General features: G+C 46.6%; 1 protein-coding gene across 1 annotated transcript; it reads right to left on the bottom strand.

Annotated features, from left to right (window-relative positions):
* Window positions 1–121418: 121418 nt before the first annotated feature.
* LOC121276438 (androgen-dependent TFPI-regulating protein-like) lies at window positions 121419–270184 on the bottom strand. The gene is made up of 6 exons (XM_041184844.1): window positions 270015–270184; window positions 238263–238379; window positions 215808–215909; window positions 159388–159503; window positions 158387–158538; window positions 121419–122250 (listed from the first exon to the last, which is right to left on the bottom strand). Exons 1-6 carry the CDS (start codon window positions 270168–270170, stop codon window positions 122222–122224), a joined length of 672 nt encoding a protein of 223 aa, XP_041040778.1. The 5' UTR covers window positions 270171–270184; the 3' UTR covers window positions 121419–122221.
* Window positions 270185–288358: the final 18174 nt, after the last annotated feature.

The raw sequence follows: 288358 nt of genomic DNA, 5'->3' as shown, positions 1-288358 counted from the left end.
CGAGGACATTGGTCCCTGTCCTGCTCAGATGCAACTCGTCCTGACTGTATTGGTCCCACCTTTCACAGAACAGGTCCCAATGTCCCAGGAATCTGAATCCCTCCCCCCTACATAATGTCTTCAGCCACATTTTCATCCGATATATCTTGTTATTTCTACTCTGCTAGCACATGGCACTGGTAGTAATCCTGAGATGATCACCTTTGAGGTCCTCTTTTTAAATTTACATGCTAACTCCCGATATTCAGCTTGTAGGACCTCATCCCTTTTTTTTAACCTATGTTGTTGGTACCAATATGTATCATGACCACTGGCTGTTCAATCTCCCCCTTCAGGATGCCCTGCAGCCTCTCCGAGACATCCTTGACCCTGGCATCAGGGAGGCAATATACCATCCTGGAGTCTCTTTTGCGGCCACAGAAACTCTTGTCCATCAACCCTTACTATTGAATCCCCTATCACTATAGCCCTGCCATTCTTCCCCTCTTGTGCAGCAGAGCCACCCGTGGTACTCCTGCATAGGTCCAATTTACTCAGCGTCTCACCTTAGGACTACCCTCTCATCTCAGGAACCAATCTAGTGCACATTCACTGTATTGCCTCTAAGGTAAGTATATCCTTCCATAGATATGGAGACCAAAACTATGCACGGTATTCCAGGCGTGGTCTCACAAAGCTCTATATGTTCCCTATAGAATTGTAGTAAGACTTCCTTATGCTTGAACTCCAATCCTCAGCAATAAAGGCCAACATGCTATTCGCCTTCCTGATTGCTTGCTGTATCTGCATACTTTTTCTCTACGTTCCTAGTACAAGTATATCCAAATCTCTCTAACATCAATATTTAGAAGTTTCACACCTTTTAAAAATATTCTGTTTTTCTATTCTTACTACCAAAGTGAATAACATCACACTTTCCACATTTCTAAAATCTAGTCAGGTTATCATTTAGCATTTAACTTACTGTAAGAGTAAATTGTAGTTTATTTCAGCTTTATTCAGTGATAAACTGCTAGATCCAACTGCACTAGTTAATTGGATAGTGAGTTTAAACTAGTTCCCTAATGGACCCAACAGTGGGTGTCTCAGCTCGCTGGAACTTCAGCTGGTATAAATGCAGGAGGTTTAACAGACATACAAAGTAAGTCAGGTGAAGCTGAAAAGCTAGAGACTGAATGTAATGAGATTGAGTGCTTAATTCTGGGAATTTGGCAATGAGAGGGTTTGGTGTGGTGAGAGGCAAGGTGCTGTGCTGGTCCTTTGTGGAAGAGGAGTGGTCTGAGAGAGGGAGTGGAGATTGCCAGACTGAGAGCTGAAGACCAGAGGTGAGACCACATTAGGTGAGCAGGTAAGTGATTTGTTCGTGAGTTTCAAGCTTGTTTTCCCTCTCTGAAATGGGGCAATAGTTCAAATTGCAACAGGGGAGATAATGTATGAAGTTTATAGTTTCACTAGTTAAAACCCATAATAGAACTAATGATAATTCTAAATTTAAAATGTAATTAGTTAAATTAATTACAATAAAGATGATAGGATAAGTAATATGTTCCAGCTGTAGCTTTTGGGGGCTGGTGTACATCGCCGGCAATCAAATCTGCAGTAAGTGTTTGCAGCTCAAGGAACTTTGGCTCAGAGTTGATGAACTGAGCCTGAACTTCGGACACCATGTTGGGCATCGTGGTGGGTGGGTGGAAACAATATAGCGAGATGGCCAAAAATTGTTTTCACGCTGTCGTGAAACCTGTTTTCAGTTGTCTGCTCCACCAGTGAATGGCAGGCTGCGTTTCCCACTGCTGCATGTCAGGAACATAATTTCAATACCTTAGCAACAAATTATAAGTCCTGCTCACTGGAATCATCCCCTCGTTATAAGCTCTGCTCACTGGAATCATCCCCTTGTTATAAGCCCTGCTCACTGGAATCATCCCCTCATACTGGATCATCCAGGCATATCAGCGTGATTGCACGCCGATGCATTTCACAACTGTACACCTGGCGAGCTGCGCTTTGCTCAGGACTCCGAGGCTTGTTTGTCTACCTTGCTTCGGGCAGCATTCATAGTTATCAGCACCAGGCTTCATAGACAGCACCACATCATTTTTAGGGGGCAGGTCTCTACCTACCAGACAGCAGTAAGGCAGGGGTGGCTTTTCAATGGCTCCAGCATGCTTGGTGAAGGGGGTGATGTGGCCTTAGGAAAGGGAAGAGTCTGCAGGGTGAGGGCTTTACTGGGGAAGGGGGATATCTCAGGATGGGTGCGGGGACACATGCTGATCTATGCAAGTGGTGTCAACCCAGAAGAGATGAGGCCAGATGGAGATGTGAGAGTGTGTGTGAGAGAGTGAGTGGTGATGTCCCTTGAACTGGCAATGAGTGAAATACCAGTTAATATGTGATGACCTTGAGAGTGTGAGTTTAGAGTGGTGAGATGGTTGCCTTATCCTGGTGACATGGAGGAGATCATTCATCGTTTTCTCCAATGGATGGTTGACATCTTGTGTGCAGCATTGGCACTGACAATCTCTGCCACCACCTCCCAAGCTGGAGTGGTGAGACTGATAGGCCTCCTGTGGCCAGAGCAGGAATAGAGGACATTGTGGCAGGCCTCCACAGTGTACAGAAGGCATCCCAGGAATGTGTCACTGAATCAGGAGGCTGCACGCTTCTTGGCTTTTGGGACCATGTCTTCACTGGAGCAGTCCTGGGCTGCAAGCATTAAGAAGTGTGAGCGTGGCGCCCTGTGTGAGGAGGCAGTGAGGTAACGGCGTGGCAGGCAACTCGGAGTCTGCCCAACAATGAAGTGAAGTGTTTCCTGCGGATGCCTAATTAATGGGACAAGGTGGGTAAAATTACTTTTTTCCTGCCGCGATGGCACTCTGTGCAAACTAGGGAAGATTCTGCCCTATGATGCATGAGGGATGCGCAAAGTTACCTGGACAGATCCAGGAGGCTGTCACTCCCCTTAGTCTAGGTTTTTCATATTTGGTCTATGGTCTGGGACAGAGGGCGTGACTATAGGAGAGGCAGGTATGGGGATCCAGAAAGTAGCAATAGAGAAAACTCAGCCCTTGCAAGCTTCTCAGCTTGTAGAAACCATAGAACCATCGAACAGTTATGGCATAGGAAGAGGCCATTCAGCCCATCATGTCTGTGCCAGCTGAAAAAATTAGCTGCCCATTTCAATCCCACCTTCCAGCCTTGCAGGTTACAGCACTTCAGGTGCAGATCCAGGTATCTTTTAAATGAGTTGAGGGTTTCTGACTTGGAACACCAATCCAGGCAGAGAATTCCAGGTGCCCAGCATCCTCTGGGTGAAAAAATTTATCCTAATATCCCCTCGAATCCTTTTACCAATCACATTAAGTCTGTGCCCCCTATAATTGACCCCTCAGCTAAGAGAAACAAGCTTTCCCTGTTTCCTCTATCTAGGCCCCTCATAATTTTGTGCATTTCAATCAAGTCACGCCCTCATCCTCCCTTGTTCCAAGGAAAACAACCCTAGCTTACCTGATATTTCCTCAGAGCTACAATTTCCCAGCCCTGGAAACATTCTTGTAAATCTCCTCTGTACTTTCTCCAGAGCAATTGTGTCCTTCCTGTAATGTGGTGACCAGAACTGTATGCAAAATTTCATCGGTGGCCTAACCAGTATTTTATACAGTTCCAGCATTACATCCCTGCTTTTGTATTCTATACCTCACCAGATAAAGAAAAGCATTCCATAGGCTTTCTTTACCACCTGTCCTGCCACCTTCAGGGGCCTGTGAACATGCACTTCAAGGTCTCTCATTCCCTCTATCCCTCTCAATAACTTCCCGCTTATTGAGTATTCTCATGCTTTGTTTGCCCTCCCAAAATGCATTACCTCACACTTCTCCAGATTGAATTCTATTTGCCACTTTTCCACCCACTCAACCAAACCATTGACATCCTGGAGCCCACAGCTTTTCCTCTTCACTATCAACTACACGACTGATTTTTGTGTCATTTGCAAATTTCCCAATCATACCTCCAAGGTTTAAGCTCAAGTCATTAATATGTACAACAAACAGCAAGGGATCCAACACTGAGCCCTATTGAATGCCACTGGAAACCACTTTCCACTTACTGAAACATCTGTCGATCATTTCCCTTTGTTTCCTGTCACTAATTCAATTTTGGATCCAACTTGCCACATTCCTCTGTATCTGATGGGCTTTTACTTTTCTGATCAATCTACCAAGTGGGACCTTGTCAATGGCCTTACTAAAATCCATGTAAACAACATCCACTGCACTACCCTCATCAATCCTCCTTGTCACTTCCTCAAAATTCTATTATGTTAATAAGGCATGGCTTACCCAAAAAAAAAACATACTGACTACCTCTGATCAACCCATGCCTTTCAAAATGACAGTTTCTCCTGGATCTCAGAATTGAATCTAATAATTTGCCCACTATTGAAGTCAGACTGACCAGCCTATAATTACTTGGCCTATCCTGTGCATCCTTTTTAAATAATAGTACAACATTTGTACACCTCCAATCTTCTGGGACCTCACCTGTATCTAGTTAGGATTGAAAAATGATCCGCACGGCAGTAGCTATTTCCTCACTGGTTTCCTTGGGATACAATCGACCCGGCCCTGATGATTTATCCACTTTCAAGGATGTCAGTCCCTCCAGTACTTCCACTTTTGTCATGTTTATTGTATCTAATATTTCAAACTCCTCCCCATTAACTGGAATATCTACATCACACCTCTCTTTAAGAAGACAGAGACAAAGGGCAGAATTTTCTGCCTGTCGGGCGGGCGGGCCCGACCCAATCTCCGGCGGGTGGGGAGTCGATTCCTGCCAGAGAAGCAGGCCCCGCCACCATTTTACGTAGGTGGGCCAATTAAGGCCCGCCCAGCGTGATGTCTGGCGGAAAGTGTCATGCTCTTCCTGTGCGGGTGGGGGGGATTCCCCAAAAGCGAGAGTGCGCTCTTTCGCGCATGCAGATGAAAGAGCTCACATCTCCCTGAGGCAAAGTGCTGCCTCAGGGAGATCGCTTCCACTTTGAGAAATATTAAAAATAGAAAAAAAATTCCCTAACATGTCCCCCTCGTTCATAATTTACATATTTAACTTTTTAAAACCCTAGTTGAAACCTCATCCCGCCGGTAGATGAAGTTTCATGTTTTTTCTATTGCTCGCCGGGGCTCCTGGCCTGCCTGCCAACCATAAGGTTGGACGTGCAGGTCCTTTAATTGTGTAATTGATCCTGTCAATGGCCTCAATTGGCCATTGACAGGTCGGCGGGCGCACATCTGATTTTGCTGTGGGACCGCCTTCCTGAAAATTTAAATGGGCCGGGATGACGCGGGAGTTCCGCCCGACATCATCCCGCATAATTTTACACGTCGGTGAGCAGGTCCCACCCCCTGTTCGCTGATGGCAATATTCTGCCCAAAGTATTTATTAAAAACCCTGCTCACATCTCCTGCATCAATGCATAAGTTAAATTGTACATTCCTGTAGAAAGGCCCTACCCTTTCTTTAGTTATCCTCTTAACGTGCTCATAAAACACCTTTGGGTTTTCCTTGATTTTAGTGGCCAATATCCTTTCATATCATATATTTACTTTGCTGATTTCATTTTTAATTCACCCCTGCATTTTCTATACTCCTCTTGGCTTTCTATTATATTTATATTTTTCTGACTGTCTGAGCTTTTTTTTCTGCTTTATCTTACCCTGTGTGCTTCTAGGTAACCAAGGGGTTCTAGATTTGGCAGTGCCACCCTTTTTCTTTGTGAGGATATGCATACACTGTGCCTGGAGAATCTTGATTTTTGAATGCCTCCCACTGGTCTGTTACTGATTTACCTTCAAGTAGCTGCAACCAATCCACTCTCACCAGCTCACCTCTCAGCTTCATAAAATTTGTCTTTTCCCAATTTAGAACTTTCACTCCTTTTCCATAATGATGCTAAATCTAACTGTATTATGGTCACTATCTCCAAAATGGTCACCCACTGCTACTTCAGCCACTTGCCCAGCTCCATTTCCTAAGACTAAATCTAGAATTGCGACCCCTCTCATTGGGCTTATTACATGCTACAGTGCATGTGATATAATCCATCCGGCCCTGGTGCATTTTCTTGAATGCACTTTAAGACTTTTGTACCCTTCACACTGTTTATATCTGTTGATATTAAGGTAGTTGAAGTCCCCCACGATTGCTGCTCTATTGTTTTTGCACTCAGAAATCTGTCTACATATTTATTCTTCTAACTCCCTTCCACTGTCTGGGGGTCAATAGTACACGCACAGGAGTTTGGCTGCCCCTTTTTATTTCTGTGCTCAGCCCATATGGCCTCATATGATGCTTCATTTTGTATTTCATCCTGTTTCACAGCTGTAATTGATTCTTTAACCAATTATGCTGCACACCCATCTTTTTTAGCCCCCTCTCTATCCTGTCAGAATACCCTATATCCAGGGATGTTGAACTGCCAATTTTGCCCTCCTTTGAGCCAAGTTTCCGTTATGACAATGATATCATGTTGTCATGTGTCTATCTGAGCCCTCAGCTCCTCGGCTTTGTTAGCTATACTCCTTGCATTTAAATATCTACCTTTCAACACTGCCAAATTTCTGTGCTATACGCTTTTTAACCTTTGCTTCTTCTGTCTTGCAGTCACTCGCTAATTTCCTGTTTCCTGCTCCCTGCTCTGAATTTGTCCTATCTGAACCTGCCCTCAGGTCCCCATCCTGCTGCCAATCTAGTTTAAACCCCCCCACCCGCCCCCCCCCGCCCTCCAACAACCAGCAAATCTCCATACAAGGATTTAAGTCTGGGTCTGGTTCAAATGTAAACTGCCTGGGTTGTACTGATCCCACCTTCCCTAGAACTGGTCCCAAAGCCCCAGAAAACTGAAGCCCTTCATCTTGCACCATCTCTCCAGCCATGCATTCACCTGGCGTATTCTTCTATTTCTATACTCACTAGCATATGGCTTTGAAAGTATTCTGGAAATTACTACCTTTGAAGCCCTGCTCGCTAATCTCTCTCCTTAAACCTTAAAATCAGCCATTGGGACTTCATCCCCTTTTCTACCTGTATTATTGGTACCAATGTGGACCACGACCTCTGGCTGTGCACCCTTACCTTCCAGAGTGCTCTGTAGCCATTCACTGATATCCATGACACTGGCACCCAGAAATGCATCATAACACCCTGGAATCAAACGCCTGTCTGTTCCTCCAACTAATGAACCCCTGACATTATTGCTCTTTCTTTCTTCTTCCTCCCCTTTCACACAGCTGAGCTGCTCATGGTGCCATAAATTTTGCTTTGACTACACTCCTCCAAGGAACCAAAGCCTTTCCAGTATCCAAAACCAATTAGTGAATTGGACCTCAGGGGACTCCTGCACTACCTGCCTGGTTCCCTTGGACTGCCTGGTGGTCACTCATTCCCTTTCTGCCTCCATGCTCCTAACCTGCGGTGTGACTGCCTCTTTGAATGTGCTATCCACACAGCTCTCAGCGTCACAAATGTGCCATAGTGACTTCAGCTGCCGCTCAAGCTCCAAAACCCAGAGCTCAAGTTTCTGCAGCTGGTGACACTTCTTGCACATGTGGTTGTCTAGGTCACCTGTAGCATCCACAACTTCCTCAATAGGAAAGGAAGGAAAGGAGGAGGGGTGGCAGTATTGGTTAAGTGGAGCATTTCAGTGCTGGAGAAAGAGGATGTCCTAGAGGCTTCAAGGACAGCATCAATTTGGTTAGAGCTAAGGAACAAAAAGAATGTAATTACATTGCTCGGTGTAGTCTTTTGACCGCCAAATAGTGAGAAGGATGTAGAATAAATCAGCAGAGAAATTTCAGAGATGCAAGCATTATAAAGTAGTTTTAATGGAGGACTTTAATGACCCAAGTGTAGAATGGGACCGTGGTAGTGTAAAGGTTGGAGAGGAGCAAAAGTTCCTAGATTGTGTTCAGGAAAATCTTCTATAGGAGCATGTGTCCAATCCAACAAGAAGACGGGCCAAGTAGATCCAGTGTCATTGGGGGAACATTTAGGAGACAGTGATTGTTGTATTCTACGTTTTAGGATGATGGAAAAGGACAATAGGCAATCCAGAGTAATAATAATTAACTGGACAAGAGCTGACTTCGATGGGGCAAGAACAGAGCTGGGGCAGATAGACTGGAACGAAAGATTGGCAGGAAAAACTGTAGCTGAACAGGGGTTACCTTCAAAAAAGAATTGGTTCAGGCACAGTCAAGGTATATTCCATCGAAAGGGAAAGGTAAGACAAACAAATCCAGAGCTCCCTGGATGAAAAAGGAGATTGAAATTAAGATAAAGAAGACAGGTGTCAGGTAGAAAATACAGTTGAGAACCAAGAGAAATACTGAAGGTTTAGAGGGGAGGTGAAAAAGCATATCACAGAAACGAAGAGGGATAATGTGAAAAGACTGGCATCCAACATAAAGGGAATCCCAAAGTCTTCCATAGGCATATAAGTAGTAAAAGGATGGTAAAAGGAGTAGGGCTGATTAGGGACCTAACAGGGAATTTACACATGGACAAAGGGGTCATGGCTGAGGTATTAAATGAATACTTTGCATCCATCTTTACCAAGGAGGTAGATGCTACCCAGGCCATGGTGACAGATGAGGAAACTCTGTCACTAGAATAGTTCAAAATTGATAGGAGCAAGTATAGGCTGTTGAATAGACTGTCGATATTGAAGGAAGTGAGAGTAGAAATTGCTAGGGCACTGATCATAATCTTTCCATCTTCCCTAGACTCAGGGGAGGTGCCAGAGGACTGGAAAATTGCTAACATTACACTCTTGTTCAAAAAAGGTTATAAGGATAAGCCCAGCAATTACAGACCAGTCAGTTTATCTTCAGTGGTGAGCAAGGTTCCAGAAATAATTCAGAATAGAATTCGTAGTCACATGGAAAAATATGGGTTGATAAGGAAGAACCAGCATGAATTTCTAAAGGGGAAATCATGCTGAAATAACTTGCTGGAGTTTTTTGAAGAGGTTACAGAAAAGGTTGAGGGTAATGCAGCTGATGTGGTGTACAAGGACTTTGAAAAGGCATTTGATACAGTGCCATACAGCAGACTTGTAAGAAGTTATCACTCATGGAATAAAAGGGACAGTAGCAACATGGATGCAAAATTGGCTGAAAAATAGGAAGCAGAGAGTAATGGTCAATGGATATTTTTTGGGCTGGAGGAAGGTTTGTAATGGAGTTCCCCAGGGGTCACTATTGGGGCCCTTGCTTTTCCTGATATATATTAATGATCTAGATATTGGTGTGCAGGGGACAATTTCAAAGTTTGCGGATGATACGAAGCTTGGGAGTGTTGTGAACTGTGAGGAGGACAGTGTGGAACTTCAAGAGGACATAGACAAGTTGGTGGAGTGGGCAAATAGGTGGCAGATGAAGTTCAATGCGGAGAAGTGTGAAGTGATGCATTTTGGTAGGAAGAACATGGATGGACAATATAAAATAAGGGGTGAAATTGTGAAGGGGGTGCAGGAGCAGAAAAACTTGCATGTATATGTGCCTAGATCATTGGAGGTGGCAGGACAGGTGGAGAGAGCAGTTGATAAAATATATAGTATCCTGGGCTTTATTAATAAGTGCAGAGAGTATAAGAGCATGGAGGTTATGCTGAATTTATATAAGACCCTTGTTAGACCTCAGCTGGAGTATTGTGTACAGTTCTGGGCGCCACACTATAGGAAGGATGTGAACGCATTGGAGAGAGTGCAGAAGAGGTTTACAAGAATGGTTCCAGGGATGAGAAACTTCAGCTATGAGGATAGATTGGAGAGATTGGGACTGTTCTCCTTGGAGAGGAGAAGGCTAAGAGGAGACTTGATATAAGTTTTCAAAATCATGAGGGGGCTGGACAGAGTAGAAAAAGCAGGGCAATGACACTAGGTCATAATGCTCATTTGGAGAGCTATTGCAGACACAATGGGCTGAATGATCTCCTTCTGCACCATTAAGATTCTGTCATCAAGACTTCGCAACCTCTCACCATTTCAGAAATACTCTGCCTTTCTTCTTACTTCACACTCATTCACATTATATTCCATCTGTCATGTTCTTTTCCACTCACTTAGCCTGTCCAATTCTCCTGGAAGTCTCCTTGCATTCTCCTCGCAACTTATATTCCCATCTAATTTTGTATCATTAGCAAATTTGCAAATATTATATTTGGTCCTCACATCCAAATTATTAATATAAATTGTGAACAGCTGTGGCCCCAGCAATGATCCTTCTAGTACCCAATTAGTAGCAGCCTACCACCCTGAGAATGATCCATTTATTTCTACATTTTGTTTTCTATCTGCTGTTAACCAATTCTCAATCTATATCAGGTTATTACCCCTAATCCCATGTGTTCTAATTTTGTTTACTAACCTCCTGTGTGGGACTTTATCAAAAGCCTTCTGAAAATCCAAATACACCACATCCACCAGTTCTCTTTTATCTACACTACAAGTAACATCCTCAAAAAAACCCCAACAGGTTTGTCAAACAAGATTTTCCTTTCATAAATCTAAGTTGATTCCACCTGATCACATCATTATTTTCCAAGTGTCTAGTTATCACATTCTTTATAATAGATTGTAACATCTTCCCCATTATTGAAGTCAAATTAACAGGTCTGTAGTTCTCCATTTTCTCATTCCCTCCCTTACATAGTGAGGTTACATTTGATATTTTCCAGTCTGCAGGAACCTTTTCAAAATCTGTACAATTTTGAAAAATAACCACCGCTGCATCCATTACCTCTATAGCCACCTCCTTCAACATTCTGGGATATAGCTCACTGGGTCCAAGGGATTTATCAACCTTCAATCTAATTAATTTTTTAAATGCTACCTCTTTATTAATTCTAATTTCATTACTACATAGTTGTAAAGTGACCAGAATATTGAATATTGAAGGATATTTGACATTTTGGAAGGACAAGAAAAAAGGAAAAGGAGGTGATGTAGTTCTGTTAATAAAGGATGTGATCAAAACAGTAGTGAGAAGTGATCTCGGTTCAGAGGTTTAAGATGTAGAATCAATTTGGGTAGAAGAAATAGCAAAGGAAAGAAGTCACTGGCAGGAGTGGTTTATAGCCCTCCTGACAGTAGCTAGAATGTAGGACAGACTATAAATTAAAAAAAAAAATAATGGGGGACTTGTAAGAAATGTACTGCAATAATTGTGGGTGATTTCAATCTTCATATAGATTGGACGAATCAAATTGGCAAAGGTAGCCTGGAGGATGAGTCATAGAGCATATTCGAGACAATTTATTGGAACAATACATTCTGCAACGATCTAGGGAGTAGGCTTTTTTAGACCTGGTAATATGTAATAAGACAGGATTAATTAATGGCCTCATACTAAAGGATTCTCCAAGTAAGCGTGATCCTAACATAATAGAATTTCACAATCAGTTTGAAGTTGAGAAATATGGGGCTGAAACTCATTTCTTAAACTTAAATAAAGACAACTACAAGGGTGTGAAGACAGAGTTGGCTAAAGTACAATGGGAAAATAGGTTAGAAGGCAAGACGACAGGGAAGCAGTGACATTTATGGAGATGTTTCAGAACTTTCAATAATGATATATTCCATTGAGAAAGAAAGATTCTATGAGAAGGATGCACCATGTGTGGCTAACTAAGGAACTTCAAGTTGGTATAAAATTGAAAGAAAAGATGTACAATGCTGCAAAGATTAGTGGTAGGCCAGAAGATTTGGATAACTTTAGAAACCAGCAAAAAATAACTAAAGAAAACCAAGAGGGGAAAAAATGGAGCTTGAGAAATTTAAAAACAGACAGTAAAAGCTCCTACAAATATATAAAAAGAAAAAGAATAATGAAAGCACATCTTGGTCCCTTACAGGGAATTCATAATGGGAAATATGGAAATAGCAGAAACTTTGATCAAATATCTGGTATTTGTATTCACAGTGGAAGACACAAAAAACATCCCAAGAATAGTAGAAAGGCAGGGGCCAAAAGGAGGGAGAAACTTAAAACAATCATGACCACTAGAGAAAATGCATTAGGAAAGCTAGCAGGACTAAAGACTGACATGTTTCCTGGACTGAAGGCCTGCATCCTTGGGTCTTAAAAGAAATGGCTGCAGAGATAGTAGATTCAGTGAAGAAGGAGGCCATTCAGCCCATCGTGACTGCACCGGTCAACAAATATCTGACTACACTAATCCTATTTTCCAGCGCTTGGCCCATAGCCCTGGAGGCTATGGCAACGACAGTGAATATCTAAATACTTCTTAAATGTTATGAGAGTTTCTGACTCAACCATCCTTTCAGGCAGTTAGTTCCAGACTCCCACCACCCTCTGGGTGAAAAAATTTCTCTTCAGTTCCCCTCTTAGCCTTCTACTTCTTATCTTAAATCTATGCCCCCTGGTTATTGACCCCTCTACTAACGGAAAAAGTGCCTTCCCATCCACCCTATCTCTGCCCCTCATAATCTTATACACTTCTATCACGTCCCCACTCAAACTTCGCTGCTCCAAGGAAAACAACCCCAGCCTATTCAATCCTTCCTCATAGCTCGGACTCTCCAGCCCAGGCAGTATCTTGGTAAATCTCCTCTGCATCCTCTCCAGTGTAATCACATCCTTCCTATAATGTGGTGACCAGAACTGCACGCAATACTCCAGCAGGATTCAGAGTCTGCAAAGGGATATTTATAGGGCAAAGCAGATGGAGTATAATGTGTGAAAATGAGGTTGTCCAATTTGGCAGGAAGAATAGAAAAGCAGGATATTATTTAAGTGGAGAGAGACCACAGCATGCTGTGGGACAGAGGGATCTGGGTGTCCTTGTACATGAATCGCAAAGTTATGATTCAGGTACAGCAAGTAATTAGGAAGGTAAATGGAATATTTGCCTTCATTGCAAGAGGATGGAGTATAAATGTAAGGAAGCCTTGCCACAACTGTACAGGGCATTGGTGAGATCACACCTGGAGTACTGCCTACCATTTTGGTCTCATTACTTAAGGCAGGGCTTACCTGCAATGGAAGCAGTTCAGAAAAGGTTCACTGGGCTGATTCTTGGGATGAAGGGGTTGTCTTATGAGGAAAGGTTGAGCAGGTTGGGCCTATACTGATTGTGGTTTAGAAGAAGGAAAGGTCATATTGTTGAAACATTTAAGATTCTGAGGGGGCTTGAAAGGGTAGATACTGAGATGATGTTTCCGCTCATGAGGGAATCTAGAACTAAGGGGTCAGTTTAAAAATAAGGGGTCTCCCATTTAAGACAGATGACAGGATTTTTTTTTCTCAGGGGGTTGTTATTCTTGGGAATTCTCTACCCCAAAGATCAGCGAAGGCTGAGTCATTAAATATATTTCAGGCAGAGTTAGATTTTTGTTCTTAAATGGAGTCAAGAGTTATGTGGGGGGACAGGTAGGAAAGTGGAATTAAAGCCAAAATCAGGTCAGCCATGATCTTATTGAATGGTGGCACAAGCTCAATGGGCCTACTCCTCTTTCTTATGATCTTATGATCCAGCTTCCTATCTTAGTGACTTATTCCTTATTAAGTATTATAATAAAAGCAAAAAACTGTGGATGCTGGAAATCCAAAACAAAAACAAAAATACCTGGAAAAACTCAGCAGGTCTGGCAGCAACTGTGGAGAGGAGCACAGTTAACGTTTCGAATCTGCATGATTCTTCAACAGAACAAAGGAAAAATGGAATAGGGGTGAAATATAAGCTGGTTTAAGGGTGGGGGGGTTGCGGTGGGAAGTATTATTAATTATTGTTTCATAGCACTGCCAATGTCAACTTCCATTACTTTGCTGATGATTGAGAGTAAACTAATGGGCAGTAATTGGCTGGATTGGATTTGTCCTGTCTTTGTGGACAGGACATACCTGGGCAATTTTTCACAATGTTGGGTAGATATTGTAGCTAAGGTCACAAGTTTTCAGTACTACAGGATGGACAACTGCTGAGACCAGGGGCCTGCAGTCACATCTGTGGAGCTGGAGGGATGCTCAGAAGGTGCCGAATCACATCATTCCCCCACAACCTCCAGCAGTGAAGATACTCTCACATGGGTGGATATACATATGCTTGCCAATACATTCAGGACCACAAGCTGGTGAGCACATCACATGCATGCCAGAGCAGTGACAGAAGTTGTGACAGCTGAGGCGACTAGCAGTCAAAGGACTGTTGAAGGCTTGCCCCATGCTGAGCCCCAGGCTGATGATGAGCCTCAGGTGTCAGTCACATGGAACCTGCTGAATTTTTAGAGAGGGAGGGGAACATCTGGTGAAGCTGCCAGAAGTTCTGCAGAACCATGAGCAGGTGATAGACGAGTTCATCCTGCCCATGAGTGCTACCATGTCTCAGGCGTGTGCAGCATGGATTCCTCCATCAAGTTGCTGGCTATCCTTATGAAGAGCCAGATCCAGTAGACCAGTCAGTGGCTGATGGAGAGGTGTGCAAACCTACACAACATTGTACTGTAAATGAGCTCAACACAACAGTGACAAGGCAAGAGGGTGCGAGGCACCTGGAGCCTCCACCAGGTCCTAATCCTTCTCCTGTCAGCAATGAGGTGATGAGAGAAGGTAAGTGTGCCTTGCAAGGGAGGAGGAATGGCTTCTCCTTCTGGGGTCTCCACTCAGGACGCTCCAAGTGTGGACAATGGCTCTTCAGCCCCTCCCTCAGTGACCCCAGCTCCAGTAGCCATTGAGAAAGCCCTATACATGTGCAGGAGTCTGTTGGTATGCTGGGGCCCACTTGGCCTCAGGCAGCCAGGGGATGGCCATCAAAGTCATCCCAGGCTATGAAGCAGTCTGATCAGCCTCACCTGCAAGCGCAGGGGTTGCATCTTATAGAAGCTCCCATAAATGTGTTAAGAAGAGCACCTAGGTGCACCAGGGGCTCACAGGTGTTTACACTTTGCACATATTAAAGCCTGGTTGAGTGGTGCCAATAAATCAATGTCACAGTTACTGTGCATTTCCTGCTGCCTTGTCAAATGTCAACTATAGCCTTGCTCACTCAATGGGCTCCCAGTATAGGGGGTAGGCTGTATTTGGTCAGCTCTTTCACTGCATTAATGTGATTTGGTATCTGAAAGGAAAAATGCACACGGATCACATGGTGAGGAGAGGGGGATAAAGCAAGAGATGCATGATTGTACAATCTGTAGCTTGTAAACCTCAAGAGAATGACAAACAGCTGGATCCTGACACTCTGTCCTCAATTATGGAGGGTGCAGGAAGGATGCATGCACAAGCACCCTGACTGATAGGAGGCTGAAAGCCATGCCAGTCTCAATGTCAGAACCTCATATAAATTAATCTTTGTGGGAGCCTGGCTAACACTGGATCAGATTGATACTGAACAGGTAAGTGGGAACTTGGCTGCAGCCCGGTCACAATGTTCCTGGCTGACAATGGGCTGAGGGATTTCTCATATGTTGAGATATGGAGGCTGGGGTTTACTTCCATTCAAAAACTGGGGGAATGCTCTGGCTAAACATTCCCCAAAGATTTGGGGTAGGGTGACTGGACTGGGAAGGCCCAAGGATGCTTTGTCAGGCCAGTGGGAGTTGAGGGGAGCACTCCTGCTCCTCTTGGTCCACTAAGAGTTTGAAGAGCGAAAAAGTTGTAAAACCTACCTGAGCCTCTTCCAGCCAGTCAGCACCTCTTATCGTTTATCTGATGCTAGACGCCAGACAGCATGAGGCACCCCGTGCATTGTCATTAAAATTACCTACCGTGCTAATGGATCAAATGCCTGAAACTTAAGTAGGCCCCTGCCTGCTTTTAGCAGGAACCTCACTGAACCATCATTTTTAAAATTAAGGCAGTTGGGAATGCGGTGAGCTAGAAGCAGAATTTTGAGTTCCGGGGTTTTAACAGCTTGACCAGCCTTTTCTTGCCCATCGAGCAGTGTTCAAAACTGAGGCAGTTGTTCCTCAAAGCTGTTACTCTTCACCTTGATGAGCACAGAACTCAGCAAAAAAAAAAGTATTTACTTAAAATGTAGTTCAAAATGTTCAGCTTGGAACTAAGGGACAAGATTATATGGCCTTTTACAAGGTTGATACCTTTTAATACCAGATGTCCAAATGTTATTCATTGTGAATGTGGCAGGATTTGGAGCCTTGGCATCCATGTATTGGCCACAGATTTCCATTTCTACACTCAATAACCTGCTATTTTTGATTCATTATAATGAATGGATGGTAAATCACGCACTGCTGGGTGCAGAAGCAGACAACCACAGCCAAAGGTTTAAACCAATATTCCCCAAAATGTTCATTTATCTTAAATAGCTAGTATTAATAGAAGGACAGAGTTTGTGTTTTTGTAGTATTTTTCACAACCTCAGGATGTCCAGATGCAGTCTACTAGCAATTAACTAATTTTGAAGTGCAGTGTAATGTAGAAAACCCAGAAGCCAATTGTACACAGCATGATTTTTTTTTATTTGTTCGTGGGATGTGGGCTTTGCTGGCTGGGCCAGCATTTATTACCCATCCCTAGTTGCCCTTGAGAAGGTGCTGGTGAGCTGCCTTCTTGAACTGCTGCAGTCCATGTAATGTAGTTACACCCACAATGCTGTTAGGAAGAGAGTTCCAGGATTTTGACCCAATGACAGTGAAGGAACAGCGATGTATTTCCAAGTCAAGTGAGTGGTGTTCTCATGTGTCTGCTGCCTTTGTCCTTCTAGATGGTAGAGGTCATGGGTTTGGAAGGTGCTGTACAAGGAATTCCTGTAGTAACTCGTCGCAGGATTCCTAGCCTCTGACCTGCTCTTGCAGCCACAGTCCAGTTCAGTTTCTGGTCAATGGTAACCTCCAGGATGTTGATGGTAGGGGATTCAGTGATGATAATGCTATTAAATATCAAGCGGTGATGGTTGGATTCTCTCTTGTTGGAGATGGTCATTTTCTGATACTTGTGTGGCACGAATGTCACTTGCCACTTGTCAGCCCAAGCCTGGATATTGTCCAGGTCTTGCTACATTTGGACATGGACTGCTTCAGTATCTGAGGAGTCATGAATGGTGCTGAACATTGTGCAATCATCAGTGAACATCCCCATTTCTGACCTTATGATAGAAGGAAGGTCATTGATAAAGCGGCTGAAGATGTTTGGGCCTCTTGCAGTGATGTCCTGAAACTGAGATGAAGGTCCTCCAACAATTGCAATCATCGTCCTTTGTGCTAGGTATGACTCTAGCAGAGTTTTCCCCCTGATTCCCATCGACTCCAGTTTTGCTAGGGCTCCTTGATGCCACACTCGGTCAAATGCTGCCTTGATGTCGAGGGCAGTCACTCTCACCTCACCTTTGGGGTTCAGCTCTTTTGTCCATGTTTGTATGAAGGCCGTGATGAGGTCAGGGGCTGAATGACCCTGGTAGAATCCAAGTTGAGCATCAGTGAGCCAGCTACTGCTACACAACTGCCACTTGACAGCCCTTCCATTTCTTTGCTGATGATCGAGAGTAGACTGCTGGGGTGGTAATTGGCCAGATTGGATTTGTCCTGCATTTTGTGTACAGGACATACCTGGGCAATTTTCCACATAGCTGGGTAGAGGCCAGTGTTGTAGCTGTACTGGAACAGCTTGGTTAGGGGCACAGATAGTTCTGGAGAATCAGTCTTCAGTACTATTGCCAGAATGTTATCAGGGCCCATAGCCTTTGCAGTAACCAGTGCCTCCAGCCATTTCTTGATATCACGTGGAGTGAATTGAATTGGCTGAAGACTGGCATCTGTGATGCTGGGAATGCCAAAAACAACGAGGATTTTTGACATTGGTTGTGGAATAAATATTAAACAAAGCACTGGGATAATTCCTCTGCTCTTCTTCAAAATAATGGGTGTAATTTTCTGAGCCCGGTGTAATAGGTGGCGGCGTGGAAAATATGGCGGGACCCACTTCACAACGGCATGAGGGCAGGTCATGATCTTCCACTCAACCCACCAACAGGAACCGCCATCGGTCAGCGGGGAGCTAATTGTAATACATTAGCATATAATTAAAAGGCCATCCCGCCAGGCTCCTGGAACCCCAATACATTGTCCATCCACACCAGCGGGAACGCACATCAACGTGTTTCACAACAGCACACAGGCAACTTGCATTTGGTGGCCTTCACTTTGGGGGAACTGAGGTAAGTGAGCAGTAGTGTTCTCCACACTTCACCCATTGCTTACAGGCCTCAGGGGTGCTGGAGGTGGTGGTGGTGGTGGTGGGGGGGTGGTGGTCGGGGACTGATGTCTGGCCCCGCAGGTGACTGTTGAGGGGTGGGGGCATCTGGGGGCAAGTGCTAGCCAGCTTCAGAGGCGACTGCTGATGGAGGTGGGAGGGGTGTTTAAGCGCTGCCCTGGTGCTGCATCTCACACACAGGCAAAGTGAGGGACGTGGCCACGCATTAGGGACACCTGTATAAACTGACTGTGCCTCTGCAACTGAGACAGATCAGGAGCAGCTACAGGGATATGATTGGGGTCAAGCTCCTAGCCTGCCCGCCCATGCAAGCATCGTGGAGGCACCAAAGGCTCCATAACTTAACCCCCAGCACAGACTTTGAGTCCACCACCACTTTATTGGACTGCAGAACTGTTGGACTGTACATGTTTTACAATCTCCTCGCCAATGCTGGCCATGTAGCAGTCACTGCTGGAGGCCCTCACAGCCCCTTGCAATCTCAGCATCCCGGTTTGGACCAGTGTCCCCCATGTCGCAGGTTGACAGGGCAGCCATGCAGCGCACTCATCTCTGGCTATTCAAGAGTTGACCAGCATTTCCTGGGGAGACTTAAGGGGCGGTCACACAGGGACAGGAAAGGTGCTAAGTACACCCATGATAACCTCTTTCATGCTGCAGGAGGACCATGTCAGGATCATGGATCCTGGTGACCTAGCTGTATGCCAGATTGCCTACAGAGACCGTAGAAGACAGAGGAGAGAGTAATTGAGGCTCCTGGCTGTGCAAAGGCAGGAACAGCAACCTCATGAAGAAGGGGCAGCAGGGGCCCCTGCACACGCTGCCCAGGAGTGACAGAGAGCTGTGACTGGTCAGTGCCTAGCGACACCCAGGGTTTATAGACGTCACCTGCCATTCCTGCAGATGACTGAGAACCAGTATCGCTGATGACTGCACATATCTAGGAACCTGGTGGCTCATATCTGCCACTTAGTGCAGCACTTGGCACCAAGGGATCATGGAGGGCATCCACTGCCGGTGGTTGTGAAAGTGACCATGGCGCTCGATTTCTATGCCAGTGGCTCCTGTCAGGGCTCCACAGGTGACCTCTGTGGAATTTCACAATCCACCACCCACAAATACATCCATGAGGTCACGGATGCCATCTTCATCATGGCACAAATTTTGTGCATTTCGCCTGGGACCAGGACAGCCAGGATGCAAGAGCCATTGGATTCACCCTGATCTCGGGATCCCCACAGATGCAGGGTGCGATTGACTGCACTCATGTGGCACTCAGGTCTCTGTCGCTACACTCAGTGGACTTCATCAACTGCAAGGGCTTCCGTCACTGCGCAGCTGGTATGCGACCACCAGAGACGTATCCTGCAGGTGTGCGCGCAGTTTCCAAGGAGTGTGCACGACGCCCACATCCTGAGTCCCACCCAGATCCCTGCAGTCTTCCAGGGTCCACAGAAGCTGAAGGGTTGGATCCTTGGGGGCAAGGACTACCCACAGATGCAATGGCTGATGCGGCAGCCTCAGACTGCAGCAGAGCGACGCTATAATGAGGCTCATGCAGCAGCTTGAAACTTGGTGGAGCAGACCATTGGGATGCTGAAGATGAGGTTCTGGTGCCTGGACCAGTCTGGTGGAGCCCTGCAATGCAGTCCACAGGGCATCATGCATCAACGTCATCTGCTGTGCCCTTTATAACCTGGCGCTGCACTGGGGAGACGAGCTGACTGAGGAGGGGATGGAGGAGTTGCATGACTCCTCTGATAAGGAGGACACCAACAGGGATGAGGGTGAGGGGGTCTTTAGTGATGATGATGGGGATGAGGCTCTCGCAATGGCTAGACGAGGCAGGTGCACTTGAGAGGCCCTCATTGTTGCCAGATCTGTGGAAGATGATGACGACATGCATTGAGGTGGCCCCATAAATCCTCACATCGCAGTTGTGAACATTTGACTCCAGTCTGGCTTATGGCAGCGCCAATACCCTCTGAGAGAATGCTGCTGTCATGGAGATGCAATGGAGGCCCTAATAGTCACTCAATCGCAGGAGAATGATGATGACATGCAGTGAGGTCTCTCCATAGATCTTCACATAGCCTCTGAGAATGTCTGACTCCTGTCTGGCTGAGGGCAGCTCGCTTGTGCTCCATGATCAGGACCATCTCAGATATGCAGCCATGAAACTTCAGACGCATCTGATGCTGTGTCCACCTTCAGGATCTCAGCCCTTCAGGAGCTGGCGCACAGCATCACTGGCTGCCCACTATACTCTGGCAGCAATGACCAGCACTGCCGAGGTGCAGGCATCAGAAATGTTTCCAGGGAGTGTGAGGCTGGAGCATCACTGTGGTCTGAAGGCTGCACAGGGAAGAGGCCCGGGACTGAGACACCTCCTTTTATCTTGTGCGTAAAGGTTTCACATCTGAGTGACATGAACACTGCTCATAAGAACAAGGAGCCATAGGCAGGGAGACATTCTTGGGAGTTTATTGACAACAGTGAACATTATATACAAGTGATTAACACCCATGCCCAGGCTATGCTTCCTGACTGGTCTCAGATGCAGCTTGTGTGCTGTTGCTGTGGTTGTGCTTGGCTCTGGCTTTGGCTCCTGCTGTGGGATTTCCTGTGGCTGCTCCTGCTGTGATCTGGAGCCTGCAAGGCCTGAGGCCTGAAGAATTAGAAGAGAGAAAGAGAGAGAGAGAGGAGGTGCTGCAAGAACTTTTTATTTTCATTACATCTGCGGTGAAAATGTGTGTGAAGATTTTGACTGGGGTTTTCAGCCCCTCGGCCATTGTTGCAGTCTTGCGCCTGTACGGGAAGGCAATGTTCTCCATGAGGTCGGTGCACCCGGCCCTGGCCAAGGGGCTCACCATAGATGGGGCCTTTCTGGCGTTGGATCCTCTTGAGGCCACCATGAAGAGGCTTATCTTATCCAATGTCCCACCCTTCGTTCCCGGTGAGCTCCTCTTCCCCAACCTTCACCAACTGGGGGAGGTCAGGTCTGGGGTGGTGCTGATCCTGCTGGGCCTCAGGGAGCCCGGTCTCCGCCACATGTACGCTTTCCGGCACCAGGTCTTTGTTCGCCTGGCCCGGGAATAGTGCATGGAGGGGCGGTTTGATGTCACCTTTGAGGGGGCTGCCTATCGCGTCTTCTGGTCAGCAGACGGCATGCTGTGCCAGGCCTGCAAGGAGATGGGGCACGTCTGAAAAAATGGCCAATGTTACTCAGGTGGCCATGGCTGGGACCGCCACTCTCCCCCCACCATCACTCCATCTCGCTCCCCTCAAGGGGTGGTGCCACCAGTACTACCCTCTCTGCTGCCGGTGAGGTGGGGGGAGAGGGTGCAATAGAAGACTCGCCATGCGGAGGTGGCCCCTTGAACCGCTCAAACCCACCCTGATCTCCAAACCCTTGAAGGCACTGTATTGGGGGGGAAAAAAATCATCCAGCCCCAGTCTGTGCCCGCGTGTGCTCCTGGGCCTGTGTGTGCCTCCATGCCATGTGCTGGGTCCGCCGGCGTCACCGTGTGGGTTCCCGGGTCCGGTGGCAGTGGGGTGTGGGACCCTGAGCCGGTGGTCCTATTAAAGAGGGTGGACCTGCCCAAACCCCCAGAGGTCCGGAAAGGCTGGACGAGGTGGCGGGGGTCTCACCAGAAGGAGGTCTCCACAGCCCCCAGCCTACCCTGGAAGAGACGCTACCCCTCGGAGGGGGAGGACCTTGCAGCTCACAAAATCGGATGTGTCCCCTCCTCCAATGAAAAGGTGGTGGCATCTCCGCCCTGTAAGTCCTCGCTCTGCCCTCTGGGGGGACCACAGATCCCCGACTCTTCGCTGCAGTCCCCTGAGCAGGGTCCCTTGGGGATCAGTGAGGGTACCACCCTTGTGGTGGTGCCTCACCCCCACCCACCTTATACCCTTGAGATGCCATTTGGCCCGCCAGGGGACTGCAGCAGTCCCTTTATGGCCCCGAAAACTGGGTCATCGGATGGTGGTGGTGAGGAAGGGCCTCCCGGCTCCCTCCCAACCTTCAGCACTGGGCGTCACTGTTTTAGGTCCGGAGCTTTATCCGGACTCGCCGGACGACCTGGTGCCTGGGGGGAGCAGGGCTCTGAGCCGTTGCTGCCCTTTGGCCCATATCCCGAAGAGAAGACCAGAGGGGACCCCTCTGCCCTTGATCCTGGGGGTGGGATCGAGGTGGAGGTGGAGCTGACTGGCAGCTCCGAACCAGCCCCTGTACTCAATACGGGGGAGGGTCTGGAAGCTGGAGGCAACGACCTGGTGAGCACCGGGGACAACCTAGAGTCGTTGTCGGGTGAGGTGGTGGATCCCCTGGTGCCCCCCAGTGATTCTCCCCTCATCCCTTTATGGGAGCTCCAGGATTATTTAGCGAATAATCGCGGTTACTGAGTCAGGGTCCAGTCGGCCTTGGACTGGTGACATTCTTTTCCTCTTGTGTTCTGGTCCATCCACAAGGTCCTCAAGACCCCTGGGCTGGACCAGAACGCCAAGAGGAGGGTCCACACGTTTCTCGCTGGGCTCCTGAAGGAGAGGAAGGATTAAATCGTTCTCTCCTTCTTACACTAGGCATGGTGATGGTAGCACGTACTTCTGACAATGAAGACTACCATAGCCGGCCTCAACATCCACAGCAGCAGGGACATACAGCACAGGTTCCAGAACCTCTCGGTCCTCCGGAACAGGAAGTATGCGGTGTGCTTCCTGCAGGAAACCCATCCGTTCCAGGAGACAAGGCTACATGGCTCCTGGAGTAGTGAGGGGGAGTCTACATGAGTCACCTAGCCTCCAATTCTGGCGGGGTGGCTACTTTGTTGGCCCAACATTTTCAGTCGTGGATCTTGGGGGTCAAGGAGCCGGTGCCAGGCCAGTTGCTGCACCTTACTGTGCACCTAGGGGGCGCAGCGCTTCACTTTGTGAATGTGTATGCTCCCCTGGGCGCGCAGCAGCAAGCGAGCTTTGAGGAAGTGTCCACTCATCTGGACTCCATCGACGCAGGCGAGTGCATCATCCTCGGGGGGGGGTTTTCAACAGTACCCTCGGAATCAGGGACCATCACGGTGCCCAGCACCGCATGCTCAGTGTGAGTAAACTGAGGAACTTGATCGGGTCCTTTGACTTGGTGGACGTCTGGCGAAATCTCCATCCTGACTCCAGCGTTTTCACCTTCATGTCACCTGGAATCGGAGCGTCCAGATTCGACCGTTTTTACATTTCTAAGGCGTACGTGTCCTGCGTTCAGTCGGCTTCTGTGCAGCAGGTACCGTGCACAGACCACCGTCTGGTGTGGGCGGAGCTCGCTCTGTTCTGTGCTCAGACGGGGTCCGTGTATTGGCACTTTAACAACCTGCTGCTGCAGGACGAGCAGTTCCTGGACTCGTTCTGTCGTTTCTGAACCGGCTGGAGAAGGAAGCGGGGAGGCTTCCCCTCCTTGAGGCTATGGTGGGACATGGGCAAGACTCACGTCTGCGTCTTCTGTCAGGAGTACGCGAGGGGGTCGACAAAGAGACGGAAATCCAGGGTGGAGGAGTTGGAGAAGGAGGTGCTCGACCTGGAGACACGTCTCCATCAGCCCGACGTGGACCTGGCCCTGCGGCTGGTGTACGATGGGAAGAAGAGTATGTCCCAGAACGCCCTGAAGAGCTCCATGGTCAGCTCGTCCAGCCCTGGGGATTTGCCCCTGGAGAGGCTGTTGAGGGCGCCGGTCAGTTCCCTCAGACTTATTGGGGAGTCAAGCTTTCTGGCACCTTCCAGGCCGACCTGCGGCAGGTTCTCCCACAAAACTCTGCGAGTATCTTCGTTGGGCGGATCCAGAGAGAACAGGGCAGAGTAATAGTCCCGAGCGATGGCCCTGATGCCCTCCGGATCCAAGACAAGGGGTCCGTCATCGGCCAGCAGCGTAAGGAGCTGCTGACGGACCCTGTGCCTTTTTGTCCCAGCGGGACCTGCAACTTGTCGAGTCACATGATTGTTGTTCCTCAAGGACCTGGCTCCCCCTTCTACTCGCTGGAAATAAATATTCCTGATGAATATTTATTCAGCACCCTGTGAGCATTCGGGTTCGGGACGCGTTGCGTCACCTGGATCTGACTTCTGTACACTGCCGCAGATTGTCTAGTGAAGGTTAATGGGTCCCTGATGGCGCCCCTTCGCTTTGGGAGAGCAGTGTGTCAGGGCTGTCCCCTGTCTGGCCAATTGTATTCTATCTGTGTGGAGCCTTTCCTGCACCTCTTGCGGAGGAGGTTGTCGGGATTGGTTCTGCGCGAGCCGGGCTTTGGGGTGGTCCTTTTGGCTTACGCCGATGATCTGCTCATGTTCACCAACCCGGTTGACCTGCGGAGGATGCACGAGTGCCAGGAGGTCTACTTTGCCGCGTCCTCTGCAATGAATCAACTGGGATAAATGTTCTGGACTCCTGGTCGGTCAGTGGCAGATGGATCCCCTACCCGAGGAGCTCAGGCCTTTCACCTGGAGCAGGACCAGCCTCCTCTACCTGGGGGTCCATCTCTGCCCCGCTGAGGAATCCTGGCCGGCGAATTGGCAGGAGCTGGGGACCAAAGTCACCACTCGCCTGCGGCACAGGACAGGATTGCTCCGAGTGCTGTCTTACTGGGGTTCAGTGCTGGTCATAAACCAGCTGATTGCCACCATGTTGTGGTCACTTTGACCCCTCCCCCATATTTTGTCACAAAAATCCAGAGAATGCTCATCGACCTCTTCTGGGACAAAAGATTGCACTGGGTCACTGCTGAGGTTCTGAGTCTCCCGCTTAGGGAGGGTGGTCAGGCGGTAGTGTGCCTACACACACAGGTGTCACCTTTCCACCTTCAGATCCTGCAGCGATACCTTTATGTTGAGACCCCTCCGAGATGGTTTGCCCTCGTGACGTATTTCTTCTGCCAGGTGCACGGGCTTGCAGCTCCTGTTTATAGAACTGAGAGGCCTTCATGGCTCCTTGCAGGCGTTGCCCATCTTTTACCAGGACCTGATCAAAGTCTGGAACATGGTCACCTCGTGTCACAGCTCTCCCCCATCAGGAGTAGCGGTTATTGTCAGAGAGCCACTGCTCAGGAATCCACCCCTCTGTCCTTTTCAGTGGCTGGCGGAGAGGAGGGCTGTGGCCGCAGGGGTGACCAGGATCGGGGACGTGCTGGGTGCTGGGCTGGGTACTTTCTCAGGAGTTGGCACGTTGCTCGTCAGTGGACGTCCGGCTTGTGGCCAATGCTATTCAAGAGCTTAGGGCGGTTGTGCTTGATGTTATACTGTGTCTCGTGGTGGCGCAGGTGCGCGGTGATCTTCCGTCTGAGCGTACCCCTGTTCGGATGGAATTCCACATTGACCCCAAGCCCTGAACCCTCCCTCGGGAGCTGGTGCTCCACAACCTGAGCCACCTTGTGGAAATGCCCTCTGTGTCCTTTAGCACAGCACGGAGGGGTTTCCTGTATGGGCTGCTGCTGCACACCCTTCACTTTCTTGCCCTCGCCCACCGCCCGGACACGCCCTGGCGTGCCTTGTTGCTGTCCGGTGGTGGAGGTCCCAGTTGGGGGGCCTCTATGGAGGTTTCCTCCCACTTTCCATCAGGGATCTGGGGTGGAGGGTGTTGCCTGCACTAGTCCCAAACAGCCGTAGGATGTGTCGGTTCATGGACTCCCAAAATACCTGTGTCTTTTGCGGCCTTGTGGAGTCCATGGACCATGTCTATATAGGGTTTTGTAGGTTACGGTCTCTTTCCAGTTATTTAAAAAATCTTTTATTGTTGCTTTGTTTGCACTTCAGCCCCACGCTCCTGATTTATGGACACCCAGTGCGGAGGGAGGCCAGGAGGGAGGAGGACCTCCTCGTGAACCTGCTCCTGGGCCTGGCCAAGTTGTCCATTAACAGGTCCAGGCAGCGGGTGATTGAGGGTTCGTCCAACCCGACCCTGTGCCCCTCTTCCACAGCTACGTTCACAGCCAGGTGTCCCTGGAGAGGGAGCACGTGGTGTCTGCTGGCACCGTTGAGGCCTTTTGTAATTGGTGGGCACCGCGGGGACTGGAGTGCTATATTAACCCTGTTAATCACATTTTGGTTTAATGTTTGCAAGTTTCCTTTAATTTTTGCTTTTGTTTTTGCAGTTTCCCTTTAAGGGGCTGCCTTTTACTTTGTCCCTAATTTTGTTAATTTAGTTTACTTGGCTGATTCAAAAAAAGTCAATTCTGCTTAACTTTCCTCACCCTGCCGCTACACCTTAGTGCTCCCTGGACAACTGCAGCAGAGGTGGAGGCAGCCTGCTGACTGTGACACCCTGTCTGTGATGACTTTGGCAGGCATCCTTTGTAGGGCTGAGACCTGGAGGACCCAGGCCTGCTTTAGGGTACTGCTGTGTGGCAATGGCACCCTCCTCGTTCTGTGAAGCTGGATATGCAGAGGTCATAGGAAGAGGGGAGTCAGATGGGCCGGTCACTCCCAGAGTCACCTGGGTGGATGGCCCCTGAGCATACACCTGCTGATCCTCCTCCCTATGGATGCCTGGAGTCTCCTGGCTGACTCCATGAGTGGATGGGGTAGCTAGAGTGAGATCGAGCAGCCCCGCACCCCCTTTGCATACACACTGTTCGAGGCCAACAATGGCATCAGTGATGGAGCTAAGCCCACTCAGCTGTGCAGGAGCAACATCCTGGCCCAAAGTCTCCATGGCGGGTGCCATCCTGCCAGTGTTGACCTCGGTGTGTTGCAATGCCGGCGCTATCACTTCAGACTGAAGGTCTCCTCCATTGTGCCTTGCAATCTGAGGAGCACAGCGGACATCTCTTCCTGATGTTCCCGAGTTTGCCTTTGCAGCTCCAGCAACTGTGACATGATCGAGTCCAGAGGCTCATCATCTGACTTGGACCCAGCAACGTTCAGGCCTCCAGCTGTCCACTGATGCCAGGGCGTTCATGCTGACCACCGCTGCCACCACCTCCCAAGCCAGGTTGGTGACATTGCTACTCATCCTGCGGCCAGATTGGGGGTAGAGCACACCCTGGTGGGCCTCCATGGCATCCAGCAGTCGCTCGAGGGACCCATCCTTGAAGCGGGGGGCTGCAGTCTTTTTTCCTTTGCTGGCCATGTCTCCTGGGCAACGGTGGTGAACTGGTGGTGATGAGCACTTTGCTGGCAGCTGCCTTTTAAAGATGGTGGCCGGCATGCTGTAACAGCGGGGTGATGGCGAGCAGGCGAATGAGAACCTGCCTGCCATGGAGTGTATATATAACAAGGCAGGCTCAGGAAGATATAGCGTGAAAACCTGCCATTTTCATTGGCGGATAAGATTCCATTTTACCCACCAGCTATCTACCCCACTTAGTGCAATTCTGGAAAAATTCCACCCAATGCCATTGAAACGTCTATGTTCTCCCAAGGGGACAAACTGGCCTCAGTTCAACAACTCATCTGAAAGAAGACAGCTCTGACAGTGTAGCATTCCCAAGGCTGTGTAAATAAATGTCAGTCTAGATTTTGTTCTCAAGTTTCTGGAATGAAGATGAATCCTTCAACCTTCTGCCTTAAAGATGAGAATATAACCCACTGACATACAGTAATAGATCATTTGTGCTGATTTAAGATGGTTCTTTCCAAAATCTTCAGGTCTAGAGTTCAAACAGAGCAAACCTGTGAGTAAGAAATATAAGTGCTAATATGTCTGACTTGCGCCAAGGGCCAGATTGCCACAAGGAGCCCATTGCACTATTGGCTCACTGATGGATGAATCCTGAAGCAGAGCATTAAGAGCTTTTGGTATCAACAATGTAAGAAATATACATATAATGGGGATGTGAAGTAAGCTTTCTGTTTGAACCTGAGACTTTTTAATGCACACCTCTACCTTAACACAGAACTGCCTCCATGAACCACGATGTACAATTTGGAACCTGCCCCCATTCCCCACCCCCCTGAGAAAATGGTATGTGCCATGTTTGGTGGTGGGACTACTGGTGTCATTTTCATAAAAACACTGAGAATTCAGGCTTTTGATTTGAATTTCACCAAAAGGCCAAATAATTTAAGATTTCATAGTACATTGTGAGGTGATCAATCTTTAGGTTGAGAAGCAGTGCAAAATGGCCCGTGGCTTCTTGCTGGCAGTTTTAAAGGCATTACATGCTATTAAACATCATTATCTTGAGGTGCTTCAGTTGCCAAGTTGTGAGATTAAATTTTTCCCTCCAGGATAAAGTGGCAATATTTTCTTTCAGTTTTACCAGCAACCTTCTACTTCCATCAAATTCCATTTTCTAAAACTCCCCTAGTATCAGCAATGACCCCTTGAGGCACTGAATTTGTGATCCTGAAGGGGATCTGTCCATGCAGAGGAAATTGTGAATAGCACATGTCCAAATTTTCAAGTTGTGCTGCCAGTGAGCAATCTTCCACCTGGAGTGTGAACCTTGAGAATTATATTTGTTACTTTACTCTTGTCAAACAATAAATGTTAATGAATTAATTTGCATTGTGCTTTTCACAATGGCAATTTTGATAAGGTACTGGTACTAAGAGTTTAAAAACCCACTCAGTTTAACTAATGAAGAGCTTAACAGTGACTGTAAGAGAACCAACCCACTGATGGGAACAGGGTAATTAAAAGAAAACACTAAATACATTTGTGGCTTAATTTACTTGAAGTTACACTATTGAAGTGTTTTGATCCATGCACTTTATTTGTTTGTTCATAACAAAGGAGGATGATGAAAGTTCTTCAAGAGTTTGTGATTGAGAGTTGCGAGGGGCTGTGAAGAGTAAAACATCTAAGGCTTTCAAATGCCAATACTTTTTATGTATAGGTTTTAGACAAATGCTGCCATATACTCTTTGTTTGTAATTGCTAAGAAAGCCGGATTCCCATGCCATGGAGATGTCCTTCCTGGAGTGCAATTATTAACCGAAGAATGACAGATGTCCAAATGAAAGCTGCTACCCCAGGCTGCTCTCAGCTACCTCAATAGCAGACCGTGACAATCCAGTGACCTCACTGAGTATAGCGTACTTTCACTCACCAGAGAGCTCTGACATCAGTTCACATCAGCTTACTCATTCAACAAATGACACCCTGCTTTACAACTGTGATTGCACTTTCACAAGAATAGAATAAGCATACATCAGGATTTGAGCATGAAAGGAAACGCACCACACGACCATTTCTTTCCACTAAAATGAATTGATAGATTCACGTGGGCCTGTTAACTGCAGCATCCAAATGTGTAACCTGCTGGGCAAAATTCCACCTTAGATGTGACAATTTAGAATAGTCATCCTAAAATGTTTAGAACATGCAGCACAGAAGGAAGCCCTTCGGCCCATCATACCTGTGCTGCCTCTTAAAAGAGGCCCCTTTCTTCCCTCATAGCTCTGCAAAATTTTCCTTTTCAGGTTGATATTTAATTCCCTTTTGAAAGTTATTATTGAATCTCCTGCCACCATTTCAAAAATTCATTCCAGATCATAACAACTTGCTGAATAAAAACATTTCTTCTTTTACCACATGGCTTTTTTGCCAATTATCTTCACTCTGTCCTCTGTTTGTTAACCCTCCTACCATTCGAAACAGTTTTTCCCTACCTAATAATTTTGAAAACCTCCTTTAAACACTGACTTAACCTGCTTTGTTCTAAGGAAAACAACCCAGCTTCTCTAATCTCTCCACGTAACTGAAGTGCCTCATCCCTGTAACCATTCTAGTATATAGCTCTTCCGTACTCTCTCCAAGGTCTTAATATCCTCCCTGAAGTGTAATGCTGAGGTCTAATCAGAAGGTTATAAATATTTAAAATAACTTTCTTGCTTTACTTACCATAAGTTATTTATTTGTCATAATTTCTTTCACTGTAAATTAAGTGCCAATCAGTATTAATAGTATTGGCATAATCATACTGAGCTGGACAATGGAGAAAGAGGATGCTTTAGTCAACTGTGGCTGTGGACAGGTTCAGGAGGATGAAAACAGTGCACCATATAGGATGTCACTTCTGACTTTGTTAAGGGCTGTGGCAGAGGGGGAAATCTGATTGGAGGGGTTCAATCATGGAGTTGCAGGAAAGATAGGCACCAATTTGGGAATCAACAACACATTCAAGGACTTGGGGGAAAAAGGGAGGTTGGAAATGGACCAAAGGGGTTAAGGGAAGGTTTTTGAGGGGGATGATAATGGCATACAGCTATACCTCATTCGGCAGTCCTCATGTGATCCTGAAAACCAACATGCTAAAGGAAAATGTGCTAACTGAAAATCACTTTCCTATAAAGAAAGCATGCAATAGGAGTGGGTTATGTTCTTCACCCATAATAATTAAACACATATTTTTGTATATTAATGTAATGTATTTTATACACAGCACTTGCACTACAGTACAGCTAGATACACAATTTCCAATGATTGTTAAATAAGTGAAAATGCACAATCTTCCACAAAAGATGTTTCTAACTAGTAGTGCCTTCATTGAAAACAGTATTGTATGCTTCTTCACAATCTTCAACAGAGCAATTTTTCAGTAGCGTCATCGTTGAATAAAGTTCTGGTGGTATTGGTGTGCTTCTTGACACATGTGCTGGTACTTACTAATGCCATTCCTGGCACATGCGCAGTGAAGACTCAACTGCGCTAAAGTGAAATGGCTGGCTGTGCTATTCAGGAAAGTTCCCTCCTTTCCACTCCATGCTAAAATGAAAATACATTCTCAGAACATGCTTTAAATGAGGGATATGTGTATTTGAAATGAACAGAGAATTACCAAAGGAGAGGAACTATTTACAATGCTAGTTTGCATGGCGTTGAGGAAGGGAAATTAACTGGTCAGCAGTTTAGTGGAACTAGTAGGGTTTACAGGGCTAGAGGTGGACAAGATGAGCGCTGAGAGATGGTACTAAAGAAAGTAAAGGAAGATGCAAGTTGAAGGCTAGCACAGGGGAACTTTGGCAGAAACATGGTTTCTTGGACAAGGGGAAGGTAGAGTTATGGAAGAGGCAGTTGAATGGATTGTTCCAATCTTAGTGAAAGAAGTCAGCAAGCTTTTTACTTTTGTTTTGGAAATAAAGTGGGAAGAATCAAGGGGGAGGGGCTTAAGGAGACTGTTGGTATTGGAGATAACAAACGGGGGCTATATTTGTACTCCAGGATGATGCTGGAGTAGTGAACCATTTGGATAGAGGAGATTAGGCCCTGTTAGTGCTTGATATGATTATTATTCTAATATCTTTACGTTTACCCAAAGCAGATTAACTGTATTTTTTATCTAATTTGCTTTTTGTGGAAACTTGCTGTGTACAATTTAACTGCCATGTTTGCTTACAAATAGTACACTACCAAAATAGCTATCATTGACTATGCAACCCTATAGAATATCCTGAGAACATAGAATGTACTGTATATGAATGCCTCTTCCTGGCACTCAAAAATATTTGGCCTGCATTCCCCATTTATCTTCTAACCTCCATTTATAAGTTCTTGAATTTTGAACAAGGGGGTAAAATGTACCAAAGTCCGCATTCCACAAGCCCCTCATCACCTTAAACACTTCAATCATCAGATTTGTCCTTTTCAGTAGAGAAAAATTGCTGGGTGGCTGACTCTTCCTCAGAGCTCTGCTCCCACAGATCTGGAATAAATACCTTCCCAATCTTTGCATTACTTTCAAGAATTTATATCCTTTTTAAAATAGGGAGACCTAAAACATATTCCAGACATCGGCCAGAATTCCCAGCCCCATTGGCGTCGGGTGTCATTGAGGGTGGGGGGGTGCTGGGGGTGGTGGAACAATGTAGCAATATGGCCAAAAATCAGGAAAGCACAGCAGGATTGTCCGATTGTGTCTGACATGGCAGAATGCAAATCCCACCGGAGGCTTGCGTGAACCCACTGGGATGCAAACTAAATCCCAACCGGAACTGTACCCCAATGCCAGGCTTACCGTTACGCCGACAGGAAAACATGCCCAGAATGCATCTGGACAAGCGAGACACAGAAGTCAGGACTCATCTTAAGGGCCTTGCTCATATCACGGACATCCGAGGAGAAGATGATGCTGGAGCCCTACAACCGGACCCTGGAGGAATACATGCATCACATGCTGTGCAGATTCTCATGGACATGGCTCCGCCATGAAGCAGTTCACAGAAGGTGGGAGGTCTCCGTTGATGTCTCAGGCCTGCCTTGGAACATCACGGTCTTGGCCATGGGCTGCTACAGGTGATTGGCGAGGCAGGGGGAGAGGAAATGGAGGGGTGGGTGAGGCTGGGAGTGGGGGGATGAAGGTGTCGGGCAGTGTGAGGTTGGGGGTGGGGGAAACGAAGGTGTTGGAGTGGTGAGGTTGGGAGGAGGGAATACAGGGGGAGGAGGGTGTAATGGAGGAGAATGCGGCCAGCAGGTAGGGATGTGTGAGGGGGTTCGGAGAGGGGAAGGAATTCAGAGGGGAAAGGATTTTGGAGTGTGGAAGGATTTCAAAGGGGAAAGATATTTCAGAGGGGAGAACGGGTTTGCAGGGGGAAAGGTGTCGGGGGGAGGAGAAAGTTCCGAGGGGGAGGGGGATGCAGGATGCAGTGGGAGGGCTTGTGAAGCTTGTCACTGAAGCTGAAAGACAACATTTTACATTATTCAGTGTAAGTAAATATATTTTCAGGTTATAAAGTGACAAAATATGTTCACCTGTGCAACCACTTGTGATCAGAATTTCTTAATTTTTCCAGGCTTACCACTTCCTCTAGGTGCTGCCCTGACATCCGCAGCAGTGGAGGAGATTGCCTGTGCAATGGTTGGCCCTGATGCCTCTTCAGCATGCATTCTCTGGACAACAGAGGCCTTGAAGGCCCTGGCTTGAGTGGAGACAACCTTTGGAATGTTGGCACTATTGCGTCTGATAACTTTGATGTGCATCCTCTGGAAAGCTGAGGCCTTGAAGGCCCTGACTTGCTTTGGCTGACTTCCTGTGGACCAGCTGCTCCCTCTGTGGTGACAGAGGATGAGGTTGAGGGGGGTCACGGAAAGGGGACTCGGAGAGAGCGGACAGCCTCTGAGATTCCTGAGTGGATGACCCATGGGTGTCCAGTTGCTGCTCCTCCTCCTTTTAGGTCCCCGAGTGCTCTGGCCTGACTCCTTGAGGGGAAGGAGCACCTGGAGGGACATTGAGATGCCCTGTTTCCCTTTCACATTGCCACTGCAGAAACTCACCCATGGCTACCATGATGGTTTGCAGGTCTGCGTGCTGCATTCTACTCCGTTGGGTCTCCATGGTGTCCACTATCCTTATCATGAAGACCTCCATGCGTGCATACATGGGCACAACTCCATCAGAGAGCAGGCGGACACAATCCTCTGGCTCGCATGCCACTCTGCTGAGGGCATCCAACAGCTCAGTGTAATGTTCTTCTGCTGACTCTTCAGGATGAGTTGGAAGGCGGAATCCAGAGGCTTGTCATCTCGGACCTCACAGATGCCTCGTCCCCAGCAGTCTTCTGAGTGCTGGGGAGCTCGGCTGAACCTTCCACCTCCTGCAGTGGACATGTGTCCGTGCGGTGACCACCAGATTGTAAATCCGAGCCTGCTCTAGATCTAGATCCCACTGAGGTCTCTGTGCTGGTGCAGGGTGTGGGTAAGCACTGTGACGGGTCTTCCAGCCTGCTTATTTCCAAGTCTTCATTGGAAGAGGTGTCCTCTTTCCTGGAGGTGAGGACCTGGATGGAGCTGAGGGACTGGCTGACTGAAGGAGTTGGTCGCTTGGCAGAGCTCCATGTGAACCAAAGTAGAGATAATCAGTGCATGGCAGCAGAGTCAAAAACAGGAGAGAGAGCACTCACAGATGTGTTGAGAGAGGGATGACGTGGTGCAGTATCCTCACTAGGGTGTTTGCCACTGACCTCACCATCACCACAGGCACAGTCCACGTCCTCACAATCAGCGTGATGGCACACTCTTCAAATTGAGTGAGGAGCCTAATTTAGACCACTCCATCCCTGGTCTGGGACCTATCCCTGCTGATGTGAGCCAGCTTCCCCTGCATGAAAACAGATGGAGAGTGTGAGAGCCGGACACATGGCATTGTGTGGAATGTTTGTGTGGTGAGTGGAGCCATGGACGGGATGAGGACACAAGCTCGAGAGGATATGAGCCTGATGGAGATGTGAGGGTGTGTGTGAGAGATAGTGGTGTTGTCCCTTGAGGTGTGAGATCCCTGTGGATGTGTGATGGATTTGTGAGTGTGAGTTGAGAGTGATGAGAAGAATGAGTTACCCTGGCGGAACGGATGAGAGTGTTCATCCTCTTCCTGTGCTGGATGGCTGACCTCCTCTGTGCTCCGGTGGCGCTGACATTGCTGCCACTGCCTCCCAGGCCAGACTGGTGACTCTGGTGGATCTCCTACAGCCAGAGAGTGGTAAAGGACATCGCAGTGGCCTTCCGCTGTGTCCAGTAGGCACCCCAGAGAGGTGTCACTAAATTTGGGGGCTGCCGTCATCTTTGCTTTCGGGGGCCACTGTTGCCTGGAGCAGCCCTGGTCTGAAGACCAGAAGTAGGAATGTCTTCTGGGGTGCTTTAAACATAGTGCCTGGAGCATGGAAACGCTGAGTTCATGGTGTGGCAGGCAAATCCAAGTCTGTCCGCCAGCGATCCGGAGTCAATGCATTATTAATAAGGCTGGGAATGGGATTTTACGGCACAAAAGCATACCATTGCGGCTGGTGGGTAAATGACTTTTTTCACACCCGCTACCGCACTCAGTACAAATCTGGGACAATTCCACCCACAGTTTCACCAAGGCCATATATAGGCTGAAATTTTTATCAAAGCTGGGTCCAGTCCACCACCATAACGCTGCTGGGGTTTTTGCTGTACTTCCAATATAGAAACAGCCATGAAAACCTCCAGCCATAGTCTTAGAATTACTTCTCTCAAATTACAAGTTACATCCTTAGCTATACACCCTAGCTTTCTACTGCCTTTCCCAATTTTCTGTGATGACATTCAACAGTTGCCCTGGGGAAGGAGGTGGCATGATCATATTGTCACTGGACTAATACTCCTGAGACCTAGGGTAATGCCCTGGGAACCTGGGTTTGAATCCCACCATAGCAGATGGTGAAATTGAAAATCTGGAATTAAAATTCTGCTGATGACCATGAAAGCATTGCCAATTGTCACTGATTCCCTTTAGGGAAGGAAATCTGCTGACCCACAGCAATATGGTCGACTTTTAAATGCTCTCTGAGCAAAGATATTTAGGGTCTAAGAACATGGGCCTAGTCAGTGATGCCAGCCTGCATCCTATGAATGAATTTTAAAAAAAGCTGGTTACTTGTTTCTTTCATTAAAATATGTTCTGATTAGTAATATAGGACTAGGTTCTGTTTACTCAGGTAACCAATTAAAGGTTTTCTCAGTGTAATTGTTTATAATCAAGACCTTTGGTCTTCCTCAGTGATCTGCAACCTATATGAAGTCAAACAGGGAGAGCCCCTGGAATTCTTAAAGCTATAGATCACTGTGAACCTTAAAAATAAAGCTTTTCATTTTGATTTCAGCAGTATGGTTCTAGTTCCTTCTTGCTCTAGAATGTAACCTGTATGTTACATTAATGGGCCACAACTTCCAAGGGATGGTAATCACAGCCGGAGTGCCACTCCACTCCTTTTTGCCAACTTCAGTCGGGAGCTGCACCATTATCGGCCAACCTTCTGACTCAGGCTGGATGAGAATAATGCAGCGCGGCGGGTTTCTGAGGCCTTCAGTCTAGGGCAGCAGAATCAAGGGTGTCTAAGACACATCCCTTTTTCTAACCACACTAGCTGCCACGAAGCAGGTAAATTTAAAGGTCCCAGCCACTTTGAGAGGCGAGGGAGAAGGTAAGTGGGTAGGATGGGGCAAGGAGGGTGATCAGTGTGGAGGGTGTGATCGGGTGGTCAGTGAGGGGCTTGCGGGGGAGTCAGGTGTCAGTGGGGAGGGTCCGGTAGTCAGTGAAGGGGGGGTTCAGGTGGCCAGTGAGGAGGGGTCAGGAGGGCAGTTGGGGATGTGGGGATAGTTTGGGTGTTGGGGGATAGGCAGGAGGTTAGGAGGGTAGTCAGGGGTAGTTGGGGTATTAGGGTTAGTCAGTGTTGTGGCGTGGTAGTCATGAGGTTGGGGAGGTAGCTTGGGATTGAGTGGGTGGTCAGTGGGGATGTCCAGTGGTGGTCGTGGGATGGGGGTGTGTTGGTGGGAGTCAGTACTATGGTTACCCAGGAGTTAGAAGTGACTTTAATTCTTCTAACGATTCCTGGGTAACTTTTTTGGTAAGACAGTCGGAACCGTCCAAAGTCTCCAGTTTAAATCGGAGTATCGGATAGTTCCCAGTGCAGGGTGGTCACCCATCAGGAGTTTGAACTTCCTGGGTAGTTGCCATTCAATCCTTACATGGGGACTTTGGCGTGGGTGGGGGGAATCCCAGCGCATCTCACCCCAGGGTGAAATTCTATGGGGGAGCTTTCCTGGCCTCTTCTGTAATTCTGGCAAGAGTTCAGCAGAAACCTCCAGGGCAAGTATGAATGGTGAATAATAGCCATTTACTCCATTTCCCTGGGGATTTCATGAGCTTCCCTATGGCTATCACCTCCTCAATCTTAAACCCATGCGTCCCTCTGATTCCGGCCTCTTGTGCATTCTGATTTTCACCAGTCCACCATTGGTGGCCATGTCTTCAGTTACCCACACCCCAAGGTCTGGAATTCTTTCTCTAGCCCTCTCTGCTTCTCAGACACTCTCTCCTCCTCTCAGCTGCACCATAACACCTACCTCTTTGGTGAAACTTTTGGTCACCTGACCTAATATGTCCTTATGTAGCTCAGTGCCAAATTTTGTTTGATAATGTTCCTGTGGAAAGTCTTGGAACATTTTACTATGTTAAAAGCACTAAATTAAATACAAGTTGTTATTCAAATGGGGAAGACTTCTATAGAAGTTCCAGGCCTTTTGGCATCCATGTGTCATCTTTTGAAACTTTTTTATTGAAAGAACTGTGAGATTCTGCCTGCTATCAAAGGATTCTTAGGGCAGAATCTCATGGAGGCGATGGTGGGGCGGGGGGGTGGGGGGGTGGGGGGTTCTCGCCTGATGGCTGAAGACCTGGTGAGAGACTCACATTGCCTCCACTGGGAAGGCTCGTCAAATCATGAGCCAATCAGGCAGTTGAGTGGTGGGCCTTTCCCTGGGATCAAGACCACATGGGCGGAGATTGTCCTGCCAACAAGAGCTGCTAGCCAATCAGAGGCCGACAGTCCTTTTACTCAGCAGAGCAGCATAATGGGTTAATAGTTATGGTAATGAGATAGCAATGTGTATCATGATGTAACAGTTACATTAGCAGTCATGTGCTAGGGACTCTGAAGGCAAGATGGAATACTGTGTAGACAGGACAGATGTACACACCCTATCCTATACAGTGTGTTAATAAAATCATTTTGAAGTAACCTGCTTGCGAGTCAAGCCAGAGTTATTCATCAGTAGAGGGAAACCTTCCCAGTATAGATGAGGCCATGAGACCAAACCACAAATCAAGCATCACCACTGGGGAGGTGGTGGCTGCAGACGGAACGACAACCACCAAAGGCCCAGCATCAAGGAGTGACCCAAGCCACAGATAAGTAATGGCAGGAGGGATTTTGTGGAGTGGAGGTTGTGGATTAGGAGGTGTAGGGGTGTGTGAGGGTGCAGCAACTGAAAGGGGTTGGCTCTTAAGGTCCTCAATTAGCAATGGAGTGGGAAGGTCATCCATGGGCCTTCCCCCCCCAGACCTAATCGTGGTGGAGATGGGAAGGTGGCAGGGTGCACACTCACCACACTTCTGCCAGCTTAGATGCTATTCCCATCTCCAAACATGCTACTAGCGGGGCAGAAGATTCCACCCTTCCTGCCAGGAAGTATATAATAATAAGGTTCCATTCTTCAAGGAAGCCTCTGCTATAATAGAGCAATGAGCAAAGTAGTGATCCTATCTACTATATTGATTGGCACCTCATTCATGTCTTTGATTTGACAGAAAAAAAATCAAGGTATGCTTCAAGATTTGCTTAATGAGGAAGAAAGTGAGCCAACCGCAGGCAGAATTGTCCCAAATTTGCATTATGTGTAGTAGCGGGTCTGCAAAACAACGTTTTACTGTTGCCCTTAATAGCAGCTTTCGCACTGTATCTTCCCCTTGCCGCCTCATTATTTATGCAGTCACAGGAAACACGTTGTTTCACTGGCAAGCTTCCTTCGATTCGCCCGCTACATGTCACCTCACCACTTCCTCATGCTGGGTGCCGTATCTAAACTGCAGCTGCGCGCACAGCTCTCAATGCTTGCAGCCCAGGATTGCTGCACAGAAGACATGGTCCAAAAGGCAAGAAGACTCCAGACCACCGTTTTTCTGATGCGTCACTGAAACGCCATTTGTGACGCTGTGCAGGACGTGCCGCAATGTCTTCTACCTCCGCTCTGGCCGCAGGAGGCCCACTCCTGGCTTGGGAGATGGTGGCAGTGGTGGTCAGTGCTAACTCTGCACAAACGGGGTTTGCCATCCATTGCAGAAAGAGGATGAATGATCTCATGCAGACAATAATGCCAATGTGCCTGGATGAATCAGTGTGGGACATGATCCTGGAAGGCGGGCGGAATGATGAGGTGAAAATTCATTAAAATTATCTTCCTAGCATTGGAAATGCGGCCCACCATTGACAGGTGGAGCAGATGATCGCAAACTTGTTTCACAATGGCTTGAAACTGATTTTTAAACTTCCTGCCATATCATCTGCTCATGCCGCCAAGCACGCCTGCCACCAATGGGAGCAGACAATTCCACCCCACATAACCTGAAAGAAGGGAAGTCAACAGTGAAATGAAAAGGGATAACTGCAAATTGGAAATAATAATCAAAGAGTGGAGGTCAGTAAGCTTCCACAAAGAGAATAGGCAAGTTATGACCTTTTGGTATTGTTTCTGTTTATCAGAACTGAAGCCTAAAAGACATAAGAGCAACCAGTGCCCTTTATAGAAACATAGAAACATAGAAAATAGGAGTAGGAGTAGGCTATTCAGCCCTTTGAGCCTGCTCCGACATTCATTATGATCATGGCTGATCATCTAACTCAATAGCCTGCTCCCGCTTTCTCCCCATACCCTTTGATCCCTTTTGCCCCAAGAGCTACATCTAACTCCTTCTTGAAATCATACATGTTTTGGCCTCAACTGCTTTCTGTGGCAGCGAATTCCATAGGCTCACCACTCTCTGGGTGAAGAAATTTCTTTGAACACTGTCATCCACTTGCTGGCTCAACTTGTTCAAATTCTCCTGGAACTTTCTTCAGATAAAAGTTATGACAGTCTAAACCCATGAGTTCCAGCTACATCTGGCTTTCTGTAAGATATGTGGAAGAGTCGTTGTTGGAGTTTCACTCAGGCCCTTTCTTTGACCTCTTCTCCTATTATATTAATGACCATATTTGGGCTAATGTGCTCTCATATTAATCTACAAAGTTTAATTAATTATGCTTCCATTCCGATCAATCCCTCACATTCACAACGAATTGCTGACATTTCCCTTACAGACTTTGGTATGCATTTCTAGTGGCATCTATGCAATGACTGGCACTATACAATGATCTTGATTATAATTCCTTCAACCCAGCCTCCCTTAAGGTTTCTCTGAAGGCGATTTCCAAATATCAACAAAAATGAGCATGAAGTTGTTGGAGCACTGACTGTTGATGGCGGCATAAGGTCAGCGTGATTTAGAGGCAGGGCATCAGTAACTTGCCACTGACAAGCAGTGGGTGGCTTGCTGCAGCTCACTTGTTCTGCAAGAGCAGGGGATGTGCTAACATGCTGCGTGTGAGGGATGGCAATCTCAGGGAGGATGGGATGGGGTCGGAGGCATTAATAGGGTCGACATTAAATTTAAAATTAAAATTAGCACCAGCTCCACTCTTTCTACCTAAAAACTGAAATCATGAGACTATAAGCAGTGCACAGCCCCGAGGTGCATCTTTAAGCAGTCTGTTTCAGGTTGTTTGCCCATTTACAGATCTGCTGCAAATTTGCATCAGGCAGGCCTTGGACAGCCAAGGGGTGACTTTGAGGTGACTCCTGGTTTTCAATTTCTTGCTGTCTGTTGTTCAGACCAGAAACAGGCAGCCAACAGTTGAAAATTGCCCTTTTCGTCTCCACTGCATTTGCTCTCATGATTCTACTTTCTACATCAGAGATTTTGAAATATCCTTTCTCCTAATTCAACATTTCATCCCTGCAGTTGTTAATGGAACCAACAAATTTCCCTCCTCACTCACCACCGCCATGATCCTCCTCCTTAACAGATCACCACCACAACAATCCTCCTCATTGGATAGATTACCACCACAATCCTCCTCATTGGACAGATCACCACCATCACAATCCTACTCATTGGACAGATCACCACCATCAGGATCTTCCTCCTTGGACAGATAACCACCACAATCCTCCTCCTTGGACAGATCATCACCACCACAATCCTCCTCCTTGAATTTTCCCATGCAATCTCTCTAGGTTCAATAATTGTCTTTCTCAAATACCAGTGCACAATGCCCAAACATTGCTTCCAGGTGAGGCAGCAATTCATTGTACTTCATCTAACTGCAACCACTGCTAGTGACACATTCTCCTCTAAACTCGAAGGTAGCAAACATCGATTCAGAATCTCTTCACTGGATATCTGTTCTGCCCGAGTGTGGCCATGCCCAAGTTGAAGGCAGCCTGTCTTGCTGCTGAGATGCATACGGTGGCCACCCTCATCATGGAGGTGCCCATGGGGAAATCTCAAGAGGCTGCTGCACCAGCATCATTGCAGGGACAGCTTCTGGGGAGCAACTGGCATCCACTTCAAACATCTCTATGCCAATAGCACCAATGACTAGTCCAGCCTTCACAGTGTGCCATGCAATAGACCTCATTGCACATTTCCTGCATGTACTCAGAATGCTTCCCTCTTTGGCTCTCCATGCAGTTGGTCATTCTCTTAATTGAGGAGCTCACACACTCATATCTCTGAGCCATTGTGGCATACAAGAGCTGGATGGATTCCTCCATTCTCTGTCCAAGACTGCACACTGCCTCAGTGAACTCTGACATGTGGGAGCACATTGGCAGCAGTTGGTCTAAGTATAGCCTTCTTTCCTGAGGCCATGCATCTGTGCTCAGGTGAGTAGGACTATATTTGCCCTTCCTCCTCTGAGGGGGATTTCCCACAGTGGACTCTACCTCTGGCACCTTCTTTTGCATACTAGTGCTGCCTCCTTCCCCAGTATCACCCTGTCTAAATTTATGCAGGAACTCACCGAGGTGAGAGTATCTACATTGGTGGATGGTGCATTTGTGAGGTGTGACAGTTCTTCAGTTCTTTGTAATCATCTGAGGCTGTGCAGGGAGAGGGAAAGGTTTCATGCAGTGGATTTCTGCAGCAGTGGGAGACACAAGAAGATATCATGAGAGCTAACCTTGGAGAGCTAAAGCCTCCGCAGTGCTGAGGTTTCCCAATGCGACACAGTATTTGGAATGCTGTTGGATAGGGTGGAGTCCAATGCACCCCCTTAATGAGCACTGTACCCTCTAAAATCACCATCTTCACCATTACTACCCATTTACGAGGGCAAACTTCCTCTTGGACCACAATCCTGGTTACTTCCATTGAGTGATCTTCCATTGCCATGATCATTTTAAAGTATGTTACCCCTACACCTGTCTGGGCCCTCTTGCAGGCATTATGGGCTGGATTTTCTTGGAGTTGGGGAGATTCTGTGGAGGTGAGAAAATGGTGGCCAGGGCCTAATCCTGGGATTCCTGACACCATTCCTGGATTTTCTGATTTTCACCAGTGCAGGTTAAGGGCTGCTGAGGGCTGTATGCCTGCGCCCTGCATTCCTGACCTAGCTGGCTCCATTGCAGGAATATGCATGTCCTTATCCTCCACAATTTTCATAGAGTCATGCCAGGCCCCTCAGAGATGTCATAAATCATAAACTGGATGAGAGAACCTTTTGAAAGATAAGTTCAAAAGGTCTTCTCATGCCAACTTGTGCCTCCCATCCAACCCCACCTTATATAGCCCCTTATATCCTCCATACCTTGATATGGCAATTCCATGCCCAATCACCCACTAAGCATTCTGTATAGAACTAATGAACCTTATAATGAAATTGGATGTGTTAAAAAACCAGTCATTCATTCATAACTGTCCACTTTCTGAAAACAAAACTCCTTTCACTACAGCCCAATAAAATGTAAATCATCTAGACCCTCTAAAGTATTAATATCTGAAACTGCATGCACGTGAAAACTCTTTACCTTGTGCAAATAAATATTGTGTAGTTGAGAATTACCAAGAATGCAAAATAAAGTTTGGTTGAGAGCCAAGAGAGATGAGACTGTTGAAATAGCTGCGCCCCAGGGAAAACATTGTTTGATTAACTCTTTGATCTATTCACAATGTTTGTGGGGTCAGGAAGTGCTTAGGCGCAAACTGCTCCCATTTTCAGGAGCAGCATGCACCCTGAACTGGTGTCTCTGCTTGAGGATGAATACCAAGCATCAATCAGGTCATTGAAACTTTTCCTACACTGGATTCAATGTTGTCCAACAACAATCCTGTTGCTCACAGTGACTGCAATTTTGACCCAGTGCTGTTTGGTCTTAATGGGTGACCTCCTCCAACCACCCTCCAGTACAGGTATCTCCCTCCTCTCCCTCACAGCCTGCAACATCACTTCTAGGTCATTGTCAGTAAAATGAGGACCTGCGTTGGTTCTGAGAAATCCTGGAATACAAAGATACAGCCCAAAGAGTATCTTTTCTATTATTTCCCACAGTGAAGCAGCACCATAGTGAATTTAAATTGGAGCCGCACGTTAGTAATCCCACCTCCATAGCAACTAATTAACCACCAAAGCCATCTGCATATGAGTTAAGGTTTCACTTCTGTGATAATTATATTCTGTATCCCCCCACACCCGGGGCTGGGTTCGGGCCCAAGGAACAACTTGGATATCCATTTCCCTCCCCAAACCTGAAAATCCAGCCTTCAGGAGTTCACAAATTGCTTCACAATCCCACTGACTTTTAGACTGGAACTCCTGTTGTTATGTGAAAGAGCAGGGTCTTGTCCCAGCCAGCCTGCCTCATTCAATCAACATCACCAAAAATGCATAATCTGATAATTCAAGTAATTTGCCATGCATGAATTGCTTGCTGACTAGTATGAAGACAAGGAACTAAAGATCGTGCAGTCTCAAGTTCACTCACTGTCAATTCCAAAATTTAATCTGTTTATTTGTGGATTTTCTTCTTCAGTTCAGGAACCGCAAATTGGACTATTTCCCAACGTCGTGGCCCTTATTTCTAAAATCAGCGCACTCACCTGGCATTTTGGTCTCTGGGTGCCTGATGCAGGCTGGAGGCTGCCTTCTGAGGTGGGCCTGAGGCAATAACGGAGGTGGGTGGATGGCAAGGCCAGCTGGTTAGAAGGTCTGCCTCTGTTTACTTGAACATCAGCCCAGTCCAATTCATGATTGTTGAGCCTCTAGCCCTCATCTCCCCCCTCACCACCCCCATCCACCCCCCATGCCCCGTCATATATCTCATGCCTCCTCCAAGCCCCCCTCATGCATCCTCCATACCCACTCACCCAGTATCCACTAGGCACAGAACCAGTGATACTGGAAGAGTGTTTCAAAGGCACAGCAGGTGTTAGGAGATCAAATCACTGCATTGAAAACATACTCTGTAGCAGCAGTGTGTACGATCTACAAGATGCACTGCAGGAATTCACCAAGGCTCCTTAGACAGCACCTTCCAAACCCATGATCACTAACATCTAGATGGACAAGGGCAGCAGATAGATGGGAACACCACCACCTGGAAGTTCCCCTCCAAGCCACTCACCACCCTGACTTGGAAATATATCACCATTCCTTCACTGTCACTGGGTCAAAATCCTGGAACTCCCTTCCTAACAGGACTGTGGGTGTACCTACACCACATGGACTGTAGCGTTTCAAGAAGGCAGCTCACCACCACCTTCTCAAGGGCAACCAGGGATGGGCAATAAATGCTGGCCCAGCCAGCGAAGCCCACATCCCGTGAATGAATAAAAAAAAAATCAGGAAACACCATTACATTATGACAGTTGAAATTAGCAAGAGCTTTTGAATTTACCTGTCAAAAGGTTTCAAATCCACAGTAGATTTATTCCAAGTTTCACAAATTGACTTACCTGGTGGGGTTCCACAGCCTTTAGGAACTCACCTACCTATACACAAAAATACCAAAAGCAGCAAAATTTTATTTGGGGCAAGCATTTAAATAGTGAAACCAATGTCACTTTAAGAGAGTGTCGGGTCGCTACCTGCCACGATTTCCAATCTGTTGAAAAGGGTGGGCAGCGGGAATTGAGGGGAAGTTTGAAAATATGGCCCGCACACCTCCTGGATCATCCTCCAGATGAAAGTTTTCTCAGTGTCTTGAGATAGAAATTGAGCCCTTCCAGTATCACTCCATGAACAAGTTAAAAGTTTTGAAGTGATTTGCAAACAATACACAATAAAAAGCAAATTATTTCTTAGTGACATAAGTTCCAGTTGGTGAATTGAACTGTCTTTGACTTTTATTAGGACACTAAAATGAATGATTAGCACTCATCGCCCAATCTAAATCTGGACTTTCCATCTGACCAGGGACAAAACACTGTATGTGCCTACAGTGACTTAAGCTCTGACTCAACTTCATTATCAGCATTTCAAAATGGTAAATAATAATCCCAAGTCACTTCCAGTCCAGACAGCCCAGCATTGTTCTTGGAAAATTATGGGCTGGAAAACACAGCAGTGTTATCAGCTGCAGAATGAGTATTGTTTCATTGAACACAGGAGTTATCAGGAAAATGTGAAAGACTTACGGGAAAGGTCAAAATCATTTGGATGGATCTTTTCCCTCTGTTCAATAACAATAGAAACTAATACTGCACTGCCTCCATTTATTCAAGTTGAAACTTCAGGAACATTGTCTCTTAAATAACTGTGCATGTTAGACTAAAGGTTAATTATAATTGTAAGACATATCTCACTTTCTGTGGCAGTACATTTTCAGTTACCGATTATCAGATTATTTAATTGATGGGAATGTATTCCGCTGAGTTACTTATACAAAAACATTATATTTATCATGGAATTGTGAAACTGTGCCAAACCAATTTCAGCCTATAAACATTGTGAAGCAAGAGCTACTACCCCCAATTAGCTATTCCCAAACAGGCATAAATTAGGCCATTAGTTTGGTTCATTTTATTTTACAAATTCTTACATTTAGCTCAACTTCAGATGCATCAGGCTTGGAAGGCCTGTGTTGTTGGTTGGCAGAGTGGGCAATAAGGGTATCCTGAGCAGAGAGGTGTTGCATTGTTCTTTGCGCTAATATAAATCTACCAACTGCCATGCCAACTGATGGGAAATGGCTGCTGTCCTTGAGAAATGTGGGGCAAACATAAATTAGTATCAAATATTAATTTAAAATTAACCTACATGTAGCTGCCAATGTTGTGTGCAGGGCTAATTCTGTACGTGTTCACAACTTGGAGTACTCATCAGCTAAACAAAATTTTCCTGCATAGACCAAATTTGGGAGAAAATTTCCACAAAGTTGAGTATGATAAAATTGGAAAGAGTATATTTACGATGAAACAAAACGCAATGCCGGTGCATATTTGTACACTTGGTGATCGCTTCAAACAGGCAGTGTATGAAATAAGCTAAAGAAATGGGGCAAAATTTATACTGGCTAGTTTTTCTTAATGCATCTTTAAAAACAAGAATTCAACTGAAGCAGAAGGTCTCCCTTACAGTGCCTGTTTTATAGAGATATTAACCCTTAAGGTACGGCTCACACCTCAGTGTTGCATTATGAAGAGAACCCACATTTAAATAAAATTTTGCACTTTAATGAATCCTATAAACAGTCTGTAAGCAGGATCCTATAGTACAAGATATATCTTCGTGACATATATGTGTACAGAGTAGGCCTGAGGCTTACTGTTTTCGTAAATAATGCACAAATAAAATTATCCTCCATAGAGGTTATTCCTACCCATGCTCCTCAACAGGTATGAAAATTCTCCATACTTCATAAAGTGAATATTTCTGCTACCAACCCTTCTCTTTGTAACATTCCTCATTTACCATTGTGAATGTATGCTTTATGTGTGTATTTGTGCTTGTGCAAAAAATAAATTGTGCACTGGAGCTATCTAGCTAGAAGAATGTAGAAAGAATCTCCGTAACTTGACCTGTCTGGATTCACAATCAAATATACAAAAATAACAGCAGGAAAAGCCCAGCTGGTCAATCAACCCAATATCACACACATGACTAGACTCTGACCCCACTGTACTCCATAGCCATGCAACATCATGGGGGAGAAAAAAAAACACAGAAAAAAAATCCAGGGCCAATGAAGGAAGAAAAGCTCTGAAAAAATCCTCACCGGCCACCCCGTCAGGTGTTCAAAAGTAGTCTATGAGATCGCGTTGACCATGCATTAGTTAACTGTTAATCCAATTAACTTTTATATGGTATGATCTCAATCAAGAAAGCAGCCAGCAACTCTTTGCAGAAGCTCACTACACTCTAATAATGATCGCACAGCATCTAGCCCATTCCTGCTGGCGTTCAGTTTAAGTGCACAAAGAACACATTTTTGGGTTAATAAGTAACCCTTACGTGAAAGCTGTTCTAAATGCATATATGAAATTCACAATAACTAACACACAGGCTGACACAGGCCCAAAGAAGCTGATGTGAGGGGAGGTGGTGACATAGTGGTATTTTCACTGGGCTAGCATTCCAGAGACCCAGGGTAATGCTCTGGGGACCCAGGTTTGAATCTCACCGTGGCAGATGGTGAAATTTGAATTCAATAAAAAAAATTCGGAATTAAAAGTCTGATGTCATAAAAACCCACGTGGGTCACTAGGAAATCTGCTATCCTAACCAGGTCTGGCCTACATGTGACTCTGGAATCCACAGCAATGTGGTTGACTGTTAGCTGCCTTTGTTCAGAGGGCTTTTAGGAATGGGCAATAAATGCTGGCCTAGCCAGTAACACTCAATCCCATGAACAAATTGAAAATCGATGAATTAACTTGAACCAAGACTTCTTGAAATTGCTTTAAGGAAAAAGTTACATTATTTTTATTAGCTTGTATTTCAGGATTGTTTGTTATTAAAGTTTTAGGATTGCATTCTGCTATTAAGTTTTGCTTCTCTGTGAAAGTTGAAATTAAACAGCCTTAGAACATACAGAAATCTACAGCCAGAGAATAAGCTTCTGCTTCTACCTCCCCTACCCTCCCCCGCTGCGCCCCCACCCCTGCAATTTCAGTGTAAGACCCAACCAGGTGGACAGTCTTGTACCAGTCACCCACATCCCCAATCTGCCCAATCCCTGCTAACATGACAAACCTGTACAGCTCCCCAAAAATCTGCCCACCGTCCCCCCCCACCCACATCCCAAAATTCCTATCATCTGATTATAGTGCCGACAGGACTGCAACATATTGGTATGAATCTGAGGCTGCTTTACATCAACAACAAAATTATAACTGTAAGCACACTTTAAAATTAGACTTTTTGTACACAATAAAAAAGCGGTGACATTTGCAAACAAAATGTGCAATAGTAACCAGTACAGGGGCAATAAAACCACAAAAGAATGTTCATATTACCATAGTGAATGTGAGGGTGTGGTGTTATAAAAAGGAAAACTGTGAAGCCTAGATGGTTTGTGTTTATTATATCAAATTGAATTTAAAATAATGCTTTGTAGGACAATATTAAAACAGTGAATCAGAGTAATTTTAGTTTTGTTGTTTCTTTGCTAAGAGGCACTGGGTGGAGTAGTGTGTCACAGTTATCACAGAGGCCTTAGATCTCTGATATCTCAGTCAACACCCATTGCACTTGAACAAAATGAAGATTTGAACTCTGCACCTTCTGAGACAAAGGGAGATATGTCATCAGCACAATTAAAGATTATATTCTCAGTTAACTTCCGAGATCCTGGAGTTCCAGGATCAGGTGAGGAGGAATCGATTGGCTCCCCTCTCTTCCCTCTTCTTGTGTGACCACAACAGGTTTTTTGAAAAGAATATATTTGCCAATTTAGTGAGTTGTTAACTGTTATGCACTGTGATCATAAGACACAATTGTGCTTAACACAGCCTAAGTAAAATAATAAAACACTTTTGCATGCACACATGCGAAGTTCTCACAAATTGATTACAGAACGGGGAATGATAGATTAAGCAAGTTAGAGCCCAATAAAATTAAAGAGGTATACAGTTTGTGGAGCTTGGTGACTTGGTTGGCTTCAGGCTGAATTCGGCAGTCCTGCTGCTTTCACTCAGTGGCCCTGATGCTTCAAATGTCAAGACAATTTAATGATGTAGATGGGTGATTTATCTGTTCTGCTGAAGACAGTAGCACTAGCTTGACTTTTTTCCAAAAATTGTGTCTGTGACACCTGGATTAATCATAATCGGCAGACACGGCTCAAAAACTCACAATTTGGGTGGAGGGAGAGAAGAAGGAACCCACTCAGGTTTTTGTTCCTTCAGTGCCTTGCTTGCTTGTCCTGTTCTGCAGAGAAAGCAAGTGTTGGGTTATTATATGACCTTCCCTCTCCAACTGCCTCGGGATCCACATAAGGTCATGGTCAGTGTATCCCAATTGTAGCTTGATTAGTTCATGTTTGGCATTCCCTCTCTTAGCCAGGGTCCCATTGTCCAAATGCCAATGTCTAATGGCTTGTCTCCACCCAGTTGAATACCCAGATAAGTGTCTAGAAACTATGCTAATGGGATAGAGGATGTGATTGATTCACATTTCCCTGAGGTCATTGCCTTTGATGGGTTTTTGCAAACAAGTAGACTCCATCTCAATGGTGTTAGAATATGGAAGGTAGTGATGAAAATCATGTAGTTATCTTTGGCTGTGAGCTCAAGTCACTGGAATTCAGTTTTAGTCTCTTTTTAAAAAAAATATCAATTTGGGGTTTCATTTTTGCATAAAAGGCAGGATTTCATGGCATGGAGATGACCTCACTTTATGGGAATGCAAGTCAGAGATTTAACATATTTAACAATTAAACTTAGAGGACAGCTTTGGTCTTCCAAGTAATTCTGTTCTATCCACAAATGTGGCACTTCCCTTCCTGCAACTCACCACATGTACCTCTCATTCCCACTCTGAAAGCTCTGCCTTTGGCCTCCCCCGTACTCCAAGCAAACTCAACACAAACCAGGGGAACATTTGTAGGAGCTCAGCAGCCCTCTGGTCAGACCTATGATATCACCAAATTCCTTTACAGTGGGACATACAGAAGGAATTCTGTGTCCTCATCCTTAATTCTTACTATTTGTAATTATTTATTATATTTACTTGGCTATGGGAAAAGAAATGATGTATGGGGCAAATTGGATGGATCTAATGACATACTTAACATTTTAACCTGCAGATCCTTCTAGGGTTCTACCTTTGACATACTAGGATGTCAATAGCCCACAAATGCACAAGACAGGTGTCTCTGGCTTGATTGCCAGGACTGGCAATTATGTGAAATTTTCGTGCAATGTTGCCAGTCACCACTTGAATTTCTGGATTAGACTTATCCTGCTTTTTGTTGACAGGGCAACTGGATAATGTTCCACAACAGCATAATTATCTGGTTGATGCCAGCAGTTTACGGTCATTCATGCACAGAAGTTAGATTGAGACTTCAAAGCTGCATTGTAGCGGAGAGGGGGAGGGTTTTTTTTTTTTAGATGTGATGTAAAAGATCCCATGGCACTATTTGTAAAGAAACAGGGAATTTTTCTAATGCCTGGTCCAACATTCTTTCTGCAACCAATATCAGTAAAAACAAACACTTTCATCATTCGTCTCATTGCTATTTCTGTGCAAGTTGACTGTTGGATTTGCCCAATGGCAAAACTGACAACGCTTCCAGAAAGTAATGTATTGCCAATGAAACAGGACGTCCTGAGGAAGTGAAAGATTCTATATAAATGCAACTTCTTTCCTTCTGCTTTTTTGAGGACATGGTGTATTTGCTTTAATATTGTGCTGAGTTTTCCACTGTTACATTCACTGAATTACAATTCAAAATTACTGAAGCATTTAAAAAGGGTATGAAAGATCAGACAAGAAATTTAAAACAAAAAAAACCTCAACTACTGTTCCTTTTAACAAGCTTTAGCAGAGGCTTGGTTAGCGCATGGACCGCACTAGACTACTGAAATAAAAGCACCATTGACTAATTTTAAAAATATGCATGTAAGAAATTTGCATTTGTATTGAAACTACTAACATCCGGCTGATTGATACAGCAAGCATAAAGTGAGCTAGGATCACATGGCTGATGAAGGTGGTATAAACGATATCATACATTATGGAATGGATTTTTCTAAAAGCGCATGCCATTCATTGTACCTGCATTGATCCAGACTTTAAATCACTGCAAATTCTGTGCAAAGTCCCACATAAAGAGCAGCACCATTTACAGGTAATTAGGTCCCTTAACCAGTCAGATTGAAGAATTGTAAATGAGCAGCACAGGGTTTGAATCAGGGAGTATCATTGCAACTGTTGAATTCAATGTCAAGTCAGGAACAAATAGCAAAATAAAGAGGGAATGGAAGATGGGACTAAGAGAGAAATAAAAGAGACAATGTAAAAACATAATTTTATTCACTTTTTATTTAAATAAAATTTTAAAAAATAATTAAACCCTGAGGGAAAGTTAATTATCAATGCCAGAAGGATAGTTTGGCAGTAATTAAGATTTACTAAAAACAAGAAAGTAGTGATAATGTGAGACAAGTGGAGCATGTTCCTGCGGGAAAGCATTTGTGGAACTGTGATCATAATATTATCAGATTTAGAATACTAATGGAAAAGGACAAGGTACAATATAGCATAAAAATACCCAACTAGAAGAGTGCTAACTTCAGGGATCTGGTCTAGGCAGATTGGAATCAAAAAGTTGGTACGCAAAACAATAATTAACAATTAAGAAGGGAGGGTTAGAGTACAGAGTGGAAAGGAAGGACATTTAAAACTGAAGTTTCCTGAATGGCACAAAATATAGTAATTAAATATGAGACAGTAAAAAGAAGGCTTCTGACAAATGTAAGATACATGGTGGAAAACCAAGCTGGATATAAAAAGTTAGAGAGGAACTCTAAAACAAGGAGTAAAAGGGGAAAAGAGAGAGTGTGAGAATAGACTAATGGTCAACATAAATCCTTTGTAAACTGATTCCAGTGGTAGAAAGATTAATAATTAAAGGCCACATATTTAAGGTGATTGGCAAAATAACCAGGGGAAACATAGGGGAAAATTGCTATGATCTGAAATGCAATGCCTGAAAGAGTGCTGGAAGCAGATTCAATAGTAACTATGAAAAGGGAATTAGATAAATACTTGAAGAAAGAAAAAAAGTGCAGGGCTATGAGGAAAGAATAGGGGAATGGGACTAATTGGATACAGCTACCAAAGAGCCAGCACAGACATTGTGTGCTGTATGTCTCCTTCTCTGTTGTATGATTCTACCACACTATTAAAATTTACTTACACTGGAATAGACGACTGCTAACTTCTTCTTGCAGGTTTAGTAGGAATCTGTCACACAAGTATTGCAACATCATTCTGATCCATGTACTTCAATGCTGAGTCTCTCGGTGAGATGCCATCCTCTTTCTGGAGGAGCAGGGCAATTTGGACAGAAACTTCTGGATTTTCATGTTTATCAATGCATGTGCAGTCATTGGAAGCATTGTCCAATCTACACTTTAATAAAGGTGAGTGAAACCAACAGCAACATCTGGCCCAATCTATTTAAGCCTTTTGAAATAGGAGTATCCTGGGGCTACGATTTTCCATCCCCGCTCATGGCAGGCAATGGCAGGTGGGAGTGGAAAATATCGCAAGAGGGTCAAAAATCGGTTTTAAGTTGGTGTGAAACCCGTTTGCAATTGTCTGCTCCACCTGTCAATAGCGGGCTGCGTTTCCCACCATGGCATGTTGAGAATGTCATTTTAATATATTTCCATCTCATTATTAGCCCTGCTCGCCGGAATCATTCCCCCATGCTGGATCATTAGGCTATGTTTATGTGCAATTAGAATGATGTGTTTCACAATGGTACATAAGCAATGTGCACCTGGTGACCTGCACTTGACTCTCAATTCGAGGTTAGTTCACCTACCTTGTATCGCTCAGTGCTTGCAGGAATCAGTGGCAGGCATCAGAGGCAGCATCGTATCGCTTTCAGGGGGTTCACACAGGCAAGTCTCTACCTACTAGACCAGCAGCAAGGCTTATCATGGGCTGCAGGGCTAGGGCTGCACTGGGAAAGGGGGGCAGCTGGTCTCAGGCAGGAGAAGGGGTTTTGGGCTAGGTCTGTACTGGGGTTACAAGCGGGGAAGGTTGCATTTAGACATGTAGACATGGCTGAGGGGTGGGGGGGTGGAGGCAGGGAGCGGGGGGTGCGGTGGGGTGGGTGTTACATGTTGAACGGTGTAAGTGGCCTCAAGCTGGGGATGGGTGAGGTCCACACAGGTTATAGACACATCCACTTCAAAATGTTCAAGCACTAACAAACACACATGCACTAGAAGCATGACAGGGTCAAGGAATACAGTGGGTAGAAGGAGAGGTCTTTGAGGCCAAAGGGTGGTTGGCTGATGTTGGGTTTATAAATATTTGTTGGGGCAGAAGGGAATGAGAACTCCTTGGTAGTTTCAACACAATCTTGACATGGGAGTAATTGCCACTTGGTGTGAGAAGTAGGACAGTAATCCAGTCTTCATTACTGACATTCTTCACTGTGATGAGCACATACCAGAAATAGACAATAAAATACAAGTACAGGTAACAGGGAAGAGTTAGTATACAGCACATGTCGGTTGATATGAAAGACATGGTTGGTCCTGCAACTAGCTTTGTCATGTTCATTTGAATGGCCTATTACATCATTACATGTAATTTATGTAATTACACATTCACTGCTGCTAATCTGGTGATTTTAGATCTCTGTGCCGTAATCTAGAATATAAATTAATGGTAGGCCTCTCAAAGTTTTATTTTGGGTTGAACAGAAGTCAGTGATTATAAATCAACTTTTATCTTCCTATGGATCTAATGCTTGATTGAATTTCACCTGCACTCTGGAGGTGAGATGTTGCAGCTGTTATCAATCTTAACTATGGTCTGTTGGAAACTGAGTTAAAATATGTTTCACTTGCATTCAATCACAATGCAAGGAGACAAGATTTGCATTTCGATTAGCCTGGACTGTTTACAAACTACCAGAGGTGAAGGGAACAGTGATAACCACACCCTATTTTGCCAACTCATTATTTCCAACAGATTGTTGTCAAATTTTGGAGCATTATCTAAATTTGGATTTTATCAGCAATCAATTCCAGTTCCATTCACAACTCCTCAAATAATGAAGCCAGCATGCAGCAAGACCTGGTCAACATTCAGATTTGGGTTTATTTGGGCAAGTAACATACATTCCATGCAAACTCCAGGCAATGACCATCTCCAACAAGGGAAAACCTAATCATCTCCCTTCCACATTTACCAGCCTGCCAGCAATCCTGCATGTTTCCCGTGCGTGCATAATTAATGAGGTGGGAAACAGATGATATGGCACATAAACTCACCACTGCGACCAGTGGGAAAAACACCAGTTATCACGCCTGCTCCCGCACTTAGTACAATGCGGGGAATATCCCACCCTGGGTCTTCTTCAGTATAAACTATGATTAGGCACTTGATGACTTTCGGTTCTCAGTCAGACTAACGTAGGCAGTTTTATATGATAGCAAGCACTGCATCAATGAATTGAGAAGGTTCATTATCTTGGGCTGCCCACCTATTCTCTGGTGCTTTTCCAGCATCTGAATGTAGAGTGGTGCTGACAGAGGTTTGACACTTTCCTCTTGCTTTCTCACTACACTCTTAGCTGAAAAGAAATAAATTGTCTGGTGAAGACTAACACCTTAAAAATAAAATAAATGGATTTTGTGAAGATTTCTTTGTTTTCCAATGGTTCATAATGCTGCTGACTTGGTTTATGGCAGAAGAAAAGGCCAACATCCACCTGCAGTCTAACCCAAAAAAAATCAAAACTTTCCAATTTATCTGTTTAATAAAATTCTTCATAAATAATCCTTAATTCCAAAAAATAATCAAACAATGCTCCACATTATTCATCTAACTCCAACCTTACATCTCCATTCTTCAGGCTGCCTCCCAGGTAATGCTTCCCCTTCTCCATCCAAGCTGGTACAGAAACCATTGTGCTCCATGGAAAATTTGAGTAAGCTCATGGCTGTCACTATATTCACTCTTTTTATTCATATCCAAACACTTAAACATTATCTATCTGACGAAGTAACTTGTCTCAGGTCAGCTACTGTTGCCCGGGGAACTATTCCATGTGTCCCCATCTCTGTGGGAGAGCAGGGGTAGGTGTAGAGAGAAAGTTTCCTGTATGCTTTACTCTTACTTGAGCCTTAATTTGTTCTATGTAAAAAAAAAATTAACGTGTCTGAGTGACAGAGGGTTCTTAATAAAGGACATAATTGTTCCTTTGTTAATGTGAAATCTATGGGTGGAATTTTCCATTAATGAGACGATGTGTTATAGCGGGCAGATAGCCCACTCCGTTGTCCATAATGGTGGGAACTTGTGTCCGATTCTGCGCTTGGAGCCTCATTAATTATGCAGAGACATATATCAGTCTGAATCACCTGGCAGGTCCGGAGTTGATTCAAGAGGCTGCCGTCAGCTGGCGGGCACCATTTTTAAAGGCCAGTCCAACACACAATCCATTCTTTCCAGCCCACTGGAGATGTTTGGCAGCCAGAAGTGGAAAGCCAAGAGCCTGAAAAACAAGGCAGCATCCTACTACATGCATTCAGCCCTCCAGGCATTAATCAGAGGGGTGCAAGCACACAGGAATGCACTCTATCCTCCCAGCGATGGCTACAGGAAGCACAGCAGCCTCACCTCTCCAGCCGGACTAGAGCAATGGAGGAGTCTGTCCGCGTTCTGTCTGATGTCGTGGCTCCAACATGCGAGCATCTCGAGGTCACCATAAGAAGGCTGGCGACCACCATGGAGATCTTGGCCCAGCAGCTCTTGACAGATTTACGCTCGGCCCTGCACTTGATGGCCACACACCCTAATGGGCACCATCATGGTCTAGGCAACATGAGGATGAGGCACCTTCACCTCCCTTCAGGTGCACCATCGCCTGGAGTCAGGGCAGGGCCCTCAGGCACCCACAGGGAGGATAAGCATCAGGCGGACACCCCGGGGGCCTCGTCTTGGGGTGTGCAGCTGCTCACAGCCCCGTCTGCATGTGACCCCATCCACTCCAGCTGCTCAGGCTGCCGAGGGCACTTCTGTCCCCAAGCAGGTGACCCTTATTAGGCTGGAGCCCTCAGGTCTCAGGCCACCATCACAGGACATCTGCCAAGGTCATCGCAGACATCAGGATGTAGCAGTCAGCAGGCTGCCTCCACCTCTGCTGCCGATATTGGAGCTGCACCCAGCCACAGCCGTAGAGTTAGGAAATTTAAGAAAAATTGATGTCACTTTTGGGTCATGGGTGTGCTAGACATAAATAAATTGCACTTTTGTGAATGCATTTGATGGTTATGTGAATGGCCCTGTAAACTGAAGATTTTGTACTTTGGAACCCTCTTATTTTGAGGTTTAGCCTTCCCCCCACTCAGTGATAGTATCTCACTGAGAGATTCACATTCCTGTGATGTCAGCCTCAGGTGAACTAGAATCCACGCCCCTTGTGTGATGTCAGGGAGATGTGTTTAAATCTTTATTTGAAATGTGTGATGTTAGTGTTTCTAACCCTTCTTCCTCAAGGAACACCATTGAGTGAGAGCAGCTCATCAGCATCTAGCTGCATTTGAGTCTCCTCAGTGGTAGTGGCACCGACTAATCCGACAAGGCACTGGAATGCTAGTCTAGATGTTATGTGCAGGTTTCCAGAGTGGGACTTGAACCCAGCTATATAACTGGTTAGATATGTGGAGAACAAGTGCTGGGAAATAGACAATTTCTGTTTAATTCAAGCCCTACTAACAGTACCAGGACCATAAGGAACCCAGCATTAATCGGTGTATTTAATGCTTCTGTTATTATATGTCCTTATGAATAGGGAACAAAACCACTGGGTGGAATTTTCCGGTCATGCCATTGGCAGGTTTTGTGGTGGGTAGTAGTAGAAAAGTCGGAGACAGTTCAAAAGTTGCATTCCAGTCGGCGGGAATTCAGTTCAGAACTTCCCCCCTCACCACCTTCATGGTTGGCTGATTGCACGACGGGTTTCCCACTGATCCATGTCGGCAACAACATTTGCATGCACTACCGTGTCATGAATACTCATTAAAAAAGCTACTCGCCAGAAACACCCCTCCTAGTCTTGCCAATGGGAAATTAGACCAGTCTCAATCACATTTGGAAATGAGTGCCGGGCGGCTGTCTGCCCTCACTTCACTCTTGCCTTCGAGGTGAGTGCACCTCAAAGCCTACCTGCAGCAGTGCCGCTCCAGTTTCACAGCAATGGCAGTGTAACACCACAGTGATGGGGGTGTAGGGTTGGTCTGCTCACAGTGGGTGCTTCCATACTCCAGGGGGGACAGCACTCAGTGTGTGTAGCTGCTCTCAGGCAGGGCTGCACTCTGAAACTGAGACCAACATTGCGACTGGGCTTGTGGGGAAGGATGGTGGAAGAATGGGGCATCAATGGGGTATTAACAGGGCAGGAGGGAAATGGCAGGCAGAGGGGAGACAGAAGTTGGGGAAGCTGAGTTCGACATGGGAGACTAGAACGCGGACACAGAAGGGGGTAGATGGGAATTGAACTGTGTGAATGAGAGGAGATGCATGCGGATTCCGGAATGGGGACTGGGTGTGTTAGTGCGGCAAAAGAGGGATGCTTTGCACTGACACTCATGGAGGGTTGGGGGTGAGGGGGGAAAGGATAATGTGTTGTGATGAGTCATGAGAGAACGGGATTGAAAGACTACCATTGAAAGAGGTTAGACTGAGAGGTTAAAGGCAGTCCTGGGGCTTTGAGGGCATGCTACAGGGCTATGCATGGTGCACACGTCATAGTCCCGTTCCAGGGAGGTGCCTTATCAATTGGGATAAGGCACATCTTGGTGTGCAGGGAATGTTCATTGCCTTACAGTCGGAGGTGATGGGCTTGTCTTTCTCAGTACTGGGCTGCAGATAGGATGGTCAAAGTTAGGGGAGGCATCTGCAGCCTGGAAATGGGGAAAACATAATAAAGGGGGTGTGGTACATGAAGTTCTCTTGGAGGGGGGCTCTCCTTTGTAAATGACTGTGCATAGAGCCTTGTGATGAGGAGGGTTGAGGTCCACATGGGGCATAGGGACATCAACAGTGATGGGTTCGGGTGGAGAGCTGGAATATCCACCACACTGACAATGGGATCCAGGGTTACTGGGGGAGGCAGAAAAATATGTGGAGGGAGGTTTACTTCCATATTGTGAGGTTCCAGGAAAATTGGCGGGACCCAAACACTGACAGAGGGAGGGTCAAAGCTGGTCTCAAAATAAAAATGCAGCACCACCATCTTGAAACCCCAAAGTTATTGCGCAGTTTAAAATCAGAATGGGAAAAGTATCTGCATGGGAGGGGTCTGAGGCAGTGTGGGAGGAACCCGTGGCTGGACTAAGGGGCCCTTTCAGAGGGCACCTTCAAACTGCTTAGGGTCACAACATCGAAATAGAGTCCGAGCTGAGAGAAAAGAGGAAAACTTTCTTGAGAAGGTGCCATTGGAGCCACTGTCATTTGGTGTGTTTAACGAGAGACTACAGGAGTCAGTGGCTTCACAACTCTGTTGCTCCATTTGAGCACTAACAGAATGAATGTATGAGGAAAGCACAGCTGATGCATATTGGCCAGATCATCAATGGAAGCCCATTATCCATGCCAAAGGATGGGCATGACATTGGCTTTCTGTTGTGAGTGGGAGCTCTACTATATATGCCCAGGATTCATTAATGTGTTGCATCTATCAATACACAGGGAGAAGGAGGATTGAATAATGAAGCCTGGGCTCAATTCTGCCTTCAGTAGCAATCCGAGTGAGGAGGAGAAGGGCGTATGCTGCCTAGCACAGCTTTGAGAGGAGGCCCAACCTGAAGTCCATGGTCTGGGGAGCCCCAGCAACACTCAGAGAATGAGGTTAGACCCATCCCGCAGAGGTGACTTGCACGACCAAGGGTCTACTAAAGAAGACTTTCCTATCTGGAGATGAGCAAAAGACAATGTGGCGCACGTCTGCATCTGACAAGAAATTTGGTGGATCATGTTTGCCACATTCTGCGGGACAATCTAATGCCACATGGATTGGGAGAGCATTGCCTGCCAGTGCCCCTGAAGGCCACTGCCACATTCAATTTTCATTGCCTGTGGATCATTCCAGGGAACCACAGGGGTCCTATGCAGCATCTCTCAGTCATCAGCACATAAATGTATCAAGAAGATGATAGATGCCCTCTACAGTAAGGCTCATCATTACATGAAGTTCACCCTCGATGAAGTTAGCCAGTCTGCTAGATTTCTAAGGTTTGCTGCTACCTCAGGCTTCCCTAGAGTACAGGGTGCAATCAATTGCACACATGCGGCATTGAGATCTCCAGGGCAGCAGCCCCCGATGTTCATTAACAGGAAAGGGTTCCACTCCCTGCATGTGTGACATGGTCATTTCCAGAGGCTCATCATCTGACTCGGACTCAGCGGGTAGCTGGTCTCTACCAGTCCTCCGAGAGCCAGAGATCTGGGCTGTCACTGCCTCCGACTGCTGGGGAGATGTATCAGTGAAGTGTTCTCCAGAAAGTGACCCCGAGCCTAATCTAGAACTATGACCCATCGGGGTGTGTGTCTCTGTGCTGGTGGAGAGTGCAGGTGAATACAGTGATAGATGTTTTTCAAATGGATCCTCATCATGAGATGGGCTCGGGGTTGGGGCTTATGTTGGCTGTGCTGGTCTGTCTGGACCTGCTACTGCCTGTAGAAAGCCAACAGATTTAGTTCATGAACAGGCTGAATACAATATTGCATGTCACTTACTGTGAATGTCAAAATGTGATCAACTCATGGAGGGCTCATTCATACTGGCTTGCTTGGAGAGGCCAATCTTGCCTTCCCCAGAGGAGCAATATCTATTCTCCCCTGCCAACTCGATGGCATCCTCCTTGAATTTGGAGAGCTCCTGTATGTTGGCCGACCCTCTTCCAGTCTGGGATCTGTCCCTCTTGTTGTGGGCGAGCTAGGCCTGCATGAAGATAAATGGATGGCATGTGATGAGAGAGATGGAGGAGAGGTTGGGAAGCGCTGATGCCTGCTGTGTGTGCTGAGCCCTCCCCAGTAAGGGCTGAGGATAGAGTTTGTGTATCATAGTTGATGAGGTGCTGATGATGTTAAAGTGTCTGTGAGACAATAGTGCTGATGTGTCCACTGCTAATATTGTGTGAGATCCCTGAGCAGTATAACCCTTTGAGTGCATGATGCCATTAAGAGAGTGTGAGATTGGAGTGAGCTGCATTTTGAATTATCGTGGAGAAAAGATGAGACCATTCATCCTCTGCCTACACTGCATGGCATTTCTCAGATGGGTGCCCTTGCAACCACCTTCTAGGCTGACAAGGTGAAGCTGATGGGCCTCTTAGACCCATTCCCGTTGCTGACGGACTCCATGGATGAGGGCCTCAAGGGAATCATTGCTGAACCTTGCTGCAGCTTTTTTCTTGGATGCAGCCATATCGAGATGTTTCCTCCTGACAGCTAGGCTGGAGAGAGTAAATGTGTGTTTTTGGGTGGTGTTTAAATATGGCGCCTGGACCTTTGACCCCATCAGTGCCCATCCTGTCATGTGATTTGGAGAGTTACTCACCGAGTGGCACAATTAATTAGCTTCTGAGCATGAAACCTAGCGTGAGTTCCCACCACACCACCCAGAGGGAAACAAGCCACAAACCAGTCCACTTAATTTCCAAAATGGAAAATTCCACCCACTGTTTCTGGGAGCAGTTCTCATTTTGTAAGGGTCATTTCATATTTGTGAACCACAGAATATTGTCAGTATTCAGGATTAAGCAGGCAAAAATATCTGAGCTGACAATTCATGTCTTGTCATGATACATTTTCAACAATAGATGGTGCTACGGTGCAGAAGTCCTTCCTTCATATCTAAAAGCGCTTTGTGGACAAGCTTATGGTTCGTGGACATTTAAGCATTTTAAATGTTCATAGATAAATTGACACTTTCAATATAGAGCTCAGCTTTATTTGGGTAAAAACAATCACTGAAGACAATCTCTGACTATTTTAATCTTTGTCTTAAACAAAACCTAGGACTAGATTTTCCTGACGTGGAACCAGTCCCATGTCATGATTCTGCTGCCATCACCAGCCCGCTGGGAAGTGGAATTTTCCCATAGCAGAGGCCTTAATTAGCCTGGTCTGCCACACTCATCAACAGACCCGTGCCAGGAGTGGGGGCAGGCTGACTTTGGAGGGGGCAAGTAAAAAGGCCAACTTCGATTCACATCCATTCCCAAATACATTAACCCAGATCTCCAATAGAATTAACGGAAAATGTTGAATCGTATCGAGGAAGTCTGAAATTGTATTTAAATCATTTAAAAGCATTTTGAAAGCATTTCAAAAGTATTTTAAAATTTAAATGCATTTCCCCATCCTTCACCCACCCAACCCCTCACCCATCCTCCAACCCACCCCCTCCCATCCTATTATAAAAGCTGGGATGCATTCAAGAGCCCATAAACAATTTGATCCCAGAGCTGCTCATCTCAGCAGCTGTCTAAACAGAAAACATACAAGCAAACAAAAGTGCTTAAAAAATTAGAAATCATTACTTATTTAACTAAAAAGTACTTTACCAGTCATTCCATTTTTAAAAATTCATTTCAAAACACCTTCACATTTACAATGTTGACCTTTCACTTGACAGTTGGCAGAATTCAGAATAATTCAGCAAGAATCTGATTTAATGTTCACTTCTTTTATGAGGAAAAATCTTCCATTTTGTAAGTTAGACTGCTGCTGTTCATATTTGCCTATCAAAAGATGGGTAAACAACTGCCCAGGTATCTCCCGGTAACTGTCCAAAAAGAATCACAAGTCAGCAACCAGGTTGTTGTTCATTATTAACAGTTCATTGCTCACCTCATCACATACAAAGCTAGCTGAAACTTGGGATATGTCCAAGAGTGTCAAGTAAGAATTTGGAAAGTATGTTGTTTAACAGGTAATTACATTTTTCATTCACAGCACTGTTAAGACTTACCTTAATGAATACAATCTATAGGGCTCATAATTTTCTGAGCAACTGTAAAGAAGAAAAAACATTTTCCTCACCTTTTAAAACTCCTACCACCTCCACCTCATGATTCTCACCATCGTTGAGCTGCTGTAAAATTCAGCAGCTGCTGAACCCTGGCCTTCTCACTGAAACTTTCTGCAGGCAAGCTCTTAATGAGCCCGTTACAATGCAAATGAGCTTGTTAATAGGATCGGGACTATTCAGGGTCCATTCCCTCTCCTGCCCTCAGGAATGTAGCGCAGTACTGAAATTGATGCAGGGTCTCCAGGCGCTCCACTCAGCAGTCATATTGTTCACAATCCCACCTCCGTCTTGTCAAATCGGAGACAGGAAAACATTCACTTTGTTAATGATAATTAGTGGGGCTTAGTGTCGACCCAACTTCTGAAGCCGAAGTATAAGAATTGGGATAGCTCAACTTAGATCAACCAATGCCTGAGTCGATCGCAGTTTGAACACTTTGGGATAAATTTGTGAGGGTCCACTTGCAGGTTCCCCAGTGAAGCATTATTCCAGCATGCACAAATGGTGTAGTGTGATGAGCCCCAGATATTAGGCCTCAGGTCTCACCACTCATGAATGGTGAGGAGGTAGGCCCTCGAAGTTTGTGATGATACCCAAGGAGGTGCTTAAGCTCAAGACTGGGAGTTAGGCAGGCTCAGGGGGTAAATGTGTCAAATTCAGGGGTTTCAATTTGAGATCATAGGTTAAGTTGGAACCAGGGGCCAGAGGAGTATCCAGTACCATGGTTTGAACAAAGAATTGGATGCCTTATTGGACAATTGTAGCTCAAGGTTGACATTGCTAGGACAGTACAATCTTGTCAACGCAACATCCTTCCCGCCTTGGAAGGAAGGGTAAAAATTGTTGCAAAAGAGTGATTCAGTGCTTTGCCAAGCAGCCTGGTTATCTGCCAGAGGTATGATCAGTAGGGACGTTGACCACTCGTTGGGTAATCATATATGTTTTTTTTTATTCATTCGTGGGATGTGGGCTTCGCTGGCTGGGCCAACATTTTTATTGCCCATCCCTATTGCCCTTGAGAAGGGTGGGGGGTGAGCTGCCTTCTTGAACTGCTGCAGTCCATGCAGTGTAAGTACACCCACAGAGCTGTTAGGAAGGGAGTTCCAGGATTTTGACTCAGCGAAGTGAAGGAACAGCGATATATTTCCAGTCAGGATGGTAAGTGACTTGGAGGGAACTTCCAGATGGTGGTGCTCCCATCTATTTGCTGCCCTTGTCCTTCTAGACAGTAGTAGATGTGAGTTTGGAAGGTGCTATTAAGGAGCCTTGGTGAATTCCTGCAGTGCATCTTGTAGATGGTACAATCTGCTACTACTGTGCGTCGTTGGTGTGGGGAGTGAAGGTTTGTGGATGTGGTGCCAATCAAACGAGCTGCTTTGTCCTGGCTGGTGTCCAGCTTCTTCAGCGTTGTTAGAGCTGCACTCATCCAGGCAAGTGGGGAATATTCCATCACCCTCTTGACTTGTGCCTTGTACTGGTGGACAGGCTTTGGGGAGTCAGGAGGTGAGTTACTTATTTCATGATTCCTAGACTCTGACCTGCTCTTGTAGCCACAGTATTTATATGGCTAGTCCTGTTCAGTTTCTGGTCAATGGTAATCCTCAGGATGTTGATAGTGGGGGATTTAGTGATGGTAATACCATTGAACATCAAGGGGCAAAGATTGGATTCTCTCTTGTTGGAGATGGTGATTGCCTGATACTTGCGTGGTATAAATGTTACTTGCCACTTGTCAGCCCAAGCCCGGATATTGTCCAGGTCTTGCTGCATTTGGACATGGATTACTTCAGTATCTGAGGAGTCACGAATGGTGCTGAATGTTGTGCAATCATCAGTGAACACCCCCACTTCTAACCTTATGATGGAAGGAAGGTCATTGATGAAGCAGCTGAAGATGGTTGGACTGAGGATACTACCCTGAGGAACTCTTGCAGTGATGTCTGGAGCTGAGATGACTGACCTCCAACAATCACAACCATCTTCCTTTGTGCTAGGTTTGACTCCAACCAGCAGAGGGTTTTCCCCCTGATTTCCATTGACCCCAGTTTTGCTCGGGCTCCTTGATGCCACATGCTTCCTTGATGTCAAGGGCAGTCACTCCCACCTCACCTGTGGAGTTCAGCTCTTTTGTCCATGTTTGAACCAAGGCTGTAATGAGGTCAGGAGCTGAGTGAAAACAAAAAATGCTGGAAAAGCTCAGCAGGTCTGACAGCATCTGTGGAGAAAAAGACAGAGTTAACATTTTGAGTCCATATGACTCTTCTTCAGAGCTAAAGGGAAATTGGAATGTGCTGAAAAAATACTGTTTAAGGGGGGCGGAACAGATGAAGCTGGAGAGAAGGCCAGCGATAGGTGGAGGTAAAGGAGAGATTATAAAAGATGTCAGAAACAAAAGGTCAAAGAGTGGTTAATAGTGGTGGTTCTGGCTAAAGGAGGTGCTAAAGGTGACATTAAGAGTGGAAAGCAGAATGTGATAATGGCAGGTCCAGGGTAAGCACTCTGGAAAGTAACAATGGCCCTAGTGAGGGTGGGGTGGGGTGAGGGGATGGTGGTCGGAAAAAAGATTGAAAAGGCTAAAAGCTGGGGATAAAACAATGAATTAAAATGGAAATGAATTTAAAAAATAATAATGAAAAATAAGTGGGGAATAAATAAATGAAAATTTAAAAATAAAAATGAGTAAGGAAAAAGGGGGGATCAAAAAGGGGGTAGGGTGGAGGAGAGAGTTCATGATCTGAAGTTGTTAAATTCAATGTTAAGTCCGGAAGTCTGTAAAGTGCCTAATTGGAAGATGAGGTGCTGCTCCTTCAGTTTGTGTTGAGCTTCACTGGTACATTGCAGCAGGCCAAGGATGGACATGTGGGCATGAAAGCAGGATGGGCTGTTCAAATGGCAAGCGACAGGGAGGTCAGGGTCATGCTTGCAGATAGACTGAAAGTGTTCCACAAAGCAGTCACCTCGTCTGCTTCACTTAAAAGGGGTGTTTTGGCCCTTGAACATTGAGGAGGGGTGTAGTAAAGGGGCAGGTGTTGCACCTTCTGCGGTTGCATGGGAAGGTGCTGTGGGAGGGGGTTGAGGGGTTGGGGGTGATGGAGAAGTGGACGAGGGTGTCCTGGAGGGAACGGTTCCTACGGAAAGCCAAAAGTGGGAGTGAAGGGAAGATGTGTTTTGTGGTGGCATCATGCTGGAGTTGGCGGAAATGGCGGAGGATGATCCTTTGAATACGGAGGCTGGTGGGGTGAAAAGTGAGGACAAGGGGGACCCTATCATGGTTCTGGGAGGGAGAGGAAGATGTGAGGGCAGAGGCACGGGAGATGGGCCAGACATGGTTGAGGGCCCTGTCAACCACTGTGCATGGAAATCCTCGGTTAAGGAAGAAGGAAGACATGTCAGAAGCATTGTTTTAGAAAGTGGCATAATCGGAACAGATGCGACAGAGGTGAAGGAACTGAGAGAATGGGATGGAGTCCTTACAGGAAGCGGGATGTGAGGAGCTGTATTCGAGGTAGCTGCGGGAGTTGGTGGGCTTGTAATGAATATTGGTGGACAGTCTATCACCAGAAATTGAGACAGAGAGGTCAAGGAAAGGAAGGGAAATGTCAGAGATGGACCATGTGAAAATGATGGAGGGGTGGAAATTGGAAGCAAAATTGATACATTTTCCAGGTCCAGACAAGAGCATGAAGCAGCACTGGAGAAAGTTGTGGGACGGGGCCTGAGTAGGCCTGGAACAAGGAATGTTCCACATGCCCCATAAAGAGACAGCATAACTGGGGCCCATGCGGGTACCCATAGCCACACCTTTTATTCAGAGGAAGTGGGACAAGTTTAAGGAAAAATTGTTCAGTGAGAGAACAAGTTCAGCCAGACGGAGGAGAGTGGTGGTGGATGGGGATTGTTCAGGCCTCTGTTCAAGGAAAAAGCGGAGAACCCTCAGACCATCCCAGTGGGGGATGGAGGTCTAGAGGGATTGGACGTCCATGGTGAAGAGGAGGTGGTTAGGACCAGGGAACTGGAAATTGCTGATATGATGTGGGGCATCAGAGGAATCGCGGATGTAGTTGGGAAGAGAATGGAGAAGGGGAGAGAGAACGGAGTCAAGATAGGAAGAAATGAGTTTCATAGGGCAGGAACAAGCTGACACGATCGGTCTACTGGGACAGTCCTGTTTGTGGATTTTGGGGAGGAGGTAGAAGCGGGCTGTCCAAGTTGGGAGACTATGAGGATGGGAGCTGTGGAGGGAAGATCCCCAGAGGAGATGAGGTCAGTGACAGTCCTGGATACAATGGCTTGATGTTCCGTGGTCAGGTCATGGTCCAGGAGGAGGTAGGAGGAAGTGTCTGTGAGTTGGCGCTCAGCCTCTGCGAGGTAGAGGTCAGTACGTCAGACAACAACAGCACCACCCTTGTCAGCAGGTTTGATAACAAAGTCAGGGTTGGACCCGAGAGAACGGAATGTGGCAAGTTCAGAAGGAGTCGGGTTAGAGTGGGCGAGAGGAGCAGAGAAATTGAGATGACCGATGTCACGCCGACAGTTCTCAATTAAAAGATCAAGGGTGGTAAGAGGCTAGGGGTAGCGGTTGAGGTAGAGGGAGAATACTGGAGGCGGGTGAAGGGATCTGTTGAATGGGGGGAGGACTCCTGCCCAAAGAAGTGAACACGGAGACGAAAGCAGCAGAAGAAGAGTTCAGCATTGTGCCGAGCCCAGAATTCACTGAGGTGAGGGTGTAAGGGTATGAAACTGAGTCCTTTGCTGAGTACAGAACATTCAGCCACAGAGAGGGGAAGGTCAGGGGACATGGCGAATACATGACAAGGGCTGGGATTAGACGCCGGGATGGGGTCAGAGGGATGGGAAGGGGTGGAGGGTCCTGGATGGGTGTTGGTGTCGATGAGTTGTTGGAACTTGCGTTCCTTAGCACCTGAAAGAAACAAAGTTTCTTGTTAAGATGTTGGATGAGACGAAGAATAAAATGAAACTGGGGGCAACGACAGCTTAGAGATAGGGTGAGTCAGTGCTGCTGGAGGGAGAGGTTGAGTGTGCACATATGGCGGCGCATGGCACAGAGTGTAGATCTCAAGATGCTTTGAGAACAGCAGTCCAAAGAGTGTTGTATGTCCCGGAGACACTTGTAATCCTGGGTGGATTCGAAACATGAGGGATGGAACTTCATTTGGAATCCGTGTGGGGTAAGTCAGAGATGGAGAAAGTCACTGAGGAAGGAAATATGGCTGTGAAAGCGAGTTTTAGTAAACACCTTGTCAAACACCGGGAGGGAAATGGAAAGCAATGAAGGTGAACAGGGCAAAAGAGACAAATGGAAATCCTGTTGGACAGAAGAGCAGAACTTCTTCAAGGGAGTGAATTAATGCACTGCCACCTCTCTTCTAGGAATGCCTACCTTGAAGAAGTATTGCTCTTCTCTCTGTCCTTGTTCCCAGTTTCATTTTGTTCTTGGTCTCATCCGATGCCTTAACAAGAAACTTTGTCTCTTTCAGGTGCTAAGGAACACAAGCTCCAACAACTCATTGACACCAATACCCATCCAGGACCCTCCACCCATTCCCATCCCTCTGAGCCAATCCCGTCTTCTAATCCCAGCCCTTGCTGTGTACTCACCATATCCCCTGACCTCTCTGATGCTGAATGTTCTGTGCTCAGCAAAGGACTCAGTTTCATTACGCCCTTATGCCCTCACCTCAATGAATTCCTGGCTCAACACGATGCTGAACTCTTCTTCCGCCACCTTCGTCTCCATCTTCTTTGGGCAGGAGTCCTCCCCCCGTTCAACGGATCCTTTCACCCGCCTCCAGGATTCTCCCTCCACCTGGATGCCTCCCTCTGGCCTCTAACCGGCCCTTGATCATTTCATTGAGAACTGTCAGCGTGACATCAGTCATCTCAATTTCTCTGCTCCTCTGACCCATTCCAATCTGTCTCCTTCTGAACTTGGCACACTCCATTCACTCAGGTCCAACCCTGACTTTGTCATCAAACCTGCCGACAAGGGTGGTGCTGTTGTTGTCTGGCGTACTGACATCTACCTCGCAGAGGCTGAGTGACAACTCTCAGGCACTTCCTCCTACCTCCCCCTGGACCATGACCCCACCACTGAACATCTCCTCTGGAGATCCTCCCTCTGCAGCTTCCAACCTCATAGTCTCCCAGCCTTGGACAGCCTGCTTCTATCTCCTCCCCAAAATCCACAAATGGGACTGTCCCAGTAGACTAATCATGTCAGCCTGTTCCTGCTCTAAAAAACTCATTTCTTCCTATCTTGACTCCATTCTCTCTCCCCTTGTCCAGTCTCCTCCCACCTATATCCACGATTCCTCTGATGTCCCACATCATATCAACAATTTGCAATTCCCTGGCCCTAACCGCCTCCTATTCACCATGGACATCCAATTCCTCTACACCTCCATCCCCTACTTGGATGGTATGAGGGCTGTCCACTTCTTCCTTGAACAGAGGCCTGAACAATCACCATCCACCACCACTCTCCTCCATCTCACTGAACAATTTCTCCTTAAACTCGTTTCACTTCCTCCAAACAAAAGGTATGGCAATAGGTACCCACATGGGCCCCAGTTATGCCTGTCTCTTTATGGGGTTTGTGGAACATTCCTTGTTCCAGGCCTACTCAGGTCCCCTCCCACAACTCTCTCTCCGGTACATCAATGACTGTTTTGGTACTGCTTCATGCTCCCGTCTGGACCTGGAAAAATTTATCAACTTTGCTTCCAATTTCCACCCCTCCATCACTTTCACATGGCCCATCACTGACACTTCCCTTCCCTTCCTTGACCTCTCTGGCTCAATTTCTGGTGATAGACTGTCTACCAATATTCATTACAAGCCTACCGACTCCCACAGCTACCTCGACTACAGCTCCTCGCACCCTGCTTCCTGTAAGGAATCCCTCCCATTCTCTCAGTTCCTTCGCCTCCATTGCATCTGTTCCAATGATGCCACTTTCCAAAACAGTTCCTCTGACATGTCTTCCTTCTTCCTTAAGCAAGGTTTCCCACCCACAGTGGTTGACAGGGCCCTCAACTGTGTCTGACCCATCTCCTGAGCCTCTGCTCTCCCTAAACCATGATAGGATCTCCCTTGTCCTCACTTATCACCCCACCAACTTCCTCATTCAAAGGATCATCCTGTGCCATTTCCACCAACTCCAGCATGTTGCCACCACCAAACACATCTTCCCGTCAAACCCCCCTGTCAGCATTCTGTAGTGACCGTTCCCTCCGGGACACCCTGGTCCACTCCTCCATCACCGAAACACCTCAAACCCCTCCCACAGCACCTTTCCATGCAATTGCAGAAGGTGCAACACCTGCCCCTTTACTTCCCCCCTCCTCACCACCCAAGGGCCCAAACACTCCTTTCAAGTGAAGCAGCACCTCACATTTGCACCTCCTTCAATTTGGTCTACTGCATTCACTGCTCCCAATGCAGTCTCCTCTACATTGGAGAGACCAAACGCAGACTGGATGACCACTTTGCAGAACAGCTTCGGTCTGTCTGCAAGCATGACCCAGACTTTCCTGTCGCTTGCCATTTCAACACAGCACCCTGCTCTCATGCCCACATGTCTGTCCTTGGCCTGCTGCAATGTTCCAGTGAAGCTCAACACAAACTGGAGGAACAGCACCTCATCTTCCGATTAGGCACTTTACAGCCTTCCGGACTTAACATTGAGTTCAACAAGTTCAGATCATGAACTCTCTCCTCCCTCCTCACTCCTTTTTGATTCCCCATTTTTTCTTATTCATTTTTATGTTTTAATTTTATTTATTTATTTATTCCCCACTTATTTTCATTATAATTATTTTTAAATTTATTTCCATTTTAATCATTGTTTTATCCCCAGCTTTTAGCCTTTTCAATCTTTTTTCCCTCCCCCCCACCCCACCCCCATTAGGGCCATTGTCACTTTCCAGATTGCTTACCCTGGTCCTGCCATTATCACATTCTGCTTTCCACTCTTAATGTCACCGTTAGCACCTCCTTTAGCCAGAACCACCACTATTAACACCCTCTTACCTTTGGTTTATGGCATCTTTTACAATCTCTCCTTTGCCTCCACCTATCGCTGGCCTCCTATCCAGCTTCACCTGTTCTGCCAGCCTTAAACAGTATCTATTTCACCACATTCCTACTTCCCTTCAGCTCTGAAGAAGAGTCATACGGATTTGAAATGTTATCTCTCTCTTTGTCTCCATAGATGCTGTCAGATCTGCTGTGCTTTTCCAGGATTTTTTGTTTTTGTTTCAGATTTGCAGCATCCGCAGTATTTTACTTTTATCAGGAGCTGAGTGGCCCTGGTGGAACCCAAACTGGGCATCAGTAAGCAGCTTATTGCTAAGATGTGCTGCTTGGTAACATTGTTGATGACCCCTTCCATTACTTTACTGATGATCGAGAGTAGACTGATGGGGTGGTAATTGGCCAGGTTGGATTTGTGTATTTCTTGTATTTGCGATTTACTGTAACAGGTGCATTGTAACAGGTGTATTATAATGGATGTCTTGTATTATTCAAATCTAGAAGAGACATCAATATTTAATGTGAGCATTGAGGATTGCCTCATTATATCTCATAATTTTCATGTCCAAACCCTAGAGTAACCTATCACAGGTAGAAGGTTCTGTCTTATAGTTGGGGACTTCAACTTTGGATTGAGTGCCAAACTGAAGAGATTGGAGTCTCAGAGCAGGGTATGAGTTGGAGGGTTTGGAATTTGGAATCAGGGTGGAGAGAGTGGATCTCAGGGCCAGGAATGATGGCGACTGGAGTGCTGATTACGGTGACTATTTCCCTTTCTTTTAATTTAGGAAAGTTTAGGATTGCTTTTCTGTCAGGCAAACAATGTTAGAAACCAATTTGGCAGGAGGGGCCTGACGTAGGTGGTTAAGTCCATTATTTGCATATGCAAAGAGCCTAAAATCTGCTTTAAGGCTCGACAAAGTACACTTGTTGTTTGCCCTTACCCAAAATGGAAGATGTGCATTTAGGGGCCTTAGGAAGCTGAGTAGAAGTTGAGTTCAGTTGATAAAATTATCATTTTATCACACCAGTCTCTGCTATCACAGCAGCTAAGAAAACAGATTATAAGTTACAGAACCAAACAGAACTGCCACTTTTTAAGTAATACATTTAGAATGCTACCTACTACCAAAATGGACCTGCTGATATGACCCGATATATAAAATCTCATGGTGAACATGTTTTTCTCTAATGATAGAAGGGGCAAGTCAGTGAATGTTCCCTTATGCTGTGTCTATTTTTACATAGTCCCAGTTGGATCAGTACACATGGCAGTACATTAAAAGTGGATGCATTAATTTGGTCTCTGGTGCTGTAATTGAGAAGGATGGTTGTGTATAATACCTGGTAAACTGGGGAAATCAGGATGGTGCCCAATCCCTATTTGAGTTGTAGTATTGTAGTCATTCCACTAGTCCAGTTTCACCTCTAATAAGGAATGCAGGGCATCAAAAAGCAAGTCATTAATTGTTTTCATCCACAGTCTATACCTGTATGGAACTCCATCTGGCCACTTCCTTGGCCACCTCTCTTCCCCATGGTTTAAGTTTCGAGGACCCAAATTTCAAACTGTTCAGGGTTGAATTTTAACAAAAAATGGACTTGAATGTTCATCCTTAATAAATGCCAACAGTATTGTATTATACATAGAAGGTACATTGTACATTATTATATGTAGAACATGGATTTCAGTGATTGGAGTTTGTAAATAAATCACAGAGTGACATTGGACCATGTCATTCACAAAGTGGTGATTTATTTTCAAGCGAATGATTATTATTGATGCTATATATGTTATAAAATTTGCTGTTAGATAATGATATTTAATATTATTATTATTATTATTATATGCCTGTTTCTGTGACTGTGAATTGAGTTAAGACTGATGGTGGGTGAATCAGTCCCACAGTATGTTGTACACTAAATTAAAATACAATTGTGTTCAAGTAGCTGTTTGTACTAGGGCCTGTAGCTTAGGCTAGCAATATGTGGGAGAGATAGAGAGAAAAACAACAGAAGGAAATGATAGATATAGAGAAATTGACAAAGTTCAGAAGTGACACAAGTGGTATTTAAGAAGATACTTGCCACTGACTTCAAATGTTTTCTCTGACTATCTGAAGTCATGTAAAATATAATATCTTTGCTCTTGATATATGAATTACTGGGTAATCCAATCTGCTTTAAAAAAAAGGGTAGTTACATTTCATTAGCTGCTAGTCTATCATCTCTTGACTGCTTGAGATGTCATTGATGTCTACCATACTGCTTTCTCCCAGAAACAAATCCTGGGGTGCCATCTGGTAAATAATTTATTAATCCCACTGGTGAAATAATCAGACCAGATTTTCATGAAGGAGCCGGAAGGTCAAGTTGGGAAACTTGCTGACTCTACAGATTGGTCTCCTTTAAAAAAAGGCCTGCCCATCATATTTTCATACGAACACGATTTAGGAGCAGGAGTAGGCTACTTGGCCCCTCTATCCTGCTCCAACATTCAATAAGATCATGGCTGATCTGATTTTAACCTTATATTCCTGCCTGGCACCACTAACCTTCCAGCCCCTTGCTTATCAAGAATCTATCTACCTCTGCCTTAAAGATATTCAAGGACTCTATCTAAATCACCTTTTGATGAAGAGAACTTCAAAGTCTCATAACCCTCTGAGAGAAATATTTTCTCCTCATTTCTGTCCGAAATAGGCAACCCCTTATTTTGAAACAGTGACTCTGTCAAGACCCTTCAGGATCTTATATGTTTCAATCAAGTTGCCTCTTACACTTCTAAACTTGAGCAGATACAAGCCTAGCCTGCCCAACCTTTCCTCATAAGACAACCCAGCAGGTATTAGTCTGGAAACCTTCTCTGAACTGCTTCTAATACATTTACATTTTTCCTTAAATAAGGAGACTAATACTGCACACAGTACTCCAGGTGTGGTCTCATCAATGCCCTGTACAACTGAAGCATAACCTCCCTACTCTTGTATTCAATTCCCCTCACAATAAACAATAACATTCTATTAGCTTTGCTTATTACTTGCTGCACTGCATATTAGCCTTTTACAATTCATGCACAAGGACACCCAGATCCCTCTGCATCTCAGACCTCTGTAATCTCTCACCATTTAGATAATATGCCTTTTTTATTCGTCCTGCCAAAATGAACAACCTCACATTTTCCTACATTATACTCCATTTGCCATTTGCCCACTCAGCTAAATTATCTATGTCTTTTTGTAGCCTCCTTATATCCTATTACTTTCCTACCCATCTTTGTGCCATCAGCAAATTTAGAACCATACCATTGGTCCCTTCATCCAAATCATTGATATAATTTTAAAGAGTTGAGGCAAAAGCACTGATCCCTGTGGTACACTACTCATCACATCCTGCCAACCAGAAAATGAGCCATTTATGCCTACCCTCTGTTTCCTGTTATCCAGCCAATCTTCTATCCATGCCAATATGTTACCCATGAGCTTTTATTTTCCACAATAACCTTTGATGTGGCACCTTATCAAATGTCTTCTGAAAATCTAAGTACAGTACATCCACCAGTTCCCCTTTATTGACAGCACCTGTTACTTCTTCAAAGAACTCCAATAATTTGGTTAAACATGATTTCCCTTTCACAAAGCCAAGTTGACTCTGCCTGATTACCTTGAATTTTTCTAAGTGCGCTGTTATAACATCTTTAATAATAGCTTCTAACATCTTCCCTATGACAGATGTTAGGCTAACTGGCCTGTAGTTTCCTCCTTTCTGTCTCCCTCCCTTTTTGAATAAGGGATTTACACTTGCTATTTTCGAATTTAATGGAATCTTCCCAAATATAGTGAATTTTGGAAAATTACAAGCAACACATCAACTATCTCACTAGCCACTTCTTTTAAGATCCAAGGATAAAATCCACCAGGACTTGGTAACTTGTCAACCTACAATTCCAACAATTTGCTAAGTACCATTTCACTGGTGATTGTAACTTTCCTGAGTTTCTCCCTCCCTTCCAATTCCTGGTTTACAGCTATTTCTGGAATGCTACTTGTATTCTCTATAATGAAGACTGATGCAAAATACCTGTTCAATTCATCTGCTATCTCCTTATTTTCCATTATTAATTTCCCAGACTCACTTTCTATAGGACCAATGTTAACTTTGTTAACTCAGTTTCAAATATCTATAGAAACTCTTACTGTCTGTCTTTATATTTCGAGCTAGTTTTCTTTTCTACTCTAATTTTTCGCTCCTCTTTAATCTTTTAGTCATTCTTTGCTGTCTTTTATATTCAGTCCAATCTTCAGACATGCCATCCATCTTTGAATAATTATATGCTTTTTCTCCAAGTTTGATACTATCTCTAACTTTTTAGTTAACCGCAAATGGTGGATCTGCCCTTTGCATTTTTTTTTCTTGTTGGAACGTATCCATTCTGTGCATTCTGAAATATCTCCGTAAATCTGATCTAAGAAATTATTCCTAAAACATTCTATGAATTCATCATGTCTTAGGCTTTTGCCCATCTGGTTGTTCCAGTCTATGTGCAGATTAAAACCCCTCATGATAATCACAGTACCTTTCTGACAAGCTCCTACTATTTCTTCTTTGATACCCCGTCATAGCTTATGATTACTGTTAGTGGGTCTGTACATCTACAATTGGCTCCTTGGCACTTGGCCTAAATAGCCAAGTGGTTATGGTACTGGGTTTGTAACCCCAAGATCTAGAGTTCAAATCTCACAATGGCAAACTATGAAACAATGTAACTTCATCTGAAACAGATGGAAACGGGTTTGTACTCAAAAGAGTTACAATTGGCTCCTTACCTTTATCATTCCTCTTCCCTAGCTAAACGGCTTCTATATCCTGGTTTCCTGCACTTAGGCCATCCCTCTCTATGGTGTTAATGTCATCTTTAATTAACAGAGGCACCCTGCCACTGTTTCCTAGCTTCCTATCCTTCCTAAAAGTCACATACACTTCAATGTTCAGGTCCCAATCTATTCCAAGCCTCTGTAATGGCTATTAGATCGTACTTATTTATCGCTATATCTGCACTATTAGTTCATCTGTTTGGTTTTGAATGCTAAATGCATTCAGATACAGAGCCTTACATTTTGGCCTTTTATTATTTTTGTAACCTCTAGCCTTATCTATTGGTTTCTTCTAAGACTTATGTTCTCTGTCCCTTCCTGTCATGGTCTGTTTATCATTTCCCAAATTAAAGCCTTCCTCTCTTACCTTGTCTCTACTCTTTAATTTACCACATCTTCCCACATTTGATCCCTTGCCCCCACGATTTAGTTTAAAACACTTTCTACTTCCCTAGTTATGCTCTTCCCTGCATGGTTCAAGTGTGGACCATCCCAACGGTACAGCCCCCACTTTCCCCAGTACTGATCCCAGTGCCCCAAGAACCAGAACCCACTTCTCCCACACCAGTCTTTGAGCCACACATTCATCTCTCTAATGTTATTTGTCCTATGCCATTTTGCACGTAGCCCAGGTAATAATCTAGGTAATAATCCTTTGAGAGAAAAACAAAATTACCTGGAAAAACTCAGCAGGTCTGACAGCATCTGCAGAGAGGAACACAGTTAACGTTTTGAGTCCGTATGACTCTTCAACAGAACTAAGGAAAACTAGAAAAGAGGTGAAATATAAGTTGGTTTAAGGGGTGGGAGGGGGACAAGTAGAGCTGGATAGAGGGCCAGTGATAGGTGGAGATAACCAAAAGGTGTCATATACAAAAGAACAAAGAGCTGCTGAAGGTGGTGATATTATCTAAGGAATGTGATAATAGGTGACATTAAGGATAGAAAGCAGGACAAGCAAAGTACAGATAGCCGTAATGGGGGTGGGATGGGGGGAAGGGATTGAAATAGGCTAAAAGGGAGAGATATAACAATGGATGGAAATACATTTAAAAATAATGGAAATAGGTGGGAAAAGAAAAATCTGTATAAATTATTGGAAAAAAAATGGGGGGATCGGAAAGGGGTTGGGGATGGAGGAGAGAGTTCATGATCTAAAATTGTTGAACATAATATTCAGTCCGGAAGGCTGTAAAATGCCTAGTCGGAAGATGAGGTGTTGTTCCTCCAGATTGCGTTGAGCTTCAGTGGAACAATGCAGCAGGCCAAGGATGGACATGTGGGCATGAGAGCAGAGTGTTGAAATGGCAAACGAAAGGGAGGTCTGGGTCATGCTTGCAGGCAGACCGAAGGTGTTCTGCAAAGCGGTCACCCAGTCTGCATTTGGTCTCTCCAATGTAGAGGAAACTGCATTGGGAGCAGCGAATGCAATAGACTAAATTGAGGGAAGTGCAAGTGAAGTGCTGCTTCACTTGAAAGGAGTAAAGGGGCAGGTGTTGCACCTTCTGCGGTTGCATGGGAAGGTGCCGTGAGAGGGGGTTGAGGTGTAGGGGGTGATGGAGGAGTGGACCAGGGTGTCGAGGGAACGATCCCTGCGGAATGCCACCGGGAGGGTAAAGGGAAGATGTGTTTGGTGGTGACATCATGCTGGAGTTGGCGGAAATGGCGGAGGATGATCCTTTGAATGCGGAGGCTGGTGGGGTGATAAGTGAGGACAAGGGGGACCCTATCATGGTTCTGGGAGGGGGAGGAAGATGTGAGGGCGGATGTGCGGGAGATGGGCCGGACACGGTTGAGGGCCCTGTCAACCACTGTGGGTAGAAAACTTCGGCTAAGGAAGAAGGAAGTCATGTCAGAGGAAATGTTTTTGAAAGTGGCATCATCAGAACAGATGCGACGGAGGTAAAAGAACTGAGAGATTGAGATGGAGTCCTTCGGGAAGCGGGGTGTGAGGAGCTGTAGTTGAGGTAGCTGTGGGAGTTGGTAGGCTTGTAATGGATATTGATGGACAGTCTATCACCAGAAATTGAGACAGAGAGGTCAAGGAAGGGAAGGGAAGTGTCAGAGATGGACCATGTGAAAATGATGGAGGGGTGGAAATTAGAAACAAAATTAATAAATTTTTCCAGGTCCAAACGAAAGCATGAAGCAGCACCAAAGCAATCATTGATGCTTTTATCTTTTTATTATAATAATCCTTTGAGGTTCTGCTTCTTAATTTTGTACCTAACTCCTCATACTGACTCTGCTTGTCCTACCTATGTCATTGATACCTACATGGACCATGAGAACTGGATCCACCTCCTCCTGTTGCAAGTTCCTCTCTAGTTCTGAGCAGATGCCCCGAACCCTGGCACCGGGCAGGCAACAGATCCGTCTGGATTCTCACTCTTTGCTGCAGTGAATGGTGTCAACCACCTCACTATACTGTCCCCTACTACCATTACATTCCTGCTTGCTCTCCTCTCCTCCACCTACCCCACCCACCCCCCACCCCCCAGAGCAGCTTCTTATACCACGGTGCCGTGGCCAGCCTGCTCCATCCACCTTGTAGACTCTACTGGCGTGCACACAAGTTGTGAGCACTTCAGACCTGTTTGACAATTGCAAAGTCTGAGGATCCTCTATTACTGTCTACTCAGGCCCTTTACCTACTTAACTCACTGTCACATGCTCCTGTCCCTCGCTGCTTAACAAAACAGATGACCCTTTTCTAAGAAGTTTGACTGTCTTCCTCACTTATGTTGTGCAGTGTCTGCAGTTTGGCTTCCAGATCAATACTCCTGATCTGAAATTCCTCTAGCGATTACACTTTCTCAGACGTGTTTGCTCTGGATTGCCTTGACAGCCAAAAGTGACAACATTCCACAGCTGCAACATAGCACCTGTCCTGCCATTGATACTTATGCAATTTAGTTAATTTAATTACTTTGTTAATTGACGTTGAGTAATTCCTATGTATACTGCAAATTAATGTCCATATTAAATGCTAGTATTTACACAAGTAGTGGGCCTAAAGTATTTTAAAAGTTAGGAACAGAATAAAATGAAACCACTTACTAGATACTCAGCAGATACTTACCTTCATCTCCAACCAATCTGTCTCTCCTCTCGCGCTGTTTTCAATCTCCTGACATTCTCTCCTCTCGTGCTGTTTTCACTCTCCTGACTACCTCTCCTCTCGCTCTGTTTTCAAGCTCCTGACATTCTCTCTTCTCGCTCTGTTGTCAATCTCCTGACTTCTTCTCATTTGTGCTGTTTTCGTTCTCCTGACTGCCTCTCCTCTTGCTCTGTTTTCAATCTCCTGTCTGCCTCTCCTCTTGCTTTGTTTTCAATCTCCTGACTGCCTTTCCTCTCGCACTGTTTTCAATCTCCTGACTGTCTCTCCTCTCACGCTGTTTTCAATCTCCTGACTGCCTTTCCTCTCGCGCTGTTTTCAATCTCCTGTCTGCCTTTCCTCTCCCGCTGTTTTCAATCTCCTGACTGTCTCTCCTCTCGCGCTGTTTTCAATCTCCTGTCTGCCTTTCCTCTCCTGCTGTTTTCAATCTCCTGACTGTCTCTCCTCTCGCGCTGTTTTCAATCTCCTGGCTGCCTCTCCTCTCGTGCTGTTTTCAATTTCTTGACTGCCTCTCCTCTCGTGCTGTTTTCAATCTCCTGACTGCCTCTCCTCTCGCTGTGTTTTCAGTTTATCAACTGCCTCTCCTCTTCCGCTGTTTTCAATCGATCAACTGCCTCTCCTCTTCCCCTGTTTTCAATCTCCTGACTGCCTTTCCTCTCGCGCTGTTTTTAATCGATCAACTGCCTCTCCTCTTCCCCTGTTTTCAATCTCCTGACTGCCTCTCCTCTCACGCTGTTTTCAATCTCCTGATTGCCTCTCCTCTTGCGCTGTTTTCGTTCTCCTGACTGCCTCTCCTCTCGCTCTGTTTTCAATCTCCTGACTGGCTCTCCACTTACGCTGTTTTCAATCTCCTGACTGCCTTTCCTCTGCCACTGTTTTCAATCTCCTGACTGCCTCTGCTCTTGCGCTGTTGTTAATCTTCTGACTGCCTCTCCTCTCCTGCTGTTTTAAATCTCACGACTGCCTCTACTCTCGTGCTGTTTTCAATATCCTGATTGCCACTCCTCTCACGCTGTTTCAAAACTCCTGACTGCCTCTCCTCCCACGATGTTACCAATCTCCTTTCTGCCTCTCTGCTTGCGCTGTTTTCAAGCTCCTGACTGCCTCTCCTCTCGCGCTGTTTTCTATCTCCTGTCCGCCTCTCATGTCACGCTGTTTTCAATCTCCTGACTGCCTCTCCTCTCGCGCTGTTTTCAATCGATCAACCTTCGCTCCTCTTCCGCTGTTTTCAATCTCCTAGCTGCCTCTCCTCTCGCGCTGTTTTCAGTCGATCAACTGCCTCTCCTCTCACTCTGTTTTCAATCTACTGACTGCCTCTCATCTCGTGCTTTTTTCAATCTCCAGACTGACTCTCCTCTCGCGCTGTTTTCAATCGATCAGCTTCCTCTCCTGTTCCGCTCTTTTCAATCTCCTGGCTGCCTCTCCTCTCGTGCTGTTTTCATTCTCCTGACTGCCACTCCTCTTGCGCTGTTTTCAATCTCCTGACTGCCTCTCCTCTCGCTCTGTTTTCAATCTCTTGACTGGCTCTCCACTTGCGCTGTTTTCAATCTCCTGACTGCCTTTCCTCTGCCACTGTTTTCAATCTCCTGACTACCTCTCCTCTCGCTCTGTTTTCAAGCTCCGGACATTCTCTCCTCTCGCGCTGTTTTAATTTCCTGGATGCCACTTTTCTCACTCTGTGCTCAATCTCCCAATAGCCTCTCCACTTGTGCTGTTTTTGTTCTCCTGACTGCCTCTCCTCTTGCTTTGCTTTCAATCTCCTGACTGCCTCTCCTCTCACGCTGTTTTCAATCTCCTGACTGCCTCTCCTCTCAAGCTGTTTTCAATCTCCAGACTGCCTCTCCTCTTGCTTTGTTTTCAATCTCCTGACTGCCTCTCCTCTTGCTTTGTTTTCAATCTCCTGACTGACTCTCCTCTCGCGCTGTTTTCAGTCGATCAACTGCCTCTCCTCTTCTGCTGTTTTCAATCTCCTGGCTGCCACTCCTCTTGTGCTGTTTTCGTTCTCCTGACTGCCTCTCCTTTCGCTCTGTTTTCAATCTCCTGACTGGCTCTCCACTTGCACGGTTTTCAATCTCCTGACTGCCTTTCCTCTGCCACTGTTTTCAATCTCCTGACTGTCTCTCCTCTCGCGCTGTTTTCAATCTCCTGTCTGCCTTTCCTCTCCCGCTGTTTTAAATCTCATGATTGCCTCTAATCTCACGCTGTGTTCAATCATCCGACTGCCTCTCCTCTCGCGTTGTTTTCAGTCTATCAACTGCCTCTCCTCTCGCTCTGTTTTCAAGCTCCTGACATTCTCTCCTCTCGCGCTGTTTTCAATTTCCTGGCTGCCTCTCTTCTCGCTCTGTTGTCAATCTCCTGACTGCCTCTCCACTTGCGCTGTTTTCAATCTCCTGATTGCCTCTCCTCTCGCTGTGTTTTCAATCTCCTGATTGCCTCTCCTCTCGCACTGTTTTCAATATCCTGACTGCCTCTCCTCTCGTGCTGTTTTCAAGCTCCTGACATTCTCTCCTCTCGCGCTGTTTTCAATTTCCTGGCTGTCTCTCTTCTCGCTCTGTTGTCAATCTCCCGACTGCCACTCCTCTGGCGCTGTTTTCAATCTCCTGTCTGCCTCTCCTGTCACGCTGTTTTCAGTCTACCAACTGCCTCTCCTCTCGCTCTGACTTCAATCTCCTGACTGATCTCCTGTCACGCTGTTTTCAATCTCTTGACTGCCTCTCCTCTCGCGCTGTTTTCAATCTCCTGACTGCCTTTCCTCTCGCGTGGTTTTCAATCGATCAACTGCCTCTCCTCTTACTGTGTTTTCAATCTCCTGATTGCCTCTCCTCTCACGCTGTTTTCATTCTCCTGACTGCCTCTCCTCTCGCACTGTTTTCAATCAATCTGACTGCCTTTCGACTCGCGTTGTTTTCAATCGATCAACTGCCTCTCCTCTTCCGCTGTTTTCAATCTCCTGGCTGCCTCACCTCTCGTTTTGTTTTCATTCTCCAGACCGCCTTTCCTCTCCTGCTGTTTTCAATCTCCTGACTGGCTCTCCTCTTGCGCTGTTTTCAATCTCCTGACTGCCTTTCCCCTGCCACTGTTTTCAATCTCCTGACTGTCTCTGCTCTTGCACTGTTTTAAATCTCATGACTGCCTCTCCTCTCGCGTTGTTTTCAAGCTCCGGACATTCTCTCCTCTCGCGCTGTTTTAATTTCCTGGATGCCACTTTTCTCACTCTGTTCTCAATCTCCCAACTGCCTCTCCACTTGTGCTGTTTTTGTTCTCCTGACTGCCGCTCCTCTTGCTTTGTTTTCAATCTCCTGACTGGCTCTCCTCTCACGCTGTTTTCAATCCCCTGACTGCCTCTTCTCTCGCGCTGTTTTCAATCGATCAACTGCCTCTCCTCTTCCCCTGTTTTCAATCTCCTGACTGCCTCTCTTCTTCCCCTGTTTTCAATCTCCTGGCTGCCTTTCCTCTCCCGCTGTTTTCAATCTCCTGATTGCCTCTCCTTTCACGCTGTTTTCAATCGATCAACTGCCTCTCCTCTTCCGCTGTTTTCAATCTCCTGATTGCCTCTCCTCTTGTGCTGTTTTCAATCTCCTGACATTCTCGCCTCTCGCGCTGTTTTAAATTTCCTGGCTGCCTCTCCACTTGTTCTATTTTCGTTCTCCTGACTGCCTCTCCTCTTGCTCTGTTTTCAATCGTCTGGCTGCCTTTCCTCTTGCGCTGTTTTCAATCTCCTGATTGCCTCTCCTCTCGCTCTGTTTTCAATCTCCCGACTGCCACTCCTCTCACGCTGCTTTCAATCTCCTAACTGCCTTGCCTCTCGCTCTGACTTCAATCTCCTGACTGCCTCTCCTCTTATGCTGTTTTCAATCTCCTGACTGCATTTCCTTTCGCGTTGTTTTCAATCGATCAACTGCCTCTCCTCTTCCGCTGTTTTTAATCTCCTGGCTGCCCTCACCTCTCGCTTTGTTTTCATTCTCCTGACTGCCTTTCCTCTCCTGCTGTTTTCAATCTCCTGACTACACCTCCTCTCGCTCTGTTTTCAAGCTCCTGACATTCTCTTTTCTCGTGCTGTTTTATTTTCCTGGCTGCCTCGCTCTTCACTCTGTCGTCAATCTCCTGACTAGTCAGCCTCTCCACTAGTGCTGTTTTCGTTCTCCTGACTGCCTCTCCTCTTGTTTTGTTTTCAATCTCCTGACTGCCTCTCCTCTCACACTGTTTTCAATCTCCTGAGTGCATCACCTCTCGCGCTGTTTTCAATCTCCTGACTGCCTCTCCTCTTGCGCTGTTTTCTATCTCCTGACTGCCTCTCCACTTGCCCTGTTTTCAATCTCCTGACTGCCTCTCCTCTTGTGCTGGTTTCGCTCTCCTGGCTGGCACTCCTTTTGTGTTGTTTTCGATCTCCTGACTGCCTATCCTCTTGCGCTGGTTTCAATATCCTGGCTGTCACTCCTTTTGTGCTGTTTTCAATCTCCTGACTGCCTCTCCTCTTGCGCTGGTTTCAATATCCTGGCTGTCACTTCTTTTGTGCTGTTTTCATTCTCCTGACTGCCTCTCCTCTTGCGCTGTTTTTAATGTCCTGACTGCCTTTCGTCGCCCACTGTTTTCAATCTCCAAATTGCCTATCCTCTTGCGCTGTTTTCGTTATCCTGACTGCCTCTCCTCTCGCTCTGTTTTCAATCTCTTGACTGGCTCTCCACTTGCGCTGTTTTCAATCTCCTGACTACCTCTCCTCGCGCTCTGTTTTCAAGCTCCGGACATTCTCTCCTCTAGCGGTGTTTTAATTTCCTGGATGCCACTTTTCTCACTCTGTTCTCAATCTCCCAACTGCCTCTCCAGTTGTGCTGTTTTTGTTCTCCTGACTGCCTCTCCTCTTGCTTTGTTTTCAATCTCCTGACAGCCGCTCCTCTTGCTTTTTTTTCAATCTCCTGACTGCCTCTCCTCTTGCGTTGTTTTCAATCTCCTTTTTGCCTCTCCTCTCGCTGTGTTTTCAATCTCCTGACTGCCTTTCCTCTGCCGCTGTTTTCAATCTCCTGATTTCCTCTCCTCTTCCACTGTTTTCGTTCTCCTGACTGCCTCTCCTCTCACTCTGTTTTCAATCTCCTGACTGGCTCTCCACTTACGCTGTTTTCAATCTCCTGACTGCCTTTCCTCTGCCACTGTTTTCAATCTCCTGACTGCCTCTGCTCTTGCGCTGTTGTTAATTTTCTGACTGCCTCTCCTCTCCCGCTGTTTTAAATCTCATGACTGCCTCTACTCTCGCGTTGTGTTCAATCTTCTGACTGCCTCTCTTCTCGCTCTGTTGTCAATCTCCCGACTGCCTCTCCACTTGCGCTGTTTTCAATCTCCTGATTGCCTCTCCTGTCGCGCTGTTTTCAATCTCCTGACTGCCTCTCCTCTCGCGTTGTTTTCAATCTCCTGACCTCCTTTCCTCTCGCGTTGTTTTCAATCAATCAACTGCCTCTCCTCTTGCGCTGATTTCAATCTCCTGACTGCCTCTTCTCTCGCGCTGTTTTCAATCGATCAACTGCCTCTCCTCTTCCCCTGTTTTCAATCTCCTGACTGCCTCTCTTCTTCCCCTGTTTTCAATCTCCTGGCTGCCTTTCCTCTCCCGCTGTTTTATATCTCCTGACCTCCTTTCCTCTCGCGTTGTTTTCAATCAATCAACTGCCTCTTCTCCTCCGCTGTTTTCAATCTCCTGACTGCCTCACCTCTCGTTTTGTTTTCATTCTCCACACCGCCTTTCCTCTCCTGCTGTTTTCAATCTCCTAACTGGCTCTCCTCTTGCGCTGTTTTCAATCTCCTGACTGCCTTTCCTCTGCCATTGTTTTCAATCTCCTCACTGCCTCTGCTCTTGCACTGTTGTTAATCTCCTGACTGCCTTTCCTCTCGCGTTGTTTTCAGTCTATAAACTGCCTCTCCTCTCGCTCTGTTTCCAATCTCCTGACATTCTCTCCTCTCGCGCTTTATTCCATCTCCTGACTACCTCTCCTCTCGCTCTCTTTTCCAGCCCCTGACATTCTCTCCTCTCGCGCTGTTTTCAATTTCCTGGCTGCCTCTCTTCTCCTCTGTTGTCAATCTCCTGACTGCCTCTCCACTTGCGCTGTTTTCAATCTCCTGATTGCCACTCCTCTGGCGCTGTTTTCAATCTCCTGACTGCCTCTCCTGTCACGCTGTTTTCAGTCTACCAACTGCCTCTCCTCTCGCTCTGACTTCAATCTCCTGACTGATCTCCTCTCACGCTGTTTTCAATCTCTTGACTGCCTCTCCTCTCGCGCTGTTGTCAATCTCCTGACTGCCTCTCCTCTCGCGCTGTTGTCAATCTCCTGACTGCCTCTCCTCTCGCGCTGTTTTCAATCTCCTGGCTTCCTCTCCACTTGCGCTGTTTTCAATCTTCTGGCTGCCTCTCCACTTCCGCTGTTTTCAATCTCCTGGCTGCCTCACCTCTCGTTTTGTTTTCATTCTCCAGACCGCCTTTCCTCTCCTGCTGTTTTCAATCTCCTGACTGTCTCTGCTCTTGCGCTGTTGTTAATCTCTTGACCCCCTTTCCTCTGCCACTGTTTTCAAACTCCTGACTGTCTCTGCTCTTGCGCTGTTGTTAATCTCCTGACTGCCTCTGCTCTCCCGCTGTTTTAAATCTCATGACTGCCTCTACTCTCGCGCTGTTTCCAATCTCCTGACTGCCTTTCCTCTGCCACTGTTTTCAATCTCCTGACTGTCTCTGCTCTTGCGCTGTTGTTAATCTCTTGACTGCCTCTGCTCTTGCGCTGTTTTAAATCTCATGACAGTCTCTCCTCTCGCGTTGTTTTCAAGCTCCGGACATTCTCTCCTCTCGCGCTGTTTTAATTTCCTGGATGCCACATTTCTCACTCTCTTGTCAATCTCCCAACTGCCACTCCACTTGTGCTTTTTTTGTTCTCCTGACTGCCTCTCCTCTTGCTTTGTTTTCAAACTCCTGACTGGCTCTCCTCTCGCGCTGTTTTCAATCTCCTGACTGCCTCTCCTCTCGCTCTGTTTTCAATCCCCTGATTGCCTCTCCTCCCGCGCTGTTTTGAATCGATCAACTGCCTCTCTTCTTCCCCTGTTTTCAATCTCCTGGCTGCCTCTCCTCTCGTGGTGTTTTCATTCTCCTGAATGCCTTTCCTCTCCCGCTGTTTCCAAACTCCTGACTGCCTCTCCTCCCACGCTGTTTTCAATCTCCTGTCTGCCTCTCCTCTTGCGCTGTTTTCTATCTCCTGACTGCCTTTCATCTCGCGTTGTTTTCAATCAATCAACTGCCTCTTCTCTTCTGCTGTTTTCAATCTCCTGGCTGCCTCACCTCTCATTTTGTTTTCATTCTCCAGACTGCCTTTCCTCTCCTGCTGTTTTCAATCTCCTGACTGGCCCTCCTTTTGCGCTGTTTTCAATCTCCTGACTGCCTTTCCTCTGCCACTGTTTTCAATCTCCTGACTGCCTCTGCTCTTGCGCTGTTGTTAATCTCCTGACTGCCTCTCCTCTCCTGCTGTTTTAAATCTCATGACTGCCGCTACTCTCGCGCTGTTTTCAATTTCCTGACAGCCGCTCCTCTTGCTTTGTTTTCAATCTCCTGACTGGCTCTCCTCTCACGCTGTTTTCAATCTCCTGACTGCCTCTCCTCTCGCGCTGTTTTCAATCTACTGTTTGCCTCTCCTCTCGCTCTGTTTTCAATCCCCTGATTGCCTCTCCTCCCGCGCTGTTTTCAATCTCCTGACTGCCACTCCTCTCACGCTGTTTTCAATCGATCAACTTCTTCTCTTCTTCCCCTGTTTTCATTCTCCTGATTGCCTCTCCTCCCACGCTGTTTTCAATCTCCTGTCTGCCTCCCCTGTCACGCTGTTTTCAATCTCCTGGCTGCCTCTCCTCTCGTGCTGTTTTCAGTCGATCAACTGCCTCTCCTCTCACTCTGTTTTCAATCTACTGACTGCCTCTCCTCTCGTGCTGTTTTCAATCTCCTGACTGACTCTCCTCTTGCGCTGTTTTCAATCAATCAACTGCCGCTCCACTTCCGCTGTTTTCAATCTCCTGGCTGCCTCTCCTCTCGTGCTGTTTTCAGTCGATCAACTGCCTCTCCTCTCACTCTGTTTTCAATCTACTGACTGCCTCTCCTCTCGTGCTGTTTTCAATCTCCTGACTGACTCTCCTCTTGCGCTGTTTTCAATCAATCAACTGCCTCTCCTCTTGCGCTGATTTCAATCTCCTGACTGCCTCTTCTCTCGCGCTGTTTTCAATCGATCAACTGCCTCTCCTCTTCCCCTGTTTTCAATCTCCTGACTGCCTCTCTTCTTCCCCTGTTTTCAATCTCCTGGCTGCCTTTCCTCTCCCGCTGTTTTATATCTCCTGACCTCCTTTCCTCTCGCGTTGTTTTCAATCAATCAACTGCCTCTTCTCCTCCGCTGTTTTCAATCTCCTGACTGCCTCACCTCTCGTTTTGTTTTCATTCTCCACACCGCCTTTCCTCTCCTGCTGTTTTCAATCTCCTAACTGGCTCTCCTCTTGCGCTGTTTTCAATCTCCTGACTGCCTTTCCTCTGCCATTGTTTTCAATCTCCTCACTGCCTCTGCTCTTGCACTGTTGTTAATCTCCTGACTGCCTTTCCTCTCGCGTTGTTTTCAGTCTATAAACTGCCTCTCCTCTCGCTCTGTTTCCAATCTCCTGACATTCTCTCCTCTCGCGCTTTATTCCATCTCCTGACTACCTCTCCTCTCGCTCTCTTTTCCAGCCCCTGACATTCTCTCCTCTCGCGCTGTTTTCAATTTCCTGGCTGCCTCTCTTCTCCTCTGTTGTCAATCTCCTGACTGCCTCTCCACTTGCGCTGTTTTCAATCTCCTGATTGCCACTCCTCTGGCGCTGTTTTCAATCTCCTGACTGCCTCTCCTGTCACGCTGTTTTCAGTCTACCAACTGCCTCTCCTCTCGCTCTGACTTCAATCTCCTGACTGATCTCCTCTCACGCTGTTTTCAATCTCTTGACTGCCTCTCCTCTCGCGCTGTTGTCAATCTCCTGACTGCCTCTCCTCTCGCGCTGTTGTCAATCTCCTGACTGCCTCTCCTCTCGCGCTGTTTTCAATCTCCTGGCTTCCTCTCCACTTGCGCTGTTTTCAATCTTCTGGCTGCCTCTCCACTTCCGCTGTTTTCAATCTCCTGGCTGCCTCACCTCTCGTTTTGTTTTCATTCTCCAGACCGCCTTTCCTCTCCTGCTGTTTTCAATCTCCTGACTGTCTCTGCTCTTGCGCTGTTGTTAATCTCTTGACCCCCTTTCCTCTGCCACTGTTTTCAAACTCCTGACTGTCTCTGCTCTTGCGCTGTTGTTAATCTCCTGACTGCCTCTGCTCTCCCGCTGTTTTAAATCTCATGACTGCCTCTACTCTCGCGCTGTTTCCAATCTCCTGACTGCCTTTCCTCTGCCACTGTTTTCAATCTCCTGACTGTCTCTGCTCTTGCGCTGTTGTTAATCTCTTGACTGCCTCTGCTCTTGCGCTGTTTTAAATCTCATGACAGTCTCTCCTCTCGCGTTGTTTTCAAGCTCCGGACATTCTCTCCTCTCGCGCTGTTTTAATTTCCTGGATGCCACATTTCTCACTCTCTTGTCAATCTCCCAACTGCCACTCCACTTGTGCTTTTTTTGTTCTCCTGACTGCCTCTCCTCTTGCTTTGTTTTCAAACTCCTGACTGGCTCTCCTCTCGCGCTGTTTTCAATCTCCTGACTGCCTCTCCTCTCGCTCTGTTTTCAATCCCCTGATTGCCTCTCCTCCCGCGCTGTTTTGAATCGATCAACTGCCTCTCTTCTTCCCCTGTTTTCAATCTCCTGGCTGCCTCTCCTCTCGTGGTGTTTTCATTCTCCTGAATGCCTTTCCTCTCCCGCTGTTTCCAAACTCCTGACTGCCTCTCCTCCCACGCTGTTTTCAATCTCCTGTCTGCCTCTCCTCTTGCGCTGTTTTCTATCTCCTGACTGCCTTTCATCTCGCGTTGTTTTCAATCAATCAACTGCCTCTTCTCTTCTGCTGTTTTCAATCTCCTGGCTGCCTCACCTCTCATTTTGTTTTCATTCTCCAGACTGCCTTTCCTCTCCTGCTGTTTTCAATCTCCTGACTGGCCCTCCTTTTGCGCTGTTTTCAATCTCCTGACTGCCTTTCCTCTGCCACTGTTTTCAATCTCCTGACTGCCTCTGCTCTTGCGCTGTTGTTAATCTCCTGACTGCCTCTCCTCTCCTGCTGTTTTAAATCTCATGACTGCCGCTACTCTCGCGCTGTTTTCAATTTCCTGACAGCCGCTCCTCTTGCTTTGTTTTCAATCTCCTGACTGGCTCTCCTCTCACGCTGTTTTCAATCTCCTGACTGCCTCTCCTCTCGCGCTGTTTTCAATCTACTGTTTGCCTCTCCTCTCGCTCTGTTTTCAATCCCCTGATTGCCTCTCCTCCCGCGCTGTTTTCAATCTCCTGACTGCCACTCCTCTCACGCTGTTTTCAATCGATCAACTTCTTCTCTTCTTCCCCTGTTTTCATTCTCCTGATTGCCTCTCCTCCCACGCTGTTTTCAATCTCCTGTCTGCCTCCCCTGTCACGCTGTTTTCAATCTCCTGGCTGCCTCTCCTCTCGTGCTGTTTTCAGTCGATCAACTGCCTCTCCTCTCACTCTGTTTTCAATCTACTGACTGCCTCTCCTCTCGTGCTGTTTTCAATCTCCTGACTGACTCTCCTCTTGCGCTGTTTTCAATCAATCAACTGCCGCTCCACTTCCGCTGTTTTCAATCTCCTGGCTGCCTCTCCTCTCGTGCTGTTTTCAGTCGATCAACTGCCTCTCCTCTCACTCTGTTTTCAATCTACTGACTGCCTCTCCTCTCGTGCTGTTTTCAATCTCCTGACTGACTCTCCTCTTGCGCTGTTTTCAATCAATCAACTGCCTCTCCTCTTGCGCTGATTTCAATCTCCTGACTGCCTCTTCTCTCGCGCTGTTTTCAATCGATCAACTGCCTCTCCTCTTCCCCTGTTTTCAATCTCCTGACTGCCTCTCTTCTTCCCCTGTTTTCAATCTCCTGGCTGCCTTTCCTCTCCCGCTGTTTTCAATCTCCTGATTGCCTCTCCTTTCACGCTGTTTTCAATCGATCAACTGCCTCTCCTCTTCCGCTGTTTTCAATCTCCTGATTGCCTCTCCTCTTGTCCTGTTTTCAATCTCCTGACGTTCTCGCCTCTCGTGCTGTTTTAAATTTCCTGGCTGCCTCTCCACTTGTTCTATTTTCGTTCTCCTGACTGCCTTTCCTCTTGCTCTGTTTTCAATCGTCTGGCTGCCTTTCCTCTTGCGCTGTTTTCAATCTCCTGATTGCCTCTCCTCTCGCGCTGTTTTCAATCTCCCGACTGACACTCCTCTCGCGCTGCTTTCAATCTCCTAACTGCCTTGCCTCTCGCTCTGACTTCAATCTCCTGACTGCCTCTCATCTCGCGCTGTTTTCAATCTCCTGACTGCATTTCCTTTCGCGTTGTTTTCAATCGATCAACTGCCTCTCCTCTTCCGCTGTTTTTACTCTCCTGGCTGCCCTCACCTCTCACTTTGTTTTCATTCTCCTGACTGCCTTTCCTCTCCTGCTGTTTTCAATCTCCTGACTACACCTCCTCTCGCTCTGTTTTCAAGCTCCTGACATTCTCTTTTCTCGCGCTGTTTTATTTTCCTGGCTGCCTCGCTCTTCACTCTGTCGTCAATCTCCTGACTGCCTCTCCACTAGTGCTGTTTTCGTTCTCCTGACTGCCTCTCCTCTTGTTTTGTTTTCAATCTCCTGACTGCCTCTCCTCTCACACTGTTTTCAATCTCCTGAGTGCATCACCTCTCGCGCTGTTTTCAATCTCCTGACTGCCTATCCTCTTGCGCTGTTTCCTATCTCCTGACTGCCTCTCCACTTGCCCTGTTTTCAATCTCCTGACTGCCTATCCTCTTGCGCTGGTTTCGCTCTCCTGGCTGGCACTCCTTTTGTGCTGTTTTCGATCTCCTGACTGCCTCTCCTCTTGCGCTGTTTTTAATGTCCTGACTGCCTTTCGTCGCCCACTGTTTTCAATCTCCAAGTTGCCTATCCTCTTGCGCTGTTTTCGTTATCCTGACTGCCTCTCCTCTCGCTCTGTTTTCAATCTCTTGACTGGCTCTCCACTTGCGCTGTTTTCAATCTCCTGACTACCTCTCCTCTCGCTCTGTTTTCAAGCTCCGGACATTCTCTCCTCTAGCGGTGTTTTAATTTCCTGGATGCCACTTTTCTCACTCTGTTCTCAATCTCCCAACTGCCTCTCCAGTTGTGCTGTTTTTGTTCTCCTGACTGCCTCTCCTCTTGCTTTGTTTTCAATCTCCTGACAGCCGCTCCTCTTGCTTTTTTTTCAATCTCCTGACTGCCTCTCCTCTTGCGTTGTTTTCAATCTCCTTTTTGCCTCTCCTCTCGCTGTGTTTTCAATCTCCTGACTGCCTCTCCTCTCGCGCTGTTTTCAATCGAACAACTGCCTCTCCTCTTCCCCTGTTTTCAATCTCCTGACTGCCTTTCCTCTGCCGCTGTTTTCAATCTCCTGATTTCCTCTCCTCTTCCACTGTTTTCGTTCTCCTGACTGCCTCTCCTCTCGCTCTGTTTTCAATCTCCTGACTGGCTCTCCACTTACGCTGTTTTCAATCTCCTGACTGCCTCTCTTCTTCCCCTGTTTTCAATCTCCTGGCTGCCTTTCCTCTCCCGCTGTTTTCAATCTCCTGATTACCTCTCCTTTCACGCTGTTTTCAATCGATCAACTGCCTCTCCTCTTCCGCTGTTTTCAATCTCCTGATTGCCTCTCCTCTTGTGCTGTTTTCAATCTCCTGACATTCTCGCCTCTCGCGCTGTTTTAAATTTCCTGGCTGCCTCTCCACTTGTTCTATTTTCGTTCTCCTGACTGCCTCTCCTCTTGCTCTGTTTTCAATCGTCTGGCTGCCTTTCCTCTTGCGCTGTTTTCAATCTCCTGATTGCCTCTCCTCTCGCTCTGTTTTCAATCTCCCGACTGCCACTCCTCTCACGCTGCTTTCAATCTCCTAACTGCCTTGCCTCTCGCTCTGACTTCAATCTCCTGACTGCCTCTCCTCTTATGCTGTTTTCAATCTCCTGACTGCATTTCCTTTCGCGTTGTTTTCAATCGATCAACTGCCTCTCCTCTTCCGCTGTTTTTAATCTCCTGGCTGCCCTCACCTCTCGCTTTGTTTTCATTCTCCTGACTGCCTTTCCTCTCCTGCTGTTTTCAATCTCCTGACTACACCTCCTCTCGCTCTGTTTTCAAGCTCCTGACATTCTCTTTTCTCGTGCTGTTTTATTTTCCTGGCTGCCTCGCTCTTCACTCTGTCGTCAATCTCCTGACTAGTCAGCCTCTCCACTAGTGCTGTTTTCGTTCTCCTGACTGCCTCTCCTCTTGTTTTGTTTTCAATCTCCTGACTGCCTCTCCTCTCACACTGTTTTCAATCTCCTGAGTGCATCACCTCTCGCGCTGTTTTCAATCTCCTGACTGCCTCTCCTCTTGCGCTGTTTTCTATCTCCTGACTGCCTCTCCACTTGCCCTGTTTTCAATCTCCTGACTGCCTCTCCTCTTGTGCTGGTTTCGCTCTCCTGGCTGGCACTCCTTTTGTGTTGTTTTCGATCTCCTGACTGCCTATCCTCTTGCGCTGGTTTCAATATCCTGGCTGTCACTCCTTTTGTGCTGTTTTCAATCTCCTGACTGCCTCTCCTCTTGCGCTGGTTTCAATATCCTGGCTGTCACTTCTTTTGTGCTGTTTTCATTCTCCTGACTGCCTATCCTCTTGCGCTGTTTCCTATCTCCTGACTGCCTCTCCACTTGCCCTGTTTTCAATCTCCTGACTGCCTATCCTCTTGCGCTGGTTTCGCTCTCCTGGCTGGCACTCCTTTTGTGCTGTTTTCGATCTCCTGACTGCCTCTCCTCTTGCGCTGTTTTTAATGTCCTGACTGCCTTTCGTCGCCCACTGTTTTCAATCTCCAAGTTGCCTATCCTCTTGCGCTGTTTTCGTTATCCTGACTGCCTCTCCTCTCGCTCTGTTTTCAATCTCTTGACTGGCTCTCCACTTGCGCTGTTTTCAATCTCCTGACTACCTCTCCTCTCGCTCTGTTTTCAAGCTCCGGACATTCTCTCCTCTAGCGGTGTTTTAATTTCCTGGATGCCACTTTTCTCACTCTGTTCTCAATCTCCCAACTGCCTCTCCAGTTGTGCTGTTTTTGTTCTCCTGACTGCCTCTCCTCTTGCTTTGTTTTCAATCTCCTGACAGCCGCTCCTCTTGCTTTTTTTTCAATCTCCTGACTGCCTCTCCTCTTGCGTTGTTTTCAATCTCCTTTTTGCCTCTCCTCTCGCTGTGTTTTCAATCTCCTGACTGCCTCTCCTCTCGCGCTGTTTTCAATCGAACAACTGCCTCTCCTCTTCCCCTGTTTTCAATCTCCTGACTGCCTTTCCTCTGCCGCTGTTTTCAATCTCCTGATTTCCTCTCCTCTTCCACTGTTTTCGTTCTCCTGACTGCCTCTCCTCTCGCTCTGTTTTCAATCTCCTGACTGGCTCTCCACTTACGCTGTTTTCAATCTCCTGACTGCCTCTCTTCTTCCCCTGTTTTCAATCTCCTGGCTGCCTTTCCTCTCCCGCTGTTTTCAATCTCCTGATTACCTCTCCTTTCACGCTGTTTTCAATCGATCAACTGCCTCTCCTCTTCCGCTGTTTTCAATCTCCTGATTGCCTCTCCTCTTGTGCTGTTTTCAATCTCCTGACATTCTCGCCTCTCGCGCTGTTTTAAATTTCCTGGCTGCCTCTCCACTTGTTCTATTTTCGTTCTCCTGACTGCCTCTCCTCTTGCTCTGTTTTCAATCGTCTGGCTGCCTTTCCTCTTGCGCTGTTTTCAATCTCCTGATTGCCTCTCCTCTCGCTCTGTTTTCAATCTCCCGACTGCCACTCCTCTCACGCTGCTTTCAATCTCCTAACTGCCTTGCCTCTCGCTCTGACTTCAATCTCCTGACTGCCTCTCCTCTTATGCTGTTTTCAATCTCCTGACTGCATTTCCTTTCGCGTTGTTTTCAATCGATCAACTGCCTCTCCTCTTCCGCTGTTTTTAATCTCCTGGCTGCCCTCACCTCTCGCTTTGTTTTCATTCTCCTGACTGCCTTTCCTCTCCTGCTGTTTTCAATCTCCTGACTACACCTCCTCTCGCTCTGTTTTCAAGCTCCTGACATTCTCTTTTCTCGTGCTGTTTTATTTTCCTGGCTGCCTCGCTCTTCACTCTGTCGTCAATCTCCTGACTAGTCAGCCTCTCCACTAGTGCTGTTTTCGTTCTCCTGACTGCCTCTCCTCTTGTTTTGTTTTCAATCTCCTGACTGCCTCTCCTCTCACACTGTTTTCAATCTCCTGAGTGCATCACCTCTCGCGCTGTTTTCAATCTCCTGACTGCCTCTCCTCTTGCGCTGTTTTCTATCTCCTGACTGCCTCTCCACTTGCCCTGTTTTCAATCTCCTGACTGCCTCTCCTCTTGTGCTGGTTTCGCTCTCCTGGCTGGCACTCCTTTTGTGTTGTTTTCGATCTCCTGACTGCCTATCCTCTTGCGCTGGTTTCAATATCCTGGCTGTCACTCCTTTTGTGCTGTTTTCAATCTCCTGACTGCCTCTCCTCTTGCGCTGGTTTCAATATCCTGGCTGTCACTTCTTTTGTGCTGTTTTCATTCTCCTGACTGCCTCTCCTCTTGCGCTGTTTTTAATGTCCTGACTGCCTTTCGTCGCCCACTGTTTTCAATCTCCAAATTGCCTATCCTCTTGCGCTGTTTTCGTTATCCTGACTGCCTCTCCTCTCGCTCTGTTTTCAATCTCTTGACTGGCTCTCCACTTGCGCTGTTTTCAATCTCCTGACTACCTCTCCTCGCGCTCTGTTTTCAAGCTCCGGACATTCTCTCCTCTAGCGGTGTTTTAATTTCCTGGATGCCACTTTTCTCACTCTGTTCTCAATCTCCCAACTGCCTCTCCAGTTGTGCTGTTTTTGTTCTCCTGACTGCCTCTCCTCTTGCTTTGTTTTCAATCTCCTGACAGCCGCTCCTCTTGCTTTTTTTTCAATCTCCTGACTGCCTCTCCTCTTGCGTTGTTTTCAATCTCCTTTTTGCCTCTCCTCTCGCTGTGTTTTCAATCTCCTGACTGCCTTTCCTCTGCCGCTGTTTTCAATCTCCTGATTTCCTCTCCTCTTCCACTGTTTTCGTTCTCCTGACTGCCTCTCCTCTCACTCTGTTTTCAATCTCCTGACTGGCTCTCCACTTACGCTGTTTTCAATCTCCTGACTGCCTTTCCTCTGCCACTGTTTTCAATCTCCTGACTGCCTCTGCTCTTGCGCTGTTGTTAATTTTCTGACTGCCTCTCCTCTCCCGCTGTTTTAAATCTCATGACTGCCTCTACTCTCGCGTTGTGTTCAATCTTCTGACTGCCTCTCTTCTCGCTCTGTTGTCAATCTCCCGACTGCCTCTCCACTTGCGCTGTTTTCAATCTCCTGATTGCCTCTCCTGTCGCGCTGTTTTCAATCTCCTGACTGCCTCTCCTCTCGCGTTGTTTTCAATCTCCTGACCTCCTTTCCTCTCGCGTTGTTTTCAATCAATCAACTGCCTCTCCTCTTGCGCTGATTTCAATCTCCTGACTGCCTCTTCTCTCGCGCTGTTTTCAATCGATCAACTGCCTCTCCTCTTCCCCTGTTTTCAATCTCCTGACTGCCTCTCTTCTTCCCCTGTTTTCAATCTCCTGGCTGCCTTTCCTCTCCCGCTGTTTTATATCTCCTGACCTCCTTTCCTCTCGCGTTGTTTTCAATCAATCAACTGCCTCTTCTCCTCCGCTGTTTTCAATCTCCTGACTGCCTCACCTCTCGTTTTGTTTTCATTCTCCACACCGCCTTTCCTCTCCTGCTGTTTTCAATCTCCTAACTGGCTCTCCTCTTGCGCTGTTTTCAATCTCCTGACTGCCTTTCCTCTGCCATTGTTTTCAATCTCCTCACTGCCTCTGCTCTTGCACTGTTGTTAATCTCCTGACTGCCTTTCCTCTCGCGTTGTTTTCAGTCTATAAACTGCCTCTCCTCTCGCTCTGTTTCCAATCTCCTGACATTCTCTCCTCTCGCGCTTTATTCCATCTCCTGACTACCTCTCCTCTCGCTCTCTTTTCCAGCCCCTGACATTCTCTCCTCTCGCGCTGTTTTCAATTTCCTGGCTGCCTCTCTTCTCCTCTGTTGTCAATCTCCTGACTGCCTCTCCACTTGCGCTGTTTTCAATCTCCTGATTGCCACTCCTCTGGCGCTGTTTTCAATCTCCTGACTGCCTCTCCTGTCACGCTGTTTTCAGTCTACCAACTGCCTCTCCTCTCGCTCTGACTTCAATCTCCTGACTGATCTCCTCTCACGCTGTTTTCAATCTCTTGACTGCCTCTCCTCTCGCGCTGTTGTCAATCTCCTGACTGCCTCTCCTCTCGCGCTGTTGTCAATCTCCTGACTGCCTCTCCTCTCGCGCTGTTTTCAATCTCCTGGCTTCCTCTCCACTTGCGCTGTTTTCAATCTTCTGGCTGCCTCTCCACTTCCGCTGTTTTCAATCTCCTGGCTGCCTCACCTCTCGTTTTGTTTTCATTCTCCAGACCGCCTTTCCTCTCCTGCTGTTTTCAATCTCCTGACTGTCTCTGCTCTTGCGCTGTTGTTAATCTCTTGACCCCCTTTCCTCTGCCACTGTTTTCAAACTCCTGACTGTCTCTGCTCTTGCGCTGTTGTTAATCTCCTGACTGCCTCTGCTCTCCCGCTGTTTTAAATCTCATGACTGCCTCTACTCTCGCGCTGTTTCCAATCTCCTGACTGCCTTTCCTCTGCCACTGTTTTCAATCTCCTGACTGTCTCTGCTCTTGCGCTGTTGTTAATCTCTTGACTGCCTCTGCTCTTGCGCTGTTTTAAATCTCATGACAGTCTCTCCTCTCGCGTTGTTTTCAAGCTCCGGACATTCTCTCCTCTCGCGCTGTTTTAATTTCCTGGATGCCACATTTCTCACTCTCTTGTCAATCTCCCAACTGCCACTCCACTTGTGCTTTTTTTGTTCTCCTGACTGCCTCTCCTCTTGCTTTGTTTTCAAACTCCTGACTGGCTCTCCTCTCGCGCTGTTTTCAATCTCCTGACTGCCTCTCCTCTCGCTCTGTTTTCAATCCCCTGATTGCCTCTCCTCCCGCGCTGTTTTGAATCGATCAACTGCCTCTCTTCTTCCCCTGTTTTCAATCTCCTGGCTGCCTCTCCTCTCGTGGTGTTTTCATTCTCCTGAATGCCTTTCCTCTCCCGCTGTTTCCAAACTCCTGACTGCCTCTCCTCCCACGCTGTTTTCAATCTCCTGTCTGCCTCTCCTCTTGCGCTGTTTTCTATCTCCTGACTGCCTTTCATCTCGCGTTGTTTTCAATCAATCAACTGCCTCTTCTCTTCTGCTGTTTTCAATCTCCTGGCTGCCTCACCTCTCATTTTGTTTTCATTCTCCAGACTGCCTTTCCTCTCCTGCTGTTTTCAATCTCCTGACTGGCCCTCCTTTTGCGCTGTTTTCAATCTCCTGACTGCCTTTCCTCTGCCACTGTTTTCAATCTCCTGACTGCCTCTGCTCTTGCGCTGTTGTTAATCTCCTGACTGCCTCTCCTCTCCTGCTGTTTTAAATCTCATGACTGCCGCTACTCTCGCGCTGTTTTCAATTTCCTGACAGCCGCTCCTCTTGCTTTGTTTTCAATCTCCTGACTGGCTCTCCTCTCACGCTGTTTTCAATCTCCTGACTGCCTCTCCTCTCGCGCTGTTTTCAATCTACTGTTTGCCTCTCCTCTCGCTCTGTTTTCAATCCCCTGATTGCCTCTCCTCCCGCGCTGTTTTCAATCTCCTGACTGCCACTCCTCTCACGCTGTTTTCAATCGATCAACTTCTTCTCTTCTTCCCCTGTTTTCATTCTCCTGATTGCCTCTCCTCCCACGCTGTTTTCAATCTCCTGTCTGCCTCCCCTGTCACGCTGTTTTCAATCTCCTGGCTGCCTCTCCTCTCGTGCTGTTTTCAGTCGATCAACTGCCTCTCCTCTCACTCTGTTTTCAATCTACTGACTGCCTCTCCTCTCGTGCTGTTTTCAATCTCCTGACTGACTCTCCTCTTGCGCTGTTTTCAATCAATCAACTGCCGCTCCACTTCCGCTGTTTTCAATCTCCTGGCTGCCTCTCCTCTCGTGCTGTTTTCAGTCGATCAACTGCCTCTCCTCTCACTCTGTTTTCAATCTACTGACTGCCTCTCCTCTCGTGCTGTTTTCAATCTCCTGACTGACTCTCCTCTTGCGCTGTTTTCAATCAATCAACTGCCTCTCCTCTTGCGCTGATTTCAATCTCCTGACTGCCTCTTCTCTCGCGCTGTTTTCAATCGATCAACTGCCTCTCCTCTTCCCCTGTTTTCAATCTCCTGACTGCCTCTCTTCTTCCCCTGTTTTCAATCTCCTGGCTGCCTTTCCTCTCCCGCTGTTTTATATCTCCTGACCTCCTTTCCTCTCGCGTTGTTTTCAATCAATCAACTGCCTCTTCTCCTCCGCTGTTTTCAATCTCCTGACTGCCTCACCTCTCGTTTTGTTTTCATTCTCCACACCGCCTTTCCTCTCCTGCTGTTTTCAATCTCCTAACTGGCTCTCCTCTTGCGCTGTTTTCAATCTCCTGACTGCCTTTCCTCTGCCATTGTTTTCAATCTCCTCACTGCCTCTGCTCTTGCACTGTTGTTAATCTCCTGACTGCCTTTCCTCTCGCGTTGTTTTCAGTCTATAAACTGCCTCTCCTCTCGCTCTGTTTCCAATCTCCTGACATTCTCTCCTCTCGCGCTTTATTCCATCTCCTGACTACCTCTCCTCTCGCTCTCTTTTCCAGCCCCTGACATTCTCTCCTCTCGCGCTGTTTTCAATTTCCTGGCTGCCTCTCTTCTCCTCTGTTGTCAATCTCCTGACTGCCTCTCCACTTGCGCTGTTTTCAATCTCCTGATTGCCACTCCTCTGGCGCTGTTTTCAATCTCCTGACTGCCTCTCCTGTCACGCTGTTTTCAGTCTACCAACTGCCTCTCCTCTCGCTCTGACTTCAATCTCCTGACTGATCTCCTCTCACGCTGTTTTCAATCTCTTGACTGCCTCTCCTCTCGCGCTGTTGTCAATCTCCTGACTGCCTCTCCTCTCGCGCTGTTGTCAATCTCCTGACTGCCTCTCCTCTCGCGCTGTTTTCAATCTCCTGGCTTCCTCTCCACTTGCGCTGTTTTCAATCTTCTGGCTGCCTCTCCACTTCCGCTGTTTTCAATCTCCTGGCTGCCTCACCTCTCGTTTTGTTTTCATTCTCCAGACCGCCTTTCCTCTCCTGCTGTTTTCAATCTCCTGACTGTCTCTGCTCTTGCGCTGTTGTTAATCTCTTGACCCCCTTTCCTCTGCCACTGTTTTCAAACTCCTGACTGTCTCTGCTCTTGCGCTGTTGTTAATCTCCTGACTGCCTCTGCTCTCCCGCTGTTTTAAATCTCATGACTGCCTCTACTCTCGCGCTGTTTCCAATCTCCTGACTGCCTTTCCTCTGCCACTGTTTTCAATCTCCTGACTGTCTCTGCTCTTGCGCTGTTGTTAATCTCTTGACTGCCTCTGCTCTTGCGCTGTTTTAAATCTCATGACAGTCTCTCCTCTCGCGTTGTTTTCAAGCTCCGGACATTCTCTCCTCTCGCGCTGTTTTAATTTCCTGGATGCCACATTTCTCACTCTCTTGTCAATCTCCCAACTGCCACTCCACTTGTGCTTTTTTTGTTCTCCTGACTGCCTCTCCTCTTGCTTTGTTTTCAAACTCCTGACTGGCTCTCCTCTCGCGCTGTTTTCAATCTCCTGACTGCCTCTCCTCTCGCTCTGTTTTCAATCCCCTGATTGCCTCTCCTCCCGCGCTGTTTTGAATCGATCAACTGCCTCTCTTCTTCCCCTGTTTTCAATCTCCTGGCTGCCTCTCCTCTCGTGGTGTTTTCATTCTCCTGAATGCCTTTCCTCTCCCGCTGTTTCCAAACTCCTGACTGCCTCTCCTCCCACGCTGTTTTCAATCTCCTGTCTGCCTCTCCTCTTGCGCTGTTTTCTATCTCCTGACTGCCTTTCATCTCGCGTTGTTTTCAATCAATCAACTGCCTCTTCTCTTCTGCTGTTTTCAATCTCCTGGCTGCCTCACCTCTCATTTTGTTTTCATTCTCCAGACTGCCTTTCCTCTCCTGCTGTTTTCAATCTCCTGACTGGCCCTCCTTTTGCGCTGTTTTCAATCTCCTGACTGCCTTTCCTCTGCCACTGTTTTCAATCTCCTGACTGCCTCTGCTCTTGCGCTGTTGTTAATCTCCTGACTGCCTCTCCTCTCCTGCTGTTTTAAATCTCATGACTGCCGCTACTCTCGCGCTGTTTTCAATTTCCTGACAGCCGCTCCTCTTGCTTTGTTTTCAATCTCCTGACTGGCTCTCCTCTCACGCTGTTTTCAATCTCCTGACTGCCTCTCCTCTCGCGCTGTTTTCAATCTACTGTTTGCCTCTCCTCTCGCTCTGTTTTCAATCCCCTGATTGCCTCTCCTCCCGCGCTGTTTTCAATCTCCTGACTGCCACTCCTCTCACGCTGTTTTCAATCGATCAACTTCTTCTCTTCTTCCCCTGTTTTCATTCTCCTGATTGCCTCTCCTCCCACGCTGTTTTCAATCTCCTGTCTGCCTCCCCTGTCACGCTGTTTTCAATCTCCTGGCTGCCTCTCCTCTCGTGCTGTTTTCAGTCGATCAACTGCCTCTCCTCTCACTCTGTTTTCAATCTACTGACTGCCTCTCCTCTCGTGCTGTTTTCAATCTCCTGACTGACTCTCCTCTTGCGCTGTTTTCAATCAATCAACTGCCGCTCCACTTCCGCTGTTTTCAATCTCCTGGCTGCCTCTCCTCTCGTGCTGTTTTCAGTCGATCAACTGCCTCTCCTCTCACTCTGTTTTCAATCTACTGACTGCCTCTCCTCTCGTGCTGTTTTCAATCTCCTGACTGACTCTCCTCTTGCGCTGTTTTCAATCAATCAACTGCCTCTCCTCTTGCGCTGATTTCAATCTCCTGACTGCCTCTTCTCTCGCGCTGTTTTCAATCGATCAACTGCCTCTCCTCTTCCCCTGTTTTCAATCTCCTGACTGCCTCTCTTCTTCCCCTGTTTTCAATCTCCTGGCTGCCTTTCCTCTCCCGCTGTTTTCAATCTCCTGATTGCCTCTCCTTTCACGCTGTTTTCAATCGATCAACTGCCTCTCCTCTTCCGCTGTTTTCAATCTCCTGATTGCCTCTCCTCTTGTCCTGTTTTCAATCTCCTGACGTTCTCGCCTCTCGTGCTGTTTTAAATTTCCTGGCTGCCTCTCCACTTGTTCTATTTTCGTTCTCCTGACTGCCTTTCCTCTTGCTCTGTTTTCAATCGTCTGGCTGCCTTTCCTCTTGCGCTGTTTTCAATCTCCTGATTGCCTCTCCTCTCGCGCTGTTTTCAATCTCCCGACTGACACTCCTCTCGCGCTGCTTTCAATCTCCTAACTGCCTTGCCTCTCGCTCTGACTTCAATCTCCTGACTGCCTCTCATCTCGCGCTGTTTTCAATCTCCTGACTGCATTTCCTTTCGCGTTGTTTTCAATCGATCAACTGCCTCTCCTCTTCCGCTGTTTTTACTCTCCTGGCTGCCCTCACCTCTCACTTTGTTTTCATTCTCCTGACTGCCTTTCCTCTCCTGCTGTTTTCAATCTCCTGACTACACCTCCTCTCGCTCTGTTTTCAAGCTCCTGACATTCTCTTTTCTCGCGCTGTTTTATTTTCCTGGCTGCCTCGCTCTTCACTCTGTCGTCAATCTCCTGACTGCCTCTCCACTAGTGCTGTTTTCGTTCTCCTGACTGCCTCTCCTCTTGTTTTGTTTTCAATCTCCTGACTGCCTCTCCTCTCACACTGTTTTCAATCTCCTGAGTGCATCACCTCTCGCGCTGTTTTCAATCTCCTGACTGCCTATCCTCTTGCGCTGTTTCCTATCTCCTGACTGCCTCTCCACTTGCCCTGTTTTCAATCTCCTGACTGCCTATCCTCTTGCGCTGGTTTCGCTCTCCTGGCTGGCACTCCTTTTGTGCTGTTTTCGATCTCCTGACTGCCTCTCCTCTTGCGCTGTTTTTAATGTCCTGACTGCCTTTCGTCGCCCACTGTTTTCAATCTCCAAGTTGCCTATCCTCTTGCGCTGTTTTCGTTATCCTGACTGCCTCTCCTCTCGCTCTGTTTTCAATCTCTTGACTGGCTCTCCACTTGCGCTGTTTTCAATCTCCTGACTACCTCTCCTCTCGCTCTGTTTTCAAGCTCCGGACATTCTCTCCTCTAGCGGTGTTTTAATTTCCTGGATGCCACTTTTCTCACTCTGTTCTCAATCTCCCAACTGCCTCTCCAGTTGTGCTGTTTTTGTTCTCCTGACTGCCTCTCCTCTTGCTTTGTTTTCAATCTCCTGACAGCCGCTCCTCTTGCTTTTTTTTCAATCTCCTGACTGCCTCTCCTCTTGCGTTGTTTTCAATCTCCTTTTTGCCTCTCCTCTCGCTGTGTTTTCAATCTCCTGACTGCCTCTCCTCTCGCGCTGTTTTCAATCGAACAACTGCCTCTCCTCTTCCCCTGTTTTCAATCTCCTGACTGCCTTTCCTCTGCCGCTGTTTTCAATCTCCTGATTTCCTCTCCTCTTCCACTGTTTTCGTTCTCCTGACTGCCTCTCCTCTCGCTCTGTTTTCAATCTCCTGACTGGCTCTCCACTTACGCTGTTTTCAATCTCCTGACTGCCTCTCTTCTTCCCCTGTTTTCAATCTCCTGGCTGCCTTTCCTCTCCCGCTGTTTTCAATCTCCTGATTACCTCTCCTTTCACGCTGTTTTCAATCGATCAACTGCCTCTCCTCTTCCGCTGTTTTCAATCTCCTGATTGCCTCTCCTCTTGTGCTGTTTTCAATCTCCTGACATTCTCGCCTCTCGCGCTGTTTTAAATTTCCTGGCTGCCTCTCCACTTGTTCTATTTTCGTTCTCCTGACTGCCTCTCCTCTTGCTCTGTTTTCAATCGTCTGGCTGCCTTTCCTCTTGCGCTGTTTTCAATCTCCTGATTGCCTCTCCTCTCGCTCTGTTTTCAATCTCCCGACTGCCACTCCTCTCACGCTGCTTTCAATCTCCTAACTGCCTTGCCTCTCGCTCTGACTTCAATCTCCTGACTGCCTCTCCTCTTATGCTGTTTTCAATCTCCTGACTGCATTTCCTTTCGCGTTGTTTTCAATCGATCAACTGCCTCTCCTCTTCCGCTGTTTTTAATCTCCTGGCTGCCCTCACCTCTCGCTTTGTTTTCATTCTCCTGACTGCCTTTCCTCTCCTGCTGTTTTCAATCTCCTGACTACACCTCCTCTCGCTCTGTTTTCAAGCTCCTGACATTCTCTTTTCTCGTGCTGTTTTATTTTCCTGGCTGCCTCGCTCTTCACTCTGTCGTCAATCTCCTGACTAGTCAGCCTCTCCACTAGTGCTGTTTTCGTTCTCCTGACTGCCTCTCCTCTTGTTTTGTTTTCAATCTCCTGACTGCCTCTCCTCTCACACTGTTTTCAATCTCCTGAGTGCATCACCTCTCGCGCTGTTTTCAATCTCCTGACTGCCTCTCCTCTTGCGCTGTTTTCTATCTCCTGACTGCCTCTCCACTTGCCCTGTTTTCAATCTCCTGACTGCCTCTCCTCTTGTGCTGGTTTCGCTCTCCTGGCTGGCACTCCTTTTGTGTTGTTTTCGATCTCCTGACTGCCTATCCTCTTGCGCTGGTTTCAATATCCTGGCTGTCACTCCTTTTGTGCTGTTTTCAATCTCCTGACTGCCTCTCCTCTTGCGCTGGTTTCAATATCCTGGCTGTCACTTCTTTTGTGCTGTTTTCATTCTCCTGACTGCCTCTCCTCTTGCGCTGTTTTTAATGTCCTGACTGCCTTTCGTCGCCCACTGTTTTCAATCTCCAAATTGCCTATCCTCTTGCGCTGTTTTCGTTATCCTGACTGCCTCTCCTCTCGCTCTGTTTTCAATCTCTTGACTGGCTCTCCACTTGCGCTGTTTTCAATCTCCTGACTACCTCTCCTCGCGCTCTGTTTTCAAGCTCCGGACATTCTCTCCTCTAGCGGTGTTTTAATTTCCTGGATGCCACTTTTCTCACTCTGTTCTCAATCTCCCAACTGCCTCTCCAGTTGTGCTGTTTTTGTTCTCCTGACTGCCTCTCCTCTTGCTTTGTTTTCAATCTCCTGACAGCCGCTCCTCTTGCTTTTTTTTCAATCTCCTGACTGCCTCTCCTCTTGCGTTGTTTTCAATCTCCTTTTTGCCTCTCCTCTCGCTGTGTTTTCAATCTCCTGACTGCCTTTCCTCTGCCGCTGTTTTCAATCTCCTGATTTCCTCTCCTCTTCCACTGTTTTCGTTCTCCTGACTGCCTCTCCTCTCACTCTGTTTTCAATCTCCTGACTGGCTCTCCACTTACGCTGTTTTCAATCTCCTGACTGCCTTTCCTCTGCCACTGTTTTCAATCTCCTGACTGCCTCTGCTCTTGCGCTGTTGTTAATTTTCTGACTGCCTCTCCTCTCCCGCTGTTTTAAATCTCATGACTGCCTCTACTCTCGCGTTGTGTTCAATCTTCTGACTGCCTCTCTTCTCGCTCTGTTGTCAATCTCCCGACTGCCTCTCCACTTGCGCTGTTTTCAATCTCCTGATTGCCTCTCCTGTCGCGCTGTTTTCAATCTCCTGACTGCCTCTCCTCTCGCGTTGTTTTCAATCTCCTGACCTCCTTTCCTCTCGCGTTGTTTTCAATCAATCAACTGCCTCTCCTCTTGCGCTGATTTCAATCTCCTGACTGCCTCTTCTCTCGCGCTGTTTTCAATCGATCAACTGCCTCTCCTCTTCCCCTGTTTTCAATCTCCTGACTGCCTCTCTTCTTCCCCTGTTTTCAATCTCCTGGCTGCCTTTCCTCTCCCGCTGTTTTATATCTCCTGACCTCCTTTCCTCTCGCGTTGTTTTCAATCAATCAACTGCCTCTTCTCCTCCGCTGTTTTCAATCTCCTGACTGCCTCACCTCTCGTTTTGTTTTCATTCTCCACACCGCCTTTCCTCTCCTGCTGTTTTCAATCTCCTAACTGGCTCTCCTCTTGCGCTGTTTTCAATCTCCTGACTGCCTTTCCTCTGCCATTGTTTTCAATCTCCTCACTGCCTCTGCTCTTGCACTGTTGTTAATCTCCTGACTGCCTTTCCTCTCGCGTTGTTTTCAGTCTATAAACTGCCTCTCCTCTCGCTCTGTTTCCAATCTCCTGACATTCTCTCCTCTCGCGCTTTATTCCATCTCCTGACTACCTCTCCTCTCGCTCTCTTTTCCAGCCCCTGACATTCTCTCCTCTCGCGCTGTTTTCAATTTCCTGGCTGCCTCTCTTCTCCTCTGTTGTCAATCTCCTGACTGCCTCTCCACTTGCGCTGTTTTCAATCTCCTGATTGCCACTCCTCTGGCGCTGTTTTCAATCTCCTGACTGCCTCTCCTGTCACGCTGTTTTCAGTCTACCAACTGCCTCTCCTCTCGCTCTGACTTCAATCTCCTGACTGATCTCCTCTCACGCTGTTTTCAATCTCTTGACTGCCTCTCCTCTCGCGCTGTTGTCAATCTCCTGACTGCCTCTCCTCTCGCGCTGTTGTCAATCTCCTGACTGCCTCTCCTCTCGCGCTGTTTTCAATCTCCTGGCTTCCTCTCCACTTGCGCTGTTTTCAATCTTCTGGCTGCCTCTCCACTTCCGCTGTTTTCAATCTCCTGGCTGCCTCACCTCTCGTTTTGTTTTCATTCTCCAGACCGCCTTTCCTCTCCTGCTGTTTTCAATCTCCTGACTGTCTCTGCTCTTGCGCTGTTGTTAATCTCTTGACCCCCTTTCCTCTGCCACTGTTTTCAAACTCCTGACTGTCTCTGCTCTTGCGCTGTTGTTAATCTCCTGACTGCCTCTGCTCTCCCGCTGTTTTAAATCTCATGACTGCCTCTACTCTCGCGCTGTTTCCAATCTCCTGACTGCCTTTCCTCTGCCACTGTTTTCAATCTCCTGACTGTCTCTGCTCTTGCGCTGTTGTTAATCTCTTGACTGCCTCTGCTCTTGCGCTGTTTTAAATCTCATGACTGTCTCTCCTCTCGCGTTGTTTTCAAGCTCCGGACATTCTCTCCTCTCGCGCTGTTTTAATTTCCTGGATGCCACATTTCTCACTCTCTTGTCAATCTCCCAACTGCCACTCCACTTGTGCTTTTTTTGTTCTCCTGACTGCCTCTCCTCTTGCTTTGTTTTCAAACTCCTGACTGGCTCTCCTCTCGCGCTGTTTTCAATCTCCTGACTGCCTCTCCTCTCGCTCTGTTTTCAATCCCCTGATTGCCTCTCCTCCCGCGCTGTTTTGAATCGATCAACTGCCTCTCTTCTTCCCCTGTTTTCAATCTCCTGGCTGCCTCTCCTCTCGTGGTGTTTTCATTCTCCTGAATGCCTTTCCTCTCCCGCTGTTTCCAAACTCCTGACTGCCTCTCCTCCCACGCTGTTTTCAATCTCCTGTCTGCCTCTCCTCTTGCGCTGTTTTCTATCTCCTGACTGCCTTTCATCTCGCGTTGTTTTCAATCAATCAACTGCCTCTTCTCTTCTGCTGTTTTCAATCTCCTGGCTGCCTCACCTCTCATTTTGTTTTCATTCTCCAGACTGCCTTTCCTCTCCTGCTGTTTTCAATCTCCTGACTGGCCCTCCTTTTGCGCTGTTTTCAATCTCCTGACTGCCTTTCCTCTGCCACTGTTTTCAATCTCCTGACTGCCTCTGCTCTTGCGCTGTTGTTAATCTCCTGACTGCCTCTCCTCTCCTGCTGTTTTAAATCTCATGACTGCCGCTACTCTCGCGCTGTTTTCAATTTCCTGACAGCCGCTCCTCTTGCTTTGTTTTCAATCTCCTGACTGGCTCTCCTCTCACGCTGTTTTCAATCTCCTGACTGCCTCTCCTCTCGCGCTGTTTTCAATCTACTGTTTGCCTCTCCTCTCGCTCTGTTTTCAATCCCCTGATTGCCTCTCCTCCCGCGCTGTTTTCAATCTCCTGACTGCCACTCCTCTCACGCTGTTTTCAATCGATCAACTTCTTCTCTTCTTCCCCTGTTTTCATTCTCCTGATTGCCTCTCCTCCCACGCTGTTTTCAATCTCCTGTCTGCCTCCCCTGTCACGCTGTTTTCAATCTCCTGGCTGCCTCTCCTCTCGTGCTGTTTTCAGTCGATCAACTGCCTCTCCTCTCACTCTGTTTTCAATCTACTGACTGCCTCTCCTCTCGTGCTGTTTTCAATCTCCTGACTGACTCTCCTCTTGCGCTGTTTTCAATCAATCAACTGCCGCTCCACTTCCGCTGTTTTCAATCTCCTGGCTGCCTCTCCTCTCGTGCTGTTTTCAGTCGATCAACTGCCTCTCCTCTCACTCTGTTTTCAATCTACTGACTGCCTCTCCTCTCGTGCTGTTTTCAATCTCCTGACTGACTCTCCTCTTGCGCTGTTTTCAATCAATCAACTGCCTCTCCTCTTGCGCTGATTTCAATCTCCTGACTGCCTCTTCTCTCGCGCTGTTTTCAATCGATCAACTGCCTCTCCTCTTCCCCTGTTTTCAATCTCCTGACTGCCTCTCTTCTTCCCCTGTTTTCAATCTCCTGGCTGCCTTTCCTCTCCCGCTGTTTTCAATCTCCTGATTGCCTCTCCTTTCACGCTGTTTTCAATCGATCAACTGCCTCTCCTCTTCCGCTGTTTTCAATCTCCTGATTGCCTCTCCTCTTGTCCTGTTTTCAATCTCCTGACGTTCTCGCCTCTCGTGCTGTTTTAAATTTCCTGGCTGCCTCTCCACTTGTTCTATTTTCGTTCTCCTGACTGCCTTTCCTCTTGCTCTGTTTTCAATCGTCTGGCTGCCTTTCCTCTTGCGCTGTTTTCAATCTCCTGATTGCCTCTCCTCTCGCGCTGTTTTCAATCTCCCGACTGACACTCCTCTCGCGCTGCTTTCAATCTCCTAACTGCCTTGCCTCTCGCTCTGACTTCAATCTCCTGACTGCCTCTCATCTCGCGCTGTTTTCAATCTCCTGACTGCATTTCCTTTCGCGTTGTTTTCAATCGATCAACTGCCTCTCCTCTTCCGCTGTTTTTACTCTCCTGGCTGCCCTCACCTCTCACTTTGTTTTCATTCTCCTGACTGCCTTTCCTCTCCTGCTGTTTTCAATCTCCTGACTACACCTCCTCTCGCTCTGTTTTCAAGCTCCTGACATTCTCTTTTCTCGCGCTGTTTTATTTTCCTGGCTGCCTCGCTCTTCACTCTGTCGTCAATCTCCTGACTGCCTCTCCACTAGTGCTGTTTTCGTTCTCCTGACTGCCTCTCCTCTTGTTTTGTTTTCAATCTCCTGACTGCCTCTCCTCTCACACTGTTTTCAATCTCCTGAGTGCATCACCTCTCGCGCTGTTTTCAATCTCCTGACTGCCTATCCTCTTGCGCTGTTTCCTATCTCCTGACTGCCTCTCCACTTGCCCTGTTTTCAATCTCCTGACTGCCTATCCTCTTGCGCTGGTTTCGCTCTCCTGGCTGGCACTCCTTTTGTGCTGTTTTCGATCTCCTGACTGCCTCTCCTCTTGCGCTGTTTTTAATGTCCTGACTGCCTTTCGTCGCCCACTGTTTTCAATCTCCAAGTTGCCTATCCTCTTGCGCTGTTTTCGTTATCCTGACTGCCTCTCCTCTCGCTCTGTTTTCAATCTCTTGACTGGCTCTCCACTTGCGCTGTTTTCAATCTCCTGACTGCCTCTCCTCTCGCTCTGTTTTCAAGCTCCGGACATTCTCTCCTCTAGCGGTGTTTTAATTTCCTGGATGCCACTTTTCTCACTCTGTTCTCAATCTCCCAACTGCCTCTCCAGTTGTGCTGTTTTTGTTCTCCTGACTGCCTCTCCTCTTGCTTTGTTTTCAATCTCCTGACAGCCGCTCCTCTTGCTTTTTTTTCAATCTCCTGACTGCCTCTCCTCTTGCGTTGTTTTCAATCTCCTTTTTGCCTCTCCTCTCGCTGTGTTTTCAATCTCCTGACTGCCTCTCCTCTCGCGCTGTTTTCAATCGAACAACTGCCTCTCCTCTTCCCCTGTTTTCAATCTCCTGACTGCCTTTCCTCTGCCGCTGTTTTCAATCTCCTGATTTCCTCTCCTCTTCCACTGTTTTCGTTCTCCTGACTGCCTCTCCTCTCGCTCTGTTTTCAATCTCCTGACTGGCTCTCCACTTACGCTGTTTTCAATCTCCTGACTGCCTTTCCTCTGCCACTGTTTTCAATCTCATGACTGCCTCTACTCTCGCGTTGTGTTCAATCTTCTGACTGCCTCTCTTCTCGCTCTGTTGTCAATCTCCCGACTGCCTCTCCACTTGCGCTGTTTTCAATCTCCTGATTTCCTCTCCTGTCACGCTGTTTTCAATCTCCTGACTGCCTCTCCTCTCGCATTGTTTTCAATCTCCTGACCTCCTTTCCTCTCGCGTTGTTTTCAATCAATCAACTGCCTCTCCTCTTGCGCTGATTTCAATCTCCTGACTGCCTCTTCTCTCGCGCTGTTTTCAATCGATCAACTGCCTCTCCTCTTCCCCCGTTTTCAATCTCCTGACTGCCTCTCTTCTTCCCCTGTTTTCAATCTCCTGGCTGCCTTTCCTCTCCCGCTGTTTTCAATCTCCTGATTACCTCTCCTTTCACGCTGTTTTCAATCGATCAACTGCCTCTCCTCTTCCGCTGTTTTCAATCTCCTGATTGCCTCTCCTCTTGTGCTGTTTTCAATCTCCTGACATTCTTGCCTCTCGCGCTGTTTTAAATTTCCTGGCTGCCTCTCCACTTGTTCTATTTTCGTTCTCCTGACTGCCTCTCCTCTCCCGCTGTTTTCAATCTCCTGACTGCCTTTCCTTTCGCGTTGTTTTCAATCGATCAACTGCCTCTCCTCTTCCACTGTTTTTAATCTCCTGGCTGCCCTCACCTCTCGCTTTGTTTTCATTCTCCTGACTGCCTTTCCTCTCCTGCTGTTTTCAATCTCCTGACTACACCTCCTCTCGCTCTGTTTTCAAGCTCCTGACATTCTCTTTTCTCGCGCTGTTTTATTTTCCTGGCTGCCTCGCTCTTCACTCTGTCGTCAATCTCCTGACTGCCTCTCCACTAGTGCTGTTTTCGTTCTCCTGACTGCCTCTCCTCTTGTTTTGTTTTCAATCTCCTGACTGCCTCTCCTCTCACACTGTTTTCAATCTCCTGAGTGCATCACCTCTCGCGCTGTTTTCAATCTCCTGACTGCCTCTCCTCTTGCGCTGTTTCCTATCTCCTGACTGCCTCTCCACTTGCCCTGTTTTCAATCTCCTGACTGCCTCTCCTCTTGTGCTGGTTTCGCTCTCCTGGCTGGCACTCCTTTTGTCCTGTTTTCGATCTCCTGACTGCCTATCCTCTTGCGCTGGTTTCAATATCCTGGCTGTCACTCCTTTTGTGCTGTTTTCGTTCTCCTGACTGCCTCTCCTCTCGCTCTGTTTTCAATCTCCTGACTGGCTCTCCACTTACGCTGTTTTCAATCTCCTGACTACCTTTCCTCTGCCACTGTTTTCAATCTCCTGACTGCCTCTGCTCTTGCGCTGTTGTTAATTTTCTGGCTGCCTCTCCTCTCCCGCTGTTTTAAATCTCATGACTGCCTCTACTCTCACGTTGTGTTCAATCTTCTGACTGCCTCTCTTCTCGCTCTGTTGTCAATCTCCCGACTGCCTCTCCACTTGCAATGTTTTCAATCTCCTGACTGCCTCTCCTCTCGCGCTGTTTTCAATCTCCTGACCTCCTTTCCTCTCGCGTTGTTTTCAATCAATCAACTGCCTCTTCTGCTCCTCTGTTTTCAATCTCCTGACTGCCTCACCTCTCGTTTTGTTTTCATTCTCCACACCGCCTTTCCTCTCCTGCTGTTTTCAATCTCCTAACTGGCTCTCCTCTTGCGCTGTTTTCAATCTCCTGACTGCCTTTCCTCTGCCACTGTTTTCAATCTCCTCACTGCCTCTGCTCTTGCACTGTTGTTAATCTCCTGACTGCCTTTCCTCTCGCGTTGTTTTCAGTCTATAAACTGCCTCTCCTCTCGCTCCGTTTCCAATCTCCTGACATTCTCTCCTCTCGTGCTTTATTCCATCTCCTGACTACCTCTCCTCTCGCTCTCTTTTCCAGCCCCTGACATTCTCTCCTCTCGCGCTGTTTTCAATTTCCTGGCTGCCTCTCTTCTCCTCTGTTGTCAATCTCCTGACTGCCTCTCCACTTGCGCTGTTTTCAATCTCCTGATTGCCACTCCTCTGGCGCTGTTTTCAATCTCCTGACTGCCTCTCCTGTCACGCTGTTTTCAGTCTACCAACTGCCTCTCCTCTCGCTCTGACTTCAATCTCCTGACTGATCTCCTCTCACGCTGTTTTCAATCTCTTGACTGCCTCTCCTCTCGCGCTGTTGTCAATCTCCTGACTGCCTCTCCTCTCGCGCTGTTGTCAATCTCCTGACTGCCTCTCCTCTCGCGCTGTTTTCAATCTCCTGGCTTCCTCTCCACTTGCGCTGTTTTCAATCTTCTGGCTGCCTCTCCACTTCCGCTGTTTTCAATCTCCTGGCTGCCTCACCTCTCGTTTTGTTTTCATTCTCCAGACCGCCTTTCCTCTCCTGCTGTTTTCAATCTCCTGACTGTCTCTGCTCTTGCGCTGTTGTTAATCTCTTGACCCCCTTTCCTCTGCCACTGTTTTCAAACTCCTGACTGTCTCTGCTCTTGCGCTGTTGTTAATCTCCTGACTGCCTCTGCTCTCCCGCTGTTTTAAATCTCATGACTGCCTCTACTCTCGCGCTGTTTCCAATCTCCTGACTGCCATTCCTCTGCCACTGTTTTCAATCTCCTGACTGTCTCTGCTCTTGCGCTGTTGTTAATCTCTTGACTGCCTCTGCTCTTGCGCTGTTTTAAATCTCATGACTGCCTCTCCTCTCGCGTTGTTTTCAAGCTCCGGACATTCTCTCCTCTCGCGCTGTTTTAATTTCCTGGATGCCACATTTCTCACTCTCTTGTCAATCTCCCAACTGCCACTCCACTTGTGCTTTTTTTGTTCTCCTGATTGCCTCTCCTCTTGCTTTGTTTTCAAACTCCTGACTGGCTCTCCTCTCGCGCTGTTTTCAATCTCCTGACTGCCTCTCCTCTCGCTCTGTTTTCAATCCCCTGATTGCCTCTCCTCCCGCGCTGTTTTGAATCGATCAACTGCCTCTCTTCTTCCCCTGTTTTCAATCTCCTGGCTGCCTCTCCTCTCGTGCTGTTTTCATTCTCCTGAATGCCTTTCCTCTCCCGCTGTTTTCAATCTCCTGTCTGCCTCTCCTCTTGCGCTGTTTTCTATCTCCTGACTGCCTTTCATCTCGCGTTGTTTTCAATCAATCAACTGCCTCTTCTCTTCTGCTGTTTTCAATCTCCTGGCTGCCTCACCTCTCATTTTGTTTTCATTCTCCAGACTGCCTTTCCTCTCCTGCTGTTTTCAATCTCCTGACTGGCTCTCCTCTTGCGCTGTTTCCAATCTCCTGACTGCCTCTGCTCTTGCGCTGTTGTTAATCTCCTGACTGCCTCTCCTCTCCTGCTGTTTTAAATCTCATGACTGCCGCTACTCTCGCGCTGTTTTCAATTTCCTGACAGCCGCTCCTCTTGCTTTGTTTTCAATCTCCTGACTGCCTCTCTTCTCGCGCTGTTTTCAATCTCCTGTTTGCCTCTCCTCTCGCTCTGTTTTCAATCCCCTGATTGCCTCTCCTCCAGCGCTGTTTTCAATCTCCCGACTGCCACTCCTCTCACGCTGTTTTCAATCGATCAACTTCTTCTCTTCTTCCCCTGTTTTCATTCTCCTGATTGCCTCTCCTCCCACGCTGTTTTCAATCTCCTGTCTGCCTCCCCTGTCACGCTGTTTTCAATCTCCTGACGGCCTATCCTCTCGCGCTGTTTTCAGTCGATCAACTGCCTCTCCTCTCACTCTGTTTTCAATCTACTGACTGCCTCTCCTCTCGTGCTGTTTTCAATCTCCTGACTGACTCTCCTCTTGCGCTGTTTTCAATCGATCAACTGCCTCTGCTCTCGTGCTGATTTCAATCTCCTGGCTGCCTCTCCTCTCGTGCTGTTTTCGTTCTCCTGACTGCCTCTTCTCTCGCTCTGTTTTCAATCACTTGACTGGCTCTCCAACTGCGCTGTTTTCAGTCTCCTGACTGCCACTCCTCTGGCGCTGTTTTCAATCTCCTGTCTGCCTCTCCTGTCACGCTGTTTTCAGTCTACCAACTGCCTCTCCTCTCACTCTGACTTCAATCTCCTGACTGATCTCCTGTCACGCTGTTTTCAATCTCTTGACTGCCTCTCCTCTCGCGCTGTTTTCAATCTCCTGACTGCCTTTCCTCTCGCATGGTTTTCAATCGATCAACTGCCTCTCCTCTCGCTGTGTTTTCAATCTCCTGATTGCCTCTCCTCTCACACTGTTTTCATTCTCCTGACTGCCTCTCCTCTTCCCCTGTTTTCAATCTCCCGACTGCCTCTCCACTTGCGCTGTTTTCAATCTCCTGATTGCCTCTCCTGTCACGCTGTTTTCAATCTCCTGACTGCCTCTCCTCTCGCGCTGTTTTCAGTCTCCTGACTGCCTTTCCTCTCACGCTGTTTTCAATCTCCTGACTGCCTCTCCTCTCACGCTGTTTTCAGTCTCCTGACTGCCTTTCCTCTCACGCTGTTTTCAGTCTCCTGACTGCCTCTCCTCTCGCTCTGTTTTCAAGCTCCGGACATTCTCTCCTCTCGCGCTGTTTTAATTTCCTGGATGCCACTTTTCTCACTCTATTCTCAATCTCCCAACTGCCTCTCCACTTGTGCTGTTTTTGTTCTCCTGACTGCCTCTCCTCTTCCCCTGTTTTCAATCTCCTGGCTGCCTCTCCTCTCGTGCTGTTTTCATTCTCCTGACTGCCTTTCCTCTCACGCTGTTTTCAATCTCCTGATTTCCTCTCCTCTTGCGCTGTTTTCGTTCTCCTGACTGCCTCTCTTCTCGCTCTGTTTTCAATCTCCTGACTGGCTCTCCACTTACGCTGTTTTCAATCTCCTGACTGCCTTTCCTCTGCCACTGTTTTCAATCTCCTGACTGCCTCTGCTCTTGCGCTGTTGTTAATCTTCTGACTGCCTCTCCTCTCCTGCTGTTTTAAATCTCATGACTGCCTCTGCTCTCACGCTGTGTTCAATTTTCTGACTGCCTCTCTTCTCGCTCTGTTGTCAATCTCCCGACTGCCTCTCCACTTGCGCTGTTTTCAATCTCCTGATTGCCACTCCTGTCACGCTGTTTTCAGTCTCCTGACTGCCTTTCCTCTCACGCTGTTTTCAATCTCCTGACTGCTTTTCCTCTCCTGTGTTTTCAATCTCCTAACCGGCTCTCCTCTTGCACTGTGTTCATTCTCCTGACTGCCTCTTCTCTCACGCTTTTTTCAATCTCCTGACTGCCTCTCCTCTCACGCTTTTTTCAATCTCCTGACTACCTCTCCACTTGCGCTGTTTTCAATCTCCTGACTACCTCTCCTCTCGCTCTGTTTTCAAGCTACGGACATTCTCTCCTCTAGCGGTTTTTTAATTTCCTGGATGTCACTTTTCTCACTCTGTTCTCAATCTCCCAACTGCCTATCCACTTGTGCTGTTTTTGTTCTCCTGACAGCCGCTCCTCTTGCTTTGTTTTCAATCTCACTGCCTCTCCTCTCGTGCTGTTTTCAATCTCCTGACTGCCTCTCCTCTTGCGCTGTTTTCAATCTCCTGTTTGCCTCTCCTCTCGCTGTGTTTTCAATCTCCTGACTGCCTCTCCTCTTGTGCTGTTTTCAATCGATCAACTGCCTCTCCTCTGGCGCTGTTTTCAATCTCCTGACTGCCACTCCTCTGGCGCTGTTTTCAATCTCCTGTCTGCCTCTCCTGTCACGCTGTTTTCAGTCTATCAACTGCCTCTCCTCTTGCTCTGACTTCAATCTCCTGACTGATCTCCTGTCACGCTGTTTTCAATCTCTTGACTGCCTCTCCTCTCGCGCTGTTTTCAATCTCCTGACTGCCTTTCCTCTCCTGCTGTTTTCAATCTCCTAACTGGCTCTCCTCTTGCACTGTGTTCATTCTCCTGACTGCCTCTTCTCTCACGCTTTTTTCAATCTCCTGACTGCCTCTCCTCTCACGCTTTTTTCAATCTTCTGACTACCTCTCCTCTCGCTCTGTTTTCAAGCTCCGGACATTCTCTCCTCTAGCGGTGTTTTAATTTCTTGGATGCCACTTTTCTCACTCTGTTCTCAATCTCCCAACTGCCTCTCCACTTGTGCTGTTTTTGTTCTCCTGACAGCCGCTCCTCTTGCTTTGTTTTCAATCTCCTGACTGCCTCTCCTCTCGTGCTGTTTTCAATCTCCTGACTGCCTCTCCTCTCGTGCTGTTTTCAATCGATCAACTGCCTCTCCTCTGGCGCTGTTTTCAATCTCCTGTCTGCCTCTCCTGTCACGCTGTTTTCAGTCTACCAACTGCCTCTCCTCTCGCTCTGACTTCAATCTCCTGACTGATCTCCTGTCACGCTGTTTTCAATCTCTTGACTGCCTCTCCTCTCGCGCTGTTTTCAATCTCCTGACTGCCTTTCCTCTCGCATGGTTTTCAATCGATCAACTGCCTCTCCTCTCGCTGTGTTTTCAATCTCCTGATTGCCTCTCCTCTCGCGCTGTTTTCATTCTCCTGACTGCCTCTCCTCTCGCACTGTTTTCAATCGATCAACTGCCTCTCCTCTTCCCCTGTTTTCAATCTCCCGACTGCCTCTCCACTTGCGCTGTTTTCAATCTCCTGACTGCCTCTCCTCTCGCGCTATTTTCAATCTCCTGACTGCCTTTCGACTCGCGTTGTTTTCAATCGATCAACTGCCTCTCCTCTTCCGTTGTTTTCAATCTCCTGGCTGCCTCACCTCTTGTTTTGTTTTCATTCTCCAGACTGCCTCTCCTCTCGCGCTGTTTTCAATCTCCTGAATGCCTCTACTCTAACGCTTTTTTCAATCTCCTGACTGCTTCTACTCTAACGCTTTTTTCAATCTCCTGAATGCCTCTCCTCTTGCTCTGTTTTCAATCTTCTAAGTGCCTCTCCTCTCGCGCTGCTTTCAGCCTCCTGACTGCCTCTCCTCTCGCTCTGTTTTCAACCTGCTGATTGCCTCTCCTCTCGCGCTGCTTTCAGCCTCCTGACTGACTCTCCTCTCGCGCTTTATTCAATCTCCTGACTGCCTCTCCTCTCGTGCTGTTTTCAATCTCCAGACTGCCTCTCCTCTCGCGCTGTTTTCAGTCTATCAGCTGCGTCTCCTCTCGCTCTGTTTTCAAGCTCCAGACATTCTCTCCTCTCTGGCTGTTTTCAATCTCCAGACTGCCTTTTCTCTCGTGCAGTTTTCAATCTCCTGACCATCTCTCCTCTTGCGCTGTTTTCAATCTCCTGTCTTTCCTCTGCCGCTGTTTTCATTCTCCTGACTGCCTCTCCTCTCGCGCTATTTTCAATCATCTGACTGCCTCTCCTCTCACGCTGTTTTCAATCTCCTGACTGCCTCTCCTCTCGCGCTGTTTTCAGTCTATCAGCTGCCTCTCCTCGCTGTTTTCAATCTGCTGACTGCCTCACCTCTCACTCTGTTTTCAATCTCCTGACTGCCTCTCCTCTTGTACTGTTTTCATTCTCCTGACTGCCTCCCCTCTCGGGCTTCTTTCAATCTCTGGACTGCCTCTCCTCTCACTCTGTTTTCAATCTGCTGACTGCCTCTCCTCTCGCGCTATTTTCAATCATCTGACTTCCTCTACTCTCGCTCAGTTTTCAATCTCCTGACATCTCTCCTCTCGCGCTGTTTTCAATCTCCTGTCTGCCTCTCCTCTCGCGCTGTTTTCAATCTCCTGTCTGCCTCTCCTCTCACGCTGTTTTCAATCTCCTGACTGCCTCTTCTCTCGTGCTGTTTTCAGTCTATCAGCTGCCTCTCCTCTCGCTCTGTTTTCAAGCTCCAGACATTCTCTCCTCTCCGGCTGTTTTCAATCTCCAGACTGCCTTTTCTCTTGTGCAGTTTTCAACCTCCTGACGACCTCTCCTCTTGCGCTGTTTTCAATCTCCTGTCTGCCTCTCCTCTCGCACTGTTTTCAATCTCCTGACTGCCTCTTCTCTCACGCTGTTTTCAGTCTATCAACTGCCTCTCCACTCGCTCTGTTTTCAATCTCGTGACTGCCTCTCCTATCGCGCTATTAGCGATCTCCGGAGTGCCTCTCCAATCGTTCTGTTTTCAATCTCCTGACTGCCGCTCCTCTTGCACTTTTTTCATTCTCCTGACTGCCTCTCCTCTTGTGCTGTTTTCGTTCTGCTGACTGCCTCTCCTCTCGACCTTTTTCAAGCCCCTGACATTCTCTCCTCTCGCTCTTTTTTCAATCTCCTGACTGTCTCTCCTCTCGCGCTGTTTTCAATCTCCTGACTGCCTCTCCTCTCCTGCTATTTTCAATCACCTGACTGCCTCTCCTCTCGCTCTGTTTTCAATCTCCTGACTGCCTCTTCTCTCACCTGCTTTCAGTCTATCAACTGGCTCTCCTCTCGCTCTGTTTTCAATCTCCTGACTGCCTCTTCTCTTGCTCTGTTTTCAATCTGCCGTCTGCCTCTCTTCCCACTGTGTTTTCAACATCCTGACTGCCGCTCCTCTCGCTCTGTTTTCAATCGACTGACTGCCTCTCCTCTTGTGCTGTTTTCGTTCTGCTGACTGCCTCTCCTCTCGCGTGGTTTTCAATCTTCTGACTGCCTCTCCTCTCGCTCTCTTTTGAATCTCCCGACTGCCTCTCCTCTAGCGCTGTTTTCAATCTCCTGACTGCCTCTCCTCTCGGTCTGTTTTCAATCTCCTGACTGCCTCTCCTCTCGATCTTTTTTCACGCTCGTAACTTTCTCCCCTCTCGCGCTGCTTTGAATTTCCTGGCTGCCTCAACTTTCGCTGTGTTTTCAATCTCCCTACAGCCTCTCTTCTTGTGCTGTTTTCGTTCTCCTGACTACCTCTCGTCTTTCTCTGTTTTCAATCTCCTCACTGCCTCTCCTCTCCCGCTGTTTTCAATATCCTGACGGCCTCTCCTCTCGCGCTGTTTTCTATCTCCTGACTGCCTCTCCTCTTGTGCTCTGTTTTCATTCTGCTGACTGCCTCTCCTCTCGCTCTGTTTTCAATCAGCTGACTGCCTCTCCTGTCGCGCTGTTTTCAGTCTCCTGGCTGCCTCTCCTCTCGCGCTGTTTTCAGTCTCCTGACTGCCTCTCCTCTCGCTCTGTTTTCAATCTCCTGACTGCCTCTCCTCTCGCTCTGTTTTCAATCTCCTGACTGCCTCGCCTCTCTCTCATTTTTCAAGCTCGTGACATTCTCCCCTCCAGCGCTGTTTTGAATTTCCTGGCTGCCTCAACTCTCGCTGTGTTTTCAATCTCCCTACGGCCTCTCTTCTTGTGCTGTTTTCGTTCTCCTGACTACCTCTCGTCTTTCTCTGTTTTCAATATCCTGACTGCCTCTCCACTAGCACTGTTTTAATTCTCCTGACTGGCTCTCCTCTTGCGCTGTTTTCTATTTCCCGACTGAGTCTCCTCTCGCGTTATTTGCAATCTGCTGACTGTCTCTCCTGTTGCGCTCTTTTCTATCTCCTGACTGCCTCTCCTCTCGTTCTGTTTTCATCCGATCAACTGCCTCTCCTTTTGTGTTTTTTTCAATCCCCTGACTGCCTCTCCTCTCGCTCTATTTTCAATCTCCTGACTCTCTCTCCTCTCGTGCTGTTTTCAATCTCCTGACTGCCTCTGATCTCCCACTGTTTTCAGACCCCCCAATAATCTAGTGCTAAATAGCAATGCTGCACCAATCTAAACAAGAGAAGCCGTCTATGGATGATCAACTGGCCTCTGGATGTCCCAATGTGCTTTTCAGCCAATGAAATACCTTTTGAGGTGTTATCACCTTTGTAATGTAGGAAATCAAAAAATCAAAGAAGAATTAAGAAATTGAGGAGAATTGTAAAATTGTGTTAATAGAAATGTATGGTAGTGCTGTCAGTTAAGAATAGAGCTTACAATAACGCAACAGTTTCAGCAACTCAGAAAAACCACATGTCGCTTAGAAATAGGCTTTTCTTTTTATTCATTCACAGGATGTGGGTGTTGCTGCCTGCCCTATTCCTGTCTGGAGTGGTTTGTTGGTAAAATTGACCCTTTAATATTTAACTTTTTTATTGGAGTTAAAATTCAACATTTGCAGTGGCATAGAACTGGAAATTAGTGAATGAGCTTCCCATTATGTACACCAATGAATCTCTCCATTCATTTGCCCTTTACACAACAGGAAAATTGTACTTACAGGTCAGCTAAGTTGCTAAGTTCCAAACTGAGAGAAACTTTAGCAAATTTAGCAGTTGATATAAGAAAAAAACATTGAAACTTACCCTACTGAAAGCCAGCACATTTCTAGCACTTTGAATGTGGCGGTGCAGGAAGCACATTGATGGTGCAGATAGAAGATTGTGGATGAGATTTTTTTTTTTGTGGCACCAACCTTTATATTACAGCATATTTTCTATGTTTTCCAGGACACTTAGCAATGCTTAGAAACTTTGAATGCCCTTTTCAAGAGGGTATTTTTTACATTTGACATTTTCTGAAAGATGGGTAGAGGAGATAAGATTGTATTCTTTATTCCCTTAGCTTCCTCCCAATGGATGCTCCCCTTCATTGCTTCACCTCTGGATTCTTTGCCCATTGCAGGGCATGGGAGGGGCAGCAATGGAGCAGATTGAGGGAGGGAGGGAGAGGTGTGTGAACTTGCATTGTCTGCTTCAGCTTTTCTTTTCTCAGCTATACATTCTGAGTGTCAAGACAAAAGAAGAGAAATGGGCGGATGATGAAGGAAACAGGACTTAGAAGGGGAGGAAAGAAAGATTTACATTTAGAGAGTGCCTTTCATGACCACCGGATGTCCCAAAGCATTTTTCAGCCAATGAAATACTTTTTGAAGTGTTATCACCTTTGTAATGTAGGAAATCAAAATAACAGAAGAGAAGAAAAAGTTGAAGAGAATTGTAAAAATCTGTTAATAGAAATGTATGGTGGTGTTATCAGTTAAGAATAGCGCTTACAGTACCGAAACAGATTCAACAAATCAGAAAAACCACAAGTAGCTTAGAAATAGGGTTTTCTTTTCATTCAGTCACTGGATGTGGACATTGCTGGCAAGGCCAATATTTATTGCCCATCCTTACTGACCTTGGAGAAGGTGGTGGTGAGCCATCTTCCTGAACCGCTGCAGTCTATGTGGTGTAGGCACCCAAAGCTGGAGTTATCTGGATTATTAGAACTGCAGAGATTAAAATGAAACAGAAAAAAGAGGCTTCTGGCAAATGTAAGATACATAATAGAGAACCAAGCTTCTTCTAAAGTATGCAAAGTACAGATGAGAACTGAAATAGGGAGAGAGGGCACAAAGAGAGAATAGGAAAAGAGATTAGCAGTTATGTTTTATGTTAGCCATAAATCTCTCTTTTTACTTTCTCTTTTTGTGTCCTCACTCCCTTTTTTTTTTAGATCTCTTTTGTACTATGGCCAATGAAGGGCCAAGAAGGAGCTCTTCTTGTGGGGGTAAAGGGTCTGGCTAAGGTGTTAAAAGATTACATTACATCTGTCTTTGGTAAAGAAAAGAATGCTGTCAAAGTAGCAGTAAAGGATGTGTAGTGTAGATATTGATTAGGACAAAAATAATGAAGAGAATGTGCTTTAAATGTTGGCAGTTCTTCAACTAGAAGGATCATCAGGTCCATCTGGGATGCATGAGTACTGAGGGAAGTACTGGTGGAAATAATGGATCTCTGGCCACAATCCTCTTAGATTTAGGGATGAATGATTGCAAATTTTATGACCCTGTTCAAAAAAGGGGAGAGGGTTAAATCATATTACAGATCAGTCAGCCTAATGTCAGTGGTGGAGAAGCTTTTAGAGGTAACAATCCAATACAAAATTGGCACTTGGAAAAGTGTGAGTTTATTGATGAAAGTAAGCACAGATTTAAAAAATATTTATAAAACCAACTTGATTGAGTTTTGTTGATAAAGTAATGGAGAAGGTTGATGAGGGTATTGTAGTTGATATTATGTATATGGACTTTCAATTTGATAAAGTACCACATAATAGTCTTGTTAGCAAAGTAAAGCCCATGGGATTAAAGGGATAGTGGCAGCTTGGCAGAACTGGGCTAATGACCTATTTATTCCATATTAAAAATGGCTGAAAAAGTCTGTTGCTTCCAGAAGTATGTTTTTTGTAGCATAATAAGTGACAACATCTCTGATCCCAAAAAATTAATTTTACAAGTGTGGAGCATCAATCCCTTAGAAGAAAATTAATGTTGCAGATTTTTAAAAATTGTTTTTTCTATAGTTTTGTTTTTTATTTCTCTCCCTTTGTCCATCTGTATGTCTTAATCTTTATTTCATTTCTTGTATGATGATTTCAATGAAATTTATATTTCCTTTTATTTTACTTCCTGGATTGCAATCTGCATGTCTCAGTGAACATATTTAAATTTGACTGTTTGAAGCACCTTGCTGCTGGTTGCCCTGCTCACAGATGCTACAGATACTCTGCAGAGTGAAGTATGAAATGCTATATTTTGGTAGGAAGAACGAGGACAGGCAATATTTGTCTAAATTATACAATTTTAAAGGGGATGCAGGAATAAAGAGTACTGGGTGTATATACTCAGATCTTTGAAGTTAGCAGGACACATTGAGAAGACTGTTCAAATAGCAAATGGGATGTATGACTTTATTAAGAGAAGTTATGCTAAACCTTTATAAAACACTGGTTAGGCCTCAGCTGCTTTATTGTGTTCAATTCTGGGCACCACACTTTAGAAAGGATGTCAATGCCTTTGAGGGATGCAGATGAGATTCCATAGAAGGTACCTGGACATCAGCTATGTGAACAGACTGAAGAAGTTAAGATTGTTCTCCTAAGAACAGAGATGGGTAGAGATGTTTTAGAAGAAATTTGACAGACGTTCAAAATCATGGTTTTGATTGAGTGAATAAGGAGAAACTACTTAAAATGGCAGCAGAGTCAGTAACCTGGGGACACAGATTTGCCAAAAGAACTACAAGTGACATAGGAAGAAAGAAATACGTAGTGAATTGTTGTAACCTGCCTGAAAGGGTGGTGGAAGCAAATTCAATAATAACTTTCAAAAGGTAATTTTATAAATAGTTGAAGGGAAAGCATTTACAGGCCTATGGGGAAAATACAGTATTGTTCTACCAAAGAGCCAACACAAAGGCTGGAATTTTCCAGATCCGCCATGGCGGGATCCGCCGTGGGGATGCAGTGGCCCAGCCAGTAGGACCGGAAGATCCCGGCAGCAGGCAGGGCCAGAAAATCTGGACCGGGCATGATTGGCCTCCTGATGTGCTGTATTATTCTATGATAAGGTATTCTATAAATTAATGCACCTTTACGCTGACTAATACCCACTGCACAGCATTTACTTCTACCCATTTTATTTGATTACAGCATAATTTACAAAGAAAGACAAAATATTCTTTTAACAGGTTAGTTAGCGTGTGTGCAATTTCAGTATTCACTAAAAATAATTGTTCACACTGCTCTGATATTCTCTTGCGCGAATTTCTTTTTAACGACTGTCAATTGTAAATGATTGATTCATTGAGCGAATTGAGTAATGTAATACATAATTCGACCTGATGCTTTATACACAATGGAGGACCACGCTTTTCTCTATTCCATGTAAAAATTACCTTACCAGACCATTTCCATTATAGCACAAACTGTATTTGCTCACCTACCCTGTTACACACTACACCATATATTACATGATTAAACACATCAGCCTTGAAATTCCAAAAGGGGCTTCTGAGTCTCCCATTTTGTCTCTAGCAGAAGACCAGCTGTACCTGCTAAAAAATGGTAACAGACCTAGCGTAAATAATTTTCATCAGTTTTTGTCTTAAATTCCAGCTCCCTGATTTCCACCCTTCCCGAACATTGGAATTTTTGACTCAAGTATATTTTTTGGATGGCGATGTTGCCAGTTGACTCTGAGTGCTTGCTTCAAAGTTTATCCATCTCTGGATCTTAGGTTCTGAGAGAGTTTAGAGTATGTTGAGTGAATGAATACAAACAGTGACACAACTGTCAAGATAGAAAAGACTTGTTTTGTATACGAAGGCTTGTATGGGATACAGCTGCAGACAGGGTGTAGCAGGGTGCTCCAAGGTGTATAAGGTGACCAAATTCCTCAACAGGTTGACAAGCTTGCATCTCATTTATGTGTTCTTTGCTTTTTCAGTTAAACCTGAAAATAAACAAATATAAATGTGTAGCATTCTTCTGGAACATAAAAACAGGAGTAGGCCATTCAACCATTGAAGCTGTTGCATCATTCAGTGTGATCACAGCTGTACCTTAAATCCATTTATCCAGCTTGGTTCCAGAAACCTTAATACCCTTTATGTAACAAAAAAAAATTTAATCCCAATTTTGAAATTTTCAATTGACCTATCCACCAGCTGTTCGGAGGGAGTGTTTCAGATTTTCACGACTCTAAATGTGAAGAAGTGCTTCCTAGTATCACCCTGAATGGTCTAGCCCCAAACTTAAGGTTATAACCTTTGGTTCTGGGCTCCCTGCTAGAGGAAGTAATTTCTATTTACCCTATCAGATCATTCAGGCCCCGATTTTCACCTCAAAGGTGGGTGACTCACGTCAGGGAAAATTCCTACTTCAGCTTTGTGCCCTGAACAGTGTGATTTCCATTCTGGGGGGTGGTGCAGGATAGACTCAAGCCCACTGCCTCAGAACACAGTTCACAGGCAGCCACAGCTGCTGCCTAGTGCAGAGGCAGGCTGGTTAAAAGACATACTTTGGTTCTCTAGGACTTCATCCCAGTTGTGTTGTTAAAAATTAGGCCCTCTAGCCCTCACTTCTCACATCCATGCGCCCTCCACCCATTCCCCATGTCCCATCAGTGCCAACTCCTGCCTCCACTCATCCCCATGGCCCTTATAGCACCTATGCCAAATTAGTGCCAGCTCATAAGCCCTCCCATTCATCCCATGGTCCCTTATCCCTCTATGCAAACTCATGCAACCCATGACTCCCACCCACCAACCTTTGCCTTACACGTCAAGAATGTGATGGAATACTCTCCACTTGCCTGGATGAGTACAGCTCCAGCAGCACTCAAGAAACCATTCAGGACAAAGCAAAAACAGAATTACCTGGAAAAACATTCAGGACAAAGCACCCCACTCACAAACATTCACTCTTTCCACCAATGATGCACAGTAGCAGCAATGTGTACCACTTATAAGATGCACTGCAGGGACTCACCAAGCCTCCTAAGACAGCACCTTCCAAACCCACGGCCACTAGCACCTAGAAGGACAAGTGCAGCAGACACATGGGAACACCACTGCCTGAAATTTCTCCTCCAAGCCACTCACCATCCTGGCTTGGAAATATATTGCTGTTCCTTCACTGTCGCTGGGTCAAAATCCTGGAACATCCTCCCTAACAGCATTGTGGGTGTACCTACACCACATGGACAGCAGCGGTTCAAGAAGGCAGCTCACCACCACCTTCTCAAGGGCAATTAGGGATGCGCAATAAATGCTGGCCCAGCCAGTAACACCCACATCCCATGAACGAATAAAAAGAAAGATCTGTCAATCAAACTATGAACTTACAGCCCCCTTGTGACAATAACTGACTGTGCAAGCATTCAAGCAGTAATACTGCTATAATTACAGCACTGGGAGTTATGTCAACAAGCATCTATTGAAACTGATGGAACAGATTTTTTCCACTTTAGCAGGCATGGGCAGGCAGTATTTTTTTCAAAATTTAAAGGGTTGGGGATTTAAATAACTAGACTGTTCTGCGTACTTTAACTGCCCTTCGTGGGCAGTTATGTCCCCACCTCAAAGTCATGGGAAACACATTGGGTTGAGGCCATTCCTGGAGTGAAAATTGGATCTACTTGCCCTATGCACTGAGTTTATATAGCATAACCAATTTGTTATTCGCGCCTATGTGCTTCACACCTCACCAATTTTCCCTACCAGCGAAAATAGGATCTGCTGCAAAGGGGAGTAGGACTTCTGGATTCAGGTCCCATCTGATATTTTTAAAGATCCTCAGAATCTCCACAACTCTGTGAAAGCACAGTCCTTAATCTCCTTAAGCACCTCAGTTAATTTGCCCTCTAAATCTTTTACACCCAAGGAAATACAAGTCAATACAACAGATCTTCAAAACTTAACCCTTTTAGGCCGGAAAGTATTCTGGTGAGTCATGCTGCATCCCCTCCAAGGCCATTATATCCTTTCTGTGCTGTGGTGCCCAGAAAGAAATGCAAAATACCAGAAGATGCTGAACCAGAATTTAATGTAACTTCTTACCCTGTTGTATCTCAATTCTCTAGGGAAAAGGCCAACATTTGATCAGCCTTTTAAATTATTTTTGCAAATGTCCACTAGTATTGGTTGATCTCTGTATATTGACCAGAAAATCTCTCTCTGCTCCTTCGTAGTTCCCAACATTTTACATAAAATTGAGATGATATTCTAGCCATCTTCTTCAAGATCAAAGAACAATGGCAATGAAAATACTTGATCAGGAACAGTAGCAATGTGGTAATCTTACAAGACTAGGGGGGATTCAGAGACCCAGATCAATGCTCTGGAAGCATGAGTTCAAATCCCACCACAACATTTGGGTGAATTTAAATTATTAAATTAGTTAACCAATTTGAATTAAAATGCTAATCTCAGTAACGAAGACCATGAAATTACCAGATAGTCATAAAACCTATCTGATTCACAATGCCCCTCAGGGGAGGGTGAAATCTTCTTTCCTTACCTGGTCTGGCCTACATGTGACAAAAAGACCAACATCAATATGGTTGACTCCTCACTGCCCTCTGAAATTACCTAACAAGACAATCAGTTATATCAAACTGCTAAAGAAAAGTCGAATAAAAATAAAACTAAATGGACCACCCAGCATCAACTTAGACGGGAAATGACCATCACTGCAAATTCCTCCTCATTGACATCTGGGCAAGCAACAGTCTGACATTGGGCAGAATCATCCCAGATTTGCACAGAGTGCGGTAGCAGGTGGGTAAAATGACATTTTACTAGCCGGCCACGATGGCAGGTTTGCATACTGTATCATCCGAAGCCCACCGCATTACTTATGCATTCCCAGGAAACATGCCGTTTCTCATTCGTCTGTCTGGCATCATCTCACTGCTTCATCACGCCAGGTGTCATGTTTAAAGTCCAGCCGCGCGCGCACACATCTCAGTACTCCCAGCCCACAGCTGCTGCAGGGAAGATTTCTATGAAAGGCAAAAAGACTTGCAGCCCCTGGGTTTAGCGACACGTTAATCGAATGCCTTTGGGATGCCGTGGAGGCCCACCACAATGTTCTCTACCACCGCACTGGCCATAGGCTGGGCAGTGGCATGGCGGTGGCAGCAGTGGTCAGCGCCAACATCCTTCAAAAGAGGGCAGCCACCCAATGCCACAAAAGGATTAATGTTCTCCTCTATTTTATTAGGGTAAGTCATCTTCTCACATTCTCACCTCACACACTCACAAACCCATCGCACATCCACTGGGCCCTCGCTCACTGCCAGTTCAAGGGATATCACCATTCACTCTCTCATATACACTTTCATTGTCCTCATCCCATCCATGGGACCACTCACCACACACACATGCCAGGCATACTTATCATCTGGCCTGGCAGGTGTCCTGCTTGGATACCCCCCATCTCTATTCATGCAGGACAAGCTGGCACACAACAACAGGGAGAGGTCATTTACCGGTGGAGGAATGCTTGAAATCATGGTCCTCACGGACTTTGAAAACAGAGCCATCCAGTTGGCCAGCAGTGATCTGAGCTGGTCCTATGTTGACGGTGAGGTTGGCAGTGCTCTACCAAGTGAGGGTCTAGCAGTGCAACATCCATCAGACAACCATGCTGTGAGTGATGTATCCTGTTTCATAGGTCACTGCCATGCACTAATTATCTCTCCTTGCTTCTGCAGGCAAACCTGGGAAACAGTCAATGGAGTCCACAACCTGGGCCTGACCAATCAAGCCCTGAAGAAACCTCTGAAGAGGAATCGGAAGGCACCCTCCCTGAAGATCCGTCACAGTGCTCACCCACACCCTCCACTAGTGCAGAGACACACAGCTCAGTGGGAGCTAGTTTTAGAGTAGCCTCAGGATCGTAATCTGGTGAGCACATCGCACTGTCTGATCCACAGTAGATGGCAACAGGGACTTCCCAGGTGTCCGGCACTCAGAGGACTGCTGGAGGCCAGAAATTTGCTGAGTCTGAGTCAGATGATGAGCCTCTGGACTCAGTCATGTCACAGCTGCTGGAGCTGCAAAGGTAAGCTCGGGAACATCAGGAAGGGATGTCTGCTGCACTCCTCAGATTGCAAGGCACAATGGAGAAGTCCATCCATTTTCAGGCTGAGGTGATAGTACTAGCATGCCAACGCACTGAGGTCAACATTGGTAGGATGGTGGCTGCCACAGAGACCTTGGTCCAGGATGTCGCTCCTGCACTGCTGCATGGGCTAACCTCCATTGCTGATGCCATAGTTGGCCGCCAACAGTGTCTACGCGAGATGGGTGTGGGGCTCCTCAATCTCACTCCAGCTTCCCCTTCCCCTAAAGGAGTCAGCCAGGGGCCCATGGGCATCCATAGGAAGGAGGGTCAGCAGGTGCACACCCCGGGGCCATCCACCCAGGTGAATCCAGGAGTGTCCAGCCCATCTGAAACTCCACTTCCTGTGATCTCAGCAGCTCCAGCTCCACAGGCCAAGGAGGGTGCCACTGCCACACAGCAAGACCCCGAACGCAGGCCAGGACTCTCTAGATCTCTGTCCTCCAGAGGATGCCCATCAGGTCATCAGGCTGCCTCCATCTCCACTGTGGATGGCTGGGGAGCACCAAGACATAGTGATAGGGTTAGGAAAGTCAAGAAGATATAACTCTTTCGAGTACAAACCCGTTTCCATCTGTTTCAGATGAAGTTACATTGTTTCATAGTTTGCCATTGTGAGATTTGAACTCTTGATAATCTTTTAAATGAAAACAATTAAACCAAATCAACAAAATTGGGATAAATCAGGCACAGCCCCTAATTCAGGTCAGCTGTAGAACCAAGGACAAAAATTTAAAGGAACGTTACAAACTTTAAATCAAAATGTGATTAAACGTGTCAACAAAACACCCCAGACCCGCGGTGCCCACCAAGCACGGAAGGCCTCGAGCGTGTCAGCAGAAACCGCGTGCTCCTTCTCCAGGGACATCCGGCAGCGAACGTAGCCACGGAAGAGGGACAAACAATCGAACGGGACTCCCCCGTCGATCGCCCACTGCCTGGACCTGTTAATGGCCAACTTGGCCAGGCCCAGGAGCAGGTTCACGAGGAGGTCCTCCTCCTTCCCGACCCCCTTCCGCACCAGGTGCCCATAGATCAGGAGCGTGGGGCTGAAGTGCAAGCAAAACATCAATAAAAGGTTTTTCAAGTAACTAAAAAGGGAGTGCAGCCTACAACACCCTATGTATACATGGTCCACGGACTCCACAAGACCGCAAAAAGGGCATGTGTCCTGAGAGTCCGTGAACCTATGCATCCTCTTATTATAGGGGACTGCTGCATGCAACACCCTCCAACCCAGGTCCCCGATAGAAAGGGGGAGGACACCTCCGTAGAGGGCCTCCCATCGGGGGCCTCCGCCGCCGGACGGCAACAAGGCATGCCAGGGCGTGTCCGGGCAGCGGACAAGGACGAGAAAATGGAAGGTGTGCAGCAGCAGTCCATACAAAAAGCCCCTCTTTGCCGTGCCAAAAGGCACAGAGGGCATGTCCCCGAGGCGGCTCATATTGCGGGGCACCAGCACACGAGGGAGGGTTCGGGGCTTGGGGCCAATGTGGAATTCCGTCCGAACAGGGGAACGTTCAGACGGAAGACCACCGCGCACCTGGGCCACCTCAAGACCCAAAATAACGTCGGGTCCGAGCACGACCGTTCTCAGGTCTTGGATGGCATCGGCTGCGACCTGGGCACTCACAGATGCGTGTCGCGCCAACTCCTGCAGGAGCATCCAGCCCAGTCCTCCGCCACCCAGCATGTCCCCGATCCTGGTCACCCCTGCGGCCACAGCCCTCCTCTCCGCCAACCACTGAAAAGGACGGAGAGGTGGATTCCTGAGCAGCGGCTCTCTGACAATAGCCGCTACTCCTGACGGGGGAGAGCTGCGTCGCGAGGCGACCACTTTCCAGAATTTGATCAGGTCCTGGTAAAAGACGGGCAACGCCTGCAAGGAGCCACCGAGGCCCAGCTGTTCTATAAACAGGAGCAGCACGTCATAATTCAGGCCGTGCACCTGACGGAAGAAATACGTCATCAGGGCACACCATCTAGGAGGAGGCTCGACGTAGAGGTATCGCTGCAGGGTATGAAGGCGGAAAGTCGCCACCTGTGTGCGTAGGCACACTAGCGCCTGACCACCCTCCCTAAGCGGGAGACTCAGAACCTCGGCAGCGACCCAGTGCAATCTTTTGTCCCAGAAGTAGTCGACTAACAATCTCTGGATTCTTGTGACAAAGTCCGGGGGAGGGGTCAAAGTGACCAGCCGATACCACAACATGGCGGCGATCAGCTGGTTTATGACCAGAACTCGACCTCGGTAAGATAGCACTCGGAGCAGTCCTGTCCAGCGCCGCAGGCAAGCGGTGACTTTCGTCTCCAGTCCCTGCCAGTTTGCCGGCCAGGATTCCTCAGCGGGGCAGAGATGGACCCCCAGGTAGAGGAGGCTGGTCCTACTCCAGGTGAAAGGCCTGAGCTCCTCGGGTAGGGGATCCATCAGCCACTGACCGACCAGGAGTCCAGAACCTTTACCCCAGTTGATCCTGGCAGATGAAGCGGCAGAGTAGACCTCCTGGCACTCGCACATCCTCCGCAGGTCAGCCGGGTCACTAAACATAAGGAGCACGTCATCGGCGTAAGCCGAAAGGACCACCCCGATGCCCGGCCCGCGCAGAACCAATCCCGACAACCTCCTCCGCAAGAGGCGCAGGAAAGGCTCCACGCAAATAGAATACAACTGGCCAGACAGGGGGCAGCCCTGATGTACCCCTCTCCCAAAGCGAAGGGGCGCCGTCAGGGACCCGTTAACCTTCACTAGACACTCCGCGGCAGTGTACAGAAGTCGGATCCGGGCGACAAAATGCGTCCCGAACCCGAAAGCTCGCAGAGTTCCGAGTAAGTATTCGTGATCCACCCTGTCGAACGCCTTCTCCTGATCGAGAGACAGGAAGGCGCTCGACAGACCAGCCCTCTGGGAATGGTGGATGATGTCCCGGACCAGATGGATGTTATCATAAATGGTTCGGTCCGGGACAGTGTAGGACTGGTCAGGGTGGATCATGTGGTCCAGCACGGTGCCGAGCCGAGAAGACATGGCTCGGGCGAAGATTTTGTAGTCCGTGCTGAGGAGGGAGACCGGGCGCCAGTTTTTAAGAAGGCGAAGATCCCCCTTCTTCGGCAGCAGGGCAATCACGGCCCTGCGCCACGAAAGGGGCATCTCCCCGGTAGCAATGCTCTCCCCCAGGACCCCCGCGAAGTCGCTCCCCAAGACGTCCCAGAACGCCCTGAAGAACTCCACGGTCAGCCCGTCTAGTCCCGGGCTTTTGCCCCTAGAAAGACCGTCGAGTGCGCCGGTCAGCTCCCCCAGACTTATAGAGGAGTCGAGCTTTCCGGCGCACTCCGGGCCGACCTGTGGCAGGTCCTCCCACAAAACTCTGCAAGCTTCCTCACTGGACGGATCCGGAGAGAACAGGGCAGTGTAGTAATCTCGGGCAATGGCCCTGATGCCCTCCGGATCCGAGACAAGGGATCCGTCGTCGGCCAGCAGCGTAAAGAGCTGCTTACCGACCCCGTGCCTTTTTTCCAGCGAGTAGAAGAAGGGGGAGCCGCGGTCCATCTCCTTGAGGAACCGTATCCGTGACCTCACGAACGCGCCCCGAGACCCAACCAGTTGCAGGTCCCGCAGCGCGCCCTTCTTCTCATCGTACACCGACCGCAGGGCCGGGTCCGCGTCGGGCTGATGGAGACGTGCCTCCAGGTCGAGCACCTCCTTCTCCAACTCCTCGACCCTGGACTTGCATCTCTTTGTCGACCCCTTCGTGTACTCTTGACAGAAAACTCAGACGTGAGTCTTGCCCACGTCCCACCATAGCCTCAAGGAGGGGAAGCCTCCCCACTTCCTTCTCCAGCCGGCCCAGAAGCGAAGAAGATGTAACTCTTTTGAGTACAAACCCGTTTCCATCTGTTTCAGATGAAGTTACATTGTTTCACAGTTTGCCATTGTGAGATTTGAACTCTTGATAATCTTTTAAATGAAAACCAAATCAACAAAATTGGGATAAATCAGGCACAGCCCCTAATTCAGGTCAGCTGTAAAACCAAGAACAAAGTTTAAAGGAAACATACAAACTTTAACTCAAAATGTGATTACAAAACACGCCAGTCCCCGCGGTGCCCACCGAGCACGGAAGGCCTCGAGAGTGCCAGCAGACACCGCGTGCTCCTTCTCCAGGGACATCCGGCAGCGAACGTAGCCGCGGAAGAGGGACAAACAATCGGGCGGGACACCCCCGTCGATCGCCCGCTGCCTGGACCTGTTAATGGCCAACTTGACCAGGCCCAGGAGCAGGTTCACGAGGAGGTCCTCCTCCTTCCTGACCCCCTTCCGCACCAGGTGCCCATAGATCAGGAGCGTGGGGCTGAAGTGCAAACAAAACATCAATAAAAGGTTTTTCAAGTAACTAAAATGGGAGTGCAGCCTACAACACCCTATGTATACATGGTCCACGGACTCCACAAGACCGCAAAAAGGGCACGTGTCCTGAGAGTCCGTGAACCTATGCATCCTCTTATTATAGGGGACTGCTGCATGCAACACCCTCCAACCCAGGTCCCCGATAGAAAGGGGGAGGACACCTCCGTAGAGGGCCTCCCATCGGGGGCCTCCGCCGCCGGACGGCAACAAGACACGCCAGGGCGTGTCCGGGCGACGGACAAGGGCGAGAAAATGGAAGGTGTGCAGCAGCAGTCCGTACAAAAAGCCCCTCTTTGCCGTGCCAAAAGGCACGGAGGGCATGTCCCCGAGGCGGCTCATATTGCGGGGCACCAGCACCCGAGGGAGGGTTCGGGGCTTGGGGCCAATGTGGAATTCTGTCCGAACAGGGGAACGTTTAGACGGAAGACCACCGCGCACCTGGGCCACCTCAAGACCCAAAATAACGTCGGGTCCGAGCACGACCGTTCTCAGGTCTTGGATGGCATCGGCTGCGACCTGGACACTCACAGACGCGCGTCGCGCCAACTCCTGTGGGAGCATCTAGCCCAGTCCTCCGCCACCCAGCACGTCCCCGATCCTGGTCACCCCTGCGGGCACAGCCCTCCTCTCCTCCAACCTCTTGATCTTGGGGTTACAAAACCCAGTACCATAACCACTTGGTTATTTAGGCCAAGCCGTCAAGAAGATGTAACTCTTTCGAGTACAAACCCGTTTCCATCTGTTTCAGATGAAGTTACATTGTTTCATAGTTTGCCATTGTGAGATTTGAACTCTTGATCTTGGGATTACAAACCCAGTACCATAACCACTTGGCTATTTAGGCCAAGCCGTCAAGAAGATGTAACTCTTTCGAGTACAAACACGTTTCCATCTGTTTCAGATGAAGTTACATTGTTTCATAGTTTGCCATTGTGAGATTTGAACTCTTGATAATCTTTTAAAAGAAAACCAAATCAACAAAATTGGGATAAATCAGGCACAGCCCCTAATTCAGGTCAGCTGTAAAACCAAGAACAAAGTTTAAAGGAAACTTACAAACTTTAAATCAAAATGTGATTAAAGGGGTCAACAAAACACCCCAGTCCCCGCGGTGCCTACCGAGCACGGAAGGCCTCGAGAGTGCCAGCAGACACCGCGTGCTCCTTCTCCAGGGACATCCGGCAGCGAACGTAGCCACGGAAGAGGGACAAACAATCGGGCGGGACTCCCCCGTCGATCGCCCGCTGCCTGGACTTGTTAATGGCCAACTTGGCCAGGCCCAGGAGCAGGTTCACGAGGAGGTCCTCCTCCTTCCTGACCCCCTTCCGCACCGGGTGCCCATAGATCAGGAGCGTGGGGCTGAAGTGCAAACAAAACATCAATAAAAGGTTTTTCAAGTAACTAAAAAGGGAGTGCAGCCTACAACACCCTATGTATACATGGTCCACGGACTCCACAAGACCGCAAAAAGGGCACGTGTCCTGAGAGTCCGTGAACCTATGCATCCTCTTATTATAAGGGACTGCTGCATGCAACACCCTCCAACCCAGGTCCCCGATAGAAAGGGGGAGGACACCTCCGTAGAGGGCCTCCCATCGGGGGCCTCCGCCGCCGGACGGCAACAAGGCACGCCAGGGTGTGTCCGGTCGACGGACAAGGGCGAGAAAATGGAAGGTGTGCAGCAGCAGTCCGTACAAAAAGCCCCTCTTTGCCGTGCCAAAAGGCACAGAGGGCATGTCCCCGAGGTGGCTCATATTGCGGGGCACCAGCACCCGAGGGAGGGTTTGGGGCTTGGGGCCAATGTGGAATTCTGTCCGAAAAGGGGAACGCTCAGACGGAAGACCACCGCGCATCTGGGCCACCTCAAGACCCAAAAAACGTCGGGTCCGAGCACGACCATTCTCAGGTCTTGGATGGCATCGGCTGCGACCTGGATACTCACAGACGCGCGTCGCGCCAACTCCTGCGGGAGCATCCAGCCCAGTCCTCCGCCACCCAGAACGTCCCCGATCCTGGTCACCCCTGCGGCCACAGCCCTCCTCTCCGCCAACCACTGAAAAGGACGGAGGGGCGGATTCCTGAGCAGCGGCTCTCTGACGATAGCCGCTACTCCTGACGGGGGAGAGCTGCGTCGCAAGGCGACCATTTTCCAGACTTTGATCAGGTCCTGGTAAAAGACGGGCAACGCCTGCATGGAGCCACCGAGGCCCAGCTGTTCTATAAACAGGAGCTGCATGTCATAATTCAGGCCGTGCACCTGACGGAAGAAATACGTCATCAGGGCACACCATCTAGGAGGAGGCTCGACGTAGAGGTATCGCTGCAGGGTCTGAAGGCGGAAAGTTGCCACCTGTGTGCGTAGGCACACTAGCGCCTGACCACCCTCCCTAAGCGGGAGACTCAGAACCTCGGCAGCGACCCAGTGTAATCTTTTGTCCCAGAAGAAGTCGACTAACAATCTCTGGATTCTTGTGACAAAGTCCGGGGGAGGGGTCAAAGTGACCAGCCGATACCACAACATGGCGGCGATCAGCTGGTTTATGACCAGAACTCGACCTCGGTAAGATAGCTTTCAGAGCAGTCCTGTCCAGCGCCGCAGGCGAGCGGTGACTTTCGTCTCCAGTCCCTGCCAGTTTGCCGGCCAGGATTCCTCAGCGGGGCAGAGATGGACCCCCAGGTAGAGGAGGCTGGTCCTGCTCCAGGTGAAAGGCCTGAGCTCCTCGGGTAGGGGATCCATCTGCCACTGACCGACCAGGAATCCAGAACATTTACCCCAGTTGATCCTGGCAGAAGAAGCGGCAGAGTAGACCTCCTGGCACTCGCGCATCCTCCGCAGGTCAGCTGGGTCACTAAACATAAAATTACATTGTTTCATAGTTTGCTATTGTGAGATCTGAACTCTTGATCTTCGGGTTACAAGCCCAGTACCATAACCACTTGGCTATTTAGGCCAAGCTAATACAAACACATTTCCATCTGTTTCAGATGAAGTTACATTGTTTCATAGTTTGCCCTTGTGAGATTTGAACTCTTGATTTTGGGGTTACAAACCCAGTACCATAACCACTTGACTATTTAGGCCAAGCCATCAAGAAGATGTAACTCTTTCGAGTACAAACCCGTTTCCATCTGTTTCAGATGTTGTTTCATAGTTTGCCATTGTGAGATTTGAACTCTTGATAATCTTTTAAATGAAAACCAAATCAACAAAATTGGGATAAATCAGGCACAGCCCCTAATTCAGGTCAGCTGTAAAACCAAGAACAAAGTTTAAAGGAAACTTACAAACTTTAAATCAAAATGTGATTAAAGGGATCAACAAAACACCCCAGTCCCCGCGGTGCCCACCGAGCACGGAAGGCCTCGAGAGTGCCAGCAGACACCGCGTGCTCCTTCTCCAGGGACATCCGGCAGCGAACGTAGCCGCGGAAGAGGGACAAACAATCGGGCGGGACTCCCCCGTCGATCGCCCGCTGCCTGGACCTGTTAATGGCCAACTTGGCCAGGCCTAGGAGCAGGTTCACGAGGAGGTTCTCCTCCTTCCCGACCCCCTTCCGCACCGGGTGCCCATAGATCAGGAGCGTGGGGCTGAAGTGCAAACAAAACATCAATAAAAGGTTTTTCAAATAACTAAAAAGGGAGTGCAGCCTACAACACCCTATGTATACATGGTCCACGGACTCCACAAGACCGCAAAAAGGGCATGTGTCCTGAGAGTCCGTGAACCTATGCATCCTCTTATTATAAGGGACTGCTGCATGCAACACCCTCCAACCCAGGTCCCCGATAGAAAGGGGGAGGACACCTCCGTAGAGGGCCTCCCATCGAGGGCCTCCGCCGCCGGACGGCAACAAGGCACGCCAGGGCGTGTCCGGTCGACGGACAAGGGCGAGAAAATGGAAGGTGTGCAGCAGCAGTCCATACAAAAAGCCCCTCTTTGCTGTGCCAAAAGGCACAGAGGGCATGTCCCCGAGGCGGCTCATATTGCGGGGCACCAGCACCCGAGGGAGGGTTCGGGGCTTGGGGCCAATGTGGAATTCCGTCCGAACAGGGGAACGCTCAGACGGAAGACCACCGCGCACCTGGGCCACCTCAAGACCCAAAATAACGTCGGGTCCGAGCACGACCGTTCTCAGGTCTTGGATGGCATCGGCTGCGACCTGGACACTCACAGACGCGCGTCGCGCCAACTCCTGCGGGAGCATCCAGCCCAGTCCTCCGCCACCCAGCACGTCCCCGATCCTGGTCACCCCTGCGGCCACAGCCCTCCTCTCCGCCAACCACTGAAAAGGACGGAGGGGCGGATTCCTGAGCAGCGGCTCTCTGACGATAGCCGCTACTCCTGACGGGGGAGAGCTGCGTCGCGAGGCGACCACTTTCCAGACTTTGATCAGGTCCTGGTAAAAGACGGGCAACGCCTGCAAGGAGCCACCGAGGCCCAGCTGTTCTATAAACAGGAGCTGCACGTCATAATTCAGGCCGTGCACCTGACGGAAGAAATACGTCATCAGGGCACACCATCTAGGAGGAGGCTCGACGTAGAGGTATCGCTGCAGGGTCTGAAGGCGGAAAGTCGCCACCTGTGTGCGTAGGCACACTAGCGCCTGACCACCCTCCCTAAGCGGGAGACTCAGAACCTCGGCAGCGACCCAGTGCAATCTTTTGTCCCAGAAGAAGTCGACTAACAATCTCTGGATTCTTGTGACAAAGTCCGGGGGAGGGGTCAAAGTGACCAGCCGATACCACAACTTGGCGGCGATCAGCTGGTTTATGACCAGAACTCGACCTCGGTAAGATAGCACTCGGAGCAGTCCTGTCCAGCGCCGCAGGCGAGCGGTGACTTTCGTCTCCAGTTCCTGCCAGTTTGCCGGCCAGGATTCCTCAGCGGGGCAGAGATGGACCCCCAGGTAGAGGAGGCTGGTCCTGCTCCAGGTGAAAGGCCTGAGCTCCTCGGGTAGGGGATCCATCTGCCACTGACCGACCAGGAGTCCAGAACACTTACCCCAGTTGATCCTGGCAGAAGAAGTGGCAGAGTAGACCTCCTGGCACTCGCGCATCCTCCGCAGGTCAGCCGGGTCACTAAACATAAGGAGCACGTCATCGGCGTAAGCCGAAAGGACCACCCCGATGCCCGGCCCGCGCAGAACCAATCCCGACAACCTCCTCCGCAAGAGGCGCAGGAAAGGCTCCACGCAAATAGAATACAACTGGCCAGACAGGGGGCAGCCCTGACGTACCCCTCTCCCAAAGCGAAGGGGCGCCGTCAGGGACCCATTAACCTTCACTAGACACTCCGCGGCAGTGTACAGAAGTCGGATCCGGGCGACAAAATGCGTCCCGAACCCGAAAGCTCGCAGAGTTCCGAGTAAGTATTCGTGATCCACCCTGTCGAACGCCTTCTCCTGATCGAGAGACAGGAAGGCGCTCGACAGACCAGCCCTCTGGGAATGGTGGATGATGTCCCGGACCAGATGGATGTTATCATAAATGGTTCGGTCCGGGACGGTGTAGGACTGGTCAGGGTGGATCATGTGGTCCAGCACGGTGCCGAGCCGAGAAGACATGGCTCGGGCGAAGATTTTGTAGTCCGTGCTGAGGAGGGAGACCGGGCGCCAGTTTTGAAGAAGGCGGAGATCCCCCTTCTTCGGTAGCAGGGCAATCACGGCCCTGCGCCACGAAAGGGGCATCTCCCCGGTAGCAATGCTCTCCCCCAGGACCCCCGCGAAGTCGCTCCCCAAGACGTCCCAGAACGCCCTGAAGAACTCCACGGTCAGCCCGTCTAGTCCCGGGGTTTTGCCCCTAGAAAGACCGTCGAGTGCGCCGGTCAGCTCCCCCAGACTTATAGGGGAGTCGAGCTTTCCGGCGCACTCCGGGCCGACCTGCGGCAGGTCCTCCCACAAAACTCTGCAAGCTTCCTCACTGGACGGATCCGGAGAGAAAAGGGCAGTGTAGTAATCTCGGGCAATGGCCCTGATGCCCTCCGGATCCGAGACAAGTGATCCGTCGTCGGCCAGCAGCGTAAAGAGCTGCTTACGGACCCCGTGCCTTTTTTCCAGTGAGTAGAAGAAGGGAGAGCCACGGTCCATCTCCTTAAGGAAACAGATCCGCGACCTCACGAACGCGCCCCGAGACCCGACCAGTTGCAGGTCCCGCAGCGCGCCCTTCTTCTCATCGTACACCGACCGCAGGGCCGTGTCCGCGTCGGGCTGACGGAGACGTGCCTCCAGGTCGAGCACCTCCTTCTCCAACTCCTCGACCCTGGATTTGCGTCTCTTTGTCGACCCCTTCGCGTACTCTTGACAGAAAACTCGGACGTGAGTCTTGCCCACGTCCCACCATAGCCTCAAGGAGGGGAAGCCTCCCCGCTTCCTTCTCCAGCCGGCCCAGAAGCGACGGAACGAGTCCAGGAACCGCTGGTCTTCCAACAACAGGTTATTAAAATGCCAGTACGCGGACCCCGTCCGAGCGCAGAACGAAGTGAGCTCCGCCCACACCAGACGGTGGTCCGTGCACGGAACCTGCTGTATAGAAGCAGCCGGAACGCAGGACACGTACGCCTTCGAAACGTAAAGGCGGTCGAGTCTGGACGCTCCGACTCCAGGTGACACAAAGGTGAACACGCTGGAGTCAGGATGGAGATTTCGCCAGACGTCCACTAAGTCGAAGGACCTGACCAGGTCCCGCAACTTACTCACACCTCGCGTGCAGTGCGGGGTACCGTGACGGTCCCGGACCCCGAGGGTGCAATTGAAATCCCCCCCGAGGACGATGCACTCGCCAGCGTCGATGGAGCCGAGATGAGTGGACACTTTTTCAAAGAAGCTCGCTTGCTGCTGCGTGCCCAGGGGAGCGTACACATTCACAAAGTGAAGCACCGCCCCCCCCCCGACGCACAGTCAGGTGCAGCAACCGGCCTGGCACTGGCTCCTTGACCCCCAAGATCTCCGGCTGAAAATGCGGGGCCAACAAGATAGCCACCCCGCCAGAATTGGAGGCTAGGTGACTCATGTAGACCCCCCCTCGCCACTCCAGGAGCCACGTGGCTTCGTCTCCCGGAACGGTATGGGTTTCTTGCAGGAAGCACAACGCGTACTTCCCGTCCCTGAGGACCGAGAAGTTCTGGAACCTGCGCTGTGCGGCCCTGCTGCCGCGGATGTTGAGGCTGGCTATAGTCGTCTTCATTGTCAAAGGTACATCAAATCTTCACCTTAAGTCATTAAAAAGAAGAAGAGGACTTTTTAGTCCTTCCTCTCCTTCAGGAGCCCAGCGAGAAACGTTTGGACCCTCCGCCGCGCGTTCCTATCCAACTCAGGAGACTTGAGAGCCTCGCGAGTGGACCAGAACACCAGCGGAAAAGAATGCCACCGGTCCAAGGCCAACTGAACCCTGTCTCGGCGACCGCGATGCCTCGCCAAAAAGTCCCGGAGTTCCCTTGGGGGGATGAGGGGGGAGTCAGTGGAGGGCACCAGGGGATCCACCGCCTCGCTTGAGAGCGACTCAGCGTAATCTCCAGCGCTCACCACGGACACCCCGTCCTCCTCCAGGTCGTCGCCTCCAGCTTCCGACCCCTCCCCCGCATTGAGTACGGGGGCTGATTCGGAGCTGCCAGCTGGCCCCACCTGTACCTCGATCCCACCCCCAGGATCAAGGCCAGAGGGGTCCTCTCTGGTCTCCTCTAAACGTTTTGGGTCAGAGGGCAGCGGCAGTTCTGATGCCCGCTCTCCTCCCGGCACCGGGTCGTCCGGGGAGCTCAGGACAAGCTCCTGACCTAAAACTAGGACGCCCGGTGCGAAGGTTTGGGAGGGAGCGGGAAGGCCTTCCTTTTCGCCGCCACCCAATGACCCGTTGACATTTTTTAAATTTTGAAAGTTGCAGTCCCCCGATGAGCCAGAAGGTACCTCGGGGGTATCGAGGGTCTCTGAGTCGGGCACCACCTCAAGGGAGGTGCCTTCAGTGACCCCCGAGGGGCCCTGTTCAGGGGACTGCAGCAGGTTGACAGGGGTAATAGTGGTGGGAGTCGGTGCAGGGGTTTTGAGTTCCCCCAGAGGACAGGGCGAGATTTTACTTGGTGGAGACGCCACCACCTCTTCATCGGGGGAAGGGACACACCCAACTTCTTCAGTTTGGGCATCACCCACCTCCTCCTCCGAAGCGTGACGTCTCTTCCGGGTCAGGCTGGGGGCTAGGGAGACCTCCATTTCCGAGGCCCCCTCCTCCTTGTCCAGCCCTCCCGGACACTCCACCCTCTGGGTTTTGGGTGTTAGATACCCCGGCTCGGGGTCCCGCGTCCCTTCCCCGCCGGCCCCGGGAGCACGCGCAGGGACGACGCCGGGCCCAGCACTCGGCGCCTTAGCACCCACGGGCCCGGGAGCACACGCGGACACGACGCCGGGGCCGGATGTTGTCTTTTCCCCCGAGCCGGTGCTTGCAGGTGTTTGGGGGTTTTGGGGCGTTTCAGGGGCCGCCTCCAGGTTGCGGGTCTTCCTCTGCGCCTTCTTACGGCGTGGGGGCTCTCCCCCCGCCTCACCGGCAGCCGAGATGGCAGTGGCCGCCGGCGTCGCTTCCCCTTGCGGGGAGGGAGATGGAGTGGTGGCGGGGGGAGGAGGGGCGGTGCCAGCCGTGGCCGCTTGGGTGGGGCTCGTAGCCTTGGAGGCGGGGCAGTTCTTCCTCACATGCCCCGCCTCCTTACAAGCATGGCACCGCACGCCCTCCACGGTCCAGAAGACCCGATAGGCGGTCCCCTCAAAATTGATAACGAAGGCCCCCTCCAGGCACTCCTCCTGGGCCAAGCGGACAAATACCTGGCGCCGGAAGGAGTACACATGGCGGAGGGCCGAGTCTTTGAGGCCGAGCGGGATTGGTGCAACCCCCGACCTGACCTCCCCCAATTTATTAAGGTGGGGGAGGAGGAGCTCACTGGATAGAAAAGGCGGGATGTTCGAAATAATAATTCTCTGGGCGGTGGCCTCAAGGGGGTCCACCGCCAGAAAAGTCCCGCCCACAGTGAGTCCTTTTTGCAGGGCGAGGTGCACCGCCCGCTCGGACCTCAAGAAGAATATGGCCTTCCCATACATTTTAGAGGCCGCGACAATGGCTGAGGGGCCGACGACCCCAGCCATAGCCTTTACGCAGGCCTCTATTGTCATTTCAGGGTGAGCATAGCTCTTTACCCCAAGGGCCCTGGTCAGGAGGCGGAAAGGTGACAGGGCAGCGGGAGCAGCTGGAGCCGCAGAAGCAACCACCCCCGCATAAGTTTTCTTTTTTTGAGGCCCTGCCACCGGTGACAAAACCGCCTCCACATTAGCCCTCGAGGGCCCGGCCACAGGTGATGGTGAATTGGCCTTAGGGCCAGAGCCACGCCCACCCCGGGAAGGATTGGCCATTTTGTTTTTTTCTTTTTATTTTTTTTTTTAGAAATATAGGGAGGAAAGGGGGTGGGGGAGAGAGGTAGAAACAACCTCCCCTCTTTTAGGCAGGAGAGGAGAGGAGGGAGAGGAGTAAAAGACAGGGAGGCACAGGAGGGAAAGAGGTAAATGTCCTGGTGGGTGTCCTCGATGGTGGATGGACGGTGGGTGGGGGCCTGATGTTCTTCAGGCAGGGGGAGGCGATGTCTTCACCAGCTATTGCTGGCCTTACTGGGAAAAGGGCTGGGTTGGGGGGAGGGGTGGCAGAAAGATGGTTTCAGCACACACACACACCCTCCCGCTCTTCCTTCCCCAACTCCTCTGGCAGTCTTCTTGCCTCCCCCTACAAAAACACAGTCCTTAATTGCCCCCACCTTAAACAAAAATACACAGTTCAGACACCCACCTAGGATGTTGTTTTCCAACTCAGTCCTGGCCTCCTGGCCTTCCTGTCCTGTAGCAACAGTAGCAACTGTTCTCTTCTCTCCCTCTCTCTCCTTTAGCAGCACAGGGGCAAGGCAGCAGCAGCAGCACTGGAGGAGCAGCAGCAGAAGCACACAGCAGAAGCAACAACCCCAAAGGCAGCAGCAGAAACAGTTGAAACACTGAGGAGCAGCAACACCAACACCACACACCTTCTCTCCTCAGTACCAGGAAACCAACTGAATCCACAATTACCTCCACGAGATCGTTAGGAAAATGAACTCTTGACCTTGGGGTTACAAACCCAGTACCATAACCACTTAGCTATTTAGGCCAAGCGTTTACATGTTTCCATCTGTCATTTCAGATGAAGTTACATTGTTCCATAGTTTGCCATTGTGAGATTTGAACTCTTGATACTCTTTTGAGTAAACCTGTTTCCATCTGTTTCAGATGAAGTTACATTGTTTCATAGTTTGCCATTGTGAGATTTGAACTCTTGATCTGGGGGTTACAAACCCAGTACCATAACCACTTGGCTATTTAGGCCAAGCTAAATTGACATGGGGTGCACATTGCTCATGTACAACTGTAACTCTTTCGAGTACAAACACATTTCCATCTGTTCTTATTCAGATGAAGTTACACTGTTTCATAGTTTGCCATTGTGAGATTTGAACTCTTGATAATCTTTTAAATGAAAACCAAATCAACAAAATTGGGATAAATCAGGCACAGCCCCTAATTCAGGTCAGCTGTAAAACCAAGAACAAAGTTTAAAGGAAACTTACAAACTTTAAATCAAAATGTGATTAAAGGGGTCAACAAAACACCCCAGTCCCCGCGGTGCCCACCGAGCACGGAAGGCCTCGAGAGTGCCAGCAGACACCGCGTGCTCCTTCTCCAGGGACATCCGGCAGCGAACGTAGCCGCGGAAGAGGGACAAACAATCGGGCGGGACTCCCCCGTCGATCGCCCGCTGCCTGGACCTGTTAATGGCCAACTTGGCCAGGCCCAGGAGCAGGTTCACGAGGAGGTCCTCCTCCTTCCCGAACCCCTTCCGCACCGGGTGCCCATAGATCAGGAGCGTGGGGCTGAAGTGCAAACAAAACATCAATAAAAGGTTTTTCAAATAACTAAAAAGGGAGTGCAGCCTACAACACCCTATGTATACATGGTCCACGGGCTCCACAAGACCGCAAAAAGGGCACGTGTCCTGAGAGTCCGTGAACCTATGCATCCTCTTATTATAAGGGACTGCCGCATGCAACACCCTCCAACCCAGGTCCCCGATAGAAAGGGGGAGGACACCTCCGTAGAGGGCCTCCCATCGGGGGCCTCCGCCGCCGGACGGCAACAAGGCACGCCAAGGCGTGTCCGGGCGACGGACAAGGGCGAGAAAATGGAAGGTGTGCAGCAGCAGTCCGTACAAAAAGCCCCTCTTTGCCGTGCCAAAAGGCACAGAGGGCATGTCCCCGAGGCGGCTCATATTGCGGGGCACCAGCACCCGAGGGAGGGTTCGGGGCTTGGGGCCAATGTGGAATTCCGTCCGAACAGGGGAACGCTCAGACGGAAGACCACCGCGCACCTGGGCCACCTCAAGACCCAAAATAACGTCGGGTCCGAGCACGACCGTTCTCAGGTCTTGGATGGCATCGGCTGCGACCTGGACACTCACAGACGCGCGTCGCGCCAACTCCTGCGGGAGCATCCAGCCCAGTCCTCCGCCACCCAGCACGTCCCCGATCCTGGTCACCCCTGCGGCCACAGCCCTCCTCTCCGCCAACCACTGAAAAGGACGGAGGGGCGGATTCCTGAGCAGCGGCTCTCTGACGATAGCCGCTACTCCTGACGGGGGAGAGCTGCGTCGCGAGGCGACCACTTTCCAGACTTTGATCAGGTCCTGGTAAAAGACGGGCAACGCCTGCAAGGAGCCACCGAGGCCCAGCTGTTCTATAAACAGGAGCTGCACGTCATAATTCAGGCCGTGCACCTGACGGAAGAAATACGTCATCAGGGCACACCATCTAGGAGGAGGCTCAACGTAGAGGTATCGCTGCAGGGTCTGAAGGCGGAAAGTCGCCACCTGTGTGCGTAGGCACACTAGCGCCTGACCACCCTCCCTAAGCGGGAGACTCAGAACCTCGGCAGCGACCCAGTGCAATCTTTTGTCCCAGAAGAAGTCGACTAACAATCTCTGGATTCTTGTGACAAAGTCCGGGGGAGGGGTCAAAGTGACCAGCCGATACCACAACATGGCGGCGATCAGCTGGTTTATGACCAGAGCTCGACCCCGGTAAGATAGCACTCGAAGCAGTCCTGTCCAGCGCCGCAGGCGAGCGGTGACTTTCGTCTCCAGTTCCTGCCAGTTTGCCGGCCAGGATTCCTCAGCGGGGCAGAGATGGACCCCCAGGTAGAGGAGGCTGGTTCTGCTCCAGGTGAAAGGCCTGAGCTCCTCGGGTAGGGGATCCATCTGCCACTGACCGACCAGGAGTCCAGAACACTTACCCCAGTTGATCCTGGCAGAAGAAGCGGCAGAGTAGACCTCCTGGCACTCGCGCATCCTCCGCAGGTCAGCCGGGTCACTAAACATAAGGAGCACGTCATCGGCGTAAGCCGAAAGGACCACCCCGATGCCCGGCCCGCGCAGAACCAATCCCGACAACCTCCTCCGCAAGAGGCGCAGGAAAGGCTCCACGCAAATAGAATACAACTGGCCAGACAGGGGGCAGCCCTGACGTACCCCTCTCCCAAAGCGAAGGGGCGCCGTCAGGGACCCGTTAACCTTCACTAGACACTCCGCGGCAGTGTACAGAAGTCGGATCCGGGCGACAAAATGCGTCCCGAACCCGAAAGCTCGCAGAGTTCCGAGTAAGTATCCGTGATCCACCCTGTCGAACGCCTTCTCCTGATCGAGAGACAGGAAGGCGCTCGACAGACCAGCCCTCTGGGAATGGTGGATGATGTCCCGGACCAGATGGATGTTATCATAAATGGTTCGGTCCGGGACGGTGTAGGACTGGTCAGGGTGGATCATGTGGTCCAGCACGGTGCCGAGCCGAGAAGACATGGCTCGGGCGAAGATTTTGTAGTCCGTGCTGAGGAGGGAGACCGGGCGCCAGTTTTTAAGAAGGCGAAGATCCCCCTTCTTCGGTAGCAGGGCAATCACGGCCCTGCGCCACGAAAGGGGCATCTCCCCGGTAGCAATGCTCTCCCCCAGGACCCCCGCGAAGTCGCTCCCCAAGACGTCCCAGAACGCCCTGAAGAACTCCACGGTCAGCCCGTCTAGTCCCGGGGTTTTGCCCCTAGAAAGACCGTCAAGTGCGCCGGTCAGCTCCCCCAGACTTATAGGGGAGTCGAGCTTTCCGGCGCACTCCGGGCCGACCTGCGGCAGGTCCTCCCACAAAACTCTGCAAGCTTCCTCACTGGACATATCCGGAGAGAAAAGGGCAGTGTAGTAATCTCGGGCAATGGCCCTGATGCCCTCCGGATCCGAGACAAGTGATCCGTCGTCGGCCAGCAGCGTAAAGAGCTGCTTACGGACCCCGTGCCTTTTTTCCAGTGAGTAGAAGAAGGGAGAGCCACGGTCCATCTCCTTAAGGAAACAGATCCGCGACCTCACGAACGCGCCCCGAGACCCGACCAGTTGCAGGTCCCGCAGCGCGCCCTTCTTCTCATCGTACACCGACCGCAGGGCCGGGTCCGCGTCGGGCTGACGGAGACGTGCCTCCAGGTCGAGCACCTCCTTCTCCAACTCCTCAACCCTGGATTTGCGTCTCTTTGTCGACCCCTTCGCGTACTCTTGACAGAAAACACGGACGTGAGTCTTGCCCACGTCCCACCATAGCCTCAAGGAGGGGAAGCCTCCCCGCTTCCTTCTCCAGCCGGCCCAGAAGCGACGGAACGAGTCCAGGAACCGCTGGTCTTCCAACAACAGGTTATTAAAATGCCAGTACGCGGACCCCGTCCGAGCGCAGAACGAAGTGAGCTCCGCCCACACCAGACGGTGGTCCGTGCACGGAACCTGCTGTATAGAAGCAGCCGGAACGCAGGACACGTACGCCTTCGAAAAGTAAAGGCGGTCGAGTCTGGACGCTCCGACTCCAGGTGACACAAAGGTGAACACGCTGGAGTCAGGATGGAGATTTCGCCAGACGTCCACTAAGTCGAAGGACCTGACCAGGTCCCGCAACTTACTCACACCTCGCGTGCAGTGCGGGGTACCGTGACGGTCCCGGACCCCGAGGGTGCAATTGAAATCCCCCCCGAGGACGATGCACTCGCCAGCGTCGATGGAGCCGAGATGAGTGGACACTTCTTCAAAGAAGCTCGCTTGCTGCTGCGTGCCCAGGGGAGCGTACACATTCACAAAGTGAAGCACCGCCCCCCCCCAGACGCACAGTCAGGTGCAGCAACCGGCCTGGCACTGGCTCCTTGACCCCCAAGATCTCCGGCTGAAAATGCGGGGCCAACAAGATAGCCACCCCGCCAGAATTGGAGGCTAGGTGACTCATGTAGACCCCCCCTCGCCACTCCAGGAGCCACGTGGCTTCGTCTCCCGGAACGGTATGGGTTTCTTGCAGGAAGCACAACGCATACTTCCCGTCCCTGAGGACCGAGAAGTTCTGGAACCTGCGCTGTGCGGCCCTGCTGCCGCGGATGTTGAGGCTGGCTATAGTCGTCTTCATTGTCAAAGGTACATCAAATCTTCACCTTAAGTCATTAAAAAGAAGAAGAGGACTTTTTTAGTCCTTCCTCTCCTTCAGGAGCCCAGCGAGAAACGTTTGGACCCTCCGCCGCGCGTTCCTATCCAACTCAGGAGACTTGAGAGCCTCGCGAGTGGACCAGAACACCAGCGGAAAAGAATGCCACCGGTCCAAGGCCAACTGAACCCTGTCTCGGCGACCGCGATGACTCGCCAAAAAGTCCCGGAGTTCCCTTGGGGGGATGAGGGGGGAGTCAGTGGAGGGCACCAGGGGATCCACCGCCTCGCTTGAGAGCGACTCAGCGTAATCTCCAGCGCTCACCACGGACACCCCGTCCTCCTCCAGGTCGTCGCCTCCAGCTTCCGACCCCTCCCCCGCATTGAGTACGGGGGCTGATTCGGAGCTGCCAGCTGGCCCCACCTGTACCTCGATCCCACCCCCAGGATCAAGGCCAGAGGGGTCCTCTCTGGTCTCCTCTAAACGTTTTGGGTCAGAGGGCAGCGGCAGTTCTGATGCCCGCTCTCCTCCCGGCACCGGGTCGTCCGGGGAGCTCAGGACAAGCTCCTGACCTAAAACTAGGACGCCCGGTGCTAAGGGTTGGGAGGGAGCGGGAAGGCCTTCCTTTTCGCCGCCACCCAATGACCCGTTGACATTTTTTAAGTTTTGAAAGTTGCAGTCCCCCGATGAGCCAGAAGGTACCTCGGGGGTATCGAGGGTCTCTGAGTCGGGCACCACCTCAAGGGAGGTGCCTTCAGTGACCCCCGAGGGGCCCTGTTCAGGGGACTGCAGCAGGTTGACAGGGGTAATAGTGGTGGGAGTCGGTGCAGGGGTTTTGAGTTCCCCCAGAGGACAGGGCGAGATTTTACTTGGTGGAGACGCCACCACCTCTTCATCGGGGGAAGGGACACACCCAACTTCTTCAGTTTGGGCATCACCCACCTCCTCCTCCGAAGCGTGACGTCTCTTCCGGGTCAGGCTGGGGGCTAGGGAGACCTCCATTTCCGAGGCCCCCTCCTCCTTGTCCAGCCCTCCCGGACACTCCACCCTCTGGGTTTTGGGTGTTAGATACCCCGGCTCGGGGTCCCGCGTCCCTTCCCCGCCGGCCCCGGGAGCACGCGCAGGGACGACGCCGGGCCCAGCACTCGGCGCCTTAGCACCCACGGGCCCGGGAGCACACGCGGACACGACGCCGGGGCCGGATGTTGTCTTTTCCCCCGAGCCGGTGCTTGCAGGTGTTTGGGGGGTTTGGGGCGTTTCAGGGGCCGCCTCCAAATTTCGGGTCTTCCTCCGCGCCTTCTTACGGCGCGGGGGCTCTCCCCCCGCCTCACCGGCAGCCGAGATGGCAGCTGCTGCCGGGGTCGCTTCCCCTTGCGGGGAGGGAGATGGAGTGGTGGCGGGGGGAGGAGGGGCGGTGCCAGCCGCGGCCGCTTGGGTGGGGCTCGTGGCCTTGGAGGCGGGGCAGTTCTTTCTTACGTGCCCCACCTCCTTACAGGCATGGCACCGCACACCCTCCGCGGTCCAGAAGACCCGATAGGCGGTCCCCTCAAAATTAACTGAGAAGGCCCCCTCCAGGCACTCCTCCTGGGCCAAGCGGACGAAAACTTGGCGCCGGAAGGAGTACACGTGGCGGAGGGCCGAGTCTTTGAGGCCGAGCGGGACTGGTGCAACCCCCGACCTGACCTCCCCCAGCTTATTAAGGTGGGGGAGGAGGAGCCCACATGGTATAAAGGGCGGGACATTTGAAATAACAATCTTCTGGGCGGTGGCCTCAAGGGGATCCACCGCCAGAAAAGTCCCGCCCACAGTGAGCCCCTTCTGCAGGGCGAGTCGCACCGCCCGCTCGGACCTCAAGAAAAAGATGGCCCTCCCATACATCTTTGAGGCCGCGACAATGGCTGAGGGGCCGACAACCCCAGCCATAGCCTTAACGCAGGCCTCAATAGTCATCTCAGGGTGAGCGTAGCATTTTACCCCGAGGGCCCTGGTGAGGAGACGGAATGGCGACAGGGCAGCGGGAGCAGCAGGAGCTGCAGAAGCAACCACCCCCGCATAAGTCTTTTTTGTAGGCCCTGCCACCGGTGACAAAGCCGCCTCCACATTAGCCCTCGAGGGCCCGGCCACAGGAGATGTTGAACTGGCTTTAAGGCCAGAGCCACGCCCACCCTGGGAAGGATTGGCCATTTTTTTTTTTTAAATTATATATATTTTTTAATATATATATATTTTTTTTTTATTAAATATACAATGTTCCTCCCTAGGGAGGGAGGTAGTAATAACCTCCCCCTTTTGTACAGGAGAGGAGAGGAGGGAGAGGAGTGAAGGACAGGGAGGCACAGGAGGGAAAAGGGAAGAGTCCAGGTGGGTGTCTCCAGTGAAAGGTGGATGTTGGGTGGGGTGTGATGATCTTCTTGCAGGGGGAGGCGATGTCTTCACCAGCCACCGCTGGCCTTACTGGGAAAGGGCTGGGTGGGGCGGGGGGGGTAGCAGAATGGTGGTTTTAACCACACACCCCCCTCTCTTCCTTCCCCAAACCTTCCTGCAGTCTTCTTGCCTCCCCCTACAAAAACACAGTCCTTAATTGCCCCCACCTTAAACAAAAATACACAGTTCAGACACCCACCTAGGATGTTGTTTTCCAACTCAGTCCTGGCCTCCTGGCCTTCCTGTCCTGTAGCAACAGTAGCAACTGTTCTCTTCTCTCCCTCTCTCTCCTTTAGCAGCACAGGGGCAAGGCAGCAGCAGCAGCACTGGAGGAGCAGCAGCAGAAGCACACAGCAGAAGCAACAACCCCAAAGGCAGCAGCAGAAACAGTTGAAACACTGAGGAGCAGCAACACCAACACCACACACCTTCTCTCCTCAGTACCAGGAAACCAACTGAATCCACAATTACCTCCACGAGATCGTTAGGAAAATGAACTCTTGACCTTGGGGTTACAAACCCAGTACCATAACCACTTAGCTATTTAGGCCAAGCGTTTACATGTTTCCATCTGTCATTTCAGATGAAGTTACATTGTTCCATAGTTTGCCATTGTGAGATTTGAACTCTTGATACTCTTTTGAGTAAACCTGTTTCCATCTGTTTCAGATGAAGTTACATTGTTTCATAGTTTGCCATTGTGAGATTTGAACTCTTGATCTGGGGGTTACAAACCCAGTACCATAACCACTTGGCTATTTAGGCCAAGCTAAATTGACATGGGGTGCACATTGCTCATGTACAACTGTAACTCTTTCGAGTACAAACACATTTCCATCTGTTCTTATTCAGATGAAGTTACACTGTTTCATAGTTTGCCATTGTGAGATTTGAACTCTTGATCTTGGGGTTGCAAACCCAGTACCATAACCACTTAGCTATTTAGGCCAAGCAAAGTTATACCTACAATCACTACACTGTTTCACAGTTTGCCATTGTGAGATTTGAACTCTTGATCTTGGGGTTACAAACCCAGTACCATAACCACTTGGCTATTTAGGCCAAGCCATCAAGAAGATGTAACTCTTTCGAGTACAAACCCGTTTCCATCTGTTTCAAATGAAGTTACATTGTTTCTTAGTTTGCCATTGTGAGATTTGAACTCTTGATACTCTTTTGAGTAAACCTGTTTCCATCTGTTTCAGATGAAGTTATATTGTTTCATAGTTTGCCATTGTGAGATTTGAACTCTTGCGTCTTGGGGTTACAAACCCAGTACCATAACCACTTGGCTATTTAGGCCAAGCCATCAAGAAGATGTAGTTGCATAGCCTGGACACAGGTGTTAATCACTTGTGCATACTGTTCACTATTGTCAATAAACTCTGAAGAATGTCTCCCTGTCTATGGCTCCTTGTTCTGATTATGTGAAACCTTTCTGTACAAGATAAAGGCAGGTGTCTCAGTCCAGGGCCTCTTCCCTGTGTTTAGTGCAGCCTTCAGGGAAAGTAATGGTCTGGCCTCCTAATCTTTGGACACATCAGCGATGCCTGCACCTTGATGGTACTTGTCATTGCTGCCAGAATGTTGTGGGTAGGTGTCACACAGTTCCCTCATTCTCTCTGTTTCATGGCTGTGTCTCTATGACATGACCCTGATTACATAGGCGTCAGGGGCTATGTGAAGATCGATGGAGTGTCCTCACTGCATGTCATCATCATCCTCCTGTGATCGAATAACTATTTGGGCCTCCACTGCATCTCCATGACAGGAGCCTTATCACAGAAGGTATTGGTGCTGCCATAAGCTAGACTGGAGTCAAATATTCACAGATGCAATTTGAGGATCTATGGGGACACCTCACTGCATGTTGTCATCATCCTCCAAAAATCTAGCAGTTATGAGGGCCTCCCGAGCACACCTGCCTCATCTAGCCAGTGCGAGGGCCTCATCCCCATCATCTCCGCCTTCAATGATCTCCTCACACTCACCCCGTCGGTGTCATCCTTATCCAAGGAAGCCTCCAGTTCCTCCATCTCCTCCTCAGTCAGCTCATCTCCCCGTTGCAGCTTCAGGTTATAAAGGGAGCAGCAGGCGACGATGATGTGTGACACCCTCTGCGGACTGTATTTCAGGGCTCCACCAGATCAGTCCAGGCACTGGAACCTCATTTTCAGCATCCCAATGGTCTGCTTCACCAAGTTGTGAATTGCAGCATGAGCCTCGTTATAGCTTCACTCTGCTGCAGTCTGAGGCTGCCGCACGGGTGTCATCAGCCACGGCCTCTGCTGTCTCCGAAGAGCCAACCCTGCAGCTTCTGTGGACCCTGGAATACATCAGGGATCTGTGACCAGCTGAGAATGTAGGGGTCATGGACACTTCCTGGAAACCGTGTGCAGAGTTGCACACCAGTTGCATATTCAGTGAATGTAATCCCTTGCAGTTGATGTAGCTGACTGAGTGTTGTGACGGAGTGCAGTCACTGGCACCCTGCATGTAAGGGAAACCTGAGATCTGGGTAAATCCAATCGCTCTTCCATCCTGGCTGTCCTGGCCCCAGGCAAAATGTACAAAGTTGTGTGCCCACGCGAAGATGGCATCCATGACCTCATGGATGCATTTGTGGGTGGTGGCTTGTGATTTCGAACAAAGGTCACCTGTGAAGCCCTGACAGGAGCCACAGGTGTAGAAATTCAGCACCACTGTCCCTTTCACATCCAAGTCACCTCAGCCACAGGGCTGCCCTTGCGCCCCAACACCCCTCCCTTCAACATGCCTCAAGCTTGAAGTCCAACCAGTGACCCTGGCGAGCGCTGCATAATGTGTACTCACCTCCAAGTTCCCCTCAAAGTGAAGCCTGCCAAGAGCACGCCTTTTATATGCTGTTGTGAAACATGTTGGTGTGTTTTCCCACTGACGTGGGTGGACAATCCAGCAGGCAGATGATTCCGGTGGGCAGGCCTAATACTAATATGCAGAAGTATTACAATGAGGTTCCCGATGTCTGATGGCGGCAATCACAGCCTGCTATCAGTGGGCTGAGCGGAAGATCGCAAACTGGTTTCATGCCGTCATGAAACCAATTGTGCCACATTGTCCACTAATGCAGCCAAACATGCCCAACACCAGCAGGCATGGAAAATCCCAGCCAGTCATACTCACCCAATCATACCTTACAGCCAATGTCCTCTAATCCACCATCACCATTTCTGAGATAGTAGCACAGTCAGTGGAAATGGTCCCGGGGTTCCTCAACATTGACTGTGAACCCATTATGATGGGTTAAGAAACCTGCTGCGGTTTACCACCTACTGATGAATCAATACTCCTTCATGTTGAACACCTCTTGGAAGAAGTACTGAGGGAAGAAAAGGAACAGAATATACTCCGGGTGGGGGACTTCAATGTCCATCACCAAGAGTGGTTCAGTAGCATCACAACTGGCCGAGTTCTGAAGGACACATATCTGCCAGAATGGGCCTATGGCAGGTGGTCAGAGAACCAACAGGAGAGGAAAACCTACTGACCTGGTTCTCAATAATTTACTTGCCACGGATGCATCTGTCCTTGACAGTATTGGCAGGAGTGATCAGCACACAGTATTTGTGGAGACAAAGCCCTGTCTTCACATGAGGAAACACTCCACCATGCTAAATGGAATTGGGTTCAGAACAGACCTAGCAGCTTAAAACTAGGTATACATACTGTCGGCCACCAGCAGCAGTATAATGGTATTCAACCACAATCTGTAACCTCATGGTGAGGCATATTCATCACTCTACCATTATCATTAAGCCAAGGGACCAAGCCTGGTTCAGTAATGAGCGTAGAAAAGCATAACAGAAGCTGGACTAAGCCAGGACAAAGCAACCCACTTGATTGGCACCACAACCATCACTGTAAACATTCACTCCCTCCACCACCAGCACACAGTGGCCGCATAGTGTACCATTTACAACATGCATTGCAGCATCTCACCAATCCTCCACTGACAGCACCTTTCAAACTCACATCCTTTACCACCCTGAAGAAAAGGGACAGCAGATGCATGGAAACACAGCCACTTGAAATTAGCATGGCAGGTGGTTGGGACCCAGAGCAATAGGTCAGCAGGTGAAATAAATGACTGAGAACCAGTGAATATGGCCAGTAGGACTAAGAGGAAGAGCAGGCAGGGAGAAATTACTGAACACAATGGGACTGGGGGTCTGAAATGCATTTGTTGCAATGCGAAAAGTAAAGCAGGCAAGGCAGATGAGCTTAGAGCTTGGATTAGTACTTGGGACTATGATGTTATTGCTATTATAGAGACTTGGTTGAAGGATGGACAGGATTGGCAGATAAATGTTCCAGGATTTAGATGTTTCAGGCAGGATAGAGAGGGATGTAGAAGAGGCGGGGGAGTTGCACTGCTGGTTAAGAAGACTATCACAGCTGTACGACAGGAGGACACCTCAGTGGGCTCATGCAGCGAGGCAAAAAGGGTAGAGCTCCAGAATAGGAAGGGTACAGTCACAATGTTGCGGGTTTACTATAGGCCTCCAGATTGCTGGCAGGAGATTGAGGAACAGTTATGTATGCAGATTTTGGAAAGATGTAAAAGCAATAGGGTTGTTGTGGGGGGTGATTTTAACTTTCCCTATATTGACTGGGAATCACTTAGTACTAGGGGTTAGGATGGTGCAGAATTTGTAAGGTGCATCCAGGGAGGGCTTCCTGAGAGAATATGTAGATAGTCCAACTAGGGAAGGGGCAATACTGGACCTGGTATTAGGGAATGAACCTGGCCAGGTGGTCGAAGTTTCAGTAGGAGAGCATTTCGGGAAAAGTGACCATAATTCAGTAAGTTTCAAGGTATTGGTGGATAAGGATAACAGAAGTCCTCAGGTTAAGGCACTTAATTGAGGGAAGGCTAATTATAACAATATTAGGCAGGAACTGAGGAATCTAGACTGGAGGTGGATGTTTGAGGGCAAATCAACAACTGACATGTAGGGGGCTTTCAAACATCAAGAATTCAGGACCGGCATGTTCCTGCTAGGATGAAGGATAAGCATGGCAAGTTTCAGGAATCTTGGATAATGAAGGATAACGAAGATTAGTCAAAAAGAAAAGGGAAGCATTTGTAAGGGCTAGAAGGCTGGGAACAGATGAAGCCCGTGGAGAATACAAAGAAAGTAGGAAGAAACTTAAGCAAGGAGTCAGGAGGGCTAAAAGGGTTCTTGAAAAGTCACTGGCAACCAGGATTAAGGAAAATCCCAAGGCCTTTTATACATATGTAAAAAGTAAGAGGGTAGCCAGGGAAAGGGTAGGCCCACACAGGGACAGAGGTGGGAATCTGTGTGTGGAGCCAGAAGAAATGGGAGAGATACTAAATGAATATTTCTCATCAATATTCACCAAAGAGAAGGACTTAGCAGTCGATTTGTCTAGGGAAGAGTGTGTAGATAGCCTGGATCATGTTGAGATCAAAAAAGAGGTGTTAGGCATCTTGAAGAATATTAAGGTGGATAAGTCCCCAGGCCCAGATGGGATCTACCCCAGAGTACTGAGGGAGGCAAGGGAGGAGATTGCTGGGGCCTTGACAGAAATCTTTGCATCCTCACTGGCTATGGATGAGGTCCCAGAGGACTGGAGAATGGCCAATGTTGTTCCATTGTTTAAAAAGGGTATCAGGGATAATCCAGGAAATTACAGGCTGGTGAGCCATACGTCAGTGGTAGGGAAATTATTGGAGAAGATTCTTCGCGACAGGATTTACTACCATTTGGAAGCAAATGGGCGTATTAGTGAGAGGCAGCATGGTTATGTGAAGGGGAGATCATGTCTCACTAACTTAATCGAGTTTTTCGAGGAAGTGACAAAGATGATCTACGATGGAAGGGCAGTGGATGTTATATACATGGATTTCAGTAAGGCCTTTGACAAGGTCCCTCATGCAGACTGGTACAGAAGGTAAAGTCGCATGGGATCAGAGGTGAACTGGCAAGATGGATACAGAATTGGCTTGGTCGTAGAAGACAGAGGGTAGCAGTGGAAGGGTACTTTTCTGAATGGAGAGCTGTGACTAGTGGAGTTCCGCAGGGATCAGTGCTGGGACATTTGCTGTTTGTAGTATACATAAATGATTTGGAGGAAAATGTAACTGGGCTAATTAGTAACTTTGCAGACGACACTAAGGTTGGAGGAGTTGCAGATAGTGTAGAGGATTGTCAAAGGATACAACGGGATATAGATTGGTTGGAGACTTGGGCGGAGAAATGGCAGATGGAATTTAATCTGGACAAATGCGTGGTAATGCATTTTGGAAGGTCTAATACAGGCAGGAATTATACAGTAAATGGCAGAACCCTTAAGTGCATTGACAGGCAGAGGGATCTGGGTGTACAGGTCCACAGGTCACTGAAAGTGGCAACGCAGGTGGATAAGGTAGTCAGGAAGGCATATGGCATGCTTGCCTTCATTGGCAGGGATATTGAGTATAAAAGCTGGGAAGTCATGCTGCAGCTGTATGGAACCTTGGTTAGGCCACACATGGAATATTGCATGCAATTCTGGTCACCACATTACCGGAAGGATATGGAGGCATTAGAGAGGGTGCAGAGGAGGTTTACCAGGATGCTGCCCGGTCTGGAGGTTATTAGCTATGAGGAGAGGTTGGAGAAACTCGGATTGTTCTCACTAGAGCGATGGAGATTGAGGGCCAACTTGATAGAAGTTTACAAAATTATGAGTGGCATGGACAGAGTAGATAGTCAGAAGCTTTTTCCCAGGGTGGAAGAGTCAATTACTAGGGGACATTGATTTAAGGTGAGAGGAGAAAACTATAGAGGAAATGTGCGGGGCAAGTTTTTTTACACAGAGGGTAGTGAGTGTCTGGAATTCGCTGCCAGAGGAGGTGGTGGAAGCAGGTACGATAGTGGTGTTTAAGAGGCAGCTTGATAAATACATGAATAGGATGGGAATAAAGGGATATGGACCCCGGAAGTGCAAAATGTTTTAGTTGACGGGCAATATGATTGGCACAGGCTTGTAGGGCCGAAGGACCTGTTCATGTGCTGTACTTTTCTTTGTTCTTTGTTCTTTGAAAATTTCCCTAAGCCACACACCATCCTGATTTGGAACTATATCCCACTCCTTCAGTCATTGGATCAAAATCCTGGAACTCCCTCCCTAACAGCACTGTGGGTATACCTACAACACATAAACTGCAGTGGTTCAGGAAGGTAGCTCACCACCATCTTCTCAGGGACAACTGGGAATGTTGACCTTGCTAGTGATGTTTATATTCTATGAACAAATAAAAAAAGTCACAATATATTGGTCAACCAAATAATATATTGGATTCATGCTTATTCCAAAAGGTGGAATGAAAATTTTACTATCTGCCATGATGCACTGAACACAATACTCCAATAATTAATTGCTTCATACAATTGGTTAAGTCTTTCAGTTATTAGATTGTGGGTCCAATATTGTGGTCTGCAGTGCCTCATCTGCATCAGGCACCAGTGCCGCATAACACTGGATCCTGAGACCTGAGGCCAACTTAATGTTTGAGAGCACAGAGCTGCTGCAAGGTACTAAATGTAAGAGTTTTGAGTACAAAAAGCCTGCATCTAATGAAGCCCCAGTTTTCATTGAAATCAGCCAAAGCCAAATGGCGGAGCATCCAACTGTTTAGCTTCCATTTGAGTTGAATACATGATGATAGGCTTAAAAATAAGACACTTTTCCTCATTTCCATATTGTGTGTACCTTGCTTCCCTATCAGGAAATTTTGGCATCATTCTACAGTGTTCATTTGCACACATTTGTGATGATCTGTGTTCCAAAGTAATCTTTTAGTCATCGTTTAACTCCCAATAGCAAACAAATTGGTGGTTAACTGACATACAATGAAATCACACAATACCCAAACATTATTTGCGAGCATCTAGCATCATTTAAGTGCTCAGAAGGCATTCAACTGACATCGCAGAGATCAAGGACCTTGTTCATGAGTGAAAACTCTTAAGCTCAGAATTTTTAGGAAGAGTCAAAGAAGAGACGGCGGGGATGTCTGAGCATTGATTGGCCATAGGCGGGACTTCTGCACCTCATTTTGGAGGATGTCCCATCTTGGAGAGTTGTTGGCCAATCAGATTGAGGCCAATCAAAGAACAGTGCTGCAGTGGCCAGAAGAGGCACTGCAAGAAGTGTCCTGAACCTAAATCCAGGCAACTGGAGAAAAAGGTAAGTATCAGGGGTCCAGGCAGGAAGGAGAGGGCACGCCTGAGGGGTCAGGAGGAGGCTGATAGGCCAGTTTGGGGGGTGGGGGCGGGGGGGTTGCGGAGGGAGGTCCGCAGGTCACTGAGCTTTAAGGGGAGGGCACCCCCTCCGTTTGAGGGGGGCTTCTGGTGGAGGCACCCACCACTTCCTGCCTGAGATCTAACTCCCTTCATTTCCTCCCTTCCCCTCCTTTGCTGTCATCCGCTCACCAGCAAATGGAGATATACAACCAGCCCGAAAACTTGTGAATGTGGAACTGAGCTACAGACTATGAAACATCTCCTGCAATGCCTATCACTAGAGGAACCCTGCACTGTTGCAGATCTTGCCAAATTCAACAATAAGGCGCAAAAATGTGTCCGGTTCTGGCTGGGCCATGTATAGACTGTTCGTGGACACGATAAGGAGGCCAGCCTAAAAATTGGGGCTGGGCGGGAAACGGCCCTTACATGGCCATCAAGAGGCCCTGCTCACCCTAGCGTGAAATCACTCAGAAGTCGGGGCAGGCAGGAACCCAGACGGAATCCAGTTCATGTAATTTCATGCTCCTTACCCCTGCCTCAGAACCCACCCCTGTTTTAGTGATTATGTCAGAAGTGAGAAGATTTTTCTAAGTCCCAGCTACTGCAGCATATGCATGCAATTTTCTCCTGTTAAGGATCTGACCCAGCTAATGAAGGGGTTAAAAATTTAATTCCACTTAACTCAGCTAAAAACCTTTGCCAAGAGCAGAGAGAGAGAGAGAGGGAAAAAATATACACACAGAACACAAAGGCCTTGAGAATGCTTTCCCAGACTTTTACCAGTTAGGGAGAGAAGGGCTTAGACAGTAAGAGCTTCTTTAAAAATATAAAAAGGAAGAGAGAGGCCAAGGTCCATATTGATCCCTTAGAGAATGAGGTTGGGGTAATAATAATGGGAAACCAGGAAATGGCAGCGGAGTTGAATAAATACTTTACATCAGTCTTCACGGTAGAAGAGACCAATAGCATTCCAAATATACTAAATAATCAGGGGGGAAAAGGAGGCGACGGGGGGTAGAAAATAAATACAATAACAATCCCCATTAGAGAAAAAGTACTAGGGAAGCTAATGGGGCTAAAGGCCGATAAGTCACCTAGACCTGATGGGTTGCATCCTAGGATATTAAAGGAAATAGTTGCAGAGATAGTGGATGCTCTGGTAGTAATCTTCCAACAATCCTCAGATTCTGGAAAAGTCCCAGAGGATTGGAAAACTGCGAATGTAACAACCTAATTCAAAAAGGGAGGGAGACAAAAAATAGAGTCAGCATGGCTTCATAAAGGGGAAATCATGCCTGACAAATTTATTTGAATTCTTTGAGGAGGTAACAAGCAGGTAGATAAAGGGCAACCAGTAGATGTAATATGTTTGGATTTCCAAAAGGCATTCAATAAGGTACCACACATAAGGCTACTTAATGGTATTGGGGTAGTATATTAGCATGGACAGAGGACTAGCTAACTAATAGAACAGAGTTGGGATACAGGGGGCATTTTCAGGATGGCAACCTGTAACTAGTGGAGTGCCACAGAGGTCAGTGCTGGGGCCACAATTATTTACAATATATATTAATGACTTGGATGAGGGAAATTAATGTACTATCGCCAAGCTTGCAGATGACACAAAAGTAGGTGGGAATGCAAGTGGTGAGGATGACACAAAGAGTCTACAGAGGGATATAGACAGGTTAAGTTCTTGGGCAACAACATGGCAGATGGAATATAATGTGGAATAATGTGAGGTCATGCACTTTGGCAGGAAGAATAGAGGAGCAGAATAATACTTAAATGGAGAAAGACTGAAGAAAGCTGCAGCACAGAGGGATTTGGGGGTCCTCGTGCATATATCACAAAAAGCTAGCATACAAGTTCAGCAGGTAATAGGGAAGACAATAGAATGCTAACGTTTATTTCAAAGTGAATGGAGTATAAAAATAGGGAAGTCTTGCTAAAACTATAAAACCACACCTAGAATACTGTGAACAATTTTGGTCCCCTAATCTAAGGAAAGGCAGTCCAGAGAAGGTTCACTAGGTTGATCCCGGGTGCAGAGGGATTTTCTTATGAGGAGAGGTTGAGTAGGCTGGGGCTGTACTCATTAGAGTTAAAAGAATGACAAGGCAACCTTGTTGAAACATACAAGATTCTTAGCGGGCTTGACAGGTTTAGTTAACTGAAACTCTTGCTTGGAGGCAATAAAGCTCAATGATACTACTGACTAAAAAAACTGAAAAAGATTTTAGTATATTAAAATCTATACCCCTGTAATTTGTCATCATGTGCATGTTATAATTGAATAATTACTTACCCCAGGCCAACAAGGTGAGCTTCTCCCCCAGAAGGTACAAGGACATCACCAACAGAAGACTCACTGCGAAAAATAACACCAGGCCTAGTCGATTAAATAGGCCCAACAGGGGATAGACCCAGGCTCCAGCTGCATAGTAAATCCAGAGAACCCTATATTAAAAAGAATATATTCCATTTTACTGAATTGAATCATCAGAAATTTGGAATGGAAATTTGTCTATGTAGATTCTGATACTTTATTTAATGAAAACATGAGTACATTTACAGAATAACAACTTTAGTTTGAGTTTGACAGAAAGATGTATACATCTAATTAGAGCTATACGAGATACTAGATGTATTAGAAAAGGTTCGTCTGAAAATTATTTCAAGTTAAACATGACTGCAGGCCCAGGCCAACATAGGCATAAACTGATAAAAACAAATTAATGCCAGGCTGAAGAAAGCTTCATATCTGGTCTCCTAGTTAGGGTAGTGGAGGCAAAAAAAGCCTGGAGTCATTTGAAAGGGAGTTTGATGCTATGATGGGATGGGGGTGTTTATGGGCTTGTTTGAAAGATGAATTAGTTAAGTCAAAGAGCCTCCTTCATCTATATTTACAACATATGTGCTTTCTTTTCATATACATATGGCACACTTTATATCAATTTTCTGCACTTGTGCTCTCAATGCAATGCCCCAGCCACCAGCAGCATATGTCAGTAAGTTAAACGCATAAAGCTCCTGATTTCTCATTCATTGTAACACAAAAATTAGGACATTCCAAGTATGACTTCCTGATATGCAATTCCAGAGGGAATGGCTTTAAGCAGAAAATTTACCATAATTCCAAACCTTATTAAACTTAGCTGAAAGTCTTACTGAGGACGTTGCTCGTGTTAAAGAAAAAAGTCAAATATGCCCAAAGACTTTAGTGATGAGACTTAAAAACACATTTGGAATTGAAAATGGATCGTTTCTCCATTCATTCATGTTCATGTATCTGTGTACAGTCCTTACCATAGTAGATAGGAAATGGAGACAAATCCTAGGAGGAGAAGCCCGGTTCTTCGTTTTGGGTATTGGTGTGACGTATTGAACAGCTCCAACAAGATCAGTGGCAATACCACAGTGTGCTGCAATAAGGAAGAAAGACTTGCATTTATACCATTCCGTTTCATGACCTCAAGATGCCCCAAAATGCTTTACAACCAGTGGAGTTTATTTGAAGTGAAGTTGCTGTTGAAATGTAGGAATCATGGCAGCTAATTTGCACTCAGCAAGAATTCACAAACAATGTGATAATGAACAAGATAACCTGTTTTAATGGTGTTCGTTCAGAGATAAATATTAGGCAGACCACCAGGGAGAATTCCCATGCTCTTCTTCAAAGAATGACATGAGATTATTCATATTGTATGTTGTATATTCAGTAGGTCTCACAAAGGGGTTCCGAATCTTGTATGGTTGAACATTAACTGTTTGTTGATAACACATTACTATGTACATATATGCAAGGTATAGCCCAAGCTATGAGCTAACAAACTAGCTTCTACACAGGTCTCTGTCCAGTCCACAACTCTCTCTAGTCTCAGGTGATGTGTCTGTTTACATCACATTGTGGGCAGTACAGCTTCCCAGTCCCACATTAACCCTTGCTATGCCAGATACCTTTATACTACAATTCACATCAACCTGAGAGGGCGGATAGCATCTTGGTGTAATATTTCACCAGTAAACAGCACCTTTAAGCAGTATAGCACTGCCTCAATACTGCACTGGAGCACCAGCCAAGATTTTGTGCTCAAGTCTGTCATACTACTCAAGTTGTTTTTGAAAATAAGCACAATATATGGTTGAGAATCTGAATTGAATCAAAATGTAGAAACCATGAATGTCTTGCACAATTGTTGCAATTCAGCAAAACCCTTGTGAATCTGCACTATTTCAAACTAGTCACTGTTCCAAACCAATCAGATGCCCCATGTACCCAATGGTACAAGGTCTAAGATGGCAGGCCTGCAACAATGCTCACTGCTGCAGAAAAAAAAATCTTTCCTCGCATCTTTGGAAAACTTTACTTTCCCTACTGTTGGATCTTACACCATTCATAACCAGCAGAGATGAAAAAAATCTGAAATTAAAGCATTGATGCTACAAAACAGGACAGTAAGCATCAGTAGAAAGAAAAGATGGGCAAAAGTTTTGGGTGGAGACCTTGGGCAGAATTTTACCAGCCCCATGAAGTTGGGGGGAGGAGGTGGCGAGGGTGGGGGGGTACTGTAAAATAGCAGGAGCCCATTTTGAGCAGGATCCCCAACTGCTCTCCGCCATCGGCCTATTTTCCGAAGGCGGATGTGGTGGATCGATGACAAGCTAAACAGAGGCAGGAAGGCACTTTATGTTATTAAGGAGCCAACAGAGCCAGATTTTGCCAGATATTTTCTATTTTATCAGGGAGCACTCAGGAAGCCCAGGATCGCCAAGTGAAATGAGGTGAGAAATCAGCCAGCAGTGTCAAGAGGCTAAAAGGTAAATCAGTGAACCTAGCTGCAGCGTGTGGTTCGAGCAAGCCAGGTTATCAGGTTTGGTGGCTTTGCTGAGGGAGGGGCCAAAGATGGTTGTTATGACATACAAACGTACAAAATAGGAGCAAGAGTAAGCCATTCGGTCCCTTGAGCCTGCTCCGCCATTCAATAAGATCATGGCTGATCTGCTTGCATTTTGAGTTCTACATTCCCATCTACCCCTGGGAACTTTTGATCCCTTAGCCTAACAGGAATCTATTTATCTCTGCCTTAAAAATATTCAGTGACCCTAATTCCACTGCCTTCTGAGGCAGAGTTCCAAAGTCGCACAACCCCCAGAGAAAAAATGCTCCTTTCTCTGTCTTAAAAGGGTGACCACTAATTTTAAAGCAATGCCCCCTAGTTCTGGACTCAACCACAAGACGAAACATCCTTTCCATGTCCACCTTGTCAAGGCCATTCAGAATCTTATAAATTTCAATCAAGACACCCCTCACTCTTCTAAACTCCAGTGGAAACAAACCCAGTCTGTCCAGCCTAACCTCATAAGACAACCCACTCATTCCAGGTATCAATCTAGTAAACCTCCTCTGAACCACCTCCAACACATTTACATCCATCTATAAATAAGTAGACAAAACTGCACACGCTATTCGAGATGTGTTCCCACCAATGTCCTGTATAACTGAAGCATAACATCCTTACTTTTATGTTCAATCCCTTTCGTAATAAAGGATACCATTAGCCTTCCTGATTACATGCTGTACCTGCATACTAACTTTTTGTGACTCATGCACTAGAACACCCAGATCCCTCTGCATCTCTGAGCTCTGCAGTCATTTTCATTTAAGTGATACTCTGCTTTTTTATTCTTCCTGCCAATGTGAACAACTTCACATTTTCCCACATTATACTCCACTTGTTGTTGCTAGAAAGGTGTCTCCAAGGTCCTAAGAATCCAATGGAGGCAGGGCAAAAGTTACTAGGAGTATTAAGGCAGCGGAGGCGTCAATGGGCAATGGCCAGAGTGTTTTCAGACACTGATTCTTCCTCTAGTGAGGAAGTGAGCGGCTTGGACACGTAGGTAAATTTTACACTTTTTGGCAGTGGGTGAGAGTCTCATCCGGAGTTGGGTGGTTTGCCAACTCCCACACCACCTTATGAAGAGGCTGAATGAAGCATTATGCAGCCAACTAGCGGCTGTCCAGCAGAAAGCCGGACAACTAGGGAAGGGAAGGGTGAGAAGCTCTCCCAATTGGGCCTCCAGGGTCTGGGGAGAGGAGGGCAGGCTATGAACTGAAAGTTGATCATAGCCAACCATTTATAGGCACAGTGGTAGCATGGTTTCTGGCAACTGTACCATAAATAGTGGTTTTCAGGCAGAAGTTTTGACCCAGAAGAGTGTGAAATCCTTGGAACTACTGGAATGGCAGGAAGTAAGGGTTTGGTTTTAAATTTAGGTGACTATTGTGCCAGCACTGTCTCATTCAGAATCCTTGCTAGGGAGGAAAGAATGTTTGAGTACATCAGTCCCATTCCCCTTCTGAATAACAAGTATTTAGAAAAAGACTCCCCTACCACAAAATTTTGCCATCATTCTGCGTTTAAAAACATTAATTTGTAATGATCTGCATTCAGAAGCAATCTATTAGCCATCATTTGACATCAAATAGCTATCAAATGACATAATTGATAATTAACTAATGATTAAATGAAATGAAATCACACAAAGCCCAAACAACTTCATTTGTGATCGTCTAGCATAACTTAAGCACTCAGAAAGCATTCATCTGACGTCACAGTGATCAAGGAACTTCTTCATGAGGAAATACTCTAAGGGTGTAATTTTTGGTGCCTGTGGATGTCGGGGGCATCATGACGGGCATGAGCGGACAATATGGCTGGAAGGCCAAAATTCAGTTTCAAGCGTTGTGAGACCTGTTTGCGATTGTCCATTCCACCCGTCAATGGTGGGCCATGTTTCCCGCTGCCACATGTCGAGCACTTCATTTTAATACATCTGCATCTCATTGTAAACCCTGCTCGCCAGAATCATCCCACCACACTGGATCATCTGGGCACGTCAGCGTGATTGCACGCTGGGTCCAGTACCACAAGAGATTCAATGACGTCCTGTGCTCAGGAAGGGTGAGTACCATGTTGCCTGAGGTTGCTTAATTCAGCCGTCACCCCTTTCCCCCCAACCCACCTCTCCCCACCCCAGCAAGTCTGAGAACAGTAACGGCATTGAATCCCTCACCGGGTGTGCCAGCAGATATTTCCCATGCCCAGTTCACCCTGAGAGGGTTGAGCTAGGATGAGTTTTGCACCCGCAGCATGTGTGACACTAACACCCAGAGTATAGAATGGGGGTGAAAGTCAAGGATCTGCACCTAGGCAGAGTGCTGGAAATGGAAAGCATGTCAAAGTCAGGATGCTAACATGGTGGGAGGGGAGCTCCCATTGGCAGGGCACCAATCCATCTGCTGGTGTTTGCGTTCCACGTGCTTGTGCTTTCTTGCATAGCAAAGTAATACCTTGTGGTGCCACATGTGAAGGAGGCAACATTTGAGCAAAGTTGGGGTGGGGTCAGCCTTGGCTTGTTTGGGTGAGTGTGCAGCAGCTGTGGGGTGACAAAGAACTGGAGCCCTGCAATGTCCCACTCTGGCTGGGTTGGAAGAGATGCGATGGGAATCCAGGCTGAACTAATCAATGCTCTTCTTTCCTTTTCAGGTGAAGACTGAACGGATGCGGGCTAGCAGAGGCCAGGACCAGTTGGCAATCCTGACAGCTTTTGAGCAGCAGGCCATGGATCTGGAGAGGTGCCATGCGCTCAGGTCCACCGGCGGTGGTGAGGCTGGGGTGCTACAGGGAGGTATGTTTGGTGAGTACTTAGGTCACCATGTGTGTCCCAGGAGCCATGGCATGGCTGAATGCTCAGTGATTGAAATTAGCAACGTGGGTTCACCATTTATTATGAAAGGATGAGCGCATATTGATCCGGGGGACCTACATGCAAATTGACATTGTCTGCACTGTAACTAATCAAATGTCCTTGTTCTTCCTTTCGGCATCACTGGAACAGGGCCAGGAGGAGGAGGCAGAAGGGCCACCTCTCACCCCAAGGTCCCAGAGGAAATCCACTCACCAGCGTCACACCATCTCTGCCAGGCAGGCACCAGCTCAGATACTAGCACCTCAGTGGCAATTAGATCTGGCTAGTGTCCCGGGACACAGCGGTGAGGGCAGTTCACGCTCACTTGGGGTGCAGGCAGAAACAGAGTTCCCAGGGCGCCGGGAGTCAAAGGACTGCAGTGGACTAGGCACATGCTCGGTCGGTGGCTGGCGATGTGCCTCTGGAATCGTTTGTGAGGCAGCAAACGCTGGAAGTGCTGCAGGGTATGCGGGAGGATCTGGTGGAGATACATGAGGCTATGCATGGCATAGTGCCCATGCTGGAGGAGTCCATGCAGAACATCACCAATGCAATGAGCCTCATGGCCGAGCGCCATGATTCCTCCATGGACAGAGTGGCGATTCTCATGGAGAGGCTCCTGGGGTTGCGCTGGGACCTGCAATCCCTCACATCGGCATTGACCTCAGCTGGTCAGTGCCCATGTGGGAGATGGTTTGGGCACCAAGTATCCCAGCTCGATGCCCATCCAACAACGGTGAGCAGAGAAGTCCGAAGTGATCTCACGTCAGTGCAGCAGCTGCCTGTTGTCTCTGCAGGCTCCTCTCAGGGCACTCCGGATGAGGGCAGCAGCTCCTCCACCCATCTGCCAGTGACCGTGGCATCCAATGAGGCTGTGGCGACTGGGGAGATGCCAGCCGTGGTACTGGCCGCTCCCTCCCAGGTGGGGCCAGCACAGGCTCCACAGGCCAGAGGATGGCCGCCAAGGTCATTAAGGCCAACAGGACAGCACTGTGAGCAGGGTGTCTCAGATGCCAATGCCAGCGAGGGGGGAGCACCTAGACATAGTACCCGTAAGCATAAATTTAAGGCAACTTAGGAACACCACAGATTTCTCACTGGTGCTTTTATGTTGACCCATAGTGGTTTATTGAAAACTTGGTGTGATGTCCAACAACATTTTTTTTGCTTTACGAAGTTACATTTGTTTTCTCAAATGTTGATATGTTGCCATGGCTCAGGGTGATTCCTTACTTCTGCAGTTGGAAGGGAACCCATGATGTTGTGAGTGAGTTGTTTGACATTGAGCTTTATTGACAAGGGCCTTAGTTAATGTTAGTATCCAGGCAGATTTAGCACTCAGGTATTGAGCCTGCAGCCTGGTGTGTGTTGAAGGTCCATCTGTGGTGGACTAGCTGAACGTTCTTTGGATTAAAGCCTCACAGGTGTCTCTGCCCCCCTGGAGTATGCCCAGGTCAGCGTCTACCCCCTCAGCATTTCCCTGTGTGTGCTCATCCTTGGACTCACTGCTGGACTCATTGTGTGCAGCTGCAGCAACTGCTTCTATGTCTTCCTCGTCCACTGCGTCCCCCCTTTGCAGCACCAGATTGTGGAGAGTGCAGCATGTAACCACTATCAGATCACACGATCTGGGGGGGGGGGGGGGGGGTACTGGAGTGCACCCCCTGAGGGGTCCACGCATCGGAAGCGCATCTTGAGAAGACCAATGGCTTTCTCCACTACAGCCCTTGTGGAGGTGTGGTTCCTATTGTACCGCTACTCAGCTTCTATTCTTGGATGGTGGAGAGGCGTCATGAGCCACCTTTTGAGGGGATGGCACTTGTCACCCAGCAGCCTTTCGTCCAGCCATGCTGGAGCATTGAAGAGCTCCGGCACCTTCACGTTCATGGAGTGGAAGCCCTTCCTGTTGACGAAGACACCGGGCTCACCCACTGGTGCCTTGATGGCCACATGTGTGCAGTCTATAGCACTCTGGATGTGGGTGAAGTCAGCAATGGCCATGAAGCCTATGGCTTGCTCTGTCTGACTGGCCTCATCCCAGCAGTAGTGGATGAAGGTCAATGCACACCTGAACAGAGCGTCTGTAACCTGCTTGGCACAAGTGTGGACAGCTGATTGGGAGACTCTGTAGAGATCACCCACCGACCCCTCGAAAGAGCAGGAGGCATAGAAGTTGACGGCAGCAAGTGGACGGGAACCCATGATGTTATGAGTGAGTTGTTTGACATTATTGACCTTTAGAACCATTGGAATGGGGTGCCCACCCACACAGTTTATGGAGATCTCAGGGCCTATCATCTGACAGATGGAGGTGATTGTCTCCCTTGAGAGACAGAGTCTCCTTCGGAATTGGACCTCAGACATATTGAGGTAGCTGCTTCACCAACTGTATACCCTGGCAGCAGGATAGTGGTATCTTCTGCGGCCCCTTCTGCCTTGGATTACCTCTTGGCCCTGCGCCCCTTGTGCCTGTGCCTCTCCTCCCAAAGGTGGCTCCCCTGGAGACTGAATGTGGAGTCCTGGCCTCCTCCCCCTTCTGGCCCTCTCTTCCTCCTCAGAGGAGGTACCTCTAGTGGAGCGCACAACTCCCATTCCCAGGCAAAGGGAAGGTTTCCTGAAAGCTGCAGGCCCCAAAAATGATCTTTACTGTAGAGTCCTGACCCGAAGGCTTTTACTCCTGTCCAAGCAGCTAGTATGAGTTTTGAATTATTCCTGCTCACACAGGCAAGTAGCAGTAGCTTTCACACTTCAATAACTGAAAGGTCACATTCGCCACCCCACTCACTCCTCTTCTACCACCCATGGATGAGGTTTATACAAATGTCTCCTATCTGCCTGCCCACTGTACCTGTGCAACGTCCTGAAGATCGCACGGGCCCCAGAAAATTGCAGACAATTGCTGCCTCATTTTATGTGTCGGCTTGCGGGGCCCACCCCTGCACGCCAACGGGAAAATTCGGGCCCTTGTATAAAGAGACCCATTCCTCTGCAGCTGAGACAGTTCAGGCGCAGCCACATTGGCATGCTTGGAGTTGTGTTTCTAGTTTACCTGCCCACTCAAACAATGCAGAGACCTGAAAGTGCCGCCAAATGCTCCAGAGCTTTGAACCCCTCAGGCACAGATTGCAAACTAATAAGCGTTTTAGTGGACTGCAGAACAATTGGATGACTCAGCAAATTGTACAATCCCTTGCTAAAGGTGGCCATGGAGCAGACACTGGTGGAGGCACTCACAATCCTTGCAATGTCATCATCCCGGTTTGGACCAGTCTCCCCCATGGTTCAAGCTAACAGTGAAGCCTTGCAGTGCGGGTTAGGAGAATGCCTGCGCCTGAGCTGAGAGCACAGCATGCAGTCCAGTGGGGGAAGCCGCCACCGATCTGTAAGGTGGAGAGGAGCAGAGGTGTGTGGGTCTCGGGCAGCCATGCAGCGCACTAAACTCTGGCCATCCAAGCAGTGGCCAGCACTCTCTGGGATGCACTAAGGGGCCTTCAGAGAGGTTCTTAGTGTACCCAAGCTAACCCACATATCTCCGCCTTTAATCCTGCAGGAGGAATACATTAGGAGCATGGAGCCTGGTGACCTAGCTGTATGCCTCGTGGCTTACAGAAAGTGGAGACGAAGGAGAAGAGTGTTATTGAGGTTCCTGGCAGAACAGAGGGAACAGCAGCACCCTCAGGAAGAAGGGGCAATAGGGCTTCCACACACGTTGGGGAAGAGCCACAGCGAGTCATCACTGATCGGTACATAGCTAGACCCAGGCTTTATAGATGGTGGTTGTCATTCCTGCACTTGACCAACAACCAGTGTCACTGAAAGCTGCGCATGTACAGGGAACTGCTCAGTCATGTCTGCCACCTGCTGCAGGATTTAGCGCCACGGGGACATGGTGGGCACCCACTGCCAGTGGCAAAGAAAGTGACGTCAGCGATGGAGTTGAGCCCGCCCAGCGGTGCAGGACTGATGTCATGGACCAAGGTCTCCATGGCGGCCGCCATCCCACCAGTGTTGACCTCAGTGCATTAGCATGCCGGCGCTACCACCTCAGCCTGAAGGCAGTCAGACTCCTCCATCGTGCCTTGCAATCTGAGGAGAGCAATGGACATCCCTGCCTGATGTTCCCGAGCTTTTCTTTGCAGCTCCAGCAACTCAGATATGGGGCTCATCCTGTGACTCAGACTCAGGAGATTTCTGGTCTCCGGCAGCCCTCCTGAGGTGTGTGTCTCTGCGCTGGTGGAGGGTGTGGATGAGCATTGTGACAGGTCTTCAATGAGGGTTTCAGCAGATTCCTCTTTCTCCCCTCTCCTTGGATTCACCTAGTTCTGTTGAAGGGTCATGAGGACTCGAAACGTCAACTCTTTTCTTCTCCGCCGATGCTGCCAGACCTGCTGAGTTTTTCCAGGTAATTCTGTTTTTGTTTTGGATTTCCAGCATCTGCAGTTTTTTGTTTTTATCAGAATAGTGACTTACCCTGGAAAAACAGAGGAGATCATTCACCCTCTTTCAGCACTGGGTGGCTATCCTCTTTTGCAGGGTGTTGGCACTGACTACCGCTGCCACCACTTCTCAAGCCAGAATGGTGATGTTGCTGCCCCTCCTGCAGCCAGAGCGAGTTCGAAGGCATCACAACAGGCCTCCACTGTGTCCAAAAGGCATTCCAGACATGTGTCACTAAATCGGAGGGCTCCAGTCTTCTTGCCTTTCAGGGCCCTTGTCTTCTGTGCAGCAGTCCTGGGCTGGAAGCACTGAGAGGTGTGCGCGCGGCTGCACTCTAACTATGGTGCCCGGCATGAAGTGGCGAGGTGAGGGTGTGGTGGGTGATTCGGAGACCGCCCACCAGTGAAACCATGTGTTTCCTAGGAATACATGATTAATGAGGTGGGATTGGGATGATACTGTGTGAAAAGCCGCCATTGCAGCCATCAGGTAAAATGTACTTTTTCCCACCTGCTACCACCCTTAGTGCAAATCTCGGATGATTCCACCTTAAGTTTTAGCGATCACGGCAAAATTGAGAGGATTTTTCTAAGCCACAGCTGACGCAGTATATGTATGCAGTGAGCAAATGGTTTAACATAGGGTCAGAGCACAAATCACTACAGCGATTAATATGGTGGTGCGAGGATCTCAATGAGCAATGCATTGCGCAAATTTGGGCAAATGTTCCAAACACAATTTCAGGTGGTCCCTTAACATACGCATAGAGGCATGCATGATCCATTATACATCTGCGCATTATCAGCTGACTTTTATCCCTAGCCTCTACCCTCCATGCTCCTGCATTTATTTTACACTCTCTCTTCTCATTGTCTCATTTTAAAAAAAAATTCTTTGCACAGCAAATTGCAAGAATTATATACGTGCCAATTTCAATGGAGATTCATGTGTTGAAATCTTAATTTGCTCTTAAGAATAAACTTGGTATTTATGTAAACTAATACATTTTCAATATACAAAAACAATAAAAAGATTATTTCATGATCTCAATCACAGACTTTGTTTTTTTAAATGTCATTATTATCATTCCTTATGATTTTGTTTCCCCTATACTGGATGTTTTGCAAATTCTTCTGGGCCAACCAGATACTGCTCCTCTCACTGCACCCGCCCCCTCTCCCCACAACCCCCGGAACGATTTTCTCCCCCGCACCCTCACTGAAATAATTTTCTTACCCCACCCCCCGGAGTGATTTTCTTACCCCCAAATCCCCAGAGCGATTTTCTTCCCCACCCACCCACCGTAGTGAATGTCTTCAAGCTGTTCAGGGGAAGAGGCCGGCCAGAGCCAGAAGTGCAGTTTTCCAACCATCAAGGAGCCAGCGTGGGGCCAGCAATGGTGGCAGAAAAAGACAAGTGCTGGGGCTGGGGAAGTTGACGATGTGAGAAAAGAGTTCGACTACTTCAATGGTGGGGGGGTGCTGGGTCAGCAGTGACAGCAAGAGCATGCTCTAGAATTCAGCAGTGAGGAGGACAGAGGGAGTGGTCAGTTGTAGACGGGAGGCTTCAGGTAGGGGTGGGGGGGTTGGGGGTGTGGTGGGTGTGTGGCGGGATGGTCAGTTGGTTGTAGGCACCAGACTGATAGGCGGGCTGTTGGCCAGTTGTAGGCCAAGACTGGATCGGGTGAGGAGGTTGTTGTTTGTAGGCCCAAGACTTGGTGGCAGGGGAGGGGTGGTAGTCAGTTGTGGGCCAAGACTCATTCAGTGGAGGGGGGAACTGGTAGTACGGCCGAGACTTGGGGAACTCTGCATGCCACCAGCAGATTCTGGGGTGGAACTGCAACACCTGTTATTTAGCAAGGAGCAGTGAGAAATGTTGACTGCTGACAAAGGACATATTGTCCACACAATTGAAAGCATGATTTTAGCACAGCATATTCATTGCAATGTTCCTTTTTATTTTCAGAAGAAGAGGGCACATATAAGGACTGGAGGCTGAGAAGCTAACATGGTCATTTGCATCCTTCTAGAGAAGGAAATGCTACAGCTGGCAATGAATCAGTGGAGTCACACCATTGTGTCAGAGAATTCACAAGTCTGGCTGTCATGAAGATATTAATGTATATAATCTTGATGGAACAATATTTGTAATTCCTTGATTGGTTTGGAATTGGTGAATCTTAAGGTTACATGTTCGAGAAGCACTTTGAATTCAGGAGTTGGTGAGGTTTTTTAGAAGTGGTGAGACTGCAAGATGGCTTTGGCAATTGCTAAGACATGTCTGGGAGTAGAAGATATAACTCAGATTGGGTAGCAAAAAATAACCAAGAGTTGGCAGATAAGTTAAAATTGGGGTTACCTGCAGGGGCTAGGAAATCAGATATCATTAAAAGTATAGCACAGCACCTACAGTTGGAAGTGATACCTGACACTATTGAGTCACAGCTGGAGGTAGTGAGACTTCAGTTGCAAATGAAGTAGCTTGGATCTGAACAAGCAAAGGAACTGGAAACACTTTAATTAGAAGCAAAGGAAAGAGAAATGGCATTTAAAAGGAAGCAAGCAAAAAGGCAGGAGAAAGAAAGGACTGGAATTTCAGGCAAGAGAGAAAGAGAATACCTGCTTAAAAGGTTGGAAGTTAAAAATGAGAGCTCGGATTCTGAGGAGAGTTCTGATGTTGAAAAACCTTTAACCTAAAACCCAGTTGAGAGATGTTTAAATTTGCACAAGCTCTTCCAAAGTTTGAGGGAAAAGATATTGAAGCATTCTTTATTTCATTTGAGAAAATAGTTAAACAGGTGAAATGGCCACAGGAGTACTGGATGTTATTATTAGAGTCTAAGTTGCTGGGTAGAGCGCATGAGGTATATGCTTAACTGTCTGAAGAAGTATCGGTGAATTATGCTGTGGTGAAAAAGGCTATTTTGAGTGCATATGAATTGGTTCCTGAAGCATAGAGGCAGAAATTTAGGAATACAAGAAAACAGCCTGGGCAAACTTATATTGAGTTTGAGAGAGTAAAACAAAATAATTTTGACCAGTGGGTATGGGTGTTAAAAATAAAGACAACATATGCAGCTCTTAGGGAAGTATTTGTTTTAGAAGAGATTAAAGACTCAATCCCTTTGGTAGTGAGAACTTATGTGGAGGAACAGAGCAGAACAGATTGTGCAACACACACAGCGAAGATAGTTCATAGAGCTAAACCTTTTTTTGGCACCCTTTCAAATCAGAAAAGGATAGAAAGTGGGAAGGTGAAAGGAAGGTAGGTTGTCAGGGAAGAGAAGGAGTGGCTGGGAATTCCCAGGAAGTTTTTTTTTCAGAATAAAAAGGAAGGTGCTGAGGGTGGGGGTGAAATTTGAAAATTGAAGTGTTTTTATTGTAATAAAGTGGGGCACACAAAGTCAGCATGTTGGAAATTGCAGGAAAAATCTGTTGGAATTATGGGGGTATAGAGAAGTAATGGAAGCAAGAGTACTTTGGATTCTGAAGTTCAGGTATAGGAAAAACCAGTGGTTTGTATACAGGTACAACAGGGAAAGTCAATGATAGCTAAAGAAGTGGGAATATGTTCACAATTTCCCCAAGATAATTCTGAGGAGCAGGTCGCAGAAATGTTTAAAGACTTTTTGTGTGAAGGGAAAGCCTTTCCATGTGTACAGGATAGAGTAGGTAAAGATGTTAAAATTTTAAGAGACACAGGGGCTAGTCAATCTTTAATGTTGTGGGATAGTGATATCATGGAGAGGCTAAATCTATTCCATTGTGGAAGGTAAATTTAATGAGCAAATGGAAGAAGATGAAGTTATTGTTGGAGTAGTGGAAAAAAAATGCCCATTACAGGGGTTCAGTTTATTCTGGGTAATGATATAGCTGGATCAAAAATGAGGGTGATGCCTAGAGAAGTTGAGCGGCCTGTAGAAGTGTTTTTAACAGAGGTGTTACAGTAGGAGCATTCTGGATTGTTTCCTGATTGTGTGATAACAAGATCAAAACCTCATTGGGAAGAACAAGATAAACAAGAAGGGCAGGTAGTTCAAAGGCAAGAAAAAGGCATTGAAATCCAATTAGCTGGCACTGTGTTTGATAACATTGTTCAGGAAGAAAGACTACAGGATAATTCAGCTGAATTGTTTAAGTCAAGGAGGTTAGTGGAGTTACAGAAAAATGATTTGCAATTAAAGCAACTGTATCAGAAAGCTGATTCAGAAACAGAAGCAAAATGTATTCCAGTATGTTATCACCTTAAGTGAGATATTTTAATGAGAAAATGGAGGCCAGATCATGTCTCAGCAAATGAAAGCTGTTATCCCATTAGTGCATAGAAATTAGATTCTGAGGGTTGCTCATGAAATTCCAATGAGGGGACATTTAGGAAATAGGAAAACACAGGAACAGATACAAAGGTTTTTTTTGGCCAAGATGGCATAGGGATTTAGTCAAATTCTGTGGAACCTGTCAGACATGTCAAGTAACAGGGAAACCATAAGCAGCAATTAAGCTGGCACCTTTAATTCCAATACCAGCATTTGAAGAACCTTTTACTAGGGTCTTGATTGATTTTATAGGACCACTCTCTAAGACTAAAAGTGGAAATCAGTACTCACTAAGAATAATGGATGTGTCTACCAGGTTTTCCTGAAGTTATACCTTTAAGAAATATTACAACTAAGAACATTGTGGAAGGGTTAATTATTTTTTTTTTACAAGATATGGTTTACCTGAGGAAATACAATCAAATCAGGGGTCAAATGTCATGTCACAGCTGTTTAATGAAGTATTGAACAGTTTGGGGATAAAACAGTTCAAGCCAAAAGCTTATCATCTGGAGTTACAAAGAGCTTTGGAAGGATGGCATCAAATGTTAAAAACTATGATGAGAACGTACTATCAGGATTATACACAGGATTAACATAGAGGAATTTCATTCTTGTTATTTGCTATTAGCAAACCTCCTAATGCATCGGCTAGTTTTAGCCCTTTTGAACTAGATTGTGGTCATGAGGTAAGGGGACAACTGAAATTAAGTCATGAGAAATTGGTGGGTCAAAATTCAGAAACTATTCTCTTGGATTATGTATCAAATTCCAGGGAAAGATTGAACAGAGCATGTGAGTTGGCTAGGGAACATTTAAAGATATCACAGCAAATGATGGAGGTGAAGGCAGATAAGAAAGCTAAAGCTCGCAGTTTTGTTTCTGGAGAGAAAGTATTAGTTTTGTTACCAGTACTAGGTGATTAGTTAAATGCAAGATTTAGTGGGTCTAGCAGGATTGAAAAGAAATTGAGTGAAGTAAATTATTTAATAAATACTCCAGATAGAAGAAAGAAGCAGAGTGTCATGTAAATATGCTTAAAAAGTACTTTGACAGGGAAGAGGAACAAAAAGAGGTATTAGTGATGGTGGATGATGAGAGAGAGGTAGAACTGCAGGACTCTGAAGCTGAGTTTTCCCTAATCAGATTGGATAATGAGGGGGTGCTTGAAAATTTTAATGAAATATTGAGTTATCTTCAAGCAAGTGTCAAAGTGATTTAGAAAAGCTATTGCAGTGACGCAAATCTATTTGTGGGAATAAATTGGGAAAGACACATTTAGCTATATATGGTGTCTCTGTACAGGATTCATCTTCAGTAAGGCAACATCCTTATAGATTAAATCCAGCAAGCTTATCACATGTACAAAAAGAAATTGATTTCATGCTTTAAAATGATATCATTGAGTCTATTTGCAGTAACTGTAGTTTGCCTATTGTGCTGGGACTGAAACCAGATGGAACACAAAGACTTACATATGGACTATTGAAAGGTGAACGCAGTGACAAAAGCAGATTCATATCCTACACCATGATTGAAAGGTTGCATTGAGAAAGTGGAACAATCGAAATTTATCACAAAGATTGACTTACTAAAAGGATATTGGCAGGTACTGTTGTTGGAGAGATCAAAGGAGATATTGGCTTTTGTATCACCAAGTAGGCTATATCAGTTTAAATTCATGCCATTTGATATAAAGAATGTACCTGCAACATTTGAAAGACTGACAAAGTGATTGCAAGTCTAAGAAATTGTGCTGTTTATATTGATGATCTAATAGTTTTTAGTCCTATGTGGGAGGAGCATCTGGAAGGATTATTTTCTCAATTACAAGAAGCTAATTTGATAACGAACTTGGCTAAATGTGAATTTACAAAAACGAAAGTTATGTTTCTAGGCCATACCATTGGACATGGTAAGGTGGCTCCAAGAGATGCAAAAGTCAAGACTCCTGTGGATTTCCCAGTGCCTACAACAAAACGAAAAGTTTTGAGATTTCTGGGCATGAGTGGGTTTTATTGGAAATTTCTACCAAATTTTAGCCAAGTGGTTGCTCCACTGACTGAACTATTAAAAAAGAACAAGAAGCTTCAATGGGCACTGGAGTGTCTGAAGTAATTTGATAGTTTGGAAACTGCATTAACTGTGACACCAGTTTTGGCAGGACTTAATTATGTCAAGCAATTCAAGTTGGTCATTGATGCCACCGATATAGGCATTAGGGCTTATACTGTTGCAAGAAGATGACACTGGAATTGAAAAACCGATAGGTTTTTCACGGAAGCTGAATGTAAGGAAGCAGAGAAAATATTCAACGACCAAAATAGAGACCTTGGGTTTGGTGTTAGCATTGCAGCATTTTTAAATTTATGGTGCCAGAAACAATTGTTTATATAGACCACAATCCTTTGAAGTTTTGGACAAATTTTGAGATAAAAGTACAAGACCTTTTAGGTGGAGTCTATTATTACAACAATTTAATCTACGGATTATACATGTTACGAGTAGAGAGAATCTGTTCGCAGATGCATTATCAAGAGTTCGGAGCTTAAAGAAAAATTGGACATTTTTTAAAAACCTATACACTGAACTGGAGTGATATATGTTGATACCAAGGACTTGTGTATATATATTGGTATGTTAATGCATGCATCTGATAGTGTGAGATGGGTTATTAAAAAATGAAGACGTCTTTTAGAATTACTACCGTTCATTTTTTGATAGGGAGGGTATGTCATGAAGATATTAATGTATATAATGTTATTGGAAATTATTCGAAACTGGACTTGTAGGGTCTGCAACTTTGGGTGTGAGTGTTTGTGTGTCTTAATTGCATTAAAGTCAGCTGGTCTGGGTGCATTGATGTATAGTAGTTTTGAGATGCTAAACAGCAAGGAAGTTAAGGTAAAGAGTACAATTGCATTTTGTTCAAAAACTATTCAAAAACTGGGGTGAAATCTTGTACCTAGCTAGGAGACATCAAACAATATGGTTATATTACGAATAAAATTGGTACTATGAAAGAGGATTTATTGTTAGAAGAGATGGAGTTCAAAGGGCCTGGTGATAGAAACATTGAAACTAGGAGCAGGAGTAGGCCATTCAGCCCTTCGTGCCTGCTCCGCCATTCATCATGATCATGGCTGATCTTTCAACTCAATAACCTGCTCCCACTTTCTCTCCATACCCTTTGATCCCTTTCACCCCTAGAGCTTTTTCTAACTCCTTCTTGAAAGCATACAATGTTTTGGTCTCAACTACTTTCTGTGGTAACGAATTCCTCAGGCTCACCACTCTCTGGGTGAAGAGATTTCTCCTCATCTCAGTCCTAAATGGTCATATCCTCAGACTGTGACCTCTGGTTCTGGACTCCCCCACCATCGGGAACATCCTTCCTGTGTCTACCGTGTCTAGTCCTGTTAGGATGCTATAGGTTTCTTTGAGATCCCCCCTGAACTCCAGCAAATGTAATCCTAATTGACTCAATCTCTCCTCATATGTCAGTCCCGTCATCCCAGGAATCAGTTGGGTAAACCTTCACTGAACTCTCTCGTTAGCAAGTACGTCCTTCCTCAGATAAGGAAACCAAAAATGCACAAAATATTCCAGGTGTGGTCTCACCAAGGCCCTGTACAATTGCAGCAAGACATCCCTGTTCCTGTACTTGAATCCTCTGGCTATGAAGGTCAACATACCATTTGCCTTCTTTACCGCCGGCTGCACCTGCATTCTTACCTTCAGCGACTGGTGTACAAGGACACCCAGGTCTCATTGCACAGTCCCCTCTCTCAATTTATAGCCATTCAAATAATAAACTGCCTTCCTGTTTTTGCTACCAAAATAAATAACCTCACATTTATCCACATTATATTGCATCTGCCATGCACTTGCCCACTCACTCAGCTTGTCCAAATCACACTGAAGCATCTCTGCATCCTCCTCACAGCTCACCCTCCCACCCAGCTTTGCGTCATCTGCAAATTTGGAGATATTACATTTAATTCCCTCATCTAAAACATTAATATATATTGTGAATAACTGGGGTCCCAGCACCGATCCCTGCGTTACCCCTCTAATCACGGCCTGCCATTCGGAAAAAGACCTGTTTATTCCTACTCTTTGTTTCCTGTCTGCCAACAAATTTTCTATCCATCTCAAAACACTAGCTCCAATCCCACACGCTTTAATTTTACATGCTAATCTCTTGTGGGACTTTGTCGAAAGCCTTCTGAAATTCCAAATAAACTACATCCACTGGTTCCCCCTCATCAACTCTACTAGTTACATCCTTGAAAAATTCCAGTAGATTTCTCAAGCATGATTTCCCTTTCATAAATCCATCTCTGTCCAATTCTGCCACTGTTTTCCACGTGCTCAGCTATTAAATCTTTTATAATGGACTCTAGAATTTTCCCCACTACTGATGTCAGGCTGACTGGTCTATAATTCCCTGTTTTCTCTCTGCCTTCCTTTTTAAATAGTGGGATTACATTAGCTACCCTCCAATCTGTAGGAACTGTTCCAGAGTCTATAGAATCTCGGAAGATGACCACCAATGCATCCACTATTTCTAGGGCCACTTCCTTAAATACTCTGGGATGTAGATTATCAAGCCCTGGGGATTGCTCGGCCTTCAATCCCATCAATTTTTCCAACATCATTTCCCTACTAATACTGATTTCTTTCAGTTCCTCCCTCCCATTAAAGCCTGTGTTCCCCAATATTTTTGATATGTTATTTCTGTCCTCCTTTGTGAAGGCAGAACCAAAGTATGTATTTAGTTGGTCAGATATTTCTTTATTCCCCACTATAAATTTCCCTGTTTCTGACTGTAAGGAACCTGCAGTCTTCACCAATCATTTTCTCCATATACCTATAGAAACTTTTACCATCAGTTTTTACGTTCCCTGCAAGCGTACTCTATTTTACCATTCTCAATCAATCTCTTGGTCCTCTTTTACTGAATTCTAAAGTGCTCCAAATCCTCAAGTCTGTTGTTTTTTCTGGCAAATTTGTATGGCTCTTTCTTGCATCTAATACTATCTCTAATTTCTCTTGTAAGCCATGGTTTAGCCACCTTTCTGTTTTACTTTTGCGCCAGACAGGAATAAACAACTGTTGCAGATCACCCATCTGTTCTTTGAATGTTTGCCACTGCCTGTCCACCCTCATCCCTTTAAGTAATGTTTCCCAATCCATCATAGCCAACTCGCGCCTCATATCATCGTAGTTTCCTTTATTAAGATTCAGGACCTCGGTCTCAGAATTAACTACGTCACTCTCCATCTTGATGAAGAATTCTCTCATGTTATGGTCGCTTATATCCAAGGGGTCTCACCCAACTAGATTGCCAATTATTCCTTTCTCATTACACAATACCCAGTCGATGATGGCCTGTTCCCTCATTGGTTCCTCAATACATTGGTCCAGAAAACTGTCACATAATCACAGAATCACACAGAACCACAGTGCAGAAGAGGCCTTCGTTTCATCGAGTCTGCACTGACACATGAGAAACACCTGACCTACTTTCCTAATCCCATTTACCAGCACTTGACCCATTGTTATGTTATGACGTGCCAAGTGCTCATCCACGTACTTTTTAAAGGATGTGAGGCAACCCCCTGCGCTACCTTCCCAGGCAGTGTATTCCAGACCGTCACCACCCTCTAGGTAAAAAAGTTTTTCCTCACATCCCCCCAAACCTCCTGCCCCTCACTTTGAACTTATGCCCCTTGTGACTGTCCCTTCTACTAAGGGGAACAGCTGCTCCCTATCCACCCTGTCCATGCCCCTCATAATCTTGTACACCTCGATCAGGTCGCCCCTTAGTCTTCTCTGCTCCAAAAATAAAAATACCTGGAAAAACTCAGCAGGTCTGACAGCATCTGCGGAGAGGAATACAGTCAATATTTTGACTCCATATTACTCTTCAACAGAACCTTTCTTCATAACTTAAATGTTTCATCGCAGGCAACATCCTGGTGAATCTCCTCTGCACCCCCTCCAGTGCAATCACATCCTTTGTCTAATGTGGTGGCCAGAACTGCACGCAGTACTCCAGCTGTGGTTCTATACAACTCCAACATGACCTCCCTAATTTGTAATCTATGCCTCGACTGATAAAAGCAAGTGTCCCATATGCCTTTTTCACCATCCCACTAACATGCCCCTCCGCCTTCAGAGATATATGGACACACACGTCAAGGTCCCTTTGTTCCTCAAAACTCCCTAGTGTCATGCCATTCATTGAATACTTCTTTGTCAAATTACTCCTTCCAAAGTGTATCACCTCACACTTTTCAGGATTAAATTCCATCTGCCACTTATCTGCCCATTTGACCATCCCGTCTATATCTTCCTTTAGCCCAAGACACTCAACCTCACTGTTAACCAGCCGGCCAATCTTTGTGTCGTCCGGAAACTTACTAATCCTACCCCCAACGTAGTCATCTATGTTGTTTATATAAATGACAAATAATAGGGTCCCAGCACAGATCCCTATGGTGTGCCACTGGACATGGGCTTTCAGTCACTGAAGCTTACTTCTGTCATCACCCTCTGCCTCCTACAACTAAGCCAATTTTGAATCCACTTTATCAAATTACCCTGTATCCCATGTGCATTTGCCCTCTTTATAAGTCTCCCATGTGGGACCTTGTCAAAGGCTTTGCTGAAATCCATATAAACTATATCAACTGCACTACCCTCATCTACACACCTGGTCACCTCCTCAAAAAATTCAATCAAATTTGTTCAGCATGACTTCCCTCTGACAAAGCCATGCTGACTATCCCTGGTCAAACCTTGCCTCTCCAAGTGGAGATAGATAGTCTCCTTCAGAACTTTCTCCAATAGCTTCCCTACCACTGACGTGAGACTCACTGGCCTGTAGTTCCCTGGCTTATCTGTACAACCCTTCTTAAATAGCAGAACCACATTAGCTGTTCTCCAGTCCTCTGGCACCTCCCCTGTGGCCAGAGAGGAATTAAACATTTGGGTTAGAGCCCTTGTGATTTCCTCCCTTGTCTCCCTCAGCAGTCTGGGACACAAATCATCCGAACCTGGATATTTGTCCACTTTTAAGCCTGCCAACACCTCCAATACCTTGTCACTCCCTATATTAATTTGCTCAAGAACCTCGCAGTCCCTTTCCCCAAGTTCAATACCTTCATCCTCATTCTCTTGAGTGAAGACGGATGTGAAGTATTTGTTCAACACTCTACCGATGTCCTCCGGCTCCAACCATAGATTGCCCCCTTGGTCCCTTATGGGCCTTACTCTTTCACTGGTTATCCTCTTCCTATTGATATACTTATAGAATATCTTGGGATTTTCACTACTTTTACCAGCCAGAGCTTTCTCATATCCCCTCTCTGCTCTACTAATTGCTTTCTTAACCTCCACCCTGCACTTTCTGTACTCCACTAATGCCTTTGCTTCCCTTGTACCTGCTAAAAGTCTCTCTTTTCCTTCTCATCATAACCTGAATATCTCTGGTCATCCATGGTTCTCTGGGCTTGTTACTCCTTCCTATCATCCTAGAGGGAATATGTTGAGCCTGTGCCCTCCCCATTTCCTTTTTGAACGTCCCCTACTGCTCTTCTGTAGATTTCCCCACAAGTAACTGTACCCAGTCTACCTTGGCCAGATCCTGCCTTATTTTACTAAAATCCACTCTCCCCCAATCCAAAACATTTTTTTGCAACTTGTCAATTTCTTTGTCCATAACAAACTTAAACTGTACCATGTTGTGGTCCATTGCTAAAATGCTCGCTCACCTCCACCTCAGCCACCTGTCTGGCTTTATTCCCCAGAATTAGGTCCAGCACTGCGCTGTCCTTTGTTGAACCCTCTACATATTGACCTAAAGAGTTCTCCTGCACACATTTCAAGAGATCCACTCCATCCAAGCCCTTAACACCATGTCTATCCCAATTACTGTTGGGAAAGTTGAAATCACCAAATATAATTACCCTATTATTGTTTTTACACACCTCCACAAATTGTGCACATATTTGCTCCTCAATTTCCTGCTGACTATCTGTGGGTCTATAATAAACCTAACAATATGGCCCTTTTTTATTCCTAAGCTCTACCCACAAAACTTCATTCGATGCCCCCTCCAAGATATCATCTCTCCTAAATGGCATAACTGACTCCTTAAGTAATAATGCAATGCCTTCTCCTCTTTTACCCCCTCCCCTGTCTCCCCTATACACTCCAGGAATTCCTTCTCTACGGTTTGTTACTAATTTGATTTACCCATTCTATATGCATATTAAAGTCACCCATAATTACAGATGTTCCTTTATTACATGCGTCTTTAATTTCCTGTTTAATGCCATTCCTAACATCACCACTACAGTTTGGGGGTCTATATACAACCCCCACTAGCATTTTCTGCCCCTTAGTGTTTCTGAGCTCTACCCATACAGATTCCACATCATTGGGGCTAATATCTTTCCTCACTATTGCGTTAATTTCCTCTTTAACCAGCAATGCAACTCCACCACCTTTTCCTTTTTGTCTGTCCTTCCTAAATACTGAATACCCCTGGATGTTCAGTTCCCATTCCTGGTCACCCTGCAGCCATGTCTCTGTAATCCCGACTGTATCATACCTTTTTACATCTATTTGTACGGTTAATTCATCCACTTTATTGCAAATGCTCCTCGCGTTAAGGCACAAAGCCTTAAGAAGGCTTGTCTTTTTAACATTACTTGTCCCATTCCCACTATTTTTCAGGGGCCCTGTTTGATTCTTTCCCTTGAATTCTCTGACTATCACTTATCTTATTCTGCTTTCTGTCATTTGTTCTTGTCTTTGATTCCCCTTCCTGACTCCTTGCATATGTTCCCATCCCCCTGCCATTTTAGTTTAAACCATCCTCAACCACTCTAGCAAATGTTCCCCCTAGGACATCAGTCCCGGTCCTGCCCAGGTGTAATCCGTCCAGTTTGTACTGGTCCCATCTCCCCCAAAACCGGTCCCAATGACCCAGGAATCTGAAACCCTCCCCCTCACACCATCTTTTCAGCCACGTATTCATCCGATATCTCCTGCTATTTCTACTCTAACTGGCACGTGGCACTGGTAGTAATCCTGAGATCACTACCTTTGAGATCCTACTATTCAACTTACTTCCTAACTCCCTATATTCTGCTTTTAGGACCTCATCCCTTTTTTTACCTATGTCGTTTGTACCAATGTGTACCACGACCACTGGCTGTTCACTCTCCCCCTTCAGAATGTCCTGTAGCCGCTCTGAGACATCCTTGACCCTAGCACCAGGGAGGCAACATACCATCCTGGAGTCTCGTTTGCGGCCACAGAAACACCTATCTATTCCCATTACAATTGAATCCCCTATAAATATTGCATTCCTGCACTTTTTACTCCTCCCCTGTGCAGCAGAGCCAACCACTGTGCAATGAATACAATGAAAAATTACATTCAAAGGGAAGGCTAGGTATATACAGAAAAGTGTTTTGTGTGTGAGTCAGAGGCATGTTGCCTGTAAGCCTACAACTGTGCAAAGGAACCAAATTGAAAGGAAAAAAAAAGCAAAATACTGTGGATGCTGGAAATCTGAAACAAAAACAAATTGCTAGAAAAACTCAGCAGTTCTGACAGCATCTGTGTAGAGGAAGACAGAGTTAATGCTTCGATTCTGTATGACTCTTTTAGTTCTGATGAAGAGTCGTACGGACTCGAAATATTAACTCTGTCTTCCTCTCCACAGATGCTGTCAGAACTGCCAAATTGAAAGAAGCTCATTTTGAATTTGTCTGTTGTCTGTTTAAGTCTATGGATTAAGCCTTGGGGAAGATTACCTGGGAGTGATTAATTTTGGGATTTGTTTAAAGTTATTATGGTAGTAATTTGTTGACATTTGTATGTGTTTACATTTGTTCTTCAATTAATAAATGTTTAATTTAATTTACATAAAAAACCTCTGGAGACTTGGTGGTTTCATTTCTGAATTCAGAGCTGCATCTCAAACATACCAATTGAAAATATAGGTTATGCTAGTTGTTTAAAAGTCTCCTCAGTTTTTACCAACTGTTGTGTCATAACACTGGTTGTGAATAAGACACTGAGACTAGGATGCTTTGATAGAGACTGTTTATTGCTTTCCACAGAGCTTACTTCTCCACTCTAACATCACCTACACCAGTGCTTGTGAACTCTTCTTTCTACACACATCTGAGTATAATTAGCCAATCAGTACCCAACACCTGTTCACTTTATTACCTTAAACTACAGGCCCCCTAACAGTAGCCACAGTGCAGGACAAAGAATTCAAGAGAAAATATTGTGTGCTTTGATTAAAGGATGGCAATAACCATGGGTGATTTTAATCTACGCAAACTAGAAAAATCAGATTGGCAGTAGTAGCCTGGATGAGGAGTTCTTAGAATGCTTTCAAGATAGTTTCTTAGAGCAGCATGCTCTGGAACCAACCAGGGAGCAGGTTATATTAGACTTGGTATTGTGCAACATGACAGGATTTATTAATGACCCCAGAGTAAAGGCACCCCTAGGCAGCAGCGACAACAGTATGGTTGAATTTTACATCTAGTTTGAAAGGAAGAAGAGCAGCTCTATGGCTAGTATCTTAAACTTAAATAAGGGCAACCGTGTGGGGACGAAAGCTGAGCTAGCTGAAGTGAACTGGGAAACTAGGCTCAGTAGAGAAGCGGTGGCAGACTTTTAAGGGGATAGTTCAGAGTATTCAGAATAAGTACATTTCTACTATAAAGAAAAATTTTAAGGCGAGGACCCACCATCCGTGGTTAACTAAAGATGTTAAGGAAAACATCAAACTTAAGGAAAAAGCATACAACTCCATAAAGATGAGTGGCAGGACAGATGATTGGATAGAATATAAAGAACAACAGAAAATGACTAAAAGGTTAATCAGGAGAAAGAAATTAGAATATGAGAGGAAGCTAACTAGAACTGTAAAAATGGATAGCAAGTGTTTCTGCAGGTATTTAAAAAGGAAAAGAATAAATAAAGTGAATGTTGGTCCTCTAGGAGTGACAGTGGGGAGTTAATAGATAACAGAAGAAATGAACAAATATTTTGCTTCTGTGTTCACTGTAGAAAATAAAAAAACATTCCAGACAAAGAGAGATAAGAGTCAGCAGCCTGTCTCCAGCACAGCTGGCGGGGAGGCGGGAGCACCATGCTGTAGCACCCATAAACAATTGGGAGAGGTCTGGAGGGTTATGGACTGGGTGCAGGTCAATGGGATTAATGGAATAATATTTCACCACAGACTAGAAGGGCTGAATGACCTGTTTTCTGTGCTCTAGTGTTCTATGGTTCTAATTCTAGAAAACACCACATTAGTCACTTCTGGATTCACAAAGCTGATTGTTCAGCTTTGAGAGTTATGAAGATTGTTGATTCATTTTGTTATTACGTAACTGTCTTTCCATTAGATGCTCTAGCTGCATTAGTGTTTCATGTGTGTGACATGATAGTTTAGATCTGAATTAACTGCGTGCTGTTTTTTGTAGGGTGTTTGTGTTCATGTTGATGCCTCGGATTGGCCTCATTTGGTACCTCATGCACAAACAGTCCAGCTTTTGGTGTACGGGAGATTTCTGGACAAAGTGAGTGCAGCAAAGATATTCTCGTTGATCAAATGACACGTTGGTCAGAAAGTCTTCACAGTATTAGAGAATCCCACATCTCTTGGGCAGCCAATGCCTCTTGCACTTAAGGCCAGCTGCCTAGGATGGCTCACCCTCCTCACCATCAGACTCATCATCAGAGGATGTGACTCTCTCCATCAGATCCTCCTCTGCCAGTTCTTCCCCTCTCTGGAGGGCCAGGTTGTGCAAAATTTCTCCTCATCTCTGTCTTAAATGAGCGACCCCTTATTTTTAAACAGTGACCCCTAGTTCTAGATTGTCCCCTTTCCACATCCATCCTACCCCTTCAGGATTTTATGTTTCAATCAAGTCGCCTCTTACTCTTCTAAACTCCAGCAGATAGATACAAGCTAGTCTGTCCAATCTTTCCTCATAAGACAACCTACCTATTCCAAGTAAACCTATTCTGGTAAACCTTCTCTGAACTGCTTCCAACACATTTACATCCCTCCTTAAATAAGGAGACCAGTACTGTACACAATACTCCAGATGTGGTCTCCAATGCCCTGTATAACTGAAGCATAACCTCCCTATTTTTGTAATCAATTCCCCTCACAATAAACTATAACATTCTATTAGATTTCCTAATTACTGCTGTACCTGCATACTAACCTTTTGTGATTCATGTACTTTGATACCCAGATTCCTCTGCACCTCTAGGCTCTGCAATCTCTCACCATTTAGGTATCATGCTTCTTTTCTATTCTTTCTGCAAAAATGGACAATGTCACATTTTACCACACTATATTCCATTTGCCAGATCTTGGCCCACTCACTTAACCTAGCTACATCCTTTTGTAGTCTCCTTATGTCCTCTTCACAACTTACCTACCTACCTTTGTATCATCAGCAAATTTAGCAACTATACCTTTGATCCCTTCATCCAAGTCATTTATATAAATTGTAAAAGGTTGAGGCCCCAGCACTGATCCCGGTGGCACACCACTAATTACATCTTGCTGGAGATCCCCTTGCTCCCACCAAGGCACAACACGTGAACGCATGACCATCGGGTGAATTTCATTTTTAGGAATTGGGACTGCTGCTCCCGCCACCCACCCCCCCGCCACCCCCACCACCACCGTGTATCCATAAAATCTGGAATGACGACATTGGGTTGCTAACCTAGCATCATCACACCAGTCTGCAATAGTACAGAAGTCAGTTGGGCACCGAAATCTGCAGCCTGCCCAAATTTTTGAAAAAGAATGAATTAACAAGATAATAAACAAAAAGCAAAATACTGATGCTGGAAGTCTGAAATAAAAACAAAGTGCTGGAAAAACTCAACAGGTGTGGCAGCATATGTAGAGAGAGAAACAGATTTAACATTTTGGGTCCAGTATGATGGTGTCCGATATTCAGCAGCATTCACAACTCCTCAAATACTGAAGCTGCATCTCCAACAAAAGAGAATCTAACCATCTCCCCTTGACATTCAATGGCATTACCATCACTGAATCCCTCATTATCAACATCCAGGGGGTTACCACTGAACAGAAACTGAACAGGACCAGCCATATCAATATTGTGATTACACATCAGACGCTAGGAATTCTGCGGCGAGTAACTCACGTTTTGACTCCCTAAAGCCTGTCCACCATCTTCAAGGCACAAGATAGGAGTGTGATGAAATAATCTCCACTTGTCCGGATGAGTACAGCTCCAACAACACTCAAGAAGCTTGACACCATCCAGCATAAAGCTGCCCCCTTGATTGGCACCCCATCCATCAACTTAAACATTCAACTTCATCACCTTCACCACCGATGCACAGTAGCAGCAATGGAAGCAAGGTGGAGCCTTGGTGGAAGGAAGGGGAGCTCCAGCAGCCAGAGGAAGCCATTTGAGGTGAACAAAGAGGGTGCATGTGGCAATGAGAGCAGCCTAGTCACAGGAGGCATTACCTGGCTCAATGGTGGAGAGGCTCAGCTTCATCAAAATGTCGAAATATTAATGCCTACGCAAACTGCACTTTTCCATGGAGGTGGTGGTGGAGCTATATGGAATAATGGAACATAAGTTGAGGCCATTGGAAATATCAATCACCCAAAGCCTATCGCCTTACAGGTGATATTGGTACAGAATTTCTATACAATTGATCTTCCGGAGGTCTATGTGACATTTCTCAGTCAGAAGCCCATCGCTGCATAAAGGAGGTCATGAATGCCATGTACCACCAAGCTGGTCATTACATAGGGTTCACAACAGATCAGGCCTGTCAGGCCGTGAAGACTGTCAGCTTTAGGGTCGTGGCTGGATTTCCCCAGGTGCAGGGGGTTGTTGACTGTACTCATGTGGCCATCAAGGCTCCCTCAGAATGCCAGGTGTCTTTGTGAACAGAAAAGAGCTTTCACTAGCTAATGTTCAGGTTGTGTGTGACCACAGTAAGCACTTCATGCAGATGTGTGTGAGGTTTCCAGGGAGCTGACTTCATCCTTAGGCAGTCCTAACTGCTTTAGATCTTCAAGACACCTTTGTGGTTGGATCCTGGGGAATAAGGAGCATCCACTTAAGTTATGGCTTCTGACTCCTGTACAAAACTCTAACACAAAGCAAATGACAAATAAAAACGCTGTCATGTGAGCACAAGTGTCCATTATTTGTGTGACAGTGGAAGGGGCTGAGGATGTGTCTTCAGTGGTGGAAGGGCCCTGAAAGGCGCTTCCATTGCCCGAAGCTTGCCTTCCCTCTGCCCTTTGAAACCTTACATTACTCCTATGGTTGCCTGGAGTGGTTGATCTCCTGACAATGGGGATATACCTGCCTGGCCTATTTGCTCCTCCATCACTCCACTGACATGATGGATGAGACCATGGTCTGGATGTCCGCTCACAATACCTGCATCCAATCAGTGCTATGCCCCATGTGTCTCTCCATGAGGCTGGCCACTGTCTCAATGGAGGATGCTATGCATTCACATGCCAGAGATATGGAGCCACTCATCTCATGGATGGACCCCTCCATCATTTGAGCATGGGACTGCACTGCCTCTGGGAATTCTGACATCTCCTCACACATTTGCTGCATCAGCTGGAGCCTTTGCCGTGTGGCTGGTGACACACAGGGCTCACCATCTGCACGGAGCTGAGCATCTCAGTCTCCCCTTGCTCCTCTGAGGGGATGTGGCCACAGCTGTCAGTGCCTTCGCTACCTCCTCATGCATATCTGTGAAGTAGTCACCAGAGAGTGCCACCAATTGTATACCTGCAATAAAGTTACCAATATGAGTGTATCTGCATTGGCGGAGGGTGCACAGGAATGTCTTCTGATGACGTAACATCCTATGAGCTATGGGTGTCATCTGTCCCTTATCTGATGCTAGACCTTGTGAGCTAAAATATTAAAGTGTAACAGTTGGTTCTACTGCTGCTGCCTCCATCTTCCTCTTGGTGAGGAACTTCTTGTGGCATTGAAGGCCTTCACATGAGTCTAATGCCATAGAAGGTCTAGGCAATGTTGGATGCAACCGGATCTTTAGGAACTGTCCATATCATCTTTATCAGCCTCAACCTAAATGACCGGCTGTCCTGCAGTGACCATTTCCAATTTCCATAGCCTTATCTTCCATAAAGTGGCTACTCCACCTTGGGTCCATTGGCACTCAATGGCATTCTGAGTGAGCTTCTCCTGTAAGCATGAACATGGGCAATGTCAGTGCTGTCTCATGGCACCGATATGCTGCTTCACTGGAGACAATGTCTAGTGCCACACTTACGGTATTGCAGGGTGAGGCAGCAATTCAGCCATCTCAGTGAGGCTTTCACAAGCTTGAACATTGGTCTTTGGTGAATGGTGACAGGACAACTCAATGCCAATACTGGTGATTGATATTGCCCCATGCCTGGGTCCACCACCTGACCTCCAATTTCATGGGTGCCTTTCACTTCAGGCTGACCTTCCAGATGCCAACTGTTAATGCTACTCACCTTTCCAGACCAGAGCAGGTTATTAAAGGGCTTCCTGCACTGGACCCAGGTTCTAGGCATGACTACTCGACTGCTCACCACTTCAGCCACTTCCATCCATGCTTTCCTGGTTATGACTGATGGAGTCCTCTTTCCATCTTGTAGAAAAAGGACCTGCCTCCTTTCATGGACTGCTTGTACAAGAGCCTCCAGGGAGATGTCATGGGGGCATGGGGTGACCCTTGCTTTTCTTGGTGCCATCTCAGCACTGCCTTCTAAGCTGTCCACCTCGTTCCTCTGTCTTCTGGTTTGCAGCTGCCTGAATACTCCACAGGTGCATTGTAAAATTGCAGCTGTATGCAGGCTGCCGGCACCAGGACCCACCAGCCACCATTAATTGGATGACTTCCTCGTTGGCAGTCCATTAATCAGCAGCTCTCAGGAAAATACAGGGGAAAATCCTGCCTGTGCATGTTGCCAATGTGCAATACGTCAGGACCTCAATGGGATCAGTGAAAACCTGCCCCTCCTGTCAGTACTGAGCTGGAGGCCACACCATGCCAGATTCCTGTCAATGTTATGGGCACCTGAACTTTGCTCAACATCTCATGTTTGAATTTGATAAATAAATCTGCTCACTAAGACAGCACCTACACCATTCCATGAGAAAATAAAAATCCCTTTAGGTATCAGTTGTTAATAAATCAATGGCCATTGATTTCCCTTTTGTTTTATTCATATTCATTTAACCATAGTTTGGGTGATGATCTCAAAATTTGCACTGTGCTTAAAAAGGTCATTTTTAACGAAACCACTCAGGAGATTTCTGTAACTATATATCTAGAAGTAAATGATCTTGTGAATACTTATTCCCCGAAGCAAACTCATCAACACCTACTCTGTGTTGACACATTAAATATAAAATTCAGCACTTAAATTTATTCAGGTTATGAGTTGCATCAATCAACTGATATATGGCTGGGCTGTGGATGAGGTGTTGATTCATAACTTTTACAGTTAACAGTAACTTACCACAAAACATATTGCTCATAGCTAGACAGTTTCAGAAACATTTGTTGAAACTTCTGTACTAAATTGTATACTCTTTTCAGACTGAAGTATTTATTTGCATTTCCCACACCAGCCATAGCTTTTAGTAAGATGAACTATTAAGGATGTATTTGATGTATTTTCACTTCCTGCACAGAACTTTACTCACTGGGAGTGCTTACTGCATGCATAATGCATGTTCCCCATATTTTACCATATGTTCAAGCAGAAAATCGAGGACCGGATAGGTGGGCATGCAGACAGGGGCAATTTCAATTTTGCATGCTCCCAGTGAGATTTTATTTCCGACCTGTAATTTCTTGAAATGCAGTTTCTCCACTGGGCAGGATTGATATATGCTCAGTAGACAGGGCACCACAACTAGTACGTAAATTTGTAAATGATCACATTAGTGCTAGGTAGTTTTGGATCATGGAAAGTTCTGTGGTGTTGACTCACTTTAAGTAGAAACTGTGATAGGATCTCAGATGCAATTGGCTTCACCCACTTAACACTTATTGTTATGATGGTGGCGACATAAAGATACATAAAATGGCAGTCCTCATATAGGACATTTCTCTTTATTAGCCTCTTAAATTGAAGAAGAGACTATCCTAATGCTGAATCATATGAACATACAAACATACGTATGAATATATGAAATAATAGTAAAAGTAGGCCATTCAGCCCCTCAAGCCTGCTCCGCCATTCAATAAGATCATGGTTGATCTGTTTGTGTTTTGAGTTTCACATTCCCATCTACCACCAATAACCTTTGACTCCCTAGCCTAACAAGAATCTATCTATCTCTGCCTTAAAAATATTCAGTGACCCCACCTCCACCATCTTGGGAGGCAGAGAGCTCCAAAGTCTCACAACCCTCAGAGAAAATAATTTCTCCTCATCTCTGTCCTTAAAGGGCAACCCCTAATTTTAAAACAGTGCCTCCTAGTTCTGGCTCATCCACCAGTGGAAACCAGTCCACCTTGTCAATATCATTCAGGATGTTATATACTTCAATCAAGTCACCCCTCACTCTTCTAAGCTCCAGTGGGAAGTCCAGTCTGTCTAACCTTTCCTTATAAGACAGCCCACTCATTCCAGGTATAAATCGAGTAAACCTCCTATGAACCGCCTCTAACGCATTTGCATCCTTCTTTAAAAAAGGAGACCAAAAATGCACACAATATTTGAGATGTGGTCTCACCAATGCCCTCTATAACTGAAGCATAACATCCTTATTTTTGTCTACAATGGAGTGCTGCTTTGGGCTGCAGTAGAGTGTTTAAGTTGGAGTTTGGTGATTGAGGGAATTTAAGAGTTAATTTCTACCTAAGTCTAGTCTTTCTTTAATTTAGTAATTAACTAAAAGTTGCTGTTTGGGTTAGAAGAAGGTGAGTTTTAGGCCAGCTTTAAAACAGGATTCATACAGGCTCTGCTTGCAGCTACAACTAGTTAATTAGATAACTGGCTTAAACAGGTTTTCAGAGGCTAGATTCACAGAGTATAAAAACAGGCCATCTCGCAATGCTGACTTCGTATGAACTGGAGTGCTGCTTTGGGCTGCAGTAGGGTGCTTAAGTTGGAGTTTTGTGACTGAGCGAGTTCGGTGAGAAGGGAACAAGGTGATCCTTTGAGTACCAGGAGTACGGTTAGGTAAGTATTTACTAATTATAGTTTTTAAGGTCTTATATTGTGGTTCATCATTTGTAAGCATTATATCCCATAACAATGAGGAGCAGGGAAGAAGGGCCCCAGAGTAATTGATATTATTTGATATTAAGTATCTTCCAAAAGGTTTAATTTAGTTTAAAGGGGTAAGTCATGGCAGGAGAGCTCAAAGCCATGGTGTGCTACTCCTGCTCTATGTGGGAAGCCGGGAACATTTTCAGTGCCCAGGACCAGCATGTATGTGGGAAGTGTCTCTAGCTGCAGCTCCTGGAAGCCAAGGTGCTGGAGCTGGAGCGGTGGCTGGAGACACTGGAACATCCGCGGGGCAGACATTATCGTGGATAGCATGTATAGAGAGGTGGTCATACCACAGGCTAAGAGTCCACAGGCAGGAAGGGAATGGGTGAGCACCAGGCAGAGCAAGAGGACTAATCAGGCAGTGCAGGAATCTCCTGTGGCTATTCCCCTGCAAAACAGATATATCGCTTTGGATACTATTGAGGGGAATGGCCTCTCAGGGGAAAGCAGCAACAGTCAAATTTGTTGCACCATGGTTGGCTAAGGTGCACAGGGGAGGAGTAATAAGTGTGGGAATGCAATAGTTATAGCGGATTCAATTGTAAGAGGAATAAATAGGCGTTTCTGTGGCCGCAAACAAGACTCCAGGATGGTATGTTGCCTCCCTGATGCTAGGGTCAAGGATGTCTCAGAGTGGCTACAGGACATTCTGAAGGGGGTGGGTGAACAGCCAGTGGTCATGGTACACACTGGTACAAACGACATAGGTAAAAAAATGGGATGAGGTCCGAAAAGCAGAATATAGGGAGTTGGCAAATAAGTTGAAAAGTAGGATCTCAAAGGTAGTGATCTCAGGATTACTACCAGTGCCATGTGCCAGTCAAAGTAGAAATAACAGGATATATCGGATGAATTCGTGGCTGTTGGGATTGTGTGAGGGGGATGGTTTGAGATTCCTGGAACATTGGGACCGGTTCTGGGGGAGGTGGGACCGGTACAAACTGGACGGGTTACACCTGGGCAGGATCTGGACTGATGTCCTAGGAGGAATATTTGCTAGAGTGGTGGGGGAGGGTTTAAACTAAAATGGCAGGAGGATGGGAACATTTGCAAGGAGTCAGAGGAGGGGGAATCAAGGACAAGAACAAAAGACAGAAAGGGGAATAAGAAAAGTGATAGGCAGAGAAATCAAGGGCAAGAATCAAACAGAGCTTCAGTGAATAATAGTGGGAATGGGACAAGTAATTTTCAAAAGACAAGCATTAAGGCTTTGTGCCTTAACGCGAGGAGCATTCGCAATAAAGTGGATGAATTAACCACGCAAATAGATGTAAACAGGTATGATATAGTCAGGATTATGGAGACTTGGCTGCAGGGTGACCAGGGATGGGAACTGAACATCCAGGGGTATTCAGTATTTAGGAAGGACAGGTGGTGGAGTTGCATTGCTGGTTAAAGAAGAAATTAATGCAATAGTGAGGAAAGTGTGGAATCTGTACGTGTAGTGTTGAGAAACACTAAGGGGCAAAAAATGTTAGTTGTATATAGACCCCCAAATTGAAGTGGTGATGTTGGGAATAGCATTAAACAGGAAATTAGAGACGCATGTAATAAAGGAACATCTGCAATTATGGGTGACTTTAATCCGCACATAGATTAGGCAAATCAAATTAGTAACCATACCATAGAGGAGGAATTCCTGGAGTATATACAGGATAGTTTTCTAGGCCAATACGTTGAGGAACCAACTTGAGAAAAGGCTATCCTTGACTGGGTATTGTGCAATGAGAAAGGAATAATTGGCAATCTAGTTGTGCAAGACCACTTGGGGATGAGCGACCATAATATGATAGAATTCTTCACAAGCTGGAGAGTGACGTAGTTGATTCTGAGACTAGGGTCCTGAATCTTAATAAAGGAAACTACGATGGTATGAGGTACGAGTTGGCTATGATGGATTGGGAAACGTTACTTAAAGGGATGACAGTGGATAGGCAATGGCAAACATTCAAAGAGCGCATGGGTGAACTGCAACAATTGTTTATTCCTGTCTGGCGCAAAAGTAAAACAGGAAAGGTGGCCAAACCATGGCTTACAAGGGAACTTAGAGATAGTATTAGATCCAAGGAAGAGGCATACAAATTGACCAGTAAAAAAATCAGACTTGAGGATTGGGAACACTTTAGAATTCAGCAAAGGAGGACCATGGGATTGATTAAGAAGGGGAAAATCGAGTACGAGGTTAAGCTTTCGGGGAACATAAAAACTGATTGCAAAAGCTTCTATAGGTATGTGAAGAGAAAAAGATGGGTGAAGACAAATGGAGGTCCCTTACAGTCAGAAACAGGGGAATTTGTAATGGGGAACAAAGAAATGGCTGACCAACTAAATACATATTTTGATTCTATCTTCACAAAGGAGGACACAAATAACATATCAGAAATGTTGGGGAATACAAGGTTTAGTGAGAGGAAGGAATTAAAAGAAATCAGTTTTAGTAGGGAAATGGTGTTGGGGAAATTGATGAGATTGAAGGCCGATAAATCCCCAGGGCCTGTTAATCCACATCCCAGGGTACTTAAGGAAGTGGCCCTAGAAATAGTGGATGCATTGGTGTGGTCATCTTCCGAGGTTATATAGACTCTGGAACAGTTCCTACAGATTGGAGGGTAGCTAATGTAACCCCACTATTTAAAAAGGGAGGTAGAGAGAAAACAGGGAATTAAAAACCAATCAGCCTGACGTTGATTGTGGGGAAAATTCTAAGGACATTATAAAAGATTTAATAGCTGAGCATGTTGAAAACAGTGGCTGAATCGCACAGTCAAGCATGGATTTACGAAAGGGAAATCATGCTTGACAAATCTATTGAAATTTTTTGAGGATGTAACTAGTAGAGTTGATGGGGGGAAGCCAATGGATGTGGTTTATTTGGACTTTCAGGTGACTTTCGACAAAGTCCCACATAAGAGATTAGCGTGTAAAATTAAAGCGCATGGGATTGGGAGTGGTGTACTGAGATGGATAGAAAACTAGTTCGCAGACAGGAAAAAAAGAATAAGGATAAGTGGGCCTTTTCCCGAATGGCAGGCAGTGACTAGCAGGGTACCGCAGGGATCAGTGCTGGGACCCCAGTTATTCACAATATATATTAGTGATTTAGATGAGGGAACTAAACGTAATATCTCCAAACTTACAGGTGACACAAAGCTGGGTGGGAGGGTGAGCAGTGAGGAGGATGTAGAGATGCTTCAGTGTGATTTGGACAAGCTGAGTGAGTGGGCAAATGCATGGCAGATGCAGTATAATGTGGATAAATATGAGGTTATCCACTTTGGTAGCAAAAACAGGAAGGCAGCTTATTATCTGAATGGCTATAAATTGAGAGAGGGGAATGTGCTACAAGACCTGGGTGTCCTCGTACACCAGTCGCTGAAGGTAAGCCTGCAGGTGCAGCAGGTGGTATAGAAGGCAAGTGGTATGTTGGCCTTCATAGCGAGGGGATTCAAGTACAGGAGCAGAGATGTTTTGCTGCAATTATATAGGGCCTTGGTGAGACCACACCTGGAATATTGTGTGCAGTTTTGGTCTCCATATCTAAGGAACGATGTTCTTGGTATAGAGGGAGTGCAGCGAAGGTTTACCAGACTGATTCCTGGGATAGCGGGACTGACATATGAGGAGAGATTGAGTTGGTTAAGATTATATTCGCTGGAGTTCAGAAGAATAAGGTGGGATCTCATAGAAACCTATAAAATTCTAACAGGACTAGACAGAGTGGATGCAGGGAGCAAGTTCCCAATGGTGGGGGAGTCCAGAACCAGGGGTCATAGTCTGAGGATACGGGGTAGACCATTTAGGGCTGAGATGAGGAGAAATTTCTTCACCCAGAGTGTGGTGAGCCTGTGGAACTTGCTACCACAGAAGGTAGTTGAGGCCAAAACATTGTATGTTTTCAAGAAGGAGTTAGATATAGCTCTTGGGGTGAAAGGGAGTAAAGGATATGGGGAGAAAGCAGGTGCAGGCTATTGAGTTGGATGATCAGCCATGAACATAAGAAATGACGCAGCAGGCTCGAAGGGCCGAATGGCCTACTCCTGCTCCTAGTTTCTATGTTTAATTCCTCTTGTAATAAAGGATAACATTCCATTAGCCTTCTTAATTACTTGCTGTACCTGCATACTAACTTCTTTTGATTCATGCACTAGAAGATCTAAATCCTTCTGCACCTCGGAATTCTGCAGCCATTCTCCATTTAAGTAACACTCTGCTTTTTTATTCTTCTTGCCAAAGTGAACAATTTCACATTTTCCGACATTATATTCCATCTGCCAGATTTTTGCCTTATCACTCAACCTATCTATATCCGTCTGCAACCTCCTTATGTCCTCTTCACTACATGTTTTCCTACCTATATTTGTGTCATCTGCAAACTTAGCTACCATGTCTTCACTCCCCTCATCTAAGTCATTGATATAAATTGTAAAAGGTTGAGGCCCAGCACAGACCCCTGTGGGACTCCACTCATCACATCCTGCCAATCAGAAAAAAGACCCATTTTTGCATACTCTCTGCTTTCTGCCAGCCAGCCAATCTTCTACCCATGATAATTTGTTGCCCCCCTACACCATGAGCTTCTATTTTCAGCAATAACCTTTGATATAGCACTTTATCAAATGCTTTCTGGAAATCCAAATACAGGCTTCCCTTTATTCACAGCGCATGTTACTCCGTGAAAGAACTCCAATAAATTGGTTAAACATGATTTCCCCTTCACAAAAGCATGCTGACTCCTCCCGATTACCTTGACTTCTCTAAGTGCCCACCAAAACCTCCTTAATGATCCGACTCTAACACCTTCTCCACAACAGACATCAAGCTAACTGGCCTATAGTTTCCTGTTGTCTGTCTCTCTCCCTTATTGAATAGAGGGGTTATATTTACCACTTTTCAATCTACTGGAACCTTTCCAGAATCTAGGGACTTTTGGAAAATTAACATTAATGCATCAAATACCTCATCAGCCACCTCTTTTAAGACCCTAGGATGAAGTCCATTAGGACCTGGAGACTTGTCAGATTGCTGCTTCATCAGTTTGCTCAGTACTGCTTCTCTTGTGATTGTAATTTCACAATTTTCCCCCTTCCACTTCCTGATTTGCAGCTATTACCGGAATGTTTTTTGTATCCTCTATAGTGAACACAGAAGCAAAATATTTGTTCATTTCAACTGCCATTTTCTTATTATCTACTATTAACTCCCCACTGTCACTCTCTAGAGGAGCAACACTCACTTTACTTACTCTTTTCCTTTTTAAATACCTATAGAAACTCTTGCTGTTTGATTTTTACATTTCTAGATAGCTTCCTCTCGTATTCTAATTTCTTTCTCCTGATTAAGGAGAAATTAAGCATTCTCTGCCTTTTTAAAAATATTCTGATCAATCATCTGACCTGCCACTCATCTTTGCACAGTTATATGCTTTTTCCTTAAGCCTGATGTTTTCCTTACCCTCTTTAGTTAACCACGGATGGTGGGTCCACCTCTTAGAATTTTTATTTCTAGTAGGAATATACTTATTCTGAGTATTCTGAAATGTCTGCCATTGCTTCTCTATTGATTATCCCCTAGCCTAGTATCCCAGTTCACTTCAGTTAGCTCAGCTTTCATCCCCACATGATTGCCCTTATTTAAGTTTAAAATACTAGCCTTAGACCCACTCAGCCCTCCTTCAACTAGATGTAAAATTCAATCATATTGTGGTCGCTGCTACCTAGGGGTGCCTTTACTCTGAGGTCATTAATTAATTCTGTCACATTACACAATACCAAGTCTAACATAACCTGCTCTCTGTTTGGTTCCAGAACATGCTGCTCTAAAGAACTATCTCAAAAGCATTCTATAAACTCCTCATCCAGTCTACTTTTTAAAAATGTATTCATTCATGGGATGTGGGTGTCGCTAGCTAGGCCAACATTTGTTGCCCATCCCTAATTGCCCTTGAGAAGGTGGTGATGAACTTGATGGTTCTTGAACCACTGCAGTCCATGTGGTGTAGGTACACCAATGATGCATAGAGAGGGAGTTCCAGGATTTTGACCCAGCAACAGTGAAAGAACGGTGATATAGTTCCACATCAGGATGGTGAGTGGCTTGGAGGGGAATTTCCAGGTGGTGGTGTTCCCATCTGTCTGCTGCCCTTGTCCTCCACGGTAGAGGTCATGGGTTTGGAAGGTGCTGTCAAAGGAGCCTTGGTGATTTCCTGCAGTGCATCTTGTAGATGGTACACACAGCTGCCACAGTACGTCGGTGGTGGAGAGAGTGAATGTTTGTGGATGTGGTACTAATTGAGTGTTGTGGGAGCTGCACTCATCCAGGTAAGTGGGGAGTATTCCATCACACTCCTGACTTGTGACTTGTAGACGGTGGACAGGCTTTGGTGAGTCAGGAGGTGAGTTACTTGCCACAGGATTCCTAGCCTCTGACTTGCTCTTGTAGCCACAGTATTTATATTACTAGCCCAGTTCAGTTTCTGGTCAATGTTGATAGTGGGGGATTCAGCAATGATAATGCTATTGAATGTTGATGGTTAGATTCTCTCTTGTTGGAGATGGTCATTGCCTGGCACTTGTGTGCGCGAACATTACTTGCCACTTGTCAGCCCAAGTCTAGATGTTGTTCAGGTCTTGCTGCATTTGGATGTGAACTGCTTCAGTATCTGAGGAGCCGTGAATGGTGCTGAACATTGTGCAATCATCAGCAAATATCTCCACTTCTGATCTTATGATAGAAGGAAGCTCATTGATGAAGCAGCTAAAAATGGTTGGGCCGAGGACACTACCCTGAGGAACTCCTGCAGTGATGTCCTGGAGCTGAGATGACAGACCTCCAACAACCACAACCATCTTCCTTTGTGCTAGACATGACTCTAACCAGCAGAGAGTTTTCCCCTTGATTCCCATTGACACCAGTTTTGCTTGGGTTCCTTGATGCCACACTCGGTCAAATGTCTCGGTCAGCTAGAGTATTGCGCGCAGTTCTGGAATCCACATTATAGGAAGGATGTGATTGCATTAGAGAGAATGCAGAGGAGATTTACCAAGATGTTGCCTGGGCTGGAGAGTTTTAGTTATGAGGAGAAATTAAATAGACTGGGTTATTTTCCCTGGAGCTGAGGAGATTGAGGGGGGACATGACTGAGGTGTATAAAATTACGAGCGGCGTAAATAGGGTAGACAGGAAGGAACTTTTCCCCTTGGTGGAGGGACCAATAACCAGGGGGCATAGATTTAAGGTAAGAGGCAGGAGGTTTAGAGGGGACGTGAGGAATAATTTTTTCATCCAGGGGGTGGTGGAAATCTGGAACTCACTGCCTGAAAGGGTGGTAGAGGCAGAAACCCTCATAACATTTAAGAAGTATTTGGATGTGCACTTGCGATGCTATGGCATACAGCGCTATGAGCCTAGTACTGGAAAATGAGATTAGAATAGTTAGGTACTTGTTTGACCGGTGCAGACTCAATGGGCCGAAGGGCCTTTTTCTGTCCTGTAGACCTCTATGACTCTATGATTCAATGACTCTATAAATGCTGTCTTGATGTCATTGGTAGTCACTCTCATCTCACCTCTGGAGTTCAGCTCTTTTGGCCATGTTTGAACCAAGGCAGTAATGAGGTCAGGAGCAGAGTGGCCCTGGCAGAACCCAAATGCTTGATAGCACTGTTGATGATCCCTTCTATCACTTTACTGATGATTGAGAGTAGACTGATGGGGTGGCAATTGGCCGGATTGGATCTGTCCTGCTTTTTGTGTACAGGACATATCTGGGTAATTTTCCACATTGCCAGGTAGATGCCAGTGTTGTAGCTGTACTGGGACAGCTTGGCTAGGGGCGCAGCAAGTTCTGGAGCACAAATCTTCAATACTATTGCCGGAATATTGTGAGGGCCCTTAGCTTCTGCAGTGCCCAGTGCCTTCAGCTGTTTCTTGATGTCACGTGGAATGAATTGAATGGGCTGAAGACTGACATTTGTGATGCTGGAGACCTGGAGACCAGAGGAGGCCAAGGTGGGTAATCCACTCAGCACTTCTGGCTTCTTCAGATTGTTGTGAATGCTTCAACCTTATCTTTTGCTATTGCCAGTCTGGTTTTTCCAGTTTAAATGTAGATTAGTATCACCCATGATTATTGCTGTCCCTTTATCACAAGCACCCAATATTTTTTCTTGCATACATTATGGTTACTGTTCTGAGGCCTGTTGACCACTTCCACTAGTGACTTCTTTCCCCTACTATTCCTCATTTCCACCCAAACCAATTCTACATCCTGATCTCCTGAACCAAGGCCATCTTTAACTACTGCACCAATGCCATCCTTGATCAACAGTGCCACCTTTCCCTAGCTTCCAATTCTTCATGAGTATCATGTACCCCTCAATATTCAGGACCCAATTCTTGTCATCTTGCAGCCAGGTCTCTGTAATGACTATCAGATCATATTTATTTACTTCAATGTATGCCAGCAATTCATTTACTTTGTCATGAATGCTATACACATTCAGATACCAGAGCCTTTTTTTTTGTCTTTTTGTAATCTTTGTAACACCTAGTCTTGGCCATTGGTGTATTCTTACGTTTTATCTCTCTGGCCCTTCCTCTTATTCTATGACCCTCATTTCCCATATTACTGCTATGCTTTCCTGCTTTAAATCTATCCCTTGATTTGCCATATCTACCCAAACGTGATCCCACACTCCCCTTGTTTAGTTTAAAGCCGTCTCTATTTCACTACACGTGTGCCAGCAAGGTGCAGGTGTAGACCGACCCAACAGTACAGCCCCCACTTTCCCTACTACCAAAGCCAGTGTCCCAACAAACTGGAACCCACTTCTCCCACACCAAACTTTGAGCCACACATTCATCTCTCTAATCTTATGCCAATTTGCTCAGGTAATAATCCAGACATTATTACCTTTGAGGTTCTGCTTCTTAATTTTGTACCTAGCTTCTCATACTGACTATACAGAACCTCTTTCCTTGTCCTGCCTATGACATTGGTACCCATATGGACCACAATGACTGGATCCTCTCCCTCCCACTGCAAGTTCCTCTCCAGTCCTGAGCAAATGTCCTGAACTTTGGCCTTGGGTAGGCAACACAACCTTCTGGACTCTCACTCTTTGCTGCAGAGGACAGTGTCAATCACCCTCACTACCACTACATTCCTGTTTGCTCCCCCCACTTGAACAGCTTCTTGTACCATGGTGCCATGGCCAGCCTGCTCCATCCACCTTGCAGACTTCACTTTTGTCCACACAGGTTGTGAGCACTTCAAAACTGTTTGACAATTGCAAAGTCTGAGGCTCCTCCATTACTGTCTGCTGGGTCCCATTACCTGCCACACTGATGGTCACATCCTCCTGTCCCTCACTGCTGACCAAAACAGATGATCCCAATCTAAGAGGCATGACCATCTTCTGGAACAAAATATCCAGGTGTTGTTCCCTTTCCCTTTTGTTGCGCAGTATCTGAAGTTTGGCTTCCAGATCAATAATCCTAATCCAGAATTCCCCAGCTGCTTATACATTCTGCAGACACGTTTACCATGGATCGCCTTGGCAACTAAAAGTACCCACATTCCACAGCTGCAACAACACCTGCCCTGCCATTGTTATTTATGTTATGTAGTTAATTTAATTACTCACTTAATTAACTTAGAATAATTCCTATGTATGCCACACCTCTTTGCCCCACGCACCAAATTTTGACATGAACCTAATTCACTACTGAGTCAATCTCCGTCTCACTCCAGCGTAATTGTCTGTCTCCTTGTGCACCCCTTACGTGGGGTTTGAAAAGCCTGCCTCTTTTATAAACCCTCTAATGAGTCACTAGCCAGTTTAGTTTCCTGCTACAGTAATTAACATCATTTGAACCAACTGCTTTCAGGTGATTGACAGATAACTGCCTTTAGTTCTCTGTTTAACAACTTGCTTGAAGGTTAGTACTATGTCAGATCTTGGTTCTTAATTGAGAGTTAAAACCTGAAAAGGACTTACCAGAACTTACCAGGTGAACCTAATTCACTACTCAGTGTTCATCTCACTCTGGCGTAGTCGCCTGTCTCCTCACATGCCCCTTATTGGCCAATCTAAATTAGACAAGGTTTTGGTATTTGAGAGGAGACCCCCAAACTTCTATTTTATTTATTTACTTGCTCTCAGGTTGTAGGCAATGCTGATGAGGCTGTATTTTCTGCCCATTCCTCATTACCTTGAATAAGTGATAGACTTTCAATTAAGGAAGACAAAATAGCCATAAAATTAGCCAGGAAATTTCTGGCATAAAAAAAGGGGCTGTAGTTTTCAGAAGGTAGCATTTCCTACCCCACTACCAGAAGACTCAGCAGGGAATGCATCCATAATGAAGCTTGGTTGAGAGCCCAGATTCACATAAAAGGGTTAACTTTGTTGACACAGGTGCAGAGAAGTGAAAACTTTGCTGGTTGACAGGTTTATGATATTATAATAAGTTATTGTTTCTGTTATCTCTTTTATCAATGGTTCAATGTTTATTTGCACAAGATAAAGAGATGTCAACTTCTTATAGCTTTCCTTATTGTTATTTAAAGATCTGGTTGATTGATGCTTTTATAGGGTTGTAGCAATAGCAGGTTTTTTCTAGAAAATTATGAAGGATTTTTAAGCAGTTCTACCCATGCCATTGTTACAATTGGTTCTATAAAAGGTGTATACTGGGTAAGTTGACATGTAAGTACCATGAGTTGGTATGGAGGGAGGCCATGGGGTTTAGGTGGGGGCATGAGTGGCATGAAGAGTATGAGGGGCCATTGGGGTGGTTGGGGGACAAGGGTTGGCATGGAAAGTATGAGGGGTTATCAGAATGGGTGGGATGGCATGAGTTGGCATGGAGTTGGTATGGGTAAGCCCTTTTGACCTTACCTTTCAAAAGGTTCCTGAATTTAATAATTAATAGCCCGCGACTCCTCTGATGGGCCATGAACCATGAGTCATGGGGAAGCTAGTCCAACTCCTCAAACTGTGGGAAGCAAGGAGATCACTAGGCACAGAATGGAGCCAGCTAGGTCAGCAGTGCAGGTGCGGACTCATTACTCCCACCATTATCCTATGCCAACAAAAATTGCGGGTGTTGGGAATGTGGGAGGGACTTCTGGAATTGGGGCCCACCCAGCATTATTAAATATCTCTCAGGTCCTCATGGCTCATTGAAAATCCGGCCCTTAGAATCTGAGGATAGCTTGTACTTCCAGTCTCAGACACTGCCGCCACTGGTGCTGCTGATACTACAGAGCTATTGGCCAGTCAGATTGACAGGCAATTCTCTGAGGCAGAATTTCTGCCTGAATGAGGTGAAAGTCCCATCTCCAGCCAATAATACTCCTTGGGGTGTGTGATGACTGTGCAACTGCTGTGATTGGTGGGGACGCATTCCCCATTGACTCTTCGGGTGGCAGGGTGGGAAACCTTGCCATCCGGACAATCCTGACCACTGATTCTATCTCAATACTGTCCCTTTGATACTGATACCTGACATTTTCCAGCCGTTTTAACATTCAGCTTCATGAAAGTCAGCTGTGGAAGATACAACTGTTGAAATGAAATGAAAGCTTTAGAAAAACACAATTGCCATCATAAAGGAGGATTCCATGATCTGGCACTTCCACCAGGAAGCAAACCTTATAGGGGGCACATTTGCACAAATTACATGCCCCTGATTCCTTAAAATGTACTCCCTCTGAGGGCCATTCCCCACTGGGAGATCCAGATTGTGGGATTGCCTTTAGGATTGTGGGATTGCCATTATAGGTTTTAATAAGCTTTTTAATATTTAGCAAGCTACATTAATGGTTCCACGAAAGTGAAAGCTTTTGTTCCAAGATGCTTCATACAGAAACTGAAGTGGCTATTTCAAAGCCTAGAAATAGTTTCTACCAATATTTGTGGATGAAAGCTCAAAAAGCTGACTTTCCAGCATTGGTATTGCCAGTGGAGAGCCTCAACTACCAATAGCACATATCAGAAATTCAGGTGAAGCTGTATTTAATTCTTCTACCATTGATTCACTCTGTCCTGCACTTAGCTTTGCTGTCATTTTCAATTTCCATAATAACTTTTATAACACAAATTAATAAAATCATCTGCTGTGTTAACCAATGTCAGTTAACATATATAATATTTTTTAATACAAGGTCAGTTAGAGTTAGAGGAAGAGGTTTCAGAAACTCACTCCACAAGATTATGCACCAACAATATAATGGTTGACATGGAGAAACAGAATGAGAAATGTGGATATAGCAATTTATAATGAAAAATGTTGACAGAAACTCATGATCAGAGCTCCAGGCAAAAGGAATAATGAACGTGATTTCTAAATTCAATACAATTTGATATACAGCCAGAGCTGCATTTGCCAGAGGTAAAAGTGGTCCTGGCCTTTACAATTTCCTTTCACTGACACCAAGATACAGGTTACCGAACTCTCAGCATTAACCCCAGCCCAATGTCACCTCAGCCACCACTGGTCTGAACCTTTCTCATAGCTCATTTGCCCTTTTGAGCCAGAGGCTAATTCAAATTGCTTGTGCTGATCCATCAATCACAACAGCTGTACTAGTAGAGCATGAGGAATCAGAATTGATAAATTTATCCTGCAGCTGGTATCAAGCTATGCCATAAGTCTTTCCTAAATGAAGCAGATGATATTTAGCCAGAGTCATTGCAATTCTCATAGGTCCTAACATCAAGTAGCTCAGGAGAAGGTGGCAGAAGCTGTGGTGTTGTCATGGATCAGTTAATAAAACTGGGAAATGGGAGGAACAAATGCAACCAGAGCATCAAGAGTAGGGTGGGGGTGGTTGGTTGTCAAGCAGTGTACTCTAATGTTTCATCTAACTAATGAAGCACAATTTGAAACCCTAATCATGGGAATTAATAACTGAGGGCAACTGAAAGCTTTGCTACCAAAAGGTTAACTCATTTGTTGTGTGATTTTCACACTAATTTGCCTAAAGAAACTTCCAGACATTGGGCATTTTTGATTATTTTAAAAGCTCCTAATTTATACTCCAATAAAATGACAGCTGAGAGCACCATTGGGAAATTAAGAGACTGTACTAATAATTTTCCAACACTTATTCTCAGCAGGCGATGCTCTGTGCTGGAGGCTGTGCATTCAAAATATCAGTTTTAGTTTTTTAAAGATTAACTCCATTTAAGGTAAATTGCCAAGATTTCTTATGCTCTGAGATAAACATACTAATATTTCAAATAATTAGTACAACATTATTCCGCTTGCCCGTCAGGAAATCATATCAAGTTATCACAAACAACTGACCAGTGAAAATGTTTCTGGGCACTGAATCATCTGAATGCAGTGAATACTGAAAACAATGGTGAGCTGGGACTTCATACAGGTAAAACAGTTTGCCAGATTTTCTTTCCATTAATCTGAATGAAAAGAAAATGCAATGGGTTACTTTACAGGTGTGTGCTCTCATCCAATTTTCTGTGTCCAGGCGATTCAGTGCCCCTGCATGCCAACCCAGGAAAATCTCTCCTGTTATTTTCCATCCACATCTGGAGTATGACAGTGGAAAATTTACCTTAAATATAAATAATTCCAACCGAGTGCTAAATAAAGCAGTTTGTTGAACAACATCAACCCTCAAATTGCTGTAACCTGACACTTACAACTGAACTCACTCATCCAATCTCTGCATCCTCCACCTTTTAAAAAGATATTTTTTAATCTTATAGACAACAAAATTTCCTAAACCCTCCACTGCTCAGACTATTATTCTCCTCTGCGGGCTTCAGGGCCCCACTATCAGCCTCAAATCAGGGTCAGAAGCCTGCACTGTATTGGGAACAGTCACTCACCTGTCATCTTCCTTGAATTGATCAATCAATGGCCCGAGGGAAGAGCTGCCATCCTGCTGGGCTCTCGAAGCTGGAGGGTCAACAGGAGGCCCTCCAGCTTGGAATCAGTAGCAAGATGTCATTCCAGATAAGTGAGGGACAGACACCACAAGATGGAAATGCCCTCTCTCTAACTTTTTTTCCAGGCCACCACAGTGAGGAGAATCCCAAAAACTGCTAGTGAAGCAGGCAGACAGGGAGGGTCCTGTAAAAGCTTACTCGGAAAGCTGGCTCTCCATTCTGTCACTGGGAAGCCACCTCCAGGCTGCTAAACTGTTTACACTGCCTGTGGGGACCTGGAGACCAACTGGAAAATTCCAGTCAGCCTCTGACAATGGGACTTAAGTGGCCATTAACTATCTGAATTGGCTACCACCCATCCCGCCTTCAGGAAAATGGTCCAGTCCTGGGATGGAGCTGGGGTACCAGCATGCTGAGTGGCAATGCAAAATTCCATGCCTCCCACCTCCCTGGTCTGTCCATTTGTGGCCTATCACTCTCCTGAATTTTCCACTGCTAAGGCTATGGCTGGGACTTTTCAAAAATGGAAAGGGTCCCACCACCAAGGCTTAAAAGTGTCGGTGGCATGGGGGGAGGGGGGTGGGGGTTGGTGGTCGGGGCCTTGGCAGGTTGCAGGACCCAGGGCCACATTGCAGCAGAGGTAGCTAATTAAGTGGCTGCTGTGGGGCTGCAGTTCCTATTAAGGACGGAAGCCAGCCTCCAAGAGCTGTTGGCCCAATCAGAGGGCCAGCACCTAAACAGCCTCAGCAGTGCCACCGCTAGCGTGGTCACTTCTGGCATTGTATCAGGTGGAAGAGGGCGTATGAATCGCTGGTGCTCTCAGTCCTAGGTAACTTAAGTCTGGGGGCACCGGAGCCAGTCAGGCAGACCCCATGAGGGGTGGGAGCATCACTGAGAGAGTGCAGTGCCAATGCTGCAGGAGCAGCCATTGCCTCCAGGGAGCACATTCATGGATCAAAGAGTGCTCAGAAAGGATCTCCTCCCTGGAGCTCACTCAGAGGTTGCCAAGATTCACTAGATGGTCTACCATGGGGCAAAGATCACCACTCCAACCTTCTGCTGCTAGTAAAATGCCAGTGGAGGCGTAGAAGCCCTTAACTGGCAACTTAAGTGGCTTAATTGGGCTCTGAATATGCAGGCCATGTAAATAGATAATTGATAGATGGATAATTGGTTTACTGAAAAATCCTCATGATGATAGGAGCCAAATAGAGATGACTATACAAATAACCACAATTCATAACATAGTTATAAAAAATCATTAAAATAAAATGAAGTATGAAATAATAAAAGGATTGCACAAATATGAGAATGTCATTATACAAAAAATTACAATATATTGCAAAATGCAGGACTCCTTAATTTACAGAATAAAAATGAAAGTTCTACTGCACTCCGTATTTTGAATTCAAGTCCATAATGTTAATAGTATGTTAATTATACTGCTAAGATACACAGGTGAAGGGTATTGTTAAATTAAGTACTTTGGTCCAGGTCGAGTGGGATGCCTGAGGTGACAGGGCGAAGGGCGGTGCGTCCGCAAAGCGTTGAAACAGTCGCTGACTAAACTCACCAAGAAGTCGGCTAAGAAGCGGAGAAAATCTCGCAAGCAAAGCTTTCATGTACAGGGTGCTGACTCAGGTCCACCCTTCCACCAGGACCTTGCCCAAAGCTATGACTGTTATCAATTCCTTCGTTGTTGACATTTTTGAGCGCATCGCCTCTGAGGCTTTGCAGTTCATTCACTACAACAAGCACCATACCATCTCAACCAAGGAGATCCAGAACGCCATCCCATGCTGCTAGGGGAACTGGCTAAATACGCCATCTCCGAAGGTACCAAGGCAGTCACCAAATACACCAACTCTGTTTAGGCCGATCATTCTAAAGATTATAAATATAGCTGGGACACTGGGTGTGTGAGAAGAAAATGAACAAAGTCAATAAAAACTCTCAGTAAAGAAAAGCTCTGTGCCTTAGTTTTGACATCACCAACTCGCTTGGGTTCCACTAACACATAGATTACATGTTGTCAGGTTGAGTTCATTAAATTCTCAATCATTTACATGCTATGAGTTTTATAAAGTAGGGGACTCGGCTGTCTCATAGCCTATTCATTCTATATCTTATTTATCAGGAGGGGTGTGCACATTTCCTGCACATGACAGTGCTGCCGACTGAGTCATTGCTGATATATAGGTAGTTAGGGCAAAAAACTTTAAAAATTATATTCACATTTATACCTATATATGGCTGGAATATAAAAGGGAGAAAGCTTTACTATAGGTATAGAAAGCCCTATTCAGACCACACCTGGACTACTGCATACAATTCTGGGCACTGCACCTTGGAAAGAATATTTTGGCCTTGGAAAGAGTGCAGCAGAGATTTGCCAGAATGTTACCAGGGCTCCAAAGGTCACATATGAGGAGATATTACATAAACAAGGCTTTTATTCCCTGGAATATAGAAGGCCATGGGTGGTTTACTTGAGCTTTTAGGATTCTCAGAGGAATTAATAGGGTAGATATGGAGTAAATTTGTCCACAGGTGAAGGAGTCATAAGGGGACATAGTCTTAAAATTAGAGCCAGGCCATTCAGGGGAGAAGTTATGGAACATTACCCCACACAGAGGATGAAAGAAGTATGAAGCCTCATCGTGCAAAAAGTAGCAGATTAATAATTTTGGATCCAAGATCAATAGATTTTTGTGAGCCAATGCTATAAAAGGATATGGAGCCAAGGCAGGTGAATGCAAGTAAGATACAGACCGGCCCATAATTTAACTTATTGGCAGAATAGGCTCGATGGGCTGAATGGCCTACCCTGTCGTATTTTCACTTATGCCAGGAGTAGATTTGGCAATGTCCTCTTGCTGAATACTATGTTCCAGCATGAAACAATTAAAATTTTGGCTGGACTGGCTTTCTTCCATATCTAATTTTCACAGGGTGAGGTATCATCATGCATAATATGAATTTTGGTTTACTGTAACTTATTTCTTTGAGGGATCTTCTTTGTGATCATTCCAGATTATTTGGGTTTGGGAAACAGCACTCACTCCTTTCCTCCAGCTCTTCCATGAGAATTTAATATTAAAAGTACATGTAAAGTACCTGGAGGAAAGAGTGTATATATATACAGACCATCACTATAATTTTACAGTAAATTTCATGGATTAGAATTACTGTACTCCCATTTTACCTTAAATTCTACATCACGAAGATTTTAATAACGTCAGATGGCAATAATTACTTACATTGATACAGCACTTCAATGTTGTAAGACATTCCAAGGTGCTTCACATCCAGGAAAACAGATAGCAAGCACTATTTGGAGAAGAGCTAATGAAGGTGACTGACAATGTAGACAAATATGCAGGTTTTGGGGAAGTTTTTGGATATTCGGAAAGAAATGGCAAGACAAAAGGATTTAAGGATGTAGGCCCAGGGCCGAGGGCCAAGGCAGCAAAGGAAGCTCGAGTCAGAAAAGCGGAGGGCTGTTGAGAGAGTGCATCCATGAGGTGATTTGTTAAAATTTGATGAGGACAAGGTTAATAGGGGAGAGGGAGTCAGCACAGGCCAAAACATGGGCGGCAGAATTTTGAGTGATTTAGTGCTTTATATAGAATGGAACTTAGGAAGTGGGTGACCAGGTAACTGGAGAGGTCAAACCTAGATGTGACAATGGCATAATTGTGGGTTTTAGCAAGCTGAAAAATAGTTAAGGTGGGGTGGGAAATGTTGTAGATCTGGAAATCAACAGATTAGGTGACAAAATATGGGGCTTGAAAATCAGTGCAACATCAAAGGATGGAATCTTCTACACATAAAACGTTCAGGCATCAGGACACTTTTGAGTCCCTGCCCTGCTTGAGTCACCAGTGTTTCCCAAGAGGGAAGATCTGGCAGGAGGCCTGCCTCTACATTAGTCATCCAGTTGAGGATGGTGGGCCTTCAGGTTGAACCTGACAAGATGTGACATTGGTTCTCTCTTTCATGGGAATCTTCCTGGCCCCTTGGAGGCAGTTGTGGACAAACTGATTATATGCCAACATATCATGCAATAGCCAGTATTAACTTACATTGACTAGTCAAACACACTGAATTGGCACCGTTTTTTTATTCTTTAAAGGGATGTGGGCATCACTGGCAAGGCCAGAATTTGTTACCCATCCCTAATTACCCTTGAACTGAGTGGTTTGCTGGACCATTTCAGAAGGCAGTTAAGAGTCAACCACATTGCTGTAGGTCTGGAGTCACATGTAGGCCAGACCAAGTTAGGATGGTAGATTTCCTTTCCTGAAGGAACCAGATGAACCAGATGTGTTTTTACAACAATCGATGAGGGCTTAGATGGTGTGGATTTCTTGAAATGTGTACAGGAGAACTTCTTAGGTCGATATTTACAGGGTCCAACAAGGGATGGTGCAGTGCTGGACCTAATTCTGCGGAATGAAGATGGACAGGTGGCTGAGGTGCTGGTGGGGGACCGTTTTAGTGATAGCAACCATAACATGGTACAACTTAAGCTTATCATGGACAAAGAAATTGACAAGTTGCAAAAAAATGTCTTGGATTGGGGGAGAGTGGATTTTAGTAAAATAAGGCAGGATCTGGCCAAGATAGACTGGGAACAGCTACCTGTGGGGAAATCTACAGAAGAGCAGTAGGGGATGTTCAAAAAGGAAATGGGGAGGGCACAGGCTCAACATATTCCCTCTAGGGTGATAGGAAAGAGTAACAAGCCCAGAGAACCAAGGATGACCAGAGATATTCAGGATATGATGAGAAGGAAAAGAGAGGCTTTTAGCAGGTGCAATGGGACTAAATCAGTGGAGGCATTAGTGGAGTACAGAAAGTGCAGGGTGGAGCTTAAGAAAGCAATTAGGAGAGCAAAGAGGGGATATGAGAAAGCTCTGGCTGGTAAAAATAGAGAAAATCCCAAGATATTCTATAAGTATATGAATGGGAAGAGGATAGCCAGGGAAAGAATAGGGCTCATTAGGGACCAAGGGGGCAATCTATGGGTGGAGCCAGAGGACATCGGTAGAGTGTTGAAGAAATACTTCACACAAGAGAATGTGGATGAAGGCATGGAACTTGGGAAGAGAGACTGCGAGGTTCCTGAGCAAATTGATATAGGGAGTGACAAGGTATTGAACGTGTTGGCAAGTTAAAAGTGGACAAATCTCCAGATCCGGATGATTTGTGTCCCAAGCTGCTGAGGGAGGCAAGCGAGGAGATCGCAGGGGCTCTGACCCAAATTTTTAATTCCTCTCTGTCCACTGGGGAGGTGCCAGAGGACTGGAAAACAGCTAATGTGGTTCCGCTATTTAAGAAGGGTTGTAGAAATAAGCCAGGCAACTAAAGACCAGTGAGTCTCACGTCAGTGATAGCGAAACTATTGGAGAAAATTCTGAAGGAGAGAATCTATCTATACTTGGAGAGGCAAAGTTTGATCAGGGACAGTCAGCATGGCTTTGTCAGAGGGAGGTCATGCCTAACAAATTTGACTGAATTTTTTGAGGAGATGACCAGGTGTGTAGATGAAGGTAGTGCAGTTGATGTAGTTTATATGGATTTCAGCAAAGCCTTTGACAAGGTCCCACGTGGGAGACTTATAAAGAAGGCAAATGCACATGGGATACAGGGTAATTTGATAAGGTGGATTCAATATTGGCTTAGTTGTAGGAGACAAAGGGTGATGACAGAAGGCTGCTTTAGTGACTGGAAGCCAATGTCCAGTGGCATACCATAGGGATCTGTGCTGGGTCCCCTATTTTTCGTCATTTATATAAACAACATGGATGACTATGTGGGGGTAGGATTAGTCAGTTAGTGGATGACACAAAGATTGGCCGGGTGGTTAATTGTAAGGTTGAGTGTATTGGACTACAGGAAGATATAGACGGGGTGGTCAAATGGGCAGATAAGTGGCAGATGGAATTTAACCCTGAAAAGTGTGAGGTGATGCACTTTGGAAGGAGTAATTTGACAAGGAAGCATTTAGTGAACGGCATGACTCTAGGAAGTTCTGAGGAACAAAGATCTCTGAAGGCCGAGGGGCATGTTGGTGGGGTGGTGAAAAAGGCATATGGGACACTTGCCTTTATCAATCGAGGCATCGATTACAGAAGTAGGGAAGTCATGTTGGAGTTGTAGAGAACCTTGGTGAGGCCACAGCTGGAGTACTACGTGCAGTTCTGGTCACCACATTATAGGAAGGATGTGATTGTACTGGAAGGGGTGCAGAGGTGATTCACCAGGATGTTGCCTGGAATAAAACATTTAAGTTATGAAGAGAGGTTGGATAGACTTGGGTTGATTTCGTTGGAGCAGACAAGACTGAGGGCGACCCGATCGAGGTGTACAAGATTATGAGGGGCATCGACAGGGTGGATAGGGAGCAGCTGTTCCCGTAGGATGAAGGGTCAGTCACGAGGGGACACAAGTTCAAGGTGAGGGGCAGGAGGTTTAGGGGGATGTGAGGAAAATTTTTTTTACCCAGAGGGTGGTGACGGTCTGGAATGCACTGCCTGGGAGTGTAATGGAGGTGGGTTGCCTCACATCCTTTAAAAAGTACCTGGATGAGCACTTGGCACGTCATAACATTCAAGGCTATGGGCCAAGTGCTGGTAAATGGGATTAGGTAGGTAGGTCAGGTGTTTCTCACATGCCAACATTGCCACATTGAGAGATTATTAAGAAATCCAGTGAAATGGACTCTTATCTAATTTCCTGACCCCTGCACAGCAATTCTGCACCAGCACAACCTGATCCAGTGGCTGGAACATTATATACTTCACAATATATTTCAGTCACATAGGCTGGTCTTTGAAAATTGTTTGCCATTTTTTTTCCTGGTCCAGTTGCTGCTCTTATTGATCTGAATCTGATTCCTGTCAGTGAAGTAACCAACGTTGTTCTTGCTGGTATGACAAATGTTGTGATTTCAACAATTGGCCCGCGATCGGCTCCACACCGCAATTTCACGCAGGCGGGCCAAATAAGGGCCTGTCCTGCATGGATTGCAAGCGGTCGCGCTGAGCACTACATGCGCGGGCTGGGGGTGGAGGGAAAGCCAGGTCCAGCATATGCACACGAAAGAGTGCTTCAATCTCCCTGGGGCACGGAGCTGCCTTAGGAAGATTGAAATGCTTATTAAAAAAATAAATAAATACATTAAAAATTTAATGAAACATGTCCCTTCAAGTGACTGTGTTACATGAGATGGGATATGCTTTTACTTTTCAAAGAAAGTTTTTACTTAAGTTGTAATAGCTTTAGGAAATCTCTTCCCACTCATGGATGAGGTTTCCTTAAAAACGAAAAGGCTGCTTGGCTTTTTCACCTGCCCGCCAACCATAAGGTTGGACGGGCAGCATAAAATTCAGCTTTATTACCTTGTTAAAGGCCTCACTGGGCCTTTCAATTATTGGCGGGTGCGCAGCCGACTCCAGGGCACACCCGATATGAAATATCGTGCGAGTTTGCGAAGATGTTGGGACGCATGCTGAATGTAAAATTCTGCCCCATAAGAATGTAGGAAATAGGTTAACGGTTAAAGGTTAAATTGAGACAGAAAAAGGAGATACATGACTTTTCGGGGATCATTTCATGTGTGCTGTGCTATAGCACTTGTTTCCTCTCCCAGGAAACTGTGGTTGGGCAGGTGGCAGTGCTTGGGTGGCTGAAAACAGAAAATCGGAAGAGGAAATCGAGGGAAGGAGGATGGGGTTGGAAGTAGGAGGCTCGTGATCACACCATCAGCAGCTTGCACATCATGCAAGATAGCAGAATAAGAGTGAACTGGGAGTTAAGAAGGAACATAAAGCAGGAAAGTGCCAACACCCTCAATGTTCTCAGCGATGTTGAATGGTATGAGTTCCGTCACAGCTGGCACCACGATGCAGAGAAGATCTCTGTAGGTTTCAGGAGGTGTAGGCCTCTGAAAACTCGGTGCTGGTCCCTTTTATTGAGTATTAGCTAGGTGGCACAATGCCAATAGTTGTATAGCACTGTGTTCGTGCTGTGCTGCTAGAGTGTGTTGCTAGACGAGTGATGGGGGTGTGGTGCACAGAGCAGAATGAGAGACTGGTGATGTGGTGGGTAGGAGTTTCATGTGGAAGTGTATTTACTGAAGTTGACTATCTGTTTGAAATCATCAAGCCTCTTCTGATACCACTGCAGATTCTGGGATTTGATGTTTTTGCGACTCCCTTCTGAGGATGGTCTTTGAGGGTCTCCTGGCCAGTGTATCTCCTCCTGCCCATCTGCACCCTATTCATCAGTCTGGGTCCTTCTGCCTGCCCTGATGTTCAGTTTCCAAGAACTTGCATTGCAGCAACCTTTTTTTGCAATTTCCCTTTAAGTCAGAACCTGCTTTCCAGAAACAGCTGGTACCTGTACCACATGGCCTGCAACAACACTCCCAGGGCCTCCTGCTGTGTGCAGAGCTCACAGCACCATTGAGAAGCAGAGAACAACATTGGACACCTACTGGTGCCATAATTATTCACATGAGGTGGATAGATGAATTATGTACCATGTACTTGTCAATTTGAATTGGAGCAAGCTGATCATGAATCATAGTTTCCACACACAAAGTCAAGGTTACATTTTTCTAGCCCTAAACAGTATAGCACTTGTTCAGTATTTCACATCAGTATAAGTCTAGGTTATATGCTGAAGTCTTTGGTGTAGAGCTTGAACACAATCTTCTGATTCAGAAGCTAGTGTGCTACCTCTAAGCCAAAACTGACATTTGAGTTGAAGCCATTAAATGTATTTATAAACAGATTATCTAAAACTACACACCATCAGACACTTTATCCAATAACGGTACAAACTCAGTTGATAATTAAAAAAAAAATTAAAATTATCATTCCAAAGAATTGGTTCCCCGGCCATGTCTGCTCCCTTTCTCGCAATTGTGCTCTCATCCCTTCCCCTCCCTCTTGACCTGAAATGTTGGCCTCGATTTTCATGGAGTCAGGCTGAGTCAGAAGGCATTTAAAAATGACAGGCTGGACCCAATTCTGGAATGCCCTCCTCATTCCTGTTTCCAACTAATTTTGCTAGCGTGGGATAAGGGTGCAGGTAGCAAGCTTGCACACAGCACTCCCACTCTTGCCAACTCCAATGTGGGTGTGGGCATTTCAAACACCACCCCTTCCACTGCCTCCTCTCCCCACCCTCCTTAGCCCCGGCAATCTTGATGGAATCAGGCCCCTTCTGTTAGTAGACATGGTTTACAGCACCTCAAAGGAGTTTTGGATCATGGGCGAGCCCTAAAACCGAGTCAGCAGCCAAAAAAAAGCAGCCATTCAACATCCCCTCCCTTTGAAATACATTACCCTTACCTTCTCACAAAGCTGTCAATCAATCATAGCCATTCATAGTATCAATGACAAAGCTTTTATCCACTTCACATCTCCTAATCTTGGGTAAATAAACCACTATCAGAGCAAGGAGGACGCTTGCCACGGAGTCCTAGAGTAAAGAGAGGGAGAGATAGAGAAATATAAAGGGGTGGAGAAAGAGGGAGAGGCTGTAAGAGACAGTGGTGAAGCCAGTGCAAGCTAACAGAGGTGGAAAAGTGAAAGTAAAAAGCTAAAGGAGAAACAACATTAAGAGGGAAAAAAAATTCCAAAATCCACATTCCACATCAGCAGTTAGTCATTAGTCAGTCAGTTGGTCAATCCATGGTGTAATGAAGGGTAAATGAACACATAGGCCCAAAGAAAGATCAGGTTATTACAAGGTAATAAAGATTTCAATCAAAGGAAGATTGCACTGCCCTGCAAGATGTGTCAACATTACCTGCTGAGCTAAATGCTCCAGTCTTGGAGCTCAGCCAATCATTCATGATGAGGCCATCAGGCAACTCTATCCACAGAAGCAGTTAGAACAGATGGCCAAACAGGTGGCCACATATCTTTTTTTCTTAGGTGACCTTATTATGAATCCTTGGCTCAGATCCAGGAACAACTAATGCACTTAGCTCAGCAGGCATTAGTTGACACAGCTTACATGGGAGTGCAAGATTTGTTTGGTTGACATATTTATTAACTTATATTTCTTTAATGTGAGTTTTTAATATCTGATTTGCTTGTTTACACAAGATTAAGTGGTGTAAAGTGGATAAAGGCTTTTTGTCTTGATATGATGAATAGCTGTGGTTGATTGACACTTATGAAGTTCTAAGCTGAACACTATTTTCATAGTACATTTTCAAAACCTCTTTGCTTGTTGTTTCAAAGACTTGCCAGACTGCCCAATGGCTCATTGGTTCTGTAAATAGTGGATACTGGGAGAGTAGGTGTGGGGACATGAAGAGGAATGGGTGATATAAGGGAATATGGAAGAGGCATGGAAGATATGGGGGTGGGTGGGGGAGATTGAGGGGAATGAGGTCCTGACAGTCATGATTACAGCTGGGCCAACATCCCAGTGAATGGAGGTAGATTTCTAGCCTGGCCATCCACCTACATCCTACCACCTACCGAGGTTGCTACCTCGGCCCTGCCTTTGGAGGCAGTGGCCCGGGATCCAATTCACACCCACCTCCCTGGAACAAAACTAAGGCAGGCTGCGGCCCCTTTAATGGAGATGGGTTTGCAGAGTCAGAAACTTTCCCAACTCATGCTTCCCATCTCTTTCACAAAAATTCAGCCCATTAACTGTTTCTCCATAGATGCTGCCTGATCTGCTGAGTATTTCCAGCATTTTCTGTTTTTATTATGTAGGATTTAAACACATGGATTAATAAAACCCATTGCTTGTTTACAGTAAAAAGGAAATAAATGTTTAATATTCCACTCCCAGTCTTTGATAATTCTTAAATACTTACAGATGCTTAACTAAAGCTGCCAGTTATTTTAATGTTGCAACTCAGTTTCTCCAGGTGTTAGTTATGCACACTTACCACAGCATGGTTCAGCCATAAAGGAATGAATTCATCAAGGTCTTCAGGGTATACCAAAGCTCTGTCATACGTGAACAAAAGCCAAAAGGATGTGACAACGAACTGAAAAAGGTCACATGAAAATTAAGAAATCAGGATGGGAGTTATAATACTTATTAATATAAATTCAAATAAGCCAGAGGCCATTGATTTGAAATGTATTTAAATATTCAATTGGACTTTTAGAAATGAAAAGTAAGAAGTAGTAGAAAAGAAAGAAGAAGTAAAAATTCTAAGCTGAAAATATGCATACATTACATTGAATTGTGTGTTGTTTCTGACAGATGTGGGAAATACTAATGGCAAAGAGTTCTTCCACTATCCTGGCCAACATTCCTCTTCCAACAAATACCAACCAAAAGCAAACCACCTGGCTATTCAATGATTTATTGTTTATCCCACAATAAGCAACAACAGTCCCTGCACTTCAAAAGTAATTCATTAGCGGAGAAATATTTTGAGATGTTAAGAAATTGTAATAATCTGCCACATAAAGACAATTTCCTTCTGTTGCCTGTGATCCTGTTGTGTGTGTTTCTTAAGTTGAACCCACAATGTTGGATTTTGGTGTCAAGAATTGGATATCAGGATTTGGGAAAAATAATTTCTGGCAGAACCTATAAGTGACTCTGAAAATGTAATTTCTGTCAGGGCTAAAGGTGAGTTGCTACTGGTGAGCGAAAACAGTGGTAAATTTGAGTGGCAGAATTTAGGGTGTAGAGAAAGCCTGATCCTATTTCTTATGTTTTTCTCATGCCCTTACACTAGTTCAGTATTAAAAGCAATCCCACTATCTCCACGGGCAAACTGATTTTGTAGGTTTCCAGTTTCTGCAATGTGATGCAGAGATAAGCTGACATCAGGAAGAAGGTCTGAAAATCACTGGCCAAGCACTTAGCATGGAATTAACAACAAGCTGTGAAACACAGCAATTGCAGCACAAACATCAATTGTAAATTTAGTCTCTGGTAGATATTCAACAGTAAATAAAATTAATTCAAGAAACAAATCAAAATCCACCAAACAAAACAAGAACAAAAAAATTAAAAATTGACTGTGCCAAAATTTATCATCAGTAAAATAGGACATTGTTTCTTCTCACTTAGACATCTCACCTAGTATATGACAACATTGTGATAGAAACTAATGTAAAAATGCTGATGATTTCTTACAGGGGTCATGTCATGCAGAGTTGAAAGTTACAAAGAAGCTTAAAAAATGCAACAATATAAAGAGACGCCATAAGGGATACTGATCCTGTTAAAGCTACAGCAATTAATCTTCCACATGTTACACGTATAAATCTCTTCACACAATTAGTTGTTGGGAAAGTTGTTCATGCAAGAGCACAGGAGTCTCTAATTAGTTGCCAAATACCTATCAGCTGGCATGAGGCTAAGCCAACCAATAAGCCACAATTATCACAGATTAGTACCTTAAGAAATGAATTTCTTCACTCATGTAGAAATGCTAATCAGAAAATTCATGGGCTTTAACATTTATTAATAAATAAACCTGGAATAAAAAGCTAGTCTCAGTAATGACGGACATTAAACTACTGGAATGTCGTAAAAACCCATCTAGCTCACGAATGTCCTAGAGGGAAAGGAAATCTGATGACCCTACCTGGTTTGGCCTACAAGTGCCTCCAGACCCCTAGCAATGAGTTGACCCTTAACTGCCCTTTGAAGTGGCATAGCAAACCATTCAGTTCTACAAACCACTATAAAAAAACAGAAAACTCAACAGGTCTGGCAGCATCTGTGGAGCAAGAAACAGAGTTAACGTTTTGAGTCCATAAGACTCTTCTTCAGGGTTAAAGGAAATAGAAATATGATGGATTTTATACTGTTTAAGAGGGGGTGGAGCAGGCGGAATGAAATAGAAAATCAGGGATAGGTGACAGCTAAAGACAATTTGACAAGGATGTCATGGACACCAAGACAAAGCGAGTGTTAATGGTAGTGGTAAAGGTGCTGAGAGTGGCATAAATGTAAGATAGCAGATGGTGTTCATAGCAGAACAAGGGAACAAAGCAAAACATAAAACCAAGTGACAGATGACCCTGTGGGGGGAGGGTGGTATTGGGGAAAAGAATACAAAATTGAACAAATCATGAAATATTATATATTATATATATGAATCAATAAATATATATATTTTTAAATTGGATTAGGAAAGGAGTAAAAAGGGAGGAGAGAGTTTATGGTCTGAAGTTGTTGAACTCAATGTTAAGTCTGGAGGGCTGTAAATTGCCTAATCGGAAGATGAGGTGCTGTTCCTCCAGTTTGGGTTGGGCTTCACTGGAACATTGCAGCAAGACAAGGGCAGACACATGGGCAAGAGATCAGGGTGGTGTGTTGAAATGGCAAGGGACAGGAAGGTCTGGGTCACGCTTGCAGACAGACTGAAGGTGTTGTGGGTGATGGAGGAATGGACCAGGGTGTCACAGAGGGAATGGTCCTTACAGAATGCTGATAGGGGTGGGGGGATAAGGGGAAGATGTGTTTGGTGGTGGCATCATGCTGGAGTTGGCAGAAATGGCAGAGGATGATCCTTTGAATGTGGAGGCTGGTGGCGTAAAAACTGAGGACAAGGAGGACCCTATCATGGTTCTGGGAGGGAGGGGAATGAGTGAGGGCAGAGGTGCAGGAGATGGGTTGGACACAGTTGAGGGCTCTGTCAACCACAGTGGTGGGGTGGGGGGGGGGGGGGGGGGGGGGGGCGTGGGGGGGGGGGGGGGGGGTGGCGGGGGCAGGTGGAAACCACAGTTAAGGGAAAAGGAAGAAGTAAAGCCCAATGCAAACTGGAGGAATACCTCATCCTCTAATTAGGCACTTTACAGCCTGCTGGACCTAACATTAAGTTCAACAACTTCAGACCATGAACTCTCTCCTCCCTCTTGACTCCTTTTTTAATCCAATTTTTATTTATTTATTTTTTATGTTTAATGATTTGTTCATTTTTTTTATCCTTTTCCCAAAACCCCCTCCCCTCACAGGGCCATCGGCCATTGTTTTTATGTTTTGCTTTCACAGAGTGCTGACCCTAGTTCTGCTATTAACACCTCCTGCTATCTTACCTTTATGCCACTATCAACACCTTCTTTACCCTTCACCACTACCATCAACACTCCCTTTGTTTTGTGTCCATGACATGTTTGTCATTGTCTCCTTAGTTGTCACCTAGCCCTGACCTTCCACCTGCTCCACCCCCCTTAAACGGTATAAAATCCATCACATTTCTACTTCTCTTTAGCTCTGAAGAAGAGTCATACAGACTTGAAACATTAACTCTGTTTCTCTCTCCACAGGTGCTGCCAGGCCTGCTGGGTTTTTCCAGCATTTTCTGTTTTAATTTCAGATTTCCAGCATCTGCAGTATTTTGCTTTTATCACTATAAAAAAAAGGTTGAAAAAGAGTAAAACTGGACAGATCACCCAGCATCAACCAAAGTAACTGAAATGACAAAGGCATACCCCGCCCATTCAAAATGGCACAGTCTTCCTCACTAATATTAGAGGACTTGTGCAAAAATTCAGAGAGCTGTCCCACAGGCTAGGCAAGCAATAACCTGTCATAGTCTTACTTAACCAATCATACCTTACAAACAATGTCTAGATTCTTCCATTACCATCCCTAGGTAAGTCCTTTCTCATTGGTAGGACAGATCCACCAGATGTGGCAGCACAATGACATACAGTTGGCAGAGAGTGGCCCTGTGTCTCCTCAACATTGACTCTGGACCCCATGAAGTCTTATGGTCAAACATGGGCAACAAAACTCCTGCTGATTACCACCTACCATCCTCTCTCAGTTGATGAATCAGTACCTGTCCATGTTGAACACCACTTGGAAGAAACACACAGGGTAGAATGAGCATAGAATGTAATATCCATCACCAAGAATGGCTTAGATTACCACTCCAGACTGAGCTGGCTGAGTCCTGAAAGAATAGTTACCAGACTGTTACCTTTGGCAGGTGATGAGAAAATCAAAAGAGAAAAAACATGTCGACAAAAGCAAAATACTGCAGATGCTAGAAATCTGAAATAAAAACAGAAAATGCTGGAAAACCTCAGCAGGTCTGACAGCACCTGTGGAGAGAGAAACAGAGTTAACATTTCAAGTCCGTATGACTCTTTTTCAAAGCTAAAGAGAAAAACTAGTTGACCTTGCCCTCACCAATCCAGCTGTCACAGACGCATATGACCATATGACAGTTTTGGCAAGAATGACCACCCACAGACCTGGTGGAGACGAAATCCCATCTTCACACTGAGCATATTCTCCATTGTGTTCTGTGATGAGACCAATGTGCTAAATCGGATAGATTCATGGCAGATCTAGCAGCTTAAACCTGGGTTTCCATGAGGCACTTTGGGCCATTAGCAGCAGCAGAATGGTATTCAAGCATTATCTGTAATCTCAGCCTGGCAAATCTGTCATTCTACAATTACAATCAAGCCAGAAGATCAACCCTATTTCAAAGAAGAGTGCAGGAGATCAGGCCAGGAACAGCAGCAGGCATGCTTAAACATGAGATACCAACCTGGTGAAACCAAAGCACAGGACTACATCCATGCCAAACAGCAGAAGAAGCATGCGATTGACAAAGCTGAATGATCTCACAACCAACAGATCAGATCAAAGCTCTGCAGTCCTGCCAGATCCAGTTGTGAATGGTGGTCGGCAATTGTAAACAGCTAACAGGAAGTGGAGGCTCCACGAATATCCCCATCCTCAATGATGGGGGAGCCCAACACTTCAGTGCAAAAGAGAAGGCTGAAGCATTTGCAACCATCTTTAGACAGAAGTGCTGAATAAATGATCCATCTTGGCTCCTCCTGAGATTTCCAACATCACAGATGCCAATCTTCAATCAATTCAATTCACCAGAGAGACTGCAGTGGTTTAAGAAGATCTCTCACCAACCTGTTCTAAAAGGCAATAGGGATGGGCAACAAAGCTGGCCTTGCCAGTGATTCTTAAATCTCATGTGTGTATGAAAAACAAATGGAATGAACATTTTACTGAACAATAGATTACCCTAATTATTATGGAGATAGTTTTGAGGGGCGCAATGAACTTTAACAAGGAGGAATCTATTCCCCTCATAAGGTACATAAGGCAGAGGTACAGCGAGCCTCCGAGGAATTGGACAACAAAATAAATGAACACTAACGCAGCCTTAGCTTCTCTTTGATAGTTCAGCTGGTTGAGTGAGAAACTAGTCAGGATAGCAAAACAGATATTCTTAGATCACTTGTTCAGTTCCAGCTTGAAGGAGCTTGAGTCCTTCCAACATAGGCTATATGGGCTAAATGGCCTCCTTCTGTGCCATAAATGACTGCAATGTGTTTTGTCTCTAAATGTTGTCAATTGTTGCAGCTTGAGCTCTGGGTTTTGGAGCATGAGCAGCGGCTGGCATCACTGCGGTGCACCTGTGTGGTTGAAAGCTTCATGTATAGCACATTTATAGATGTAGCCACTCCATAGTTTAAGAGTATGCAGGGACAGGGGCCACCAAATAATCAAGAAGAAACAGGCAGGTAGGAGTGCCCTGAGTGCACCTCACTCTCCAACCAGTATTCAATTTTATCATGATGGGAAGCAGCAGAGCTAAGTCCATGGCACCACAGGAGCCTCAGCTGTACACAAAGAAGATTGGAAGAGCAATAATGATAGGAGGTTCAATAGAATGGGGAATATGCAGGCGTTTCTGCAGCTGCAGACATGTATCCAGGATGGTGTGCTGCCTCTGGAGTGCAAGGGTCAAGGACATCGCCGAATGGCCGCAGTGCACCCTGAGGGAGGAGGGTGACCTGCCAGTGGTCATCGTCCACATTGGTACCAATAACACAGGCAGAAAGAAGGATATGGTTCTGCAGTCAGAATGTAGGGACCTATGTAAGTTAGTGTGCAGATTCAGCAAGTGATTAGGAAGGCAAGTGGACAGTTGTATAGGGTATTGGTGAGACCACGTCTAGAGTACTGTGTACAGTTTTGGTCTCCTTATTTAAGAAAGGACATAATTATATTAGAAGCAGTTCAGAGAAGGCTCACTCAACTGATTCCTGTGATGAAGGGGTTATCTGATGAGGAAAGGTTGGACGGATTGGGCCTGTATCCATTGGCGTTTAGAAGAATGAGAGGTGATCTTATTGAAACATAAGATAAGGAACTTGACAGGATGGATGCTGAAAGAATGTTTCCCCTCTTGGGAGAGACTAGAACTAGGGGACGCAGTTTAAAAATAAGTGGTCTCCCAATTAAGATGGAAAAGAGGAGAATTTTTTTTCCCTCAGAAGGTCATGAGTCTGTTGAACTGTCTTCTCCAGAGAAGGTGGAGTCAGGATCATTTAAAATTTTCAAGGCTGAATTAGATAGATTCTTGGTTGACAAGGGAGTCAAAGCTTATAAGGGGTTAGGAAGGAAAATGAAGTTGGGGCCATAATCAGATCAATCATAATCTTATTGAATGGTGGAGAAGGCTTGAGGGGCTGAATTTAGGGAGTTAGGCAGGAAATTCAAAGGTAGTAATCTTTGGATTACTCTCGGTGCCACACAACAGTGAGTATAGGAACAGAAGGATAGAGCAGATGAATGTGTGGCTGAAGAGAAGGTACATGAGGAAGCACTTTAAGTTCCTGGGGCATTGGGACCATTTCTAGAGTAGGTGGGACCTGTACAAGTTAGACAGGTTACATCTGAACAGGAATGGAACCAACATCCTCATGAGGAGGTTTGCTAATTCTATTGGGATGGATTTAAACTAAATTGGCGAGGGGATGGGATCCTGAAAAGTAGTTCAGAGAGGAGAGAAGCTGAGATGGAATTAGAAGTTAAAACGTTAGTAAGTGAGACTGGAAGGCAGAGGAGACATAGGCTAGATAAGAAAGAAGTAAGTTTAACAAGGCTAAATGGAATATATTTTAATGCAAGGAGCCTGAGGAACAAGACAGATGAGCAGAGGGCAGAGGTAGGCACATGGGAGTATGATATCATAGCTATGACAAAGACTTAGCTAAATGAATGGCAGGATTGACAGCTCAACATTCCTGGTTACAGGGTATTCAGACGAGATAGAGAGGGGGATGGAAGAGGAGGGGGGTTGCTATGTTGATCAAGGAATCAATTACAGCAGTGAGGAGGGATGATATCTTTGAAGGATCATCAAATGAAGCCATATGGGTAGAACTAAAAAACACAAAAGGGGCAGACACACTGTTGGGTGTGTACTATAGGCCCCCAAACAGTCAGGGAGAGATGGAGGATCAAATATGTCATCAAATATGGAGAAGTGTAAGAATAATAGGTCAGTAATATTGGGGGATTTTAACTAGCCAAATGTTAACTGGGATAGTTTTAGTTTGCAAAGTAAGGAGGGAGCAAAATTCTTAAGTTAAGGGCGATAGGAAGGAGTAACAAGCCCAGAGAACCATGGATGACCAGAGATATTCAGGATGTGATGAGGAGGAAAAGAGAAGCTTTTAGCAGGTACAAGGGGAGCAAATCAGCGGAGGCATTAGTGGATACAGAAAGTGCAGGGTGGAGCTTAAGAAAGCAATTAGGAGAGCAAAGAAGGATACGAGAAAGCTCTGGCTGGTAAAAAAAGGGAAAATCCCAAGATATTCTTTAAGTATATCAGTGGGAAGAGGATAACCAGGGAAAGAGTAGGGCCCATTAGGGACCAAGGGGGCAATCTATGGATGGAGCCAGAGGACATCGGTAGAGTGTTGAACAAATACTTCACATCCGTCTTCACCCAAGAGAATGAGGATGAAGGTATCGAACTTGGGGAGAGGGACTGCGAGGTTCTTGAGCAAACTGATATAGGAAGTGTCAAGGTATTGGAGGTGTTGGCAGGCTTAAAAGTGGACAAACCTCCAGGTACGGATGATTTCTGTCCCAGATTGCTGAGGAAGGTAAGGGAGGAGATCGCAGGGGCTCTGATCCAAATTTTTAATTCCTCTCTGGCCACTGGGGAGGTGCCAGAAGACTGGAGAAAGACTAATGTGGTTCCACTAGTTAAGAAGGATTGTAGAGATAAGCCAGGGAACTACAGCGCAATGAGTCTCACGTCAGTGTTAGGGAAACTATTGGAGAAAATTCTGAGCGAGAGAATCTATCTCCACTTGGAGAGGCAAGGTTTGATCAGGGACAGTCAGCATGGCTTTGTCAGAGGGAGATCATGCCTAAAAAATTTGACTGAATTTTTTGAGGAGGTGACAAAGTGTGTAGATGAGGGTAGTGCAGTTGATGTAGTTTATATGGATTTCAGCAAAGCCTTTGGTAAGGTCCCACATGGGAGACTTATAAAGAAGGCAAATGCACATGGGATACAGGGTATTTTTGGATAAGGTGGATTCAAAATTGGTTTAGTTGTAGGAGACAGAGGGTGATGACAGAAGGCTGCTTTAGTGGCTGGAAGCCGTGTCCAATGGCGTACCACAGGGATCTGTGCTGGGTCCCCTGTTATTCGTCATTTATATAAACAACATGGATGACTATGTGGGGGTAGGATTAGTAAGTTTGCGGATGACACAAAGATTGGCCGGGTGGTTAACAGTGAGGTTGAGTGTCTTGGGCTACAGGAAGATATAGACAGGATGGTCAGATGGGCAGATAAGTGGCAGATGGAATTTAACCCTGAAAAGTGTGAGGTGATATACTTTGGAAGGATTAATTTGACAAGGAAGTATTCAATGAACGGCATGGCACTAGGAAGTTCTGAGGAACAAAGGGACCTTGACGTGTGTGTCCATAGATCTCTGAAGGTGGAGGGGCATGTTAGTGGGGTGGTGAAAAAGGCATATGGGACACTTGCCTTTATCAATCAATTTATAGATTACAAAAGTAGGGAGATCATGTTGGAGTTGTATAGAACCTTGGTGAGGCCACAGCTAGAGAGAGTACTGTGTGCAGTTCTGGTCACCACATTGTAGGAAGGATGCGATTGCACTGGAAGGGGTGCAGAGGCGATTCACCAGGATGTTGTCTGGAATGAAACATTTAAGTTATGAAGAGAGGTTGGATAGACTTGGATTGTTTTCATTGGAGCAGACAAGACTGAGAGGTGACCTGATCGAGGTGTACAAGATTATGAGGGGCATGGACAGGATGGATAGGGAGCAGCTGTTCCTCTTAGTTGAAGGGTCAGTCATAAGGGGACACGTTCAAGGTGAGGGGCAGGAGGTTTAGGGGGGATGTGAGGGGAAAACCTTTTACCCAGAGGGTGGTGATGGTCTGGAATGCACTGCCTGGGAGGCGGGTTGCCTCATATCCTTTAAAAAGTACCTGGATGAGCACTTGGCATGTCATAACATTCAAGGCTATGGGCCAAGTGCTGGTAAATGGAATTAGGTAGGTAGGTCAGGTGCTCGACATGTGTCGGTGCAGGCTCAGTGGGCCGAAGGGCCTCTTCTGCACTGTGTGGTTCTGTGCATCCAGGAAAACCTTTTCAGCCAGTACATAGAAAGCCCAGCAAAGGAGGGGGCAATTCTGACCTAATATTCGGAAAAGTGCCCAGTCAGTTGGATGGCATATCAGTAGGGGAACATTTTGGAGATAGTGACCATAACTCAGTTAGATTTAGGATAGTTATGGAAAAGGATAAGGTTGGGCCAGGAGTAAAAGTTCTAAATTGGAGAAAGGCTAATTTTTCTAAGATGAGATACGATTTAGCCCAAGTGGACTGAGAGCAGCTACTTGCAGGTCAAACTGTCAGAGCAGTGGGAGGCAGTCAAGGAGGAAATAGCAAGTGTACAGGGCAAACATGTTCCCATAAAGACAAAGGGCGGACCGAGTCCGGAGAACCCTGGATATCAAGGTACATTAGGAAAAAAATGAAGCTTTTGGCAAATACCGAGGGCTCAATACGGCAGAGTCCTTAGAGGAGTATAAATAGTGCAAAGGGGAACTTAAAAAGGAAATTAGGAAAACTAAGAGAATGCATGAGAAAGCATTAGTGGGTGGAACAAAGGAAAACCCAAAGGGTTTTTTAAAAATATATAAAGAGCAAGAGAATAACTAGGGAAAGTGTAGGGCTAATTAGGGACCAAAGAGGTAACCTGTGTGTGGACCTGGAAGACGTGGGTTCAGTCCTCAATGAATACTTTGCATCAGTCTTCACAATGGAAAAGGATGACGCACGTATAGACATCAGGTTGGGGGACTGTGAAATATTAGAGGGAATTAACATAGAGAGAAAGGAGGCATGAGTGAGCTTAACAGCCTTAAAAGTAGATAAATTCACAGACCCGGATGAAATTTATCCCAAGTTGTTGAGGGAGGCAAGGGAAGAGATGTCATGGGCCCTGGCAGTAACTTTCAAATTCTTTCCGGCCACAGGTGAGGTGCCAGAGCACTGGGGTCTTCTAATGTTGTCCCATTATCAAAAAAAGAGGAAGGGATAGACCAGGAAATTACAGGACAGTCAGTCTAACTTCGGTGGTGGGGTAGTTACTAGAACGAATTCTGAGGGACAGAATATATCTGCACTTGGAGAGACATGGATTAATCAGGTATAGTCAGCATGAATTTGTTAAGGGAAGGTCATGTTTGGCAAATTTGATCGAACCTTTTGAAGAGGTAACCAGGAGTGTTGATGAGAGTAATGCATTTGATGTGGTTTACATGGTCTTTAGCAAGGCTTTTGATAAGGTCCCTCATGGCAGACTGGTCAAGAAAGTAAGAGTCCATAGGATCCAAGACAAAGTGGCACGTTGGATCCAAAATTAGCTGAGAGGCAGGAAGCAGAGGGTGATGGTGGAGAGATGTTTCTGTGACTGGAATTTTGTTTCCAGTGGGGTTCCGAAAAGGCTCCGTGCTGGGGCCCTTGCTGTTTGTGGTGTACATAAATGATTTGGATTTAAAAGTAAGGGGTATGAGCAAGAAGTTCGCGGATGACACGAAAATTGGTAGGGTGGTAAATACTGAGGAGGATAGCCGTAAACTGCAGGAGGATATCAATGGACTAGTCAGGTGGGCCAAACAGTGGCAAATGGAATTCAACCCGGAAAAGTATGAGGTAATGCACTTGGGAAGGGCTAACAAGGCAAGGGATTACACTATGAATGGTAAGACCCTGGAAAGTACTGAAAATTAGACGGACCTTGGTGTGCATATCCATAAATCCCTGAAGGTAGCAGGGCAGGTAGATAAGGTGTTTTTTTAAGAAGGCATATACTTGCCTTTATTAGCCGAGGCGTAGAATACAAGAGCAGGGAGGGTATGCTGGAACTGTATAAAATGCTGGTTAGGCCACAACTGGAGTACCGTGTGCAGTTCTGGTCACCACATTTTAGGAAGGATGTGATTACACTGCAGAGGGTGCAGAGGAGATTTACCAGGATGCTGCCTGGGCTGGAGGGTCTGAGCTATGAGGAAAGATCGGATAGGCTGGGGTTCTTTTCCTTGGAGCAACAAAGGTTGAGAGGGGACCTGATAGCAGTGTATAAGATTATGAGGGGCATAGATAAAGTGGATAGGAAGGCATTTTTTCCATTAGTAGAGAGGTCAATAACCAGGGGGCGCAGATTTAAGGTAAGAGGTAAAAGGCTAAGAGGGGAGTTGAGAAGAAATATTTTCACCCAGAGGGTGGTGGGAGCCAGGAACTCACTGCCTGGAAGGATGGCTGAGTCAGAAACTCTCGTAACATTTAAGAAGTATTTAGATATTCACTTGCATTGCCATAGCCTTCAGGGTTATGGGCCAGGCACTGGAAAATAGGATCAGTGTAGTCAGATCTTTGTTGACCGGCGCAGACACATTGGGCTAAATGCTGTAGATGTCTATGAGTCTATGAATGGCTTAGTGCTGCTCCTAATTCGTATACTCAGATGTATGTTTGTATGTTCGCATATTCGTATGTAGGAAATTAGCAAACAGTACCTCAAAGTAGTAATCTCTAGATTACTCCCATTTCAAGTGCAGAAATAGAAGGAAAGCAGATGAATGCTGGAAAGATGGTGGTGGAGGCAGGGCTTTAGATTCTTGGGACATTGGGACTAGCTCTGGATGAGATGGGACCTGTACAGGCCGGATGGTTTGCACCTAAAGAGAGCCAGGACCATTTTTCTTGTGGGGAAAATTGCTCACACTATTGGGGAGGGTTTAAGCTAAGTTAGCAGTGGTGTGGGAACCAGGAGATGCTATCAGAGAGGAATACCAAGATGCACAGTGTACTGGGAGAGATAGTGCAGGAAATACTAAGTATTTTTTTATTCATTCATGGTATGTGGGTGTCACTGGCTAGGCGAGCATTTATTGCCCATCTCTGATTGCCCTTGAGAAGGTGGTGGTGAGCTGCCTTCTTGAACCACTGCGGTCCCTGTGGTATAGGTACAGCACAATGCTGTTAGGGAAGGAATTCCAGCATTTTGACCCAGTGACAGTGAAGGCATGCAAGTAGTCCTGTGTTGTAGCTTCACCAGGTTGACATCTCATTTTTGGGTATGCCTGGTGCTGCTCCTAGTATGCCCTCCTGCACTATTCATTAGATTGAAAGTAAGGGAGAAGTAATAAAGTCTAAATCAGGTTTACTGTGCATATATGTGAATGTGCACAGTGTGGTAAATAGGATTGGTGAGTTACAGGTGCAGGTTGCCATGTGGAAATATGATGTTGTGGCTATAACAGAGACCTGGTTCAAAGAGGCGCAGGACTGGGTGTTAAATATTCCTGGTGTTCAGGACTGGTTTGAAAGGAAGGAAAAGGAGAGGGGTGGCCTTATTGATTATGGAGAACATTACAGTGCTGGAGAGAGCGGGTATCCCAAAGGGGTTAGAGCTAAAGAACAAAACAGGTGCAATTACATTGCTCAGTGGAAAACTATTGGGAAAGGTGTAGAGGGATAATTTTGCAAGGAAATTACAGACAGGTGCAAGAATTATGGAGTGGTTTTAATGGGGGACATTAATTATTCAAATATAGACTGTGCAGTGACGTAAAGGACAGAGAAGAGGAAACAGTCCCTAGACTGTGTTCAGGAAAATTTTCTACAGCAGAATGTTTCCAGTCCAACAGCAAGTGATGCATTATTGGACCTGGTTCTTACAAATGAAGTGGGCCAAGTGGATCAAGATTCGAAGAACGTTAAGGGGACAATGATCATTGTATCATAATTTTAGGCTGACTATGGAAAAGGATAAAGAACAATCCAGAGCAAGAATAATTAACTGGGGGAAGCCAATTTCAGTGCAGTAAGAATGGATCTCATCCAGATAAGTTGGAATCAAAAGTTGGCAGGCAAAATGATAACAGAAAAAAGGCCTTTAAAGAGAAGGCAATTCAGGCACAGTCAAGGTATATTCCCACCAAGAGGAAATGTAGGGGAAAAAAAAAACCAGAGCTCCCTCAGTGATAAAAGAGAGAGAGATTAAGATGAAGAAGAAGAAGAAGTGTACATATGAGTACATATGACAGATGTCAAGTAGATAAAACAACCAAGAACCAGGCTGAATATATAATGTTCAGAGGGGAAGTGACAAAGCAAATAAGAAAAGCAAAGAGAGAGTATGAAAAGAGATTGGAAGCTAACTTAAAAGGGAAACCAGCAAGTTTTCATTGGCCTATAAATAAAAAAAGGCTGGTAAAATGAGGAGTGGGGCCAATGAGAGACCAAAAAGGAGATTTACACATGGAGGTAGGGGCCATAGCTGAAGTATTAAATGAATACCTTGTATCTGTGTTTATCAAGGAAGAAGATGCTGTGCAGGTCACTGTGAAAGAGGAAGTAGTTCAGACACTTGAAGGGTTTAAAATTGATAAGGTGGAGGTATTCGATAGGCTGTATGTACTTAAAGTTGATAAGACACCAGGACCTGATGAGATATATCCAAGGACACAGAGGGAAGTGAGAGTGGAAATTGGAGAGGCACTGGCCATTATTTTTCAATATTCCTTAGGCTCAGAGGTGGTGCCAATGGACTACAGAATTGTAAATGTCACACCCTTGTTCAAAAAAGGGTGCACAGATAAGCCCAGCAACTATAGGCCAGTCAGTTTAACCTCAGTGGTGGGGAAACTTTAGAAGCAATAATTCAGAAGAAAAAAGTCATTAGGACAAATTAGGGAAAGCCAGCGTGGACTTGTTAAGGAAGAATTGTGCTTTACCAACTTGCTGGAGTTTTTTTGAGAGGGTTGATGAGGGTAATGTTATTGACATAGTGCTCATGGACTTCCAGAAGGCATTTGATACAATTCCGCACATCAGACTTGAGAGCAAAGATGTTACTCAAGGAACAATAGGCACAGTGTCAATATGGATTTGAAATTGGCTGAGTGACAGGAAACAGTGGTTAATGGATCTGTTTTGGACTGGAGGATGGTTTGCAATGGAGTTCCCCAGGGATCGCTGTCACCTTTGCTCTTCCTGATATATTAATAACCTAGATCTTGGCATACAGGGCACAATTTCAAAATTTGCAATGATACAAAACTTGGAAGCACCATGAACAGTGAAGAGGACAGTGTGGAACTTCAAAATTATATAGATAAGTTAGTGACAAGTGGCAGGTGAAATATAATGCAGAGAAGTGTGAAGTGATTCATTTTGGTAGAAAGAACATAGAGAGACAATGTAAAATAAATGGTACAATTTTAAAAAGGGTGCAGCAGCAGAGGGGCCTGGGTATATATTCACATAAGTCATTGAAGGTGGCAGGACAGGTTGAGATATAGGTCAGGTTGAGAGAGCGGTTAATAAAACATACAGCATCCTAAGCTTTATCAATAGGGATATAGAGTACAAAGGCAAGGAGGTTATGTTAAACTTGTATAGAAGACTGGTTCAGTCTCAACTGGAGTATTGCTTCCAGTTCTGGGCACCGCACTTTAGACATTAGTACAAGTACAGGGAAGATTCACAAAAATGGTTCCAGGGATGGGGAACTTCGGTTACATATATAGATTGGAGACAATGGGACTGTTTTCTTTGGAGAAGAGAAGGTGAAGAAGAGATTTGATAGATATATACTAAAATCATGAGAGGTCTGAACAGAATAGGTATGGAAAAACTGTTCCCATTGGTGGGGCGAATTGGCAAAAGAAGTAATGGAGACATGAGGGGAAACTTTTTCACACAGCGAGTGGTTAAGATCAGGAATGAGAATGTGATGAAGGCAGGTTCAATCAAGACATTTAAGAGAGAATTGGATTATTATTGGAACAGGAAGAATGTGCAGGGCTATGGGGAAAAGGCAGGGGATTTTCTATAGGTAAATTGCTCCTTCAGAGAGCCAGTGCAGACAGGAAAGGCCAAATGGCCTCCTTCTGTGACGTAAGCATCCTGTGATTCTGTGATCTAGCAGAGCTTTAGCAGGAGGTCTAAAAAAGGTTAAATGATGCAATGGACACAAATAAAGAAAATGTACCATTCAACAGAGTAGGAGGACTCAATTTCAGGTCTGTAGCAGCTACAAATCTTCAGAAAAGGCTGAGGTAATGGCTTTCCCTTTGCAAAGTTGTCTATCAGACTTTTACGAGCATTGAACATAGTCAGAAGTAATTAATCCAAATCAATTTATTACTTAAGGCTGTTTAATGCAGATACATTATTTGTCTTTCAGTATCTACAAAACTGCAGCATTTTTAATTGTGAAGTGAACCCTTTGTGGGACATAATGGCCCAGATCTTCCTTCCCTGGTGGGTCGTACCCCAAAGGTACCCAACAAGAGGCACTGTGGGACCCCTCAGAAGTCCCCATGCAAAGGCTGCATGGGGATTGTCCGGGAAGTTTCAACACCCATTGGGCAATTACCTCACGCCTGCAACCCTCCAAACCTCCAATTAAAAGTTGGAGGTTTCAGACGATTCTGACTTACTTAATAGAGTAGTTAACCGGGAAAAGTTAGAAGGATTAAAACCAATTCTAGTTCCTGGGTAGCTATGGTACAGAACTCTCACTCCAAACCCTCCACTGGACCTCCCATCTCCCTACTACCTCACTCTGACCCTCTGACTACCTCCAAACGCCACCCCAAATATCCCCCCCAACACCCAACTACCACACCCCTCGACTAACCCCTTCTGACCCTCCGACTACCTCCTCCCCTCAACTACCTCCCCAACCGCCCAACAACCACCCCAATCCCCTTATTATACCCGATTCCCCGACGACCCCACTAACTAACCCCCTCTGACCCTCCAACTACCCCCACACGCGGACAACACTCCTGACCATCCAATCACCACCCCCATCCCCTGACTAACCCCTGATCCACCAGCTACACCTCATCCCCCGAATAATCTCCTAACCCTACCCCAACTAACCATCCACCTCTGACTCCCCAGCCAGTGCTGTAAAAAGGGGGCATGGCTTCACTTCCTCTGGACTGTGTTAAAGAATTCCAGAAGCAGTTACACTGCACATTTCTCACCAGGCCTGGGTCAGCTGTCCAGGTGAGAAATTTGCAACTCCAGACTAATGCAAGTAAAAAGGGTGGAGTGGCAGTCTGACGGTGATTACCACTCCATGGAAAATGCGGCCCCATCTCCTTCTTTGCTCCTTTATTGCACATTGTCTACAGATCAGAAGCTGGGAATTCTACAGTGAGTAACTCATTTTCCGACTCCCTGAAGCCTGTCCCACCATCTACAAGGCACAAGTCAGGCGTGTAATAGAATATTCCACTTGCCTGGGTAAGTGCAGTTCCAACAACACTCAACAAGCTTGACACCATCCACAGCAAAACAGCCTGCTTCATTGCCACCCCCCGACCCCCATCTTAAACAATTAATTTCTCTAGCACCAGCACAGCATGGCTGCAGTGTGTACCATCTACAAGCTGCCCTGCAGCAATTTGCCAAGGCTCCTTCAACAGCACTGTCCAAACTCAGAACCTCTACCGCTTGGAAGAACAAAAGTGGCAGGTGCAAGGAATATTACCACTTCTAATTCCATTCTAAATTGCACAACTTGGAACTATATTACTGTTTCTCCACTGTCATTTGGTCAAAATCCTGGAACGCTCTCCCTAACTGCACTATGGGTGTATCTACAGTGCTTCAAGTATCTACAGCAGGTCAAGAAGGCATCTCACCACCATCTTCTCAAGTGCAATTAGGAGTGGGCAATAAATGCTGACCTTGCCAGCGATGCCGACATCCCATGAATAAATAAAACAGAGTTGTTAAATTTCTGTAGTTTCCAAATATGGGAATGGATGGTCTGAAATTATCTCAGTGATCAAAGCGATAAATCGAATGTCAATTGTTAGCTTAGGACAGAGTGGATTACATGCTTGGAACTTTGGAGAAACTAGTATTTTTTTAAGGAAGCAGAAAGACACAGTGGGCTGGGTTTCACCAGCCCTCTAGAGGTGGGCTGGGGGGCCGGTGGTGGGGGGCTCATAAAATAACAGGGAAAAGCTGGGATTGGAGTACACTGTTGCTCCTGTCACCATAGTATTTTACCAGCAGAAGGGAAGGTGGAGGGCACAGAGAGGCCAATTGTACCACTTAAGTGGCCAATTAGGGGTCCCTTCCCACCATTACTGGGATTTTTCCAGTGGCAGATGGACCCTCCACCACATGGGGAGAGTGCCCTGGCAGTGCCCTGGAGGGATCCCTCTGCTGCACATGAAGTGTCCCCCAGAGGCAATGGTTGTCTCCGTGTCCATGCCATCCACTGCCCACTGCCTGAAAAGCCCTAGCAACCACCGACCCCACTCACCTTGCTGCAAGGGCAGCGTCCATCGCTGCATCTCTCAGCTGCTGCAGTCCCAGCAATGGCCACTGCTCCTGGTGACATTGCAGGGACTGAAGAGCTATTGACCTTCCAATTAGCCAGCAACTCTTGGAGGCAGGATCTCATCCCTTAAAAGGATGGGAGCCCTGATGGCAACTAATTAGCTGCACACTGGGCCTAAAATGCAGCCGAGGAGTCCCTCAAATGCCCCTGACATTCCAGCCTGTCATCAGGACTCCCACCATCTGACAAAGTTCAGTCCAGCGAATTTATTATCCCTCAGTCTTTCTGCCCCTTTAAGTACACATGATGCTCTCTCCACGCTTTCACAGGCTGCATTCCTGTTTACAGGCTTGTGCCTTGCTATCAAGTATTTCTACATATCAATTTTCAAAAAATGCAAATTCTATTTTGAGTTTTTGTACTGGTGTAATGTAAATGTGAAAGGGAGGGTGGTGGCATTGCTATAGCACTAGATCAACAAGCCAGAGATCATGGGAGCTAATTGTAACATAAGACATCAGGCTGGAAACCAAAGGAATGTCGGTTTTACATCCAACATAATATTATTCTCTGTTGACTTCAATGTTGTAATATTGGGTGGGATATTAAGCCATCATTGCCCCTATTCTTATGTGTTTTCAGCCTGGCGTCTTAGATGACAATTAACTCCGTAGGTTCACAGTCCACTTTAGCAAACTGTAAAATCTAATTTAACAACTCTGGTAATTTATGGGCTAGTACTGGGAAAATATAATCATTAAATTGCTGGATTGATTAATTACCATTTAACAGAAAGGGCTCTTGCCCCCTCTGGCCTACATACTTTGAGGTTGACTCTTAATGCTCCTGGTTGGGGAAGAAATTGCTCAGGGAACCTAGGAATGTGAAAAAACTGAGGCCTTGGCAGCAATACCCACATCCAGAGAACAAAGTTAAAGAAGAAGCTGAAGTGATCTTACATCAGATATTCAAGCCCAAATTTTCTGATTGGAAGAAATGAGATTCATACCATTCAGATTCCATGAGTGTTGACCTCAGCATAATTTCCTAGGCACATTTCATTTTAATATTTTGAGTGAACTCAGAGTCAGAAACACTTTTGTTTGGCACCCTGGCCACTGTAAGACTTAAAAGCCTGCAGCAACCTAAAGAAGCTGTTATCATTATTTCTATTGCTGAAACTTCCTTCACTGAATATTGGGAAGACCAAAGTCTTGTCTTTGATTCCTGCCACAAACTCTGTCCTTGAGCCACTGACTCCAACTGTCCTGATGCTGAACCGACTGTTTACAACATTGGTGTCGTATTTGACTCTGAAATGATCACATATCCACCATACTAAGACGACCTATTTCCACCTCCATAATACAGACTGACTCCTCCCCTGCCTCAGCTCATCTGCTGCTGAAAACCTCATCCTTGATGCCTCTTGACGTGGCTATCCCAATGCACTGCTAGCTGCCTTCTATAATGATGATGCTCTCTCCACGCTTTCACAGGCTGCATTCCTGTTTACAGGCTTGTGCCTTGCTATCAAGTATTTCTACATATCAATTTTCAAAAAATGCAAATTCTATTTTGAGTTTTTGTACTGGTGTAATGTAAATGTGAAAGGGAGGGTGGTGGCATTGCTATAGCACTAGATCAACAAGCCAGAGATCATGGGAGCTAATTGTAACATAAGACATCAGGCTGGAAACCAAAGGAATGTCGGTTTTACATCCAACATAATATTATTCTCTGTTGACTTCAATGTTGTAATATTGGGTGGGATATTAAGCCATCATTGCCCCTATTCTTATGTCTATAAGCCATCATTGCCCCTATTCTTATGTCTTCTACCGTCTATAAACTTGTGGTCATCCAAAACTCTGTTACCCATGTTCTAACTCTCACCAAATCACATTCAACCATCACCCCTGTGCTTGCTGACCTAACTTTCCCAGTCAAGCAATGCCTCGATTTTAAAATGTTCATGCTTGTTTTTCAATTCCTTCCACGGTCTTGCCCCTTCCTACCTCTGTAACATCCTCCAGCCCCATAACCGTCTGAGATATCTGCACTCCTCCAACTCTAGCCTTTTGAGCCTCCTCAATTGTAATCATGCCACCATTGTGCTTTCAGCTGCCTGGGTCCTAAACTCTAGAATTCTCTCCTTAAACTTCTCCCCTATCTAACTCACTTTTCTCATTTAAGACATTCCTGTTTGACCAGGCTTTTGGTCATCTTCCCTAATGTCTCTTCATGTGGCTAGGTATCATATTTTGTTTTATAATATCCCTGTAAAGAGTCTTGTAATGTTATATGTTAAAAATGCTATATAAATGCAAGTAGTTGTTGTAACAAAATTCAGATCATTTACAGTAGGTCATCAGGTGAGTAGAAAGTCTTGGATGGGGCACAAGTGCTGTTATGTGGCCTTAGGCAGAAAAGGGTGCCCTTATCTGGCATTCATCACTGCAAGACTCCAGTGCAGAGCCACCCAGGAAACCAAGGAAAGGGGGCTAGGACATTGAGTCAACAATGAGACAATGAATTGTAAATGAGACAACCCAACCATCCTAAACATAGATAAGACAGTGCAGGAAGAAGCTAATGACCTTACCATGTCAGGCAAGGTAAATGCAGCCAGCCACATCTTCCATGAATCTGCAGAGAAAGCATGCCTGGCAATTAAAATTTCAACCCCTCATTCTGCTAAAGCTTACTTTATGTAACTCATGAGGCAGCACAATGGGAAAACATGAGCTTTCACCTAGAAATGTCCCTTCATCTAAATTCTTATCCAGCCTACAATACGGACAAAAATAGAAATTATTTGGAAATGGTGGAAATCAGTATTTGGGTAAGTAAAATAATTTTTGTTACTGCTTTATAATGTTTTATCACTGTTTTATGCTTCAGCTAAGCATTTTATGTGGAAGGTATTTTCAGGTTCACACAGTTGTAGGTAAGCATTCTTAGGTCTTTCTAAAACAGAAAATTCTAAAATCCAGAAATGACTTGGTCCCAAGTCTTTCGGGCTGGAGAGGTAATAATATATGTTATATTTGGAAGAGTGTGCTGTTGTTTGATGTTCTCTTGCCTTCTCCAAATAAGGGAGAATGACATATACTACCACATCATTACTGACACCCTAACACGGACAGGTGATTCCCTCAACTGTCTGAAATAATGAAGTGGGCAAAGCGCCAGTGGAATTGAACACCAGCCCATATTTCAACTTCGGTTGCTCGAATTATGTCAGTAAAATGGATTAACAAGATCAGAAACTCTTGTGTCATCATAACGAAGGCTCTCATTGTTTTGTTTCTGGGTGATCAGACATTTTCGATTGAAACATTAAAAAAAGGGAGCTAAGGATACAATGGGTTATACATGAAATGGTTGAAATAATTCTCTCTTTATGGGCTGTAATAGTCCTGTAGAAAGTAACTAGTGAACTGCATTGAAAATGAAAGATGAAATAATTCATTGCAATATATGTCATTGTCATTCAAGGTTTCTTGGAAAACACTGTCTGGTATAAAGATGTACCTGTGAAAATGATAATTATCTTAATGCAACATTAGTAAAAAAAATAGCTTGAATAGGATTCTAAATCTTACTGTTGTAAAGACATTGGCTCAATTCTCTTAAAATCTAGAAATATTATACTACCAACTAATTTTATGTTATGGATCTGGGAATTCACAATTACTCTTGGAATAATAGGTTGAAGGCAAGAGAACATCAAACAACAGCACACTCTTCCAAATATAACATATATTATTACCTCTCCAGCCCGAAAGACTTGGGACCAAGTCATTTCTGGATTTTAGAATTTTCTGTTTTAGAAAGACCTAAGAATGCTTACCTACAACTGTGTGAACCTGAAAATACCTTCCACATAAAATGCTTAGCTGAAGCATAAAACAGTGATAAAACATTATAAAGCAGTAACAAAAATTATTTTACTTACCCAAATACTGATTTCCACCATTTCCAATATTACATTTTTTGTTTTGCTGCACTTTTCTTAGGTGCCATGGTGAGGGTTTAAAACAAATGAACTATACCTGGGAATGTTTGGGTTTGCTCAAAAGTGCCACTGCAAAAGGAGAGGAGGGATAGAAGAAGAGAGAGAGAAAAAAGGAGACACAGGGAGATAAAGACAGAGAGATAAGGAGAGACCCAGAGTGAGAAATGAAAGGAGAGGGAGAGAGAGAGGAAGAGATGGAGAAATAGACTGATGGAGAAAGAAAACGCAAGAGAGGGACAAATAGAGACAGAGAAAGTGGTGGGGGGTTGGGGGGGTACTGTTGATGGAAAGAGATTATAGGGAAATAGACTGAGAGACACAGAAAGAGATCAAAAGACAGAGACTGGTCAGAGAGAGATGGAGAAGTAAACAGCGAAAGAGAGAAATTGAGTGACTTTGTAACCCCATGCTGCATTTTCCCATGCTACACATTCACCATTTCCCCCCATCCCCCATTTTCTATCCACAGTTTGAAGATCAGGTGACACCTTGCCTTTCCAATTTGTTTCAGCGCCTGAGCAATTGAGTGGCGAGTGCATGGGTCTGCTCAAAGGATTTCCAGACAACTAGTGTTTCAGGACCTCAGATTTCTAGGCTGGAGAGATTATCGTGTATCAAGTCTAAAAAGAACTAATCTTTGTTTCCAGTTTCTTGTAAAAACATGGCAATTTCTAGAACAATGATAAGATTTTCTACTTACAGTCCCAACAGGGAAAGCCAGGACTGAGAAAAAGAGATCTCTCAGTGACAGAATCCATATGACAGGTCCCAGTATATCTGCCAAGATACACAGCCCATTGAGAACAGTCTGCAGAAACTAGAAAAATAATTCAAGATATTGTGAGTGTAGCACATAAAACAGCATTGTTGCAAAGTTACAGTGCAAGCTTCAAGACCAACTGTATCCAATTACTTAATCAATCTCTTTTACATCTCTCTCTCATACAAGATGATAAGAACAAGTACAATACACTTCAGATCAAAAAGTGTAGAAAGCAGAGGAAAGGAGACAGATGGGAAGTGGAAAGGTGGAGGGAGGAAGTAATGGTGATTGAAGAGAGGAGCTAAGGAGTATGAGAGGGGGAGAAGAAGAAGAAATAACATGTGCTTTGGATAAAGGGAACTGGTGGATGTACTATACTTAGATTTCCAGAAAGCATTTGATGAGGTGCCACATCAAAGGTTACTGTGGAAAATAAAAGTTCATGGTGTAGGGGATAACATATTAGCATGAATAGGAGGTTGGCTAGCTAACAGGAAACAGGGTAAATGTATTGGAAGTGGTTCAGAGAAGTTTCCAGACTAATACTAGGAATGGATGGGTTGCTTGTGAGGAAAGGTTGGACTGGCTAGGCTTGTATCCTCTGCAGTTTAGAAGAGTAAGAGGCGATTTGATTGAAAAATATAAGATCCTGAGGGGTCTTGACAGGGTGGATGTGGAAAGGATGTTTCCTCTGTGGTTCTGTTTAAAAATAAGAAGTTGCCCATTTAAAACAGAGATGAGGAGACATTTCTTTCTCTCAGAGGGTAGTGAGTCTTTGGAACTCTCTTGCTCAAAAGGCAGTGGAAGCAGAGCCTTTGAATATTTTTATGATACAGCTACATAAATTCTTGATAAGCAAGAGGATGAAAAGTTATCAATGTATGTGGGTATGTGGAATTGAGGTTATAATCAACTCAGCCATGATCTTATTGAAAGGCAGAGCAGGCTCGAGGGGCTGAGTGGCCTACTCCTGCTCCTAATTCGTATATTCATATCAGTGGTGGAGATTTTCAATCCAGGGTTGAGAATCTGTCGCCTGAATCATTTCCGGTCATGACACCACACTGCGTCAGGACTGAAAGGTAAGCCACTTGCTCTAGGTGGAATGAATCTTAAATTGTTGAAAGGAGCACAGGTAAAAATAACAGAAGGCATTAGTCACAATCTTTAAATCCTCATTATATACTGGAGTAGTGCCAGAGGGCTGCAGGCTTCCTCATGCATGAAAGGGGAGAGGAATAAACCAGAAAAGTACAGGTCAATCAATCTATCATCTGTGATGGGGAAACTGTTATCAGGTGCAAAATAAACTTTCATTTGGAAAGGGTTGAGTAAATCAGGCAAATTGGGTCTGACTAACTTAATAGAATTTGATGAAGTAACAGAGGAGGTTGATCAAGGTGGTGCAATAGACATTCTATGCATTCTGATGAAGGGTCATCATTGACCTGAAACATTAACTCTGTTTCTTTCTCCAAAGGTGCTGCATGACCTGCTAAATATTTCAAACAGTTTCTGTTTTTTTTAATTTCAGAATTTCAGTATTGGCTGGAATTTACACCTCCCCCCACCCCTCCCCAGGATGGCAGGTGGTAGGGAGGCATAAAATTGGGTGCCATGGCAGTGGCACTGTGCCCAATCGCCATCCACCCCGACCCATGATTCTACCAGTGGCGGGGGAAGGATTGGGTAGCCTTCTCATCTTAGGTAGCCTTCTCATCCGTGGGCCAATTGCAGACCTTAAGTGGCCAATAAAAGGCCATTTGAAAGCCTCCTCTGGCCGCTGTTGGGACTTTTACCCATCCAAATGAAACCTAGTGGACTGGGAGTCTGGTAAGCGGTGGTAGCTTCTTTTCGGGCCACCTGTGGTCATCAGACACTCCCCGCCCCACCACAGGTAATTCTCCACCCCCCCCCCCCACCCATGTTTCCCCTCCTACCTTGCTCGGACAATCCTGGCACCCCCATCATGATTGCTGGGGCTTGCCAGACTGACTCCAGCAAAATCCAAGACACCTTTAAGTTTGAGCAACTTTTCTTGAGGGGACTGCAGTCCTGCTAATGGCCACCACTTCTGGTGGCGCTACTGGAACAAGGGAGCTGCCGGCCATTTGATTAGCTGGCAGCTCTCAGAGATGGGAATTCCTCCGCAATGAGGGCAGAAGACCGTTAAATGGCTTGTAGGATGAGCTAGCCAAGCGAAGGCATGCTTACCCACGATGCATAAAATTCAACCCCTGTGGTATTTTGTGTTTGCATTGCAATACATGAGGCATGTTAAGAAGCTGGAAGTCCATGGAATTAGTGGGAAAGTAGCTGTATGGATACAAAATTAGTTCAATAACAGAAATCAAAGGCTGGTGCGTTTGCAGTGCTGTTCCCTAAAGGACAGTTTTGAGTTCATTTTCTCAACTCCTTTCAATGTTTATAAACAATCTATATGTAGCTCAATATGGAGACTTGGGATGTCATGCACTTTGGGAGGACTAATATAGGAAGAAAGTTTACTTCAAATGGTGTGCTTTTGAAAAGTGCAGATGGGCAGTGAGATCTTGGTGTTCAGGTACACAAATCCTTAAAAGATGGCAGGAAAATTTGATCAGATCCTTAAAAATGGGGTTCTCATATTTGTAAATTATAGTAATAGAACATAAAAGGAAAGAGGTCTTTATAAAAACTTTACAGTTTACAAACTGATCTGCCCCATTTTTTTGGGCATGGGAGGGTCATGATTTGCAACTTTCCTGTGCCTGTTGCTGTGAGGCAGCCGGCATGCAAATTTGGTGTTGCATCCTCATCTACCTGATATAGTGACCTGCGCTACTGGCTGATTTAGCACTCAGTTGGGGGCAGACAGTGTGTTCTGAAAGTGAGTGGCGCAGCCAACCATCTCTTCTGAATGGCAGTCTGTCCCTCTTAAAGAGACGTTGCATTGAATTGCCAAAGGCTGATAATTCTGAAGAAGGAAAATGGAACACCAGGGCAAATAGAGAGCTCACAGGTTCACAGAGGTGGTAATGGAGGCCTTAGTCATGGAGGTGGACAGGGGAGATGCCTTGGTTTCACATTGGGACCAGCAGGTCCCCAGTACCCACCCTCAGAAGAGAGTGTGAGCAGAAGGCCAAAGTGATCAATTACCAGACTCTAGCCCAAGCACTTGACAGCAGTGCCACAAGACGTCCAAGGTCAGCACCTTCATATGGCAGTCTCCAGCCCAGCATACTGCCGACATCTCCGTTCTACAATCTGTCACACTCCTGTCACTTGACCAGCAGGACTCCTTGGGGAAAGCAGTGGTATAGTGGTAATGAGACTGGACTAGCAATCCAGGGTAATCCCCAAAGACCCAGGGTAATGCTCTGGGATCTGGATTCAAATCCCTAAATTCCTTTAGGAAAGGAAATCTGCTTTCCTTACCTGGTCTGTCTTACATGTGACTCCAGACCAGTGGCAATGTGGTTGACTCTTAAATGCCCTCTAAATGGCCTAGCAAGCCACTCAATTGTATCGAACCACTAAAAGGTCTAAAAGAAATTAAACCGGATCAAGTACACAGCATCACTTTAGGCACCAGAAACGATAACGGCAAATTCAGCCCTATCGAGTATGCAAAGTCCTCCTTACTAACTAATATCTGGGGACTAATGCCCAAAATTTGAAGAGCTGTCTCACAGACTAGTCAAGCAACAGCCGGACATTGGGTGGAATTGCCCCAGATTTGCACTAAGTGCAGAGAGGGAGAGTAAAAAAACATTTTACCCGCTGGCTGCGATGGCAGGCTTTCACACTATATCGACACAAACCTGTCACATTATTTACGCATTCCATGGAAACAAGCCATTTCCATGGCGGGCAGGCTCCAATTCATCTGCCACGCTGTCACCTCGCGTCTTCATCACACCAGGCACCACAATTGAAGTATAGCCGCACTCACTACATCCAGCCCAGGACTGCAGCAAAGAAGGCATGGCCCCAAAAGACAAGAAGCCTGCAACCCTTGGGCACCCATGGAGGCCTAGTGTGATGTCCTCTATCCCCGCTTTGGCAGCAGGAGGGGCAGCAACATTACCACCACGGCTTGGTAGGCGATGCTGCACAGAAGAAGCTGGCCATACAATGCAGATAGAGGATGATGTCATCAGTGCAACCAGGGCATGGCAACCATCTCATCACTCCAAATTCACACACTCAAGCCCATCACACATTCACTGGCATCTCACTTACTGCCAGCTCAAGGGACATCACCATCCATTCTCACACACCCTCACATCACCATCTGGCCTCATCTCCTCTCGAGACTGCCTCCTCAGCCCTCACCATCTTGAGACCACTTGCACAGATCAACACGTGCCTCCACACACACATTGGGATACCCTCCTTCCCCAGTACAGCCTTCGCCCTGCAGCCTCTTCCCTTGCCTGAGGCCACTTCTCCCCCTTCACCAAGCAAGCCCTAGCCCAGCAACTGTTGAAAAACCACCCATGTATGTCTGAACTGGTAGGTAGAGCACCTGTCAGCACCCCTAAATGTGATGTGGTGCTATCTGTGAAGCCTGGAGCTGATAACTGTGTGTACCGACTGAAGCAAGGTAGGCAAATAAACGTTGAAGTCCCAAGCAAATTGCAGCTCGCCAGGTGTATGCCTTTTATATGCAGTTGTGAAACATGTTGCTGTATTTTCCCGCAGATGTGGATGGACGATCCAGTGCGGGGGGGAGATGATTCTGGTGGGCAGGCCTACTAATGATATGCTGATATATTAGAATGAGGTCCCCAATACCTGATGGCAGGAAACGTGGCCCGCCATTGGCATGCTGAGCGGACGACTGCGAACTGGTTTCACCCCGTCGTGAAACCGATCGCACCATATTATCCGCTCATGCCACCAAACATGCCCGACGCCGACGGGCACAGAAAATCCCAGTCATCGTCATACTCATGGAACCATATTTTACAGATATTATCCCAGACATCACCATCACCATCCCTGGGTATGTCCTGTCCCACCGGCAGGGCAGACCCAACAGAGGTGGCAACATGGTGATATACAGTCGAAAGGGAATTGCCCTGGAAGACGATGAATTCGCTCTACCAGGGTAGGTCTGATCAGATGATCGCATAAACTACAAAGACTCCAATATGTCAGGGTCCAAGGCCCAGTGGCAACGGCATGTCCTGCCTCACAGCCCCACTTCAGTGCATCCACACTGTGATGGAATGCCCACTGTGTCTGCCTCACCCTTCAACAGATATGGAACACTGCATGGAACCAGTGGTGGGGGTTGGTTGGGGTGAAGGGTGGAAACCAGCTTAAGAGCAGAGGGAACCAGCAACCTCCACAAAACACATGCCTGTCTGAGCCTTGCCCTTGAAAGTGGATGTGCTCAGTGCTCTGGAGGGAGCTGGTCCACAACCCTTCTGCCCAATTCACACCAATGATAACCTGCCACAAAAGTGGGCTAACTTGCAAGGGGGGGCTATGATAAATGTACCAATTTTTACTGCTCCAACGCCTCAAACATGTTCTCTTCTTTGAGCAAGAGAAGCTTCGTCACAATTGCAGAGAACGTGAGAAGATGGTGGGGATGGTGGGGCGGGGGTGGGGTGACCATTTCTGTCTCTGACAGAATTCGAGGAGAGGGCTTCTGAGCTTACAGGAGCGGAGCAGGACTGAGCCATTGGCGATGGGGAGCACAGCCTTGGGCGTCTACCTAGTAAGGATTCATCCATTCAATACAAACCTGAGGGTCGAATGTGCCTCCATGTTGGAGGCAGCTGATGCTGTCACTTGCACTCTTCTATCTCACTTACAGGTGCCTCCAGGAAGAGAGCAAAGCCCAAGGAGGAAGAGGAGGACTCCCCATCAGGCATCAGCCTCAACCACAGCCCAGAGATGAGCCAGGAGGGAGCAGAAGAGGAAAGTTCCACATCTATACAAGCACTACAGCAGTCACTTGCACCTTCCACCAGCTCAGGAACAGAGACCTTGGTGGGTATTAGTGCTGGTTTAGGATGGGTCTCACAAGCTGGTGGTCATCACATGGACACGTGTCTGCAGCAGGAGGAGGCAGCTTCAGCCAAGCTCCCCAGCTCTCAGAGGACTGCTGGGGAAGAGGCATCTGTGAGGTCCGAGTCAGATGATGAGCCTCTGGAATCAGCCTTCCAACTTATGGTGGAGAGTCAGCAAGAGGTGGAGGAACACCACACAGAGTGGCACGCGAGTCTGAGGAGTCCGTCCACCTGTTGTCTGATGAAGTGGTGCCCACATGTACATGCATGGAGATCTCTCTGGGGAGGATGGTGGACGCCATAGCGACCCTCATCCAGCAGAATGCCCAGTTTCTGCTGGGGATGCACGCAGACCAGCACTCTATTGTCATGCATGAGTTCATGCAGTGGCAACCAGAGAGAGGAACAGGGCATCATGACATCCCTCCAGGTGCCCCTTCCCATTAAGAAGTCAGGCCAGGGCCCTCAGGTGCCCAAAGGGAGGAGGACCGGCAGCTGCTCAGCCCTGGGCCATTCACTCAGGACTCTCAGAGGTCATCCGCTCCCACTGAATCCCCTTATCTGTGACCTCCTTCAACCTCATCCTCTGTCACCAAAGTGGGAGCAGCTGGCCCATAGGGCGAGAGCCAAAGTAAGCTGGGGTCCTCCAGGCCTTGGTTCTCCAGAGGATGTTTTGAATTTATTCTTGTGACTTGTATGGAGAAACCATGTGATTTAATCTTTGCACTGAATGTTCACCAATAAAACAAACATCAGAACGCTATCCACTTCCCTGCAAATCAGAGTGTAAACCTATGGTCTATTCTACTACTTGACGCATTGTCCGAGCCACAGACCAGGCACCCACTCACTCACTGATCAAAGGCAACAGGGCAAACAACTTCACAGGCTGCCTCCACCCATCCTGCGGATTCCAGAGCAGCACCAAGAAGAACTGGTAGGCAAAGTGAAATCTAGGAAATTTGACCTCAAGTGGTTTCATGGGTAAACACTGTCACTGTATTACCTGCAAATATATTCAGTCACACTGAATAATGTCTGCTATTATCACTCAGTGTCATTATATAAGCTTCACGAGACCTACCCCCACCCCCCAAACCACCCAACACCAGCAGTTCAGCTGCACACAGTGATTCTGGCGGGAGAGGTGCCAGTGGCAGGGCCTTTCGGAGTCTTGTGTAAGCACTCTCCCAGGCACGCGGAGCATTCATCCAGCACACTCATCTCAATCTCCTGAGCATTTTCAATGTTTCCTGCTGGGGTTCTCTTTCAGTTGTCCATCTGAGCTGACCTGTACCTCCCATAACCACTGATCACACTCCCATGCAGCGCCTGTGCCCATCCATCACGAGGCTCCTCTCACTTTCTATATTGCAAGGATGGCAGTAGTCAGATTTCTGTTGAGCTCCCCCACCATTTCCCTTCTCCCAGTTACCCATGTCCTTTCCCCCATAAAAATAGGTCCTTCTGCCATAACCTTCAATCTCCCCACCATCACCTTCCCACCCCCGCCAACGTTGAACTCCCCAACTTCCTCCTTCCCACCCCCAGGGTCTGGGTTTGCCTCCGTGTCTCCACCAACCACCCCCACTGCCCCTTCTGTTGTTATCAATGAACCCTCAGCCTCCCGCCCTTTTGGCTCCCTCTGCCCCCTTACTCTAACCAGCCCCTCCTACCTCACCCACCCTGAGTTCGCTCCCCAGAAGGCAGCCATTGACTCCACAAACCCCTCACCCAAACACCTTCCACCTCCGAACTCTTTCCTCCACCCATACTCCCTCCTCCATCCGGATACCTTCCCCCCCCTCCCATTTCATCACCCCCACCCTGACACCTTCATCCCTCCATCTTCATTCCCACCTGACACTTCAACCCCCCGCCCAGCTTCACTCCCCCAAGGCTTTCCTCTCCTGCTCACACCTGAACTTTCCTCTTTGATCCCCACCTTTGCTGCATACTTACAAACCCTTGGCGAAGTCTGTGAAATTCCGAAGCCTCAGCCAATTCTAAGTTGCTGCATGGAGAACCTCCACCTTCCGAGAGTTGCTTCACGGCGAGCCATGTGCATGAGGATCCACCCAGCATGTGATGCCATGTATTCCTCCAGTAGGGCTCTCTTTTTCTTCCTCTCCTTGGGTCCACGACCTGAGCAAGGCCCTAAAGCTAAGTCCCAACTTCTGCATGTCGCTCTTGTCCAGATCTGTTCTGGGCCGGTGTGCTTTCCCGCGGGCACGGGGGACAATTCCAGTCAGGCCTTCATTTGCATCCAATTAGCAGGATTCAAATCGGCTTCACGCTGGCCTCCAGCGGGATTCCCAATCCGTCATGGTGGGCAGCATCGAATGATCCTGCTGATAATTCATGCCGATGTGAAACCAATTTCTGGGCCTCCCAGCAAATTCTCCATCCCCGCCCCCTACCTCAACATCCACCATTGTTCCTGCCAGTGGGGGCATGGGAGAATTATGGCCTACATGTCCATAGTAGTACCAACAGCAACCTATGCCAGCGAGACATGGGCTAGGATATTTTGGATGGTGAGATTCCCCATCCCGCCTTCTGAAGAGTCTGCAGGGAACACATTCCCACCGACTGCCTGCCCCACAGCCATTTCACGCCCAAATGAGCATCAATTAGCTGCAGGTAGGACTTCCACCCCTCAATCAGCAGGAAGTCCCGATTTAGAGGGCTGCCAGCCAATCAGGTGGCCAGCAGCTCCATAGTCCCTGCAACAACAGAAGCTGCAGTGAATAGAAGAGCAAGTGTATGAAGATGACAGAGTTTAAATCCAGGGACTGGATGGAAAGGTAAGTTTTTAGGGTCTCAGGGCGGCGAGGGTAGGGTATGTCGGGATGGGGTTGGGTAGTGGGAGATATGGGTGTTGGGGGAGAGGCGGAGGGGAGGTCGGTCCAGTGGCCACTGGACCTTATGGGGGAGCCAAAGTTAGAAGGTGGCTTCTGATGGACGCTCCGTCACACCACCCCCCAACTTCCCGCCTGAGGCTTAAACCCCATCATTTTCAGACATCTCCAATGCCAGGTAAATCCACCCACCAGCCCAAAAATTGAGGCTGGGTGGGAAACAGTCCTTAAGGGGTCAACAATTGGCCACTTAAGGGCCTCAATAGGGGCAAGGGCAGGCCCCAGTGTAAAATCACTGAGAAGTTGTGATGGGCGGGAAACAAGCAGGAAGACCATTTGTGCTATTTCCCACTCCTCCACAACCCCCTCCCCCCACCTAAAAACCCACCAACAAGGGAGTGTGAAATTCAGGCCATGGAACAGAACAACAAGGGTGCCACGTAAGATGGCCATCTTTCACCAAAGTTGCCATATCAGATCCTGGCATGGAGACACAGTATCACCAATAAAGAAGTACTACAGAGGACTGGTCAGAGGCACCTCTGGGATACTGCGACAGCGTGATGACTGGTATCAAATCTCTCAGACATACGTCCTGCCAAAGAGGCAGTAGAATGGAAACTACCAGATGGAAAATGAATACGGGGCCTGGCGAAGTACATTAAAGGAGGACCTTCAAGAGCAGGGCACCACCTGGGCTGGAATGAAAGTGATTGCGATAGATCAGGGCCGGTGGCAGAATCTTGCTGCCCATTGTCCCCCAAGGGACCGGAGGAAATAAATCTAAGTAAGTCTGAGTTGATTTCTTTCATATTGGGGAAGGGCATAATGTAGGCCTGGAATGATTCATTATCCTACTCAGTGGAGAAGGTAAATGGTAAATTAGAGATAAAAACAAAAAACTGCGGATGCTGGAAATCCAAAACAAAAACAGAATTACCTGGAAAAACTCAGCATGTCTGGCAGCAGTTCTGTTGAAGGGTCATGAGGACTTGAAACGTCAACTCTTTTCTTCTCCGCCGATGCTGCCAGACCTGCTGAGTTTTTCCAGGTATTTCTGTTTTTGTGTTGTAAATGATAAATTGTTGCTCCATGAGAATGGGGATTTCTATGGCCAAAATGGTGCATGGTGTAAGTGGGGCACCAAATGATTCTCAGTGAAGGGACAAAAAAAAATGCAAGAAAGGCAACAGTGAGCAAAGTAAGGAAGTGAAGGGCTGCAGTTTAATATCATCTCCAACGGGCAGAATTTTATCAATACTGCACCGAAATGCCAGCTGAGTACTGTGGCGGATCCTAAGAGTGAAACTTGAACCTGCAGGATTGGTCAAGGTTAATTGAAGCAGGCAAAATTAGCCTGTGCTTGATAATTGCTCATGACTACAGTGTAAATAAGTATGTATTAGATTGTACCAAAACAGAAAATGCTGGAAAAACTCAGCAGTTCTAGCAACATCTGTGGAGAAAGAAACAGAGTTAACGTTTCGAGACCATATGACTCTTCTTCAGAGCCATGTGTTAGATTGTATTAGGTGCCAGACTAAAAGTGGTTATAATTACAGGTATGCAGTAGTATGTTTGTAGGTGTAAATGGACAGGATTTCTGGATAAATTGAGTTGCAACGTAGTATTGTTAGCCCTGTGAGCTACAGAATATTGATGAAAAATGCTGATGACGTTGGATACAAATTGTTTGCATTGTTGTTGTTATACCCTAGCTTTCTCTTCCACTTGATTTTCAATCTTGCACAGCCTAATTAGGATAGCTAACTGTCCTGAGGTTTGCTACATGATGAAAGAGACGATTTTACACCAACGTGGAATCAAAACGCTCATTTTCCAAAAAGCTCACAAACACGATTTAACTTTTCTTTTTCCTTCAGTCAAACAAAGACTGCACTGAAATAAGCATTTGTCTTTTTCGTGAAAATCCAGGTCAGTCTTATCCCTGAAGAATTACATCCTGATTTCAAAAAGTCTTAAAAAAGTTTCCAACTGTGTGTGCAGTTTCTGTTCCAATGTGACCAAGCGCGAGGTTTGCCATTACTTCTGAACAATTTGCAGCAACAAATTCATTTGGATATCAAATGTAATAACATAGATTAACCTCACATGTCATCAAAGCCAAAGGCAAGGCCGAAACTGTGTTAATAAAATTATGAATTCAAAGGGTTAAAAAACAACTCTCAGGCTCCCACAAATTGTTATTAAGCTCATAAGAATGAAAGAGATAAAGAGATGTATTGTGGCTGAGTTGTGCTGTTAATGATAGAGTTGATCTGCAGACACTTCTTGGGTGGAAACTTTAAGTTTATTTACAACATACTCAGCAGCAACTACACGTGTGCTTTCAACTCCAACCCTATCTCTACATTGACTGCTGAGGTAGCTCGTGCTACTCAACTATTGGTTACTAGAGATCATGTGAAATTGCCTAACAAATGTTAGTCTTAAAGGTACATTACACACCAAATAAAACCATAATTACTACAAGAGGTAAACATTTTGCAAACAAACGTTGAAGTTCTTACTCAACAAGCCTAGGTTGCACTTCCCTATCCATTTCAGCTTAGAAATTTTCAATTGACCTAGGCTCAGCACCATTTTGTGGGAGACAGTGCAAATTTCCACTACTCTTAGGTGAAGAAATACTTCTTGACATCATTTCTGAATGACTTAGCTCTAATTTTAAGGTTATGCCCCTTTGTTCTGGATTCCCCCATTAGAGGAAATAACTTCTCTCCATCTACCCTATCTAATCCTTTAATAGTCTTAAGCACCTGAATTTGATCACCACTAAATCATCTATACAGATATCCCCCATTCAAAGTGCATAGTTTCTCACCATTTAGAAAATATTCTGAACTACCTTTCTTGGGTCCAAAATGAATAATCTCACATTTCCTCACCTTAAACTATATCTGTTGTGTTTTTGCCCAATCACAGTCTAACATTACCTATTTGTAATTTTCTGGTCCCATCTCCAATACTTATTGTGTCACCCAGCTTGTTGTTGTTAAAAGACCTTGCATAAGACTCTCTATTCCTTTGTTGACTTTAAGTATAGTGAAAAACCTTGGCCAAAGTACAGATAGTTCCGGGTATAGTAGCATTATAGTGATTTTAACAACTTGACATGTTACTGAACTAGTAATCCAGAGGCCTGAAATAATGACCTCAAGTCAAGAGTTCAAGACTCACCACAGCAGCTGGGAAATTTAAATTCAGTAAATTCAGTACATTTAAAATAAAGAGCGAGCATCAGTAAAATCCAGTGGCCTTGACAATAAATATTGATACCCAATTCTTGAACTTATGTCATGACTGCAAATGGTGCCTTGAATGCCATGACCAGTACGCTTGGAAAATGGTGGCTTGTAGAGTCCATCCCGCTGCGCAGCAGCTGTGACCCTTAATTGTTTCACCTACGTCCATTCTCACATGCCTCTGTAAGGATCAGATGTCAATTCAGACTATGAATCAACAAAGTGAGACTTTGCCTAAAATAGACCCAAAACAATTTCCTGCAATATCACAGACAGGAAGATTCTATGGGCAAGGGTACTCTACAGGAACACCCACAGAAAGTGTGATAAGAATCTCTGAAACAGCTGGAATGCCTTAACATTTTTGTTGAAATATTTTTGGACTCGTTCTAGATCTGAATAAAAAGAAGCTTGTCCTCCAGGGAGATCCCCTTTAAAATGATTTTTTTAAGTTCTTTCAGCTGTTTTTCTTTGCACAGACAAGCATTCTTACAGAGAGAGAGGGCCATAGCCTTATAGGATCAGTTTCCCTGGGCCCAGAATGAGAAGTTCAATTTGTGGATAGCACTTTGCCCATGGGTAGTGAAGACTTGTGTATGTGTTGAGAGAATGAGGAAGTGGCTGAAAAAAAGACAGACTACTGATTATTGCCCGTTCCAGGACCTTCATGGTAAAAGAGAGCCTTAAGTGCCGCGTAGTGGCAATAATGTTTCTGGGTGTCCCAATTGAGGAAAGGACCTTATCATGGCCTCTTCTCTCTCCAATTTGACTCCCAATGATTTAGCTGTTTAGGCCTCCACCTCTGCCATGTTCTGCTGCATTTCCAACAATCTTCAGAGGGCTTCTGCTTTTATAATTGCATTCCTGCCTCTTTGGGTGCTGCAGCAGTGGTCCTCCTGTAGCAGTGGACTACCTAACACATCAAAACAGGACACAAGTGCTGATGCAACTAAACTGAAACCGGATTAAGTAGTGTTTGCACATGGTGCGTTATAATGAGAAGACAACGTTGCAAAGTTAATTGATGAATTATTTGTTTTGGCAGCAGCCACGTTACAATAGCAGAGGGAATATAGAGAAGAGGGATAAAAAGGACAGGGACATAGATAGATAATGTTTTAGTTACAGTATAGATATAACTAAGAAAACCTTTGCAATTTAAGAAAACCTTTGCAGTCAGTGCAAGAGTGATTTTACTGCAGAGATTCTGGGAAGTGAGCGTATATTGCATAGCAAAGTGATAGAAAAGATAGCATCTGAATGAGGAATGTATGTGCACATGATGACCTGGAAGTTGAATTTGCAATTATAAGCTGAGCAAGAGGCCATTTTAACTCCCAGGCTTCATACAATATAGTGGCCAGTGCATCACCTACTGGACACAATTCCAGCATACGTTTCAGCTTGATTTAAAGCAAGGATGCACCTCTTAAGGTGAGGTTGCTCCTGCTTTCATTTACTGCATTTAAACTGCTCATAAAGTGCTGCAAATGCTTTCATAATGCTTGCTACAGGCTAGGATGAACAGAAATGCTGCATTGTGATTTTCTGATGCTTCCCTTGCAGTTTTAATTCAGGAAATGAAGGGAAGGAAAGACTAACACTTCCCTCAATCTGAAAAGGCAACAGCAAGGCCAGGCTGAAACAGGCATGGACAGAGTGGGGCAGTATGTCTTTAGTGACACCCGAGGACCTGACTTCAGTGGAGGAAGAGGTTTCATGGCCTCATGAGAGCTGCAAGGGTGAACGTACCTCTTAATTTCTCCACCTCTCTTAATGGTACTTCACAACACTGTTTTCATACAATCACCCAGCACTATCCAATTCCTTACCCAGTCACAAAAGTACACAATAACACCTCCCTTTCTCTTTACAAGCACTCTTCCTCTCTTCATACAACACATTGTTGCTATTCACATTGAAACATAAAGATTCTGAAGGGTCTTGACAGGGTAGACACAGAGATCATTTACAAAACAAAAACAGAATTACCTGGAAAAACTCAGCAGGTCTGGCAGCATCAGCGGAGAAGAAAAAAGTTAACGTTTCGAGTCCTCATGACCCTTCAGCAGAACTGATTGAATGTTAGAAGAGGGTGAAATATAAACGTCAACTTTTTCCTTCTCTGCCGATGCTGCCAGACCTGCTGAGTTTTTCCAGGTAATTCTGTTTTTGTTTTGGATTTCCAGCATCCGCAGTTTTTTGTTTTTATAACAGAGATCATTTTCCTGGCTGAGGAATCCAGACCATGGGGACACAATCTCAGGCTAAGGGGCCAATCATTTAAGACTGAGATAAGAAATTTCTTCACTCAGAGGGTTGTGAACCTTTGCAGTTTGCTACTCCAGAGTGTTGTGGATGCTCCATTGTTTTGTATAGTTAAGGTTGAGAAGACAGGTCTTTGGTCTGAATGAATCAGGGAATATAGGAAGCGGGTGGGAATGTGGAGCTAAGGCAGAAGATTAACGGTAATCAGACTGAATAGTGGAGCAAATTTAAGAGGTCATATGTCTACTGCTGTCCTACTTCTTATGTTCTTATCTTCTCTTCTCACATACCCCCTCTTGTATAACTATCAATTCCTCCAAGCACTCTTTTCTCACTTTGCTTTGCACGCAATTGGTTTTACATTCGTCACCTTCCCTCATCATTCCAATTCATGTCTTCTCCACCTCTGAACGCATCCATTATTGGCATCCATCTGTCTCAGGAGACAATGGACTGTGCCCAGGGTGTTTGTCACTTCCCTATTGAACATCATCTGTTGTGAAGGTAGAGGCCAATTTATGAGTGGCAGTCCCTTCTGTAGCTGGTGCAAGCCACCTCTGTGCACATTCATAGCATGTACCAGTTCCACACATCTCCACTTGGAAGGCAACATACAATTCAAATAAGAGAGTCAAGAACTGAGGAAAATTACATTTTCTTGCCCTCATTTTGCAACATCACTGCTCTCATCCAGCAGAGCAGGGTGACCTGGAGATCATTAGCCCAAAGACAGCAAGCACCATCAAGGAATGAGGAGCTGGAATCATACCTGAGCAGGATGCCTGCAATCTTGCTTACAACTCTTCCTTCACATTATTAAAAATGCAGCAAGCTGGACAACTTCAAGCTGTTTTCTCAAAACCTGCAAATGTTCAATTTCTATCTCCCATCCAAACACTTTCTTCTAATTAATTTTCAGCAGCAAGAAACTCCAGCATGAGAAGACACCTTGGATGAGGACAATCTTGAGGAATAGTTTTAAGAACTCTTAACAGTAGTGTTGCATGGCGCATAAATCAGGAAATTATCTGAACAAGATAATATAGTTCTGATGGCTGACTTTAATCTTCATAGGAACTGTAGATTTCTAAACCAAATTTGGAAGTAGTAATGCAGCAGATGAGTTCATGAAATGCATTCACAATAATTTTCTAGAACAATATGCCAAGGAACCAACTATGGAACAAGCTATTTTAGATATAGCATTGCGCAATGAGACAATTAATAAACAACCTTGTGGTAATCTCAGCAGTAGAATTGTGTTCAACCACAATTTATAACCTCATGGCCTAGCATATTCCTCACTCTACCATTACCATCAAGCCAGAGGACCAACCCTGGTTCAATGAAGAGTGCAGGACAGCATGCCAGGTTGACCAGACTGATTCCTAGGAGAGAGAAGAGATTGAGTAGACTTGTCTTATATTTCAGAGATAATCTCATTGAAACATGTAAATTTCTACAGGGACTTGACAGGGTTCATGCTGGGAGGATGTTTACCCTGACTAGGGAGTCTAGAGTTATGGGTCACAGGCTCAGAATAAAGAGTTGATCATATAGAACTGAGATCAAGAGAAATTTCTTCACTCAGTGTTATGAATCTTTGGAATCCTCTGCCTCAAACAGCTGTGGATGCTCAATTCAGCATATTATTATCAGAGATTGATAGGCCTTTGGATACTAAGGGAATCAAGGAGTATGGGAGATAATGCAGGAATGTGTAGCTGAAGTAGATCAGCTATAATCTTATTGATTGGCAGAGCAGGCTTGAGGGGCCTACTCCTGCGCCTATTTCTTATATTCTTCTGTAATCTTCAAGGCCATACCATCAAGACCTCCAACCCACTCAGACACTAGCTCCGACAATGACACTCCACAAGTTTGAGGGATCTGTACATGTTGAGTCATAGAACATAGAACCAGTGAATAGCAGTTACTGGTATCAGGAACTTCGCAGGTGGAAGCTCACTGAAGAACAAGGCTCCCTCTTAGCCCTGCTCAGGATAAATTGACGACTACATGGATCCCACCATGAAAATAAAACAACAGCTTGTATTTATACAGTGCATTTAATATAATAAAACATCCCAATGTGCTTCACATGGATGTTATCAACAAAATACAACATCAAACCACATAAGAACATATTGGGACAGGTGACCAAAAGCTTGAGCAAAGAGACAGGTTTTCAGGAGAGACTTAAAGGGGAATAGAGAGGTAGCCAGGTGGTGGGATTTTGGGTGGCAGTTCCAGACCTTAAGGCCTTGGCAGCTTAAAGCAAAACTGCCAATGATGGGGTGAAGGAAATCAGGACAGAATAAGAAACAAGAATTGGAGGGGTGTAGGAGGTACAGAGATAGGGAAGAGAATTTGAAAACAATGATGAAAACTTTTAAACTGAGGTGTTTGTGAATGAGGAGCCAATGTCAGTCAGCAAGCACAATAACAATGGATGAGCTTTATGCTAGTTAGGACATGGGCATCAGGCTTGTGGATGAGCTCAAGTTTATAGAGGGTGGTAGATAGAAGGGCAGCCAACTGTTGGTATTACACAAAGATATCGGGAAGCCTGTCAAGGAATTAGTTTTGATTGCTAATAATATGGAGGTGTCTGCTTCCAGCCTGTGTGATGTCATCTTATATAGCATCAGCAATCTGCAGTTTACTCTGAATGGTGTGGTCACCTCTAGGGAAGCTGCATTCAGGTCTCAAAACAGGAGGCCATGTTCGCATACCTTGAAGCTTTAGTTGAAGCTCAAACTGTTGACATCCAAACCCTGGGCTCCAACATCAAGAGATAGATGACACCCTTGGGTGGACTAGTGCCCACCTTGAACTCATTGATATCACGAATAAACAGGGGCCTTAAAAGAGTTGGCCCATCTTCTGTAGTGTGAGTTCCCGCATGTCAGTGGATGTGATAAGCCCCCATGGGAATAATAGTAGCAAGGTGGGAGAATCACATGTTCTCCTCTCCCTTTACATCACCCCATCTATTCCTTCCCCATCAAAATCACCATCATGCCAGCACATCAAGTGGACTATTTGGGAAGCAGCTGTATGCTGCCTGGTTTCATAGACTTCAGCAACCAGAAGTAACCAGTCACAAGCAACATAAGAAACAGTAGTCTTCCATCGTATTCACAAAATTTTCCTCCATTTACAACAACAAAATATATCATCTTATAAAATTAACATTTGGTGATCGTGTAAAATGGGGAATATCCTTGACGTTCAAAGGCATTACCATTACTAAACCCTCCACTATCAACATCCTGGGAATTACCATTGACCAGACACTGAACTGGGCTAGCCATATAAATACTGTGGCTACAAGCGCAGGTCAGAGGCTAGAATTCCCACACCGAATAACTCACCTCCTGACTCCCCAAAGCCTGTCCCTTATCTATAAGGCACAAGTCAGGATCATGTTGGGATATTCTCCACTTGCCTGGATGAGTGCAGCTCCCACAACACTCAAGAAGCTTGACACCATCCAGGACAAAGCAGCCCACTTGATTGACACCCCATCCACAAATATTCAGTCCCTCCACCACTGAAGCACAGTGGCAGTAGTGTATACCAGCTACAAGATGCACTACAGGAATTCACCAAGGCTCCTTAGAGAGCACCTTCCAAACCCACAATCGCTACCATCTAGAAGGAAAAGGGCAGCAGATAAATGGAAACATCACCACCTGGAAGTTCCCCTCCAAGCCACTCACCATCCTGACTTGGAAATATATCGCCATTCCTTCACTGTCGCTGGGTCAAAATCCTGGAACTCCCTTCCTAACTGCACTGTGGGTGTATCTACACCACATGGGCAACTGTTCAAGAAGCAGCTCACTACCACCTTCTCAAGGGCAATTAAGGATGGGCAATAACTACTGGCCTAGCCAGCAATGCCCACATCCCACAAATAAATAAAAAAAATTCTGATTGTCTGCCGATTTACATAGCTGTGTGAAACCAATGGAAAGGAAGGTCAGGAGAGATTTGTAATGGACGGCTGATTTCATATCAGCATTTTACACTATCGCTAAATGTTAACATCACCCCCATTAAACTTGCAAGTGCATTATAATTCATTACATTTTCCCATTTTCCTTCCAATTGTATGCATTCACCACCTTGTTAATGGTTAGTAAGGAAACATAAAAAGGAATTAATTTCCTTTTTGTGAGCAAACAGGAAAATAGGGATGAATTTTACAGGGACAGATTATCTGACCTCCTGGACCTAAAAACCCCAACCAGAAATCTGGCTGCCCTACAGCAATATTACACTGAGGGTGTGTTTAATAGGGTCAGAGTGGAACTTCCATCCCCATCAGGGCGAAAGGCCTGCTCAAGAGGACTGCTTTGTAGTCCCAACAGCCCCGGAAGAGTGTAGTGGTTATTGCTGGGACTACAACCAGTCCCAAAGAAGAAGGGAAGATGTCTTTTTGAATTTGAAGTAAGTCAGAGATTTTGGAGACCCCAGTGAGAGAGGGAAAGGGGTTGGGTTAGAGAGCCTGGGGGGAGGGATAGGGGTGGTACGATAATGAGCGGTGTCCCTGACGGCACAGGCGACTTCACAAAAGGAGGAAACCCCCCACCCCTTTCTGTCCGACAGCAGCCCGCACATTGGAAATTGCCGGGCTGTTCACCTTGCCCCTGCCATATCCATAGGCTGAAAAATTGTAGTTTAGGCAGATTAGGGCCATTAAGTGGCAGTTAATTGGCCACTTAGGTGCCTCAATAGGCCTAAGGACAGTTGAGCCTCACAGGCCTGACTCCTCACCCGCCCCTCCTTAATATGGGGGACAGGTCAGAGGTGAGCGGGAAAGGGGCAGGTTAGCCACCCATTTTATTTTATGGGTTCCCCCCCTGCCGGGGAGTGGGGGCATAAAATTCAGCCCAAAGACTGGCAAGGGGCAACACACAGCAAAGATCTATTCATTGATGCATATAAATGTAAAAATGGCCTAGAATCATGAGTTAACATGAGGTTAATACTGTAGGCGTGGCTTTGTTTATATGTGTTGTTGGGTATTATGGTGTCAATAAATAAACCGTCTATGGGCGGAATTTTCTGTGCCCACTGGCATCGGGCGTCATGGTGGACGTGAGCAGACAATGTGGCGGGAAGGCTAAAAATCAGTTTCACGCTAACGTGAAACACGTTTGCAATTGTCTGCTCCACCCGTCAATGGCAGGCCGTATTTCCCTCTGCCAGATATTTGCATATCATTATAAGCCCAGCTGGCCAGAATCATCCCCCATGCTGGATCATCCGAGCTCGTCAGTGTGATTGCACACTATCGTGTTTCACAGCATTTAAAAGGTATGGGAATTCGGAGGTGAGTGCACAGTAACATTGAGCGGTAATCACAAGGGCTGCCTGTTGGACCTCAAAGTTGAGGCACCATCATTCAGGCGAGGGCACAGACAAGTCGATTTTTCCCAGCTGACTGACACTGGGGTGCCTAGGTAAGGGCTGCACTGAGTTTGAGGTGAGTTGCAGGGGGGCAAGGGCTGCCCTGTGATTGAGGCACATTGCGGGGGGGGGCTGCCCTGCAGTTGAGGGAAGTTGTGGGGAACAAGGGCTGCACTTGTGGTTGATGGTAGTACATAAGGAGCACACAAGGAGTGGGAATAATTAGGGAATAATGGAAACCTTGTATTAAGTGACCATTCCTCCGCAGCTGCGATTGTTTAGAGGCGGCTACATTGACATGCTTGGAGTCGGGCCTGTAGCTTACCTGCCCACTCAAGCAATGCAGGGGCCTGAAATTGCCACTAAGTCCTCCAGAACGGTTAACCCCTCGGGAACAGAGTGCAAACTAATGAGTGTTTTAGTGGATTGCAGAACAATTAGAAAACTGCACACATTGTACAATTTCCTTACTAAAGCTGGCCACGGAGCAGTCACTGGTGGAGGTGCTCACAGCTCCTTGCAATGTCAGCATCCCAGTTTGGATGGTTCAAGCTAACAGCGCAGCCTTGCAGTGTGGCTGTGCTTCCTGACTGGGCTCAGGTGCAGCCTGTGTGAGAGCTGTTGCTGTGTGCAGTGTGCAGTGTGCAGTTTGCTGGCTATGGCTGCTGCTACTGGGAGAGGTACACCCTGCTGCTACTATTGCTTTTTCCAACATAATCCACTGGACTTTTACAAGCTGCTCTGGTTTTGCTGCTGCCCAAGGGACACTAGAAGCCTGCTGCTGGTATTGTTGCCGGGGCTGCAGGGGCCTGGAATCTGCAAGGCCTGAGGCTTGAAGAATTGGAGGAGAGAGGAGGCACTGCAAGACAGGTGCTGATCCCGCTGGGCCTCAGGGAGCCCAGTCTCCACCAGGTGTACCCTTTCTGGTGCCAGGTCTTTGTTCGCCCAGCCTGGGAGGAGTGCATGGAGGGGAGGTTTGATGTCACCTTTGAGGGGTCTGCCTACCGCGTCTTCTGGTCGGCGGATGGCATGCGGTGCCAGGCCTGCAAGGAGATGGGGCACATCCAAAAGAACTGCCCCGCCTCCAAGGCCGCCAGTGTCACTCAGATGGTGCAGCTGGCACTGCCACTCCTACCCCCGCCACCACTGCATCTTACTCCCTGCAAGGGGAGGTGCCGCTGGCAGCCACTGCCATCTCGGATGCTGGCAAGGAGAGACCCAACACTGGAAGCAGGCGTGATGGAAGACCCGCCATGTGGAGGCGGCCCCGCAAACCCCCAAACTCCCCAAACGAACCCTGATCCCCAGACACCCAGGGACACTAGCTCGGGGAGAAAATCATCATCTGGCCCTGGTGACGTGTCTGCATGTGTTCCCAGGCCCGTGTGTGCCTCAACGCCACTTGCTGGGCCCGGCATCATTCGTGCACGGGCTCCCGGGTGCGGTGGCAATGGTGCGTACGACCCCAAGCCTGTGGTTGTCCTAAAAGGGATAGACCAACCAAAACCCCGGAGGGCAGAGCACCTGGAGGGAATGGACAGGCGGCTGTGATGAGGAAGAGCCTCCCGGCTCCCTCGCAACCTTCAGCGCCAGACGTTACTGTTTTAGGTGCGGAGCTTTAACCAGACTCGCCAGACAACCCCGTGCCTGGGAGGGAGCGAGGGAGGGTGCCTAAGCTGTTGCTGCCCTTTGGCCCATATCCCCAAGAGGAGACCAGAGAGGACCCCTCTGCCCTTGATCCTGGGGGTGGGATCGAGGTGGAGGTGAAGCTGACTGGCAGCTCCGAACCAGCCCCTGTACTCAATACGGGGGAGGGTCTGGAAGCTGGAGGCGACAACCTGGAGGGGGACAGAGTTTCGGTGGTGAGCACCAGGGACGACTTAGAGTCATTGTTGGGTGAGGTAGTGGGTCCCCTGATGCCCCCCAGCGACTCTCTCCTCATCCCTTTATGGGAGCTACAGGATTATTTAGCGAATAATCGCGGTCACTGAATCAGGGTACAGTCGACCCTGACTGGTGACATTCTTTTCCTCTTGTGTTCTGGTCCTCCTGTGAGGACCTCAAGACCCCTGGTCTGGACCGGAACGCCAAAAGGAGGGTCCACACGTTTCTCACTGGGCTCCTGAAGGAGAGGAAGGAATAAAATTGCCTCTCCTTCTTACACTAGGCATGGTGATGGTAGCACGTACTTCTGACAATGAAGACTACCATAGCCGGCCTCAAACTTCAACAGCAGCACGGACGCACAGCACAGGTTCCAGAACTTCTCGGTCCTCCAGAACAGGAAGTATGCGGTGTGCTTCCTGTAGGAAACCCGTCCCTTCTGGGAGACAAGGCTACGTGGCTCCTGGAGTGGTGAGGGGGAGTCTACATGAGTCACCTAGCCTCCAATTCTGGAGGGATGGCTACCTTGTTGGCCCCACATTTTCACCCGGGGATCTTGGGGGTCAAGGAGCCGGTTCCAGGCCAGTTGCTGCACCTTACTGTGCACCTAGGGGGCGCAGCGCTTCACTTGGTGAATGTGTACTCTCCCCTGGGCGCGCAGCAGCAAGCGAGCTTCTTTTAGGAAGTGTCCACTTATCTCGGCTCCATCGACACGGGCAAGTGCATTGTCCTCAGGGGAGGATTTCAACTGTACCCTTGAGGCCCGGGACCGTCACAGTACCCAGCACCACACGCTCGGTGTGAGTAAGTTGCAGGACCAGGTCAGGTCCTTCGACTTGGTGGATGTCTGGTGACATCTCCATTCTGACTCCAGCGTTTTCACCTTTGTGTTACCTGAAGTCGGAGCTTTCAGACTCGACCATCTTTACATTTCGAAGGCATACATGTCCTGCTCCTGTGCAGCAGGTTCCGTGCACGGACCACCGTCTGGTGTGGGCGGAGCTCACTTCATTCTGTGCTCAGACAGGGTCCGTATACTGGCACTTTAACAACCTGCAGCTGGAGGACGAGCGGTTCCTGGACTCGTTCCGTCGTTTCTGGGCCAGCTGGAGAAGGAAGCGGGGAGGCTTCCCCTCCTTGAGGCTATGGTGGGATATGGGCAAGACTCACGTCCGCGTCTTCTGTCAGGAGTACGTGAGGGGGTCGACAAAGAGACGGAAATCCAGGGTGGAGTAGTTGGAGAAGGAGGTGCTCGACCTGGAGACACGTCTCCATCAGCCCGACGCGGACCTGGCCCTGCGGCTGGTGTACGATGAGAAGAAGGGCGCGCTGCGGGATCTGCAACTCATCGGGTCTCACGGGTACATGCGGTCGCGGATCCGGTTCCTCAAGGACGTGGACCACGGCTCCCCCTTCTTCTACTCACTAGAAAAAAGGCACAGGGTCCGTCAGCAGCTCCTCACATTGCTGGCCGATGGCAGATCTCTTGTCTCGGATCCAGAGGGCATCAGGGCCATTGCCAAATCCAACTACACTGCCCTGTTCTCTCTGGATCCGTCCGGCGAGGATACTCGCAGAGTTTTGTGGGAGGACCTGCTGCAGGTCGGCCTGGAGGGTGCCGGATAGCTTGACTCCCCGATAAGTCTGGGGGAGCTGAGCAGCGCCCTCGACAGCCTCTCCAGGGGCAAATCCCCGGGGCTGGACGGGCTGACCGTGGAGTTCTTCAGGGTGTTCTGGGACATTCTGGGGAACAACTATGCGGGGGTCCTGGGGGAGAGTATCGCAACCGGGGAGATGCCCCTCTCGTGGTGCAGGGCCATGATTGCCCTCCTGTCTAAGAAGGAGGAACTCAGCCGCCTTAAAAACTGGCGCAGGCCTTCCTCCTCAGTACAGATTACAAGATCTTTGCCAGGGCAATGTCTTCTCACCTTGGCACCGTGCTGGACCACATGATCCACCCTGACCAGTCCTACACCATCCCGGGCTGTACCTTCTTTGATAATATTCATCTAGTTCAGGACATTATCCATTTTTCCCAGAGGGCTGGTCTGTCGAGCACCTTCCTGTCTCTTGACCAGGAGAAGGGGTTCGACAGGGTGGATCACAAATGTTTATTCGGGACTCTGCGAGCATTCGGGTTCAGGGCACTTTTCATTGACCGGATCCGGCTTCTGTATACTGCTGCAGAGTGTCTAGTTAAGGGTAACGGGTCCCTGACAGCGCCCCTTCGCTTTGGGAGAGGGGTACGTCAGCGCTGCCCCCTGTCTGGCCAGTCATATTCTATTTGCGTGGAGCCTTTCCTGCGCCTCTTGTGGAGGAGGTTGTTCGGATTGGTTCTGCGCGGGCCGGGCATCGGGGTGGTCCTTTCGGCTTACGCCGATGACGCGCTCCTCATGTTCACCGACCCGGCTGACCTGCGGAGGATGTGTGAGTACCAGGAGACCCACTCTGCCGCGTCCTCTGACAGGATCAACTGAGGCAGCATTCTGGACTCCTGTTGAGTCAATGGCAGATGATCCCCTAACCGAGGAGCTCAGGCCTTTCATTCAGAGCAGGACCAGCCTCCTCTACCTGGGGGTCTACCTCTGTCCTGCTGAGGAATACTGGCCGGCGCTGGAGGCCAAAGTCACCACTCGCCTGCAGCGCTGGACAGGACTGCTCCAAGTGCTGTCTTACCGGGGTTCAGTGCTGGTCATAAACCAGCTGATTGCCGCCATGTTGTGTTCACTTAGACCCCTCCCCCGGATTTTGTCACAAAAATCCAGAGAATGCTCGTCGACTTCTTCTGGGACAAAAGGCTGCACTGGGTCGCTGCTGAGGTTGTCTCCCATTTAGGGAGGGTGGTCAGGCGCTGGTGTGCCTACATACCCAGGTGGTGACCTTCAGGCCCTGCAGCGATACCTTTACGTCGAGACCCCTCCAAGATGGTTTGCCCTCGTGACGTATTTCTTCCACCAGGTGCACAGCCTGAATTATGACGTGCAGCTCCTGTTTGTAGACCTGACGGGCCTTCGTGGCTCCTTGCAAGCATTGCCTGTCTTTTACCAGGACCTGATCAAAGCCTGGAACAAGGTCGCCGTGATGCAGCTCTCCGCCTTCAGGAGTAGCAGCTATCGTCAGAGAGCTACTGCTCAGGAATCCACCCCTCCGTCCGCTTCAATGGCTGGCGGAGAGGAGGGTTGTGGCTGCCAGGGTGACCCGGATCGGGGACATTCTGGGTGGTGGAAGAGTTGGCTGGATGACTCCCCAGGAGTTGGTGCAATGTGCATCAGTGGAGGTCCGGCTAGTGGCCAATGCCATTCAAGACCTTAGGACAGGCGCCTTCAGCCCCAACTATAATTATGGGTGACTTTAATCTGCATATAGATTGAATAAATCAAATTAGTAACAGTACAGTAGAGAAGGAATTCCTGGAGTGTATACAGGATGGATTTCTGGACCAATGCGTTGAGGAACTAACCAGAGAATAGGCCATCCTACACTAGGTATTGTGTAATGAGAAAGAATAATTGGCAATCTAGTTGTGCGAGGCCCCTTGGGGATGAGAATTCTTCATCAAGATGGAGAGCGACATAGTTGATTCTGAGACTAGGGTCCTGAAGCTTAATAAAGGAAACTATGGTGAGTTGGCTATGATGGATTGGGAAACATTACTTAAAGGGATGACGGTGGATAGGCCATGGCAAACATTCAAAGAACGCATGGGTGAGCTGCAACAATTGCTTATTCCTGTCTGGCGCAAAAGTAAAACAGGAAAGGTGGCCAAACTATGGCTTACAAGGGAAATTAGAGATAGTTTTAGATCCAAGGAAGAGGCATACAAATTGGCCAGAAAAAACAACAGACCTGAGGATTGGGAGCACTTTAGAATTCAGCAAAGGAGGACCAAGCGATTGATTAAGAAAGGGAAAATAAGGTACGAGAGTAAGCTTGCAGGGAACATAAAAACTTACTGTAAAAGTTTCTATAGGTATGTGAAGAGAAAAAGATTGGTGAAGACAAATGTAGGTTCCTTACAGTCAGAAACAGGGGAATTTATAGTGGGGAACACAGAAATGTCTGACCAACTAAATACATACTTTGGTTCTGTATTCACAAAGGAGGACAGAAATAACATACCAAAAATGTTGGGGAACACAGGGTTTAATGAGATGGAGGAACTGAAAGAAATCATCATTAGTAGGGAAATGGTGTTGGAGAAATTGGTGGGATTGAAGGCCTATATAAATCCCCAGGGCCTGATAATCTACATCCCACAGTACTTAAGGAAGTGACCCTAGAATAGTGGATGCATTGGTGGTCGTCTTCCGAGATTCTATAGACTCTGGAGCAGTTGCTACAAATTGGAGGTAGAGAGAAAACAGGGAATTATAGACCAGTCAGCCTGACATCGGTAGTAGGGAAAATTCTAGAGTCCATTATAAAAGATTTAATAGTTGAGCACTTGGAAAACAGTGGCAGAATCGGACAGAGTCAGCATGGATTTACGAAAGGGAAATCATGCTTGACAAATCTACTGGAATTTCTCGAGGATGTAACTAGTAGAGTTGATGAGGGGGAGCCAGTGGATGTGGTTTATTTGGACTTTCAGAAGGCTTTCGACAAAGTCCCACATAAGAGATTAGCGTGTAAAATTAAAGCGCATGGGATTGGGAGTAGTTTATTGAGATGGATAGAAAACTGGTTGGCAGACAGGAAACAAAAAGTAGGAATAAACAGGACTTTTTCCAAATGGCAGGTAGTGACTAGTGGGGTACTGCAGGGATCGGTGCTGAGATCCCAACTATTCACAATATATATTAATGATTTAGATGAGGGAACTAAATGTAATGTCTCCAAATTTGCAGATGACCCAAAGCTAAGTGGGAGGGTGAGCTGTGAGGAGGATGCAGAGATGTTTCAGTGTGATTTAGACAAGCTGAGTGAGTGGGCAAATGCACGGCAGATGCAGTATAATGTGGAAAATGTGAGGTTATCCACTTTGGTAGCAAAAACAGGAAGGCAGATTATTATCTGAATGGCCACAAATTGAGAGAGGGGAATGTGCAACAAGACCTGGGTATCTTCGTACACCAGTCACTGAAGGTAAGCATGCAGGTGCAGCAGGCAGTAAAGAAGGCAAAGGGTATGTTGGCCTGCATAGCCAGAGGATTCGAGTACAGGAGCAGGGATGTCTTGCTGCAATTATACAGGGCCTTGGTGAGACCACACTTGGAATATTGTGTGCAGTTCTGGTCTCCTTATCTGAGAAAGGTTGTTCTTGCTATAGAGGGAGTGCAGCAAAGGATTACCAGACTGATTCCTGGGATGGCAGGACTGATATATGAGTAGAGATTGAGTCAGTTAGGATTAGATTTGCTGGAGCTCAGAAGAATGAGGGGGGGGTGGGGGGGGGCTCTCTTAGAAACCTATAAATTTCTAACAGGACTAGACAGGGTAGATGTAGGAAGGATGTTCCTGGTGGTGGGGGAGTCCAGAACCAGGGTCACAATCTGAGGATATAGGGTAGACCATTTAGGACTGAGATGAGGAGAAATTTCTTCACCCAGAGAGTGGTGAGCCTGAGAAATTTGCTACCACAGAAAGTAGTTGAGGCCAAAACATTGTATGTTTTCAAGGAGGAGTTCGATATAGCTCTTGGGGCAAAAGGGTTCAAAGGATATGGGGAGAAAGCGGGAGCAGGCTATTGAGTTGGATGCTCAGCCATTATCATTATGAAAGGCAGAGCAGGCTCGAAGGGCCGAATGGCCTACTCCTGCTCTTATTTTCTATATTTCTATGTCATACTGGGCCTTGAGGTTGAAGGGTTCTCAAAATTCCCACATTTTTCATATCATCAACAAGGATTTGACTTTTGGACTTTTATGGCAGAGGACCCAACTGCTGGGTTAAGTGTAGTACCCTGCAGACAGGAGTCTAGGACGAGAGGAGACAGAATATGCATTCTTCCCTTTAAAACAATCAACCCAGAGAAAGACTTCATCTTACACAAAACTGAAGTCCATCAAAATCTTGCATAATAATCGCTACTAACTACTAAGGCAGGAAGGCCACAATCAATGCAATTACGTGAACCCATCAATACTCCACATATACAATGGCTTTCAGTTCAAAACTAGTTACAGGGACAGGAAGACAACAATAAACATCATGCGAGCCCATTAAAGACAACAAGACAACAATCACCTGGGGAAGACCACCAAAATCAAACAAAGAACTAACCTTGATTTGGATTGAGATAAGAAATTCGAAAAAACAGTATAACTGGGCCACCAGTTACAAAAGGGAGCAGGTCTGAAGTGAACAGTTTTGGGCAGTGAACAGTTTGGAGCGGTTGTAGCTGGGCCAAGCGGAGGGAGGAGACCTGGAGGTTTGCAGGCCCGCAGGCAACATCACGGCGAGGGGCACGGGGCGGCAGGCTCAACCGAAGACAACAAGGCCGCAACTGCAGCCCTCCATGAAGATCGACCACCCACATCCACGCCCTCCACCTAACTGAAGAACCTTTGCAGATTCCACAGACCAGGACCATGTGGGTATGGCAGGCCCAAGAGGACACAAAGAGCGTACCCCAAAACTGCAACCAGCTGGATTTCAAACTGTCAAGGAATCCTGATTGGTGAGCATGATCCCTGACCTCTCCTAGTTCAATTTAGTTAGGTTTTGGGGGTGGGACAAGGGTAAGGGGATTAGTAGCGTGGTTTTCCCTCAGTATGCCGTGTGTTCCCCATTCTTAACTAAGTGTACTTTGTAGGTCTGTATAATCTCAGTGTAATCCTAATGTTATAAGTTCATTTGTGACTTCAATAAACCCAGTTTTTTCTTGCACCAAAACCTGCTGCACTTTGTCACAACCCCCAAATAAGTCCAAGGTCTAGAAGCCAGGGTGTGGGAGCAATTCGGACTGCTCAGAAGTCAGAGATGAAGCTGACACACGCCACCATCCCTGACAAGGTGGCGCAGGTGCACAGTGGTCTTCTGTCTGAGCGTACCCCTATTCGGACAGAATTCCACATTGGCCCCAAGCCCCGAACCCTCCCTCAGGAGCCGGTGCCCCACAACCTGAGTCACCTTGAGGAAATGCCCTCCGTGCCCTTTAGCATGGTGGGGAGGGATTTCCTATATGGGCTGCTGCACACCCTTCACTTCCTTGCCCTCGCCCACCACCCGGACATGCCCTAGTGTGCATTGTTGCCGTCCAGCGATGGAGGTCCCCAGGGTGGGGCCCTCAAAGGAGGTGTCCTCCCGCTTTCCATGGGGGACCTGGGGTGGAGACTGTTGCACGCAGTAGTCCCATATAACCACAGGATGTGTCAGCTCACAGACTCCCAAGATACCTGCACCTTTTGCAGCCTTGTGGAGTCCGTGGACCACGTGTATGTTGGTTGTTGTAGGCTACACACCCTTTTTAGTTTCTTGAAAAACCTTTCACTGAAGTTTTGTTTACACTTCAGCCCCTGATGTATGGGCACCCGGTGCAGAGGTGGGGCCAGGAGGGAGGAGGACCTCCTCATGAGCCTCCTCCTGGGTCTGGCCAAGTTGGCCATTAATAGGTCCAGGCAACGAGCGATCGAAGGGGTCATCCCTGTCTGCCCCTCTTCTGCAGCTGTGTTCACGGCTGGGTGTCCCTAGGGAGGGAGCACGCGGTGTCAGCTGGCACCAAGGCCTTCTGTGCTCGGTGGGCACACCTTCTTAACCTTCCTAACCCTGCCATTGCGTCTTGGTGGCCCACAGCAGAGGTGGAGGCAGCCTGCTGACTGCTACACTCTGTCTGTGATTAACTTGATGGGCATCCTCTGGAGGGCTGATACTTGGAGGGCCCCAGCCTGCTTTCAGAGTCCTGCTGTGTGGCACCCTCCTTAGCCTGTGGAGCTGGACCTGTTGGAATCACAGAAAGAGGGGATTCGGATGGGCCGGACACTCCTGGAGTCAACTGGGTGGATAGCCCCAGGATGTGCAGCTGCTGATTCTCCTCCCTACAGATGCCCGAGGACCCCTGGCTCACTCCTTGTTGAGCAGGGGAAGCAGGAGTGAGATTGAGCTACCCTGCACCCTCACACATTGACACTGTTGGACGCCAACTATGGCATCAGCTATGAAGTTGAGCCCACGCAGCATTGCAGGACAAATGTCCTCGACCAAGGTTTCCATGGCGACCACCATCCTCCCAGTGTTGACCTTGGTGCGTTACAATGCCGGTGCTATCACTTCAGACTGAAGGCAGACAGACTCCTCTATTGTGCCTTGCAACCTGAGGAGTGCAGTGAACATCCTTTCCTGATGTTCCCGAGCTTGCCTTTGCAGCTCCAGCAAATGTGACGTGACCTGTGACTTAGCAGATTTCTGGCCCCCAGCATCCTCTAAATGCCGGAAACCTGGGAAGTCCCTGCCACCGCCTGCTGTAGATCAAACATTGTGATGTGCTCATCAGATTGTGACCCCAAGGCTACTCTAAAGCTTGGTCCCGCCGAGGTGTGTGTCTCTGCACTGGTGGATGATGTGGGTGAGTGCTGTGACAGGACTTCAATTAGGAATTCAGCAGATTCCTCTTCTGAGGTTTCTTCAGGGCTTGAGTCAAGGACCTGGGTCATGGACTTCCTCAGCTGTTTCCCAGGTGTGCTTGCGAAAGCAAGGAGTTTTAATTAGTGCATGGCAGTGGCCTGTGAAAGAGGACACATCACTCACAGCATGGCTGTCTGATGGATGTTGCACTGCTGGATCCTCACTTGATTGAGCACTGCCCACCTCACTGTCAACACAGGAACAGTCCCGGTCATAGCTGGCCAGCTGTATGATTATTTTCAAAGTCTGTTACCAACTTGATGTCGGGCATTCCTCCACCAGTCTGCAACCTCACCCTCTTGTTGTGTGCCAGCTTGTCCTGCATGAATAGGGATGGAGAGAGTGCAAGCAGGACGTCTGCCAGGCCAGAAGGTAAGTATGCCTGATATGTGTGGGTGGTGAGTGGTCCCATGAATGGGATGAAGACAATGAACGTGTGTGTGAGAGAGTGAATGGTGTAGTCTCTTGAACTGGCAGTGAGTGAGGACCCTGTGGATGTGTGATGGGCTTATCGGTGTGAGTTGAGAGTGATGAGAAATGATTTACCCTGGTGGAATGGAGGAGATCAATCATCCTCTTTCGGCACTGAGTGGCTGTCCTCTTTAGCAGGGCATTGGCGCTAACCAGCACAGCCACCGTCTCCCATGCTGGATTGGTGACCTTGCTTGCTGGTCTTCACCCAGAGCGGTGGTACAGGATATCGTGGAAGGCCTTCACTGCATCCAATAGGCGCTCAAGGGAGGTGTCGCCCATGCCTCAGTAATCTTTCAACAAAGTGCTGCACGAAATGGCAGAAAAAGCCGCTAGTGCTGTCGGCAGGTCAAATGCCACTTACCCCACCTGATATCGGTCTTTGCTGATTTCTGGGATGATTTCGTCCAAAATATTAAAGTCTGCGGCTCAAATCAACAAACCTTCTGACTTGGAGGCCAAAGACATATGACTGACTTAACTGAAATAATGCAAACCAATGTTAAGTACTTTCTTCAGGCTGGGTGATTCCCAAGAGATCTTTTTGAATTTTGGAATAATCAGTTTTATATTTCATAAGATGTGCAAATTTTCTCTAATATATAGTGCTCGTATCTGCTGTAAAAGATCTGTTGAAATGAATGGTTTAAATCGCAGTTACTATAAAATTTTGAGTTAGTCAAAAAAACAGAATATAGAAAACTTAATCCTTTCAAGAAGCCCTGTTCACTGTGACAATGTTGATGAATGGAAAGTCATGGACCCTGTGCCTAAATTCTCAACAAATGCTCCTGGCAGGCAAATTCTGGCACAGCATTTGTAAATACTATCCCTGTACAGTTTTTTTTCATCCATATCTCTTAGAACTTAGTAATTTTCATATTTTTCTCTTACCTATTTCACAGACCCTTGCCTAACACAAACATATAAAACCAAAGATCCACTTACTAAATTTAGGAATGTGAGATACTTCCACTGACCAGCGTATAAGAACACTCCTGTAAGCGGGTGGTCGGACTGAGTGCTAAGAAGCAAATAAATGAGAAAAAGATACCACATAAAAGTGGTGATGTGATACACCGCAGACACTGTTTTTGAAACCATGTTTGTTCCTAAGGCTGAAATGGTAGCATGAGCATGACACTAATCTTATAATCTCACTGGATCCTACCATTTACCATCAGGAACGGGTGAGCTAAGCATGACGTTTAAAAAAAGAAATACCTTTTATTATTCTCAAAGAGAGATCATTATCTCCTGTCTGCTTTTCCTGTATCTCCAAGCAACTACTAAATGATTCTCAGGGCAGTTAAATACTGACAGCCCTCAAATATGAACATGATTCACAGTCATTAATAGACTGGTCAAAACCATTTAAATACAGTGCTTGTGCAATATAAATCAGTAGACAGCATACAAAGGGCTTGTTGTTTGCTAATATTCATGCAGTGCCACTTCTTGTATTGTTTCCAAATACAAAGTAAAGCCTTACTAACATTACAGCCTGCACTGTGGAAGTTGAATAACAATTTACTTAACAGTTGGTATTTAGCACAAAATGAAACTGCACAATGTTTTCATTGTAGAAAACTATTTTGTCCATTTAATTAATCCCCCGTGGACCTAATGACTAACTGTTCTGATTGCAGTTTCACACGTGTTAAACATAACATTGAAAGATTGAGACCGTCTGTCTGCCTATCTATGTGGTAAATTATAAATTTGTGTTTGCTCATGGGAGGGGAATGGGACCCCATGCCTAAATTCTCAACATAAGTTCCTGGCGAGCAAACTTATAGCAGAGGAATACACTTCCCTACACAGTCATTTTTTATCCATCTGGTCAGAACTGGGAAAGTTCCCACATTTTGTATTGCAGTGTGTCCAATTTTCCTCATCATGAAAGACAATAATCAACAATTAAAAAGGGCAATTAATCAGGTACACTGAAAGGTTAAAGCATGGGAAACATCAATGTACATGGAACAGAGGGACTAAGGATGGATTCGCATCTGATATTGCTGAGTTCGCAATCTCAGCCATTACGGGAGTAAAATTATGAAGTTAGGGATAAGAAGGGAAGTCAGGCAAAACTTTTGAAACAAAAGGTGAAGTTATCAAGGAGTGCCATTTCGTTGAAAGGTTAATTAGCCCCTTGCACCTTCCTTCAGCTGGGAGGAGAAGAGGTTGTGGATTTTGGTCCAGTTTTGATTGATGGTCCACTGTAACTGAGCAATAGAAGGCATGATTACAGCAAAGCAATTGGAAAACCTCTATTTTTCTCCTTCCATACCCTTCCCCACAACATCTGGAGACGAAACTGCTTACTTTTGTTAAAGCCACCAGCAGTAAAGGTGCTTAAAACATAAGCAACACAGTGCTTAACTGAATAGAAGCTTTTGACCATCTGGCCTGAATATTTTCAAAATACGAACCTTGTATTTTGAGCAACAAAAAAATCCCCTTGCTTGATTATAAAACATGTCCTTCCATTGAGCAAATTTCTACTGCAGGAGCATTAACTAATGAAATTTACTCTTATAAGTGTGTTTACCTATCCAGCTTGCTATTGGACATCCATCCATCCATCAATTCATCCATTTATTATCAATATCTATATTTAAGTCTATCTGTGTGTTACCTAACTACCTATACATAAATATATCTGTACTCTTATGAAGAAGTGTTACATAGAATATTTATTTATAATGTCATCGGTTGGACATACATGTGTGGAACTTTCTGAAAGAACACTTTTGCTAAGCAGAGGACACTTGCCTGCAGCATTTGCAAAGGACGCAAGCTGCTTTATGCAGACACAGCTCTCAGAGACAGTGGTTAAGATAAGCCCATATTGAAACCAGAGTGGTCATGTGACCAGGCAGGTAGGTGAAATAAACTGGATTTGAACTAACAATCAGAGACTGACACAGCCTTAACCCCCTCTCTCTTTCTCTGAAACCTCTCTCATCAAAGCTGAGCTGTTTGTGATTTGAAAACCCACCAGAAGAAGACATTGCTACAAACCAAGTGTTCTTAAAGGAGGATTCTGAATCAACACTGCTGCCTCCAAGAGAGTAGAGAATTAGCCAGCCACAACTGCTCCACTGAGAAACCCAAGTACCAGCAGCTTCTGTGACCCTTCAGCTGTAAACAAACATCCAGACAATCATCTGGACAATGCTTGAATAATTTATTTTTCTGACTTTAATTTTTACTTGGCCAAGGTTTTAAGATCTGAAACTCAGCAGAGTTTTATTTCTTTTTGGCATGCTTGGGGGGGGGGTGCGCATGTCTGCGGGTGTGCCTGCGTATGCACATGCATTGTTTTTGCAATTGTGGGTAGTTGGACATAGTTGTACATTTTACACATTTTGTTAATAATTTCTGCCCGAGTGAGTTTTAGCAATTCAACTAACTCTTCACTTGCTAACTTAAGGCTGGCTTGTTGGCTTATTTCTTACACCAAGCCACACACGGTGTGGTGAGGGAGGTCCCTGAAGAAAAAAGAAAAGCAAGACTTGTATCAGTAATGTTAACTATGAATTTAGCATATCGTTGGAAAAATCAATTCTTCCTTCAGGGAAGAAAATCTGCCATCCTTATCAGGTCTGGCCTTTATGTGATTCCAGACATGCAATGTGGTTGACTCTTAATTGCCCTCTGAAATGGTTCAGCGCGCAATTTAATGGCATCAAACTGGCTATAAGAAAGTCAAAAAAAGAATAAACCTGGACACACTGGCCGGAATTTTCCATGCCCGTTGCCGTCGGGTGTAGTGGCGGGCTTCAGCAGACAATATACCAGGAAGGCCAAAAATCGACTTCATGACGTTGTGACGTTCCGCTCCATCCATCATTGGCAAGTCACATTTCCCACCGCCGGACTTCAGGAATGTCATTTTAACATATCTGCATATAAACCCCGGTTACCGGAATCATTCACCAATGCTGCATCATCCAGGAACGTTAGCGTGATTGCACACTAACGTGTTTCATGTTTCACAACAGCATATGTAGAGCGCACACCTGGTGAGCTGAACTTCGAGGGGAACTCGGAGGTGAGTGCACACTAACTTTGCGCAGCGCTCGCGAGGGTCGCTCATTGGACTCCAAGGATGAGGCGCCGCTCATTCAGGCGAGGGCACAGGCAAGTCGCTTTTTCCTAGTTGGCTGAAAGTGCTGTGCCGGGGCAAGGGCTGCCCTATGGTTGGGGTGAGATGAGGGAGGGGGTGGGGGGGGGCGCAAGGCAGCATTCTGTGAGGGGAGTGCAAGGGCTGCACTGCATCTGAGGTGAGTTGTGAGGTGAGGGGGTGCAAGGCAGCACCGTCTGATGGTGGTGCACAAGCACATGTGGGGAGGGGGAGGTGGAGGGAAACCACCACTCTTTAGGGAAACTGAAAAAAAGAGACCATTCCTCTGTAGCTGAGACAGTTCAAGCACATCCACATTGAGATGTTTGGAGTTGGGCCTCTAGCTTATCTGCCCACTCAAGCAACGCAGAGGCATGAAATTGCCACCATATGCTCCAGAGCTTTTCACCCCTTGAGCACAGTCTGCAAACTAATCAGGGTCCTAGTGGATCAATTGGATGACTGGGCAAGTTATACAATCTCGTGGCGAAAGCTGGCCATGGAGCAGTGACTGGCCAGTCAGGTTTGGACCAGTCTCCCCCATGGTTCAAGCTAACAGTGCAGCCTTGCAGCGTGGGTTAGGAGGATGCCTGCGCCTGAGCAGAGAGCACAGCATGCAGTCCAGTGGGTGAAGCTGCTGCCTTTTGGGAAGGTGGAGTGGGGCAGAGGAGAGTGGGATTTCAGGCAGCCATGCAGCACACTAATCTCTGGCCATCCAAGTGGTGTCCAGCACTCTCCAGGATGCGTTAAGGGGCCTTCAGACTTAATCAAGAGAGATTCTTAGTACACCCATGCTAACCCATGCATCTCTCTCCTTCATCAGGAGAACATCAGAAGCATGGAGCCTGGTGACCTAACTGTGTGCCTCATGGCATACCGAGAGCAGAGACAAAAGAGAAGAGAGTGACAGAGGCACTTGGCTGGACAGAGGGAGGAGCTGTACCCTCAAGAAGAAGGGGTGGCTGGGGCTCCTGCGCTCACCGCTGAAGAACCACAGCCAGCTGTTTGCTGGTTGCCACCAAGCTAGCCCCAGGGCCTATAAACAGCGCTTGTCATTCCTGCAGATGACTAAGAAGCCGTGTCGCCGAAAACTGCGCATGTCCAGAGAACTGGTTGGTCATATCTGTCACCTGCTGCAGGATTTGGCACCAGGGGACATGGAGACCATTCACTGCCAGTGGCCGTGAAAGTGCCCACACCACACAATTTTTATGCCAGTGGCTCCTTTCAGGGTTCCACAGCTGACCTCTGTGGGATATTGCAAATTTCCACACACAAATGCATCCAGGAGGTCAGGATTCCATATTCGTGAAGACACACAACTTTCTGCATTTCACCAGGGATCAGGATAACCAGGAAGCAAGAGCACTGGATTATGCTTGGATCTCAGGTTTCCCACAGGTGCCATCATCTGCACTCATGTGGTGCTCAGATCTCTGTGGCAACAAGCGGTGAACCGTGTCAACTGCAAGCGTTTCCATTCACTGAATGTTCAGCTGGTGTCGACCACCGCAAATGCATCCTACAGGTCTGTGCACAGTTCCCAGGGAATATCCATGACTCCTACATTCTCAGTAGGTCTCAGATCCCTGATGCCTTCCAGGGCCCAGAGAGACTGCAGGATTGTCTCCTTGGGGACAAGGGCTATCCACAGAGGACATGGCTGGTGACGCCCATGCGGTGGCCTCAGACTTCAGCAGAGAGAAGGTATAAAGAGGCTCATACTGCAACTCGAATTTTGGTGGAGCAAACCACCAGGATGTTGAAAATGAGGCTCTGGTGCCTGGATCAGTCTGGTGGAGCCCTGCAATTTAGTCCACAGAGAGTGTCACGCCTCATTGTCACCTGCTGAGCCCTTCACAACCTGGTACCGCAACGGGGAGAGGAGCTGGCTGAGGAGGAGATGGAGGAGCTGTACGTCTCCTCCAATGCAGAGGATGTCGATGGGGATGATGGTGAGGAGGGCAATGAAGGCAAGGATGACAGCGATCAGCCCATTGCACTGGCCAGACAAGGCAGGCATGCTCAGGAGGCCCTCATAGCTGCTATATTTGTGGAGGATGATGATGAGATGCAGTGAGGAGACACCATAGATCCTCACATTGCATCTTTGAACATTTGACTCCTGACTGGCAGATGGCAGCGCACATACCCTCTCAGATAAGGCTCCATCATGGAGACACTGTGGATGCTCATAGTCCTTATGTTCCAGGAGGATGATGATGACATAAAGTGTAGACACTCCACAGATCCTCACATAACTTATGTGAATGTCTGACTCCTGTCTGTCTAATGACACCTCACTTGCGCTTTATGAACAGGGTCATATCATGGAGTTGCAGTGGGGAAACTTTAACTTCTCCTGATCTTATGGCATCCTTTGTGAGCTGAACCCTTCTGGACCACACTGTCACCGGACACAGATGCTGACGAGATGGGGGCACCAGCCGCACTTCAAAGATGCTGAGAGCACGGAGAGAGAATGACAGAACTTTCTGCTGCTGGCCCAGGACATTCTGGCAGCAATGATAAGCCCCATTGAGGTGCAGGCATGATTGATGTGACCAGTGACAGTGAAGGTGCACCATCAGTGGGCTGGGAAGATAGCACAAAGCATAGAGAGGAGGCCCTGGACTGAGGCACCTGCCTTTATCTTGTGCAGGAACCAAGGTTTCACATCTGAGTAACATAAACACTGCTCATCAGAATAAGGAGCCACAGGCAAGGAGACATTCTTGGGAATTTATTTCCAATAGTGAACATTAAGCACAAGTGATTAGCACCTGTGCCTAGGCTGTGCAAGTATCTCACAATGGCAAACTATGAAACAATGTAACTTCATCTGAATAGGAACAGATGGAAACGTGTTTGTACTCGAAAGAGTTACAACATCTTTAGCTTGGCCTAAATAGTCAAGTGGTTATGGTACTGGGCTTGTAACCCCAAGATCAAGAGTTCAAATCTCACAATGGCAAACTATGAAACAATGTAACTTCATCTGAATAGGAACAGATGGACACGTGTTTGTACTCGATAGAGTTACATCTTCCTAACCTGCTGCTACATCTTGGTGCTCTCCTAACATCCACAGTGGAGGTGGAGGCAGCCTGCTGACTACTACGCCCAGTCTGTGATGAACTTGACAGGCGTCCTCTAGTGGGAGTGCCCTGGCCTGCTTTCGGGGTCCTGCTGTGTGGTGGTGGCACCTTCCTCAGCCTGTAGAGATGGAGCTGCTGGGGTCACAGGAAGAGGGGATTCAGATGGCCGGATACTCTTGGAGCCACCTGGGTGGATGGCCTCGGAGTGTGCACCTTCTGACCCTTCTCCCTATGAGTGCCTGAGGGCCTCTGGCTGACTCCTTGAGGTGAAGGGGAAGCTGGAGTGAGATCGAGCTGCCCCGCACCCCTCTTGCATTGACCCTATTATGGGCCAACTAGGGAGTCAGCGATGGAGTTAAGCCCATGCAGCAGTGCATGAGTGACGTCCTGGACCCAGCTGCCATCCTACCAGTGTTGACGTCGGTGCACTGGCATGCACCTCCATCATGCCTTGCAATCTGAGGAGTGCAGTAGACATCCCTTCCTGATGTTCCTGAGCCTGCCTTTGCAGCTCCAGCAACCAAGGTATGACCGAATGCAAAGGCTTCTTATCTGACTCGGACTTAGCAGATTTCTGGTCTCCAGCAGTCCTCCAAATGCTGAAAAACTGGGAGATTCCTGCCGTCGCCTGCTGTGGATTGGAGAGTGCAATGTGCTTACCAGATTGTGACCCTGAGGCTCCTCTAAAGCTAGGTCACACTGAGGTGTGTGTCTCTGCACTGGTGGAGAGTGTGAGTGAGCGCTGTGATGGTTCTTCAATTAGGGCATCATCAGATTCTTCTTCTGAGGTTTCTTCAGGGCTTGAATTGAGGACCTGGGTCGTGGAACCCCCTCGGCTGATTCCCAGATATACCTACGAAAGATAACTAGTGCATGGCAGTGGAGTGTGGAACAGAAGAACTGACTCACAGCATGGTTGCCTAATGAATGTTGCACTGCTGGATCCTCACTTGGTTGAGCACCACCAACATCACCATCAGCACAGGAATGGTCCAGATCCTCACTGACCAGCTGTATGACTCTATTTTCAAAGTCTGCGAGGACCTTAATTTTAGCCACTCCGCCACTCATTTGCGACCTCTGCCTTTTGTTGTGTGCCAGCTTGTCCTGCATGAATAAAGTTAGAGAGAGTGTAAGCAGGACGCCTACCAGGCCAGATGATAAGGATAAAAACAAAAAAACTGCAGATGCTGGAAATCCAAAACAAAAACAGAATTACCTGGAAAAATTCAGCAGGTCTGGCAGTATCGGCAGATGCCTGGCATGTGTGGGTGGTGACTAGTGCCATGGACTGGATGAGGACACAATCCACAGGGCAGATGAAGGTGTGTGTGAGAATGAATGATGATATCCCTTGGACTGGCAGTGAGTGAGATCCCTGTGGATGTGTGATGAGCTTCTGAGTGTGAGAGTTCTAAGTGATGAGAAGAGTGACTTACCCTGGCAGAACAAAGGAAATCTTTCATCCCCTTTCATCACTGGGTGGCTGTGATCTTTTGCAGGACGTTGGCACTGTCCAACACTGGCACAGCCTCCAATGCAGGGTTGGTGACCTTGCTTGCTGGCCTTCGCTTAGAGCAGGGTAGAGGACATCACGGAGGGCCACTGCATCCAATAGGCGCTCGAGGGTGATGTCAATAAATTTGGGGGCCACACTTTCCTCCCTTTAGCAGCCATCAGTTCCCAGCAGCTTCCTATCCGTTGAAGAGTGCTAGCACTTTGCAGGGGCAGCCTTTAAATATGGTGGCCAATTTGCTGAAGCCTGAGATGACAGTGGGGCAGTTGGATCAGAGGGTGCTCCACTAGCGAACCTGCATTTTTCCCAGGAATACATAATTAATGAGGTGGGATTGGGACGATATGACATGAATGCCCAGCATTGTGGCCAGCGGGTAAAAAGTTCTTTTCCTGCCCGCTACCACACTTAGTGCAAATCTGGGATGATTCCACCCATTGACATCAACTTAGGCACCGGAAACGACAAGAGCAAAAAAAGCTGCCCAGTTGTCCTTTCGACATCCCCTTCAATAACATCTCGTAATTTGTCCCAAAATTGGAGAGTTGTCCCGTAGCCTAGTCAAGCAATGGTCAGGCGTAGTCATACGCAACAGGAATATATCTTTGAGAAAATGTCCCAGACTCCTCTCTCACCATCTCTGGGGTATGTCCTGTCCCACTGACAGCCACACAGTAGTATACAGTCAGGAGAAAGTGACCCTTGGAGTCTTCAACATTGACTCCAGACTCCATGCTGTCCCATTGCATCAGGGCAAACATGGGCAAGGGAACCTCCTTCTGATTATCAGCTACTGTCCTTCCTCAGCTGATGAATTGGTACTCTTTCATGTTGCACACCACTTAGGAGAAGCACTGGTAGTGGCAAAGGTGCACAGAATGTACTCTGGCTTGGAGACTTCAACATCCATCAACAAGAGTGGCTCAATAACATCACTACTAACAGAGCTTACCAAGTCCTGAAGGACATATCTGCCTGACTGGGCCGGCAGCAGAGAGAACCAACATAAGGAAAAAACCTACTTGACCTCGTCCTCATCAATAGCTACATGGGCTGGATTTTATGGGGGCAGCTGATGCACCAAAATGAAGCCCATCCTGCAGCTGTAAAGCACTGCCAACGGGCTAACCAGGCCAAGAGTGGGACTTCCGCCCCACATTGAAAGGAAGTCTTGCCCTTGAGAGCTGTCAGCTATTCAGATTAGCCAACTCAGTGCCAGAACTGAGTTGTGGGGAAGGTAGAAATAGTAGCTGGGATTGATTCAGAACAGATCTGATGGCTCAAATCTGGGCATCCATGAGGTGCCAAGGGTCAGTAGCAGCAACAGAATTGTATTCCAATACATCCTGTAATCGCATGGCCCAGCATATTCCTCAATCAAACTTTGCCATCAAGTCAAAGGACAACCCAAGTTCAATGAGGAGCTTAGAAGAGAATGCCACAAAGGCAACATCAGGCAAATCTAAAAATTGAGGCAGATTCAATCATGGATTTCGAAAAGGAATTGAATAATTATCTTAAGAGAAAAAGATTTGCAGGGATATGGGGAAAAGTGGTGGGGAGCTGGGGGGAAGTGGGAGTAAGTGAGTTACCCTTTCAGAGAGTGTCCTGGACACAACGGAGACTTGATAGAGTTATTCAAGATCTTGAGGGGTATGGACAGGGTAAATAGTGAAATAAAAGCAAAACACTGCCAATGCTGGACATCTGGAACAAAAACAGAAAATGCTAGAAAAACTCAACAGGTCTGGCAGCATCTGTGGAGAGAGAAACAGAGTTAACGTTTTGAGTCTGTATGACTCTTCTTCAGAAATGGTGATAAACTGTTCCCACTCAAGAGTACATCAAGAACTAAAGGGCACAGATTCAAAATAATGGGTAAAAGAAGTAGAAGTGATGTGAGGAAAATGTTTTTACCCAGAAAATGGTTGAAGTCTGGAACAAACTTCCTGAAGGGTGGTGGAGGCAAGTCTGATTGAGGTTTTCAAAAGGGAATTGGATTGTTATCTGAAAGAAAGAAAGAATATGCAAAGTTAAAGGGATAGGGCAGGGGAGTGGGATTAGGTAGAATGCTTTTTCAGCGAGCCAGTGCAGAATCGATGGGCCAAATGGGTTCCTCTGCACCGTAAAGATTGTGATTCTGTGAAATGGCATTCTTTTGTGCTGTACCAATCTATGATTCAATAATCAGCAAAGTGATGGAAGGTGTCATTTACAGTGCTATCAAGTTGTATTTAATCACCAAGAACCTGCTTAGACAACATAGAATCATAAGATAATTAGAGCACAGAAGGGTTGCTTTCAGACCATTGTGTCTGTGCTGGCTCTCTGAAGGAACAATTCACTTAGTGCCACTCCCCATAACCCTGCACATTCTTCCTTTTCAGATAATAATCCAAGTCCCTCTTGAATGCCTCAATTGAACCTATTTCCACCACACTCGCAGGACGTGTATTCCAGGTCCTAACTATGTGTTGCATGAAAATGCTTTTCCTCTTATCGCCATTGCTACTTTTGCCAATTACTTTAAATCTGTGCCCTCTGGTTCTCGATCCTTCCACCAATGGAAACAATTTCTCCCTACCTACTCTGTCCTGATTCCTCATGACTTTGAATACCTCTATTGCAATGAATCAACGGAGCAGACAGGTTTCAACAAGAAACAAGTAAATTTTATTGCAGAGAGCTTTTCAGGTGCTACATGCTCAATCAGGGCTCTCAGCAAGATGTCCCAACCCCGGATTGCCAGCACTTAGGCCTCATTGGTCAAAGCCTCCCAGACCATCACATGACTGTGATAGACAGCAGGAGAGACTATAAATTCAGTTACTACATTTCCTCCCCCTTACAATTTCTATTTACAGGGAAACATTTGAATATCCAACAACATATAAATAACAACTTCAGGTGATTAAAGATGAAGTCTCTGAGATGCCCTCCTTATATGGCTAGAGCTGCGTAGCTCTACCACTTGGGGTTGCTCAACAGGATTGCCAGGATCTGGAACCACAGCATGAGTCATGTTATTAGAAAGTGGCAGTTCTGGATTTGGCAACTCTACAGAGACTTCAGGCATGCCTATTCTAGATCAATCTTTCACCTCAGGGATTGATGGTTCGATGTTATTCACAGGTGGAATAGTTGGTTGTTGGAGTGTCTCTGTAGCGTGAATGTGATCTACATACTTACAAACGATTCTATCTTCCACTTGTACTTGGAAAGATAATGGATCAGCCTCTGAGACAATGGTTCCACTTCCAAGATTTTACATGAATAACCTGTTCCCTACACTGAGTATGCGAGCTTTGCTGTGTATGTCATAGTTCAATTTTTGACTACTCTGATTCCACTCTACCTTCCCTTCTAAATTTGGAAACACCAGGCTTAACCATGTTCATAGGCAGTGCTTCATCAATAATTCAGATGGTGTTGAGCCTGTAGTCAAATATGGCATTGTATGATAACTGAGAAAATAGTGGGAAAGTCGAGATTCTAGGGTCCCTTCTGATAACCTTTTTATACCAGACTTGAAAGTTTGTACAACTGTCTTGGCTAAACCATTCGATGAGGGATGGTAAGGGGTCATTTACAATATGTCTAATTCAATTCAGGTTCATGAATTTCTGAAACTCTGTCCTGGTAAAGGCTGTACCATTATCAGAAATGACCATTTCAGATAGGCCATATAGGCTAAAACAGTGATGCAGCTTCTTAATAGTTGCACTTAATGTTGGTGATTTGACTTCATATACATCCATCCATTTAGAATGTGTATCCACAATCAACAAAAACATGATACCTAAGGATGGTCCTACATAACTGATACGTAGTATAAACCAGGGTTGACCAGGCCACTTCCACAAATGCAGTGCAGCTGAAACAGGCAACTTCTGTTGTTGCTGGCACTGGAGACAGTGCTTGGTCATGCTTTCAATGTCACTATCAATGCCTGGCCACCAGACATAGCTTCACACAAGCATTTTCATCTTTGATATGCCTGGATGTGCACTGTGAAGCTGTTAAGAGTGGTTCCCTACCTTGTGATGGGATGATAACTCTTGGGCCAGGATTTTCCAGTCGTTGGGCAGGCTCGGCGGGCGGGCTCAGGAACAATTGGTAAGCCGATCACTGCCTGTGATCGGGCGCTGACCGCGATTTGACACTGGCTGGCCAAGTAACAAGCCAGCCAGTATGAGCCACATGCTGCAGAGCTCAGCACTGCCGGGGTGGGGGGGGAGGAGGGCAAGCGTAGAAGTTCGCACATGCGTGCGAGTGCTCGCAGTAAAAGCTCCCTAAGGCACAGAGCTGCCTCAGGCAGCTGAAGATTTTTTAAATAAAAAATAAGGATATTAAAAATAATGAAAATGTGTCCCCTCATGTGACTCTGTCACATGAGCAGGTACATGTTAAATATGAGCGTTAAAAGTTTTTTTTAAATCACCGGTCGAAACCTCATCCTGCCCACGGATGAGGTTTCGTCAAAAATGCAAAGGCTGCTTGGACTTTTTGCCCACCCACCAACCGAATGATGGGACAGGCAGCAAAAAATTCTAGTCAATTAATTGATTAAGGGCCTTAATAGGCTGCTTAATTGTAGGCGGGCATGCTGCCGACTCCGGCGTGTGCCCGCCGACCAAAATATCACGCAAGTGCGCGATGATGTTGGGCCATCGTGCATCATTTTACACTCATTCAGGTCGTGTGTGCACCTGCCCAACAAGAGAAAAATTCTGCCCTTGATCCCCACAATAAAATTCCATCTTGACAGCTTAACTCTGTGTTTCTGGCATGGTATGGTCTCAAATCTTCAGATACAGGTGAGTTTGATCAACCTTACAAAACAAAGCCTCTGATTTTTAACAATATTGTCCAAATTCTAATTTGCATCACACACAGGCAAAGAATCCAAGAAATTCAGTAATAGTGCAATTTTTTGTGGAACAGGAGTATGTACAATGCCATCTGGTAATGGGAGGCAAATGAGTGTGTATGCACTTGCAACGTGTAAGCCAGGATGGTACAGATAAAAGTATACTCGTTTGCTAATGATATCAGAGCCCAACCTTGTATTCTTGCTGATGCTATTGGTGGAATGGCCTAAACCTCACTGTATAAACCCATTAATGGTTTATGGTCTGGCACAATGGTGAAATGGCAACCATGTTGGTACTGGTAGAATTTCTTCACTCCGAATACCACCGATATACCTTTTCTAACTGGGAATAACCCTTCTTGGTTGTGGAGAGGGTTTTTGAGATGTAGCCAATTGGCCTTTCTGATCCATTTTCCATTCTATGTGATAACACGGCTCCTATACCATAAGGAGAGGCATCATATTGTTAATACCAACTCTTTTCGATGAGTCGAAGTTTACCAATAAACACAAAGAGTGCAACAGTTTCTTTACTTTCACAAAGGCTTCTTTCCGTTGTGAATTCCACGACCAACGGTGATTCTTTTTTATCAATAAGTGTAACGGTGCCAACACAGTTGATAATTTAGGCAAGAAGCGGCTATAGTAGTTGATCATACCCAGGAAGGACTTGAGTTCAGTTACACTGGATGGTGAGGGTGCATCTTTTATTTTCTCTCCTACTGATTGCAAACCCATGGCTTCCACCCTGTGACCCAGATAAGTAATTTCTGGTGCTTGAAATGTGCAATTTTCCTCCTTTAACCATACACCAGCTTCCATGAACCTACTTAGGTTGGCCAAGTGTTCAGTCTCAGTTCACCCTGTGATTAGAACATCATCTAGGTAAACTACCACTCAGGGAAATCCTTGCAAAGGGCTCTCATTGTTCTCTGGAGATGATACTCCAAAGGGTAGGTGAGTGATAAAGACCCTTGTGTGTGTTAATAGTCACATATTCTCTTGATGTGCTACCCAGTTCTAATTGTTGGTAAGCACGGCTCATATCCAATTTTGTATAGGGCTTGCCTCCAGCCAGCTTTGCATATAAGTTGTCTATCCATGGAATGGGGTACTTGTCTATTTTTGCTATCTTATTTATGTTCAATTTACAGTCCCCACAAATGCATCTGGCTTGGTCAGGTTTAATCACTGGAACTATGAGTGTTGCACATTCCAAGAATTGGACAGGTTGGATGATGACCAGCTTTTCTAACCGGCACAGTTCTGTACCCACCTTTCCCATCAATTCATAAGGTACAGGTCTGGCTTTAAAGAAACCTGATGTCACCTGAGAATGCACATATATCTTGGCCTATGTGCCTATCAACTTCCCTAATTCATCCCAAAATACCCTGTTGTATTTCCTTAGCAGTTCAGGAATTCCTCCTGTTTTCAGGTGAAATTTTTCAGACCTGTTACACTTGATTTTCTAAAACCAGTCTCAGCCTAAAAGACTGGACCCCTCTCCTTTCACTATTATCACAGGCAGCTGGCTGTCAGTTGCCTATAAGACACTGCTACTATGGCAATGCCCTTTACCCTAATCGATTCTCCAATGTATGTCTTTAATTTAGCAGTTGTCCACTCCAAGTTAATTAGCTGTCTGCCTTCATTAAGGTGTTTGAAAGTGTGCTCTCCCACCACTTTAGTTGAGGCTCCCGTATCCACCTTCATTATTCGTGGCTTCTCATTAACTTGGATTGTGACAGTGATAGGTTCAATTATTACAGCGGTTACGTTATACAGGGAATAAATGTTGGAATCGGCAGCTTCGGTTCTGTTATATTTTTTAAATCAATTATGTTGCTTTGCTTTTTTACTGGCTGTTTCAACTTTGCCCAGCATTGCCTGACCACATGACCTTTCTTATGGCAGTAATGACATTCTGCCTCCTTGAATTTACAGGTATCTGCTCTGTGGTTGCCTCCACATCTATAACAACTTAATCTTGGAGTCACTGCTGAAGCGTTTTAACTAGGCTTTTCATGTTTCTAACAGCGGACATTGCATCTCGCTTCAATATTGTGGGTCTGGTTTTCACGCCACGATTGGTGATAGGTTCCCACCCCCATGAAGAACAGTGGCATCTCGTATGTGTTGCAAAGCCTGCGAGTCTCTTGCAGTGCTTTCCATGGCAAGGGAGATTTCCAGGGCACGCTTAAAGTCAATGTCGAGTTCAGTGAGTAAACGGCGCTGAATGGTGTCGTTCTGAACTCCACAAACTAATTAGTCCCACAGCATTTCATTTAATGTGTCCTCGAAATCGCAGTGCTTAAGCAACTGCTTTATCAATGACCTTCCTTCCATCATAAGAATAACTGCTTGAGGATCACTACATAGGTTACGATGGACTCTCCTGGGGCCCTAACTCTGGAATCAAATTTAAAACACTGCATTATTATGGATGGCTTTGGCTGTAAGTGTGTTTTCACGAGGTCCATTAAATCATTATAGGACTTAAAATTGGGCGTGCTGGGTGCCGTCAGGTGGCAAATGAGATTGTACGTCTTACTGCCACATACACACAAAAGGATGGCTTTCCGCTTTTCCTCCATGGTTATTTTGTTCACTCCAGTCTTCCATGGTCGCATCATAAGGATCAATTCTGCCGAAGTGGCATGACTGGTGAGTAGTCTTTTCTTTTTCTTAAGATTTGATGTACTCACGGTAACAAGGTGAGGTGCAGTGTCAGGGCTATTTTATCTTCATCGCCAAATGTCGCCAAATTCGATGGAGTGGACAGGTTTCAACAAGAAACAAATAAACTTTGTTACAGAGAGCTTTTCAGGTGTTACATGTTCGATGAGGACTCTCATCAGGAAGCTCCACCCCGCTGGATTACCCACACTTCAGGCTCACTGGTCGGAGCCTTCCAGAACATCACGTGACCCCTGATAGGCAGCAGGAGAGGCTATACCTTCAGTTATAACATCTATCAAATTTCCTCTCAACCTTTTCCAAAGGGATCAAGCCCAACTTCTCCAATCTGTCTAAGTAACTGAACCAGTATGTTACACAAGTTTAACCTGACTTCCTTCCTTTTGGATTTTCTGCCCTGATTGATAAGGCCCAGGATGTCTTATTAACTGCTCTCTTAACCTGTCCTGTCACCTCCAATGATTTGTGCACACATACACCAAGGTTCCTCTGCTTCTGCACTCACTTTAGAATTATACCCTTTATTTTATATGGTCCCTCTGCGTTCTTTCTACCAAAATGAATCACCTCACACTCCTGCGCATTAAATTTAATTTGTCACATGAGTTTTTTTTTCCTTTTTAATGGAAACAAAATTTTGGAAGAAAAGTCAGGTTCTATAGTTATTATTTTATGGCAATTTTCATGTTGCACTTCCTGGATACTTATGTGATCCAAAGTTGCAGTCAAGGAAATACGGACCACCATTGAGTATACCTGCCTTTTGTTTTCAGAGGACAAAATGAATGAAGATGAAATATAGTTGGGGTGACTTTACAAATCTGTGCTTTTGCATGGGGAGCCTAGGAACTGACCTAGCACATTAGAATTATGAAAAATTATGGGCAGTACACAATCAAATTTCCAGTTGGTGTTGCCAACATGCAAGGAGTCTGGCCAATAACAAACTTATAAAATAACTTCTGGTGTTCTAAGTAGTTCAAATCAGCATGTCTTCCACCTACATTTTTAAAATTCATTCATGGGATCTGGGCGTCACTGGCTAGGCCAGCATTTATTGCCCATTCCGAATTGCTCTTGAGAAAGGTGGTGAGTGGTAAGCTGCCTTCTTGAACCGCTGACCATGTGGTGTAGGTACACCTACAGTGCTGTTAGGGAGGGAATTTCAGGATTTTGACCTGGCGACAGTGAGGAAACGGTGATATATTTCCAAGTCAGGATGGTGAGTGACTTGGAGGGCAACATCCAGGTGGTGATGTTCCGATCTATCTGCTGCCCTTGTCCTTCTAGATGGTAGCGGTCGCAAGTTTGGAAGGTGCTGTCTAAAGAGCCTTGGGGAGTTCCTGCAGTGCATCTTGTGGATGGTACACAATGCTGCTACTGTGCGTCGGTGGTGGAGGAAATGAGTGTTTATTGAAGGGGTACCACTCAAGCTGGCTGCTTTCTCCAGGATGGTGTCAAGCTCCTTGAGTGTTGTTGGAGCTGCACTCATCCAGGCAAGTGGAGAGTATTCCATTACAGTCCTGACTTGTGCCTTGTAGATGGTGGACAGGCTTTGGGGAGACAGGAAATGAGTTACTCACTGCAGGATTCCTAGCCTTTGAGTATTTATATGGCTAGTCCAGTTCAGTTTCTGGTCAATGGTAACCCCCAGGAGGCTGATAATAGGAGATGGTAGGGAGGTCATGTTGGAGTTGTATAGAACTTGGTGAGGCCACAGCTGGAGTACTGTATGCAGTTCTGGTCATCACATAATAGGAAGATTGTGATTGCACTGGAGGGGTGCAGAGGAGATTCACCAGGAACATGGATGAAACACTTAAGTTATGACGAGAGGTTGGATAGACTTGGGTTATTTTTGTTGGAGCAGAGAAGACTAAGGGGTGACCTGATCAAGGTGTACAAGATTATGAGGGGCATAGACAGGATGGATAGGGAGCAGCTGTTCCACTTAGTTGAAGGCTCAGTCACAAGGGGGCATAAGTTCAAGGTGAGGGGCAGGAGGTTTAGGAAGACGTGAGGAAATATTTTTTTACACAGAGGGTGGTGACGGTCTGGACTGCACTGCCTGAGAGGGTGTTGCAGGCGGTTTGCCTCACATCCTTTCACAAATACCTGGATGAGCACTTGGCATGTCATAACATTCAAGGCTATGGGCCAAGTGCTGGTAAATGGGATTAGGTAGGTCAGGTATTTCTCACGTGTCAGTGCAGACTCGATGAGCTGAAGGGCTTCTTCTGCGCTGTGTGATTCTGTGATTCGGTGACTGAGATGATTGACCTCCAACAACCCCAGCCATCTTTTTTTCTGCTAGATATAACTCCAACCAGCGGAGAGTTTTCCCCCTGATTCTCATTGACTCCAATTTTGCTAGGGCTCCTTGATGTCACGCTCGGTCAAATGCAGCCTTGATGTCAAGGGCAGCCACTCTCACCTCACCTCTGGAGTTCAGCTCTTTTGTTCATGTTTGAACCAAGGCTGTAATGAGTCCAGGAGCTGGGTGGCCCTGTCAGAACCTAAACTGAACATCAGTAAGCAGGTTATTGCTAAGCATGTGCTACTCGATAGCATTGTTGATGACCCCTTCCATTAATTTACTGATGATCAAGAGTAGACTGATGGAGCAGTAAATTGCCAGGTTGGATTTGTCCTGCTTTTTGCGTACAGGACATACTTGGGCAATTTTCCACATAGCTGGGTAGATATCAGTGTTGTTGCTGTACTGAAACAACTTGGCTAGGGGCGCGACAAGTTCTGGAGCACAAATCTTCAGCAGTATTGCCAGAATATTATCAGGGGCCATAGCCTTTGCAGTATGCAGTGCCTTCAGCCATTTCTTGATATCATTTGGAGTGAAATTGACTAAAGGCTGGCATCTGTGATGCTGGGGACCTCCGGAGGAGGCTGGGATGGATCATCCACTCAACATTTCTGGCTGAAGGTTGTTGCAAATGCTTCAGCTTTGTCTTTTGC

Source organism: Carcharodon carcharias, chromosome 3, assembly GCF_017639515.1.
Source record: "Carcharodon carcharias isolate sCarCar2 chromosome 3, sCarCar2.pri, whole genome shotgun sequence".
Classification (NCBI taxonomy): domain Eukaryota; kingdom Metazoa; phylum Chordata; class Chondrichthyes; order Lamniformes; family Lamnidae; genus Carcharodon; species Carcharodon carcharias.
Note: the sequence above shows the minus strand (reverse complement) of the source record. Positions and strands in the feature narration are given on the sequence as shown.

Bases quoted from the DNA above. Each gene is read 5' to 3' on its own strand.
- LOC121276438 (XM_041184844.1), bottom strand. From the start codon at position 270,170: ATGGTTTCAAAAACAGTGTCTGCGGTGTATCACATCACCACTTTTATG. The intron at 238,380-270,014 runs GTAAGTGGATCT...TTATTTTTCTAG, and splicing joins ATCTCACATTCCTAAATTTA to TTTCTGCAGACTGTTCTCAA. The intron at 122,251-158,386 runs GTAAGTAATTAT...GTTTATTTTCAG, and splicing joins GCTCACCTTGTTGGCCTGGG to GTTTAACTGAAAAAGCAAAG.